General features: G+C 42.2%; 8 protein-coding genes across 17 annotated transcripts in view; 3 read left to right on the top strand and 5 right to left on the bottom strand.

Annotated features, from left to right (window-relative positions):
- Positions 1–7,026: 7,026 nt before the first annotated feature.
- tnnt1 (troponin T type 1 (skeletal, slow)) lies at positions 7,027–17,769 on the top strand. Its single transcript, XM_085352901.1, has 13 exons — positions 7,027–7,030; positions 7,140–7,211; positions 7,415–7,432; positions 9,111–9,131; positions 9,586–9,607; positions 9,719–9,779; positions 10,810–10,926; positions 11,045–11,122; positions 13,944–14,057; positions 14,162–14,271; positions 14,885–14,975; positions 17,422–17,462; positions 17,550–17,769. Exons 1-13 carry the CDS (start codon positions 7,027–7,029, stop codon positions 17,593–17,595), a joined length of 795 nt encoding a protein of 264 aa, XP_085209027.1. The 3' UTR covers positions 17,596–17,769.
- Positions 17,770–35,670: 17,901 nt separating this feature from the next.
- Positions 35,671–41,072, bottom strand: syt5a (synaptotagmin Va). The gene is made up of 9 exons (XM_085351962.1): positions 40,925–41,072; positions 40,682–40,696; positions 40,047–40,225; positions 38,525–38,611; positions 38,280–38,447; positions 38,027–38,194; positions 37,805–37,922; positions 37,584–37,717; positions 35,671–35,880 (listed from the first exon to the last, which is right to left on the bottom strand). The coding sequence occupies exons 1-9, from the start codon at positions 41,070–41,072 to the stop codon at positions 35,671–35,673; spliced, it is 1,227 nt and encodes a 408-aa protein (XP_085208088.1).
- Positions 41,073–48,218: 7,146 nt separating this feature from the next.
- On the bottom strand, positions 48,219–51,562 carry LOC146633046 (uncharacterized). Its single transcript, XM_085351961.1, has 10 exons — positions 51,517–51,562; positions 51,131–51,422; positions 50,894–51,030; positions 50,448–50,742; positions 50,187–50,335; positions 49,800–50,100; positions 49,525–49,670; positions 49,063–49,309; positions 48,389–48,567; positions 48,219–48,283 (listed from the first exon to the last, which is right to left on the bottom strand). Exons 1-10 carry the CDS (start codon positions 51,560–51,562, stop codon positions 48,219–48,221), a joined length of 1,857 nt encoding a protein of 618 aa, XP_085208087.1.
- Positions 51,563–58,868: 7,306 nt separating this feature from the next.
- LOC146633045 (ferritin, middle subunit) lies at positions 58,869–60,600 on the bottom strand. Its single transcript, XM_085351960.1, has 4 exons — positions 60,304–60,600; positions 59,703–59,849; positions 59,402–59,527; positions 58,869–59,297 (listed from the first exon to the last, which is right to left on the bottom strand). The coding sequence occupies exons 1-4, from the start codon at positions 60,403–60,405 to the stop codon at positions 59,142–59,144; spliced, it is 531 nt and encodes a 176-aa protein (XP_085208086.1). The 5' UTR covers positions 60,406–60,600; the 3' UTR covers positions 58,869–59,141.
- A 12,177-nt stretch (positions 60,601–72,777) lies between these two features.
- Positions 72,778–87,004, top strand: LOC146633044 (tetratricopeptide repeat protein 39A). 2 transcript variants are annotated; one of them, XM_085351297.1, is made up of 18 exons: positions 72,778–73,031; positions 73,608–73,712; positions 74,171–74,302; positions 74,633–74,691; positions 76,160–76,227; positions 76,443–76,507; positions 76,882–76,981; positions 77,078–77,143; positions 77,240–77,348; positions 77,430–77,497; positions 81,130–81,189; positions 81,394–81,555; positions 81,655–81,746; positions 83,179–83,299; positions 83,389–83,500; positions 83,584–83,698; positions 84,302–84,418; positions 85,926–87,004. In XM_085351297.1, the coding sequence occupies exons 1-18, from the start codon at positions 72,997–72,999 to the stop codon at positions 86,032–86,034; spliced, it is 1,695 nt and encodes a 564-aa protein (XP_085207423.1). In that variant the 5' UTR covers positions 72,778–72,996; the 3' UTR covers positions 86,035–87,004. The 2 variants fall into 2 exon arrangements, with proteins under 2 accessions (XP_085207423.1, XP_085207421.1); XM_085351295.1 differs by having other exon boundaries at positions 73,605–73,712.
- On the bottom strand, positions 86,191–95,758 carry gadd45gip1 (growth arrest and DNA-damage-inducible, gamma interacting protein 1). The gene is made up of 2 exons (XM_085351298.1): positions 95,358–95,758; positions 86,191–87,514 (listed from the first exon to the last, which is right to left on the bottom strand). The coding sequence occupies exons 1-2, from the start codon at positions 95,756–95,758 to the stop codon at positions 87,223–87,225; spliced, it is 693 nt and encodes a 230-aa protein (XP_085207424.1). The 3' UTR covers positions 86,191–87,222.
- A 41,476-nt stretch (positions 95,759–137,234) lies between these two features.
- On the top strand, positions 137,235–274,369 carry nfixb (nuclear factor I/Xb). 9 transcript variants are annotated; one of them, XM_085351288.1, is made up of 13 exons: positions 137,235–138,292; positions 147,337–147,420; positions 179,682–180,213; positions 243,999–244,064; positions 245,855–245,929; positions 246,856–246,976; positions 247,233–247,268; positions 247,796–247,926; positions 250,270–250,344; positions 255,538–255,666; positions 259,866–260,041; positions 263,797–263,888; positions 267,704–274,369. In XM_085351288.1, exons 1-12 carry the CDS (start codon positions 138,290–138,292, stop codon positions 263,866–263,868), a joined length of 1,500 nt encoding a protein of 499 aa, XP_085207414.1. In that variant the 5' UTR covers positions 137,235–138,289; the 3' UTR covers positions 263,869–263,888; positions 267,704–274,369. The 9 variants fall into 9 exon arrangements, with proteins under 9 accessions (XP_085207414.1, XP_085207415.1, XP_085207417.1 ...); XM_085351289.1 differs by lacking the exon at positions 247,233–247,268 and having other exon boundaries at positions 137,244–138,292; XM_085351291.1 differs by lacking the exons at positions 137,235–138,292; positions 147,337–147,420 and adding an exon at positions 151,899–152,144.
- Positions 274,370–280,830: 6,461 nt separating this feature from the next.
- rad23aa (RAD23 homolog A, nucleotide excision repair protein a) overlaps positions 280,831–288,358 on the bottom strand; it is a 7,844-nt gene continuing 316 nt past the window's right edge. The window contains exons 2-9 of the mRNA XM_085351958.1: positions 287,430–287,591; positions 287,108–287,310; positions 284,770–284,813; positions 284,102–284,229; positions 282,773–282,860; positions 281,446–281,576; positions 281,201–281,362; positions 280,831–281,080 (exon numbers count right to left, since the gene is read on the bottom strand). Of these exons, the coding sequence (XP_085208084.1) occupies positions 280,967–281,080; positions 281,201–281,362; positions 281,446–281,576; positions 282,773–282,860; positions 284,102–284,229; positions 284,770–284,813; positions 287,108–287,310; positions 287,430–287,591 (1,032 nt within the window). The 3' untranslated portion in view covers positions 280,831–280,966. The remainder of the gene's footprint in view (positions 281,081–281,200; positions 281,363–281,445; positions 281,577–282,772; positions 282,861–284,101; positions 284,230–284,769; positions 284,814–287,107; positions 287,311–287,429; positions 287,592–288,358) is intronic.

Below are 288,358 nucleotides of genomic sequence, written 5' to 3'. Positions count from 1 at the left end.
AATACTTATATGTTAATTCATGGTTTTCTTCCATTTTTGATCTACTGCAGAATATTTTTAAGGTTATCTGCCATAAGTGTCCGTTACTGGGAATTTACTGCTAGTTGTGTTATTTTAATTAACAATCATGATGCCCATCATGTGTTTTGTAAGAGAAAGATGTGTAATATTGTTTTGAATGAACATAGCTAAGAGGGTGGACAGGAAGGGTGTAACGTTGGACCCAAGAAACATACGCTGGAGCGAATATGATGACAGCATAACTTTTGTTTAATACTGTGGTTTGTTTACTGGGACACAGACACTCCCGCTCTCTCTGCTGTCACGTCCGCTTCTCCCCTCCGACTGTCACTGCCAACATATAAAGAGACACAATCACTGTCAGATCCCAGCACACCTGTTCACCCCGCCCCTGCGCCGCCCCGGGAGCTCACTGCGTCACCCCTCCTCTGCAGCTGGCCAGAGACCACAAAGGACATTACATGAAAGGCCCCTTCATCCAGCATTTAATAAATGGCGTGGACACGGGTGCTAAACAAGGCCTTTCTGCTATAAAGAGTAATCAAAATCCCAGAAAGGTTAACCCTCCTTTCCACGTGAGTGTGTGGAATTTGCTTTATGTTTTATACATACCAAATGATTTGGAGGTGTACTTTTGGCATATGATCTTTAAGTGTCTTTAAGTGAGACTGAATCTTTATAATATTTTGATTTAATGATGAGTCCTTTAAGATGAATAATTATGTCTATCCATGATAGTGTTTTGGATCAGTACGTTTCTGGAAGTTATATATCATGCACTAAGCTAAGCTAACCTGTGGCTAGTGTGCATAGAGAGAAAATTAAGGCCATGCTGCAACTCCGAATGCTGTGGCTGATTTATGTACAGGCCTTCCTCCATCTGTATATACACATGCACACAGAGTGAGGGGGTGAGTAACAACACATGGGAAATTTCAGATTTTAAGACGTAGCATTAAGGAGCCGATGGGTATGCCAAAGCTGTGGGTCTAATGCTGGCACTGCATCACAGAGGGAAGAGAGGCCACAGCCTAGAATAACAATTCTGCCTCTTTCAGTTCAACTGCACAAATTCATAAATGATTCAAGATGAAAGGAAAAGGACCAGGCCACGATGGAAATGGTGATAAACGGGTCTTGTGATTTATTTATTTTTTTAATTGTTAACAGACCGGTCTTCCTACATGGAACTTTTTTCACTGTCTGTTAAACTTAAATCTAAACAGGAAATCAATCAAACACTCTTTCAAGCTCTCTCTCACACTGTGCTTATACTGTAATGTGCAAATGTGCTGAGCCAACATTACCACATTGTAGTTTCTAAATTATATTGCTTTGTTGGGTCAGTTTTCACATTTTAATGGGTTGCTAACGTGACACACCGCTTACAAAGTTTAATCAGAATTCCTTCACAATTTTTTGAGCTATCATGTTTACAGACACAATGATGCACATTAACACAACCAAAAACATAACCTCCTACGTGGAGGTTATGAGGCTGACTCAAGACTTTTGCACAGTACTGTATTAGGGCACACAATAATGCGACAGGGACCGGAGCGCCTGAGATGAACTGATGAAAGAGCTTCATAGTTATCTGGCTGCTTGCAAAATGCTCGACTGAACATTTGAAGCTTGGAATTGAGCCACCTCCACCACCACCTTTCCAAACCACACCTGCTAACCTGTCAGACGCACCATTGAGAGAGTGCACTGAGGACAAACATCAAGAGAGAGAAGGGAGACACTAGAAAGTGAGAGAAACCCTATCTCTCCTGCTCTTTATGTGTTTGACCCCTGTCACATTCTCACCTGTTGACACTCCATCCATCTCCAACGTGTCCCCCTGCCAGGACGGTGTCAGCGCACACCCACTGTGAATGTTTGTCTCTGTGCAGGGTTTTATGTCAGAACAATGGCAGCTCCGATGGACAGTGTATGACTAAAAGCGTCACGATGGGGATTGTGTATTTTTCTGTCTCCAGAGTGATTAATCGCAGGAGCACAGAAACGTCAGTCACCTGTGATTTAGTGAGGACGACAAATGGTCCTTTGTTTCCATAGTCCAGCAAAAGCAGATTTTATATATATATATATATATATATATATATATATATATATATATATATATATATATATATATATATATATATATATATATATATATATATATACACCCAGCACGCCCTGCGGGCGGTTTATCCTTCAAGCTCGGGTCCTCTACCAGAGGCCTGGGAGCTTGAGGGTCCTGCGCAGTATCTTAGCTGTTCCCAGGACTGCGCTCTTCTGGACAGAGATCTCCGATGTTGTTCCCGGGATCTGCTGTATGGAACGCCAGGACTGCCATAATGAATTAATTAAATACACCATTAAATAATTAATTAAATGTGGCAATAGTTAATTAAAATTGGAATTAATTAATTAAATAAATAGTTATGACACATGTAATTAATTAATTATTGACACATTTAATTAATTATTGACACATTTAATTAATTATTGACACATTTAATTAATTATTGACACATTTAATTAATTATTTAATGATATATTTATTTATTTCATTTTGGCAGTCCTGGCGCCTGGCTCTCATCATGAAATAATTTTATCTGTCAGCCTCACCCATCAAACTCAGGAGGCGGGGTTAACGCTGCCCATGCAGCTTCTCTAACATTTGATTGGTTGCCGTGCAAAGTAAGTCCAAACAGGTCGATCCTAGATAATCGATTGCTTGTGTAGACTTGGGGCAGCCAGGTATCCCAGAATGCAGATCAAATCACAGGCAGCAATGGTGGTGGTGTAGTTTTAAAATACCCCGTTTTTCTGTCACCAGCTACACTTTTAACGCCGTATGTCTGGTCAGGTTGTCAACATAGAACATGTTTGCAAAAGTGCTCAGATGTTTTCAGAGATTTCACTAGCTCTGCTAACAGTTAGCATGCAGAGTGCACCCAGGGGGTTACGTTAACCGGTTTGTTTACATATTCCACTCTCCGTGTTCCACATGTTGCATTCGCAGATTCTCATTTTCACCGAACGATCGTCTCTTTCCGCCTGGTCTTGTGTCTCTGTGCTTCTGTAACATAAAGAACGAGCTGACATTTTTCTCACGAAACCAGCGATCAGCTCAACAGACCCTCAGTTTACCTGCATGCATCCTCCTCCTCATCTGTCAGCTGTTTAACACCTGCTGCTAATTCAAGAAACACGCCTACGTTACCTGGTGATAGTCACAGTTTAACTGGGCAGCCGGTGCTCGATATAAAGCAATGTCAGCGCATTTTTCTGCACAAGATAAGTAAATATAGTGTTTTCCCCGAGCGCAGAGCTGCTGGAGCTTGTTTCCTTACAGAGCACTTTATAGGCGAACAGCTTCATCAGCGGCTGATGTCCAATCACCGGCACACAGCTTTCAAACCTCAGCTGAGTTTTAGCTCTCAGTGGTTAAACGCTGGACTTCATTCACTCAGGTTCTGTCTGTCGGGTCACGTTTACTTCGCTGTTTTATTTACAACTGAGCAAATCGGTTTGGCTGAGGTTAAAGTTACGTTTCATAACTGCATAGTTTCACAGACGTTTAATGGTTCACTGGCACATGTGTTAGACTGAACTATTCGTTTTTCTTTATCTGGTGTGTTTTGGATTTAACAGTGAATTCTGAGATTAAACTGACTTTTAAAATGTTTTTATACAAAGAGAAGGCACATTTCCACCGAGAGGAGCAGAGTTTGCAACAGCATGTTCATCATGAAGTCTGCAACCTGGACAGAAATATTATATCATCTGTTTTTTAATAGTTATTCAACTGTATTCTAAGCACCAGCTGTCTGTTAGAATGTGATTTTTTTTTCTCTCTCTCTGTTGGCAGAGGTATAAAAATGCACAGGAAAATCTGACGTGCATGGCAAACTTCAGCGACGATATTTAGGGAGGAATAAACACACATCAAACATAAATGAACCATTTGCCTGTCTCCATAATTGAGAGCATTTTCTCTTCTTATGTCAACACTCTCTCTCTCTCTCTCTCTCTCTCTTTTTTTTTGCTTTTTCGGTCATGTTATGTTTACCTGTCAAAGGCTTGTTACAAACTATGAAACACATCGTGCAGACTTCTGGATGTTAGAAGAAAACTAATACTGCTCATGAATGAGACTAAAGGCAGGAAGGTGTCCTTTAAAACTAAACATGTTAATAGGACCTCCCTATTTATATCATAGTTTATGATATAGCACGTGTATTTCAGTAATAGCCTGCTGAGGCCACTATACGTGCTGGCCTCATATCAAATGTGAAGGCAGACTGAGTCTATGTTTGACGTTTTTTATATCTAATCTTCCTTTTCAAACATTTAAACAGCAGCGAGTCTGCAGCTGAGGGAACACAAACTCAAATTGTCGGAACAGGTTTGCTCGTTTCTTGGATTCATTTGGTGATTTATTAAATCTATAACTGTTATTCTAATCTGCTGCCGAGTCTCTTACACTTTTCTTTATGCTGTATATTTTCACGTCTCTGGAATAGTTGGCAGTTAGATAGTCAGCTGTGAAACTTTGTGTTAACTCATGGAGCTGAGGATATCGTGGATATGCTGACCTCGCTGCGTGGTGTACAGAGCGAGGTCAGCATGATTAATATTCACAATAAAAATATTAGCCGAACATCATGAAGTCTGTATGTGTTTCATAGTGTCGAACAACCTTTGTACAGTTAAAGCCAGCAGTTACTACATGACGGAAACACCAACGTTATCTCTTTTATGTGTTTATACACAGGTCACGCTGATTACTGAACAAAAACCCAAAGATCAGATGTTAAACAGATTTATTTGCTCTCTCTCCTCCTTAAACATGTTTTTAATGTTAGTTATAATTCAGAATTGGCGACTGAAACACGTAGGACACATAAGAACATCAGGAAATAAAACATCGATAAATATAACCTCAGTAAAAGAAGTCAGCGGGGGTTACTACAGCTGTGTACCGGGGCCTGCGCTTTGTCGGTGGGATTGCTTGCGAGGCGAGCGGGTCTATCCCACGCTTTGCCGTGAGACTGGGCAGACGTCTCCGAAATCATCGAAACACTTTTGCAAAGAGGCTGTATCTTGACAAACCGACCAGACACATGAAGATTAAACCACTACATTCTCGGCTAAAAAAATATTAAAACGGTATTTGGTGACACACAAACAGGGTTTTTCAAAGCTCAGTTCTGTTAGCTTCCACATGCCGGTTGTTGTGTGCTAGAAACAATGGCCACCAGGCCAAAGCAATGGTTTTGACTCGATCAGCGTTAACCCCGCCCCCTGAGTTTGATGGGTGAGGCTGACAGATAAAATTATTTCATGATGAGAGCCAGGCGCCAGGACTGCCAAAATGAAATAAATAAATATATCATTAAATAATTAATTAAATGTGTCAATAATTAATTAAATGTGTCAATAATTAATTAAAATGTGAAATACATAAATAATTAATTAAATGTGTCAATAATTAATTAATTACATGTGTCATAACTATTTATTTAATTAATTAATTCCAATTGTAATTAATTATTGCCACATTTAATTAATTATTTAATGGTGTATTTAATTAATTCATTATGGCAGTCCTGGCGTTCCATACAAAGACTATACAATTTATCTTGGACGATGAAAATGGATAGAAAAATTTAACTTTAAAAGGGAAACAACAAGTTTTTAAATGGCTACCAGGGGTGAAACGTGACATTTCAAAACAATGCAGTGACTGCACACCAAATGTGACAGATGAAGAAAACAAATATATATATATATATATATATATATGAAGAAGATGTTTTCTTCATCTGTCACATTTGGTGTGCAGTCACTGCATTGTTTTGAAATGTCACGTTTCACCCCTGGTAGCCATTTAAAAACTTGTTGTTTCCCTTTTAAAGTTAAATTTTTCTATCCATTTTCATCGTCCAAGATAAATTGTATAGTCTTTGGACGTCCCTGTGTGTTTGCTTGTTTTAATTCTGGGCAGCCCGTAGTATACCATCAGTCTCCATGTACTGAAGGAATAAAGGGTTCCTTTGTCCTTGTAGGCTCTGCTTTAAATGGGGCAAAATTATATAACTGTTTAAACAACAGGATCGTTGCAGTTCTCATTTTTGACTGTGGCTCAGAAAGTAGAGTGAGTCAGTTGATCCCTGGCTCCTCTAGTCTGCATAGCAATGTCTTTGTGGGCTCTTTTTATGGAAACCCACCTGGCAGCCAGGTGCTTTCACCAGAGTGTGTGGGGCTTGTAGTAAAAAGAGCTCTGGGTGCTCCATTAGAGTCAAAAATGAGACATAAGTGCCGGTTCATTTTACCATTTCCCCTGACTTTCAATTTGCTTTTGTATTTATTCCCTAATTTTAAGATGAGATAATACTATTTTCTTTTCAATAATAAAAACATTAATCACTGCACTCTTTTGTTTTATAAAAATGCATTAGTTAGTTATGCAATCAGTTGGAAAAAGTCTTTTGCATTTATGTTTAACATCTTGGCGTCATCATCCTGCATTTTGATTTTGTTGCAGGCATGTCAGACGCAGAAGAAGAATACGAGTGAGTGAAATAGAACTTACAAGAGTTTTTCATTTGATGTCACCTCTCAGCTTTCACACTAGTGCAAATCCATGAGCTGACAGGCCTACTGATAAATATTGGTTTTCTCTCATCCTTTTTCTCACCTCTCCAGGGATCAGACAGTGGGTAAGTTCAGTCAGATCGGTCCATATCAGTCACACGCATAGTGCAGTAAAACCATTATGCCTTAAAAATATACTCTTTGAAGTGGAGTAAGTTAAATGTAAAGACCTCAGTAAAAACTTTCCTGATTAGCTTATGGTGTCTTTGTAACTTGATCACTTTGTCCATTATTGTTTCTGTTGGTGCCAAAAAAGCCAACAAACCAGGGTTCGCTTTACAGCAGGCCAACCCTGTGTTGGTTTGTTCACAAGACATGTCCACCTTTTAAATACACTATATAATCAGCATGGGTCTTTAATATGGACAAGACACATTAAATCAGACACATATAGTAATATAGTGACTGTACTATTGTACACACATCTGACGTGGTCTTTTTCTTTGTTTTCCTTCTCCCAGAGGTTGAGGAGGAGCCTGAGCCTGAGCCTGAGCAGCAGGAGGAGGAGGAGCAGGCGGAGGAAGATGGAGGAGGTAAGGTGTTGGAAAAACTGTTTCCATTGCGAATGGATGAGAATTTTTCTCAATCTCCAGAGATGCTCTCAAAGAGTTGGTCAAGCACTCTTATTCATAAATGTTGCGGATGAACTGACCTATCACTTTTCCCTGTGTCCTTCTTTCCCTTGTTTCCCAACATTGTTGGCTAATATTCTGCTGTTGTTCTTATGGACCATCAGAGCAACAAGAATATCAAGGTAGGGTGATTCACACCAGCTTGAGTCTCAAGTTTGCCACATTTCATTTCATTAGTCACTCACTTATCAGCAGACTGAAAACTTTAAATGATTCAGAGTTAGCCCTACAGGCTAGTTTAGACACCACTTGTATACACACACACACACACACACACACACACACATATCTATCTATCTGTATACACACACACACATATATATGCATATATGCTTGTCGTTGCAATCTGTGTTTTAAAGGAGCAAACACTCAAAACAGAAGTTAATTATAATATTTGTTTGAGTGTGCCGTTTAAAGCTGCAGTAATAAATGTTGCTTTATTGGATCAAGTTATGTATAATGTGACAAGCTTAGCTCATAAAAACAAATGAACTGGGAATTTTACAAACTCTGTAATTGCCCTGTGCTCCGAAATTTAGTGACTTTCAGTTCATTGTTGGGGTTTTGCGGACCACAACTTTACTGTAAGAAGCTTTTTACTGTCCAGTACCACATAGCAGTTAGACAAGTTGGCAGCTAAGTGTAACCACTGTGTAATTAGCAACTAAAGCTACAGAAGCGGTCCTTAGAAGCTGGGTTTGCTTGATACAAATGGATAGAATTCATTAATATCAGCTGGATACTTATAACATGAAAGAAGCACATTAGTTCAGTTTTAAAAGCTCAGTAAAACATCATAATATTATATGAAGCTTCTGTTTTGGAAAATTTTTTCCTTTTAAAACTTGTACTGTGTTTTCATTTCTTCATCTGGAACCATTCGAAATATTCTGGCGTTCATTATTACACAGAGTGCAAAGTGTATAGATGTGTTTCCTGCGTTTCCAACATGAAATCAGTTTGACCTCACAGAACATCTATGAGTCAAACTAAAAGGCATGCAAAAACATCTGCATTTTGCAATAATGAATGCTCACAGAATATTCCAAAAGGCTACATTTCCCACAGCCACCATGTGCCAGTGTAGAACTGGCTCTAGTTGCATGATGGGAAATGATAGTTTTAAAGCAATAGCTAAGCATTTTGGAATATGTGCTTATTACTTGGATGCTAAGATTAGATGAGATGGTTGATAGAACTCCATCTTTTAGTAAAAGCTACAGCTAGCTGCCAGCTAGCTTAGCTTAGCCCGAGAGCTGGGGGGAAAAAACTAGCTAGCTACCAGCACCACTAAAATGAGTTTATTAGTGGCAACTTACAGAAACAGTGTTTCCACGTTTCCAGTCTTGGGCGTAGATTTGTATTTACAGTACAACTTTAAATACTCTAATCCAGGTATTAGCTAGAAAGGTAATTGGTATATATTCCAAAAATAGCTAAATCCTGCAGCACCAGATATAACCTGGAGCTTCTTCTGGTCATTTCACACCTCTTTTCCCATTCATTTATCACGTTTTTTCCCCTCTATTTTTATTTATTTATCTATGTTTTACTTTCTTTTGTTTTTCACTTCCTTCTTCTGGATCTTTACAACTTCATTTCTTACTCATCCGTATTTTGTTCTCCTTTCAATTTTTGTTCCCACTGTTTCCTTCCTACCACCTTTTTTGGTTGCTGCCTCCTCTTTCTTGCTTTGCTCATGTTCACACTTCACCCACAATTAACCCTCCTTTTCATTCCATATTTTCGTGTTACCATCCTTCCATGCTTCACTGTGTCTTTATGTGGATGGTCCTTCAGATCAAGATGCCCAGGAGGAAGGTGAGATCTAGTAGGCGTGCAGTTCCCTGAAGTGGTCACACTCATCACTTTCTGTTGGCACTGTGTTTACGTCATTAATTATCTAACACATTGAGAGCAGGTTAACTTTTGTGGTTCTCACTGGACTCTAGCCTTTGAAAGCTATGTTATGTAGTTTCCTAAGTTATTACTTTCCATATGCCTCATTTTCTGGTAAAATCTTCCAAGACAGCCTAATACAAACTATGTGGTCAAATTCATGTAGCCGTTTAGTGTACCCAAGCCCAGGTTTTTTAATAGTATTATTTCACATTTTGTTATAACATTTAAAAACCCCGTGTTGCATTTCTTTCTCACTCCCATGCTTGCTGTGTATTGAATGCAACATTTTGTATTTGACTAATGACAACCAGTCATTCTAAACACTTTTTACTCATATAGCCATTTGTTTTATCTTTGTCTCTCTTTTATTCAGAAGAAGAGCGCCCCAAGCCCAAGTATGTTCACTCCATCTGTTTTTCTTATGTTTTGTAGCAGAAAACAGATGTTCTCTATTCATTTAAAGAACTGCAGTCTCACTTTGAATCTGTCGTATTTTTTACCTTCAGACCCATGGTGCCACAACTTGCTCCCCCAAAGATTCCTGAAGGAGAGAGGGTGGATTTTGATGTAAGTCACAAACATGATATTAAACCAAAACATCTTAGTAATAAATCCACGGCAGACCTCACCACGTTTTCATAATTTTCAGCACACTTAATCATTATTTCACAAACTTGGCTGCAGCTCTCCCTCTGCCAGCCGCGCACATCACCCACAACACACCCTCAGGATCCAGTACCATTTATGCAGGGCGGCGTGATGAGCCAATGCAGCTCCGGTGCGTCAGCTTCTACTGCAGCCGTGCCGCAGCCACGCCCACCACAATCTTTATATTCCTTTTTTAATTTTTTTTTTACACTTTTCTCTTTTAAGTTAGCAATCACAGTCATCTTAATCTTAGTCAAGTTTCAATTTTGGAATTATTTCTGTTTCCTTTACCCTCACTGTCCCTGCATATTCCTAGCCTGTAACCAGATCCAATCCCTTTGCCAAACACATGCCAGCCAGGGCAAGAATAAGTTTGTTAATATCTGAGACTTGCTGCTGTTTTAGGTGTGCAAATTGACTTTAACACTGTGTACATACTCTTGCAGCATTTTAAGGACATTTTCTTTTAAGCGCTGTGGCTTAGATTGTTCTTCCACATCTGAATCGAAACTCATTGTGTAATATATCTTTCTATGAATACGGTGTTCCTCAGGGACTGGTAGTAGGATCACATCTTGTTGTGCACATGCGTCTAATTATACAATGTTATTTATTGTTATTATGCCAGAAACATTAATCTTCCTGTTACATTTAATTATTCCTGCAGCCTGTAGTCTATCTAAGATCTATCAACAGATATGCTACATTTTCTGAAAACTGTAACTGTCCCAAGAATTTCAAGTTTGGGTAAACTATTTGAAAAACAGTTTCTGGCCAGTACAGCACTGTAGTGAAGCTGGTAACACTCTTTCCTCACAGCAAGTAGATTCTTGGTTCAAACCAGCTGGTTGGTTCAGACCTCAGCATGTGGTCTTTGCATGTTTTATCTTGCACTTGTACTTGACCCTAAATCTTTTTCTAAGTTACAGAAACATTCTTCTTCCCCCAGGACATCCACAGAAAACGTATGGAGAAAGACTTACTGGAGCTACACACTCTGATCGATGTACACTTTGAGCAGAGGAAGAAGGACGAGGAAGAACTCATTGCTCTTATGGAACGAATTGTAAGTTTACTTTGCTACCAACACCTCTCAAAGCAGTTGAATCCAACAAATGAATCATGTGTAGGATAAATGCTTCTTCTGTGTTGTTCTTAATATTACATGTTTTGCTGTCCTGTAGGAGCGTCGTCGTGCAGAGAGAGCTGAGATCCAGAGGGTTAGAGCAGAAAAGGAGAAGGACAGACAGAACAGAATTGCGGTAACACTCTGACATAAGTCGTTTTAAGGAACAGTTCTCCAGGCTTCTTGAAGGATATTCAAAGCTTGTCTTCGGATGTTTGTCTGCCTTTTTCACCCGTTCTCTGTCACGGTGATCCTCAGTTAGCTTGCAAGTCAGATGCTTTCCAACAGTTTTAACATGGTGGATCAAAATCTGACTGTACTTTTCTACAATCATAATTCCATCATTTCTGACAAGATCCCCAACACCACTGGCTGGAATGGAGCCCCAAAGCATGACAGAGACTCCAGTGGGTTTAACAGATGGGCTGTAGACCCTCACTGTAGTCCCTTTCTCCTGACCTCCTTACTTATCAACAACAGTTTGAATCAAAAGTTTCCCGTGAATCCATCACTCCATAACACCCATTGCCACTGATTTTTATTCCACCAGCTTCTTCATCTTCTTCTCCCCCGTTGCCCATCCTTAACCTCCTAGGACCTGGCGTCCACATATGTGGACATCATATTTTGGGTAGTCGAGACCAAAATACCTATTTTTACTGTAGGGCCTGATATCTGCTTACGAGGACATTATGCTGCCACTGTTCTATCAAAATTTAAAACGGATGTCCTCATATGTGGCTCTCATTTTTCTCAGAAACAAAAATTAGGTAAAAATCTAAATCTGGTAATTCTTTGTTTTTACATTCATCAGGTCCCAATCGGCCCAAATAGCGAAGAAAAATTAAAAATGCTGCCATGAAAGGTTAAAGTGGCTTCATCACAGCGACTATTCCACAGAATATTGTGCAAAAATACGTCCGTCAAGATTTGTTGTCTTTAGTAATTTTTAGAGATTCAACTAAAGAAATGAGAACAAATGTGTTTTTGCAACAGGCTGATAGAAAGCTACAAATACTAAAGATACAATTTAAAAAATATGCTGACTGTAGGTTATGTGTAGAGACAACCTAACTCACTGTCTTTTTTATGATTGAACGTGCTATATATCAGTGTGTAGTGGCAAAACCCTGACCTCCAAAAATGGTCAGGTACAAGAACTTGACTGGAAATAAATGATACCAAACCGATGTCTAAAGACATAGGGAACTGTTGTTGAAGACCACTTGGCTCCTTGGAAGCAGAATATAAAGAAATGAGGGGTTACTCTAGACCAGAGGTCTCAAACTTCAGTCCTCAAGGGCCGCTGTCCTGAATCTTTTCCATGTGTCCCTGCTGCAACACACCTGAATACAATTAGTAGGTCATTAGCAAGAATCTATAGAACTTGACTGCATGGTGAGGTGGCAACCCCTAACCCCACTCAAGTATACCCATATGGAAAAGATATATATAAATCTTATAAAGTTTGTATCTGTCTTGTGTGAAACTTGTATGAAAAGCATACAAGAGTGAAAACAGATATAAGATCCCTTGAAAAATTATATAATGAAACTTGTATGTTTTGGACACTTACTAAAACAATGTATGAAAGTAATGAGAAAGTGGCCACTTTCATGAGTAAATCATATAAGTTTTTACGATTTCTTTTCCATATGGGTATGTAAGTGTTTGGAAAAATGTACTTCTAAAAGTACTTTTATTGCACTATGTTAATTCACTCACGAGCTGCTGTAACATGAATCCAGTGGCTGAAATCATGCAGTCAAGAGCTGTGTCCCAAAACATCGGCTGCATCCTTCGGAGGACCCGGCCTTCGCGGTCTACGTGGGCCCGGTCCTTCGAAGACCGAGAAGGCCGGAAGTGCGAGGCTGTGAAATGGGACGGTCTAACCTTCAGATTTGCGTCACCGGAGTTTAACAAACTCGGCCGTCTGCTCCTTGCTATCTAAAATATAACAGGAGACTGCCGTAAATTCTCGACTGTCTCACACTTCTGTTTAATCGGTTTTCTGTTTAACGTTTATTCAGCTGTGGGAAAATCCCGGAGGAACCTACCCGATGGATTAATAAAGTTGTATTTAATCTAATAATCTAATAACTTTGATCTCAGCCAAACCGATTTACTCCGGAACAAATAAAACACAGAAAAAAGGAAAACAATTATTTCCAATTTTTAAGTTATCCGAGTGACTTATATATCATGTTTAACCTGAGTAGCGAAAGACAGCGGGGGTCTGAAAACGATGAAGCCGGGAGTCCACTGCTCTCGCTGGCTCGAGTGACCATTGAACCCCCCGGCTTGCTACCGAGCGGGTGGGTGACAGACGTCTCCGAAAACGTCGGCACACTTTTGCAAATATGCGATGTCTTGATAAACCAAGCAGATATTTGTAATTTACACTGAAAATATGTTAAAAGTTTATTTTGTGGCCCAGAAAGATTAATAAGAGTAATTTTAAAACTCAGTAGCGTCATTGTTGGCAGCTGAAATTTGGCTGGGCTATGAATTCTGGGATATGGTGGGCCACGAAGGACACACCCGACCCATCCTTCAAATTCGGGGAAATGAAGGACGCATTTGTCGGCCGCATTTGAAGGAGTCAACGAATTGGGACAGCCTTCATCGCCTGGCTGTGATGTAATCAGCCTTCAAATGCGGCCTCCGGAGGATGCAGCCGACGTTTTGGGACACAGCTAAGGTCTACAGAGTCTAATAAACTACTAATTGTATTCAGGTGTGTTGCAGCAGGGACACATGGAAAAGATTCAGGACAGCGGCCCTCGAGGACTGGAGTTTGAGACCCGTGCTCTAGACTTTGGCACAGTACCGTATGTTTTGAATTAAGAATACCAAATGTCAGTTCAGTTCTCTGGACATTTTACCACAGCGTGTCTCTCAGGTCAGCCAAACTGTTTCCAAATGTGTTTCTGGCTCAGTTTTCGTTCATCTGACAGGAAGAGCGTCACAGAAAAGAAGAAGAGGAGGCCAAGAGAAAAGCTGATGATGATGCAAAAAAGAAGAAAGTGCTGTCTGGGATGGGGGCGAACTTTGGAGGCTTCCTGGCCAAGGTAGACAAATGGCTGTTGTCAGTCTGGGGTGTGATGGTGATGATGAGATATGGAGTAAGTGTTTACATATAGAATAACTGTGAAACATATGTGTTCTGTCCCAGGCAGAGTCGAGGAAAGGGAAGCGCCTGACAGGCAGAGAGATCAAGAAGAGAACTCTGGGTGATAGACGGCAGCCACTAGCCACCGACACTCTGAGAGAGGACGGGCTGAAGTGAGTCTCCTCCAGTTGGGACTGTAGACAGCTAAGTAGTGATTATAATAAAATAACTACTATAACTTCTCTATAAAGCAGCCCACCTTTTCTTAAAGCATTTTCCAGAAACTCAAGATAGTGATGATGCAGCAATAATGTCATGATTTCAGCACAATGATTTAATGTATTTATAAAGCTCAAAGATCCAATGAATGAGTGGTTTGTAGAACCAACTTAGCTAGATTAATTAGACAAATCCACAGTCACTGACTACAAATGTGTAGCCTGCTACAAAAAGTAATTCTATCTATTTTTCACTTAAATGACTTAAAGCAGCGGTCCCCAACCCCCGAGGAGGATGTTACTCTCAGTGTTGTTGGCGCACTTCAGGAGGACGCTGCTAATAAAGTTACACAATCACACAGTGAATTTGCGTTTATTATTATATTTACAAAATACCACCGTTTTTGTCTCAGTCGTATCATTTTATTTTGTTGTATTTATCCGCCACACCTTAAAGGCCGGTCTGTGAAAATATTGTCTGACATTAAACCGGTCGCAAAGAAGGTTGGAGACCGCTGACTTTAAGTAAAGGAAGATCATTTCTAACTTTACGAACTCTGCGTTCTAGGCAACGGGCCCAAGAAATGTGGAACTGGATCTACCAGCTGGAATCTGAGAAGTTTGATTTCATGGAGTGCATGAAACACCAGAAATATGAGGTAATACTGCAAACGCACCTCATCACTTTAAATGTCACTTTACCCTGCCAGTTTTGTTCTTTCCACTGTGCGTATGTTAGTGAACATTCGAAAATGGAAGGCTTTCTGTTTCATCGGCTGTGACATGAGGTCGGTTATGTAAACACAGGCAAGTGGGATATCCACCGAAACCTCAGAATCTTAGCTAAAAGATCATATAAATAATTTCCACTAGGGATCAATAAAGTATTCTGATTCTGATATAAACCATTTCTATGACCACCAAATACAGTGAAAACAACAAACCATTAAAAGAGCAGTTAAATAATTTCACGAAATTGACATAACACACAAACAAGTGAACCCCGTGTTCACTCTGACCACGTCTAACCAGCCAAACAACTAATTTTCTAAAAGCCAACATCTCACAGATTTCAAAACTGCAAGTTTCATCAAGCTCCGACCAAAGTTCAGCCGCAAAAGAAGACCACAAATAAACTGCTGTATACAACATCTCTCATCCAAACAAACATTATGAGCCCTTTGTTTCCACTGCTAAGTGCTCTCTACAGGGAGTGCAGAATTATTAGGCAAGTTGTATTTTTGAGGAATAATGTTATTATTGAACAACAACCATGTTCTCAATGAACCCAAAAAACTCATTAATATCAAAGCTGAATGTTTGTGGAAGTAGTTTTTAGTTTGTTTTTAGTTTTAGCTATTTTAGGGGGATATCTGTGTGTGCAGGTGACTATTACTGTGCATAATTATTAGGCAACTTAACAAAAAACAAATATATACCCATTTCAATTATTTATTTTTACCAGTGACACCAATATAACATCTCCACATTCACAAATATACATTTCTGACATTCAAAAACAAAACAAAAACAAATCAGCGACCAATATAGCCACCTTTCTTTGCAAGGACACTCAAAAGCCTGCCATCCATGGATTCTGTCAGTGTTTTGATCTGTTCACCATCAACATTGCGTGCAGCAGCAACCACAGCCTCCCAGACACTGTTCAGAGAGGTGTACTGTTTTCCCTCCTTGTAAATCTCACATTTGATGATGGACCACAGGTTCTCAATGGGGTTCAGATCAGGTGAACAAGGAGGCCATGTCATTAGTTTTTCTTCTTTTATACCCTTTCTTGCCAGCCACGCTGTGGAGTACTTGGACGCGTGTGATGGAGCATTGTCCTGCATGAAAATCATGTTTTTCTTGAAGGATGCAGACGTCTTCCTGTACCACTGCTTGAAGAAGGTGTCTTCCAGAAACTGGCAGTAGGACTGGGAGTTGAGCTTGACTCCATCCTCAACCCGAAAAGGCCCCACATGCTCATCTTTGATGATACCAGCCCAAACCAGTACTCCACCTCCACCTTGCTGGCGTCTGAGTGGGACTGGAGCTCTCTGCCCTTTACCAATCCAGCCACGGGCCCATCCATCTGGCCCATCAAGACTCACTCTCATTTCATCAGTCCATAAAACCTTAGAAAAACCAGTCTTGAGATATTTCTTGGCCCAGTCTTGACGTTTCAGCTTGTGTGTCTTGTTCAGTGGTGGTCGTCTTTCAGCCTTTCTTACCTTGGCCATGTCTCTGAGTATTGCACACCTTGTGCTTTTGGGCACTCCAGTGATGTTGCAGCTCTGAAATATGGCCAAACTGGTGGCAAGTGGCATCTTGGCAGCTGCACGCTTGACTTTTCTCAGTTCATGGGCAGTTATTTTGCGCCTTGGTTTTTCCACACGCTTCTTGCGACCCTGTTGACTATTTTGAATGAAACGCTTGATTGTTCGATGATCACGCTTCAGAAGCTTTGCAATTTTGAGACTGCTGCATCCCTCTGCAAGATATCTCACTATTTTTGACTTTTCTGAGCCTGTCAAGTCCTTCTTTTGACCCATTTTGCCAAAGGAAAGGACATTGCCTAATAATTATGCACACCTGATATAGGGTGTTGATGTCATTAGACCACACCCCTTCTCATTACAGAGATGCACATCACCTAATATGCTTAATTGGTAGTAGGCTTTCGAGCCTATACAGCTTGGAGTAAGACAACATGCATGAAGAGGATGATGTGGACAAAATACTCATTTGCCTAATAATTCTGCACTCCCTGTAGCTCACATTCACACTCCAACAAACCCATCAAGAGCAACTCAGGGTTCAGTATCTCACCCAAGGATACCTTGACATGCAGACTGGAGTAGCAAGGGATTGAACATCAACCGTGGCAGATAACCTGCTTTACATCTTGAAGTAGACTATCTCAACAGTAGCAGTCAATTCAAAGATGTGTTTTTGATAAATAAATACAACTAGAAAGTAAAAATTTAAAAAAGAATAAAAATAAAAAAAAGCTCAACGTGTGTAAAAATTTGTATACACGTTTCAGCGTTTTACTCTAAACTCTATTCAACAGAATATGTTAATTGTGTTTCTGTGATCCTGCAGATCATTGTGCTACTGAACAGAATCCAACATGCCCAAAAATTGTGAGTAGTCACTTTTATACAAATAGTCAGATTTTACTCTTGTTTTTTCTTTTTTTAAATTTCCTCTGTTCTCCTGTTGTCCTCCAGCAAAAAAGGCCACGGCAAAGGAAAGGTTGGCGGTCGCTGGAAGTAAATCCGGGAAATTCCAAAAAGGAAAACCACAGGACAGATGACAGGGGAGAAAAAAATGAAGTCGCTGTGGGAATTAAACATTTCTTCTCCGTGCTTCTCTAGTATCAGAGCCTTTCTGCCTTCATTTTAAGAATGTGGTAGATATTATATCTCACTGCAAATGGATAATAAAATATACGCACTGTGTTTTGAGTAGCATCTTGAGTCTGCTTCATTTGTTTTGATTTTGCAAAGGCATGTATGCACATTATGCGGAGCAAGTCTAATTAAAGCATTGCATTTGTTCTGATTCTGCTGCTTGTGGATCACAACTTCATCTGTTGTCAGTGCTCGTATATCTACATGGATAAATAAGCACAAATGAGCACATACGTTTACTTAATTTTGCTACAAAATGTTTATTAAGCATGGTTGTGAGACTCTGAGAAACATGAGGCATTTCTTATCGGCCACAACAGAGCAGCCTGCTATGGTTGGCCTGCAAGATGCCAAGGTGACCACGGAGACGAAGGCTGCTGCTGAGGGGTACCCAGCACCCACTCCCGAAAAAGGAGCTGGCTGCTACACTCGGGCTGTAGCCCTTAGAAGGTGGACTACATGCTGTTGCGGCACTGAGGAGGAGCCACAGGGTCCCCAGAGCCCTGCCTAACACCAAGACTTAATCGTGGCCTGACTCTGTTCCTGGGGAGCTAGCCAGAGGTTGTCCTTAGGACAGGTCACAGCTTTGAAGGAAAGGATGGACATCCTCCTCCTGACAATCAATCTTCACTGACTCCTGCCTAGGGCGAGGGCAAGGGAGTGGCAGCTGGAGGATGGCCACACAACAGATGGGGGAGCGTCCCTGCCAGAGGGCCCAGACACTCCGCCATTGTTTAAGAGACAACCACCTTCCTCACCTTTCACAAGCATCCAAGACTGGGGAGGAGGGCTGGTGGTCTAGCCTTTTGAAAGTGGGTGGCCAAGCTAGATTTGTGACCCGATGGTGACGCAGGTAGAGGGACAAAATGGATGCCGAATTGGCTATTAGACATGATCCTGCCTAGCCAGCAGGGACTCTATAATCTGTCCCTGCTAGGATAAGTAGCCCTCAGGCAATCTGCTCCTGGCTGTGCATGTTGGAAAATCTTGCAAGAGAACAAGTTAGGCAGTGTTCCTGTTCATTAGTTTTGTGTGTCTGTGGGACCACCCTGTGCAAAGCAGCATGGGCGGCAAACTGCCTGCACACCAGGTCCTTCAAATAAAGCAGCAGCGGCACCTGCAGCTGAGGGTGCAAAAGCTGTGTGGCATCAAACCTGGAAGCCACCCCTGCATGTCGGGAAGTGGTTGGCTGACATGTTTAGAGGCAAAAAAAGAGAGCATGGGCCTCTCTACTACAGTACATGCCCATAATATGAAACAGTCCATGCAGGACTGAGCTTCCCTGGTCAGCATGGCATCTTGATAGCCTAAGCATAATACACATTTATCATACCCATATTGCAAAGACATAGAGATGCCTCTCCAGACACAATTATGGCACATTTGGACCACCATACTCACAAAGGGGCAGGGCCAGCTCTCTCTCACACACACACACACACACACACACACACACACACACACACACACACACACACACACACACACACACACACACACACACACACACACACACAATGATTTCCCTGCTTTCATTTATTTCATTTATTTGTTCATTTTCAGGCACAACAAATACCTATATTGAACATAAAATGCACAAAACAAAAAACAAAAATTGCCTGAAAAAGGAGTGGGATGAAGAAAACTTATTAAATCCCACCCCTATACTCACTCATCAACAAAAAAAACAAACTTCCCGCAGCTACGCCCATCATTGCATACGGACCCATCAACAGCCCCGGGCACATACAAGCATCTAAACGGCAGCTTGCAACCAACAATTAGAGCCTTCATAACTGAATACAGAATATATGAATTATAAATTGCATTACCACAGGTAACAGGCAGTAATAACTACAAGTAACAAACACACATACATATACATACATATATATCTACACACACATGTACATATATGTACATACATACGCACACTTTATTTTTATTTTATTTTTTTGGAATCCATACCAGCAATGGTAAGAGAACAGACATTACAGAGCACACTAAAAGCATCATTGAGTATACTGTGACCAGACCAACTGTTTGTAGAGGAATTTAAATCTATGAATATTTTTGCATTGTTTCAATTGTAAACTCAGACTGTTCCAGATTTTCACACCACATACAGACACACAAAAACCTTTACGGGTTGTTCGAGTTCTGGGTAATTTGAATTCTCCAAAGCCTCTCACATTATAAACCTTTTCTCGAATTTCAAATCTAGTTTGTAAATTTGCCAGTAAAAGTTTAGTAAAAGCTTTATACAAAATTATGGATGTATTGTAATTAACCAGATCCTGGAATTTAAGTAACTTTGCCTGAAGAAAGAATTTGTGAGTATGATCTAGATAACCAGCCTTGTGAATAATACGCAGTGCTCGTTTCTGTACTGTGACTAATGGATTAGTTGTATTTTTATATGTGTTTCCCCACACTTCCACACAATATGTAAGATATGGAAGAACCAGGGTACAGTACAGAGTACGAAGTGCATCTTTATCAAGGAATTGTTTCACTTTGTTCAAAACTGCGAGGCTTCTGGAAATTTTGGTTTTTATGTGTCTGACGTGGGGTTTCCATGAAATTTTGTTATCAATTATAACTCCCAAAAATTTGTTTTCACTCACATTATCAATTGGTACACCTTCAATGATAATTGGTAATTCTACATTATATTTTAAATTACCAAAAAACATTGCTTTAGTTTTATTTATATTTAATGATAATTTATTTATGTCCATCCATTTTTTTATTAATTTTAGCTCCCTGTTTACGGTCATTACAAGATCAGTATAATCATCGCTACTGAAAAATATGTTGGTGTCATCTGCGAACAGTATGAGTTTAAGTACTTGAGAAACATCAAAAATATCATTTATGTATACATTGAAAAGTTTTGGTCCCAACACTGACCCTTGGGGAACACCACATGTAATACCAAGTTTCTCTGAGTGGTAATGCCCTATGCTAACATATTGTTCCCGACCCGTTAGGTAACTTTTTAACCAGTTACCAGCTTTCCCTTGAATACCATATCTTTCCAATTTATCCAATAATATTGAGTGATTGATTGTGTCGAAGGCCTTTTTGAGATCAACAAAAATACCAACTGCATATTTATTTTTATCCAGTGTATCAGTAATTTCTTCTACTGCCTCAATTATCGCCATTGAAGTGGTTCTTTGCGTTCTGAAACCATACTGACCAACATTTATTATTTGATGTTTTTCAAGGAATTTTTCTAATCTTGAATTAAAAAGTTTTTCTAGAATTTTTGAGAATTGAGGCAGTAGAGAAATAGGCCTATAATTGGTAAAACTGTGTTTGTCATTACTTTTATATAGTGGTATTACTTTCGCAATTTTCATTTTTTTTGGAAAACAACCGGACTGAAATGATAAATTACAGATATATGTTAAGGGACTAGCAATATTCAGAATAACCTGTTTAACTACAGACATATTTATGTCATGATAATCCATTGAAGACTTACTTTTACATTTTAATGTGATATTTATTACTTCTTGCTCATTTGTAGCTGAGAGGAACATTGAAAAGGGATTTGATTTTATATTACTGATATTTTCATTTTTATGACACGGGATGTCCGCTGCTAGTTCAGGGCCAACATTTATGAAGAATTTATTGAACCCATCGACAATATTACTCATGTTGTGATTTTCACCATTTGCATCAGTAAAATATTCAGGATATGATGTTCCAGAAGATCCTTGTTTAATTAAGTTGTTTAACACATCCCAAGTTCCTTTTATATTGTTTTTATTTTCATATAATCTTCTTCTATAATAAAGTTGTTTGCTCGTTCTTATAATATCAGTCAATTTATTTCTATATGCTTTATATCTTTGTTCCACTTCTTTTGTTTTTACTTTGATAAACTGTTTATACAGATTGTTTTTCTTTTTGCAAGCATTAATAATTCCTTTTGTGAGCCAAGGACTTTTTATCTTTTTTTTCTTTGTCATGTGTTCGTTTACAGGACAATGTTTATTGTACCACATAGTAAAAATATCTAGGAAATTATCATAAGCCTTGTCCACATCTGACTCTTCATACACCGAATTCCAATCTTGTTGTGCTAAATCGAAATTGAAGGCATGAATTGCTTCTTCATTTATTGTTCGCTTTGCTATCATGATCTTGGTATCTATTTTTTTTAAATCACAGTCACACAAAGTAAAAACTGGTAAGTGGTCAGTTATATCACAGACAAGCAGACCACTATTAATTTGGAAATCCATGACATTAGTAAAAATGTTGTCAATAATAGTGGCGCTATGTGAAGTTATTCTGCTTGGCTTTGTTATTGTTGGATATAGTGATAAGCTGTACATTGTGTCAGTAAAGTCATCAATGGCTTTTAACCTTGTTGGATTTAGCAAATCAATGTTAAAATCACCACAGATAAATAGTAATTTTTGGTTCACCGAAGCAAACGTTTTTTCTATCCATTCATTAAAAGTGTCAATACTTGAACTGGGTGTCCGATATATGCAACTTATTATAACATTTCTCTTTTTTTCATTCATAATCTCAATAGTCAAACATTCCAAAATTCCATCAATAGCCATAGACATAGTTGTTACAACATTATATTTTATAGAGTTATGAACATATATAGCAACCCCGCCGCCCGCCTTATTTAATCTATTCATGTATTTTAAATCATATCCATTCAAACAAAAATCTATTCCTTTATCGACATTGAACCAAGTTTCAGTGATGGCTATAACACTAAAGGGGCGAGAAAATTGTTGCAAATAGTCCTTAATGAAATCAAAATTAGAGTACATACTTCTGCTGTTAAAGTGAATTAATGAGAGCTTCCCGTCTAGGTTAATTTCTTTTTCATATTGTTCCTGAGTGAAATAATTACAATTTTTAACAAAAGAAGAGAGAAAGTTACTTTCAGAATCTATTTCTGGATCTATTATATTATGCTCCTTATATTCACAATCTAGATCAATTACTTTCTGTTGAAGAATTGATTTCAACGTGTCCATGTCATTTCCTGGTGTAATTGATACATTGGTGTCAGTTATACTTGTCCAGATCCTCCATGTTCCTCACTATCAGTACTTTTGCCTCTTCTGGTGTCCCGTTTAGCTTAATGAAAATCTTACAGTTTGTTACCCATGTATGTTGTATTTTACCGTTCTTCTTCAGTTGCCTTGCCTTCCTCGCGATATCTGCGTTTTTTCGTGTCAGATGCTCATTAATGAAAACGTCCGTGCCTTTCAGTTTGCGTCCTTGTTTCAGCAGTGCGACCTTGTTCTTCCGATTGACAAATCTCATTACGACGGCCGGCGGTCTGTCACTCCTCCTGGGCAGTGAGTGACATGCTTCTATGTGCTCCAGGTCCATCTCTATCCCCTTGCTTTGGAGGAAGGACGCCACCTGTTGCTCCACCGAGCGGGTCTCCTCGTCGCTGGGCTCCCCGACGTTCCCGGCCACCGCGCGCGCGTATGAGCGCGGCTTGATTTTAATACCGCTGATGACCACGTCGTTCGTACGGGTGTACTGCTCCAGCTCATCCACCCGCCGCTCGAGATCCATGATCCGTCTGTCCTTCTCGGCATTTTGGAGGCGTAGCTGTTTCCAGAAGCCCCAGAAGCAGCTCCTGCTGTGCCCTGACTGCGGCCACGTCTCCGCACAGCGCTCCGAGTAGGGTTGCCAACCGTCCCTTAAAATACGGAATCGTCCCGTATTTCGAAACAAAAGTACACGTCCCGTATTGAGCTAATAAGGGACGCACTTTGTCCCGTAATACAGTGAGAATCAAAAGTAGTCTATAACTTTTAATGGAATTAACGCTTTGTTTGAAAACATAATTCCCAGCCCCTCTCCTGCTTTGTGACCAATGAGCTGACAGCACACTTATGACAATTCGAGTATGACAATTCAGATTACCACTCATCTCATTGGTCGAGGAAAGGTCGCTTACGGAGAAAATACCGGAAGACAACAGATGACCACAACAAGAAGCATGGCCAACAGGGAAACAAACGCCGACACTGCGGTGCAAGTCTCGGACGACAGTACACCTAAAGCTGGGCAAACACTGTGCGATTTTTTCAGTCACGTTATTCAGCTCCTGCTCAAACTGCACGATTGACTCGCAGGGGTTAGAAGTTGGCAGGTCACGATGCAGGTCTCACACTATACCGCCCGATGCTCTGATGCGACCTGAGTGCTCACACTGTGCCTCCATAACATGAAGGTTATAACAGAAAATCTGTCGCTCTCTCTGTCTTTCACTCACACAGACACACCACCACCATCAACTTTGCTAAATTGCTAATGAAAAACATGATCAGGCAGCTGTGATTGAGCAGCGATGTAGATCCAACTATTTTCACGGTTGTTGTGGTCGTGATAATTTTGTGATGCCACATCGAAAAGGCTCGGATGAGCTTTCCAAAGTTCTACAAGTGCCTCCATCGCTTGTGTCCAGATCACACGCTGCACAGCCGTGCTGCGCCGTCTTTTTCACCAACGTTTACGTGTTTGCGCATGAGCAGTGTGAGCGGCTGTGGTGAGACCCTCACGAGCGATTGATGATCGGGAGCTGGTCGTGAGGTGTTAATCACTTCTCGTTACCCCACGTATACTACACGATGCACGATGAAGGCCAAAATCGGTCAAAAATCGGCTCAAAATGGGCATAAAACCGCACAGTGTGAGCCCAGCATTAGAGCAGCAATGTTTGTTCAGAGAAAGGGAAGAATGGGAAAAGGAAAACACCTGGCTGGAAAAAGTTAATATGGGCATGTGCAGTGAATATCAGCGCTATGTGGCCAGAAGTGTGATAATATAATTTATTTTGTGTAATAAACAACTGCAAGGATAGATGATTACAACAAATAGATGACTAATACATAAAAGTAATACATAGATGAATAATGATGATGAGTTAAGATGCGTAATCATGGGAACAAGCGGGTTTACAAACAGGAGCAGCTGATTAGAAAAGCTGAAATAATATTTCAACTGAAGCCGATTGTACTAAATGCACTAAATGTGCACTGTTACAAGAATATTTTTCTTTCTATTGTTTTCTATTATTTTAAGTTAAGCAGGACAGAGTTCTTTTAAAGAAAGATTTACTTATATTCTCAAAAGTTAAGCATGACAGGCTTCTGTTTAAGAAGGAGACCTGTTTTACTGTGTTAATGTTGTCATTTTGAGCTAAAAATAAATGGCTAAATGATCATTTGTTTCACATGTGTTCATATCACAAAGAATAGACATCTACTTAAATCAAATTCAAGTCAAAGGGTTAAAAAAATAATTTCACACACAAAAAAAGAGCTAGAAAATTCACCACACTGGGAAGGGTGAAGACAACTGGGTCGCCCGGCCCTGGCCACGAGGTGTCCCTTATTTATTTTTCAGGGAGTTGGCAACCCTAGCTCCGAGGGAGGTTTTAATGTCCTCAACCTCCTCTGGTGTTGGGCCTTTCTTGGGTGGCATACTGAAGCGAGACCACGAGGCGGCCACCACGAGGGACCCGGAAGCGGAATTTCTGATGATGGCGCCTGGCTGTGGCCTGCTGGCTGATGGTGGAGCCTGGCTGTGGCCTGCTGGCTGATGGAGGAGCCTGGCTGTGGCCTGCTGACTGATGGAGGAGCCTGGCTGTGGCCTGCTGACTGATGGAGGAGCCTGGCTGTGGCCTGCTGGCTGATGGTGGAGCCTGGCTGTGGCCTGCTGGCTAATGGTGGAGCCTGGCTGTGGCCTGCTGGCTGGGCCTGCTGGCTGATGGTGGAGCCTGGCTGTGGCCTGCTGGCTGATGGTGGATCCTGGTTGTGGCTGTGGCCTGCTGGCTGATGGTGGAGCCTGGCTGTGGCCTGCAGAGCTATGGCTGTTGGATGCCTGTTGCCTGTGGAAGAGTCCAGCTGACTTCCTAAAGTAAGTCACAAAATGCTAAGTTTTGGTAACTTTGTTACCATCCTTTGCAGGGCTCTCTGCTCTCCAGGAGTTCACTCTGCAAGTGGAAGAGGGCTCTAGCAGAGGTGGAGGATGAACTCAACCTGGCTGTCTATTATCTCATGGAGTCTGGGAGTTGATGGAATGTTGGGGCGGGTGTAATTTTCCTCTGCAGTGGGGTTGGGTGGGCCCCCTGCCCTTGGTGGATTCCAGGGAATGGGGCTGCCTACTGGGGTCAGCAGGGGAGCTGGCTCAAGGGAGGAGGTACTTTGCCCCCCCCCCCCCCCCCCCCCATCCTTCCCTCCCCATTCCCAACTGCCTCCCTCTTTCCACTCCATCATACCACCACATATGCAGGGCCTTGAGGTACAGGTGTGTCACTGAGGTGCAGGGGAGGCATTCCTCCTCTGTCCGCTCCTGGCCACCTGTGCCTCAATTTTATTCCACAACCTACACATCCACTTTACTTACACTCTCACAACACTTATATATAGGGCCTTGGGGGTGGGCACACTAAACAGGATCCAATGGACGGTCTGTTTATTCAACCTTACAAATTTTTGATGGACATGAGAAGAATTATGAACTGTGGCCGACAACATTTTTAGCACATCTTAGACCAGCGGTCCCCAACTTTTTTTGCGCCATGGACCAGTTTAATGTCAGACAACATGGTAAGGTTCGCGGATAAATACAACAAAATAAAATGATACAACCAAGACAAAAAATGTGGAACTTTGTAAATGTAATAATAAATGCAAATTCACTGTGTAATCGTGTAACTTTATTAGCAGCGTCCTCCTGAAATGCGTCAACAACACAGACAGTAACATCCTCCTCTCTGCCCCTTAATGCTCTCTGGTCGCTATGGTAACGTGCAAATAATCCTTTCAAAATAGTTAACTGAGTTAACGATAAAAACCCTGAAAACATTAATCTCACACCCGAGCTTTAACTCTCGGTACCAAACGACTCACGGACCGGTCCGTGGCCCGGGGGTTGGGAACCGCTGTCTTAGACTACAAGGTCGAAAGACACAACATGGAATAGTAATGGTGAAGACGAGGACGATAAAGATAAGAATGCCCAGGTTAATCACTTTTGATGAGAGAAGCTGCTGCTGATGGCCGCAAGACAATGAAAATATTAAGAGACTATTATACTGGAAAAGGTAAACCAAGAATTATCAGCCTTACTGAATTGATTTCTCTGAAGAAAGTAAGCAGTGAACAAGTTTGCTGGAACAGGACATGACATGACTGTTTGATAGAAAACAGTTTCCTGCAGAGTCCTGCAGATCATTGTGTTTACTCAAGGAAAACAAGAAAAGACAAAGTGATCCTCATCCTATGAGGTGATGATATTCTTATTGTAGCCAGTGATGAAAGTGTTTTAAAAACTGTGAAGGGAATGCTAACTGCAAGGTTCAAAATGAAAGATATGGGTAAACTCAAGCATTTTCTCAGTGTTGATTTTGAGCAAACAGAAGATATGTAAGTAAAATGCAGGAGAGACTGTAAACCAAGATCAACTCCTTATGAACAGTTGAACTACAATGATGATGCTGAAAATGAAGAATGCCAAGATGTACAGAGAGGCAGTAAGCAGCCTTATGTACTTGTCCTCTTGCATGCAACCAGGTTTGAGTTTTGTTTTAAGTAAGCTATGGCAGCAATTCAAAGAAGCAACTTTGGAACATTACCGTAAAAACAATCAGGAGACAAAACATTGTGGTACAGGAAAAGTAACAAGGATCTGGGAATACAAGCTCACGGTGACTCAGGCTTGGCTGCAGAGGTGACTGATAGGAGGAGTACTACATGGTTCAGTAAGTCTGAATGAATGATACCTTAGTATCATGGAGAACAAAGAAGCAGCCAGCTGTTGCCTTGTCAACTTGTGAGACAGAGTACATAACTTCGGTGGCAACAACACAAGAATGTTAGTATTTGACACACCTGTTGCAAACCACGTATGTGCAACAAAAGGGACCACCAAGGATTTTTGAGGATTATAGCATTAGCAAAGAATCCGGTTAACAGGCAGAGATGTAAGCATATTCATAACACGTTTGGGGGCAACTTGAAAGAAAGGCAGACCTGGTCAGAGGTCCAGTGTTACTTTGGATGCAAATTATAATGTGATATTTAGAAACCCCATATAGTAGTATCATTTCCTACATTCTGCCAATACAAGCAAAAGCATCAGAATTTTAAGCACTGGTTTAACGATAAAATAATTGACCATATCATGATGTTTAGATTCTAGGCTTGACAGAATGTAACTAGATAAACTGAAATGAAACTGGACTGAAAAGAATAACAAAACATCAAGAAACTTGGTCACATGACCCAGGACCGTGACATACTCTTCATTCATCATTCCTTATATGCTGTTTGTATATCATGCCTATATTCTGTCAATACAAACAAAGGCAGTAAGAAACCGTTTTAAACAGCCACACATATTGGGTAATATCTACCAAATGTCACAGTGCTACAATCGAGACTTATAACACTACACTAATTCGATTTAGTTCAATTTTATTTATACAGCGCCAAATCACAACAACAGTCGCCTCAAGGTGAGGTCGACCCTACAATAATACATACAGAGAAAAACCCAACAATCATATGACCACCTTTGAGCAAGCACTTTGGTGACAGTGGGAAGGAAAAACTCCCTTTTAACAGGAAGAAACCTCCGGCAGAACCAGGCTCAGGGAGGGGCGGGGCCATCTGCTGCGACTGGTTGGGGTGAGAGAAGCAGAGGTGGGACCAAGTCATTGTTTTGTAAGTAAGTCTCACGAGTCAAGTCTCAAGTCACTGGTGTAAAAGTCCAAGTTTAGTCACAAGTCTGAAACTTTGAATTTCAAGTCCTTTCAAGTCTTTAAAAAAAGAAAAAAGAATGTTGCAATGACATGTTAAATGTAAATAACAGACCATGTGTTTTTTTAAAAATCACGTCTGTGTTTATTTCAACACATGATGAAATAAGTGAACTTACAAAATATACACAAAGTAATTCTGAAATTTCACCTCTATAAGATACAGCTCAATTCACAGAATAAACATTCAATGAAAAACACAAAAGCAGAACTTCCTGTTCAGACAAAAAGTGCTGAGATTTCCACAGTACAAAACAAACCATTGCAGTATATTTAGTGCAGCGTGATTAGCATGTCCTCTCCCTCTCACCTAGTCCGTTTGTGCACGTATGAGTTTGTATCTGTCCATGTCTGAGTGACAGAGTGTGTGTTGTGTGTTCCCTGAGTTTCGATTTTTTTTGCTCACCATCCACCGACAGACTGAGATAACAATCTGCATGTTATTCTTGGATGCGCTTGTAGGACCGGGTTTAAAATAGCATGACACAAATATCATACACATTAAAGTCAAATAGTATCATCAACGTAGCAACATTTGCTAGTAAGATGATGCTATCTCATCGTAGCAAAAGAGAAGCACCACCTACCATTTTTTTATGCAACTTCAAATTCAACTTCAGTTGGATGGTGTTCTTTCTCCGTCTGTGATTCTCATCTTGCATGTTTTTTGCATGTTGCATTTCGTTTTCTGTTGACTGCTTCATAATTTATGCACCCAAAAGAAGGCTTGGCAGCATTTTTGGCCTGAGCAGTTTTTTATTTGTTTTGTTTTTTTTAATCTTGTTGATTTGATTGGCTGTGCTACAGTTCACACACACATACGTACAGAGTGGTAAGAATGAATGAATGAATGAATTTAATTAATGGTGCACAATTTTTATATAATATGTGTGTTAAATTATAGATTTTTGGTAAAATATCAAGTCTTTTCAAGTAAACAGGTTCAAGTCCCAAGTCTTAAAACAATTTTTCAAGTCAAGTCTAAAGTCGAGGATGAAAGACATGCTGTGGAAGAGAGCCAGAGATTAATAACAAGTGTGTTTCAGTGCAGAGAGGTCTATTAACACATGCTGAGTGAGAAAGGTGACTGGAAAGGAAAAACTCAATGCATCATGGGAATCCCCCAGCAGTCTACACCTATTGCAGCATAACTAAGGGAGGATTCAGGGTCACCTGGTCCAGCCCTAACTATATGCTTTAGCAAAAAGGAAAGTTTGAAGCCTAATCTTGAAAGTAGAGATAGTGTCTGTCTCCTGAATCCAAACTGGAAGCTGGTTCCACAGAAGAGGGGCCTGAAAACTGAAGGCTCTCCCTCCCATTCTACTTTTAAATACTCTAGGAACAACAAGTAGGCCTGCAGAGCGAGAGCGAAGTGCTCTAATAGGGTGATATGGTACTACAAGGTCATTAGGATAAGATGGGGCCTGATTATTTAAGACCTTGTATGTGAGGAGCAGGATTTTGAATCCTGGATTTAACAGGAAGCCAAAACAGGAGAAATCTGCTCTCTCTTTCTAGTCCCTGTCAGGACTCTTGCTGCAGCATTTTGGATTAGCTGAAGGCTTTTCAGGGAGTTTTTTGGACATCCTGATAATAATGAATTACAGTCGTCCAGCCTGGAAGTAATAAAGGTATGAACTAGTTTTTCAGCGTCACTCTGAGACAGGATATTTCTAACTTTAGAGATGTTGCGCAAATGGAAGAACGCAGTCTTACATATTTGTTTAATATGTGCATTGAAGGACATGTCCTGGTCAAAAATGACTCCAAGGTTCCTCACAGCGTTACTGGAGGCCAAGGTAATGCCATCCAGAGTAAGAATCTGGTTAGATACCATATTTCTAAGATTTTCAGGGCCGAGTACAATAACCTCAGTTTGATCTGAATTAAGTCAGGTTTTTGTGTCTAGCCTATTTGTCTTTGTGGGCTGATCACACACTGTTTAAGTTTCCCCTTGGTCTCATTTAAGTGGGTCAGTTTGTTTGTTGCCAGCTTTTGAGTAGAGCTCTGTTACTTTGACCTCTTTTATGGGCCCAGAATTAAGATTTTTTTGTATAATTTAAAGTTTGATTTTTGGGTTAAATAAAAACTTTTTATGGACTTTAATCTGTGTCTAATTTTGCTTTACTGGTTGGTCCATCACAGTGGCATTATTATCAGTTTGACCTTCACATCAGTTAATTTTAGATCGTTATATGATACTTTGTAGACACTGACAGAACACACCACACTTGGGAAGCTATGGGAAGGAACAGTCTAAACACAGTCGTCATCACATGCACACATGCAAACGTTAACAAAAACATAACCTCCTGGACGGAGGTAAGTAGTTGGTGCACACTGTGCAAAATAGCAGCAGCTGAAGAACCAGCCACCAGAGAGTTAACATCAAACTTACCTTTTGACATACAATGCTTAATAATTTACCGTTTTTATTTTTTTTAATCCCCTTGACAACACTTGAGAGAAAATATTCAAAGGGAACAAAAACTACATACAAAAGAAGCATGATTGTAAGATTAGGTTTCAGGGTCGTGTTCAGGGTTACACCACAGCGTTAGAGGTTGAAGAGTCAGTCTGTGCGGCACAGGGTAGAGCACCGGATTGTTAGCAATGTGGCATGTCTCAAAGAAGGAAAACACAACACTTCTGCAAAAATCAACATGTTTTCCATACTGAAATATTTCCCAACAGTTAGTAATGTTTGAAGCTTTATCATAATTAGTGTTTCACATGACAAGCCTTTATCTGAGCTGCCTATAAAACTAACAAGAAACCCAGAACACAGCATTGCACAACCTGAAAGGACAAGCAACAGCAGGTACAAACGCATCATAACATGAACGATTATTACATTTTTTTATATATTTAAGCTAACATAAAATAAGTATAATTCACTGTTGACTGGGGATTCTGTTTGATACAAGCTGCAACTAAATCGTGTGTTCATTAGAGGTGCTGCTGTGGGAAAATGGCAGAACACTGTCACCTAGACATTATAAATGTTTTTCTTGGAAAGAGCCTGAAGGAAAACAGGCATAAAGACACTTGTGCATTGTAGTGTAATTGGCCCAGCAATTATCAGTACAAATCCAACTGGCATGTGTCACAGGTCAGTTTGAAATGTGACTTTGTAGAGTTGCACCATATCTGGTTGATCCGGCTTTTGAGTTGCAATGATTGCAGCGATTTCAGAAGCAGTCTAAAATCAAAGCAAAGCAACATGCTCCCTCAGGTGGACTATAGTGGCACTGCACTGCCATGGAAGCAGAGGACTGCACGGCAGTTTTTCATTTAAACTTATTTAGTCGATTGTATAACTTTTTAAAATCAATATATTTATCAGTTATATATTGTTTTATTATTCTATAGCTAATAAGTGATAGCAAAATATATGTTCTGGTGACTTACAACATTTTATGTGCTCTGTTGAATACTTCTGTTTAGCCAATGTTTCTGCTGTTATCTGTTACAGATACCTGCAGTTTATCCTTTAGCACATGTCCTGTAATGCAGCGGTGCCCAACCTTTTTTGCGCCATGGACCAGTTTATGTCCGATAATGTTTTCACTGACCGGCCTTTAAGGTGTCGCGGATAAATACAACAATATAAAACCAGTATAAAACAAAAAAAAAGATTTATTCATAACACATGGGAAAAGACCCAGGGAAACTGAGTTAATGATAAAAACGGTTAAACCCCCGCTAAAAACCGATACAAACCATAAAAACCACGTTTGACCAGGACATGTCCTTCAACGCACATATTAAACAAATATGTAAGACTGCTTTCTTCCATTTGCGCAACATCTCTAAAATTAGAAATATCCTGTCTCAGAGTGACGCTGAAAAACTAGTTCATGCATTTATTACTTCCAGGCTGGACGACTGTAATTCATTATTATCAGGATGTCCAAAAAACTCCCTGAAAAATAAATGGCCTGAAAAGCCTTCAGCTAATCCAAAATGCTGCAGCAAGAGTCCTGACAGGGACTAGAAAGAGAGAGCATATTTCTCCTGTTTTGGCTTCCTGTTAAATCCAGAATTCAAAATCCTGCTCCTCACATACAAGGTCTTAAATAATCAGGCCCCATCTTATCTTAATGACCTTGTAGTACCATATCACCCTATTAGAGCACTTCGCTCTCGCTCTGCAGGCCTACTTGTTGTTCCCAGAGTATTTCAAAGTAGAATGGGAGGCAGAGCCTTCAGTTTTCAGGCCCCTCTTCTGTGGAACCAGCTTCCAGTTTGGATTCAGGAGACAGACACTATCTCTACTTTCAAGATTAGGCTTCAAACTTTCCTTTTTGCTAAAGCATATAGTTAGGGCTGGACCAGGTGACCCTGAATCCTCCCTTAGTTATGCTGCAATAGGTGTAGACTGCTGGGGGATTCCCATGATGCATTGAGTTTTTCCTTTCCAGTCACCTTTCTCACTCACTATGTGTTCACAGACCTCTCTGCATTGAATCATATCTGTTATTAACCTCTGTCTCTCTTCCACAGCATGTCTTTATCCTGTCTTCCTTCTCTCACCCCAACCGGTCGCAGCAGATGGCCCCGCCCCTCCCTGAGCCTGGTTCTGCCGGAGGTTTCTTCCTGTTAAAAGGGAGTTTTTCCTTCCCACTGTTGCCAAAGTGCTTGCTCATAGGGGGTCATATGATTGTTGGGTTTTTCTCTGTATCTATTATTGTACGATCTGCTGTACAATATGAAGCACCTTGAGGCAACTGTTGTTGTGATTTGGCGCTATATAGACAAAATTGAATTGAATTGAAAAACCATTAATTTCACACCCGAGCCTCAACTCTCGCTACCCGGTACCAAACGACCGGGCCGGGTTGGGGACCACTGCTGTGACGCATGCAGTACTCTTATCTCTAATTCTGCGAGAATAAACCCAAACTTCATTTTTTTGTAAACCTAACCATATAGATTTGGTCCCTAAACCCACTGAATAGTAAACCTAACACATGTAAACCAAACCAAGCAGTATGTGCAGCAGGATATGACCCCACCTGCTCTATTAACATTAGAATGTAACAGTTTTTACACACATCAGATCCAACTTTGTAATAAGCATCCACATTTAAAAACTGATCCTAAATATTGTAACTTTTCTCATTATCATTTTACTGTCTGTTAAGGGTAAAAGAAAAAGAATTAAAGTTTAATGAATACTTTTTCAAATTCAAACAAACACAAATTTTCTTTTGGATTCTTCCTCAAAACCTCAAAATGTTTTTTGTTGTTTTTCCTGCTCATCTGGCCGAAGGACCTGCAAGTTTATGGCATGTTGAGACATCCATCTGTCCGTCTGCAGTTAACTAGAATTGGTAAATGTCCAACAGTGTTGGTCTGAATTTAATTAAACTTACACATTCAGTTAATGTCCCTGCATCAGTACCAGCACATCCACTGATTTTCAAAATGAGTTAACACACTGATTATGGGCGATGTAAAATAAATAAATAAATAAAAAAAGACTAAGAAATGGTTTACAATAAAATGTGTCAGGTTAATACTCCTTGGTGTGAAGGGTTGTCTTGTATGGGCGATGGAGGGTGCATTTTCCTTTCCTGTGACACCCTGTGCCTCTCTCTAACGCCTCCCTCACATGTTTGGCTCATTGTGTGAGGCAAGGACTAAAAAGGACACAGTGTTAATCCAGTCTTTCACTCGCCTCATTGAATCAAAACACACACACACACACACACACACACACACACACACACACACACACACACAGATTGGGCAGAGAAATAGACTCCACTTTCAGTGCTGGTAATTTTAAGTTCAGTAAAACCTCTAATGTGCAGTATTATATGTTACATTTTCCAATCTGACACATAATAAATAAATACATTTGTCATTGTTTGGAAACATTTATTCAGCTATTTATTTACAGTCACATTATATGCAATGAAAATGAAAACATCTTTCTTTATACAGTTCTTTATACAGTTTATACACACAAACAGAGAAGGAACCACAAAGAGAAAGATAAATAAGAAGTAAAACATGGAACACTAGATACAACAAATTTCATCACTTTCATTGAAAAGTTTTACGTTGTGTTGAAAACAGGAGCCATGAAGATAAATTCATGGGACAAAATAAGGAATAGAAATTTGAGAAGAAGATTCACACATGAGCTCAGAGCTCCTCTGGTTTTTCCGTTTTGCTCCTCTGGGACGATACAACAACGAGAACTGACAGCCACAGGCTCGGTAGGCTAGTTTTTGCTATTTGGTCTATTTGTACTGTAAGAAACTAACAAAACCACATTTTTAACATTTTTAACTACTAAATGTTAACAGCAATATTTCACATTTCTCCTAAATTCTATAATGTTCAGCGCTTCAACCTCAGTCATTAGACCCAATGTTGTTGTATAAAACTTCATTAAACAGAACTTTGAGGCAGGAAATCTGCTAACAGATTAGCATCCTTGCACTTAAACCTGCTAGTGGCCATGCTAATGTAGTATAAGACTGGGCTGTTGCTGGTCATAAAAATCAATCGAAAAGCAGGAGAAGCAGGGTTTCTAGGAAATGTAGTAGTATTTTGGAGAACTCTATTAACCAGGCAGAGTACCAGAAAAGCAACGTTAACTGCTGCATAATTATACTAATACTAAAGAAGACAATCAGAATTAACCTGAAGACAGGATTTGACTACATAAGTCAGCATAAAGCTTAATGATAAAACGGTCAATAGATAACAAAGAGTAGGAGAGTTTTGCCTTGAAGCTCAGTTAAAATCTTAGATGATGCAGTTTTGTTAGTCCTCCAGCTTTATGGAAGCAAAAAGTTAAACTGTGTTGTGGCTCTTTAATTTATACTTTGTGAGCCATTCAGAGGAAGTGTGCAGTTAATATGTTAATATGTTTGTAAGCATCTCTATAGGATGCACTCAGTATAACACGCAGTCATACAATGACATCCCGAAGTTATGTTACAAAAGGAATTACGTTTAAAACTGAAATATGGTTAAAAATGCATCAAGTTATAAAACTCTACAGGCGTTTGGTTTATTATTGAAACAAACACCCTGCTATGCACACGATGCTGTACACATGTGTAAGTTACTATGTGAGCGTCTTTAGCGGATGGGGGCCTTCAGAGCAGCATCCACCTCCTCCTCGGGCAGCAGCGTATGCCACTGGGCCACAGGACGCCTAGGATTGGCCAGCATGTCTGACCAGTGGCGCAGCCCGACGCCTGAGGCGCCGTAGCCAATCCAGCACTTGCCGATGGCATCGTTGCTGCCCAGCTTGTCATAGTCATATACGGTGATCACCACCTGAAGTTTCTGTGTGAGGAGACAGATGAGGGTCAGGTGTGCACCTTTATTCCAAGTTGAGTGATGTTATTGTACAGCTTTTGAGTAAACTCAGGTTATGATGGTTGGTCAGGTTTAGCTACTGGGTAATGCAGACCTATGAAAAAGAAAGTTTTAACAGGACTCACTAGGTACGATCCATGATTCAGTGGCTTGTAGACTCACCTTTAGCAATAATTACTTAATTTTTAACCCACTCTTCAACAATCTTGCTTCAAGTCACTGAAGCTTGAGGGCTTTTGTTTGTGTACACCTCTCTTAAAGTCCTGCCACAGCATGTCGATCAGGTTGATACTGACTGGTCATTGCAACACCTTCATTCTTTTTCTTTTCAGCCATCCTGTTGTAGATTTGGATCATTGTCTTGTCGCGTCCCTCTGGAATACTTTGGTAGTACTTTCACATTTATAATTTAACCTCTTAACACCTAGTGTAAGCATCATCATCATCAGTGAGACGTCCTGCCCCCCCCCAAAAAAATACTTTTTAAGCAACAAATTGCAAAAATGCTCCATGTTGCAATTATGATACAAATTAAAACTATATGAAATAATATTTGTAATTTAACTTTTTTTCTTTTTAATTCTCAGACGGTTTGATAAACACTATTTTTTTATATTTAAATTATTACATGGTTCCAGCTTTAAAGGGTTGATACATGTAGTGACTGGTCTTCTGAGAAGGCTAAATCAAACGGATTCATTTGAAATTTAAACCTATATTATTTCAGTGTTTTCTCTGCTCAGTCTGCTGTAAAACTATATAACATATGTGAACTTTGCAAATTATACAACATATTAAAACTGTGGCATGAGTATCATTAGAGGAAGTTGGGGCAAGACTAAAGGAAAATCTCTGCAAGAAGCACAAGATGAAATTTGATTTTAAAATTCTATTGTTTACTTATAAAATTTTAAACAATATGGCACCTGACTACTTAGCTGATCTCCTCTGTCTGTACAGCCCTCAGAGAGCACTAAGATCATCGGGCCAACTGCTCTTGGTGCAACCTAGGTCTCGGCTGAAGACCAGAGGAGACCGTGCCTTTGCCGTTGCTGCACCCAGGCTATGGAATACTCTCCCTCTTCATATTCGCGCGTCAGATTCCATTCAGTCTTTTAAATCACGTTTAAAAACGTATTTGTTTGATCTGGCATTTAAGGCGAATTAGGGTAATTTACATCTGGCTCTGTATTTAGATTATGTAATTATCTTATATTTTATATATTTGTAATTTATATTTTAGTGTGATTTTATTTGTACTGCGATTTTACTGGAAAGCACTTTGGTGTACTTCGGTCTTAAAAATGTGCTATATAAATAAATTTTGATTGATTGATTGATTGATTGATTGATGAAATCACAAAATCTATACGAGCTAGGTAAAAATGTTGCCTTTATTCTTTTGAGTTTCAAGAGCCAATCGAGAGGCAAACATGGGGGCACGTTTTCCAGATGTTTGTGTTTCTTCTCATTCAAACACAGTGCTGGAATTTTCAGCCTAAACCTGGCACAGCAGTATTTCTAACAGCCTCTGTTTCAGGCCTCCTAAAATAAAATAGTGCACAAGCTGAATGCAACCACAGGAAAAAACGTTGCACAATTTAAGCCCTGGCCATTGATGCAACTCTCTGGTCTAAATATGACGGGGTCAAACTGTGATGCATACAAACCTGGATCTGGGAGAACGGGATCTCGAAGCTGAAGCTCTCATTGAAGTAAGGATTCAGTGTGTTTTGCTTGACTGACGTCTTCTTCTTTTTGATTCGTTTGCCGTTGTGTTGAAGAACTACCTTAACGAAGGGATCTGAGAGAGAGACATGACATCAGGATAATCAGTTAGCAGAGCTCTCCAGAGTCTTTAACAAGCACAAGTACGAGTATGTGTGTTCACCTGACAGTCCTCCAACATCCATCTTCTTTAGATTCTTGGCTTCCATAATGTTAACCGTTAACTTTCCGGCAGTGGGGACATAACGAAGGGAAATACAGATATCACCGAGTTTCTCTTGCTGTCAGGAACAAAAAATAAACACAGGGATTTGGTTATCTTGCCCAAAACCGGTATGTACCATTAGATTTATCATGTTTCCAGGAGATGGAAAAACACCTTTACCTCCTCTTTTTCTCCTCCAACCAGATCCCGCCATTCATGTATTGGCTGGCCGAGGTCTATGGAGTTCATGGGGATCTTGATTTCACCGATGACATCATGTTTACCAAAACGGTCAAAGTCAAAAACTTGCAGCACCAAAGTCTGACCGCCCAGTTCACTGTAGGGTATCTGAAGAAGAAAATTATTAACAATGTTGAGTGATGAGGTGGTGCTCAGCGATTTAAAAATATAATATCATCAGTGTGATTCAAACCTTAAAGGTGAAGGTCTCATTAAACACAGGGCAGAGGTTCTTGCGCTGGACTTTGGTTTCAAATTTCTTTTTCTTGTCTGGCAACATGTAGACTTTGACGTAGGGGTCTGAGGTGCCGCCCATGTCCATGGCTGGGAGATCCTGAGCCTGGAGGATGCCAACTATCAGCTGCAAGAGGAGGGAGGAAACAGATGTTAGATGAAGGTCATAAAATCCTTCTTTTATTGGGTTAAATGTGTGTGTACCTGATTATCAGTGAAGTTATAATCCAGTGTGTACTCAAGTTTGCCAAGGGACTCTTTCTCCTCCTCCTCCTTCCCTTCCTCTCCTTCCTGGAAGACACAAATTGGATAGAAGTTAACACACCATGCCACACCATGATTCTGCAAAATGTCTAAAATATGGAAAAGAAAATGAACAAGGAAGGCTTAAATGTAAATATTTAAATATAATACTCTGGTTTGGAGTCTGTGTGAAAATATAACCTTTTGATGAAATAATCTATATTCTCCAGTGCCCAAAAGCAAAGTACTGGCAGTTCTGACTCCTTTTGTGTTTACCCTAGTGCACTGTGGCTGTTGTGTGCAGTTTAAGCAGTGATTTCAGCCATCACTAGTCTCAACCTGGATAAAGGCCAAACAGCTGTGAACAGTTAATCAGTGATTACAATCAGATAGAAAACCCAGAGCTGCAGCTAACTCCATCTGTTGACACGCAGAGGGTGGAGGATGTATGCAGCCATGGATCTTTCTTGATTCACATCCCAATAATAATAATTATACCTAATAACACCCTCATTTCCTAATTTTAAATTTGATACTGCAGCCAGCAGCTGATAGCTTAGCCACAAAATTGTAAAAAAAAAAAAGAAAAAGAAAATCTACATTCTGCTACCATTTAGGATAAATTAGGCTAGCCTTGGGCCTTAGGCTTCCCTTTCTTTCTGTTCCTAATAGCTGCTTAGCATAAAAAGCTCTGCAAATGTGTGATAATATGTGGCAGTTAGGGTGAATGTTGCATAGCCTGTAGAAATCTGTGTCCCTCCATTGATACGCTTCCTCAGACAGTCACTGACCCACCACCAAATTCGTCATGCTGAATAATGTTACAGGCATCACAATGCTCTCCACAGCTTCTGCAGACCATCTGTGGGGCATAGACGTCCGTGGTGGACCTGCCAGTTCTGGTCTTCTATTGCAAATAGAAATCAGGTTCACAGTGCCAGACAATAAGCAGAGGGCCCACTAGAGGCCCTGAGGCTACCCTCATGAAATCTGTTTTTGAGTGTTTGGTCACACACATTCACACCAGCTTCCAGCTGGATGTCATATCGTAGCTCAGGAAGTCTTCATCCCGTTCTTCTCGCACAAAGAAGCAGATTCTGGTCCTGCTGAATAAAAGATCCTCTAGAGTCTGATCCAGCTCTCCTAGAATATCTGTTTGTGTCCTGGAATCTCCTCCATGCCCTTGAGAGACAGCAAACTCGCTGACAGTGGAATATATTAATGTGGCATCCTGGAGGGGTTATATATTATATGTAGCCTCATGCTACCAGCGGTAACACTGACTGTAGCCAAATGCAAAACTAATAAAAGATAAGGGGTAAAAATCCTCCACGTGTAAAAACATTCCTGTTTTGGGGGTTGTCTCAATGTTGCCCCTCTACTGCACAACCCACAGTAAGGGAATTTTAGACCAAACTAAGCAGAGTTACCAAGTAGTGCAGGTTTTCTTCTTTTTGAAGAAAAGAAATTCCTCTTTTCTCACCTTTTTCTCCTCTCCCTCCTCTCCCTCCTTGTCCTTCTTCCTGCGTCCTCGTCCTCCCTTCCTCTCGCGGGCCTTCTTGGGCTTGCCCTTGTTGAAGCACTTCTTGTAGATGCAGAATCCCAGGCAGCCGACAAGAGCAAGGACCACAACCACAATGGCACCCACAGCCCACATGGGCACTGGAGAAAGGAGTGAGAGGAAGGGGAAATGTAGATTAGTGCTGCATAAAAAGAAAAGAGTGATCACACTGCACAGGTCAGAAAGTCAAACGCTTTTAAAGTGTTAATGTTAATGTGTCATCCAACATAATCAGCTCACAATATCATGGCTTCTTGGGCTTCCAACAGGTTTAGTGGCCCTCAGCCCTCTGACTGGTTTAAATCAAATTATTAGCACTCTTACTGTGAGCATTTATCTCAAAGCACTGCTGTTTCTAAGAAACGGTAGCTAGCTATACTGTAGATGAGTAAATAAACTTAAAGACTGACTCTATAAAATACTTGCTTTTAGGGTCAACATTTTATCAGTTGCCTTTTTTCATGTGTCTGCTGTTCCGCCCAGGATGAGTTGGAATAACCTTAAGAACGTGACTATGTGCGACAAACACAGCAGCATGAGATGTGAGATGAACTTACTCTTGAGTTTATGATCTTGGAGAGCAGGACAGAAAGGTCACACGGCGAAGAAACGAGAGAAGACAGAATGGGAAAAATGAATGACAGGATGATGAGATGAAAGAGACTGAGATAGATACCCTGATCTGCTTTCTGATGCACAATTTCATCTAACATTTTCCTTAAGTTTACAATATGAAAGTTTGTGATTTTTTTCTTTTCAGCTTAAACTGTAACGTTATGTTTAGATAGCCGTGTGCTCACTTGGCAGATGTGTGAGCTCATTAAAGAACTTGTTCTTCATGCTGTTAAACTGGTGGTGGGAGACGGGTGGTGGAGGGGGTGGCCGCTCCTTCTCCTCCTCCTCAGCTGCCCGGCGGAGCCGCACTCCAGCCATGTTGACCAGTCGCATTGTTGCTCTGTAAAAAAAAAAGGAAAGCAGACAAACAATAAATAACAGGATCCAAGCTGATCGTAAAGAAGACTTGACGGAGACAGCAGCGTGATGATAGGATTGCAAATCGGCAGATTTAGGAGACAGAAAACCAGAAGACATGCATGTTCAGTCACAGTCAGTCCTTCTCTTTGTGTGTTGATACACCACTGCTGCTTGTCATTAAAGGGCATTTGTCTATGCATGCTTTCATTTTTCTCCTTCCCCTCATGCCCCTCCCTGAATCTGGTTCTGCGGGAGTTTTTCCTTTCCACTGTCATCAAGTGCTTGCTCTCTGGTTGTCGTTTTCCTTTTTACTTTGTAAAGCCTTATAATGTGCTTTCAGCTGGCATTTGCTGTGGATCAGCATTCACATATAAAAATATAAAAGCATATGAAAATTAAATTGATATGAAATGAATCAAATAAATTAAATTCATTGTTAAAAGTTAAATTAGAGTTTCCCTGCAACAGATTGGTGGCCTGTGCAGGGTGCACCCCGCCTCTCGCCGGGTGCACAGCAGTTCATTTGTATTTATATGGTTGATAAAATGGTTGTGATCAGGCAGCCACACATGTCCAGCAATGGTGGGCAGCTTTTGGGAACAATATTACAAATTGATTGTGGGGAGGTTAAAACCTCCACTAATTTTAGTCTTTAGATTAATTGGATTTTTTAATTTTACCTACACGATGCAACAGAATTACTACAAAGTGCAGTAAAGTAATAGCTCTTCTCACTGTTTCACTCTGATTTAAATGTGCCCTCATTTCATTCTGTCCTTTTTGACCTTTGACCTGGCTGTAATCCCTTTAATCCTCTCTCCATCGCCTCATTCTCATGCTCAAAGTGTGTGCTTAGTCTAAAGCATTGTGTTTTATCAGGTAAGTGAAATATTCAAACTCATTTGTGTGTAAGTGTCACTGTAACTTCATCCCTTTTACATAGACTGCTGTTGTGTAGTTTAATCTGTGTTATATTTGATAAGGTATTCACATATTTCATACATTGTGTTCAAACTAGATAACAAGTAAATGTATCTGTACGTTTTCTGAATGTATAATAATATAGTAGGAAACTGAATTACCCAGTAAAATCAGGTGCTTTTAGAGTTCCACATGTACAAGATTAATAGAACAATCAGCATATTCTAGACTACCTATGCAACAGTTTAAGGAGCCAATTTTTGATTGATATTTAATTTCATTATTTAGAGATTTTTTTAAGTAGCCCCTTTGTGGCCCCTACAATTTGTAGTGAAACTTAAAAAGGTAAAAGTTGTGCCTTCCTGCTTCACCCAAGACATTTCAAATCATGCAACTTTTCCTTTGAAGGCAAACAGTTGATGTTTCTGGTTTGTTTTGCACTTGTCACAGTTTGCGCATGTTTACATCAAAGTTAAGAGAACCCACTGTGCAAACTGGCAGTGACCACAGCAATTTGTTAGCGACCAAATCAATCAAATGAAGGTTTTTAACCAGGAAACTCCAGAACCAGTTACCTACCAGTTGGAGACTACACTTTTTTCCCTAGCAGCCAGACATTAACAGCTAACAGGACTAGGTCTGAATGAGTAAGGTCTGATTTATTTTCTCAAAGACATTTTTTCCAGGTTTTCTCAAATCCAAAAATTCACTTAATACAACCTGATGTTAAAGGCATACTTTTTTGGAGCGTTTGGCTAACAAGCTGTTATTTTGTGAACATCTCTGTTTGTCAGTCAGTAACACTTCCCGTTTCTGATTCTTGGTTTACACTAACACACTTCTAGTCCATTTGAAAGTGGCTACATTGTTTCATTTTCTACAATGTAACAACCTAATACAAATACATATTACTCATCCTACCTATGTAGCTGAGCAGATAAATAAGCTACATCATAGCAGACCACAAGGTTAGTTACTTTTAAACACACACAGGCCCCTCCCACGTCCCTCTGTCGCTGCACAGCACTGTAACAAGATTAATTGCCAAAGGTAATCCAAAAATCTCAGGCTTAACCAAATTAAGGACAGTTTGCCTCTCCGGGGTTCCTCCCCTTTCTCCGCCCACACTGTCACCACTTCTCCTTCACTCCTCCTCCCTCTGTTGTCTCCATCTGTCTGTGATTAGTCCTGATTTAGATACATGTCTCCCTGCTGATATGCACTACTGCACACGGAGAGGCTCATAGGCAACATATTTCAATAATGAGATCTGGTTCAGCTGGCAAGCTTTGTTACAATGACCCTTACAGCCCCCTGATTGTATAAGCAGAGGATTAGAGAGGGAGACCGAAGCATGTTTGTGTGTCTGTGTTTGTGCATGCAGATAGATACATAGAATAATTCACTGTATGTGTATTTTGAATGGATTTGCACACCGCACATTGCTGTTAACACTAAACTGCATCAAAAAGAGGTTAAAACATATTTACACACAAAAATATAAAAAACATGTGAGTCAAAGTAAAATACAATTAAATTATTTCAATTGCAAATAAATGAATGCTTCATTTTATGTTTTTACAGGATGGGATCATCAGCGTATAACATATTAGTTTAAATCAAATAAATGTCTCAGTAGGTATAAGCCTCAGATGGTATAGTGAGGATCCTGGATAATAGCAAGCATCATACTATGTATCATATTACTGTTTATGCCACAGGAAGGTGTGTTAAATAACCACCTGTTTGGAGGGATTTAGAACACCCCAAAACCTTTGGATGATAATTGCACATGTTTTCTGGGTCACAGCAGCTTTAAGCTGGGCTCCACCCAAAGTCAGAATCCTGGTCAGTAATGTGTGTGTCTGTCCAGAATTTAAAGCTTGGAGAAACACAGTCCACCCAAATCACACGTCAGAAGACTGAAATTCAGTTGAAAGATTATTAATGTGAACCAACTCTTGAAGAGAAAGGATGCCCCACACACAATAGTAGCAACGGTTTCTTTTTCCTGTTTTGTTAAGAAAACTCGTGTTACAAACAAAGAAACCTGAATCTCAGAGTTTGTCAAACATGACAATAGCCAGTAAAGTGTATTAATATTCTGCATCAGCCTCACATTCTCATGTTCTTTAATTGCAGTGTTGTATAACTGAGTAAAAGGACCCTATTGTGACTGACACTGTATAAATGGTATTCATAGCAAGAGTGCTTGTTTTAGCATAGAATAAACTGGAAAGGAGACAATTCCAGCTGACACAAAATGCAGCAGACATGTGAATCAGCACTTTGTTTTTCATTTAATGCACTAACTTGTTCCTATGATTAAAAACTCAAAACTCAAAAATGTTTGCACATTACTGTAAAATCTGCACTTTGTGAAAGTGCTGCCAAGAGGAAGACAGCTTAGAAAGGTGTTCAGCGTATACAGGTTATTAGCTATGATGTAATAATCAGATTTGTGTTATGGTTAAAGAGTAAATCATGCATACCATTCAGCACATCAACCTTTCATATAGGATTTGCAGTTTAAGCTGCATTAGTCTTCTTAAAGTTGCTCTGTATCTGCAAGCCCCTTTGCTACCCATCTCCATCTCACCTTGATAATGAGGTAATATTTTGTATCTGGGTTGTTCATATGATCACGTCTTGGATACAAAAACCCCCAAAAGGATAAAAATGCACTTTGTAAAACATCAAAGATGCACTTTTCTGTAGTTTGTCTTCAGAACATCATCGTTTCACCTCATCGATCTGGAAATGCGCTGGATACTCTGGTGATCGGCACTGTTGGAGGAACTACAGATTGTGGATATTCCTTGCCAATACATTGTCTTTCATAAAGGAGCACAAGGTGACTCACAGCTGGGGCTCTACTGCTGTTTTTAACAGCAGCTCTGTGGATGGCATTTATTGCCTGCTGGCTGGTTCATCATTTTATTTACAAGGAAACATCTCAAAAGCTATTTTTGAAATGTTGCACCTCAGAGTTTACAGAGCTGACGTATACAAGCTTCAGTGAGCCATCAGATCATCCAACATGCCTCCACCAAATACTTGGATTGATTAATCAAATAGACTTATTGATGTCTAAACCTCACTTCTTCCTGTTAGTAGATGGAAAATGAACCAACAAAAAAATCAAGGTTCACCTCTAATACAGCAGCCCATAGCTGCCAACCATGACAAAACAGATCCTTTTTGTGGAATAGATTAGCTTATCAAAACAAAGTTACTGGAAAAAGTCATCTGCACTTACAGTAGCCCTGACAGGAAAGAAGCAAACCTTTAACCTCCATAACAAACAGAGATGTTACAGGCGAATACAGCAGGTGACTTCACGTGATCACAGACACTAGAAATAGAGGTAGATTCCTATAATCCACTTAAACTAATCTTTGCCACCTTAGGAATCCTACACTATGTATCATCAAATGTATTTTCCAAGAGGGAACTTTCTCACTGCTCAAAAACAATCGATACTCAATAACTGAAGGGTGCAAATTAATGTCTACATGGTTATATCTTAAGAAATTTACAGCATGACTGTAATATGCTTATAAATACACAGACGTGTACAAAAGCAGGGAGGTATTAACTGTAAATAAGACCTGAAATAAGACACTAATAGATACAAAGCTTGATACTTTATATCTACGGTATAGACAATATTAATGTCAACAGTTTGATTAAATGTATATTTTATATGCATTATATACCTAAAGTAAAACATGATACGGTGAAAATAAAAGAGGAAAAGCATAACTCACATGATGTAACCTCAGTCCGTCTTGTGTCTTTTTCTGTTATTACTTTCTGCATCCAAATGTTCTCCACCATAAATCCTCCACCACTGATTAAAGAGAAGCTGGTGTGCACGACTGTCTCTCTCTCTCACCCCCTCTGCACTAATCCTTGCAGTATCCCTCACTGCCAGCTACTAACTAATCACCTAGTTTAGTTCTGTGTTTTTTCAGCGGTGATCTGCATTTCATTGCTAAGATCATTCATATAATACAGAAACACCTTTAAAGCTACTTTTGTAATCAAATTAAAATCAAATGGTTCATAAAGGTTCATTAACACAGTGACACTTTATTTTTTAAACTAGCAGAGAGGAAACATACAAACATACAATCACTATAGTGATGATGCTATGATACATTATATTAGGGCTGAACGATATATCGCATTTGCGATAATATCGCGACATGATCAAGTGCAATTTTCTAACCGCAAAGGCTGCGATTATACTCTGGACATGTCCAAATTCATGGGCTGCATCCTCCTGAGGCCGCATTTGTAGACCGATTACGTCACAGCGACGCGCCGAAGGCTGTCCAAATTACTACCATATCCCAGAATTCATAGCGCGGCCCAGCCAAACTCCAGTTTCCAACAATGGCGGCCGCTACTAAGTTTTAAAATTACTCATACTAATCTTTCTGGGTCACAAAATAAACTTTTAACATATTTTCAGGCGAGAAAGTAGTTGTGTAAACATCAAATATCTGCTCGGTTTATCAAGATATCCCATATTTGCAAAAGTGCTTCGACGTTTTCAGAGGCGTCTGCTACCCACCAGCTCGACAGCTAGCCGGGAGCTCGAGGGTTACTGATGCGGCCGAGAACGGCACAACTCCCGGCACATCATTTTCAGATCACCGCGGAGTTTCGCTGCTCGGGTTAAACGTAATATATAAGTCACTTAGACAACCTAAAAATGTTATTGTTGGGCTTTTTTCAGTGTTTTGTTTGTTCGTGAGTAAATCGGTTTGGCTGAGATTAAAGTTATTAGATTAGATAAAATAAAACTTTATTAATCCCCCGGGTGGGTTCCTCCTTGGTTTTCACACAGCTGACTAAACGTCAAACAGAAAACTTATTAAACAGAAGTATGAGACAGTCGAGAATTTACGCCAGTGTCTGGTTATATTTTAGATAGCAAGAAGCAGACGGCCGAGTTTATTAAACTCCACCGAGACAGCGGTGACGCTAATCAGAACTAGACCGTCCAATTTCACGCCTTTAAACTTTAAAGGCGTGTTTGTGTGTGTGTTTATACAATTGCTATTATGTTTGCACTTTATGTGTAATGTTACTGACTGCAGAGATCAGTAAGATGTGTGTATTTTTTATTTATTAGTTTTATTTATTTAATATTATTTTTTAATTGAATGACTGTCTAGTAGTTCACAGATGTCGAAAAACTGAGTGTGGTAAAGCCACTGATTTTTTTTATGTATATTTCTGCAATCTGCACATTGTACTGACTTTCATTTTAATGTTTACACCAGGGTTCCTTGTCAGCACTTTATGCTCAGATGTTTGTAAGCTAAAAATAAACTATTGTGTATGTTCAAATATACTGTTGTGATTGAAGAAGTTAAATAAAAATGTCAGTCATCAATTCATGCATCACCTCATGTCATCATAACAGAGGTCTGTCTTCCAGGAAAGAACAGTTTAAAATTAATGTAATATAGTATTGGCCATACTATATGATGTATTGCTTGTCTTTGTTTAATAATACAGAAGACAAAGACCTTAAAAAATAATCGCATATCGCATCGCAATCGCAATATTGGGGCAAAAAAATCGCAATTAGATTATTTTCCATAATCGTTCAGCCCTACATTATATTGCAACAAACACTCTAATCTATCAAATATATACAATTGTGGGTAAAACATTTGTATATAGCAATTAGATGTTGGCACTTACAGAGCCCTAGACAATGTCTGTGCAAAGTTTCATCATGATTGGTCGACTCATCTAGGAGGAGATGAATGGGGTCAAGCTGGTAATTACATGCAATATGTTTCTGATAATACGGCAACTAACAGTAATAAATTGTAAATCACCGATCTGTCTATATAGAGAGAAAAACCCATTTAACAGAAATTCATAGTTAACTTTTACATTTGCACTCAGTAACCTAGTAACAAAGGAATATAACCTGAAGTTGAGTTGTGCTCACTGATAAAGCCTCATTCAAACTGATGGAATCGTTGTAGCAGTTAGTCTGCATTTATAAATTGGACAGCAATTATTTGAAACCTTCACTAATCTCTCTCAGAGTGACTGCAGTCAGTCCAAGTCCGACTGCAGCTGTTTGCAGAAAGGTTGCCTCCTATAAGGTGAGATGAGCCCCCCTTATACACATTGCAATTTGCATTTGCAATATGTTGTTGGCCTTTACTCTAGGGTTCTGTCTTTCTTGGTGCTGTAGAAATACACTCTTTGCATGTCGTCCCCAGCACCTAATGAACAGAGAGTAGAGTAATTAATCCCCAGAAACACGATACTGTGAGGAATCACAAGTGTACAACAAATCGCAGAATGCATTACAGTGGTATAAGCCCAACCTAATTGGCAAATGAAGTTGAGTTGTTTCCCACAGTGGATGTCCTTCCACTGGAAGTCCTCTGTGCTGCCCATGCCGCCACAGGTGTTCGAATAATAGCGAGGGACCCAATTTTGTGGCCAATGGAAGAAATTCATGGAATGTCCAGACATCCAGAACCAGTCATTTCCTCTTAGTGACCTGTTGGACAGAGTGAACAAAATGCTGCTGTTTATGTTACCTGTGGATGTTTAAAAGCTTTTTCTCTTTTTTCCACAATTATATGATGCAGATTTATCTTTATGATGTTAAATGGGGCCAAAAACCTAAAACCAACCATTCATCCATTTTCTTCCTCCTACCAAGTTCAGGGTTATTATGAACTAACTGCACTCCTGTGACCCTCGGTTAGATAAGTGGTGCTCTGTTGGTAACTTTGTGTGTTCTCTATCTTCTTTTAAACCTTTCCTAGTCAGTTTGAGTCATTGTGTACATTGTTTGCATTGCTTTGTGGTGATATTTTTATTTGATGTGGTTACTTCTTCTTCTGTCTCTTTGTGGTCATTTCACATTTCTAATCATTGGATAGATTTCTTTTTACATTGTATTGCAACTGGACATGAACAACATCTCATTCATATTATGTCCTGTTCATTCATTGAGGTGTTAAGAGCATTTACATGATAAGCACAGTACCTGCGCAGTCCCAGCCAGATGTAGTCTGTGAGGGTGAAGGGAAGGCTGCCCAGCAGCTGCTCCAACTCGTCTTGCTCCTGTTGGCTGTGAAGGCTGAGCAGGTCCCAGTGATGATGTCTACAGTACATCAGAGCATCAGACCAGCAAAGCCTCTTTCCCACAACCATCACATTCCTTTCGCCCAGCAGTACGCTCACAGTGGGAGGAGATGGTGGAGGAGTTGGTGGAGGAGTGACAGCTTTGGGGGCTGAGAAGAAAAATCTTGACAGGTTGCGTTTGTTCCAACCATGTTTGGTTGTTTTCATTTTGTTTTAACAGGCTGAATTGTAAGGTTGCTTTCAGCTCCAAATTAAAACATGAATACTGAGAGGTGGAAAGCAATATAGAGACAATAAAGAAAGCAACAACAAGCACATGCAACCACAACATATGGTGCTAGAAACAAACACACCACGGCCATACCAGAGAGAGAAGCAAACACCTCCACTTCACACATCGTCAGTATTTTCTGAGGTCCTGGTAAGAACACAGTGATGTAGCGACCTTCCATTTCATTACACTGGAATGTGTGTGTTGGGGAACTCCCTAATGAATTGATAGTGCCACACCTGATAGATTTACACAAACATCAAACTTGTTTTATCTACAAAAGAAAATGTTTTGGCTAAACAATAATGTGCTGTTGTTTAAATGAGAAAAATAAAATCATAAATATTTATGGAGAAATCGTGTCCTACATGGAGTTTTTAATTCCATTTTGATCCAGTGAGTTCCCAAGCAAGATCTGCGCCCCAATAAGCCTGTAAGCTGTACTCCCGACTCTGTTGATGATGGTGACAGCAGTGACCTTATGGAGACCCAACAAGTCTATGTGCCACCAGGGCGAGTCCTCTGTTGGTGAAGTGTGGGTACAGCATCCTTGTGGCACTTGTCCATTTCTGCATCCATCGACAGCTTTTGAGGCCCAATATTCTGTCCCAGACCAAGTCGATGACTGTACTGTTTCTTTGTTTAAGGCCACATTTGGAAGCGGTTCCACTGAGTATCGAAAAGAACAAACAGACATGAGTCATTATCAGGCAGGTGTGTTTCAGTAGATCAGATTCACTCACTAAAAGCTCTACCTCGGGCAGCATACACCTCCACTTCACACAGGGTGAGAGTTTTCTTCTGTCCAGGAAGAAACAGGTTCACAAAGCGACCCTCCATGCTGCCTCCGTCACACTGGTATGTGTAGGTTTTACCCGCTTTTATGTGGGAGATGGAAGCACACCTGACAGACGAATATATGCAGACAATATTCTGTTAATATGGATTTTCCCAAAGTTGGATAGCATGTATCTCTTAATTTCATTTCATAATGAAAATTGAATTCTCATCATTACTTGGGATTATTGTTTCCATTGTTCTCCAGTGAGTTCCCTATTCGGATCTCAGCTCCATCCAGTCTTTCAGCACAGCAATCTCCTCTGTTGGTGACTTTTACAGTAGTGATTGTAAAGCTGTGCTGCAGGTCTACCCGCCACCAGGGGTCGGTCTCGTCTTCAGCAGTGTGGCTGCAGAACCCATTGGTATAGAACGAGTTCCATCTACCGTCGATGGCTTTGGATGCAGCAGCAAAAGAGAGCGTAGATGACTGAGTAGCTTCTCCTTTAAGTGCTAAATTGGGTGATGGGTATCCTTGAAAGAAAACCAGGAAAAGTCGGTTTCTGCAGAAGGTGCACTGTGCAGTTATTTTAAAGGTCACACTTAATTTTCATAACATTTTCTGAGTTTCAGAGTCTATGAAATACCAGACGTCTGTATCAGAATCAGACTGAAATGTGATTACCATAGTACACTTCAACCTCACAGAGACTTAGGATCTTCTTGCTTCCAGGGAGAAACACTGTGACGTATTGTCCTTCAAAAGACCTGCAGGGAAAGTAAAATGTCTGTCCACTGGGAAAGTGAGAGATCACAGCACACCTGTGTATGCAAGAGCCCAAAAAAAACAGAAAGAAAGTGAAGGAATAAATCTTATTCACATAATGATTTCATCATTTGGGGCTTTATCAAGTGTTTTCACCTCATGCTTTCATGGTCATTGATCTCTGTTGACTTTCCAATCCAAATTTCAGCACCATCCAGCCCGTTTTCTAGTTCTACTGTACTGGTAATTAGTACAGCGCCGATTGTGTACACTTTCTTCAGGTCTACCCTCCACCAGGGATCAGATTGTGAGGTGGTAAGTGTGCAGGACCCTCTTTGATAGCTCGAGTCTCTGTTGCCATCAACTGCCTTGTCAGCAAAACCCAGGCTGTCATTGTTTGAGGACTGTACAGCATTCTGATTCAGTGCCAGGTTTTGGAGGAGATGACCTTATTAAGAAAAAAAACTGTAGTAATTAGTCAAATTAATAGATTACTCTGGGAGTCGAGGGTGGTGGGAAGGGGTGTTGGAGTAGGGTTGTACCTGTTGGTGCACCAGATTCCATCAAGAAGAAAATACCTGTTAACATAAAGTATTTAAAGAGCTTTAGTTTTTCTCCCTTTTAAAGACTATATAAACAGCAGAGGTGGGAGGATCGATCCAAATATCTATAGTGTCGATTGACATCAGCTTGATACTAGCATAACAGATTCAGTGTCAATAACAGATGTTGAACAAAAGTTCTTTAGAGACAGGCACATTCTAGGCCTCCAAAAAATACATGAAAAGTTTAACAATATGTTTTGTTGGTAGATGGTTATTGTGGAAAGTAAAAATCACAGTGATTCAGTGGTCGTTAAAATGTGTTCTGAATTTGCATCTTAATGATGAATCATGACATACCACTCTCCCCTACGTGAGCTGCTTTAATAGGTTAACAGCATTCTCAAAGACAATCACTGCTGAAAAAGATGTCATCAATACTTTAAATAATAAAAGGTACTTACTTACATCTTACAATGTGGACTTGGTAATATGCTTAGTGTTTTTGGTCAATAACCAAATTCTGCAAAACACTCAACTCTACAACTTGCATTATTTTGCATTACTTTGCATTATTTATCTCATTTGCTGAGTTTTGTTTGCAATGTGAAAGATGACGACACAACTGTTTATAAAAGTGCCAAAAAAAGAGAAAGAAAATGAAAAAAGTCTTCTTCACATAACAACTGTAGAATGATTATTTCACCCGATGCTGTTTTTTGTTGAAATTGGGATTCAGATTTCAGCATTATCCAGCACATTTGCTAATTCTGCTCTATTTGTTATCATTTCAACATCAAGTCCCTCCACCTGCGGTTGGACTGTAATGTGGTAAGTCTGAACTACTCTGATAGCTGAGGTGTCTTTTCCAGTCAACTATTTGCCAGCAAAGCCCACAAAGCCACTGCACAAACGTGTTTGTAACTGTCGCGAGCTGATGGCTGGTATGTGTGAGTGTAGAGTGACATGCAACTCTTTAGTGGATATTATGTCTGACACTGAAGCCCTGTGCTGAACAAAGGGAGCGTGTCCAAACGAAGCCCGTGTCGATTGTTCTTCAGAATATCACGTGAACAAAGATAAACAGGGCTCTGAAATGACATGACTGTTAATGCCTCATTATGTGATTTGAGCCTTTGAAGCATTGCAGGAAAGACACTCGTGTTTGTCTTTCCAGCAAAACCCACATTTTCATTGACTGAAACAGAGGAAACAGAGGAGAAATATACTAGAGCCTAAAAACACTCTTACATCCAAAAGAAACATAATATAAGCCCAAAACAAAAAACAAAACATTTGGTCAAACCCAGGACCATGAGATTAGAACGGGTTCTTGATTTTTCAAAATAGGCACCCAAAGAGGAAAGAATTAAGGGAAGATAATATTCCACAACATCTCTAAGTGAGCAAAGCAGGTTATGAGTAAAAGAAGAGTACATTTTGTGATTGTGCACTTTTTTCCTTCATAATTGTGGTTCATGGTGTGGGTTTTAGATAGATTAAAACAATAAAATATCTGGCATTGATTCTTTATATGGGAAAATACATTTAGTAAAAGGTAATTTGTCTTACCTGTGAAGATCCTAATATAATCCATGCCATTCATGTCTCCTTGAAATGTCAAATCGATTATGAAATTGAACAAATGACATTAATTGCTCGTATACACCAGCTGGCAAGTAGAGGACTTACTTTCTCCGTAGTTTTCTTCAGAGTACTACAAATAACATACTGGATTTAGTCTGGTAAAGGAGAACATATGGAACTTTAATGAGTGTTCGTCAATGTTTGCATGAAGGAAGACACACCCAAATTTGGGTCATCCAAACAACTTAATTTGCACTTTCTGTGAGTTTCCTGACACTGCCAGCCCCTTAAGTTTCTATGTTTTGCAAATGTTTTGCATTTGAACGGTCTCACATGTCAGAGCACTGACAAAGAGTCAGAGCACTATTGAGCTACTTGACCTAGCTGTCTTAGCTAATTTTAGACTGATTTTTAGTCAGGATTCAGAATTCATCAAAGTACAATACAGGTGGTGGTGTGAGTGGATTCCACTTTGTTAATGTTGACAAGGCCACTCAACCAAATATAATTTTGGCTGTTCATTACACTTTGCCGAAAGCTTCTTGGGCCACAGCTTTGGAAGCTGCCTCATCCAGCAGCTTTCGTAATATTTACCATCAAGCCAGGAAATGGCCAGTGCACGTGTTTTAATAGGACTCTCCTCAGTTTGCTGCATGCTCTGTCGTGTTCAGAGAGGCTAGAATTCATCTCGGCCCCAGCTATGCTCGTTATAATACCACTCTTATGCAGGCCAGTGTATGTTCTTTTGCGTCAACCCCATTGCAAGAGATGTTCATGTGGGGATTCAGGAGCACCAAATCCCACTGCACGTTATGTTTCAAGGAATTAGGGAATGACTGCTGACCACAGAAAAAAGAATTTTGACCAGTTAGAGATGCACCACTGAAAGATGGCTAATTAGTATTTCTGCACAGCATGGCTGGGAGGAGTATGAGAGATCTGGGTATATAGTAGGGATGGGTATCGTTTAGGTTTTATCCGATACCGGTGCCAAATCGGTACTTTTGAAACGGTGCCGGTGCTTAAATGGTGCTCGAACCGGTGCTTAATAAAGAATGGAGAACACAAACTTTGTCCAAAAACCTCCCATGTTCAGCTGTTTTGTTTTGTTTTTGTAAAAAGATAACAATGTGTGCCTTTTCTGCAGCTATGTGGCATATATGGTATCACTCTTGGCTGGAAGCAGTGCTTAAACAATGAAAAAAAAAACACAAACTTTGTCCAAAAACCTCTCATGTTTAGCTGTTTCCCACTTTTTCTTTGGTCATTTTAGCCCTTTTGGCCAGGGTGAAGGGAGTATCTGCCATCAAACAAGAGGACAGCCGCATGTAGCTATGATGATGTTTGCTAGTTCACCTTACATGCATTAATGCAATAACGTGGTTAGCCTACTCAACGTAAATTACACACGAACAACATTAAGCGACTCACGCAGAGAAGAACGGCTGCTGCTGCATCATCATCCTCATCATTTCTGCTACACTGGCAGGGCTAGGGGCCAGGACTCTCCTCTTCGTGTTTTTGGGGGATGTTGCATAACAGGCACCACACCCGCAGTAGATGTGCTCGGTGTGAGGTCTCGCAGCAAGCTACCAAATACGGCGCATTTCTCGGCTTTTAAAAAAAAACGCTATGCGTCGCCAGGTGTTTCATCAGTTTCGAGGTGTTACCTCCTTTGACAGTATCACAGTATCAGCTTAAAGCACTTGTTGCTGCTGAGTTTGCATATTTTGCTGTGAAGTACAACCAGACCTTTAACCGCTTCGCCTTGGACATTTTTAATCTGTAGCTCTGCTCTAAAAGAACGCACGTACCTGGACCCGCCTACTATCCTGGGAAACGTAAAATGATTGGCTAGAAGTGTATCACAGCTCAGGGAAATAAAGCACCGAAATGTGCGCTGCTTTTCGGTCTGGTTACTACCGTTTATGTCAGAACCGGTGCCATCATGGCACCGGACACCGGTACCCATGCCTAGTATATAGAGTCCAGAAAGCACCTAAAGAGAGTGGGGCAGTATATACACTTGCATCTTCAGATAGCCATAGCAAAGTAAACCATGTTCATTGTAGCTTTCTAAAGGATGTAATATGATAAATCGTTATATAATACTTTTCATATATTATGTTACACATTACGCTGAGAGTGGTTCTGTTGCTGAGTTGGAGTCATCCTGTTATCTCTTACTACCTCAACTGCTTCAATGACGGGAACACAAGTGAGGAGAGATGTTACATCATACGAAACCATCTGCCTCCATAATGACGTCTCTCGCCTTCTCAGAAAAATCCAGAAATGTGGTGTTTAGAGCTGACTACCAACAGGTTGAGGATCAAAGCCAGAAACTTTGAGGTGTTATAGATGACCAAGTTGATCAAATAAACAATATGATCTTACAGGTACACCCCTTGTACCTGTTCTCAGTATCTTCAGTAAACCATACAGAATTGGTGTAGTTTCCCCTGGTTATAGCCTGTGGCATGAGGTCCGGTTAATAGCATCGTCCTGTTTCAGACAATCTTCCTGTAACTACTTCCTGGGTCTCGTTTCAGGGGCTCATAATTTTCCCATGATAGTCTTTCTGGTTTAGCAAAACTGCGCACCAACCCTTGTCTGACAGAAGGACGACAATGTTGTTGTCTTTACTAAGCAATGTGAGGGCCGGGGGCTTTGCATTGCTGCGATAGGCCAAAACTTCCACATCTGCTTTCACATCTGCACTGTGTTTTTTTTAAATTGCTGATTTTGTGGCTGTGATCATTTCCACTCGTGAGATTTTTCTCAGTGTTCAGTCATTTTGCGAGAATGTTGTTCACTGCTTGAGTGACTTGTCTGCCAGAAACATGCTCATGTATCCACATCCTCAGTGTGGCATCTTTCTCTCATCTAGTGGCTGAGAATACGCTCTGTGTTTTGCTGATGTCAACAAGTAAGTCAAACTTGCTTTGTTGCCTGGTCTTAGACTGTTCATGCTGTGCTGGATGAGCCTTTTCAATGAATTCAAACACCATTTGAAGGGTATTCTCATCTAGACTCACTGTAAGTCTCAATCGGAGCCGCTTTCGAATTTAACACATCGATGGTAAAATTTGTTTGTCTCACCTGTTCATTGAGCAGCTGGCTCTGTGCCTTCTGGAAGATTTTTGTTGTGGTTTCTGTAGTCAGCGCTCTTATGTTAAGTTTGCTCACATACTAGGTTGAGGCAGTCCTTCCCAAAGTTGGTTAAAATGTCTTAATGCATGCTCAATGATCCAGGTAAGGAAATCCTAAAAAGTTGATTCTGTTCAAGTGAACATTGCGTTTTCAGTGGAACAAATATTCTGTCATTCATCCAAGTGACTTCTTCAACCTAAGCTTCCTGCAGGTTTCCCCAACCTTATAAACAGTACATCTGCAAAATGACTGAAGCTACACTGATTAACAATGGGCCGTGGTGTCACCAACAAACTAAGCCCAAATCATCACCCGTGCTTGAAAGTTGGTATGAGATGTTTGTCTTGATATGCTGTGTTAGTTTTCTCCAAATATAGCAGTGCATTATGGCCAGACATCTCCACTTTGTTCTCATCTGTCCAAAGGACATTGTTCCAGAAGTCATGTTCCTTTTAGAGGAAAGAGGAATTCAATTGAATTCAACGGAGGGTGAAATTAATGTGGCAACAAAACAGACTGAGGGGTATAATTAGCAAGTGCCAGTAGCCCTTGGTTAAATCTAACATCGGTGCCTAACCGGTCCAGCAGCTCATCGACCCGGTACATGGGGTAAGCATCAAACTGTGACACTTCATTCATCTTGCAGTAGTCAACATAGAACCGTTTAGACCCTTCTTCACCACAAGAACTACGGCGCTGCATCAGGCGCTGTGCGACTCTTTGCCATCATTGCTGGTGTTGCATAATGGGGCACAAGATGACCTCTCTTGACAGTTCTAATAAATATGAAAACATTCTTCTCCACAACAGAAACCTGTAACAGAAACCTTGAAAAAAGGTGGGTAGGGCTAAAAAGAAATATAAAATAATATCTACAGCTCACATCTGACAGTCAAACAATTAGAACTGTTAATGGTAAAACACTCCCCCCTAGTGGTCAAAGTTCCAGTTCAACTTCTGTATAGAACAGGGTCGGCAACCTGCGGCTCTTTTGTCCTTATACTTCAGTATTTAGCTAAAGTGTATTTTATTTGTCTTTAGTTCTTTTTTTAACTTGTAGTTCTAGAAGATTATTGTGATATTGAAATATAAAATAATATTATTTTATTATTTTTCATCGCTCAAAGTAAGCGTCACACTCGCGGAAGCCGGTGTACCCGCCGAAACGCCTGCATTTATCGAGACTTTCAAACCCAGGTAGGCCAATTATGGATCTTTGGATCCACATTATGTCAGCAGCTGTTCTCCACCGTGAACTATGTTACAAACAAACAGCGCTCACGCCTCACGGACGACAGCTTACAGTCCTGCGTAAACTGACTTCGTACAGCCCTGATCTGCAGACGCTGTGCGCAGAGGTTCAGGAGCAGAAGTCCCATTGTAAACATACCACGGCAGACCCGACGATGTTTGCATGAACACGCTTTTCAGCATCTCTATATTAACCACTATTCACACACGGTTGCTGTACGCACACAGCCGGCTGTAGCTTTGCAGCTCACAGCCCGACACACACCAACACAACAGCAGAGAGAGCACAGACTTTCAGGCGGCGAGGCGTGCTTGCGGGTGCCGCTCAGGTGCGTCGCCTCCCCAGCAGCGGCGCTGCAGACCACGCCCCGCCACACAGATTAACCAGGTAAAATACATATTTAGGCAGAATTTTGCAAATATCTATTTTTAATTTTTTATCAGCATAGTGCTTTTTTCAAAATATTTTTAAAAGTCGGGTCAAGGCTCCAAAAGCACAAAGGTGATATAACAGTTTTTGTTTGCTGGATCATTTTAGTTCAGCATCTTTCCTTTTGTTATATTTCTTTAAGAGTTCAAAATGTGTTCATTACATAAATAAAATGTAATTTTCTCTGTAGCACTTCATGGATTTCATAAGCAACACACCTTAGTTGTTCACACAAAGCATAAAGGTGAAAAACAATACACAGTGTTATCTTCATTTTACATGTCAGAAAGTATTTGCGGCTCAGTGTTTTCTTTTGTGTGGAAACTGGCTCCAAATGGCTCTTTGGGTGTTAAAGGTTGCTGACCCCTGACAGGCCTATTACTTAAGGAACCTTTGAAATATGTTTCACGGTATATTTTAACCAAAGTATACTATTGTATGAATAAACTTTACACAGGTGGCTTTTGTTTCTCCTGGAAACATTTTAATAGAACATGGTTACTTTTACTGGGTAGTTAAAATTATCTCCATTCTTAAGTATGAACTTAAGGTCAGTGGTTACTGTATCTTTTAGCCAGACCGCTTTAAAGAAAATTACATGAGAGCAAGTCCAAGTCTGGCTTTTCAGTCCCAGCTTTGTTTCATCTGACCAGAAAAAGGATTCTCAAACACTCATTGCTTTTGCAGCCCTATCTGTCAGAATTCATCCACCCAGCAACTGTTAAGTAAAAGCACAATCACAAGTAACAAAGTCTCATTGCTTTCAGCCATGCAACTGCAGGTCTGCACTGAGGTGGAAGTGTACCAAAATGTTGTCAGCAAGTGTCAGTTAACATGACTTCACTGTGCAAAACTCCAAGTAACACTCACATTCTGATTTAAACACTTATTTGTACCCCAAGTCACTGAAGTGATTCGTGAGTGAGTCACAGATGCAGACAGACCAAAGATCCAGCTCAAAAGGTTTATTCAGATGAACAGATCAGAAACATTTCCAAATGTCAGACAGCTTAGAAGCAGAGCCATACCCTGATAACATCCATCGCTCCATGTGACATTTCACACAAACACCACAACATACAAGAACTGATGCCAGCTTTAAAGTGAGGAAATCAGGAAAGAATCAGCTGGAGCAGAAGTGAGTTTACTTCAAAGCCTGTGTTGTTAACATGCTGACTCCAGGCTCACTTCTACGTCTCAGCATTTAGCTCTTGTCACCCAGAGTGTGCTTGTCAAACAGGTACTCTGCCATCTTGTTGTTGTGGGCATCCATGCGGGTGAGGTTAGTGATGTGGTCACCCAGCTTCTTGATGGACTTCACCTGCTCATCCAGGTAGTGGCTCTCCAGGAAGTCACACAGCTGGGAAAACAAACTACAGTTAACATTTGATGATTTGTCAAACATACACAGCATCAACTAGTTCAGTCTTTAACCCCAAACTCTTCCCTCCAACTCCCACTTACATGAGGGTCATTATGCTGAGACGCCAGCTTGTGCAGGTCCAGCAGAGCCTGGTTGACATTCTTCTCCAGCTGCAGAGCACACTGCATGGCCTCCAGCCCGCTGCCCCACTCATCACGCTCTGGTTTCTGCACAACAAACAATTCTGTTAGAGACTGAACACTTGTTTTAAGCTCTGTGTACACATTACACACTAACGCTAACAACAAGAGAACAAGTGTCATAACACTGCTCATTAATCCCAGTTTCTGTGTTAGAGACAGTCAGGTATGTCACAGCAGGACTGGTTCAGTTTGTACACACCTTGATGTCCTGGAGTAAGATGCGACCTCCTCTCTTGTTCTGGAAGGACAGCAGCTTGTCAGCGTGCTCCCTCTCCTCATGGCTGTTCTCCTTGAAGAAGTGGGAGAAGCCTGGCAGGGCCACATCATCACGGTCAAAGTAGAAGGCCTGACAAATCAGACACAGGTTATTAATTGGTACACACCACCAATCATTTCGCCCCTGTACAACACAAGTTATACAAGTTTAACTTTGATATAAAATGTTTCAAATTTGATTTAAAAAGACAATGTGCACTAAATTCTGCAGGACAGAGTCTACACTCGTTTCCTGCGAAGCGAGCATGTGTATGGAAAAGCCACCGTAAGCATGACGCAGCATTTTTTGGTTACTTAGTGACAGTACTTGTGGTGAAAATACACTCCGTATCTGACAACCTGCTTATTGGCACATGATAGGCAGCAAAGAAGCCGTTACTGAAATCATGCATTACTGAAATTAGCAACAACATACCGGACTTTACATTTAACGACTCTACTCCATTCTCTTTGTCTAGCATTAAGCTAATATAGCTTGAGACTAAGGTTATTACAGACATCAGCATCACATGACGTGTTCTCACCATAGAAGTGTAGGTGTAAGACGCAAACAGCTCCATGTTCACCATCCGGTTGATGGCGGCCTCGCAGTCGCGGTGGTAGTTCTGGCGCACTTGGGACTCCATTTCGGCTGGCGTTTCTTGTGCTTTTTATTAACAAAAACGGTGCAAAAATAAAGCTTCACGTCGACTTTATGTGTAGTGTTCAAGTAGAAAAGGATTTTTCTTCCGAAGTGCAGAGTAGCTGAAATACAAAGCGGGACGAAGTCAAGAAGTTCCGTTCAAACACTGTTGAAGCAAAAACTCCTCAAAGATTTCTCCCCTGGTGTGAAACAGCACACTCGCGGGTCCCTGTATTTATACTCCACCGGAAGTGCTCGTGCAAGATGTGACGTATGTTTCCACCAATCACTGAGCCGGGGCGTCTGTACCAGCTGTGGCTCACAGGATGAAGTTGCATTTTTTTCTCCTCCTGATTCGTAGAAAACTCATCATCCAGTTTAATGTTTAATGTGACCTGCTGGGAGATAGTCACGTGCAATGACAAAGCATTTTCACATTTCATCAGGAAACAAGCAAAATATGTAAATTATATAACGATTAATCTCCAGATACTTGTAGATGTAGACTTCCTGATGCACAGGCAAATGGAACGATATCTAGTCATTTGTTCAATACGTACAGTACTGTGCAAAAGTCTTGAGCCAAACCACATTTATTTTGTTGTCAAGAAGCCAGAATGTCCTGTATTGTTTAAAGCAGTGGTTCCGAAACTAGGGTACGCGTACCCTCGGGGGCACGCAAGTGGCTGTAGGGTGTACACGAGGGTTGAGGTTGGAGTGGCGATCACGAATTTAAAAAGCCTAAATTTGCTTTAATACAGTTTGCTGTGGTTATTAAATGACTATATACCACCCTCTGGTGTTCAGCAAAAACATTGCACTGACAAAATAAATGGGCGTGACTTGCCCGATTGACTGAGGCCTGACAAAGTTGCCTCCAAGCATTCAGTGCAGCGCAGAAATGGACAAATGGTTAACAAGAAGAAGGAAAAAAACACCCTACCACCAAAACACCGGCCACTAAAACCAATCAGCTCATATCTGAAGATGCATTTGCCAGTGACCGCACAGGTGATTGTTCAACAACAATGGTCAGATTGGGGTTCTAGCACAGATGCATCTGTGGTTACTAGCCAAGTGGCTAGCATAGCTGGAGACAGTCGTGGAGAAAGTGATTAAGGGTCTGATGCAGAGCGTCAAAGTGGGAGAAAGCATATCACCTCGGACTGTAACACACCCTCATCAAAGAAGCGCAAATATGATGACAATTATATTTTGCGGGGATTCACGTGTATAAATATTGGTGGATATTACCGGCCACAATGTGTTAATTGTGCAAAAGTATTGTCTAACAACTCAATGAAACCTTCACTATTGTGCAGACATTTAGAGACAAATCATCCCCATTTGAAAAATAAACCAAGAGAATATATTGAGCGACAGCTAAAATCACTTTCAACAAGTAAAACTTGCATTCGAATGCCAAATCCTATGAAGAAAAACAGACTACAAGCATCTTACATGGTCAGTTACAGAGTGGCTAAAACCAACTTGGAGGACCTCGTTCTCCCTGCTGCTTTAGATATGGTAGGGACAATGGAAAAGGCAAAAAAGACGATACAGTCCATTCCATCAGCGCATATTTCACAGAGAATTTTATGCAATACAGCTGAATGAGTCCACGGATGTGGCTGACCTGGCGCATCTCCTAATGTATGTGGGCAACATTTATGAAGGAACTATCAAGGAGGACATGCTGTTCTGTAAACCGCTGGAAGAAAAGACAACTGCCGCTGATATTTTTCAAAAGCTGGACACATTCGTGAACACACATGGACTCGTGTGTGACAGAGGTGTTAGCACTGATGGCGCATGGGCCATGACTGGGACACACGGAGGTGTGGTTTGGCGTGTACAAGCAGTCACGCCAGATGCCTCTTGGGTACACTGCAGCATCCACCGAGAGGTTCTTGCTGCAAAGGGAATTCCTCTCCGTCTGAAACATGTTTCAGCCGAGCCTACTTCGTTATGACCGTCTGACCAGGAGAGCCTAATTGAGATCGCCACAGTTGGATCTCCCTGGTGGATTTCTGCATAGGACTGCGCACTAAACAGCATGCACTGGCTAAGCACGCTATCAAGACTCTGATGCCTTCCGCCAACCACATACTTGTGAGAAAGGGGGTTTTCTGCTTTTAAAAAATGAAAACAAAACACACAGCAAGACTTTGTGTGGAAAACGATTTAAGACTCATCCTTTCCCAAATTGAGCCAAATATTGAAAAGCTGTGTGCGTCTGCCCATCACATTAAATAAAGTTCTGCTTAATGAAAGTTCACATCTGGCCTTTAAGCTCTCGACAAAATGGTGAATTCTAATAAATCTTTTGATACACTGCTAGTATTAAGTAGTAAAGTTTGTGATTAAAATTGGGTCATTACTAAAATATTTTAATAAATTCATTTTGTGGTGAGAAATAATCGACTTTGCAGTATTTAGTTTTATGCATGCGGTATTGCATTGTATTTATAGACACTAATCGTGAGTCATTGGTAGCTGACATGTTTCACGGGGTATGTGGCGGGAAAAAGTTTAGGAACCACTGATTTAAAGTAGTCTTGAGCAATAATTCTCAGGTTTGTAAAGATCTTTTAAACTTTTTATTTTTACTTTTTCCCAGTCATTTTAATCAAGTCCTTGCACCTGACTGTATTTAGGTGAAGATTTGTTTGTTAAGCCACTTATCACTGATCCATAATATACTGAAGCACTAAATTAATAAATAAGCAACTTAACAAAGAACCTATTTTAATTGTAAGTGTGTTTAGGAACTGTCAGCCTGTCAAAAACACTAAGCAAAACAGATGTAATTTGTTCCCATTTTGCATGCTGAGTCAGTGAAAAATGACAAAGATAAAAGCATAAAATATTACTTTTCCACCAACAAAGTGATTCTCAAAGAACTATAGCCTATCCCTTGAATTCGCTTCTGCGACACCATCGCTCGGCATGTCCACCTTCACTTCATCCATAAACCTTCTCTGTGGTCTTCACCTTTCCCCTCCTGCTGGCAGCTCCATAAAAACATATGAATTCAAATTTGAAAAATGTTGGTTCACTGTCAGTATACAAGGAGGATGCGAGGAGAAATGTATAACAATGAATGTCTACAACAAACTGTAAGAGGGAGGCTGTGTCATGGTTTGGAGCTGCGGCTGGTGATGTTTGCAGTCCTGACAAAACTGATGGAATTATGATCACAGAAAAGGGCTGTATGACTTTGAGCTACCGTGCAATACCATCTGGGAAGCATTTTACTTCACCCTCCGTCACAGACGGCGTGTTCAGTGAAGATGGTCACCAGCAGGTTCTAGGTCAATGCATCTCAAGCCCACATCCACTGCCACTGTACTTAAAGGGAGATGTTAAAGACTTTCTTCAGGCATTTGGATCAACTAAATCCATGACAGTCAATCAGGCAGCAGTGCCTGGACTGGAAACAAGCCATCCTTAAAATATAAATACAACATACCAATTTCGTGCATTTGAATGCAAAACAAATGTGTTGTTTGAGCCAGAGACTGCACTTATGGCTGAACAATACATACATTTTATATCAATTATATCAATACTATAACTTGCAGTACAAAGTTATGGGAAGCTTAAACTTTGTTTCAGAATTATTGAATCTGTTTTTATTGTAAGATGATATATATGACATTATAATATGTATATTAAAATTTTAAATTGTGTAACAAATAAATATAGAATTTAAATTTTATTAAATAACACCAGCTACAATTGTGGCAATATTCGTGTTTGTTGTTCAGCAGAAAAATGTCCAGTGTGTTGGCTGATACACTTTTTGATTTTAAAAATAAAAGCTGGAATCATTTAATTGCATTACAACAACTGGTTTTTAATTATTTTTAATCATACCCACATACAATGTTTGTAATGATTTAGCATTGTTGTGTTTGTCATTGCATTTTGTCTTTGTGGACTCTTGAATCTCATCTTGTTGCTGTATTCTTAGAGTGATTTACATTTCCTGGTGTATTTTCTTGTGCTTAGGAGTTTGCTGAGTAGATTGTATTTATTTTAAGTTTAGTTTGTTTTGCGTCTCCCCCTTTCTGTCTCTCATTCTCTCTGTCGCCCTCGTTTTCATCTTCAGTGTCTTTGCGTTTGTCTTTCTAGTCTTATGTCTGTCCCCTCCATGCGTTCCCTTTATCGAGTCAGTCTCGTCTCAGTGTTTGTTTCCACCGTCATCCTGTGTCCGTTCCATCTGTTTCCTGTTTTATTTTGCCTGTCTGTGTCCTGTGTGCATTGTGTTCTGCTTTGCCTCCTCTCTCCTGTCAGTGTGCAATTAGTGTCAGCAGTGGTCCATCCTCTCCTCATCCTGTGTATGTCAGTCTCCCTCTGACTGTTGCTGCATCATCCCGTTTGCTGTATTTCCATGTGGGCCATGTTTCAGTCGTTAATTCCTAGTTGTTTAATTCTAGTGTATAGTTCCTAATTTCTGGTTTTTTGTATGTTTTTACACTTGAGTTTATGTAATCACAACAGTAAAGCTACCTGTTTCTGTCCTTTTGGTTCTGAGTCCTGCGTTTAGGTCCTACCTCTGCCTGCCACACAGCCACAAACATCTCTTAGGTCGAAGGGCAATCAAACATAATGTTACTTAGTTGCATTCAATTTGCATGCAAGCAAACTAGTTACAGTGGGGCAAAAAAGTATTTAGTCAAATTCAAAAATTCAAATTTTATTTGTCACGTACACAGTCATACACAGTACGATATGTAGTGAAATGCTTGGACAACTGCTCGTGACCTAAAGAAAACAAAAAAGGAAAAGGCTATGAATAAGATAGGAAATAAATATGAAAAATTAAAAAGGGTAAATTTAACTAGGAAGGAATAAAATATAAATTAAGGTTAAAAATGAAATAACTGTACAACACAAATTAGAATGAAGGGTAAATTTAACTGGGAAGAATAAGATAAAGATAAATATATAAATTAAAGTTGAAAATAAAATAACTGTACAACAAAATACACAATATAGAACTATATAAGAATGTATGAAGAAATATAAATAAATATATACACAATAACAGCAGCGTGATTTAAGTAATGAAGTGTAAACAAATGTTCAGAATGTCCAGTGTGTGTGTAAGAACCATATGTGTGGGTCAGTACTGTGTGGTGGTGTGATTGAGAGACCGTATCGCCTGCGGGAAGAAGCTCCTCCTCAGTCTCTCTGTGTTGGTCTTCAGGGAGCAGAATCGCTTTCCTGACCTCAACAGAGAGAACAGTCTGTTGTTGGGATGGCTGAGGTCCTTCACGATCTTCCTGGCCTTGGTCCAGCACCGCCTGCTGTAGATTGAGTGCAGGTCAGGTCAGCCACCGATTGTGCAAGTTCCCCCACCTAAAATGATGACAGAGGTCAGTAATTTGCACCAGAGGTACACTTCAACTGTGAGAGACAGAATGTGAAAAAAAAAAAAATCCATGAATCCACATGGTAGGATTTGTAAAGAATTTATTCGTAAATCAGGGTGGAAAATAAGTATTTGGTCAATAACAAAAATACAACTCAATACTTTGTAACATAACCTTTGTTGGCAATAACAGAGGTCAAACGTTTACTATAGGTCTTTACCAGTTTTTTGGGGGGTTTTTTTCGGTTTTTTTTGTTTCTTTTTTTTTTTTTTCGGAATAAACATCCTAAACTAATGTGAGTGAAAACTGCTGTCTCAAAAATGTTTTCAACACAGTCACATGCCTGTCTCATTTCTAGTGCTTGGACAGGTTCGCTCATTTTCGCATATCTCGAAAGAATTGTCCAAAATTTAGCAATAACACATGCTGATTATGTCTATCCTCTTTATGCCTTCATAACAGTCTGCTTGAGCCAGCACCAGAACTTTTGAGATTTGATACTGAAAAAATTAGAATAGCCGTGCATCCATGTTCGGCCTTACAATGGCTGTGTTGCATCTGACCGAGTTTGCATGCACTGACTTCACTCCATTGCTGTGCATTGTTGGAGGTTTGGAAGAATACCGCATCTAAAGCAGGCTTGACGGTTTAATTCCTCTGACTCTAAAAGTGTTATTAAAAGACAAGTGTAACAATGTTGGTCAAGAATTATCTTAAGGCCAACAAGAATTGATTGTGGTCTTTGGGTTCAGCCTGTCACCAGAACACTGGAGACAAATCCGTCTCGATGCATATTTTATCAGGCAGCAAGACAAACCACACTCAAAATCAAAATCAAATGGACCACTTTCTGCTAGAACAATATTTCTCTTCTTGGGAAAGACTCCAAAGGCAGGAAAAAAAATATAAAGGTTTTCAGGCTTCTTAGCCTTGGTCTTTACCAGGTTTGCACACACAGTAGCTGGTATTTTGGCCCATTCCTCCATGCAGATCTTCTCGAGAGCAGTGATGTTTTGGGGCTGTCGCCGAGCAACATGGACTTTCAACTCCCGCCACAGATTTTCTATGGGGTTGAGGTCTGGAGACTGGCTAGGCCACTCCAGGACTTTCAAATGCTTCTTACGGAGCCACTCCTTTGTTGCCCGGGCGGTGTGTTTTGGATCATTGTCATGTTGGAAGACCCAGCCTCGTTTCATCTTCAAAGTTCTCACTGATGGAAGGAGGTTTTGGCTCAAAATCTCACGATACATGGCCCCATTCATTCTGTCCTTAACACGGATCAGTCGTCCTGTCCCCTTGGCAGAAAAACAGCCCCATAGCATGATGTTTCCACCCCCATGCTTCACAGTAGGTATGGTGTTCTTGGGATGCAACTCAGTATTCTTCGTCCTCCAAACACGACGAGTTGAGTTTATACCAAAAAGTTCTACTTTGGTTTCATCTGACCACATGACATTCTCCCAATCCTCTGCTGTATCATCCATGTGCTCTCTGGCAAACTTCAGACGGGCCTGGACATGCACTGGCTTCAGCAGCGGAACACGTCTGGCACTGCGGGATTTGATTCCCTGCCGTTGTAGTGTGTTACTGATGGTGACCTTTGTTACTTTGGTCCCAGCTCTCTGCAGGTCATTCACCAGGTCCCCCCGTGTGGTTCTGGGATCTTTGCTCACCGTTCTCATGATCATTTTGACCCCACGGGATGAGATCTTGCGTGGAGCCCCAGATCGAGGGAGATTATCAGTGGTCTTGTATGTCTTCCATTTTCTGATGATTGCTCCCACAGTTGATTTTTTCACACCAAGCTGCTTGCCTATTGTAGATTCACTCTTCCCAGTCTGGTGCAGGTCTACAATCCTGTTCCTGGTGTCCTTCGAAAGCTCTTTGGTCTTGGCCATGGCGGAGTTTGGAGTCTGACTGTTTGAGGCTGTGGACAGGTGTCTTTTATACAGATGATGAGTTCAAACAGGTGCCATTCATACAGGTAACGAGTGGGGGACAGAAAAGCTTCTTACAGAAGACGTTACAGGTCTGTGAGAGCCAGAGATTTTCCTTGTTTGAGGTGACCAAATACTTATTTTCCACCCTAATTTACGAATAAATTCTTTACAAATCCTACCATGTGGATTCATGGATTTTTTTTTCACATTCTGTCTCTCACAGTTGAAGTGTACCTCTGGTGCAAATTACTGACCTCTGTCATCATTTTAAGTGGGGGAACTTGCACAATCGGTGGCTGACTAAATACTTTTTTGCCCCACTGTATTTTTAGTACTATCGTAGTACTATATACACATAATGAAGACGTTGCTTTAACTTAGTAAACATTATAATTTTCTGACAACAGTAAAATTATTTTTTATGTTTTACTAAATTAATCAGAAGTATAAAGAAATATAAGATTAATGGTAACATTTATCGCAAATCACGAATGAGATTTAGTGAAATATCTACATAAGTGCACTGTTATGTGGTAAAGTTTCACAGGATTATTTGCAGATAGTTATGAATCCAGGATAAACACTGTGGGCTCCAGGAGACGGGGCAGAGGTACTGCAGGCTGTCTGAAGGCACACTCACACACTGTCACAGAAGATTGCAGGGATCCAAACAAGCTGACTCCAAACTTTTACATGTGTACGTGTGTCTGTAACTGATCAGGATTTTTAGTTGTGTCTATCATCAAAAACTGAGTTGAAGTGTTTTAACTCTGATGGCAAACTCTCCCTAACACGTCCACTTCATGCATGCTTCCTGATCTGTCACGCTCATCAGTGGCTCATGGATGTCTGTACTTGACCACAGAGGCAGAGCATCATTCAACCTGCCAGCTGCCTATCTAGGGAGCATTTCAAGGATGACAGACTTCACTTTCTCTGCAGCAAGACAGCTCATAACGTTTTAACAGTGTCTCCCTGTCCTCATACTTCTATATCATCTTCTATAATAGAGAACTATCATTGCAATCTACACTACAGCTCAGAAGTTTGAAGTCCATTAGAAACGTCTTATTTTGAAAAAATACTAAAATTCTTTTTCATATTTTGCAAATTTGTCAGAAATATAAAGAAATTAAAAGAAATGTCAATGATTAAAACTCACATTGATCACTAATTATGATTGATGTTTGCACATTTGTATAACAACAATTACAATTATTTAATTATCAGTTAAACCCACGGATTAACTTTCAGTTCTTACAGTAAGAATCCTCCAACAACCTTTGAAAGAAACATGTTTTTGTCTTTCTTCAATTTTGAGACCAACTGAACCCACAAACCTGAAGCTCCAGACCCCAAACTAACCAAATGTAATGTTTCCTTAATCAGCACAGTCATTTTAGCTCTTGGTGTGTGATGTCTACTCACAGTTTTGGTGCTTGCTTCTTCGACTTGATCCACGATCGTCTCCACAGCATCTCTCTGCTGTTTCCTCTCTCCTCATGCTTCTCTTCATGCGTCCTGTCCTCAGATATAATCCAACCAGCTGCCTCCTTGTTTCCAGCTTGACTTGTTTAGCAGAATTTCCAGTTAAGATAAATCCAGAAAAGTTGTCCTGCTTCAAAAGCTCCGCCAGCTGCCTGTCTTGTTGTCCTCCTCTTCTTTTGCATTTTTGTATTTGTATTTTTTGGACTTCATGTTGCCATGACAACATATCACAGAGCATTATGGTAGATTAAATCAGGGGCTTCTGTCCTCCTGCAGAACTGTTGGTGATGTCGTGGGGATTTAAAGTTGTGTTCGTGAGGTTTATCTTTAAACTCACTGATCCTGCAAGAGCAGGAATTAAACTACAAACCTTCATAGTCCCCATCAGTACTGTTCATTCTGCTCTGCAGCAGTGGTCACAGGGGCAGCTTTGAGTAGTTTAAGCACGTTTTTATGACATGTTTATGAACAGCTGTCTGCTCTGATGTTTACTGGGTCCTTGAACGTGTCATGTTGACGTCCTGGAGTAACACAAACACACAAACCTGTTTTATTCTGAACCACATTTATGTTTTCACTTTGTAGTTCTAAGAGCTGATTCCTGTGTTGTAGTCCAGATAGAAGAGGAACACTGGAGCCTTTGCATGGTTTAGTCTGGGGTCAATGTTTTATGTAGCAGCTCCACCTACAGTTCAAACAGAGGAATTGCAGATAAAGCGTCAGGCACCCATCCATGCTCACTGATCTGTGTCCTTTTGATGCTTTTACTTTGACATCTCATAAGAAATAACAAGAAAAATCTCAAACAAATCCACTGAAACTGATCATGAGCTACAGTGTAAAACAGACTGTTAGTGTTCTAGACTGCAGTGGTTCCTATCTCGAACTTTACGGTCAGCTCATGATCAGTAGTTACTTTAATTTCCTGTTATCAAATGAAAGAGAAGGCCAACTGCTAAACAGCTGAACAAATAATATAAATCAGTTGTTTTAATTCAGATTGGTAACAGCATAAACTGCTTTCCAAAAACAACGTTTTCATATAGGTAAATGCTGCAACGCAAAGATCCTCTGTATGTCTGGAAATACATACATTAAATGCATTTAAAGGATTTTCTTTCATTTTATTTCTTGAATTGGAATTTTAATCGCCAATAATAATTACACATTTAAGGAGGTTGATACAATACTGAACAAATATTCAAGAGGAAAGACTCTCTCTCTCTCTCTGTCGGCAGGTCCCAGTTCATACCTATATTGTTGTTGTTGTTGGGGTTTCTCTGTAAATGATCAGGTACAGACACATGACTGAAAATGAATGTAAAAAGTAAGTTCAAAGAAACGTTTTAGTAAGTCTTCCAAAAAGCCTGACGGCCTATTGCTCAAGACCCAAAACAAAAAGAAAGTCAAGTGGCCAACTAGGAACTGAATGGGACACACTGCTTCTTTATGTTGGCGGTGGCTGTAGCTCAGGTGGCAGAGCAGGTCAGCCACTAATCAGAAGGTCGGTGGTTCGATCTCCAAATATCCTTGGGCAAGATACCCATGTTTGCCTACTGGTGGTGGTCAGAGGGCCCGATGGCGCCAGTGTCCGGCAGCCTCGCCTCTGTCAGTGCGCCCCAGGGCAGCTGTGGCTACAATGTAGCTGCCATCACCAGTGTGTGAATGTGTGGATGACTGAATGTAGTGTAAAGTGCTTTGAGGTCCTTAGGGACTGAGTAAAGCGCTATACAAATGCAGACCATTTATGTTGCACTTTAAGAAGCTTTATAAAATCAAGCAGCTTGAAAAAGGTTATAATTCAAACAAATACATATTTCTAATGGTGGTATGAAAATAGGGGACAGATGTTACTTTTAATCAAAGACAGATCCATATTGTTAAGTGATCAGTTTAGCTTTGTCAGGTCACAATATGCTCAGGGAGAACGAAACATGAGTAGAAGACATCACCATTTTGAAGGGTAATAGTTTTTTAAAGAATTGCTCTGAGTAAATCTGTGCTATTGTAATTTGAAGTAAAGAAATCATTCTACATTTTATTTTGCTTTATTTAATTGTTTCATAGACACAACAGCCTTCTTCCATATTTCTTTATACACAGTTGTTCCTGCAAAAGATGGAAGTTGTACAAGCCTTTTACAGCTCCCAACATTTCTGTTTCTTTGACTGTATTGCAACTGTAGGACAGAGTCTCTTCAGGAGTCTTTTCTGCTGGAGAACAGATGCCACACCTTAAATCCACAGTGTTAAGAGAAAGCATGGAACTCATTCATTTCTAAGCCCTGATTACAGCCCTGAAATACAAATTCAACACCTTGAATCAACTTCAGATGTCTACATCATGTATCAACAACTAACAAGGAGACAGGCCTCACCTGGCCATGAAATATACTTTGTAAACTGTCAAATTATATGTTAACCTCTAAAAACGGGAGACCATGTATATAAGCTCTTTGCATGATCTTACACTGGGGCAGTGAGTTTATAGCAAATCCTTTTAAAATGCATCGACTGACAAAGTAGCCTCCCTGCACATATATAACAGGAATTGTGAAAATGGACATGGCTGTAATTCCTTTGATGCACACGCTTCTTGGGGCCTTGGATGTCTAAGATTGTGAGTCCAGTTCCAAAAAGTTCAGTGTTTTCATTGAATGACCTGTGCGGGTTTTCCTACATCTTGCAGTGCAGTAATACTTGAGGAGACTAAAAGTGAAATAATAAAAACGAAACCTTTTGAAACAGTAAAACATTAAACAGAAACAAACCTACTCTGTACACTACCCGAAACTAAAACAAAAAGTCAAACTAAAATTGAAAGAAAATTAAAACGAATTAGAAAATACAAAACTGCAACAAGTCATCGCAAGTTTCCTATCGCCGTCCCACCCTTTACCCACAGTCTCACCCTGCTTTTGTCTTTGTTTGTCAAACAAGTGCACTGCTGTCGTACCTGTAGTTCATAGCAGGGATGCAAAGTGTGAGAGGGGCTGTATAAACAAGATTTTGGAATAACTTAAAATAAATAAAAAGGTGTAGATTTAGATTACTAGATGATGAACCACTTCTGGCATCTGTGTCTCCTCGTGAGGTATAACTACAACACTGACCCCTATTCACGATTCCGTGGAATTACACGTGAGCCGACGCGTGAATTTTACAGTACACTCACCTCTTCCTTATTTAGGTACCAGAGACGAAGCAGCAACAAAATAATTGCCTTTAAATTCTGATTAACAGCGAAATAATATTCCATTTTCTGTCACCTCATCATATTTGCTCTCCCCTCAGCCCATCATCGCGTCCATATGGCATCAGATGCAGCAATGGCGCAAAGAAGAATGTACTCAACATTTTCACTTTTGAGAGGAGAAGAAGACAAAGGGGAAATGGCGCCATTTACTGTTGAAAGTTACCGAACTTCTTAGTCAAGACTAAGATGGATCTTTAAGAGCTGCGAGCACCTGACACTGATCAGTGTTACGGTGTAGTGTCTGCGTGGCAGTGGAGCCACAGAGGTAGGCGGAGGAGCTGCGCTTCTGTTGCGCAATGCGTAGTATCGGGCTGTTGGGTCAGCACAGAGGAGTGGACGTTCTTATTTCTGGTCAACTTTAACTGACAGCAAAGCCTCGGTAGCTTAACTGTCAGCTTTTACGCCAACGCGAAGAAGCGTGAGAGCTGAAAGCTTGGTGTCGCGGTGTGAGAGCTGAATGCGTCCCGATTTTCTGCGAGTGCCGCTGAACTCCGAACAGGTGTTGGGAGGCGCGCCGCCCGGAGAGCGAACATGTCCAATGGGAGAGAGACAAACGCCGCGGAAAAGTGAGTACGGGAGGCGAGTGAAAAGTCAAGGACACGTCAAAAGTTGGAGTTGTTTCCCACAAAGTGTTTATGTGTGGGTCTGTCCACTTCAGCGGTGACATATCGCCCGGCAAATGTTGAAAAGCCACCTGTGCAGATCTATAAATGTGATTATTCGCCTTTGTCTGTAGCAGGGAAACGTGAATGAGCAGAACTTTTTTCAATGTTTTTAAAAAGTTTGTGCTGCACCAGGAAGGAGACTTGTGTAGTTTCGCATTCTTTCACGTAGTGAAACGGAGAGTGTTACTTCAAACTACAAGTTAAAAAAACTCAATTAGGCTTCCGTATGTTTTTAATCGAATATTTTGTCCCACTTGCTGCGATCTTATTAAACAACGAGTCTTTTAGGCAAATTTCACAAAGTAAACACGCCTGCATGTAAACGCGGATGTCAGCTTTAACTGGGAGGCATGCTAATCGCTGAACCCGAATAGATCTGGTCCATTATCTCATGCTAATACTGCAAGGCTTGTTTTACCCTGAGTCACAGGTGTGTGTGTGTGTGTGTGTGTGTGTGTGTGTGTGTGTGTGCAGCAGCTCCTCTGAGATGACCCTGAAAGAGTGTTTGGATGACTGTATGGAGGCGTTGGATCTCTTCCTTAACAACCACTTCAATGAGAGCCTGGAGAAGCTGCGACCAAGGTGACACAACAATCCATAGTCAGGTTTTAGCTCTCCGGAGGTTTCATGTAACTCTTACGATGCAGGCTGTATGCGCTTGTGGTGTTCTTGCTTTGTTTCACAGTGTTCACATTTTCAGTGTGATGTCAGCAGTATTTTAGCCTTTGGTGATATTTAGAGACTTCTATGGTGTGAACCGTGAAGCAGTGGCCTTCCTGTCAGGCTTCAGTTCTCCAGGATATGAAGTGTTTGCCGAAGCTGACGCCCAAGGTCTGACTGATTCAACAGCGTACAGACTGTTAGGCCTGCAAAATAAACACTGTGCACAAGACGGACTGGGATGGTGGAAGAGATAGAAAGAATAAAAAGAGCCAGATATTTACTCTTATCTTTGCGCAACAGGGAAATGCAGTAACTACATGTTTGCTTACAGCCTGAGGTGTGTGATGTTGATCCTGCAACTCTGTGTTTTTATGTAGAGTGAATGAGAGCATGTACCATGCTCTTATCTACGCCACAGTGTTGGAAATGCAGGCAATGATGACTTTCCAGCAGGATGACATCACCAATGCAGGAAATACCATGAAGAGTGCCCAGGAGGTCTGTCAGAGGTCAGGATGTCGAGATTGTTGTCCCCTGATTCTGTCTTACAAAGGTTAACGATGGTAACACCCCCCAATCCTCAGCTTGGATGCAGTGAACTATTCTTCCACATTCCATGAGCCACAGAGGCAAATATTAAGAGCTGCATGTACTTTTATGGCTCCCATGTGACCATAGTACCAGTTTGACTGTGTTTGCATAATAGAATTCGCAATAGCAACTTCTTAGATAAGAGAAAATAGACACATTTGATTGGCAAATGGTTGATGTGTCAGATAACATGGCTGCAGTAGTCAGTGTCTGAGTGTCCTGAAGTGCCATTTGATTTTTATTTTCAGGTTTCGACGGAAGTCTTCCAGCCTTTCCAACAAATCAGCCGGGGGGTCACTTTCTGAAGGTAAAAGGCTTAAATGTGCCACTCGTGTAGTTTTAAAGGATCCTTCCAAAAATGCAGTGGAGAAATGTCTACTGTAAGTCATTTTATTTAGTTCCATTTTTTTGAAGAAGCCAATTTCCCCATCTGCCTGTACTTAAATAGATATCTTTAAGCACCCCTGGACGTTGCATATTCGGTGGGGAAAACGTTTCTTTACTCATGCCAGTTCTTTCTGCAGTCTAGGAAGAGTCTGACACTAAGTTACTACATCTGGATGAACAGAATCCACATTTTGGAATCCTCTCAAAAAGTTCCATTACACATTGATATACCAACGTGATCTCAGACACTGCTAAAAAACTGATCATAAGCGTGCATAATTTTTACTGTGTGTGCCACCTTGGTTTAATGTGATACCATTCCAACATGCTGTCATGTATTTTGCATGTAGTTTTTTCCAGTGTAGCTGAGGCTGATGGGAGTGCAGGTTGTAGACATATATAGGAAAAATGAAAATGACAGTTGAGCTAAGAAAAGAAAACCAGGATAACCAAAGAATTACAGTTTAACAATGCATGGAAGTGTTACTAATGTTGGCTCAAAATTATCCTGCAACCAAAGTTATAGATGTTGAGTATTTCAGAATGCAGCTATGTGATTGGCTGGCAGACTCATACTTGTACCTGTAGATCTGCTTTAACAGTGTGACTTAAAGTGCCTTAAACAGATCAGAGAACCTAGAAAAAGGAAAATGAACAATAGTTGTTCCAGCACTGACGGACCCCAGCTATTAATGAACACATTCAGGCAACTTTTGTTTTTCATTCCTTGCTGTGATGCAGCAGTGAAACCATTCTTTCTGCAGTTGACTCGCCGCTCTGAACCGTTGAGGCTAGGACCCTCAGCTCAGAGTTCTTCCTCTCCACATTGCCACATTCTTGCATAAAGGGGCCTGTATGTCTGATATTATAGGGTCTTGCACTATATCAGGGGTGTCAAACTCAAATACACAGTGGGCCAAAATTCAAAACTGGAACAAAGTCGCGGGCTAACATTAATATTTATTGAAAAAAAAATCTTCCTCCAGATATAAGAATGAATCTTTTCTTATGGACTCAAATAAGTTTTGCTGGAAAACTGAATATGGAACAAGCAAAGCTTAATACTAAACAATATATATATTAGCTTTATAATACCAGTAGGCCAGCTCTAATAGTAATTTGGTATGGCTTCGCGGGCCAAATGTAATTAGGCTGCGGGCCAAATTTGGCCCACGGGCCAGAGTTTGACACCTATGCACTATATAAATAAAATGTATTCGAACTGATAAGCTGACTAAATGTCTTCAGTCAGGATTGCATATGGAGGGTTAAGCTAGGAAGCACCTGCCTGGTAGATGAACACCAAACACAGGAGTATACCTAGATTTTACACTTCATCATATATAATTTATCATTTAATCTGTGTATACATGGATGTGTTTTTGCAGTGCAGCTCCATGCAGAAGTCTGTTATGCAGAGTGTCAACTCCAAAGAGCTGCCCTCACCTTCCTGCAGGTGCAGTATGCTAATATCCTTCTAACAAAGTAACAATTTCTCTACACTTTCAAAAACAGCACAACCTCCCAGTCTAGTCTTCTTAAGGCTGCACAAGCTGTAGAACCTGCCTCATATAACACATAGCATGCAAAAACCATTTGTGTCATGTTAAATTTGTTTGCAAACAACACACAGGTAAACTGTAGCGATGCATTCCTTGCACTGTTTTGCAGGATGAGAACATGGTGAGTTTTATCAAAGGAGGAATCAAAGTACGAAACAGTTACCTTATTTACAAGTAAGTAAACAATGAAACAAGAAGCTGTTTTTAAGTAAATGTGTAATGTTTATAATGCAGTATAGTAATTAAAGTAATTCTGAACTTTACTTTCACTTGTCTGTATTTAATGTCTAAACAGAAATCAGTCACTAAAACATATTTGCACTGTGATTATTAAACGGCTACTTCACCAGTTTTACAGTTGAAGGATTTGCTGATTTATCACAACTGCAAGTCCAGAATATTGTGAGATACAAGAAATGATGAAGTCAAAGCAGTCTCGAACAAGTGTTTCCTGAACGCTTCCATGTTTTTACTTTTCATTAACCTCTGTAGTAAAACGGTGATATGATAAGCTGTGTGATTAGAAATGCTTGTCTTTCATAACGCAGAGAGCTGCATTCCTTCATAAAATCGCACCGCTGTCTCAAAGAGCCCAGCCACGTTCACTTAGAGGGAGGAATAGCATTCGGGATAGGGGCGTTTAACCTGGTATGTCCCACATTATATATTTGCACTGCTGGGTGGCTGCATGTGTATAATTACGTGTTTGTATTATTCCGTTTATCAGATCTTCTTTGCTTACAGACTCTCTCTCTCTTCCCTCCGCGGATACTCAAAGTTTTGGAGTTTGCAGGCTTCTCTGGAGACAAGGTGCAATGAACATACACGCCCACCTCTGTGTATTTAATCATTAGCTGACAGCTGTTATTTTATGATACTTTCTGTTTTCTTTTTAATCCTGTTCAGGAATACGGCTTGTCTCTTTTGAACGATGGTGCGACGGGGATGAACTTGCGCTCTATGCTGTGTGCTCTGCTGCTGCTCTGCTACTACACCTTCCTCACATTCATACTAGGTAGTGCTAAAAATCAGGGTTTTTTTTAATCATTCCTACAAGATGCCTGTGTTATATTATATGTCCATTTTATCCTCTCAGGGACAGGCGAGGGAGAGGTGGTGGAAGCTGAGAGATTGCTGAAACCTTTCCTTCTGCGTTACCCACGGGTAACTTACTCTAATTATTTATAAAAGCTTTATAAAAACTTGTCTGTATTCAACTATTGTCCTTACTGGACTAGAGACTATGAGACCTTTCAGTCAGGTTTCAGGGCCTTTCGTGGTACTGAGTCTGCTTTTATCCTTCTATCTCAGTTTTGCTGGACTTGAGTGCTGCTTTTAACCTTTTTGACTGTGACTTACTCAGTGAGCGCTCGGAGACTGTGCAGCAGTCAAGCATGTGACTCCCCCTGGGTAACACTTTCCTATGTCACTTAATGTGACACCTGGAGTTCCACAGGCATCTGTCCTGTTCTGTTTTTCTTTGCTGCATGCTCCCTCATGGTCAAATTATCTGCTAACATAACATTTCTTTTCATATACAGATGATTTATGGTTGTATTTACCTTTTGAGTCTTGGAAATCACTATTACATAAGAAGGCTCGATGAGTACATTTTTGGATATCCCACACTTTCTTACAGTTAAGTCAGTTCAAAACCGAAGCTCTCCAGTATTAACTGAGAGGCTGAAGCATTGCCTGAGCTATTTAACTCCTTTTATTAAAAACACAGCTTAAAAACTTGTGACACGTTTACAATTAGACAAACAAATCAATGCTGCGGTAAAGATCAGTTTTTTCCACCTCAGAAAAACCTCCAGACTAAAAACATCTTTGCAACCTTCTGATCTGCAAAGGATTATGCATGTCTTTGTTACTTCTAAACTGGAATATATTGGAGTATAACTCTATACTGTTATTAGCCTTGCACTGGCTAATTACAGAATCCAGTATCCAGAAGCCTTTAATGGGGTTGTATATACATATGTGGTAGATAATGCTGCAGGATCATTAATGTTGGCTTCTCGGTCAGTCTGATCACGTTGTGGTCAAACTTATTTCAGAAGGAGCTCGTGTCTTTGCTGTTGTTGCACTGAAACACTGACCTCAGACATCAGCTGTAACAGGTTTTGTATTTAAGGACAAACCTTTTTTGTTAAGCGTTTGGAAAATGCTGGTGTCTAGAACTGTAATTGGATGATGGGCTGCTGTTGGGACGTGTCATGTAAACATGGTGAATGTGTGCAACGTCAGTTTTGTTATTCTATTTTATTTTAGTGTAAAGCACTTTGGTTTTAAAAGTGTTATAACGATGTTGTTTACCAACTGTGTGTTAGTCTCCTGTAAATGACTCACAGACTGGGGTGGATATGCATTGTTGCTAACAGACAACATTTGAGGTGGAAACATTATGTGAGAAAATCAGTTCCTGTCAGTTTAATTGTGATTGGTTGATTCAGTCTGCAAGTGTGAGATAAAATGGAAAAAGGAGTCCTAAAAACATTTGAGGCTATTTTATTGAACTTTTCAGGGTTTCCTTGTGACTAGCTGGCCTGTAACTACAGGGGTCCAACAAAGAATGGCCACGCATCATACTGATGTCTTCGGAAATTTATTTCTCTCTCTCTCACACTCTTATTGTCTTCAGACACCGTGAAAACTGAAGAAACACAAAGTTTACAACATAAATGTTTTGAGCTTATCAGTCTCTCATATCAGTGTCCATAAACAGTCTTGTGCAAGCAGAACAGAAAAATGCACAATAATGGATATCACAAAAATGTCCTCTCATTACCAGTGTAGAACACGTATGCAACATTATACAAACAATATACATGAAACCATACCGTGTGCGCCTCTTGGACCACATGCAGAATAACATTAACGCTGAGGCTGTAGATGCATCGGTAGCCATGTATCCATGCTAGCTCCACAATGCCATGGTTGTGCTCTCAACCAAACTCTGGTCATGTGACAATTACAAACTTTACCTCATACAAACATTACAGCACTTTACACATTACAGCATGAATCTATCACAGAAACATGAAATAACCAACTTTATTTTAACTGTCTCAGGGACAGTTACATGGCCTGCTGGTTAGTGTGTCAGCAGTTAGTTTACCAGCTATGGTAAACCTTCGAGGTAGTCATGATGTTTCAACCATATACTGTACCACAGACTAAACTATGATTCAAGCATTTAAAAAAAACCCTTGAAGACAGCTATCACCCCCAACCCAGTAATGTCTTTTGCAGTCCAGAGCAGCTCAGTTCAAGGCTGTCATAATCAAACGCTCTGCTACGTTAGGCAGCAGAATATAGCTTCCAGTTTTCCTTCCATGTTGTGAGTCCCATGGAAATAAAATCTCTTGTTTAATCAATACAAAGAATGAAAACTAGCGTGCCTGCACTCCTGTCAGTGCCATTGTGTCTTTTGTAACTGTCGGTAGCACTGGCTGCTCTTCAAATACGTCCATGTTTACATAACGAGTAAGTATTTGGAGAAGAGTCTTTTGGTTTGCTGCTTCAGATTTGACTGATTTTATTTTTTTAAATAAATACACCAACTTATGGAACGTCGATACTGTTCTTTAGAGTTCATTATTAACGTGTCATTTCTGTTTTGATGTTTAAATGTTTTAGTTTTGATGACATGGCAGAAGCTGACTGCATTGTAGTCAGCACTGTGACAACTGGCTGATTAATAAACACATTTCTGATGATCAAATTGTTTTTTTTAATCTAAATGTGACCTTTTTTAAGTTCCCCATTAACTGAATGTGTTTGGGTTTCTAACATTTGGCCAGGCAGTGCAGGACACAGGGCTGTAGGAATTTTTAACTCATAATTTTTAGTATTTGAAGTCAGCACAGTAGTATGGTGGTTAGCTGGATTTGAATCCAACAGCCAGCCTTTCTGTGTAATGTTGGCATAGGTTTCCAGGTACTCTGGCTTTCTCCCACAGTCCAAAGACTGTTTAGGTTAACTGGTGGCTCTAAATTGTCTCTAGTGTGAATGTGAGTGTGAATGGATGTCTGTCCCTCTCTGTTAGCCCGCTATGTTGGCGAACTATCTGTAATGTACCCCGTCTCCCTCCTTATGACCACTGGAATAGGCTCCATCCCAGTTCTGACTCTGAATTGGATAAGCAGAAGAAAATGGATGGTGGGATGACATTAGTTGAACTCATATTTGCACACACGAGAGTAGCTGATAAGAGTGGAACTTAGCAACAAAGAACCTGTATGGAGTAATGTGGTTAAACTTTGACCAGTTGCAGTTCCATACACAGTGAAGGATCCTTATAGTGGTCAGAACAAACGTATGATAACAGATGGGAATTTTGGCCAAAAAGGCAAAACCGTATCATTTATTATTGCCAAACATTTCTGTTTTTTGTATTGCTTGTAAATGTATATTGTCTCTGACGGGTTCACGCCATAGTTTTCACACAGTCGTTGATTGTATTCACGTTGCCATCCATCCACACCTTGATTCCTTCGACCCGATACTGTCTCAAACTTCCACTCGCACGATCCTTGCCGAGGTCTCTCGTCCATGTCACGCTTGCTTCATGCCATCACTACCACTCCGCATGACGCACATTCTCGTAAATTCACAATCATTCTCTCTGCTCCACCTTTTACTCACAGCCCATCCCAGAGAACAAACTGAGCGCTCGGATGAAAATTTCTTGATCAAACACTGCCAAGAATGATTGTTGTGTGATGTGCCTGCTTCCAGGTAGATGAAAATTTAACAGTGTTTAGATTTGTACATTTTTCTCTTTTCTCTAGGGGGCCATATTCCTCTTCTTTGCTGGTCGAACTGAGGAAATCAAAGGGAACATTGATGAGGTGTGTCAAGAAAACATTGCTTGATTGCACTTCTTGAGGGTATGAGGAGCATTTATGATACGTCACTTGCTGTGGCAGTGTTTCTATGTTTTTAAGGAAATGAGCTCCAAAAAACCAGCGCCCAGTGTTAATATTAAATGTACAACATGCCTTGTCACTGTCCGTGTTCTTCTGCTCTACGGTTTAATTTCTCTGCGCTTCCAGGCGGTGAAATTCTTTGAAGACGGCTGTAAGGCCCAGCAGACATGGAAGCAGTTTCACCACATGTGCTACTGGGAGCTGATGTGGTGCTTCACGTACAAGCGTGCGTGGAAGATGGCGTACTTCTACGCTGACCTGCTGAGCAAGGAGAGTCGTTGGTCCAAGGTACAGAAATTATGACGGGAGAAGATCAGAATAAAATTTATTGTCAGACATTTTGAGGATTTAATACATGAATCCTTTCTTTATGGTTCTCCCTGTTAGGCCATGTATGTGTACATGAAAGCTGCTTACCTCAGTATGCTGCCTAAAGATGAGGCCAGGCCTTTTGGGGAGGACGAGGTAGAACTCTTTAGGTAAGCAGGGATTATATCCTTACTTCCTCTTTACCAGTATAGATGCTGTGAGGTGAGCGGTATAGTTCACGTAAATGTCTCTGTGCTTTTTGCTTACAATACAGACAATATTTAAAAAAACATAGCTACTGTGATGGCATCCTCTGCTTTCTGTTGTTCTGTTTTAAACAGTTGGGACCAGCATTTCTGCCGTCGCCATCTTGGTTGCAAAAAAATAACTAGACACAATAAAGAGGGATGTAGGTCACTGCGTCACATTCATTGGTTTGTGAATAACAGGTCCTTAACCAATGAGCATGTGGTTTCGTACAACAGATAACCCTCCATTCTGAAACGTGACATGCCTAAAAACAGAATTTTATTTCTTCAATAAGTAATATTACCACAGGTATCGCCATCTGGCGCTTTCAGTTAGAATACAGGTTTCAGGCACTTTGGTTATTGGTTTCATTTTTCACATGGATGAACACCGTGGTACATTTTACAGCTAAATGGGAGGGATATTTTTCCTTTAGAATATGAAGAAGACCAAACTTTGATGTGAAAATGTTAATTAGTGTCTTCCTGCAGATTGAGTAGGCACCAGTTTGTGGAAGCCAACATGTTGCCCTGCCATCTTGAATACAGTGGCCTGGATGGACATAGCTATTCCACTTAATCGTGTTTAATCACATATGTGGTTAGAGACCATCCACATATGTAGCAAAGGAGAAAGGAACTCACAGGTTTCTTGAAAAACGGAAAGGAAAGAGACAACATGACTGGCATCTGAATAAAATCTTATCCTCTTCCTCCTTACCTCAAGCCTCATCTCCTGATCTCACGTCAGGGCTTTAACAAAGGAAAGCATGAAATGACATTCTTATTTATTCCCAATATTGTTGCAATTAGTTATTGTCAGCAAATAGACATGCACTCGTCAAATCTCCAGACAGCTAACAACAAAACCACAAACCAAACCACAAAAACATCTTGTTGTTAGCTAACATTATATTAGCTGGTTATAAGCTAACATTAAGCCAGCTAATTATTGGCTCAAGGGTCCTAAAAGTCAAACTTTCCCTCTGATAAAAAGAGATTACATCCTTACATCACATGGGAGTTTATTTGCTAAGTCCAACAATGTTAAATCCATGTCAAAGAAATTTTCACTACTAACACTAACTAACAGCGGCTAATAGTGGTAGCCCTCAGTAACTCACCTCCGTATCGCAGTCACTGGAAAGAAGTGAGCTTCGCTGGTCAATCGATTTTTATCCTTTCACAAAGTCTTGTAGCCTACTTTACAATAAATAGACACGGACACATATTGACAGCTGAGGTAAACAGCAGAGTAACAGCCTACACTCACTACGATGCCAAACAGTCACATGGTGTACTTAGTAACTGAATCATTCGTTGGTGTGTCTTTGTATATCCCCTGTCATTTTAGACAAGTGCCCACCTTGAAGCAGAAGATAGCGGGGAAGTCTCCTCCAACGGAGAAGTTTGCAATTCGTAAAGCCAGACGCTACAAGGCTGCCCTCCCAGTCAGGTTACCTGTACCAGTTCTGGTAAGAGTTACGAAATAAAATAAACACATATAACGACTGCTATGTTTGATTAAAAGAGCGTCCCAACAATATGAACTGCTTCATTACAGGAAATGATGTACATGTGGAATGGATTCAGTATGATCAACAAGACACCAGAGCTAACTGAAGGCATGATGCAGACGTTGGTGGAGGCAGAGCGCTCTCTACTGGAAGCTCCTGGTATTGCTGCCCTTTTCCAAACTGTGAAACAGGAACACGCAGTTTTTCATGTTTGCTCATGGTGTCTGCTCCGTCCCCTGCAGTAAACGAGTACACAGTGGACGACCGCTGTGTGATCCACATGTTGAAGGGCCTTTGTTTGAAGAATCAAGGCCTCCTCCAGGCTGCTGAGGAGTGCTTTAACAAAGTGTGTTCCAGGTGAGCTCTAGCAGAGTTTCAAACGCAGGCAAGTTATTTCCTGCTCACAGTGAAAGCAGTTTCTTCAGAATCAATTAATCTTGTGTGAACAAATGAATATCAGCCTTTCATTGCAACGTTTTTTTTTGGCAACACTGGTTAACACACTGTGTTTTCTTGAATTAGTGGCAGAAGAGGGAGTACTTCAGAATCTTACTACTTTCTTCTACTAAAACCTGTAATACAAGCTTTTTACATCAGTGTTTTCTCTGATTTTCCAAACATTGCATAAATTCTGCAGGTCTTCCTTTTAAAACGTATCAGGGTAACTCTTCATTGGACGTCCTTTCAGTGCCCTGTTTGTTTTGCAGCCATAAAACTCTCATCTCACTAGGTCACAGTGTGAATATTTGCGTGGCAATCAAGAAGGACTTCCAGCTTAAATTACACTGACAGTCCTCATGAGAGACGTTTGTTTATTCACCAAATTGGTCAGCCACCTGCAGCACAACCCTCAGCCTTCCCAAGGATGCCACATTGAGTACAGTGCAGGATCAACATCATAGCCTATGTCTTAAATGAATGTCCGTGTTGAATGAATATTTAACTCGCTTCTTATTGCAGTGAAAAGAAGATCAGGTTTGACCACTACTTGGTGCCCAACTGTCTCGTGGAGCTCAGTCTGCTTTACATAGACCAAGGCAGAAGGGATGAAGCTATTAAAATACTGCACAAGGCCAAGTAAGTTACTCCTTCAGTCTTCACTCTCCATATTATTGTGAGACTGCAGCATTCTGTTTTGAATATAAAAGTTTGCACTACTTTTCTACCATTTTAGCGGCACTGGCAGGGAGCTAGAACCTTATTCAGCTGGCTTTCAACTGAACAAGCCCACATAGTGTGCCTCACATAGCCACGCGTTTTTGCTTCCATTTGAGTTCAGTCTGAGCAGATGATGAGCCCAGCTTCACTTTAGTGCCAATGGAATGTAAATGAGTAGTAAATGACACTAATTAGTTGGACGGAAGTTTAAAGTGCTGGCATGCTGCACCACAAAACAAAATTAGGTATACACTCGCTGGTCAGTTCATTAGGTACACCTTGGGTTGTCATGATAGCGGGTACGTAGCAGTCATAAAGGACTGGGCACAGTGTGCCAAGATAATATCCCCAGCAAAATTATCTCACAATCAGCCTGAACTGTTAATACAAGGCAGGGTGGATCCATGCTTTCATGTTGTTTATACCAAACGTGACCCCACCTGAACGCTGTACAAGAAGTCGAGACTCATCATACCAGGCAACTTTATTCCGATCTGCTATTGTTCAGCTTCAACGAGCTCATGTGAACTCAAGACTAGCTGACAGGAGTGGCAACCCAGTGTGGTCTTCTGCCGTTGTAGTCCATCTGCATCGAGCTTCAACACCATGTGTGTTCAGAGATGCTCTTCTGCATACTTTGGTTATAACAAGTGGTTTTGTTATTTTATTTTATGGTGTGTTAGTATTGTAGTTGATAGGTTATGGCCTGTAAATGGTAAATGGCCTGTATTTGTATAGCGCTTTTCTAGTCCCTAAGGACCCCAAAGCGCTTTACACAACCAGTCATCCACCCATTCACACACTGGTGATGGCAGCTACATTGTAGCCACAGCCACCCTGGGGCGCACTGACAGAGGTGAGGCTGCCGGACACTGGCGCCACCGGGCCCTCTGACCACCACCAGTAGGCAACGGGTGAAGTGTCTTACCCAAGGACACAACGACCAAGACTGTCCAAGCCGGGGCTCGAACCGGCAACCTTCCGATTACAAGGCGAACTCCCAACTCTTAAGCCGTTATCTTGGCGTAGTGTAAAATCGAAGCACTACGAAACAGCTCGTGTGTATCCAAAAGTAAACAACATTAGTGTACTTGTAAAACTCACAGAATCCTGAAATGCAAAATTAGGAAAATGATGTTTTTTAGGGGTTAAATAGGACTGCAGTAAAATGGTTGTTAGCAACTGTAGGGAACACTAGAGGTCACCCTATCCCTGTGTAAACATGTACGATCCATTAGCTGATAATGACTCCAGCTCTTCAAGCGTGATCCTCTTTAAGGGTGCCGATGCCAAACACTTTTATCCATTTCTCATCCATCTGCTTGTACTTTAGAAACGTGCATCCAACAGCAGCATATAATGTGTATGGCAAGTTAAGTTTCATTGCAGGACACGCCTTTACCACGTCTGCTGTTCTGACTTACAGGCACAACTACAAAGACTACTCCATGGAGTCTCGCACACAGTTCAGGGTGCACGCTGCTCTTGCCAAACTCAAGGCTGATCCCGGTGAGGATGATGACACCCACCTCTAAGACTGCTCGGGCTCCTTCCGCTGGAGTCTCCGATTCCCCTCACAGTTACAGCTACTTCAGTTTTTGACCAAAGTGCCTTTTTCAACAAGAGTACACTGGGTATGGTATTGCTGTGGTCAGGTTTACCTTTGTGTGATCATATGCACTCCACAATTTAAGCTGGACAAAGGTGTAATCTGTAGAATATTTGTCAGTGAGGCACAGCTGAGGGACCTTTAATTTCACCACCTGCCACAGGTTAACACACACTTATAGGCCATGGTTTTATTGTTTACACTGATAAACACCAAATCTTAAGCAATTGGAAGCCACGAGAAATATTTAATAGAATGAAAACCTAATGAAATGCAATGAATTTATTTTACTGTTCTAAAAGAGCTCTGTGTAATATGCAGTAGTCACTCCCGTGACGTCTAAGTACTACGAACCCTAACACATTAAAATATATTTGGCTTCTGAAAGTAATGTTTCTCCCAAATGTGGACTTTTTTTTAAATTCTGCATTCCTACAGACACACAAAAACTTTAATTTACCCTCAAAGTTTTTATTTTTCCCCACCAGCGAGTTTGGGTTGGTGTTACTTCATCATCACCGATGAGAACTTGGACCTTACAGGGTTAGACGCTGCTACTGCCACAGGTTTGGTAGTGTATGAGGTGTTGAGATGGCTAGAGCATTTCATGTGCAGCTGCACAAACATATTTTAGACAAAGATAACGAGCATGAAGGAGGACTGGCTCGTGCACTGCGCGCCCATTCTGTACGGGTGCAGCATAAGAGCACGGCAGAGCCAGTGAGGCTAAACTACGGCTTACTGCTGTTCACACTCAGCGCGTCGGTGCCGAGACACGACGTGCGCTTTTCAGAAAACTTGAGTGTAAAAATTATTTTTGTATAAATAAATTGTTCTCATGGATATCTGCAATCATGAAAATTGCTGAACTTGGCCTCGTGTCATGTTTTAAACACACCCACACCATCTGTGCAGAGGTTGTATTTATCTGGAGCAGTCCTGAAAAACTAAGTTGAAAGTTGGAATCGTCACATCTTCACAAAAGGACAAAACTTATTTTTAGCCATTTGAACGGTTCCATTGAACTGTACTACACAGCACACCTTCAAAACTATCAAACACAATCTGACCCAGGCCCAACAGTTATTTACGTCTTTAACGACTCGGTCCAAGACTATGAGGAGGCAGCAGGAGGTGCATCGGAGCCTGTTGCCTGTTCCTCTCTCAGTCTGCGTTTCATTAGTTTCTTCTTCTTCTTCTCTTCCTTTTCTATTTCAGCAACCATTTCCAAGAACTTGGGGCTGCGGGGGTCCACTGCATAGCCAAAACGCTCTCTGGCCTCAGCCAGCAACCTTGTACGGCGAGCCTTTTCCTCCTTTAGCTTCTGTTTGGTTTCACGCTTTTCTCTGCGCCAGTCTGCTATCATCTTGGGCATTTTGGCCATGTTTGCGGCAATGAGCTTCTCTCTGCGGTGAAAATAGAAAAGATAGCAGATGTTAGTGCTGTCCATCATACTGGCTGGTAATTAACATTGATTTTGAGAGAAATGTCCTGGCGTGAATATCGTGGTTTTTACAGTAAATTTGGTACAAGCACTCATGTCAGAAGAACTTAACATAACTTCAGATTCCAAAACACAATAGTCTCAAGTTGCTTCACACTGTAAGGTGAACAGTGCCCAACAATCAAGCACTTTGCAATGGTGGGAAGGAAAAACTCCCTCTAACAGGAAGAAGCCTCCGACAGAAACAAAGGGAAAAACTGCAATCATCCATCTCAAGACAGCAAATGTCTTTAAAGGTTTTCTGATCAACTGTGCCATTTGCCTAAAGTAAATAATTAATGGTCCAAACTTTGAACACGTAGTATGACTGCTGTGAAATTTAGTTTCCTGTACTGAATACTTTTCAAGATCTACATCTTTTTTTTAAAAAAGGTCTCTTTGCTAACCCTCCACACCATTTTTCCCTACATCTGATTCAATGTTTGAAGACGAATATCCTAAACACATTCACTCGCGCATTCACATCTGTGGACAATTTGGATTAATCAGTTAACCTATCCCCACAAGCTGCATGTCTTTGGACGGTGGGAGGAAGCCGGAGTACCCGGAGGGAACCCACGCAAACACGGGGAGAACATGCAAACTCCACACAGAAAGGCCTGATGGTGGAATTGAACTCAGGACCTTCTTGCTGTGCAGCAACAGTGCTAACCACCGTGCTGCGGTGTACCCCGCCTCTCGCCCTATGCCAGCTGGGATAGGCTCCAGCACCCCCTGCGACCCTGAAAAGTATAAGCGGAAGCAATTGGATGGATGGATATCCTAAACACTGTTAAAAGATAAAAGGCTGAACTTTTCATTGCCCTAAATCAGGGTCTTTAATCTCCGGTGTCTTCAGTGTCTGAATTTTAATTTCATTTAAAAAGAATCAAGTGTTCCTGCAAAGTCTAAATTTGAGCACACACTAATAAAAATATGCCATATTGCAAAAGACTATTTCTGAATCATATGTAGTTGTAATAAACAGTGTAACAAAGCATGCAGAATAGTTTAACGTGAAATTCTTAGTAAAAAAAATGAAGAAAATGGTATTTTCATGCTGGATGGAGCAGATATTAGTCATGCCACAAAAATATCAGTAGGTATTATTATCTGAACAGAACAAAATTTGAGTTTCCAGATGGTATTTTGATTTTAACTAAGATAAGAAATTTGTTCAGATTTTTCATTTTCAAGTCCTACTCTACCTATCATTTCAAGACCTAGTGCCCTGGAGCTGACTAATAATTCAGGTTTAGTTTGAAATGTACAAAGAGATATTAAAATGCAACAATGTAGCATTTTTATTTATGTATTACAGTTGTTGCAACACTCATTTAGACAGTCAACACACCGACCGTCTGATCCCTGCTTGCCTGCAGCAGTCGTGACATTAGGTTAGCATCTTGTGTCAGATTACCAGTTCGGCCATTTAGACACCACAGCTTGACCTCGCAAGACTACTCCTGTGAAATCATCCTGTTTGCATGACTCGTTTAATACATAAAAATAAATGTAGCCAAAGTTTTTACACTGCCACCTGAATTAGACTCCTGCAGGGCAGTAGCTCTCAAAAATGAAACGTATACATATATTTAAGAAATTATGTTCTCAGTTATAATTACAGTACCATCTGGAAACTCCAGTATTTCATTCTTTCAGTTTCGTTTTCTTTTTTCATATTTTAACTAGTCAACACAAACATTTTTGATGTATCTACCCTAAACTAGAAATCCTAATTCAATTTAATGTTAGGAAAGACCAGTGAGTTTTTAACTTTAATCGTTTTTGGAGATATTGATGTCCAAATATGGCCTAAAATTTCAAGGACTGTGAAAAAAACCCATCTGAAAGTCAATATACAAGTTCAAATTTAGCCATAACATTTTTATGCAAATCAGAAATGGTCAAGCAGAAGGCCGGTGCTGTCAGTACACTCCTGCAGTGTTTTAGATTAACTGAAGGCTTTCAAGGGAACTTTTTAGAACAACCTGATAATAATAAATTAATTTGTCCAACCTAAAAGTAACAAATGCGTAAACTAGTTTTTCAGCATCACTCTCAGACAGGATGTTTCTAATTTTAGAGATACTGCACAGATGAAAGAAAGCAGTCCTACACATTTGTTTAATATGCGTGCTGAAGGACGTGTCCTGGTCAAACTGACTGCAAGATTCCTCACAGTGTTACGGGAGGCCAAGGTAATGCCATCCATGGTATCTGGATATACACCAAATACAGTGATTAATCTTAAGGTTAGCCCGTCAAAATAAAACTTTTTCAAAAACCCTGAAAAACAAAACAACAACAACACAAACACAAACATCAGCCTCAGATCAACTTTGTCTGACATACTAGTTTCAAGGGAAGCGGCAACGGTAAACAACGGACCTGTGGACATACTCCAAAGCAATAAGCTAATAAAACGATGCCTAAGCTTTAAGCTTAAGTAGCTTTCTTTTTACCTGGCTAAATCACCATGGTAACTTGTGCTGAGAACATAACTTGGTCCAGAACAGTTTATGTTTGGAGTGTGTGTTTAAAATCAGCTGGAAGCGCCACGTTTTCACCATTTATTAAGTCTACAGTCTGTTTTGTGTGCGATATAGGTCCTCTCCTCCACTTTGCACATGCAAACTGTCGAGCTGTCCCCTCCCAACACTGCTGAATGAAGCCCAGCTGCAACGTTAAAGCAGTGCAAACTGTGTTATTGTCACTGGAATTTGCTTTTATGTTTGATCCCTCTGTAGTTCCAGCAGTCTTTTGCACAGCTGGAACTACAGCGACTTGGACACAGATTAGAAAACTGATCAGTTACATTTGCTATCCATCACCAAGAATGCCAATTAAATTGATCTGGAGACTAAACTTCCACATGTCCTTTATTAAGCTATGGGACTGTTTAATGTTCACTAATTCCTCTCAGTGTGTCTCTAACTGAAATAAGAGGCACTCGACTGATTCAATTTGTCTGGAGGAAGAGCCAGATGATGTGTCACAGTCTCCAACTCCATCCAGGAGTTTTGTTAAACCAGCTAACACAAAGAAAGCCGTCAATGAAGAAGGAGTTTTGGATCAAACTGTTTCACTTTTCTGAAAGTGAGAAGTGTAAAGCTGTATTTGTGTTAACATAATGGCAGCTTTTTCCTCCATATTGCATGAATGGAACAGAGAATGGGAATAAAGGGCTTTGTGCCGGGGGTCAGCTCGTCAGCAAATGTTTGAAGAAGAAAAACTGAAACTCCATCTGGCCCACTGGTCTTATTAAAGTGCAACTTTAAGAAGGAAAACAAAAACTTGGCCACAATACTTGGATATCACAGCTACACTTCAGAAAACCAACTGCGGACTTTAATCCATCACACAAATCTAAATGAGTTTAAAAGTATTACAGTTTCAAGAAGTTTGTCCTTAGAGATTAATGTAATTGTTGATTCAGCTGTGGTACACTACAAACTGGTCACGTAAGCCCAGAAACCATCAGTAAAGTGTTTCGAGAAGTCAAGACAGAAAGGCCTTCATCCATAGACTTGTACAGGACCAGAAGTCAATGTAAAGCCATACGTATCACCATCTGGTGGCCATTCAAAAGAATACACGTTAAAGGTTATTACACTTTGGCTTCACGCTCTTGAAGCTACGCTCGTCTTTTATTACCGTCTATGGTTTATACTCATGATGACATCAGAATGCCTGCGTGCAGGTGCTGCTATGCTTAGCTGAGGTCAGTTCACAGCTGATACCACCACAGCAAATTCAAGGAATGAGACTTGAGCATTTCTTGGAACATCTAGGACTACACTGATTAGACTGGACCTAAAAGATGGATGGCGATGTTTCACATTGGTTAGTGAGGTCATTTTGAAGCCCTGAGCTGAGTATTTGTGCTGTTGCCGTTTTGAAACCACATCTGATGAGTGAGGCGTTGATCTGTGTGTTACACTGTGGGACTCTGCAGGTTCGCAGTGTGACAACACAATCACGAGGTATACCCGCTGATGGTGCTAAATGAACAACATGTTTCCCACAGGCGATGTCACTACCCGATCCGTACCGGAAACCCGATCGGTACCCCGCATGCGCAAATCTTACGTCACTTCCTCTCTTTGCCAACATTGCGACATTCAATATATTTGAATGATGCGGTTAGCGCCCAGTTAGCTCCTAGCATTTCTCAACAGCTCTGCCTCCTTTTCGACTGCCCGGGACATTTAAACAATGGATAATCCGTATACAAAGAAATTCATGCTTTTCTCCTCAACAGAGAGCGTCCCCCGATTGAGCAACAGCGCCGTAAAATAAGAAGAATGGCGCCTAATTACAGAGTTAATAATGCCGACTTTGTAATATCTCACGTGTAGATTCATCAGCCAGATGAAGTGTTTACTGACAATTGACAGTGATAGCGCACATCATCATCACTATTCCAACAATCCTCTCCTCACAGACGAGCATAAACACACTCGACTATCGCTAAATCAGATTTAACACACGTTTGTAATGACGCTAATTCAGTTTATAATAGGGTTTATTCGCTCGGTCAGCAGGTGGCGGTATCCTCGTACACTGGGGAGTAAACTGCCATTAAACGAACAGAAGAAGAAGAAAACATCTGCACATGCGCGGTACGGATCGGGTAGACCCGATTTGTACGGTCAGACTTTACACATGCGCAGTAAGGATCGGAGAGTCCTGATCCGTAACTTTCTTTTTATTTTTCGTTTTTGTCTACATTGTACTGAAATGCTTCATTATTGCAACCATTTTAAGATATACTTGTTATTCTTAACATCTTAACAGATACTGACCCATAACTATCGTAAAACGCTACGACCGGAAGTAGAAACCTTTCGCGCATGCGGGGTACCGATCGGGTTTCCGGTACGGATCGGGTAGTGACAGGCTTCTATACCTATGCACATATTTTCCAAACAAAGGAGTCACCCCTGGAAAAAAAAAAGTTTACTTCACTTCTCAAACTTCAAAGCTTCGTGCATCTTTAGTTTACAGTCTATGGTAGGGCTGCTCAATTAATCGAATTTTAATCACGATTACGATCTGGGCTTTCAACGATCATTAAAAATGACTGAGCCGATTATTAGCCCCTCCCTCGTGCTTTACTCTCGCGCTGCTCCGTGTGGCAAATCGAGCGCACCTCTCTGCATTTCGAACACGTGTCACAACAATTAAGAGCAGCGGTCTCCAACCTTTTTTTGCACCACGGACCGGTTTATGCCCGACAACATTTTCACGGACCGGCCTTAAGGTGTCGCGGATAAATACAACAAAATAAAACTAGTACCGGTACCGAAAAAAAGATTTATTCATAACACACATGAAAAGACCCAGGAAAACCGAGTAAACGATAAAAGCGATAACAAAATAACACTGAAAACCGATAAAAACCCTGAAAACCAGACATTTCACACCTGAGCCTCAACTCTCGCGGCCCGGTACCAAACGACTCATGGACCGGGACCGGTCCGAGGCCCGGGGGTTGGGGACCGCTGATTAAGAGGACCCGAGGGAAGCTCGGAAAGCTAAGCAGAAGTTATTTGGAGAGGAGAGTGACTGCTGTTGGTTGAAAAGAGGTTAAAAAAAAACTTCAGTGGTGTGGAAACATTATGGGTTCAGTCAGACGTGGATCAAGTGGACACAGTGTGTAAACTTTGCTACGGTGTAGCTGCACCACAGAGCAACACTGCAAAGCTCACTAAACATAGAAGTTTACATTTTTCATTGATTTTTATATTGTAAACATTTGCACTGTTATCAGTATTTGCACTGTTTTATATTATTTTTTGACAATCTTTAAAGTCATTATTCAACACATTGTTATTGTTAAATAAATATCGTCAAATAATCGAGATCTCAATTTCAGTGAAAATAATCGTGATTATCATTTTTGCCATAATCGAGCAGCCCTAGTCTATGGTATCAACTCTGGGGAAGTTTCTTAAGATATGTTCAAGCTGGTGACTCTCATTATAATTATAACATACCTGTCTGTTTTAACAAGGATGGTTGTGTACATTTAAAGCTTCCTTGAGTCTCATGAAAGACATCTCGATCTCTGATTAACCAAAGTACGCCATCATCCATGCAGAGAACTAGAAAGTTAAAAGCCTTTTCCAGTCTGTGACTAAGCTAAAAGCTCAATGTGCAAGACAAGAACATGACAAAAGGCGTGGAATATGTTGTAAAATGAAAACATTAAGTCATTAAGCACATTTTCATATTAAAGTAACTAGTTCACAAACAGGGTCTCCGCTATGTGATCCAACAAAGAAACAAACTGGATGTGATCCAAGGAGTGCGGCCAAGGTTTTTTTTTAAAAAGTTGCACTCTAATGAGACCAGTGGGCCAGATGGTGTTTCAGTTTCTTCTTCTTTAAACATTTGCTGACGAGCTGACCCCGGCATGGAGCCCTTTATTCCCATTCTCTGTTGATATGTGCTGCATTCATACAATATGGAGGAAAAAGCTGCCGTTACTACAGCTCCAAAAAAAATAAAAATAATATTTTTTTAAACTTGCCCACAGAAACAAGGGAAACAAGATCAAAGAAAACCAATCACGCCTCTGATTCTTCACAATTATCCATCTTCTTCTACTTATTTGGGCCCAGATCAGCAGCCGAAGCAGAGAAGCTCAGACCTCCCTCTTCCAGCTACCTCCTGTAGCGAATCCAGGAGCCATCCTTGTCACAATCCAGAATGACCTCAGCTGGCTTCTTTCAATGTGGAGTAGCGGCTCTACTCTGGGCCTCCCCTAAATGACCAAACCCCTCACCCCATCTCTAAGGGAGACATCAGCCTTCCCTTCAGAGAAAGCTCATTTCCACTGCTTGTATCCACAATCTCATTGTTTCGGTCACTACCCAAAGCTAGTGTGAGGATGTAGATTGACAGGTAAATCCACAGCTTAACTTTTAAGCTCAGCTCCACTCACACCTGAACACGACCCTGAAATTGTTTAATTCCTCCAGTTGGGCCACTCCGAGTCCTCGACTGTAAAGATGGATGGTGAAGTCCACTCCTCAACTCGGAGTGGGAAGAACCATGGCCTCAGACTTGGAGGTGCTCATTCTCATTCCTGCCTTTTCACACTTTCAAAAGCTTATGCCACAGTTCTCATTTTACTAGCATGGTTTGGGTCATATGAGAAGGAAGGACCTCCTGTGATGAAACGTGAAATTGACGTAAATCACACAGTTTGGCTTTTGCAGTGACTACAGGCCAGCACAGATGGAACGTTTTGGACTTCATTTCACCACTAATAAAAAAAAGACACCCATATCCATCTACTACAGCTGGAAGAAGGAGCACTGAAGGGTTTCTCACTACATGTGGAGCCCAAGCACCTTACTAAGGTTTTCTTTCAATGTCTCTTTAGGATGGTGGAAGACAGCTGGATTTGTCCACACATTTTCCTCTATACATTTAAAACCAGACCCTTTTCAATGGGTAACAATTCATTAGGCCCGCCACGCTGGTACAGAAGGGAGCTAAAGCCTGCCACTCTACCTTCTTCAGTACACTTAAGACAAGCTTCTATTTTATTAGATACAATTTCTAATTCGATTTGATTTTACATTAGCTTATTTAAAAATCCTGCTTTAAAAAGTGCTCTTTTTAAAAGCTTGAAAGAGAGAACTATGAAAACGTGTTGCTAGTTACTCTGTAAACGTGTTTGACAGAATGACAAACACTGGTGAGGACGTTGTCCGATAATGGACGCACTGACGTTAGCCATGTAGCCTTACCTCGCCAGCCGTTTTTCCCTCTCCTCCTTCTCCCTGGCTTCTATGTTCTTCAGCATCACCTCTAGCGGGGGATGCCACTGGGTTTCCTCCGCAATAATCTTCTCCAGCTCCTCATGTGTGGGCCACAGAGATGCAGGATCGATGCCCGACACAGAGCCATACCGACCGAACAGCTTCTTATCGTAGCGGGCTGTCTTCTGCCATTCCGGCGTCTTCTCGCTGTCCTTGTCCGGGATGTACGGGTTCCGGAGGTTCAGCTTTAGAGGTTTGGGATTATAGGACGCTGTTTGTGATAAAGATCCACACGGAGAGTTTACAGAAAGCACAGCTTTACAAGATGAGAAGTCCTTTAAAGTCCTACATAAGGCAGCCGTCCTCCTGCACAGCATGGACGCCGCCATGTTTCTTCTAACACAAGAAGGACCCGGAGTGAAGTCATAGATGCCTACCGCAGTGCCTGTTCAATGCGACAGATGACCGTTCCGTGTGGTTTTTACATTCTTAATGTGACAGTAGTTTATTTTTTATGCAGTTTATTTTTATAACGTAGGGGCAGCACGGTGGCACGGTGGTTAGCACTGTTGCCACACAGCAAGAAGGTCCTGAGTTCAATTCCTCCATCAGGCCGGGGTCTTTCTGTGTGGAGTTTGCATGTTCTCCCCGTGTTTGCGTGGGTTCTCTCCGGGTACTCCGGCTTCCTCCCACCGTCCAAAGACATGCAGCTTGTGGGGATAGGTTAATTGATTAATCCAAATTGTCACTAGGTGTGAATGTGCGAGTGAATGTGAGTATGAATGGTTGTCTGTCCCTGTGTGTTGGCCCTGCGACAGACTGGCGACCTGTCCAGGGTGTACCCCGCCTTTCGCCCTATGACAGCTGGGATAGGCTCCAGCGCCCCCCGCGACCCTGAAAAGGATAAGCGAATGGATGGATGGATGGATTTTTATAACGTGCCATTACATAAAGGAAAAGATAGCAGCACCAAATATATTTCCAAGATATTTTTAGGACACAAATATAGTTTAAACGCATACACTCCAGGACACGTTATGACGTAAGTAAACGTCGTGAAAAGTGTTGGAAGCATTAATTAGCAAGAAAATTCCTTTATTATTAAATCATTGTTGTTTTAAAGCCAAATTCCAGCTTAAAACCTTTACTTTATATGACTTTATAGCTGCTAATTAAAACCGGTGCGTTGAGAATTGTAATGGGCAGTCTTTGCTGTTATCTATTTCACATGCTCGCAGCACATAAAAAGATCAATTAGGCTTGTAAGTGGTAAATTATTGTCGCTTGCAGATGATGTGCAATGTGTAATAGATGTTAGTTTATTAATTAGTTTATTAATTAGTGGTACATTTCATGTACACAGGTCGAATTTATGAATTTAAAAAAATGTTCACTTCAGGCAGTGATCAGTTTAATTCAGTTCAATTCAGTTTTATTTATACAGCGCCAAATCACAACAACAGTCGCCTCAAGACGCTTTATATTGTAAGTTGGACCCTACAATAACACACACAGAGAAAAAAGTTTAACTCTGGGGTAATGTGAAAAAAAACAAAACTCTCTTTTATTTTGCAGAAAATGTGTACGCTACAAGAATTTTGTTTTCTCTTTTGTGCTGTTTCAAGTTATCTGTTTAAATACACACCACGATACATGCATGCATATTATAGTCATTTAAGTGTTCCAAATAATCATTAAAATCTGAGAAACGTGTTGAAAACTATTTGACTAAATAAATAATTATAAATTATTCCCGCTCTATGTCTCTGAGAAATCTCTGTCAGCTGTGTTACCCACTGACAAAACCCCCAGAGTTCAACAATAGTTTGCCCCAATAATTATGATTATGATGATAATGACACTTATAATTACTATTATACAGAAATTATATGGTAAATATGAAAAAGTGCATTTACATAGTAATTACATTAAACCATGCGATTTTGTGATAGCATTAAGGGAGGATTAATGCAACTGATCTAAACACTATTCTGTTATAAATTATATTGAATACATAATTAATCTTATTAAAGAAGTATTTGCTTTTCAGCATCATCTGTATCATCTTCAGTAACACTCGCGTCAAAAGGAAGCAGGGCTCATTTTGATGTGGCTCAGCGGTTTGAAAGAGTTCCTGCTGACATTTGTGTAATTTGATCCTCAGCGATTAAAGCTGGAAAACTGCAAAGCACTCCTTTAAATCTTTACACTGGTGATGTTGCAGCTGCAGTGTTACATACACTGTTATTAAACAGATGTTTGATGTTTTAGGGAGATGAGCATCTGGTGCTGCTGATTCTGAGAGTAGGAATTCATATTTATGGAAGCATGAAGAGAAAATAAAATGTCTTTAAGTTCAATGAAAGCTGGCCTTTTTCTCCCCCTAATTCTAGAGACGGAAGTCTTACATAAGGACGCGGAATATCTCTAAATTCAGTGTGGTGGATTTATGTGGGGGAAAAGAAAATCCATTATGATTATTCACATTTTCAAATAAGTTTAACAGAAAACCATAAAGCTTTTAACCACGTGTGACGTGTGTGTGTGTGTGTGTGTGTGTGTGTGTGTGTGTGTGTGTGTGTGTGTGATATTTCATGTATATCTTCTATGACATGTCAAAATAATGAATTGAATGTTTATTTTCATTGAAAGATTTTGTAAGTCGTTAGAGCTTAAGCTTGGCAGTTCATGGATTTTGCACACTGCTGGGGTGTGATGGGGAAACAGTTTGATAAATTAGTAGAAAGGAGCGTTGATTCAGTTCGATCCAATACCAAGTAAATACATGGCCGGTATTGCCAATATCAGTACCAATGATTTTAAGTTATTCAGGCAGCTAATGTGGGGGACAGTAGTGTGCCATGTCTTGATGAATTCTGAATTTGCAAATTCTGAACATATTTTAAACACCACTACATCACTGTGATTGTTATTTTCCACGATAATTAGTTAGCACAACAAAAACACACCTTTGAGCTTTTCATGTGTTTTACAGCTGGGTTTCTGGATACCTTGAATGTAAATCTTTCTGTCTATAAACTAAAGCACACAATAAGGTTCGGACATTTTTCATAGTGCATGTTTGAGGTTTAGTTTCTCCAAAGAAATAATTAATACTGAACTTGGAGGATAAAAGCAAAGTATTGTTCCCATACCAACACTAGCGTTGGTATCAATACTATCGATATTTGGATCGATCCGCCCACATCGATGCTTCTGATCACCTTTATATCATATGACACTATTCTTTCCTAATGGGAGCAGTCTCTTTCAGGATGACAATGACCCCATCCGTGGAGCACAAGCAGTCACAGATTGGTTTGATGAGCATGAAAAGGATCTAAAAGTCAAGTATTCCACGACCTTTGCCGTCACCAGTTTTTAACCTTCCTGAACAAAAGAGTGAATGTAATTTCAAAATATAGTGTTCATCCCATCAGCAGAGTTCCAGAGTTTAGAGAGTCCGTGCCACGCTGCTTTGACAGCATGTGCTGGCCCAAAGCTTCCTTTATGTGTTCTTTTTTCCTTAATCCCAATTCTTTATCTATCTGTAGAATGATGCTCTTTCTCCTTCTGTTTGGCATGGTTTGCTTCTTATATTTCATAATAAATAACTTCACTTAGATTCAGTGGTAGTGGGTGACTAAAGGTCAAAGTGTTCAAAGCATTTTGAAGTTACATTGACTCTTACAGATTTATATTTAGAGGTGTGTGGTCCCCGTTGACTTGGAAACAGTTGTAAGCAGGTGGGCTGCTGCCAGAGCTCCAGTGCAAGAAGGGAAGCTGAAACGTTTTTAACACCTTCTTTGAACATGTTGGGACTACTGGGGCGGGGGAGTAAACCGCCGAAAGAAAGGATCTTTGTTTTAACCCCCTTAACTCCACCTCCTCTTTCCTCTTTTAGCAGCCTCCGCCCTCCTGCAACTTTTATATTTGATTTATTTTCAAGAAGCGAGGATAGAACAAATGGGGTTGCTCTGGAGTGCGGCACTTACAGAGACAGATGTCATCGCTTTTGTATCGTGGGAGCGCGCAGAGCTCTCCGTCGTCATTAAAGATTTAGGGTTCCCATGGCAGGGGTAGCACTAGACTGAAGGTGGGGGTGGGCATGACAGAGGCTTAATTTGGCTTAGAAGCAATCTGGTGCCAAGCTCGAGGCTTTAGGGATCACATCAACGTCAGTCACAGGCAAATAGGCTTGTTAGCAGTTAGACGATAAGGGGATGGTTCTATTTTTGAGTGAGTATGTGAGTAGGAGGGATGGCTGTGTGCTAATACATGTTTGGGGAACTTATATAAAACACGCTCACCTGCATTATTAGCTCAGCAATAGATGCATTTAGTTTCTGTTGAGCAGCGCGTTTGTTTTTAGTCTTCAGTAGCACAAAGTGCTGCAAGGTTCTGGTGCATCCCTGAAGTTCAACTGTAACTCAGTGGGTGTTTTCCAACTATTTTATAAGCTAAATAAATGATCTAAGTTTGAGACAATGATGGACACATCATACAAAACCCTACATCTATTTTGTCAGTGCGTGGTACCCTTAACTAAACTAAAGACCTATATGCTTGGAGTCCTACATCACAAAAATAGATGGACGCTGACTAAATAACCAAGCTTATGTTGTCTGATGTGGAGAAATTTCACAGTAAATAAAATATTGTATGATGTGAGAATGATGCTGTTAAACTATGTAAAACAATACATACAAAAATAAAAATGTTATCACAGTTGGTGTTATATAATCTAATAATCTAGATATTTGGGATGCTGGTGTTTGTTTGACTGTTTGATGCCATTTCCTGGTGCTGCTCTCCCGAAGTCCAGGTTAGGATTAGAGATAGGGTTAGCACATATGATCACTTACACGTCAGCGGGTTATTCACAGGGTAGAATAATCCTTATGCATCTTCCACTGGGCCTTGCTTTTTGATCCTCTCACTCTAAAGTCACAGCATCATGGAAAAGCAGGGGAAGCATAAAATGAAGGAAAGAACTTAGTGGGACACTTAGCTAAACGTTTTAATATGTCTACAAAGTCTGCAGTTAACTTAGAGGAACTCTGATTTTAGTGACCTTACTTCACTCATTTAATCCAGTTATTAGAGTTTATGATTTTATAAGTGGTGCCTCTGTGCAGCTGTGGTTTGGTTTTCTTAGCAGGATACCAAGAAGCTATTGTGTTTTTCTGAACTTCCTAATAAGCTGCACAAAAAAGTGGATCACATTACTTGGTTCCCACATGTGATTTACTTAACCAGTAATTACTGATGGATTTTCTTTGTGCTAACAGGCATATAAAACCAGATCCGAACCATCACTACTACAGTGATACACTAATACACCCAAAAAATGTGAACCGTCAAACAGCAATTTAAAGGTTCAGAATGAGGACCAGAAGTCTTTATGTGCAGTCAGAAGTCAAACTGTGTTCGTACAGATGAACTTTATGCCTGAGGAAAATCAGCTCATCCCTAAATTAATTCAGTGAAAATGAAATGAATGAAATATCAATAGATATAAAATTGTCTGTGGAAAGACTGATCTGATCCTTTACCCAAATATTTTGATGGGATTTAAAACGAGAATTTGACTCCATCCATTTAGAGTCCATTTCTTCTGGATCATTCCTGTGTGGACTTGCTGTGTGCCGATCATTATCCTGCTTAAAGGTCCACTTTGGGTTTAACTTCAGCTTTAGAACAGGTGCCACACAGTAATTTGAAGCACAGTTTGATATGACGTGCAGATTTCTTAGTTGAATCCAATCCCTCTTCTCCCTCCTTCGTAGCTTTTACGTCCGTGCTTTCCTGCCGCCTGAAATGCAAGCTGAGCAGGCGAGGAAAGGCGAGGGTGAGAGAGGAGTCGAGACAGCAGACATTAAAACGTAAAATTACACACTCTTGGTCCAGTGATGCTATTTCGTGCGGCGCAGGCTATTATCTGGCCATTGTTCTGTTACAGCCTACCACAAAAAATTGCAATGCCTGCACGTTAAGAACAGCAGTGATTATTATAACCTGTATGTTTGCTTTTTTATTCAGTTCACAGCATTGACATCATGTGACCAGAGTGCTGTTTATGTTAATGCGCACCTGCGATGCAATCCTAAACCAGAACATTTCCAATGCCATGCTTTTCAGTTGTTGCACATTATTCTCAGAGGCTTAGCTCATATTTTCTCTGCTATAAAGCAGTTTTGCTCCAATATTGTGTCAGCAAAGGCTTTACTTCCAGTGAAGGGCAAGCTCACATACATGTTAACATGAGCAATTTCAGGATTACCTGCAGATGCTCTGATAAACTGGGCATATTCTGAGACTTCCTTTTTATTTTACATAGCTGCAGCACATGTAGGAAAGAAAGTTCTGATTGCTGGCACCTAATTTGGACCTGATTTTAAATGAACAGATTTGTGTGATAAATGTAGGTATACCCCTTTTAAATGATGAAATTCACCACAGGACCAGAATTTGATAACTTTATTAATAACGTCTCTTCATAAAGATGGAAAGCTTGCAGTTGCAATGAACACTTTTTCCTTTTTCTCTAACACATTGAAATGTCTTGGAGCTTTGATATGCACACTTTTCTATTATTTTAAAGGTGATTAAACATTTGCCCCAAAGCCCCCAAATTTCCACATGATGCACTTTTTTCACGCTCAGAAAGAGCCAGCACCGGGTTTTGTCTTTCCCGTGAATCTCCCAAGCCTGTGCGTCTACGTGTCGACACAAAGACGAAATCGTAATAAATTGAGACCAAATGAACCGCTCTTTTGTTGGCATTAAACAATGACAGGATTTTACTCAGAATTTTGGCACCAAGAATTTGATTTGTCAGCATCTCCGCAGAACAAGAGATGAGGACAAAATCCAAATAAAAGAGAGCTGAGCCTTAAAATATCTCCATTTCCTGGTAATGACAGCAAACTCTGGCGATATACGCAGAGTAGGAGAAGAAAAAAGAAAATGAGGGAGGGGGGTCCTCATTGGTAAGGCGAGTCCCCACAGCGCTGGTGATGAATTGCAGCTCTCCACGGGAACATCATACAGAAATTAATAATCCTGAGGTAACTAATGTTGTCCTTGGCAGCAGGGACATAACTTGCCCATAGACAACTTCAGCTTTCTCCTCCAACATGTGAACGCACATCTGTATGGCATTACTGAATTCTAAACTTGGTCTCGAACAAAACCATCGCACTCTCTACAAAGCATGCAGATGCTTATTTTTTCTTAAACAGAGCTTAAGTCATGGCTGTGATCCCTCTTGCAGCTCTCTCTGCATGCTGCTTTTAAAACCCCCTAACCACCCCCCACCCCACTAATGTTAAACTTGGACTTGGCCCAATTCAAAACTGCCAGCGTAAGCGTTCTTACGACAGGGACTGTGGCTGTGGCGTTTTTAGGGGGAGGTGTAAGGGCTGATGGGTGCGCAAAGGGAGCGCGGAGGGCAGAGGAGGATAGCGAGGGGAGCAGCAGAGTATTTTATGGTAATGGATGTACCACATGGAGTTCTAGTTTGTGGTGTGTCTGGGGGCAAGGCAGGGGGTTTTGAAGAGGGCCGGGGGTTGTTCGGTGCCCCTGCTTGCATCCTCACCGTCTGTGGAAAAAATGCAGGGAGGGGGTGTTCCTGTGGCTTTCTGAAAGATTCATCCCACCTGGGCAAAAGAGGGGTGACAGAGGAACCAGAAAAGAGGGGGAGCGGAGCAGCCAGACCACCGGGGACCTTTTATTTCTGCTCACTTTGCTGCAAAGAGTGCAGTACAAATGGCGTGCCGGGACTCCTCGGACTGCCACTGGATTTCCCGCATCACAATGGCCGTAACATTTTAACCAAATTACCTTGCGTCACAAACCTTTATATCACACACGCTCACGTAAATACCTGAGGAGAAGCCCGGTCCTATAAACATACACACAGACTGGGTTTACATAAGGATTTGGCATTTGTTCTCGGGCTGTAATGGCACCAGATTCCCGTGGTAGTAAACAACTGCGCCACTCTCCGCCCATGATACATTAAGATTTTTTTTCCCCCCCACAAATCATGAAATGGCCTTGGGAGTTGAACAGATTGCAGTTTATAAAAAACACACACAAAAATGCACGATTTGACAGATTTGTAAACAGCAATGATAACATCCCTGAAATGTTTAGCTATGATGGAGCTCATAGGTTCTCCTTTCTCTTTGGGAGTCCTCGGGCCTTTGCAGCCCAGCCCAGGGTCCTAATGAGATGATGAATGGGAACATACGGAGTGATGGAGGCTCTCGATCCACCGGTGGCTGCTAATTTAAGGGGAGATTCATCAAATGTGGGCCCGCACTCAGATGCACCTTCATAAAACAGTGCCTGGGTCCAGTGAAGATGAATGGAGCTAATTATGAGCACTACCTGCTCTCAGCCTTCTGCGTGGCTTCCTGCCGTTCCAAGCCTCGTAATCTGTCTGCAAGAAAAAGCCCACATTTAACTCAAATTCCTCTTCTTAATGATAGACCACAATTGAACCCGAAATGAGAGATTATTCCACATTATACTAATACAGCAGTATTGTTGCTCTCATCTGACACAGAAATGCCGCGCCGAATGCCTCGTTCTGCACACTGGCACTAAACGATCTAATCACGAAGCATTCTCCGCTGATACAGTCGACTCTAAGTGATACTGCTAACACTTGGTCAACACAGCTATCACTGTTTGTGCTCCAGCTGGCATTGTGCTAAAATGTCAGTGATTTCTATGAAATCTCCTCCCTGAGATGCTGAAAATGCTGCCAAATTACCAGAATGGTAACTGCTGGAAGAGCAGCTAGAAATAGCACTGACAAAAACTTTTACTATCCTCGAGTTTTATTTTCCAGACCCGCTTTCGGACAATTCCGCTTCAGTTAGCAAAGAGAACAAAACTGATCATTCACTCCTTACGCAGGACGAAGTAGCAAAGGCCGACCCTGCTTTTGATTTGTCAACATGACGAGGCGGTGTTGAGGAGACATTTTTTCTGCCTTTTAACATTAATATAAAGAGTTTAACAAAAAGTTTAATCTCTTTGATTTTACTGCAACCTTACCTGCAAAGACGTAGCATGTCTTGCTAATGTCATTTTCCAATAGGACTTTGAGACATTCATGCACACTGCATTGCATTGGTGGATTCTAAGCTTAAAATAGTGCAAATGGCATGGACATTACTGTAAATATTATAAAATAAAGAGTGATTTGAGACATTATTACATGGCCTTTTTTTTCTATGGGGCCCGTTGCTGATTGGGAGGGTATTTTCCTTCCCATGGTCGCATGTTTCAGGGTCTTGTATTCAAATTTAAAAAAAAAAATTTCTACATAACATCATAAAACCGCCTGCTTAATATTGTGCAAATCATGCTGTAAAAACAGACCCGACCTGCCAGGATAGCGTCTGGTACTCAGTCAGTGGGAGCAATTCCTTTGAGTCTTGCAGGGTGCAGAATGGGGCCTCCATGGATCAGGCTTGTTCTGGCACCGGCTGTAGACGCTCGGATTGGGATCTGTGAAGCTCAGAGGCAAGGTCAACCCCTCTTTGGCTGTTGTGCTCTTCTTCTTTGTTGGGGTGCACTGGGAGTGTAATTTGCAACAACGTTGAGTGTGGTATGTGTTAAAGTGATATCCAGATGAATTCCAGGACTCAAAGTTTCCCAGCAGGATACTGCATTGTAACAATATGATGTGTTACTCACATGTACATTTGATATTGTTTCTGTTGTATAAAAGCAAGAAAACAAATGATTTTCATCATTTAATTTTATTTGCGGTGAGTTAACCATAGCCCTTCTGACTAAATTTCACAACAGCCCAAAGCTCTTGGATCATAAGACTTCCCCATCCCGGGGGTAGAACTGAGGGAAGACTGGAGCTGGGAACAAGAATGATTCCTTAGATGCTGTGAAACATCAAGATAAGCTTAGTAGGCCAAGCTGTAGATTTTATTTAAAAAAAAACAGCAACCAAACCTGTTTCTCATCCCTTTTTCTTATTTATTACTATCGAATATGTTCGGATAATTATTTTTCTGTATAGATCATCGTCTGGATAGGATGTTGACTTTATAAAACTTGATCACAGAATCATGCATGTGGCTATCGTCCGAACATTTAATAGCTACCTAGCTAGCTTTAAACATTTCCTAGCTACACATTTTTAAGTTAGCTTGATTGGCTAGTTTGCTATAGGAGATAAACACTGTGTATTGCAACAAATGTCTGTCTGGATCTGAATTACAGTGCATAACTCAGTGTCCTTTACCTCAGTGAGTAAAATAACACTGGAACCCCCACTCCTGGGAATTTTGGCCACAACCTGAATGTCATGAATATGCGAGTAATCTTTTTCACTGTAGAACGATGGACGTCCTTCCAGCCCTTTCTAGACTGATGAGCACCAACAGTTGCTTCTCCAAGTTCATTCCTCCTTGACATTGTGTCAACACACACTTGAATTTCTCCGAACCAGCAAACCAGCTTTTATGGAACCGCCCACACTTGCTGATGATCAGTAAATGAAGTGCTTTTGATTACCAACATCTAGCTGACTCTTAATTGCCATGGAAGCAGTGAGGGTGTACTTAGTTTTTCACAAACTGCTTCTACATTTTTGGTTTGTTTTTGTGACATTGTATGTCATGTTTTATAGTTTATCTGAGATCTCAAGTAAACAGTCAAGTAAAAATGGTCTTGACTGACCTGCCAAAGTTATCCTGGTACAAGCCTACATTTAAGAAGTGAATAAGAGAATGATTTTCATTGCAGTCATTGTAAACTGTCCAGAGAATGCAAAGCATGAAAGACACAGTAACCAGTCTGACCTCTGATGCCCTTCTGTGACTTCCTCATGTGACAAAGGTGAAAGGTCTGAGCTGCCACTTGGTTTAACCGGGAACACAAAGATGCATGGGAAACACACTGTGGCGGCATCAACCCTGACCGCAGGGTGCTGAGTCACTACATTTGAATATTCACTTTCAGACAGACACATGCACACTCTGCACTCCCATCATTTTGGGGGAGGTTTGTTTTTGGGATGGGGACTCTGTAGTGCAGAGGGGGAGCGTAAGAGGGAGGAGGGGTGAGTGTGGCACCAGCCTGGCGCAGACATCATTCCCGTTGCTCCCTTAGCTGCGCCGACGCCATCTGTCATCTGCGTGAACATCTGCAAACCCAAGGTGCCCTTGTCACCCAATGTTAGAGCAGTATGTTTGGCTTTTCCATTAAGGAAACCTGGAGTGATTCACCAGAACAAAACCTATTAGATGGGATGGTGTAGTGGTGAATCAGCTGGGTTGCTGAGGCACATTAAATAGTAGGATTCCTCCTCAGGCAACGCCGCCCGCCTGTCTAGCATGTCTGGCTAGCATGACATCTCATCTACTAACTGCCTGACAATTTGGCCTGAGTCTGCTGTTTCTTTATGAGCCTCGGCTCCTCCAGATTCCTTCTTCTGTCTCTCTGATTCTACTGCAAAACAGATGGCTTCACCCCCCATCCCCAATTTCAATCTATCGCCTCGCTGTGCACTTGAGGTTATGACCAAAATTGAAATCATATTCGTATTAGACTACAAGACATTCAAATGGATGTACCATGCTGTGTCCTTTTGATATGTCTAGTTGTTCCTGAACCAAAAACAAAAAATAAAATGACCAGATAAGAAAGAGAGAGATGTTTGCTCTTCATTTTCCAGATAATACGGTGGATGCTGCTCTGTAATTTAGTTGTAGTTTGGAGTTATTTTCAGACATCGAGATGATTGGCCGTCCTATGACTGGACAGTCTATTATTCAGCTGCAGCTCTCCAGAGAGCGTTGCTGTTTATTGCATAGGGTGCTGAGCTGGATTACAGCAACAAGATCAAAACAATATGCTCATTGTCCACCATGCTGGGATATAATCTCAAGGATTACTCTCAGATGAAACAGCCTCTCTGGATGATAGGGAGCGATAAGGGAGCCTTGACTGGATGCATGCTCTCTCTAATTCTTTCATATCCAGAGTTGTATTTCAGTTCAGTTTCAGTTTCCTCATCTTTGTTGCCTGCGCATGAAGCTGGACACAGCAGCGGGCAAAGCATTGCCTCCCCACAGCTGCCTCTCCAAAAGAATTGGGCAAACACGCGCGCACGCAAACAGCAAAGCTCGCCACCATCTGCTGCAGTGAATGAGCGAGGATGCTGCTGTCAAGTTAGTTGTGAATTCGAAACAGCAGCTGAGAGGACACACTGTGCCCTGACCACACAGAGTGGCACCGCTGCTGCCCGGCTGCCTGGCACAACGGGCACACACACACACACACACACACACACACACACACACACACACACACACACACACACACACACGGTGGAAGGTTGAGGGCCATAATCGCAGGCAGGATCTCGATGTGGTGTGAAACTGAACACCTAGTTTTAATTGAGATCTTAACTCCAAAGGTTGTAGAGGATAGCACATTAAGCAATGATGTGTTATCATGAGATTTATGATAATGAGTAGTGCGCAGCATGCATTATTTCTGCACCACTACATGGCTTTACAAGGCTTGGCGAGACCTTCTTTCCTTTTCGTGAAAGGAGAGAAAAAAAAGACTCTTTTTGTGAGCAGGCTATAAGTTTTGTAAAGCCTTACAAGCGTTCTGGGGAGAAAATGTGCACTTAAATAAGAGAAGAAAAGAGAAATAGGTATCAAGCAGGCATAGACACTAGGCATACAAAACAGAACCCAAACAAACATCCTGGGAGCCCAACATTCAACACGGGCCAAGAAGTGGCTGGCGGAGAGGGCTGCCTTTGAAAAGAGCACCTGCGTGCTATAAGAGTCCCCCAAACAAAAAAAACCGTGAGCCTCAACAACTCTTTACAGCATTAACAGTCACCGGTTTCCTTGTGAGCGAGTTTGCATTTGTGGACAGACTCCCCGTCTAGGCAACTTGCAATTTGTCACCTGGCTTGTTTACTTTTCTTTCAGTTCATTAAGAACTCACCTTTGTCCTAATGGGCTCATTAGTAGCGGCCTCATTCCAGGAAGAAACCACCAGGTTAAAGCCCCACATTTGTGAACCGAGCGACACGGCTCAGGCGCCGCACTTTAAATGAGGCTTGGCCTCTTTTCTCCTGGGGGAAGCTGCGGCGAGAGGAGCCAACAATGTGTTTTCACTTTTATGTATTTTCATAAGTCATCCTAGTTGGCCATTAAAGCTGATATTTTTCATAAGAAATTGCGTCTTTTCCAACAAAGCAATGTGCTCATGCTAAAATTATTATATTCTTTTTTTTCCCAGAGGTCAGTCAGTGAATGAGCGTTCGCATGAGTTTGACAAACACGCTTACAGCACAACGCAGGAGCAGCTCTGTATCACCGAACATCACTTTAAAGCTCCACAGCTGGTGCTCTTTGTTTTCCTAAAGGCAGCCACGACACAAAGCCTGCTGATACACTCACACACAGGTCTAACAATGCAAGTTTTGGGGGGTAATTAAATAAAAGTTGCGTCCCACATGTCAGCTAATTTTTTAGGATTTTGTTTTGTGTTTTTTTTTTTCAATGCTCTCGTGTTTTTGTCTTTAAAATTCTGTTTTCAACAGTCGACAAAAGTTGGTCATCTATTTTATTTTATTACCTGCTTTGGCACCCCAGAAAAATCACCGAGTACTTTGAACCAACAGACAGAACGACTAGGACACGTCAAGAACATGACAAAAGCACGGGAATAATTAGATAAATGCGCAAGTGACCCTTCAGCCAATTTGCATCTGTCGTATAATGGTGATAATAATGGATCCACTTTAAGCAATTTACTTTTTGAATAGTGGAGCTAATAAATAACACTAAACTGTGCTTTGCTGCTGGACTGCTTTTTCTCCACATAAAAATAAAACAAATCCAGAGAGCTGAGCTTCACACAAGAGAAGCTCTAAATAAACGTTTGTGTTATTGAATTGAATCAGGGCTGCGTGGATTTCAGTGAGTTCACTTTTCCACATTGTCTTCAGATTAGGATTGACAGGGAAAAGGGTCTTTTTCCTTGAGTGTGATTTCACTATGCCAAAGGTTTGCTAGTCAATCGTAGAAAGACGTTGCTTTTTTTTTTGTTTTCTCAGATCAAACATCTCAGTTTATGGCCTGTTGGAAGATAAGTCTGCATGAGCCTGTGCAGTTAGAGACTGTACCAAACTATCAAGGTGTGGAGAGAAAGGCCTGAATCATATATTTTATGCTATAAGCATTTAATTTATTCTCTTTAGCCTGCTGATAACTCCCGCCCTTGATATCTCAATACAACATAATTATAAGAAAGATTTAAAAATGCACTATTACATTCAACAACAACACGGGGGCGTAATGAATTCCAAATAAAGCCAAATGCACCTTTTTCACCAGCCATCCACAGGTACACCCACACCTCCTCCATCAGGTTTCACAAAATGCACAATATATATGTGACACATATGTCACATAACAGAGACAGTCAGCGAGCATTTATCCCAGACACCCCAAACATAAACCAGCGACTGTGAATGCTCAATAAATCTTAAGTGTACATATGCAGCACCGAAGCTTTTGATATTTTTCAAAGAGATCCCACGTGAAGTTAACAAACGTCCATTCAATTCCATTTCTCCTCGATTTTTCATTTCTTCCAGGTAACTGTAGGTGTGCCAGCGCATGACTGGGAGGGTGTCAAACTCATCCGATTGGTGGAAAGAAGGGGAAAAAAGAGAGAGAGAAAAGGAGAGATAGATGAATTGGGATTGCAGAGAGAGAGAGGAGGTGATCGGCTGTGAGCAGACAGAGAGGGAGGTAAAAGTGAAAGCAGATGGCAGAGCTGGCACCTGTCTTACACTAAAATCTGTTTGGAGCCGTTTTCCACATGTCTTTAAAACCAAAAAAAAAGCCAATTCTGCACATTATGCCAAAAAAAAGACTCTCTGGTTTTAACCCTTTGTGACCGTGCCCTCCCTTTAGCTTTTCACTCATAATAGGATGCCCCCCTCCCCTCTCAACAGGAGGAGATACAAAAACTCTCTCAAAATCTTTCCACTCTGTCTCACTCGGGCCTTGTAAACAAACAGAGGGCGCATTCAGAACAGGAGAGAGTCTCATTTAAAGCATTAATCTGTGGGCCACATGCTGCACAACAGCACAGGACCAAAACGAGCACCACAGTAACAGACCTGACAACACACACACGCACATATATGCACATAGGCACTCAGAGCAGCCGAGCTTGCCCCGGCCAAATATGGCATGTATTTGGCAAGTGAAGAACTCTGTTCCAGGTGGCTGCATATATAAATTGCGATTAGTTTGAACCCTCTTAGGTCACTCTCCTTCTCAAGAGCGTTCTGGTGTTTTCAGCCTGTTTGCAGCCAATCAGCTACATCAGAGCCAAAGCAGTCGCTATAGCTTCGAATTCAACATGTCTGCTTCCCCCCTTCAGTTTGTAGTTGTGCTGCGCAAAAATGAACTTGCAGCACTTTAAAGCACGTTCCTTCAAACTGCCTGTTCCCATCACACAGACTTTAATGCAGTCGTGTTTCCCAGTAATGCATTTGTGTAATACTTAATTTATAGCATATCTGCACAAAAAGGCACTTCAACTGCAAGGATGTTTTTAAAGAAGAAAAATAAGGACATTGGATTACGAGGAGCAATTTTTGCTTTTATTCTTTTCTATGCCTCTGTTTTCAGGAGGCCTGAAAAAGATCCTGCCAGATGGAGCCTTTAGGAGTAAAACACCTTCTGACTCTGTTTGTTTTGCTTCTGTGATGTGTTCACCCTTTCACATCAAGTTCCGTATTAAATGTTTCTCTATTTTTTAATTAATTTTAATGTTGATGGGTCTCCTGAACAATCATATTTGCACAGGGGTAAGCAATGTCTATTCATAATTTCAGCATTTCACCAACACTGAAGCACAAAAGACATTACTTGTATCGTGCCTCTTACTCTACTTACCTATATATTTGCTATACTTACTATATGTTTATATTTTTTTCACTTTGAGATAATAGTTACTTCACAGATTAAGATAATAATACAACATATAATAAATAAATACATAACTACTGTAAATGTTTCTACCAAAAAACAACTGTATAGATTTTGGTTTAATCGCAATAATTCATAATTTTCATGATTCCCTGTGTACTTGTACACTGCAGTATTGCAATTTGAACATGGAAGTAGAATCTCAATTCTACTAACAGTAAAAAAGTCAAAAGCATACAGTTGAGTTATTATGTAGCAGTTGACGAATAGCTTTGTTGTTTAAATGCCTCTAATTTTGCTGAGGTCCAGTAAAATAAATACAGTTCCCTTACCTGGAAGCACAATAGGAACCTTTTTTTTTTTGTTTATGTTTCTTTGTTCAGTCAAACTGCTGATCCGATCCCTGTGTTGCTGCGCAGCACAATATTCCTTTTTATTAATGCCACACTTGCGAGCTACGCAGTTGCATGGAAAATAAAATTAGAAAAATAATGCACTGAAACCAAAAATCAGCTCATAGGTGCAAAGAAATAGATTTGGGGAGATAAAGCGCGATCATTCACATTAGATTGTACACTTCTCCTTCGGTTACATGACATTGTATCTCAGGAAAAAAGAAGAACAAAATATAAACAGAGAAACTGTGGATTGTCAGCATCACCTGAGACTTGTCTGTTAATGCTGTGATCACGCAGGAACACGTAGCTGTTTGCATCTGGTGAGAGTTAGTGATAAATACATAAATGCTGGAAGTAGTTGTGATTAAATATGCATCATTCCACGCCCCATTCAGCCTTAAGTAGTCACATGAGGTCAGAGCGACTTCATAATTCTTAACATAAACACACATGTTACACTTATTTCTGCCCTGAATCATTTTGAGCCATGTATGAATTTGTTTTGGAAAATTTAAAAAAAAAACATTAGTGGCATTAAGCTCAAGGGCTCGAAAGATTACCATGACCTGGGTGACTGCAAAGCCAAACAAGACAAAAGTGGCATTAGTGTTAATGTAGTTCTCCAAAGTCACCAGTAGGTGGTGCCAGAGGACCCACACCCCACTTCAGACTCTCTCGGCTTTATTCTGCACTTAATCTGCAGCTCACAACTCTGCACCCATTCCGCCTTCAACTGCAAGACAAAAGTTGCAGTGAGCTAAGTGAGTGCACACCTGTCAGAGGTTGTTGTCACCCGTACCTTTCAACCCCAACCAAAACTTTTATAAGCTGAAAATAGCTCCTTTCCTTTCTCCTCTCGCTTCTTTTTTTTTCAGGGGAACCACAAATTGTGTCCAGATTTTCACACATAGTAACTCAGTGTTTTGGGCTATTTGGAACTAAAACAATTGCAAACAAACCTGCATTATACTGTGTATCAGCTAATGGATCTGATTTTGTTTGTTTGTTTTTAAGAAAAAGACAAGAAAATTAAACCTTTCTTGTTTATTTTTTCTCGCCCTCCGGTTATTTTAGATTGTGGTCGCCATTTTTAAGCATGCTGTGCATGTTTCTGAGCAATTTCCTAGCTTTAATGAAAAGTCCACTCACACCACTGCACAGAAGAAAAACAGGCTGCAGATCACTGGTGATTTGCTAACCTCTGACAACATGTTTCTTTTGTGTTTAGGGATGATAAATCATCATCTAAGTAACAATTATGGGATCTTTCACTTACTTTGCAGCGCGCTGACAGACTTACAGGCTTTGTGGGAGACTGTGTGTGTGTTCCTCGTGTGGAAACGTGAGACAGATAAATAGCAGGTAGAGAGAAGAAATCCGAACGAACCCGACGGAAAGGACAGAGGAAGGCTGCTGTTCATGTTGCAGGCTGGCACTGCCCCCTGCAAGATTTGAGCTTCTTGCTGGGGCTGGTGGTGCCCAGAGGTTGTTGCCATGCAACTCAATGTGGCGGACACACTCACACACATGCACACACACACAGACACGCACACACACCAACAATGGTCTGCTTTATGAGGGTGCCCACTGATGCCATGGTAACCTCCTCGTTCTGGGCAAGACGGGCAGAGCGGTGTGCCAAAAAAATGCCATGGTTCTCTCCGTTTTGCCCCCCTTTCTCAAACCATGTTGCCCAGAAACCTTTTGAAACTTAATAAGTGAAACCAGTGGGCAGACAAATTACGATGGGAGTGTGTGTAAATGTGTGTGCTTCTGTGTTTGTGTGAGAGAGAGAGCGCAGAGGAGAGGGTAAAGTTTGTTTTATTTTAGAGTATCCTGTCTCTCAAGCTTACTTTTAGCCTTGAGTGGAAAAATGATCGAATTCACAGCGGACTGTGACTCTGGAAGGCTTCATAACTTCATTAGAACATTAATGACAAGCACCAAATCTCTTCAGCTGGAGCCAGTGCGCACAGAGGTGAGTGTTTTTTTCAAGCAGAACTTTTCTGAGTGGAGCACTTCGCTTGAAATGATCAGTGGCTACTCAGAGTGAGCTCTTGACCTGCAGGGCCCAGCGCGCAGGGTGGGAGGGAGGTGGGGGTGATCTGGTGCAGTTGCATAACGCCGGCCTTTCTGGAGAGGCTGAGGGGGAGCAGTGGACCAAAAAGGCTCCGGAGAGGGTGGAGGACTCCTCTGCTGGCATAAATGTATCAGGTGAAGCGGCTCTGATGGAAAAATTAAGAACCACTCGCACACTGGCCTGGACTGTGAGTGGGGTTCTCTCCATCCATTTCAATATTACCGGGGGTCATCTAGGCAGTGCGCCCAGCCCCTGTGCTTTTAGGCCCCGCTGAGGCCTGGCGAGATTAAAAATGGGACTGAATCATGACTGGAAGCTAGCAATGGATGGAGGAGGAGGAGGAGGTCACATTAGAGCCGCTTCTAGTGCTTTTAAATTCCCTTAAAATGGGGATTCTTGCCAAGCGCGAACTGTCAAGCAGGCTATCACACCATAACTGGCCCTGTAATTGCTTGTAATTTCACCACACACACACACACACCACCAATATTCTCTCACTGCAGTCACCCACTACACATGTAAAACATAAAGAATAGCAGCACTCCCATCATTTGGGAACACGTGCGGTAGTGATGGCGTTTCTCCTTCACACGCTGTCAGTGCCATGTTAATGAACCCATGCATAAACATACAGGTCTGTGCTGTCTACAGCAGACAGGTAGAGAGAGACAGTGGTGACAGACAGACAGATAAACACAAGCAGCATCCTGAGCTGGTGAGCAGACGCACTGAGACAGGCGCATTGATCAAATAGATCCAATGCGTCAGATAAAATCCGCCGTTCCATTGGATTGAGCACTCAACTCAAACAAAAAGGGGCCAAACCCCACTTCACTCTCAGACGTTGCTTTTTATTTTCTATAACAGGCATGACTAAATCAAATCCACAATAATGCCATCCTCATGTGAAATGACTAACTGTTTATACCACAGACGAAAATGACTTTCGTTTGTTTTTGTTCTGTTCATCAGCAACAGATTTCCCTTTGGTTTTGCATGCACACTGCGAGGAGAAGAGAAACACTGGGGTTTGGTGATGTGAACGGTGCTGATTTGATGGAGGGGGTTTTGCTTTCGTATCAGGCGGAGAGTAAACAGTTCCATTTTCAGTGCAGGTGGCACTACTAAAAGATGACTTGTACTCTGTTCCAGTTGTTCAAAACTGAACTGATGCAAAACAAGTTTTGTACTGGCCCCCATCAACACCAGCACCACCTTATGAAGTCTACATTTTCTTCCTGACCTCGTAAAGTCTACATTTTCTTCCTGACCTCGTAAAGTCTACATTTTCTTCCTGACCTCGTAAAGTCTACATTTTCTTCTCGACCTTGTAAAGTCTACATTTTCTTCTCTACCCTGTAAAGTCTACATTTTCTTCTCTACCTTGTAAAGTCTACATTTTCTTCCTGACCTTGTAAAGTCTACATTTTCTTCTCTACCCTGTAAAGTCTACATTTTCTTCCTGACCTCGTAAAGTCTACATTTTCTTCCTGACCTCGTAAAGTCTACATTTTCTTCCCGACCTTGTAAAGTCTACATTTTCTTCTCGACCTTGTAAAGTCTACATTTTCTTCTCGACCTTGTAAAGTCTACATTTTCTTCTCGACCTTGTAAAGTCTACATTTTCTTCTCTACCCTGTAAAGTCTACATTTTCTTCTCTACCCTGTAAAGTCTACATTTTCTTCTCTACCTTGTAAAGTCTACATTTTCTTCCTGACCTTGTAAAGTCTACATTTTCTTCTCGACCTCGTAAAGTCTACATTTTCTTCTCTACCTTGTAAAGTCTACATTTTCTTCTCTACCTTGTAAAGTCTACATTTTCTTCCCGATCTTGTAAAGTCTACATTTTCTTCTCTACCTTGTAAAGTCTACATTTTCTTCCCGATCTTGTAAAGTCTACATTTTCTTCTCTACCTTGTAAAGTCTACATTTTCTTCTCTACCTTGTAAAGTCTACATTTTCTTCCCGATCTTGTAAAGTCTACATTTTCTTCTCTACCCTGTAAAGTCTACATTTTCTTCCCGACCTTGTAAAGTCTACATTTTCTTCCCGACCTTGTAAAGTCTACATGTTCTTCTCTACCTTGTAAAGTCTACATTTTCTTCCAGACCTTGTAAAGTCTACATTTTCTTCCCGACCTTGTAAAGTCTACATTTTCTTCTCTACCTTGTAAAGTCTACATTTTCTTCCCGACCTTGTAAAGTCTACATTTTCTTCCTGACCTCGTAAAGTCTACATTTTCTTCTCTACCTTGTAAAGTCTACATTTTCTTCTCTACCTTGTAAAGTCTACATTTTCTTCTCTACCCTGTAAAGTCTACATTTTCTTCTCTACCTTGTAAAGTCTACATTTTCTTCTCTACCTTGTAAAGTCTACATTTTCTTCTCTACCCTGTAAAGTCTACATTTTCTTCTCTACCCTGTAAAGTCTACATTTTACTTCCCTTTTTTTTTTTTTTTTTTTCTTTGCCTGTCCCGTTTGGCTCTTTTGCCATCAGAATTGTTGTCTAAAGGCAAAGAAAGATGCCCAACGGATTTACTTTACCAAATTGACCATCCCAGCCTTGCCGTAATGGTCCATTTGATTCACCTTTTATTGTTTATTTTATTTTCACTTACTGAATACGGGACAGACTTGACTGGGGGAAAGAAGGGGAGAAAGAAAGAGGGAAAGAGAAACAGCTGAGAAGAGGGACGGGGGAGAAGGGCAAAAAACAAAAACCAACAGAATGAGCAGAAAAGGAAAAAAAAAGAAATAAAAAATGCATATATCAATCACCTGGATCACCTGCTGAGAAAGAAAAAAGAAAACAAGCAGAAGACAACAAGAGTAATAGAATAAACAACATCACAATGATATATGGGAATATGACAGTAAATACTAAATATTAAACATTATTGTGCAGCACATAAGATCAACAGAACACAGTGTGCTTTGAGGTAGGAGCCAAAAAGGGTGTAGTTTGTGGGTGTGATCACCCGTGTGTACACCTGTGAGCATGGACGCGCTTGGTTTTTTTAAAAGGTTCCTTCATGTAATGATCTGCTAGAGGGTGTGGGGGGGCCACAGCCCCGTCCTCCAGGGCATGAAGCAGGTATGGAGGAGATCAAAACTCCAGACATCCAGAGGCCCCCAGAACACAAGAGACCAAGGAAGACCAACAGAGGGGCAGCCGCGCCACTGTCCCGGAAAGAGCTGAGGAGAGTCCCAGATGAGGGCTCACTCAGCAGCCGCGGAGCAGAAGCCAGGGGGAGTTGCAGTGACGCGCCCGTGAGCTCCGCCGGCAGCCAGCCGTGCCTGAGTGACCGAGCCCCAGGCCGAGAGGCCGGGGGCACCCCGCCTCCGAAGTGGCCCGAGCGAGCCCCAGGCTCCAGGCCCCGATAAGCGGCCGCCAAGGAGTGAGCCGGTGTGTACCTGGACGCCCATCCCCGGACACAAAGAACCACCAACGCACCGACACCTGAGGGAGTCCGCCACTGGCAGGGGAAGTGGTGGTAGGGGGAGATAGGCTTCCAGACCTTGGAGGGCCTGAGATGTCCCCAGAGAGGTGGCGCCTGACACCCAACCTGACATATAGACACAGACATACAGGCACACACAGATACAAACATCCATTCCCACCCTCATGCTCTCATATGCACTTACTCCACACTCAACCAACGTGGAGACAGACATAAAGAGACGCTGTACACACGATCACACTCCCCAAGCGTACTCTAAGCCCCGGGTCTAGGTACCCTTGCCCCTGGAGGGGGAACTGCACCCAGACCCAGGTGGTGTTACCCTTTTCCCTGCGGTGGGGGGAGGCAGACCGCCCCGACTCCGCAGCAGCAGGGAGGCCCCACACTCCAGACCGCAGTCGGACGGCCAACTCCTCCTCCTAGCCCCCCCGCTCCAGCAGGTCGCAGAGAACGGGGGTGAGAGAAGACTCCAAACCTCCCTCCACCCGCTCATTGTAGTGTTGATGCATGTGTGTTCTAAGGTGCATTTAAAACCCAGGAGGGCATGGAGCTACCTGCCAGAGAGCAGCAGGTAAGCGCATGGTCCCTCCTGCTAGCCCTCAATGTCTACGTGTATTTAAAATTGAGAGGTGGGCAACGACGCCAGGGGTGGGGTGTACACCCTGATGGTACTTTGGATTCCGTGTATCGTGCCCACCCCCAAGATCCTATATGTATGTGTAATGAGAGTGTGAGTAAAGTGAATGTCTAAGTTGTGGGATAAAATTGAGGCAGAGGCAGCCAGAAGGGGACAGGGGGGGGGGGGGGGGTAGCCTCCTCTGCACCCTGGTGACATACCCCTACTCCAAGGTCCTGCATGTGTGGGTGGTTGTGGTGGAGCGGGAAGAGGGAGGCAGCTGGAGATGGGGAGGGAAGGAAGGGAGGGGCAAGTGACCCCTCCCTGGGGCCAGCTCCCCCGCTGACCCCAGTAGGCACCCCCATACTCCGCGACCCGCCAGGGAAAGGGGGCCCAGGCCCATCCAGACCGGGGCCCAGTGCAGCAGCGCCCCCCGGCCCCACAGAGCCCGGGACAGTCCACCCAACCCCACCACAGAGAAAACTGCACCCACCCCACCATCCACTCTTCTTCCAGACTACATAAGACAATAAACACCCAGGCTGAGATCTTCCTCCACCTCTCCTGTATCTCCCCCTCCTGCAGAGAGAGCTCCCGAGGAGAGGAAAGCTCCTGCAAGATGTGACAATCTCCCCCACCAGTTGAAGAGCCCCCCAGGTGGCTCGATGCACCGGCGGCACCCTGCTCCAGGGGTGGGCCCCCATGCACCCACCCGCCCACAACCCCGGCAACACACCAACCAGGACCCAAGCCCCCGAGGCCCGGCCCGGGCCCCAGCCCAGAGACGGAGCGCCCCCAGAACCTCACGCCCATCCCGGACCCACCCAGGGGCAGCCAGGCTACCAGGTCAGTAACCCACGTCCGTCAGCACAGACCCTCCCCTAGCCCCGCTGCACGCAGCCGCGAGGAAACAGTCACCTGAGAGCCAACAGAGCCCCTAACCGGACGTGACCGCTACCCCGGGTTGAGCCCCCCAAGGAAGATGCCTCCGGGGAACCCCCCGACACCCTAAGCCTGTCCCTACCCCCACACCAATCACAACAGTGAAGGCGGGACCAAACTATGACCCCCCACCCCCACTAGGTGATGGAGCTGATCAAAGGAGCCCAGAGCAATTGATCTGATGTGGTGGCAGAGGCTGTATCAAGACTAATGTAATCTAATAGATAATTTCTATATTGGTTAGAATTAAGATTATTTTTATTTTTCCAGTTCATGAGGACTGTTTTCTTGGCTATGCATAGGGCAGTGAAAACCATATGGGCTATATTCTTTTCTGTAGTGACATTATCTAAGCTGCCCAACAAACACACTAAGGGGGAAGTTGGAATGTTACATTTCAGACACTTCGATAAGTCTTCACATATCTCGCGCCAAAACTTCTGAACTGGTGGACAGAACCAAAGAGCGTGGATATAATTGTCCGGTGAATTGGTTTGGCAGTGTGAGCAGTTGTTGGTAGACGTAAAGCCCCTCTTGAACATCCGATGACCTGTATAGTGTACTCTATGTAATATTTTTTATTGAATTAATTGAAGACTGGGATTTCTAATTAGATGAAAGGTTTTTAAGAAAATCTGAGACCAGAAGTTTAGGTCTAAGTTAACTGATAAATCCGCTTCCCATTTTGCAATAGGAAGTGATATTGATTCATCTGTTTTAGAAAGCATTCTGTATATTTTGGATAGTAATTTGGGGGTTTTAAGAGTAAGAAATTGAACCACACTTGGTGGTGTTTGTAGTTCAACTTGACCCGGTTTAAATTTCTTTTTTACTATGGATTTAATTTGTTGATATTCTAAAAATCTTTTCTTGTTGATCCCATATTGTGTAACTAGTCCGTCAAATGAGATAAATTCTGTTCCTTCTAGTATATGTTCTAAATATTTGATTCCTTTATCACTCCAATCTGAAAAGTTTATCATATTATTGTTTTGTAATATGTCAGGGTTGTTCCAGATAGGTGTACGTTTGCATGGGATTAATGAAGACGCCGTCAATTTTAGAAACTCCCACCATGCTGTCAGAGAAGAGCTGATGTTGATGCTTTTAAAGCATTCATGTCGTTGGATGTTTGAGCTGATAAATGGTAGGTCTGAGATCTCTAGATTATTGCAAAGTGCTTGTTCTACATCTAGCCAAGGTTCATCTAAGAGGGTATGTTGGCTAAGAAGTAGTGCTGAAAGTTAGGCAGTTCTAGTCCTCCTTTATCCTTGGTCTTTTGTAGTGTTTTTAAGCTTATACGTGGGGGTTTATTTTTCCAAAGGAATTTGGACATACATGAATCTAGAGATCTGAACCAATCTTGTGGCGGTTTAGTTGGGATCATTGAGAATAAATAATTTATTTTTGGTAAGACCATCATTTTTATAGCGGCAACCCTTCCCATGAGTGATATGGGTAGACATTTCCATCTAGCCAGATCATCTTCTACACCTTCTTTAAAAGTGGGATATGGTTTAATTTAGTTAGATCTGCAAGCTTGGGAGAAACATTAATACCTAAATATTTTATATTTCCCGATTGCAGTGGTGTAGAAGAGGAATTATGGAGGGAGCAATTAATCAGTAGAACTGTAGATTTTGACCAGTTAATTGAGTAATCTGATATTCTTGCAAAAGAGTTTATCAATTCAATCACCCCAGAGATATTGGTTTGTGAATTTTGGAGAAAGAGTAACACATCATCCGCATAAAGGCTGATTTTATGTTCCACGTTCTTGCATTTTATGCCCTTAATTACTGAATTCTGTCTAATTGCTGCTGCTAGTGGTTCAATAAAAATTGCAAACAGTGAAGGGGAGAGTGGGCATCCCTGCCTGGTGCCCCTCAAGAGACAGAAGCTGGAGGATGTCTGGTCATTTGTTCTAACACAAGCTGTTGGGGAATTATATAATATTTTTAACCAGTTTATGAAAGAGGATCCAAAACCAAATTTGTGTAAAGTTGCAAATAGAAATTTCCAGTTAACTCTGTCGAATGCTTTTTCTGCGTCTAAAGAGAATATTGTAGTTTCTAGGTTTTTACTGTATGAGTAGTCTATCAAATTAAGTAATCTACGTGTATTTGTTGATGAGTGCCTACCTTTTATGAAACCAGTTTGGTCAGGATGAATAAAGAGGGGGGTTATTTTCTCCAGTCTCTTTGAGAGAGCTTTGCAGATTATTTTAAGGTCTACGTTTATAAGGGATATTGGACGATAGCTTGAGGGATATACAGGGTCTTTGCCTGGTTTTAGCAGGAGATTAATGTTTGCAGAATTCATATTTGATGGAAGTCTGCCCTTTTCTTTAATTTCCAACAACGTTCTGTAGAAAACTGGTGCTAGAATCGACCAGAATTCTTTGTAGAATTCTGCAGGAAAGCCATCTGGACCTGGAGCCTTATTATTGTGCATACTTATCAGGGCTTCCTGGAGTTCACCTGGTGTCAGTGGTGAATCCAGTGCCATTGCTTGAGTGTCCAATAATTTTGGAAGAGTTATGTTGTCCAAAAACTGATCAATTTCTTTTTTAGATGGGTTTATTTGTGGTGAATACAACGTTTTATAGAAATCCCTGAAAATGTTGTTTATTTGTATCGGTTCATATAATGTGTTCCCAGATGAATCTTGAACAGCACATATAGTTGTTTTTTCTTTATTTATTTTTAGCTGGTTTGCTAGAAATTGACCGGATTTATTACCGTGTTCATAATTTTGTAGGCGTAGTCTTTGTACTAAGAATTTTGTTTTTTTATCAATTATCTCATTTAATTCTAGTTTTGTTTTGCGTATTTTGTTCATTATTTCCTGATCTTGGTGGGACGCGTAGGCTTCTTCTAGTGATTTGATGTTTTTTTCTAATTCCTGAATATTTTTGTTTTCTTTTTTCTTTTTATGTGATGAGAAAGAAATTATTTTACCTCTCATCACAGCTTTCCCTGCTTCCCATAGAACAGAAGCTGATGTTTCGGGAGTGTCATTATAGTCCAAATATGAAGTCCACTCTTTTTTAAAATATTTAATAAAGTCTTCATCTTTAAGTAGTGATATATTAAATCTCCAGTTTTTTCTTGGCGTAGTATTATTCTTGTGCATTAGTGTTAAAGATACAGGACCATGATCGCTGACAGCTATAGGATGAATCTCAGTGTCTGAAATGTCGTTCAGCAGTGAGCTGCCGACCAAAAAATAATCCAGACGAGAGTAGGAGTGATGGACATGTGAGAAAAAAGTATATTCCTTACTGGTGGGGTGAAGTCGCTCATATACTGTTTGATTATATTTGTGGACTGCCAATTACGCTCAGTTCCCGCTGTATTGAGCCTATCCATGTCTTCATTTAGTCCAAGGTTGAGGTCGCCTCCAAGAACAAGTGTGCCATCTAAGTGTTCAGAGAGTGCACTGAAAAAACCGTGAAAGAATGAGGGATCATCAACATTTGGAACATATACACTTGCAATACATAGCTTTTTATCACGTATAGATAGTTTAATGATTAAGAATCTGCCCTCTGGATCTATAACTGTATCGAGTACTGTGAAATTAATATTTTTATGTATTAAAATTGCTGCTCCCCTTTGTCTAGAATTATAACAAGCTGAGAACACATTGGGAAACTCAGGTGTTTTAAGTTCATTCGAACCTCTAAGAGGTCTGTGGGTCTCTTGTAATAGGACAACATCTGCCTGTAGTTTTTTGAGTTGGTTAAATATTTTTAACCTCTTTACTCTGGAGCCAGCTCCATTTATATTCCATGTAATGAACCTCAGTGTACCCATAGATGTTTGTGTATAACTAGGGATGTATGCTGTGTGCGTCGCTTAGACAGGTGGAGAGAATACGTCACTTGTTCATAAATAAAGAGAAGGAGAGAGAGAAAAAATGTGTGGCGAGATGCTCCCTGAGTCTGACTTTGTGTATGCATAGTTACTAATATGAGTAGGCTTGGCTTAAGTGTGTGTGTATCTTATATGACTGTGTGCGCTGTCTGACTGATGTAAATGTGCTGCCGTTGAGCGCATGGTGCGTATGTGTCGAAATAAAGGATGTTTGCGGATGAGTGTCGAAGCAGGTGATCGAGGCAGTGAAAGGAATAAAGAAAGAAACCAAGGACAGGGGTGAGCAGCATAAAACCAAGAGGGGGAAAAGAGAGGAAAAAAAAAAAACCAGAAACAAAACGTAAACATTCCAATTAAATCACTGACGGAGAGTGACGGTGTTAATTCTGCTATGAAATCACACTTTAAGATGCGATTTGATGCTGGTAAGTTAAACAGATGTTAATGCAAGTTAGTGTGAGTGGATAGGGAAATGGTGCAGCTGATTCTTATCTGGTGTGAGGTTAATACAGCCACGGAGTGATGTTGGGGTCGCGGTGGAGCTGTCCGTCCACGTACAGCCGGTCCACAGCGATGACAGCGCGGGAGCCCTTCTGGATGAAGCCGCGTCGGATTGGGAAGAGGACCCTGCGTCGTTCCAAGATCTCTTTGGGGAACTGGTCGTTCACGCTGAAGTCCATTCCTTTTAATTCCCTGCCGCGGCTTTTCACATGTTGCTTTTGTTTGAAGTGGCCGAATTTGGCCACGATAGGACGTGGTCTCCCGGCCGTAGCCCGAATGGGGCCGAGGCGATGTACCCGATCGAAGATGATGTTCTTCACAGTGTCCTCCGGCAGCTTCAGGTGGGTTTTGATGAAGCTTTTTACCGTGGTCTCCGCGTCCTCTCCGGCGGCTTCTGGAATACCAGAAAATACCAGATTATCACGCATGCTACGAGCTTGTAGATCGATAACTGTTTCTTTTATTTTTTTATTTTCTCTATTGAGCTGGGTAACATTATCTGTGAGACATTTCACCGACTCCCTTAGCGTGGCATTTTCAGCAGCAAGCGTTTCCACCTGCTGCTGGCTGTACTCCAGGGATTCTCGCAAGCATTTAAATTCTCGGTGAAGAATCTCCACCATTTTACTTCCCGACGTTGTAAAGTCTACATTTTCTTCTCTACCTTGTAAAGTCTACATTTTCTTCCCTGCCTTGTAAAGTCTACATTTTCTTCCCGACCTTGTAAAGTCTACATTTTCTTCTCTACCTTGTAAAGTCTACATTTTTCTTGCCTAGTAAGTTACAAGCTACAGTTTTTCTAATCATTTCATTGATCTCAGTATCCATAATTCTGAGAGAAAGAACAAGAAAAGAAAGACAAAACAAAACAAAACAAAGCAAAACAAAACAAAAAAGTCATGATTTTAACATACTTTTTTTTCTGTGGCCCTAATTCTTTATTGTAGTGTAGCTCTCCAATAGGCGTCAACATTGGTTGTGTTTTGTGGCCAAGCGGGTTTCCAGACTTTATTATGATGGTTCTTCGGCTTTTTTAAGCACCCACCACTTCAGAAGCCAGAAAAGTTCATGCCCCCGTATCCCACATTTTTAAAAAATCATTAACAGCAAAAAAATAAATAGAGGCCTGCACGATAGAATCAGCTTAGTCTGGTTTGTTTATTTTCCCTCAGTAAATCTCATTCATTCGCCTTAGCTTCATTTCAGTTTTTCCCCTGCTACTCAACGCTGTACCTGCAGCGGCTCAGTGACACTGCTTTTAGTGTACCCGAGTCAAGGTCATGGTCCTTCAAAGCTACCCCTTGCCTCTGCCCCTGACCATGTCATCTGAATGAAGGCAATACATTTAAAAAAGTTCTTAAAGGCTCAAAATGTAATATTTCATTTTGTGCTTTTTAAACAGTCTCTTAATGGACTAGCTTCTGACAGATAGGTTGATCAGATGGGACAGAGATGCTGCATTCTCCATCACTGGCCTGTGAATTAGCCTCCCAGAAGAGATTAGAGCATCTGACTCAGAAGACAGCTTCAAACAAAACCTCAAAAGTCATCTAGCAGCCGTGTCTTTGTGTTGCTTTTATGCCGTTCATTGTTATCACACCTACTTATTGCTTTGAAGCATAGCTGGACTGGCCATCGGGCATACCGGGCATTTGTTTGGGTTTTTTGTAACGGTATAAACAATAAAAGGCGGTGGATTGGCTAATTGGTCATGATCGACTCTCGGCTGGACCAATTAGCCGATGAGGTCGAACTTTAAAGTTCTGTATTTAGGTATAAAGGAACGCAATTTGTCCCGAACTTCAGCAAAAATCTTAAAAAAGACACAAAGCTGGAGTTATTCTGTCGTTACGCTGCACAGCTGCCTCTTCTTCTCTCAGTCTCTCCCCTCCATCTCCTGTTGCTACTTCAATCATGAAACTGATCAATGATCAGCTGATCGGCTTTGCTGTCCTAAGTCCCATCTCGTTTGTTTATCGCCCACTTTGTGCCAGAAAGACGAAACCAGCGGATGTCACGCTAAACAACAGCAGCATGTTTAAGCTTGATCAGCTGTTGTTAGAATTGATTTAATATTAATTTCTAGTATCAGCTGATGTTTGCTGGAGCCACAGCTGTAAAGCTGCTGGTCATGATGTCGGTTTGGTTATCTGGTGAGAGGGAAACATGAAGATGAAACCAGGAGATGTCCTTACTGAATCATCAGAGCTGAACAGGTGATGGAGGAACAGGTTTACCTTTTAGGTGACATGAATGAGTTGAAGGGAAGTTATGAACTGTTTCTGAGAGACAAATAACACCAGGATCCTTTTTTATGTAGCTGACAGCTGGTAACTGTGCAGGGGTGGATAGGAAAGTTTTACCAGGGGTCCATGTAGGGCATTAATGGGGAAAGGGGGGCACAAAGAAATACTTTTCTTTCTTATTCTCATTTAAAATGTCTAGCTTTTATTAAATAATTATCTAAATCTTACAACCAAAGTGGTGATCTGATGTAAAATGTATAAAAATTCATTATTGTATATAGTAAATATTAAGTCTAATATATACCGTAGTAAGCTATAGTGCTTTTTCCTTTGAGGAGGTGCCATCTGTGCAGTCTGCAATTCTGTTGAAGAAAGATGTTGAATCTATTTAATTACTGTAGAAAAATAATTGGTTTCTGTGCATTTGTTTTACCCTGGCAATAAATTAAAGTCGATTATGTCGATTAGGCGACATAATCGATAATCGATAATCGATAATCGATTATTCAACGGCTTTATGGCTTTTCCTATAATACCTGGTGGGCCGTTCTCTAGTCAAAATGCCCGGGCTGATTTTTTGTCCCAGTCCAGTCCTGCTTTGAAGGATACTTAATGTCCTTTGTTTTATCATTATTTTACAGTTTTGTCTTCTTTGTTTCTCTTTTTACATTGTATATTGAATTTTTAAATTTTCTTATTCTACTCTATTTGTATTCTCCTGTTTTTATTGCCCAGCAGTTTGAGTTGCACTCTGCATGATTTATGCCACAACAAACCAAAAGAAGAGAAAGAAAAAAATTGCACTGTTGAGAAAAAATAATTCTAATACAGGTTTCACTGCTATATGGAAAAAACATTAAAAACTAATAAAAGGTTCTACATAAAAAGCATTGCTTTCAGTTTTGACCTGCCACATTGAGTGTCCAATAGAAGCCCCTCAGTAACCTGGCTCAGACATCTGAGCTTGGCCCACAGCCTCTTGGAACATGTGTATCAGCACAGAGCACAGCACATAGAAATTGTTGTTTTTACTGACGATGTGTGTCATAAATACTCCTTGTCTCTCTCCATATATATGTGTGTGTGTGTGTGTGTGTGTGTGTGTGTGTGTGTGTGTGTGTGTGTATACAAATACTGCTGAAATATGATCATACCCCTCATGTGTGAGGCCATAGATATGAATGTGCACCTCAGTATTTGTAGCAGAGTTGGAGGCTCAGTAAGTCTGAACATGGCAGCAGGAGCAGTTGGACCGATGAAGCGAGAGGCACAGTTGCTTGGAGAGGGTCTCCGTGGCATTTCTGTGTCCCTTCTTCCCTCCAAACACACACGCACACACACTAGCATACATACTGTATATACCCACACATACACACTCTCTCTATCACTCACACCGCAAGCAGCATCGTGGTAACAGATAGCTCCTGATTGGTGACTCTATCCGTGCTTTTCCCCTCACTGAGTGTGTTTTCCATATTTATATATTTATCATCAGTCCCAGGAAGAGGAGTCTGGCGTGGGAGACGCAGCGTGGCAGAGTGTGGAATGGCGTGGGAGAGGCAGAGTGACCCCGGGCTCAGGTGGCAGCTGTGCTATGACTTCTCTGCCAGGTCATGGTGGATGGTAGGACGGATGCTCCCTGTCTCTCCCTCATTCTGTATCGATCAGTCTGTCTGCTTCTCTTCTGTTTTTGTTTTTTTCATTTCATTCTCCTGCTCTCGTTTGCACTGTTTCGGATCAAATGTCCCACTGCTGCAGAATGTGGCATTTTACTCTACATACTGTGCACGCTGCATGCTTTTACACCTCTGAAGAGACTGTGCTCAGTCACTTGTTATATGTGCATTGAAGGCCAACAGGAAATCCTGCGAGTGTAAAGCCAGGCAGTGGTCTACTTTTAGCAGTTAAGACAAGTTTAGCATCCCTGCTGACTCTGTGATGCTTTCATCTGAAAGGCACACATGTAAATTTGCATGAACCTGAACGATGTGATGATGGTGTGTACATTTGGCAAAGTTCTTCAGGCTATAAAGTCACAGTGCTACTTCCACTAAACACACTTAGTTCGTCTTCTTATATTCTAATCACAAGATCATTTGGGTGATTGACTCCATCAAAGATATCTGGGGCTTATCCCAAAGGATGGGAGTTTTTAATTAAAACCTGTTTCTTTCCCACCAGAGGAAATAATTCTGAATTTTATTAAGGCCATGATACACTTTTGAGGCAACACAAATAGCATTCCTTTTTTTCATGCGAGCAGTGCTATTTTCTATCCAGTGGTCCCTGCGTTTGGCGTTAGCATTGTTGCCCTCGTTTGCGTTCAGATTCTGTCACTTTTATAAGCAGCTTTTTATTTCACTGAACTCTCGGTTAACTGTAAAGAAATGTCATCATCATTGGTTGTAAAAAGCACTTGCCATCTTCTGCACTTTTGACCTTCAGCTGTCTTTTTTTACGACACAAACATCCCCATTTTGGATCATATCACAGAGCTAATTTATTCCAGACTTTCACATATTGACAACATCAATCACACCAATCTCTTGGTAGCAGTAGCTTTATTATTTCCTCTCATGTGGCGGTTGGTGTTGATCACAGAGCCGTCTCGAGGCCTGACACAGTTTGTAAACCCGAGGGTTCCTCTAAGCGCCAGCCTGCTGCGCTCACTGCTATGTAGGGCAGAGCTAGGCCCTCTGCCTGGGTGGGAGTGGGGGTGGTGGCGGTGGTGTTGGGGGGGAGACAGGGAGGGATGGCAGCCAGCATTGGGGCCCCATGCAGGGATGCAGGAGGTGGATAGCAGGGAGGAGGGGTGGAGGGGTTACAGGGGGCAGAGAGAGGGGCACAGGCTGGGCATGGCTGGCAAAGGAGCATTTAGCATACAGACATACAGCAACTCAGCTTTGTGGTACACACAGCATGGGTTCACTACACAGGTTTGTGTGTGGTGGGGGAGGTGTATTTACTATTTTAGATAATTTACTGCATGAATCTTATTTCATGCCTTTTTTTGTAAATTTGCTCCTGATTGAATTGCTGGTTTTATTTTTGAGATGCAGTCCGAGGTAAAACAACTTTATCAAGCTGTAAAATTAAGAGTATCAATTTTGAAGTTAGTTTAGTTTAGATACCTGACTTCGACCATCTAAAGCAGTTCACCAGAGAGGGGAACAAAAGAGTACAGGGAGGGTGAAGCGGGTGGAGACGAGTGACAGATGTGATTTGTGACAAAAGGTTAACTTCAAGGTTCAAAACACTAAGAGCATGATGGCTAAAATATGCAGCGGCTCGTGCAACAATAGCTAGTTCCATCTTTTACATACAGTCTTTGGTTACTTGTCAGGTCCACTACAGAAAACAGAGACACTTATATAATTTGGTCTGTGTGTAGAAATTCATATTGTGTTTTCTTATTTCCCCGTTACAGTCACGCAGAGTCTGATTCTGGAACAACTTTTATTCCTTTCTTTACTTTTGTGTTTGACTATATTCTTCCTGCAGAGTCAAAAACCATGAAAAAGGGAGAAAAAAAGGACGTGGTTAGGTTTGGTTAGGTTTAGGCATAAAATTATGTGGTTAGGTTTAGGTAGGGGGAGGGTAGGGGGTGGTTTTGGTTAAAACACACACTTCCACAACGTAAAACACGAGTTAAAGGGGAAACTTCTTCTGCGGTCCGTGGTCTCATTGTGTCAGAGAGGGACTCTACTCACTCTTACTGCTCCAGTGGACTGCTCTGCAGTATAAATGATAGTAAACTGGCACTCAGTTCAATACAAATAAAAAGCCAAGTTTGGTGCTGCAGAAGCAGGACTTTGTTTACACCATGATTTAGGAGGGAAAAGCCTTTAAAAAGTAATAAAACAACCTAATACTTCACAACTAATAACATTTGGCATGCATCAACTGTATTTGTTATCAGGAATTCCTGTTACAGGATTTAGATGACCTCGATCTTTTTACGATTATTTTTTTTTCTTTGAGTCATCCTCGTGTCATCCTTGTGCTTCCAGTGCTGTCTCCTTCTATGCTTTGCCTCCTGTGTTCAGATTTCCCCTTCTGCCTTACTTTCTATCCCGTTTTCTCTCCATCTTCTTTCAGTCTGTCTGTCTGTCTCGCTCTGTCCCCAGACAGTGCCTCCCATCAGTGCCCATTTCTATCCGTCTGGCTTGTCCCCTTCCTTTTCACCCAGATGACCCTGTCACCGCCCTGCTCCTTCTGTCTGTCTGGCTCTCCTTTACCCAGATGCCTCCAACCACTGCCCGTTCCATACCATACTCTATATAAAAGCCTCCTCCCTCTCTTTATCTCTGCCTTCGTTATCTGATTCTAACCGTGTCTTTTGCATGCGCGCGCTCCCCTCGGTCTCTCGCTTCCTCGTACTCTCCCGCTGCACAGATGCCAGGCTTGGTTCGCAACAGCTGTCTCACCATGTGCCACTACCAAGTGTTGCCTTCAACTGCAGGGCCGAGTGGGGGTGGGGGGCGGTGGTGGTGGTTCTGGGGTGGAGGGTGCAGAATGGATTATCCATGAATATTCATGTCCTTTTGGATGTACTACCAAACACGAAAGTGGCACCATAGAGAAGACTCCAGCCTTAAAAAAAATCTTCAGGGTGAGTAAGGATTGAGGGAGAAAGGAAGGAGGAAACAGGGAGGAAGGATAGGTGATGGGAAAATATGTGAATTTCAGACAGTTTGACTATCATATGGACATGTGCCGTGCATCCAGGGGAACTCTAGCATATTAAAATCAGATGATTCTTTTGACACAACCTGTGTTAAATGGGAGTGAAAATAAATGTTCATATAAATATATAGATTCCATTATAAACGATAGACACATGTTGTGAAGCCTCGAGGTGAGAATTTTGGTGTAACACCAAGACAGTAATCAGACCTGACAATCAAGGATGGATGTGACGGAGAAACTGAGGTTCAGGGTAGCAAGTTTTCAATCACAAGGCGGACCCTCCCTAAACTATATACTTTGTTTTTCACTCTATTCAGGGTCACTACTCGAGTCCATAAACTCATTTGGAAGATGTTTAGTGAAGTCGAGTGACTGGATGAAGTCAGTTCAAAGGACATTTTCCCATAAACTTCTATACAATCTAGTTTCTTTGCCCAAACAGAGAAATTTCCCCCACACCAGCAGAAGGCATAGCCTTGAAGCTACGCCTTATTCTTTACATAGATGGAACTCTGCACCCTCATATCCAAGAAAACACTGCAGTTCAGTCTTTTTCAGAATAGCTAGTTGTTCTAAAACTAAGACGATTTGGTGCCTAAACCTGAATAAAGACAGAGTGAAAATCAAACTTACAAATGAGATATGAGGCAAATTCCAGTGTCCCAGTCAATGGTAAGGAAAAAAAGTTCATCCTGGGCTGATATTTCTCCTGGTTTGGGCTGGCTGTGGTGCTAAATTTAAAATAGGGGAATTTCCAATAATTAGTTGATTGAAAATTGTCCAGGTGACTGGTTGCCTGTCTCTCTATGTCAGCTCTTTGATGGAATCTACCCACCTCTGCCTCTCACCGAGTGTCAGCTGGAGTCGTCTTGGATAGGCTTGGATGGAAGCATGTGCCATAATTTTATACCAGTTCTTTCAGTGCAGTCAAAATATTTCGGAAAACACCCAAAATGTCAACTTGCAAGTAAAAATGAATTTTAGAATCACTAAAGAATTTATCTTCTGGGAGCCATGAATATTTTTTACAGATTTCACTCTGGAGCCGCTGACAAACCCACACTGGGATCATCCCAGAAGTACTCCTGCAGCAGCAGGGTTAAAAGAGAGGAACACAAAGACGAGCACAGGCACACATTGTACCGGAGATCTGACAAGCAGCAGCTGAAAGGTGTGGGATATGATCACAGTCCCAGCAAGCAAAGCAAGCTGGTTGAACAGTGAAGCGTGGCTACGCATGGATTCTGAATGAGAATCAAAGAATGCAGAGCAGGAGCAAAAGAAGGGCAGATAGACAGTGGGAAAAAAATGAGATAGCAGATAAGAGATAGTGTTGGGGTGAGGGGCAGCGGATCTAAGCGGACCCAGGCTCCAGTGCCGCTTCCTTTCTCTTTCATTGAGAGCCAGGAAAAGAGATTATAGCAGCCATGCTTTCTCCTGTGTGAGGTTTGGGAAGGGGGCACACTCTTCCCTTTGCCACCTCCTCCCCCCTCAGACATCCACTCTCTCTGGCGGTATCGACTGGACCTAAACCAGAGCAAATCATACCACTGCTAGAATGTGCGCTAGGATCATCGAGATGGTTGCTATTTGATATAAATTTGACCAACAAGACAGTTTTGTTTTGGTCTTTGTTGTTTTTTGGGTTTCTAGCCTCATAATCCATTGAAGCGAGACGGGCTTTTGTCGGGTGCTGTATGTTGTCGCCTACACACAACACTCAACCCCGACAGAGCCATTGTGTTACTTCCTGGGTGAGCCTCTGGAGAGCTACGACTCACTGAGGGAACAAGAGGTTTGGATGTGTGCTCGCTGGGTGGCTCACCGAGTGCTTCACAGCTCTTGAGTGTACACCTTCCTCACACTGGCATCCACTTACACAGCCGCCGCACACACAATCACCCACACACAATTAGTCCACAATACACAATTATACACCGCAGCTCCCTCTCTCTTCTTTTCTCATACACACAACACATGCAAACAGTGAGTTAATCAGACCTATAAACCCTCCTTGCTGGTAGAAGATAAGCGGTGTGCTGGTAGCCCTGCCCTCCTGAGAGCAGCACTCCTCTAGCGGTGCCGTGGAGCTGCCTGATAAGGCAGGGGAGGGTGGGATACCCCGAGAGATACACATAAACACACACACACACACACAAAGACACACACGCATACACAGACGCCGCTCAGCATCAGTTAGCCAGATCCTCAGCTGAGCCAATCAGTGGTTCGCAGGGCCTGAGGCTCCACCAGTCATCTTTCTTCAGGTGTTGTTCATTTCAGCGCTCAGCCTGCAGGTGGACGAACATCTGCACGTGTGCGCTGTGTGTGTGCTCAGCAATCACACTACCTCATAATTTGGTTGCATGGGAGAAAACCGATCAGACTGATGCCGGTTCAGAGCACAGACGTCTCCATAAATGTGGTGTCCCTTTAAAGTGTAGTGAGTGTTTCTACTACCTGTAAGATTTACTATAAATAACCCAAACAATTAAAAACAGACTTTCTTCTCCAATCAGCAAATCCTTTTATATATTTAAAGTAAGGTGACTTTAGTCTAATCCTGCTTAACGCTGCTTTTCTGCTTTTATGTACAAAGGGCCAATAACACACTTCCTCAAGGGTCTTGTGGTAATTAGGCAAATTTCTAAACTCAGCTAATTAAACCTTAACCTGTATATCAAAGGTCCTCAGGGATTTACAGATTAATCAGCGGTAAATCAGTAGATATAGAAATACTTTACTTTGACATGAAAAACATACGAAAAACTAAATTAAAATTCTTTTAAAACAGTACGTGATTTATTTCAATCAGTGTTTTTCTGTCTATCTCTGCAGTATTTGTTCATTTTCTCTGCTTAAACACGCAGGTGACACTCTCTGTCCCTTTTCCCCACTATAATCTCTTCACTCAAGCGTTTAGGCATGAAGTAATTTAATGCCTAAAACATTACAATCCTGCTTTTCACAGGGAGTGACCCTGTGAAAAGCAGGATTGTAATGTTTTGTGATGCCCAACAGGGAGTGTACCTGATCTAACTTAGGATGTTCCTCGGTGCAAAGCTGTCACTGCTCTCCTTTTGCTGTTCCAGAACATTTAAGAGCTGTGGAATAATCAAAGGTGGTGTTGTGGTGCTTTTATTTTACATTTGAAACATTTAAAGGGGTTGTACATTTTAATCGTCCACGTTTGGTTGTCATTTGTGTTTTCGGTTTGGTCTGGGGGGGGTTGACCACCTTTTTAAAGATATTGATAATAAGTGCTTCAGACTACATTACTCATCAGTAAAATGTCTCTAAAACGCACTTTAATGCACTGATATTAATAATGTAGTAAGCCTAACAGTGTGAATAGGGGTCATTATTTTTCCAGCTGTTCCTTCAGAATTTCCCTTTTCTTTCTGATGACGCCACTTTCACTCGTGTGAAAGATTCAGATCCATTCCTGCTCATCAGATTGCTTTACTGTATATCTTTTACTTGATTTCATCGCTGTTGTTTGTCCGTTCTAACATCTTTCTGTTTGTTTTTAACGGCCTGCTCCTACATTCCTGCTAAAGCGATTGTTAGTTGGTCAGTATTTTCTGTCCTCTCGCGTTTCATCGTTGGTCTGCAGCCCCCTTTCTCTCCCTCTCTTTTTTTATCATTTCATTCAGCGCAGGCAGCAACAGCAGTAACCTATAGCACGGCTCCCGTTCGCCTCCGTGGCAACTCTTGGAAGTTGGCGCAGGTCAAATGCGCCTTAATTCAAACCATAAGAAACGAAAGAACGGCCGAGCCGATTCCACTGGCCGTGCCAAGGTCAGCATTCCTCGACAGGCCGTTGCCTAGTGGAACTTTTGTCTCACAGTTTGTGTAAACCTCCTGGGAGAGACGGTATATAGGACCGGGAGAGGAGAGAGACCAAAGAAAGGGCTCCCCCCCCCCCAGCAAATTAGCGCAAGCTGCCGGTTTGGACCGGTGCAGAATGATGAGGGGGGCATTCGGGTCAGATGTGGAGACACTATATGGCAATGTATAGATAAAGACAGGAATTTCTTACTTTTTAAATGAGAGGTGAGCTTTTTCCCACAAAGCACAGATGCGTGCAAAAATGCGCATCTACAGGTTTTTGTGCTGTGGCCTCGCTTATATCCGAGCTTTGCTGCACTAAATAGTGCCATCTCAACTAACCATCGCTGGTGTGTTTGTAGCTACAAAAACAAAGCAATCGGGTGCACATTTTTGCCTTTAGCCTTTTTGTAAATAACCCAGAGTTTGGTTTACATTTCGAAAATGTTTTGTTCTCATTTTTTTATAAAGCTCCCAGCCGGCCCAGCATCCAGCACCTCTGAAATGATGGATTAAATATATACACACACACACACACACACACACACACACACACACACACACACACACATATATATATATATATATATATATATATATATATATATATATATATATATATATATATATATATATATATATATATATATATATATGTAGTTCAAGTATAAGTTCAAGTGAAGTTCATTGCTCGAAATCCAATATTTCAAGGTCAAGTAAGAAGTCAAGAGGAGCGTGAATGAATGAAACGAGTGTCACATCAGAGTGGCGTGACTTTATATCTTTTCTTTTTTGCTTCTTTGTTTGTTTGGAGTTTTGATTTTTGATCAGGTGACGCTTGAAGCCATTCTGTTCTATGTTTCAGACTCGTCCCTTTAAAAACACGAGACTCGTGCCTTTTTTCTTTCTTTCTGTATTTTTCTCGGGTGCCAGTTTGTGCATTGGTATCATAAAAAGCTGCAGTTTGACTAAATTTTAAAGAAACGTTTTGTATAACGTCGACAGAGCAAAGAAAAAATAAGTAAAAGACAAAGCAGCTTGGAACTGATTACACTGAAATGATTCCACTCCCACGGAGGCCTTAAGTTCATGTATTTGTCTCCCATGATGAAGACTTGATTTCTCTAGCAGGCCGCTCACTGGAAGGCCACACACACACACACACACACACACACACACACACACACACACACACACACACACACACACACACACAGTTTAAAAGAAAAAAACTAAATAATTAATCATTCAAATTAAAAATGTAAATTGATAATAAATCAGGCGATTTGACATCATTTCATGCTTTGAATGTGTTACTTGCAATTTAAATGACCAGATTCATATTTTTACACATTATTGATGTTTTTGTGGATCTTTTTTAAATTACATATTTCAGATCATATTGTCCATAAAATAATTCTGGTCAAACATTGAATATATTTTTAGATGGTCTAATTATATGTATATCAGCTTTTTTTTTTTTAAACAAATGAAATAAAAGAAACTCGAGGCCTAAACTGGTTATTTGCTGTGTAAATGTTTCTTTTGTGTATTCAGGTTGTAATTTTTCCTTTAGAATTTTAAATAATGTCACTTCATTTTGTTTCTTTTGAAACAGATCACAGAACCGACAGTTATTTAATGCTGTTTCTCTAAAACTGAATCCCAGATTGTGGTGATTAGAGACACTGAGACAGTCCGTACATGTCTGATTTTGCATCAAGTGACAGTGAATTTGTGCACAATTAGGATTCAGAAATGACCCTAACTGTCATCCAGAAATGAAAACTTAAAGAAAAAGAAATAGAGAATGTGTGTGTGTGTGTGTGTGTGTGTGTGTGTGTGTGTGTGTGTGTGTGTGTGTGTGTGTGTGTGTGTGTGTGTGTGTGTGTGTGTGTCTTTAGTTTCAGTGTAGATTTAGGGAGACGTTATTTTATTTTAAAAAAGCAGCCTTATCATTTTTCATAACCCAGAGTTTTGGTTTTTCCCATAAAAAAATCACATTTTTTATGGGAAAAGAATGAATGCAGCTTTACATTTAGTGTGAACTCAGACACGAAGGGACTTCTCTGTCACTGAAATCTCCACGCAACGAACCACAGCCACTCTGAGCCCGGCAGCTTTTTCTTTAACTGTGTGTGAAGTGCTGAAGTTGAACCAACACGGTGTAAACTGGCATCAGGAGGAATCCTTTTTGTCTCTGCTCATCATTTCGATGCGTGACGTCTGCAGTTGCGCACTTCCGTAAAATACTGCGTTTTACCCATAAAAGGTTAAAACTCGCTCTTGGTAATTTATTCATTAAAAAGACCTCTATTGTCGTGTTTTAAAAAAAGATGTCTGCTGAAATTCCATCTGAATTTCCTGGGCTGATTTGGATATTTGTGGGGAATAAAAACTTGGGGGGAAGTGGTGAAGGCTCCAGCCAGAAGTCATGCACCTGCGCTCTCTCTCTAACCTCACTGTTTCAAACTTGTGCTCAAACTGTTCGCTGCATTCATGGCGAAATAAACACATCAGTAATTTGAACGGATCAAGACACAGAGGAGAGAGAGGAGGAGTTTATTCTCTTTTTTCTTCTGTTTTTTAAGGATTTGGTTTATAGCTTTGCACTATTGGGGCTTGCAGTCGGTCAGCCTGCGGTGCTGGCTGTGCGTAAAATCTGGCAAAAACTAAGGTGTTAAAATGTCTTAAATCCAGTTAAACATTTTAAATAGAGACTTTTTTGTAAACTTGCCTTTATTTTTATTTGAATTGTTTCGCCATTAAAATGGAAACATATGCGGGCAGCAGAGGGTTATAGCCCACTTCAGTTTATTATCACTTTATTTTTTTTATCCTCAGAGAAACTCTTCTATGGTGTCAACAAATGGGAGTCTTTTACGTGGGGGCGTGGGGTAATTTCGATTAATGAAAATGTACTACATAAAAATATCAGCTATAGATGGAGATTTTTGTTTAGATTGTAGGTTTTTGTTCAGCAGCTGGAGCTCATATTTAAATTTTAAGTGACACGTGTTCACGTACATACCACCCATCCATTTAGGCTGACTATTAAATTTGCACTCAAAAAAAATGTCCTACCCTACCACCTCCGCCGTCTCCCCCACTGCTCCCTAGAACCTCCGCTCCCTCCCGCCCTCTCTATCGGCTCCGAGCTGCCCCTACACTGTTGCCGGTGAGAGCTACTAATCCCCTGCGTCCACGGTTTACTCTGAGCCCGTATTTAATTCCTCTAAACCCCCAGCTGCCGCCCTGGTTACTCACTGAACACGACAGACTGTGAACCGCTCTGGTTATTAATAATTCACCAGCCCTCCGCTCCGCTTCTTCGGCCGCGGCCGCAGGACACCGTTTCGTCCTCAGTGGTGCGTGCAGGCGGCCACGCTGTGCGCTCACTTCTCGCATTTTGTTTACTTAATTATAGCTGCTCGATGTCACACACTCACACACTCACACACAGTCGCACACACGGGGAGACAGACGCACGTTTCACCTCTTTGTTTTTGGGTTTCAGATCACAGACCGTCCGCTGAGGTCCCGCTCGCGGATGTTGCGACACTCGCGCTGCCACATGCTGAGTTTTGTTTCAGACGCGGTCCTCCCAGCAACTTTGTGCCGACACTGAGAAGGGGGTGGAGGACAGGTGGAGAAGAACCGAGAAGCGGACTGCACTTTTACGTGATCGGCGACGCCTGAGCATGCAAGGGGAGAGAGCGCGCGGCGTCCAGTCTGGAGGAGCAACAGCTGATTTGGTGAGCGCGTGAGCTGAGAGCGCAGGGCAGGCTACTTACTGTCGGTGCGCGGCCAGGCTTCTGCTCCGACACTCGGGCTCTGACGGTGCAGCGTCTCGGTGGCACGTAGCTCGGGGACTCGGTGCGGGGACGTGACGGCACCGGGACTGAGAGTGCAGCCAGGCGCGCGCAGCTTCGAGTTTCGTGGAACTATCACGAGTTGAAAGCCGCACATAAACACCTTGCATGAAGAAGTCGGGAGGCAGACCGCTTGGATTGTACGACTCTGCGTCCCGTTTGCCTGGACTGAGAAGAGCTGACTTCACTTTATCCCAAAAAATGTTTACCGGGCAGCAGGCCGTGCATTAGGGCTCTTTTGCTTCCGGTATAAGGCCCAGCTGAGCAAGAAACCGAGCAGTTTTCTCTCTCCCACTCACTTTTTTTTTTTTTTTTTTTTTTTTGGAAGCCGAACTTTTCAGAGTGGAAAATGGGTCTTTGAGAGTGTTGGCACATATCCTCACACCACAATGGTACGTGCTATGTAAACCAATAATTTGCTCATTTATGCAGTCAGCTTTGACAATCATTGTACTTGTTCATCGTTTTAATGATTCTGTGCTTTATAGTTTAGTGAGCTATCTTATATTTCGTGTGCGTGTGTGTGTGTTTGTGTGTGTGTGTATTTGGTGTGGCTAATGTGTAACAGTCACAAAGTATGTGCCAAGTCCCTCCACCTACCTGAATCTGTTTGCTGTCACAGTTAGACTCATTAGGATCTTATGGTTGTTTTAAAAATGTGGGGAGATTTCCTTGCTAAGGAGCTGCATGTACATTTGAAAGGATGTTGCTGGAAGGAAAACCTAATCCACCTTATTTTAATAGTTACATACGTTGTTGCCAATTTTTTCTTTCCAACCTGCTGGCCAAATTAGTGTCCAGCCCTCTCAGTTCACCGCTCGATGCCTACTGCCTTCTGCCGTTTCATCCACACGGAGAACATGACTCCTCTCACAGACTGGGCTAGTCTATTTATAGTCGCATATATGATAGGACCTATGGCACAACATCCATAATAGAGGTGTCATACAGTATGTAAAGGTTTCACTGTTGCATGTGGGAAGGATCCTAGAGCACAAATCCCACCTAAAGGCAAGGTTTACCAGAGTCTGGAAAGTTGGCTGTAGCAGGATGGAACTTATTGTTTGCGCCAGCGTTCTATTAAGTGGCCATTTGATTTGTGCGTAATTACGCAGGGACTAAATCCTTAATTACGCAGGTGGTTTATTTGTCCCATTCAGGGAAATCCAGTGGTATCACAAAGCAAACGTTTGTAATGCTTCTCGAACTCTAACTGAAGTTTGTTTGAGGATTCTTTAAGCAGACATCAGCTTATGAGATTTTATCCAAGGTTTCCTTTTTCGTTTGAGTTGAGTCCTTTCAAACAGAAGACGTTTTTCATGTTTTATCCCGATTTTCTTTTAACATGTTAAATGAGAAATCTACTCTCTGTGAGGCTTGCGAAAGCATTCATTTGAATGAAGTGCTTTTAGGTTTTAAAATTAGTAATAAGAAAGTCTGTTTTATGCAAAACTATGAAAGAGAGCTCACACATCCTTGACCCTTAGAAATTCTTTTTTGGCATGAAATGTTTCAAGTCAGGCAATAGTTAGGGGAACCTCCCACATACAACCTTGAAGCTGCTTAGATACCCAGGAATGGATCTTATTTGCACATGAATATGGAAGATTATTAGTATGAATAATTATTTGTTTACGAGCATCCTTGCTGACATGGCAGCTGCCCAAGAAGCTCATCAGTAAAAATGATACAGAATTCAGGACAGGCCTCACATGAGATTATCCCCACTTGTTATTCTCCTACTTATAGCAGCAACTCACCTCTTTTAAAAAAAACCTTATTTATTTATTTTCAAAGGCTATATGTGTGTTGTGTTGATTTTGTGCCAAACACTTCAACTGCATGTTAGTTTAGTCAGACGGCACTGGAGGCATCTGTCAATCAGTGTCAGACTCCTGTTAGCTTTCCCCGAGGCCAGTTCGCCATCTCTGCCACAGAAATAAATATTCAAACACTACTTTTCTTTACAGATGATCTATATATACACGAGGATTTATAGGTTATGGATTTTTCCTTATGTGCCAGAAAGTAAACAGAAAGTTTGAGCCATCATCAGGAAATACAAAGATGACATTATGGGTCCAAAATGATGATTTACAGACAGACCGGACCTTTACAATAAGCAATGCAAGCGGTGTTTTAAATATATAGCCAAATGCAAAGTTTACACTGGATTCTCCGTGGTAAACATATGTGTGATATATAGTGCAGGAACTAAAGATTAAAAAAAATAGAATCACAGAGTGCTGTGTAAATAGCTGTGGTAACTGTATCCTGCACTCTGCCTCTGTGTGTGTGTGTGTGTGTGTGTGTGTGTGTGTGTGTGTGTGTGTGTGTGTGTGTGTGTGTGTGTGTGTGTGTGTGTACAGCCCACCACATGATGATCAGACAAGCGGTTTTCCAGTCTTGTGTGATCTCCATCTTGGCCGTTGTTGCCAGTGATGTCATCCCTCACTGTATACAGAATATTATGCTATTATGTTTGTCCTGGCCTTGACGTTTCTCTGGAAAAATAAATAAGGCTTCAAGGAGGCTATAATAGCTTATGCAGCGTGTAAGCTTTTGCTGTAGTTTAAAGATGGAAACTCTGATATACAGTCAAACAGCATAAATATTAGTATAGTGAGCTCAGATGTGCTTGTCAGGTTGACTGGTTTTTAAGCTGTTGTGATTTTAACAGTGTGCAGCCGAGGGGCTACAGTGGATATATCACGAGCTGTAATCACCTCAGTCATTCAGCTTCCTTAATATGAGATCCTTGTTGTGCTAAACGAATCACAAGTTCATGAAAGAGTGTCTCAAAAGATAAAACGTACAGTAATACTCCAGTGGTTTACTGGTTACAGTTGGGGTAGTCTGAGCTAAGCTTAGCTAAGCTAATAATTCAAACTGAGAAAAGCTGAATCCCAGATCTCAGTGCAGCTCAGTAACATCTTTCATTAAATTCAATTCAACTTCATTACATTTTCATTAAGTTAAGCTCACTCAGCTCAGACTCCATTCCTATACTGGTAATATATTTTTTGTGTGTGTGCGTTTAATAGACTGAAATGTCAAGAAAACTCTAGTGACATCATTATGACATCAACAGGGCAGTTTTTTTTTTGGGCCTCAAAACATTTTTAGCATTTTTAATAGACCCACGAAACACATGACAAATGGTTTTACAGGCTGGACAGTGCTCTGTATAGTAAATACAATGAATGGATTCTAAATGGAGTATTTTCATATTTATCCATTTCAGTATTACTACTCTAAAATCCTTATATCACTGCTGAGTGCAATACACAGATCTGAATCTTTAAAAACAACATTTCTTATGCTGAACAGGGTCACAGTCTGCATGCCTGTTGGTTGCGTTTTCAGAATATTGCTGTATTCAACATCTTAACAACCAGCCTGAAGCTGGACAGAAGCGATTAACTCATTAACTCAGTCGTGGTGTACTATTGCTAGTTAAACCTTAACATTGTTCTTGGAGAGAAAAAAGCGAACCACTGCACTCACAGACGTGTGTGCCCCACTTTTTTCTTTACTATTTTCTCTTACCCACCAACCGGTTGCAGCAGATGCTTACATAAGACTGGTTCTGCTGGAGGCCTCTTCCTTTTAAAAGGGAGTTCTTCCTTCTCATCATCACCAACTGCTTCCTCATAGCAGACTGTCTGATTGTTGGGGATTTTCCTTTCATTCTGCTTCTTCTTTAACTTACAAAACACCTTTGTTAAGAATTGGAAACCATATCGAACATCTGCAACGCTCAAAGTCTGAGTGCAGCACAACTGAAACTACCAGCACACACGGCACCGCCAAATTAAAATGTTGCGATTGCTTCATCAAGTTACTACAGTTATAAATGTCTTTATATTGACCGTGTTCTGGCGGCTACGCTGTGCTCTGCACGTTTGCTCAAACGAGCAGACGCGAGCAAGAGAATGAAGGTCAAATCCAAGAAAAACGGGGTGTAAACATTAAGATTGTAAGATTTCATCAAAGGCCCGAGAGGTCACGGGATTCAGCTGTATTTAGAAAGAATGCCACATTACTGTGTTTTACAGGATGTTTTGACAGTTGTTTGCTACAGTTAATACAAAAAAGCATCTCTTCTTATAGAACAAAATCAAAATCTAAACATATATTTTAATTCAAACGTTCCCAGGGAATGCATAACGCCTAGTACAGGAAGCCAGATTCAAAACCATGCAGTTTTAACTTCTTTAAGTGAGCTCTAAAAATATACAAAGTCAAAACACTGGAGTGAGATAATCTCACTTGTTAGTTTAAGCAAATAATAATCTAGAAATAACGCAGACCCTTCAGTATGAGCATAATTTGACTTAAGCCCCCAGATCAGATCAGTTTGCTTTGGAAATGGCAGAACAAATCACACAGATTTTATTTTAACTTGATTCAAGGCAAAGTTTTTTTGCAGTTTAAAGGAAGTCTTATTTTGTACCACGAGCCTGAACACTTCAAACTCCTCCATCTCTATTCTAGCCCTCCTTTAATTATCTTATCAAGACTGAAGCCTCACATTAATTGGTTTCACAAGACACACCAGAATGCACACCAGCTGTGTAACCAAGTAATTTGAATGAACTTAATTTGGGAAGGTGCTGGTATCTTATGCCTTCTGAGTTTAATTTGGGGGGGAGAAAAGGGGGGAAAATCACAACAATACATGTATTTTCTCTCTTCACTCTCCTCTTTAGGGCCTTAATGAGGAATTAGAGCCAATAGCATTATTCATTAAACAGGGCTTTCCAGCTATTTATCACTCTAACAATATTAGCATATTTGTTTAAAATTTCAACACTTTTTTTTAGCATTCGTAACCAGGTTTAGCATTTTTAATAATCTGGCATCGAATGTATCATACCAAATTGAATGCTGCAGAAGAACCGGCGGCAAGACCCAGAAACATACTAAAAATCCTTTACGAACACACACACACACACGCACGCATGCAAGCACGCACACTCCTCTAATTACCACCACCCCCCTCCTTGTCTCTTATTCCCCACCTCCTGAGATGCAGGTGTAAAATATCACATTTTTCCAGCATTTCTCCCTGAGGTGGCGCTGGCTTGGACTCACACAACGTAAATTTCCCCTTTCATATTCCCCCACACATTTTTTTTTACAAACAAGTTCCCCCTCCCATCCCTCCCTCTCTTTGATGTGCTTGCCACATCTGCACAGGTTTGTTAGCTTGTTACCAGGTGAAGAATGAGGATACAATTAAGGCTGAATGGAGCAGGACTGAGTAGGATGTCAGTTATGTTTTGCCGCAGAAGTCTCTGATCCTCTAGGAACTGTTGAGCTCATACAGACAAGTCTGCAAATGATTAGGACGGTGCGGCGGAATGATCAGAAGGCTGTTAATCAGTGACTGCGAAGATACCCACCACTGGTGGATCGATTCAGAAATATGGAAACCCAGGTGGTTTCTGGGCTGTTGTGTATCTTTGTGTGAACAAGACAAAGTGGGAGACAGAGGAAGGTGGGCCATATGTATATACGCTCTGATTAATCTAATTCCATGTGAGGCAGCCAACTTAGGCATCTGTCCCCCTTTTAGATCTCACTTATTGTAAACGTGGATGTCAGAGAGAATTGAGCAGAGTAAGTGCAGCTGAGGTATTGTAGAGATCATGATTCGTATTCATGCTCAGTTGTGTCTGAGATTGGTCTCAGATGCGACTAAACGAAGGTAGCGCTGGTGCTAGGTGACTGCCCAGCCTGTTATAGTTGTTGCTTTTGCTTTTTTTCTATCATTTTCCACAAAAAGCGAAGTGAGTTGTGTAAAATCAACTAAAAGGTTAAAACAGCGAGTGGCTAACTTGTAAACATATTAGAGCAATTAGCAGCTCAAAGTGCCTATTCATAATCAAGGGCATGACCGCTTCAACTGACAGCCGGTTGCGGTTTCACCTTGAATTCAGCAACAGCAGGATGTTGCTCATATGGCTCATTTAGCAATCTACAACAACAATAATACACTAAAATAAATGTTTTCACTACAATATGAAAATATTTGAAAATTAGAGTACGCCTTTTCACTTTCTTCATGAGATTCACTTTAACCTAGCTTAGCAGGTGCTAAGCTAACCTGTTTGAACTTTTTCTTTGTGAACAAAGAAAAGTACAGCGACATAGTCTCACAAATAATGTTGTGCTAGCGAGGACACAAAAAACATTTGGTAAGACAGCTTAATAGAAGGGTTGGACAGAGCTAAGCTAGTTATTTATCCCAATTTCTAGTTTTTATTTTAAGCTAGCTCCAGATTCATGCCTAACATTTTTATGCTAATTCAGGTAACACTGCTAGTGTAAGCATGTTGGGGGGGAAATAAAACCTAGCTGTTATGAAGTATACGTTTACTTTTATAAAATCTGCAATAGTTTGAAGCAATAAGTGACAAATTACTACCTTCGAGGTTGATACTATGAGCTTATTATTGTCTTAGTCTTATTCTGGCAATTAGGCTTTTACAGGACAGAGAAATAAGACAACTTGAGGGATTTTATAAAACGACTTGATAAAACAGTTGTGAAGTAAAAATAAATAAAATATAGCAATCCTTGTTCTCTCTGAACAGAGCTAACCTAGCTGGGGGTAGGGGGGTGTTCTGTTTCTCTGGTTTGTGTTACCTTTAGCTAAAAATCTTCAGACCTCTTTATGTTTAATGCAATTGTTTTGCTGTCGCCGTCTGTAGTTTAAATTTACATGCCAAAACTTTTTGGCAGAGAAAAAAATTGTGATCGTTGATATTCTATTTTCGCATTCAGTCATTCATTTGGAGATTTTCTGTCCACTTGATGAGTCTGTTATTTGTTCTCTGTTTAGGGTTACGTAGAGGGAATTCCTTGTACTGCTGTTTTCTGTGGGCAGAATTGATGATCAAATTGTGAATTGTAAACATGTAAAACAGCAAATGATTTAGTACATAATAGTTATTACTTCCATAATTGTAAATTTAGCAAAATTACTTGATATAAACATAACGTAACATATTCAACCACTGAACAGAATACTTACAATTTTATGAAGTTTCCTGCAAATTTCCTCTGTAAATAGCTAAAATTCACAAACTGGGGGATTTCCCAAGCTCTTGAACTACCCCATACATGCATGTAAATAATATGGAGATTTGAACTGTGGATTTAAGCCTGACCCAGGCTGATGCTTCTCTGTTTTAATCATCTGTGCTTCATTTCAGTCACCAAAAACCAGCATCGCAGACAGCAAATGAGTAGTGGAGCTTTTTAAGTGTTTATTACACGAGACTGCAACTATTTTAGCTTGGGGCCAGCATATGGATCAGGCATATGTTGCATACATATAGAAAAACACATATATGTATAATTGATACTATGCTGCTTAAAAACTGACAGAGGAGGAAAGCGGGCCAGTGCTTCAGGGAGCTGCACTCAACATTGAGCCTCAGTGCAGCTCTCTAAGGGCTGGAGACAGAGAAAGATTCATTCATTAAACGATGTGTTTTTAGATTGTCGTTTATCCGGTGTTCAGCGTCCTCGAGCCGGGATTCCCTCTGTGCAGTGAAAATTAGTTTTCATCCTTAAATGACTAAAACATGTCAGAAACAAGAGGCCGCTCGAGCCAGTGGAGTGCCATGTTTTGTGCTGCTCTGTAATTATCAGTGGAGTAAAATATATCCTTCAGCTGGACTGGGCAGTTTAAAAGCTTAACAGAAATCCCGGGGAGCTTGACAAGGGCACCATTTAGTGGGACAAATGGTTTCAAATGGTTTCCCTCCAGTGTTTCCCCACATATTAATGATGACAGGCCAGAGGTTGGATGCTGAGGCCGCGCGCCGCGCGCAGTGTTTTCTTAGCCATTTGGATGACTCGAATTCTAACTTTTGTTTAAGCGAGCGTGTGCTTCACGAGGCACACGCTGAACTTATTGTGCGTGGGAGAGGCCACGCTAACAAAGCCAGTGTTAGTCTTATGTTAATCAACCTGCCTGCTGAACCTTTTGCCACAGACGTTGAGTGAAATCATACACACAGATGCCCTTCCTGTGTTACAGTAGAAAGGAAAAGGGAAAAGACTCGAGCTGTAACCTCTCATTCTGAAGGATATGAATAGCCTGTGTCTCCGGCCGCAGCTCAGTTAGTCCAAGTCTGGGACTTATTATAGTGCTGCGTGTTTATGCATGTGTCTCTGCATGTATTTGTTTAAGGGCAATCCCATGTCACCCGGCGCATGTGTGTATTTGTCTGCATATGCAAATGCTTAAGTAACCTAATATCTGTTTAAATTCCCTAAAAAACTGTTTATATCACATGCCAGTTTAAATACTATAACTTTACGTTTTCTTGCTGGCTACGAGCGATGTTTGTTCCTGTTTTGGGTGCATGTTTGTTTCTGCTGTAGGTATGTTGAGAGATAAGAAGGTAAAGTTCTGGAAAATAAGATTACTTCCCCTCTTCTCCTATATCCAGAAACTCAAGTAAGTCCCATTGTGAGTAAAACTTCCACTCTCTTACTCATGGAACCGGAGCTATTTTCATGAACGCCGACGTTTTTAGCCCTTGTCTAATAGGTTTAGTCGATTTCCAGAAGAGACATTAAAATTTAGCCTGGCAAAAAGCAATTTGTACCAGTTAGGACTAAAAAGTAATAGCCACAGGCTAGCAAACCAGGCAGAACTCCCATTCCCATATCCAGCTCCTCAGTCTGTGGTTTCCTCCCATCTATGTTGTCTGGCCTGGCTGCCTCAATTGACAGCAGAACTGCAATGGATGCTCATTCAGAGCCCAAGTCTCGGCTGACGCGTCCCTCAGCATACAAATGAACTGCACTGAATAGAAACAAACACTTGGGATAAACACTTTAGCTGCATCTATCAGCGGATGCAGGGCAGGGCCTTTTGAGTGGCCTGTTTTTGTCTCCGTGGAGGCAGACGTATGGCCTCTGTATGTGCGAGTCTTTGCCAAACATGTGTATTACTGTATGCGGCTGTGTGTGTGAGTGTGTGTTTGTGTGTGAATGATTTGTGCTGAATCAGAGCAGGCTGACAGAAAAGTGACCATGCAGGTGAAATAGCAGGGACAGGAAATGCCATTGTGCCGGAGTATTGTGTGCGGGTACGGCAGCTAAACACTTTGCTCCCCATTGAAGTGGCAGTGACTGGCAGGGCTGGGCCTCGGGCCTGCACAGCATATGGGCGCAGGCAGGCAGTGCACACGATCGTGCGCGTGTGTGCAGAGTGTAAAGACGCCGATCTTGAGTAGTTATCTGGTGGTGGGACTTGAGGAGGATGATGAAATAGGTCGAGCAGCAGGATGAGGAGGATTTTCACATACAAAATCTGCTTTTGCAGCTTTGCGACCAGCTTTTCTGTGTGTTTTAAATTCCCTGATCCTAAATACAGAACCAACTAATGAATCACTGTGTTACATTTCAGGCAACCGAAACCTTTCTGTTGAACGAAGAACCCTCCAGAGGTCCTGGGATGCCTGAATGCTTTGTAGTATCAGATTCATACAGGGTATGCATCTATTATTTTATTATTATTATTATTATTATTGTTATTATTATTTCATGTGTCGGTATTAAATGTGTTATTGGAGTCATTACTCATTATTCTGACTGACAGTCCGTTTTCATGCTATTGGTAATTGCACCGCAATCATAATGTCATTCACAGCTCCCTCCACTCAGCTGCAAACCATTACAATTATTATTTCCACACGCACATTTAAGAAAAAAAGGGGGGGAAAGAAAAAGAAGCCTTTGCAACTTCACCGAAGCGCCCTCGTCTCACGGGAGTGCAAATTACGACGATAATGTGAAGCATGCCTAGATGTATAAAACGAAAAAGAACTACAAAGTAAGAGAAAAGTGAGCAGCATTTCTAAAAAAAAGAAGCCGTGAGATTTACAGCAATCGGCATGATATAAAATGGTAATAAAAGCAGAGGAGTCGGGATGGCGTGGGGCGGGGGGTCCTGTGTATGACTGAAAATGTGATCATTAATGAGGTGGGAGCCAGTTTTCTAGGCTACAGACTTTGTTTCCCAGAGTTAAGTCTTATGCCAAGTCTCTCAGAGAATCTGGGTTGCTACACTATATTGTATGTCTCCGGGTAAAGAAATGAAGTGCTATGGCCAGGAGTGGGTAGCACGGCCGTCTAAAGAGAGTTTTGGGAGACAGGGGTTGAGGGGGAGGGGTGTCACTGTGACTGGATTGGATTCCGGGGGGCAGCGAGTTCAAGAGCGTCCACAGGAGAGCGTCCACAGGAGAGCGTCCACAGGAAAGCGTCGACCTCCAGCTTCTCGCCGGGAGGTCTAATGTAGGGGGCTCGGTGTTGTGCAAAGTGCGTCACGACTCCATTCATTGTCGTCCTGAGCATTTTGTACAATAATGTTATGCAAACTATAACAACCTGTACTGATAACGTTAGGATCGTCCTGGATGCTTATTTCTGATACATCAGTATCAGTGTACATTTCACTTCCCCCTTCAGCCCCGTTGATTGATATCTGTATATCTGCAAAGAAAAGAAAAGAAGTGGGGGAAAGAGGATATCTATGATCTGTCACATCACTCAAACATTTGCAATGGTGATTTCTTATTTGTCACAAAAATAACAGAAAAAGGAAAATAAACACAGAAAAAATGGAAATTTAAACACAATAACGTCCCAGAATTTTGCAGCCAGTGAATAATTAATATAGAACAGAATTTGCATTACACCATAAATGCAAAAGGTAACCTTGCTTACTTTTTATTTTTTTATTTTGGGGTATTTTAACTTTACTAGCTGACACTGAATTTTCCACATAATTGTTTTTCTTTTTAATCATTTGTAACCTGGCTTTTCTTGGTAACAGCTTTTCTAAGAAAAGGCTAGTGAGTCTATTAATGTTTAAGTTCAAACAATTCATTTCAGCAGTGCCGTGGTCACAGTTTTATCTGTTGTGTTTAGACCTCCAATGCTGAGGTTGAATAATGTGGTTTCCATACCTGGGTGGCCAAGGACAGTGTTAAGGGGGACCTATTTTGGTCATTTCCAGCTCTGTATTTTTTATTCTTCCACTCTACTAGACTATCCTTGCATGACTGAGCTTTTTGAGAGTCTAAATGATTCGTCTTTATCTTCCAGTCACTGTCTAAAACAAGCTGTTTTAGCAGCTCTTCGTTTGAAAAACACCCTCCTTTTATGCTAACTTCAATCTCATTGGCTACCCCTCCCAAACAAAGAACATCAAGTGGGTGGGGCTTCTCCTTGGCATAATACAGAGCCAAGAGTAGAAAAAAACATTTGCGTTGCTCTTTGGGCTCACACAGATTACTTCTACACAAGTTGACCTCGTGGTCAAGTTTAATATGAGCATCCACCTCTGTAACAATGCAGTGCAAATGACAGAAAATAAGCAAGACACAGTGGGTCATCTTCAAATTTTAGCTAGCAACAGTGATCATGTTAAGGGTTGTCACTCAGATGTATTACTGTATTTGCATGAGCCACTAGAATGTGACATAAAACACAGTTTTGTGGTTAATAATATGTGTAAACCTTGTAAACATTTATAGCAGCCTTTTAATAATCCACATTTTATGAGTGGTTTTCATGTGAATGGAGCTAAACTAAGATGTACTAACTGTATTAAGTGGGTCGTGTGCTCAATTCCTTGTTCACAGTTCAAACAAATAATTGCAACCACCTTAAATTTACTCACTGGAACTGGCTTACTCCATGCTTTTAAAGCAAGGGAAACTTGTAATATTTTGTCTTTTTATAATATGTTGCCAATATAACATGTCTGAATTTTTCTAAAATCGACCAGAAGTGATGTTTATCCAATGTGACTAACAGCCAATGAAAAGATTTTGAAATCCCCCCCAAATTTTGATATTTAGTTTAAACTATTTGCTTACATGTCTGTGCGTGAAACTAGACAAACAGAAAATAAAAGATTGCTAGAAAGTGTATTCATGCACTGCTCATGTTTTTGTTTTGTTTTTTTAATTAATTAAAGGAGGCATCTTTTGGAACTTAAGTTAGAGGGTGACTTTGGTGAGAGGGATGTGTTTACAGGCGATTCCACCTGGTTGGGAACAACTACTTCAAGCAAAGCCTCGCATGTGCAGTGTATGTAAACGACGCGCTGCTAGAGATGACATCTGCTCTGCCAGACATTGCAACCGCACTTACTTATCTCCGCTCCGCTGTGTTGCCACCTATAGACAGTTGTGGTATCAACACCGGCTGTAATACTGTGCGCACGGGTCTCCGTCAAATTTGTGGTTACTTTCATCCTCATACAGCCTGTTTTGCACACCCACAGCCTAAAGCCTCCCCGCGATACACGGCCACAGCGGCTGCGAGATCGTTACTGCTCACTTCTGTGACACTTTCTTAATAAAATCCTCAGTTCTGGTGCGACTGCACAACAGCACCAAGCTGGTGGGTGAAGTCACTAACAGCGCTGGCCACTCTGGAACAGTGGTAAATATGTATATGCGAAGCGTGTGAAAAAGCAGAGCCGCGGCAGACCCACCAACCATAGCATATGGCTCTACCATGTGTTACTTAATGAGAGATTTACTCACACAGACCACTAAATGTGTGGCTCGTTTAAGGAGCGACGGCAGAGGAGTGTTTGCGTGCGGAGCATGCAAGTCGGCTCCATAAAGGACGGAGAGAGCAGAGGCTGTAACCTTTTGCACTCGGCTACCAAAGCGAGCTGAAAACAAAGAGATTTCCGCACATGTTGCAGGCAGGTTATGAAGTTAATACACCTGCCCAAAGGGAAACCAAAAGTTGTGTGTGAATGTGTTGTAGGGCGTGTGTGGTTCACATTAGTCATGTATCCTATTCACAGAAAAGGAATGCTGGCATTCTAACCTTGTGCGACGGCGAGGGCGAGAAGTTACAGTTTTGTGGCGTTACATGCGCTCCTGACCACACACTTTCTCCCTCCCCGCCTGCGCCTCTGGCTCGAGTATCTGGCCGCGTGCAGTAATTGGCCACACAGAGCCCAGATCTCTTTGTTTCGCCTGCAGAGGCTTGCAGTATTTAATAAAAAATGCACAAGCAGTAGGCCTCATAAATCTGTGGGACTCTAACGTCAGGCCTAAAATTTCAGCTCCACTTCTTCCACAATGACTTCACTCCCACCCAAATTCCCACTGTACCACACTCGGGACCTGCTCCAAGAAATGTTATTTTATGATTTTTATGTGATATGTGTACCCCTCACTACCGTTCATGTGTGTGTGTGTGTGTTTTTCCTCACACACCCCAGTGAAGTATTTTGATACCGCTCAAAGACTGTGATTATACGTCTGTCTTCGCTGTTTTCTACTTCATAGTGAACGCTACAGTAACTGTTTGGCTTGGACTCACTTCACTGGTTTTTCAAGCTACAGTTGTGGGTTTTTCAGACTGGGTCAACTCTGGTTCAGTAAATAAATAGACTTAACTTAACAGCAGCAATGAGATGACGCATCGATTTGAATGCCTGTAAATGAATTTAAGTGTGCAATCAAATGTAAACTTATGCATGAGAGAATTCCTGTGATCAGGACCTTCAGCAGAATTATGTTAAGAGGTTTTATGCAACTGAATGCATGCTTGGCCATCGCATATTTAAAAAGTCAGTGAAATCAGAGGTGCTCTCACAATATTCCTCAAATTATATACTTTCATCTACTCTGCTGATGCATTTACGTGTTTCCTTCTCAAGTCGGTGTAACTGACCGGCTCATCTGCCCTCTGGTAATTATTTGCTCTCAACATGGAATGCACGGGTCAGTAAACGCAGCTCGAAAGCACAGTATTGCGAACCTAAAGACGCGGGGAAGCGTGTGCACAGCGGATTCAGAGTCCCCAAAAGCAAAATTCATGCTGTGGCAAAATCCGAACATTTTACTAAGAAGAACTTCAATCTGCGTGAAAAATAGAAAGAGTGTGTGTGTGTGTGGGGGGGGGGGCTTTCAGTAGGATAGAAGAGGGGAGCGATAAAAGTCCTGCGAAGAGGAGAGCAGAGAGGAGAGGGGAGGGAGACAAAGTTTTTTCCCTGAAAGTTTGTGCAAGCTTTCACTTTCTAGGCGGGGTTACTGTAAGCTGCAGCAGCATGGAGTGAGAGAAACAGGACGGCGAGCGATTGCAATGCAGCACCATACCGAGCTTCCATCCAACTTAAATAAGCTCTCCAAGTCTCCTTCCTAAAAAATAACCATGTACTCCCCGTACTGCCTGACACAGGTAAACTGTCTTCTCTTATTTCATTGTTTGGGTAGCTTACAGTGGGGACGCCGGGGTTTTCTCTTATATATATATATATTTATATATACGTGCATTCAGTGCGGTGCCACTCTGCCTTTCCTCGTGTGTTTCGTGGTTGTGTCGAGCGTCTTTCTTCCACTCAAACTTATCCTCAGCTCTCCCGGCGGCTCGTCTCGCGGCGCGCTCGGTCGCACGAAGCTTTTTCCCGTGCGTTTCCATCGCACATGGTTTTTTCTTCTTCTTCTTCTTTTTTTGGGAGAGAAAATGGCGCTTCTCCCGAAATGTATTTCTTTTTTTTAAACAAAAAAGAAGGAGGGGAGCCCGTGAGAGGAGGAGATAGCAGAGCGGTGGAATAGACAGGACGTGGAGCGGAGTTTAATTTGACTGCTGTTAAGATTTTTCTGAAGTGGCGAGAAACGCAGGGAGGGGTTTTTTTTTTTTGGCCGGTGAGAGGGGTGTGAGCAGGGGCGCACACCGCCGCCTTTAGGGCTGTTTTCATGTGGGACTGAGACCGGGAGAAACGAGAGATTGGAGCCTGAAGTGTGTGTGTGTGTGTGTGTGTGTGTGTGTGTGTGTGTGTGTGTGTGTGTGTGTGTGTGTGTGTGTTTGAGAGGAATACAGAGAGAGAGTGTGTGTGCGCGCGTGTGTGTGCGCGCGCGCGTAATTATAATTGGTCAGTATACGTCCTGCGTGCGCCTTTAGAAATAGTCTTTCTTTCTTTCTTGCTCTGCTGCTATACCATCTCTTTTTCACTTGAACGCAACACGTGACAGGATCGATTTCAAACGCGTATTTGCACGTGCTTCTTTTTCTTTCTGACCTTGAACGTATAGACAGCTGTGTGTGGCGCTTCCTCGCGTTGCAGGGTGAAATAAAGTCCAGGTAGTGACTTCACTTTTTTAGCACTTTGCTTTTGTTTCGGGTCAGAAATATTGAGGGATGCCGTTTCCTGTATCTGCAAAATGCACACGTCATATTTAATTCGAGCAATTGTCAGTGTTCCTTTGCTGCTATTGTAGACCTGATGAAGCGATCAGTGTGAAGAGATATCTCAGAGCGATGATTAAGTAGCTATTTAAACTTTATTTAAATCTGTGTGTGTGTGTGTGTGTGTGTGTGTGTGTGTGTGTGTGTGTGTGTGTGTGTGTGTGTGTGTGTGTGTGTGCGTGAGAGAGAGAGAGAGAGAGAGAGAGAGCGCTCATCTCTTATATCCGTTCAGTGAAATGATATCAGCATACTACTTTTAGCAGATTGTATTTCCTGCACTTTGCCTCCAGTTTATTTGTAATACATGTAACTTTTTTTACTAAGTTGGCTCTTAGTAAAAAAAAAAAAAAATCAGCTTTATTCATATTAATTTAGCTGACACGTCACGTGTGCTAACACGCCAAATCTTTCCCTAAAACTACAGTTTCCAAAGCGGTGCGAGTTCAGCTTCTTGCTTTGCGGCACAGTTGGCTGGAGATAAATGTAACATTTCAGACTGTTCTTGAAGCTTCCCTCTCCATGCAGTTAATCTGTATCTTTTCTAACCTCAGCCATGTTAAACTGTCATCATTTCTCTCACCAGAGCGTATTTCGCAAAGCCAAATAAAATCCAAAGTCTCCGTTCTGACATGGCATTCTTCAAGTTTTCATTTCAACATCAAGAAGGTTTTTTGTTTGTTTGTTTTTTTATTATTATTATATATTATTGTTGTTATTGCAGGTATTTCCTTCACTGACCTCCCCCGTGTTAAACAGTTGCTGGATGTCTTACTCCTATAAAGACAAACTTGTTTATCCCTCATTGGTTTCGGCTGACAGTGGACTGCCAGGGCTGCTGTTTTATGTGTAATTCATTCCTGATTTTTACAGTGGTTTTATTAAAAAGAAAGAAAGAAAGAAAGAAAGTGTTTTCCTCACATTGTATGAGACTCTGCTACCAGACGGGCCGAGAGGGATGTTTCTGGGTTCGTCCCACGCGGGCACAAGTCATGTCTGGTTTCCATTTAAAAACATTAGTCTCCCCGATCATGATGCCCGTAGAGCCCAGAGAGTTTATTATTTTCCCATTTAATTCCTCGTTTTATTGAAGAAGCTATTAAAGGCTACTTAGGGTGCTGACTTCAGGACTTGGATGGTGAAGCTGTATTAGTACTGAATAAATTTTATATATATATATATATATATATATATATATATATATATATATATATATATATATATATATATATATATATATATATATATATACACTCTTTTAACTCTGCAGATGACTTTATCTGCAACATAAAAAATATTGTACAGTCACAGATAATCCCTAAACAAAAGAAGCTTTTATTTACCAACATAAATTTCCCCCTAATTCAAACTAAGTGGCAGCAGAAGCTCATACAGGCTAATGTAGCACACATGGTGCACATGATGGGAACTTACAGTATGTCTTTGACTGGGCATGAAAAGGGATAGAAGCTCATGTTGTATTTCTTGTCATTTTTTAATAATTAGTAGCCTTATGTGTGCGCAAAAACAACTTCCCTCTCCGTGCAAACAACCTCCTCTCTTTTCACACACACACACACACGCGCGCTTTCTCTCTCTCTCTCTCTCTCTCTCTCTCTCTCTCTCACACACACACACGCACTTTCTCTCTCTCTCTCTCTCTCTCTCTCTCTCTCTCTCTCTCTCTCTCCCTCTCTCTCTCTCTCTCTCTCTCTCTCTCTCACACACACACACACACACACACACACACACACACACACATTCACATTCCCTTGCAGCTCCGTCTGCAGACAGAAAGGCACATTTTGTTTATTTCATTTCTGTTAATAATTAAGAAATCGAGCTTGGACCTCGGATATGGCAACACATGTAAACAATCGAATGAATTATTAACTGTGTGCTGGGATGTGACGGAGACTGCGTGATGGAGGCAGATTACCGAGAGAGCCCCGAGAGGAGAGGAGTGTTTGCTGCGTGACTCCCACTGCGTTTCAGGATGTACTTTCAATGCATATTTATTTATATTTTAATCTTCCGTTAGTAAGAATTGGGTTACGGTTCTTTTTGCATTGCCTCTTCCATTGCATTTCTTTTTTTAAAGGATTTTGGAAACTATACTTGGGAGTGCTGCTCAGATTATGCGTCGACATAATCGTGTTGTTGCTAATCGTTTTGGGTTTGTTTTTTTTTACATAATGCATTTTCACTTTTTTACCCCTCCTTCTCTCGCTCTTGCTTTCCCCCAAAGTTTTAAGTTCCCAGAAGGCCACAGTGACGCAGCACAAATCTTAAAAAGCCAAACATTTTGGGGAGGAGGGGATGGGGGTGGTATTCAATGCTTTTCTTAATGTGTTCAAATCATTTATGCAGCTCGTAATGTTGTCATCTCAGACTGTTTTCACTGGTGCGACGTTTTAACTTATTCCTTCCCTCTGCCCTCCCCTCCCTCCCCCACCCTCTGCACGCCTGGACGCTGACCCCTGCTCTCCTCGCCTCTTAACACCCTCTCAACACTAAAGTATTACCCTACTCACCTTCTAAACAATGCCTTAGTGGTAAGTCCTGTTTAGTCCCTTTTTTATTCAGCATTAGGTGTATGTGTCTTCTCTTTCTTTTTTCCTTTCCTTTTTTTTAATCTTGGAAAAAGAAACAAAACAAAAACCACTTTTTTTTTATCCTTCTCCTCCTCCTCACGTAGGGCCTCTCACTCTGACCTGTAGCTGGATTTATTGCAGGAGCGCGCTGACATTGTTTAGCACACACTTAGCAAGAAATATTTTTCACATTATATGCTTTTATTTTGTTAGTGTTTTTATTTATATATATTTGTAGTTAAAGAAAAACAGCGGGTAATGATCAAAAACTGACCGCAGGTCCAACACTATGAATAAATGACTGCGGCGGTAAAACCAGATTATAAATCGGCGCTACTTTCCAAATAATACTTGTAACAATCCGCGAGGAAAGGTCGTTTTCCGTGACTTTAAAGAACTTTATTTTCCTGCGGATCTATTTTCTTAGTAGCCATAAGTCGCCTCTGCTCTGAGATCCACGATGTCAGGCTCCGTGACTTATTAGTTTGTCCGCCACAGTTTCCCCTATCAGCGCGATATTTCTCCAAGAGGATGTATTATATTTTTCTTACGTCACCGCCAATCGGTATCTCGCGTTATCAGAAAGACGCGTTTTCAGTGACAACAGAGTATTTCTTGGGGGGTGGGAGGGACATGAGCTTGTTTATTTTATGTGAACATCTGATAAACAAATGTAATCAATATCTGGACTTTAATGCATTAACTTTAAGTTTACACAAATTTGGTGACCCCCACCCCCCTCTCCTACCCCCACCCACTTCATCCACTCCCTACACATCCAGGCTGTCTCTCTGTCTCTTCCCATGGTCTGGAAAATGAGTTGGAACAGCTGTTCAGAGGATTAAAATCCGATGGAAGGGTGGTCTGAATAAACAGAAAAATGTTGGATTTTTCAGAAACCTAATGAACAGCGTGTAACCAAGCGTCCACGCGGGACATCCGATTGTTCACCTGAAAGTTTTGGTTAACACCAATCTGAATGTCTTTACACCAGTTAGGCCCGTGAGTTGGCACCACTGGGTGCCCTTTTCCAGCCAGACTGTATTGCTCCCATCCTTTAAAAGTCAGTTAAGGATTGGTCTTAAATTACTCAGGTGGGCATATTTAAATCATGTTATTGTCATGTGATCAGGTTCAGTTTCACAACAGCTTAATTGCTTTGATTCTATACACACAGAGACACACACACACACACACACACACACACACACACACACACACACACACACACACACACACCCCTAGTGTAATCCAGTAAAGCTATAGAGGAAGAAGAAGAAGTGTGGAAAAGAGACACAGCGGCCAGTAAAGCACTCTTCTTCTGGCCACCAGTCAGAAAAAATGAACTCATAGCTCGTTTGATTGACAGGTAGGGCTGATCTACTGTGCTCTCTCGTCTCCTGGTTGTGTGCGCACATGTGTAACTCGAGTGCTGGACTGGCTGTGCTGGTTGTTTTGTGCTGTACAGGCAAAGCTGGACCCTTTCCCCCTCTTCATGGGATACCAGGAGGTCATAATGTCAGACTGCCTGGGACACTGTGTTCCATTTATAACACACAGTCAGTTACAGGCCCATCCGCCTCAAAACCCACAACCACTAAAAGGCTAAATATTACACACACACACACACACACACACACACACACACACACACACACACACACACACACACACACACACACACACACACACACACACAAATATCACCTCAGGCCTCAAACAAGCAGGTCACTCTGATAAGACATTGTAAAACTCCAAATGAGGGCTTTTTAGCGTGACATGGAATATTTGCATTGAAAGCGCATGACTTAGAGGTTTATGAAGGTTTCTGTGATTATTGTCAGTCAGAAATGTGACTGAGGGCCACCGTGCGTCAGCATGCAGACATTTACTGTCGTTTTTTTGGTTTTTTTGCAAAGAAAATCAGAGCTCTCTGTGGTGGCAGAGACAAAGACAAGATGAGTCGGGTGCATTTTTGGCAGCAGGGAATATAGATTTGAATTAAGTAGCATGTAGTTTTTATCTCGAGCTGCATGCAGAGAGAGGCAGAACCAACTGCGTCTCATTCAATATCAGCACAGCTGTCCCAGCATCCGTGGAGAATGGATTCCTACTGCTATTGCCATGGGAGGCTCCAGCCAAGAAGAATGGGAGGATATCCAGTGTGTGCGCTTGTGTTTTAAAAGGAAGGCGAGGAGTGAGAGGGGCGAGGAATATGCTGGTGTGTCTGTGTGCACACATGTCTGTATGCGTGTGTATGTTTGCGTGATTTTTGCATGTGTGTGTCATGTTGTCTCCACCCGCCTCACTTTTCCTTCGCTCATGTCACCTCTGGCATGGATTAGTCTCTGGCACAACCCTGGCAGTGCCGGCGGCCCCAGTGCGGTTCTGTGGTCGCCGATATGTTGTGCCGTTGCCATGGCTACTGAACACACACACACACGGGTGCTAAATTACATAATTGAGCTAGAATATACAGAGGAACACAAAATACTTAGTGTACAATGTGAGCAGAGAAAAGGGAAAAGGGAAAACCACCGAGACAAAGTGTTCCTTTACCAGAATATGAACCGAGAGCTCAAAGCTGACATGCATTGGTGAATATCTAAGAGCTTTGTCATAGCTTAACACATCGGTACAGCGTGTTCTTTCCCTTGATTTTGAGTCATAAATCTACATAAGAGTGCTGCCATTATGCGGATGTTTGGAACAACAGGCAGTTGAGGGAAAGGTGTTTGTGGTGGCACACACGTGCATGTGTGTGCGCACGCGTGTGTGTGTGTGTCTGTAAAAGCCAAAAATGTCTGTTTGATAGGGGTGTGGCAGGTTAAGTTTACACAAATGCATCATTCACATAATTCCTCAAGTTCATCTCATTGTCCTCGTCCTGAGCTGTAGATTGGCCCAACTGGATCGTCGGTGCGCTACGAATTTAAAATCTTTGAATTGGAAAAGTAGCAAACACCAAATATCCCCCAACCAGGATTATCAGTAACCCTTACTCCATTGAGTTGCATATTAACCCAGAATTAGCATCCATTCGAGCTGCGGTGTTGTACACTTAATAATAATGGATTGGATTTTATATAGCGCTTTTCAAGGCACCCAAAGCGCTTTACAATACCACTATTCATTCACTCTCACATTCACACACTGGTGGAGGCAAGCTACGGTTGTAGCCACAGCTGCCCTGGGGCAGACTGACAGAAGCGAGGCTGCCATATCGCGCCATCGGCCCCTCTGGCCAACACCGGTAGGCAAGTAGGGTAAAGTGTCTTGCCCAAGGACACAACGACCAGGACAGAGAGCCCAGGGATCGAACCGGCGACCTTCCGGTTACAGATGCGATTCCCAACCCCCTGAGCCACGGTCGCCGCCACTTAGGGATGCATATTGTGCCAAAAGTAGAACATGTTGCTTGTGATGATAGATGGCTGTCTCTACCTGTTTCAGTCATTGGTAGAATCAATATTTCAAAGATGAATGTGGTACCTTAGTTTAGGTTTTGAAACATCCTTGCCACCTTTGACAGATTTGTCAGTAAAAGAAATAATAATAATAATGGATTGGATTTATATAGCGCTTTTCAAGGCACCCAAAGCGCTTTACAATACCACTATTCATTCACTCTCGCATTCACACACTGGTGGAGGCAGCTACGGTTGTAGCCACAGCTGCCCTGGGACAGACTGACAGAAGCGAGGCTGCCATAACGCGCCATTGGCCCCTCTGGCCAATACCAGTACCAGTAGGCGGTAGGGTAAAGTGTCTTGCCCAAGGACACAACGACCAGGACAGAAAGCCCGGGGATCGAACCGGCGACCTTCCGGTTACAGATGTGCTTCCCAACCCAGCCACGGTCGGTGGTCTCTATTTAAAAAAAAGCTTATTTTTTGTCTTATTAGACTGATCCATTATGGGGGGAGGGCAAAAAAATTGCAAAAACAGAGTGCTAATTAAATTGTCAAGCATTTGATTAAAATTTTACTTGATGTGAGGAAAATATTCAGCAGAGCCAACCTCTTTATTCCAATAAAACCCAATATGCAGCGCAACTGTGTTTTGGCCTCAGGACGAGCAGATGTTCAAACCTTGGACCTCTAACGGCTTGAAAAGGTTCAAGATCTGAACTCTCATGAAGAACTGAGGCATAATTTTAATTTGCATAGCAGCTTTAGTGTATTTATTGGTTGCTATCGCTCAGCTGTTAATTCATAATTGCATATCAGTTTGACAACATGTTTATGTCGAAGCAACAAAAGAAGTCCAGTAGACAAAACTGTCACTGCTATAAAAGGTTTTAGTCAATAAAGTCGTGATGCAGATTGTGAAATGAAAAATGTTGTACATTTCTCAGTGTTTAGTTAGTTTTGTCTCGTGTTTAGAGCCACCGACGGCCGACTCAGAAACGTTTCTAAGCGTGCTTTGTTCTTGTGTTGAGTAAATTTGAACGACTGCCAGTATCAACACACGGCGCGAACGTTGACAGTAATTCATTCTCTGCTCTTTCTTTTTAATCAACAGCATTTCTGTGAAAAGACAAGCCGAGTGATATTGAAGTTCTTTTGTGCCCCACAAAATAGAAACTAAAGGCCAAAACCCGCGAGTGGGGTGAAACAGCCGCTGCATCAGTCTGTCACAAGTCAACAGGAATAGATAGAGATTTGTTTTGCGGATCATTGACAGCCCACTCAAGGTCACTTCAGTGTGGGCAATCTGGGCATGTTGTTTGGCCTGTCCTGCCTGTCTGTCTGACCTACATCTCACTGCTCTGGCTAAATATATACAGTAGACCCCTCATTACAAAGCTTCCAGATTAATCTGGATGAAATCTGAGCACCGTTCTCCCCCGCCGTGTCTGACTGCAGTCTCTCTTCACAGACTTCCACAGGCTGACTTTCTATCTCACCCAGTCTCTCAGACACTAATATTCAAAAACTAAAGAAATAAATGAAGCTGGCAGATGAAGTCTTTCATACAAATGTGGCACACACTTATGCGTTATCATCTTGTAAATAAGATAAAAGCCACAAAGGCTTCTGCTTGTTCAGAAACAAACGTCTACACGTACAGTACAGCATTTCTGCAAATTCAGTCCTAATGTTGGCTATATACGCTATGTTTTGCTGGGCTTCAAGCCTGAAGCACCTGCACATACTTAATTCCACAAGACACAGGTGTGCATTCTTTCAGAAAAAAATCACACCCATCACGACTCTGTTGTTGCAATAGACCGTTTACTGTATTTAATTAACCACAGTATTTAAAAGTAGTCACACAGTCCTGTGAAATGAACTCCAGTACCCTTTTAGTGACAGCTCCCCCCGGCCTAGACATGTTTATTTAGAAACGCATTTAATACTGCTGATTTTATAAAAGGGGATGTTACTGCTTTAATTTTGATAAAGAAGCAAAATATCAGTCATAATCCATCTTTTTTGGCTAATTTATCCAGTTTATTTTTGGCTAGCTATACGCTTTAGCTAACAAGTCCAGTCATTTTTCTAATGGTTTTAGCTAATTGTTGTTTACTGCTACTAAATAAAATATCAAAGAGTTTTGGTCTGGAGAATCGAGCATTGAAAAGACTTTATTAACATTAACATATGAAATATTAAAAACCCGTATTCAGATGTCACTCAGTTACCAGTTGCTTTAAGCTAACAGTTTTAGCTCCTTTAGCAACAATGTTCAGTTAACTGAACTGTCTGTCGCTACACCTGAATATTTACCCATTACAATTGCTATTTTTTTCATGTTAAGCTATTTAAAAATATTTGTAAATAATTTTTGGTTTTCTGTTTCAACCCTCTACACATTATTTTAGCTAAAGGTTAAGTTTTCATTACGTTTAACTAATTGTTTAAAATTCTCTCTCACACCCATTGCTCTTATGCATTGTCAAGAGTCACACATAGTCACAGCTAACTCAGTAAATTGATATAAACAGCATTTCTATTGCTTCAAATTAATTGAGCGTTTCTAAATTCTTTCCACGTACCTTCTGGCAATAGCAGAAACACCCCCTGGGGCACTCTACCATATATATGGGAAGGCACCAAAACACATTTTTCGCTGTTAATCTTCAGTGCGTGTGTGTGTGTGTTCTACCCATCCTTGTATCACTAGGCTAAAGAGACATCTCTGCACACCTGGTAGAGCCTGGAGAGGTAATAATAATTTGGATAATTTGGATACAAAGACTTCATCAGGCCACAGTTAATTAGGAAGCGGTGGCGGTGTCTGGGATGGAATGACATCACGTGGTTATGATGTCATGGCATTAATCATCTTTTCACCACTTCTTTAGTTCCCCTTTGAGTAGAGGAGGGATAATGGGGCGCTGATTGGCTCGTTGATTTTACCTCATATTTCCCGAGGCTTTCTTTTACAATCACACCGCATTACCTCATGCTGTAGGGAGGGAAGTGATCGAGGGCTGGCTATGCTGATCCATAGACCATGCAGGAGTGTAACTCCTTAGACTGCGAGCCCAACACTGATTATGTCCCGGGCTTTAACGTTACATCAACATTTCAGATGTACTTTTTTCTCTTCCAGGAACATGGCTTAAAGATTGTGACTGGGCTTACAAGGCATTTATTGGGTTAATGTTGGAGGGAAAATCTTTTCCTGTCTTGGGGGTGGGTGGAGGAACGTTGACGCTGGGAGGCTTATGAACCCGCAAGTCAAACAGTAATGAAAACAGTTGTGACCTGATTTCAAGAGGCGGGGAAAAGACAGTGTAGAAGGGGGAATGAGCATTTTAAGATATAGACAAAAAGCTGCAGAAAATATCTGGGGCTACTTTCTTTCTTTCTTTTCCTTTTCTTGCTTTCTTTCTTACTCACTCGCTCCCCTTCGTGTCTTCCTGCTACCTTCCCTCTCTTTTTGTCTGTGTATCTAATTCGGCCACCCCGTCCAGCAAGGAATAGCTGTCACCCTGGGGAACAAAGCGCTAGAACTTGCTCTTCAGAGCAGGAAGTTGGCTTGGGGCCAAGGGTGGAAAATCTATACCCGGTTGCATAATATAGCATATCTTTACCTCAGATGAACTCTGAGGAGGCCTGGCAGCTGTGAGCAAACAGAGCTGGAGGGCGGGAGTTTGTGTGTTATTAACTGACTCTGTTTGTGTGGAAGTGTCTGTGTATGTGTCGGGTATGAGTGCACGCTCTATGCTTCTTGTAACTTGCGTTTGCTGGCCGGCGCTGCAGGCCCAAGGCTGTTTCAGACCCCCTTGACAGTGGAGTCGAGTACAGTAGAGTCAAATAGAGCCTTGTTGAAATAAGTGAGGAGTAGAGTAAAGTTGAGTAGCGGAGTCCGAGGCCAAGGAGGGCTCAGGGTTAGATTCAAACACAACTCTGCGGCTTCTACTTTTGGCTCAGGGAGCCAGTAACTACCATCCCTACTCCAGCTGCAGCATACTCTGGGAGGGAATTCAGATATAAACTTTCTGCTCTGTTTAGGCTCAGAGAAATAGCTTCAGGATTAGTGTGTGTTACATGGAAAGTTGTATATTTGACTGGAAAATTCAGTGCAGGATGCGGATTTCATGTCACTGCTAAAATATAAAACACAGATGGGCCAGATTTAACTTTACTCTGCGAGTTCACGGACGTTCCCCGCTCGTCTAACTCTCATCATGACAGCTTGTGAATTCGCTTCCATGGTGCATTCATCCCACTGCCTTCCCTTTATTAAGACGTCACTCTGGTCTAGGTATTATCTCTAAAGGAGGCGTTTGGAGAAACAGTAGCGTGTGTGGAGGGGACAAGGAGCGAAATGTCCTGATAGCATTGGGCTGTCTAACGTGTCAAGCTTCTGTCAGTCCCTCTGCAAAGCCCAGTGAAACTTAAAGCCGGCCTCATTACAGTCATCATCTGGAATAAAGTGCAATCATCACCGCCACCTGTGGAAAGCTGCGGTGGAGAAAAGACTCTCACAGGCCTTATAGACCGGTCTGCTGGACTCGTGTATCAGTTCACAAACACATTTTTTCCCCCCACTTCCATCTGCACACCTGAACACAAATATATCAAGCCAGAGTTAGGTCTCATATGGGGACCACAAATTGACCGTATATTGCCGCCAGGCTGTGGAGATTTATGATGAAAGTGAATAGGGATGGTGTGGGCGGGGATGCAGAGGTGCATATTATGGCGCCTTTTTTTTTCTTCTGTCTTGGAAGAGCTGATGGTCTTGAGAATAGTATAGAGGAGTAGGGGAGACCGGGGATAGTTGTAACGTGGGTCAGTTGTAACACTTCCAGTTTCTCCAATCAGGGCTAAGTTTCAAATGATGTGACTCATCCTGTGCATGCCCAACTCAGTTCTGCTATCACATGTGGAAAATCAGCACATTTTGTCAAACACAGACAATTTAACACGAAAAAAAGTAATTTGTATGCCAAAAAGTAAGTTTTTCTACTTTATTTCAATTTCTAATAGCATTATCTGCTTTGCAGTTAAACTCATCAAACTTAAATTGTGTTATTTGTATGTCTATGGGGATATATTCTGTGTAGGTCTTTAGTGCTAATGTTTTAGCCGTTGGCTGTAATGTTAGCTAGTTCATGGCTATAGGAGTCTGGGTCAGTTGTAACAGCTACAGTCGGGGTCAGTTGTAACAGCTACAGTCGGGGTCAGTTGTAACAATAATGCAGATGTTACAACTTACCACACTATTACTTTAACTTATATTAAACAAGTTGGGGCAACGACATCAGCAGAGAGAGGTTCACTGGTCGCATTTGTATATGCGGTTAATGCCATTGGCAACACAATTCCTCCACTGTTTGTGTTCCCACACATACATTATGCAGACCACTGTGTCAGAGATGGACCAGTAGGAAGTACTGGTAGTGGAAATAAATCAGGATGAGTGCAAGAAACAGATTTCCTCATCTTTCTGAAGCACTTTGCAAACCACACCAAGGTAAGCCATGATAAAAAGTAATGGAATTGCGATGCTGGTGAACAACTACATTTTTTCAGCTTCATTGTTATGTTCAAAATTGGTGCAAGAGTTGTAGGTTATAATGCCCACTGAGCCAATGAGGCCAAACTCAAGGAAGACCAATGAAAATTAATGAAATATTCAGTTGCAGAAAATTCCATAATTTGTCTTTTTTGGGGGGTTGGAATATGCTCAAAAGCTAGATTTCTGCATTCTGTCACACACACACACACACACACACACACACACACACACACACACACACACACACACACACACACAGAGCTACATAAATGGCTCTAAGTGCATTCATGTGTTGAATAAACAAAGATTACATGTTAATGTTTTGTTAGTACTCTTATTTCATTGTGTTACATTTCACCCCAGGATATGTTACAACTAACCCAGACTATGGGGTTAATTGTAACATTTCACTCTTCGTGTTTGAGGCCATACCATGCAATGGGTAATTGTGCTGCAGAGAAAATAGCTGCACTATTTAATAGCAGAGACATGTAAATACTTTGCATTACATTTTGAATCCACTACCTTAACAGAGCTCCGATTTACAGACAGAAATGTCAAAAATGTTACAACTATCCCCGGTCTCCCCTACAACAACAGCAGAGCTATTTTCATTTTAGGAAGATTATAGAAAGAAATTCAGCACAAAGAGAAAAGAGGGGGAAACGGGCGCGAATGAAAGAGGCCATAGTCTGTGTATTGTAAATACAGTAGACTGGGGAGCATTCCATATCCTTTTATTTTTTTCTACCAGCATGATTTGTTTGATTTACTCTCTATCAATCAGCGGAGGATGTATTTAAACAGACTTGAAGTATATTTGAGAAAGCCTCTTTATAGCTGTGGCTGTTTGTATTCTCCTTTTACTTTCCTTGGAAGCAGACCGTGATTAAAACAGACGATACAGGCGTATTGTGTTTCCTAGGGGATTGGAAGGAATGCAAATGCATCATAACCATATTATACTAGTTAGGAGTGCTTTGTGTTGCCAAGCCTCTGGATACAGGAGAGAGTAGACACAGTTACTCTAAAGAGTCCCGAATGCCACAAGTGCAACAACAGGAGAGGATATTTGACACTGCTGGACCATATTTGACATTTCATCGTATACACACGGCACTAAAAGCCTGCGCCGCATAAAAATACAAAACTTAACGCAGGAAGCCCCCCCCAAAAAAAGTTCTGCTGTGTATATATGTGCGTGGAGCGCCGCAGAATCCATTTGGCATTTTTGTTGTGAGGGAAGCATGCTGCTGGTGGGACTTTGGCCTGCACAATCCCTTCTCTGTTAAAACAATGCGGCAGTTGTCCTCACTAACCTAATTACTCTCTCCAGGGGGAGAAAGGCAACAGCACCAAATCCCATAGTTAGGAGCTCTGATCTGGGCCCTGCTGTAAGAAAAGGCCTCATTCATTTCCCTCCCTCCATCAGCCACACATGCACAGGCTCACACAAACACTTTCTATTTTTCACGGCGATTGGATTCAGCCTGAAAGAAGCTAATGGTTCGCTAATACGCCCCGATATTTCTTTTGATATGTGTATTTTTTGTGTCGTTGTAACAGTTAATTACATCATTCTGATAATAAAGAATTTGCATGTAACATTCATGTCATGATATGAGCTTTGTGTTAGCCCTGCGAGGTGTAAGGTGACCCTAACCATATCAGAACATGTTTTTTCTCTTAATTTGTTCCCATGAGTGTTGGGAATCAAAGAAAAAATAATAATAATTGTAACTGACTTGCATAAAAAATTACATTTTGATATTTTTTTGTTTTTGCTATTCTCTAAAACAGGGTTAGGGCCATCGCTGACCATCCTAACCTAGCCAATGAAAAATGCATTAGCAGGAAATGTTGTTTATATATTAATGATGTAGCTTTGACCCAATGTCAAACAGGAGAAGTCCAGTGGTTTACTTTGAAATGCTCTCAGTTATAGAAATGACTAATACCAGCTAAGATCCCAACACATAACCATATAAGACAGTAATATGAAAAAGAAAATCCCACAAACACAAAGTCAAACCGTGTTTTTATATCAGTGCTGATTTTTCTTTTCATGCTAAAATCCAGAAAGCTACTTTTGCACGATACAATCAGAAGTGTGAAGGATGCACCTTTATACCATGTAACATGTTGACATTTAAAACAGTTTGCAGATATACCTTATACACCCAAACACAAGTTGTCAGTTCATTAGACACTTGATATATATTGAGGACTATATATCTAAAAGAAATAGCTGAGATATCACCTTTTTAATGTTTATTAATGTAGAGGTTTTTCTACGGCCCATATTTATATTATTCCAGCTGTGTAATACCACAATATCATATGTAGTATCTGTATATAAACTGTCCCTCACAGCTTTGTTTAGGTTATTACACCCTTGCCAAACACAGAAAGAAGCTTAGCTTCATTATATTGATGGTGCGTTCATCGGTGTTTGTTGTCAGAGTCATTTGTGGGAAGTAACCTTAAATATTGGCACAAACCTCACTTTTCTTGTTCCACATCTATCCTTTGTTTTGTCTTTCTCACCCTCCCTAATCGCTCGTCTTTCATCACTGCATTGGCACCACATTAGGCTTCTTTAAAACTTTATTACAGCAGCTTCAGACGAGGAAGTCCGCATAGCAAGAAGGAAAATGGGCATTTGTGTTGGTGTGTGTGTGTAGTGGCATTCGCTAAGAAAAGGAAAGGGTGTTAAAACCTTAATTCTCCCTCAACCAACCTGTTTGGGTTTTGTTTATTTGTCGCTTCTCTCTCAGGAAGATTAGAAAAGCCATTGTGTTGAGGCTTGGGAAATAAGGCTTCTAAGTTTATATTTGGAGATTGTTGCGGTGCTGCGTTGTTGGTTTAGACTGTTGGGGTTTAGACGTCTTTGTTTGTTTATATGGAAAAAGGAAAATTTTTACTGAGATCGAGATTTCTCTTGCAGGGGAGACCTGCACACTTACAAAAGCATCACGAAAAATGTAGACTATTGACCAGCATATATTTGCATTTTTTAATTCAATGGTTTTATTTACTGTATGACTGTGTCTTTGGAGCATGCTTAGAATAACAAGCTCAACAGATCGCATGTCCTGGTATTCTCAGGGCGTATAAGGAGACAGTAATGTTTGTGTATACATGCATGTGTGTGTGTGTGTGTGTCTGGCCGTGCAGTGTTTGTCTTAGGTCCCAGCTCCTTTCCTGTGGTGTGTGTGGGCTTGAATCGGTCCAGCCTGTGTGGACCCTGCGCCCTGTTTGTGCGCCTCTCGACACTCACCCTACGGCACAAACGGAAGCTCTGCTTTAACAGCATGATCGGGGCTCTTCCTGCAGTCTCCAGCCCGCTTTATTAAACCTATGGCTGTCCTTTTACACTCCCTTTTTTCAGTCACTGTTAGCGCTTTGCATCTTTCCAACTAATCTATTAACCTTTGCGGTTCATATAGCCTCTATGCCAACTTGTGAAACTGCCCTGTCAGTGGCAGCCATGATTGACCTTCTCCTCAGTCACATATTTAACCCTTTCTTCATCGTTCACTGAGCAGACCCTGAAATGGGTTTTCTGCTTCTTTTTTAAATGTGAACCCAACTTGATCTTTTCAGTTAGATATACTGCGCAGCCCTCGCTGAGTATGTTTCCACAAACCTTTTAATGAATGGAAATGCAATGCGAAAAGCGGCGACTAATTGCTGGAAATAGATCCCCTATTCTTTCATTCTAATTTCTTTTTTCTTTTGCCCTCCTGGTCTTTGTATTTATTGTGTTCTTTTAGCCAGGAGATGTCCTCCTTTATCAGGGCTCGTGCAGACACAAACAACCACACCTCTGTCAAATATTCGCCCCCGGTTGGTGCTTTTTGTCCACAGAGGGCACAAAGCAAAGTACGGGCCTACAAGCTCTGCAGTGAGCTTTACTCTTCATATGGGATCCATACATGCAGGACCTCAATTATTAACTTACGGTCAAGGCTCAAGCTCGGCGATTTGGATTATTACAAGTTAAAGATAATAAAGAATATATAGACAGGAGGCTTTGGGGGGTGCACACAGACGTGGTGGGTGAGACAGTGGGGGTTGTGAGTTAGGGATGGCAGCAAAGCATTTGCATAAAGGGCAGGGCATCATGCCCAATGGTGGAAAAGGTTGGCATCACGCCTTTCAGACTGGCAGAGAGGGAAGACTGGAGAGAGAGACAGAGAGAAAGAGAAGGGGGGTTGTAGTCAATAGTGCATCCCTTGTTCAGAAAGAGGAGGTCCCTAGCTGTTGGCAGGAGAGCAGGCTAAATCTCTGGTTTGATTGTGTGCTAGATTGCCCCTTTATTTGTCTGATTGCAAAGCGTTCAACACTGCATTAGTAGTGGGCTTTACTTTCCTGGAGCCTTTATTCAGGAGGGAGTTTTTCTGTCTTGGCCTGTTCTGCGATTGTCACTCCACATATGTCTCAGAGTTTGGATTGTGTGCAATCATCAGGCAGTTTGAGAAAGTTTCTGACCTGTCTGTTTTATCAAGCCTCTGCTCTTTATCCGCAAGCCTCCCGCTAAGGTTAACGACAGTGTTGATTTAACTCGATGCCATATTCAGATGTGATTTCGAAGATAAATACAGACCGGAAGACAACTGCAGAGAGGCAGGCAGCGGCTTCTGCCTGTCTGTATGTGTACGTCTCTTACCTTCTGCTTCTCAGAGCCACAACACTGCTGCTCCCTTCATGCCGTCTGTGGTTCTGGCGATCTGAAGGCAGCACGAAGTGAAAGGGACAACTATGTAGTGCAAGCATGTTATTTCTATCCCTGAGTTCCATAAGTGATGTGTATAGAGTCTGAGCTTTCTCCACATCGCGCACAGCCTGCGGTCATTATGACCGCTAAGAGTGTGATGCCTGCAAACTCACTGTGACCATAAACCTCAATAGGCCTTTTCATTAGGCATCTGTGGGAGCTAATTAGCACTAGTCATGGGAAGTTACTGTCTACGTGAGTAAATTGATTTTTCGTCAAATTTATGCTTTGATCAAAGACAGTCAACTAGAATTTTGGCTTTCATTTTGTCAGAAAAATCTGAGGAAATTCAGTTAATGTTGGTATGAAGTGTAGACGTATGGTCAGCGTTAAGAAGTTTTAGTGCAAGGTAAATTATTCCAAACATACACTGTGCGACAAGCAGAGAGCTCAGCATTTCCACGAGGCTGAACTTGTAGACAGAAAGATGCACAAGAATAATCCCTTTAGTGAGGTGGCACGGACAGCCATAACAAGCTGCGCCGCCTAAGAAAGAGCACCGTGCGACAAATAAAAATGTCCCTTTACAAGTAAAATCATAGTTAATACAAATGAATGTGTTTTTATGTTAAAAAAGATCTAAATTTACTGGCTTGATATTATTTCATTGTGAAAAATATTTCTTTGTAAAATGTAAGCAACATGCAAATAACTCAGTAATCACTTGCTTTCAACAATCACTACATAGATTTATATAGTGTTAAAAAAATCATTATTTACAAAGTATCCATGTGTTCAAGCAGCAAAAAATTGATACAATTCAAACAAATACATTTTTACTGTGTGCTTCGTGTGGAAACATAGTTTCATATTTTAGAATAGATTTCTATTACTTAATGTAACTGTTTGAGGTGTGTTGTGTTACCTAATGGCCAAATCTAGAGGTATTTGTATTTCCATTGCATGTTACTTACACAATTTTACACCACTAGATTACAAAGAGGAATAACTGGCTCCATTTAACATTCTTCACTATTAAAAAAAACTAATTTTGTCTGTAATTTTACTCTGTGTTCTCCAAATATAAATAACAAGTTTACTAAATATAAACATATTTTAATAGCAAGCCAGTTACAATTACTTCTTCTACTATCCTAGTCAGTTTCTGCATAGAACAGTGTGACATGAGTCTCCCACACTCTTGGTACACAAGAATTTTTTTAAAAAAAAAAGTAAAATTCCCCTTGTTTCAAATAAAAACTTGTAAAAACGAAGCTTTACATTATAAGCCTTCATTTCCAGACAGTACGCATTTAGCTGCACACTGACCAGTTATTCATACACATCCACAACAATAATACAGTGTCAGTATACTTCTCTATATAAACACGTATACAGTTCATGTAATTACTACAACAATACTTATTCAGCTTCACCTTTACAGGTCACACTGGTAAAGTTCTGTTTGTATATTTCAGCGTTAATAATACAATATGTAAAAGTTAAGTTAGAGTTCTTGTAATTAGTATATATTAATGATAATAGGTTAACAAGATTTTAATTACATGACTTTTAATTTATTTTCTATAATTATGTAATAAAGCTTTTAGGAGGCTGTGTTCCCCTATCATTTGACAGAATATGGGAATAAAGTCTCTTAATAGCTGCCATTAACAAAGGAAATGTTAAAGGCCTCACATCCTGTTCCATATATTTATTTCATTGTTGGTTTAAAGCAGACTTAAAATTATGAAATTATCCTGTAAAGCTATTTAGAGGTGGCAAAGCTGTGAAAGCAGGTTATTTTACAGAATCAGAATTATAATGGGCTATTCTAATATGGTACATGATAAAAATCTGACACCAGCCGAAGGCGTAATCAGCCCTTGTGCATGCTTGTAAATCCACGCGAACCCAAACATTGTGCACCTGGTGCAGGGAGGGCGGGACTCCAAACTTTAGAGGAGCATTTTCCGAACATCGCAAACACCAGAAATTGTGGTGTCGGCTTCAGAAAATTCAGATGATGTTTAAATTCTCCTCCGGTGCGAGAGCGCGACGAGTTTACCTTCAAACAGGCAACAAACAGCGGAGCCTCGGTTTGAAAACACAATCGTGTTGTTTCAGCTCACTTTCTTCTCCCAGCAGTGTGTGAAAGGCTGACTTTGGCATTTCACACTCATGTCTTTGAAAAGAGGAGTAAAGCCCTACAGCTTTGCTAGGCGGCAAGTTAACACATGAACCTGAAGATCCTTTTCATTTCGGGCAGTGTTGAAATTTTAATTCCAAATACTAAAAGGGATCTTTTCATGAGAGGGGTTATGGTGTAACATCCCTCCGCTTTAAGCCTATTGATAAATCGGTCTGCTTGTAATTCTCTGTGATGTGTGTCAACCAGACTGTCTAGATCAAAGATAAATGTGGTGTATGGCGATGGCTACGAGCGCCTGGCTGCTTATAGACTGTTCAAATGACATGATATCTCACTTCTAGCCTGCTCATCAAAAATGTATCACTTTCCATCAAACCAAAATAGGAATGTGGGATCAAAGAGAATGAATTTGCTAAATGCATTTCTTTGTTGCAGGCCAGGCACAACGTGTTTACTGATTACTGAGCTGGTTTTTACCAGGGTAGGAAATTAACACTCGCCACCAGCCAAATGCTGCTAAAAGCTGGCTGTGGTTTGTAAGTTTGTCTCCACTACCAGCCAGCTTTGGCAGCTTTTTTATTTGGATCTTGGGGAAATTGTGAGAATTAGTTGGTGGTGTTTTTTTTTCTCTTTTTTTTAACAAGAGGTGAGGCAAAAACAACAAAAAGAAGGCATAATGTCTTAGTCTGGTCAGTAGTATCACCGTCACTGGCTGCAGTGTGAGCAGCAGTAGTCTGTTGGCTCGCACAGTGAGAAAACACTCAGTCATGGCTGTAGTGGTGGTGCTGAGTCGGCCTGTCCCGGCATGGTTAGTCACTCACGCACACGTGTTAGTGAGATGCAGGGCGGTTTCTTCATCCAGCATTCTTTCTAGGCAGGGGAAAGGGTTTTGGAGCATGCGATTGCATGTGCATTAATGCATGCCTGGAGCTCCAGGCTGCAGAGATGTCATGGTTTCAAAGGTGAGTCCAGAGTGTGACATCACCACAATCCACATGTTACCGAGCAGGCTGATGCGACATGCACGTATGTTGCAGATCGGAGTGCATTACCCCACTCCTCTGTCCTCGCTCAGCGATACTGACGTCTTCATCCAAGTACATCTGCACGCCTCTACTTGTGTTATACCACCTCGAGCGGGAACAAATATTGTTTTATAAACTCTCTGCTGAGAATCCACAAAACAAAATAGCCTCAAGTCATCAGCTTCAACACTTACAGATGAGGTGTGTTTAGTTGTGCTCTTCGTGTGTATTCACATTCAGTCTGCGCTGCGCAGTTTCACTTAAAAAGTTGAGTGTTCGTGTTAACGCCAACGCTCCAAAGGGCCCAGGACCATTTTGGAGTGCAATCCGGGTGAGCGGAGCAGCTCTTTGTGGGGACTGGAATGTGCCGTGCGTGCCTCTTCTTCTCTTCAGCCCCTCTTCCACCTCACCCCGCCCCACCCCGGGCACGTTAGCACGCAGCCACCACAAATTGCTTGCAGATTTTTCACACATAGTAACGTGCTGGTTTGTAAACTCAGATAAGTGCAACCAATGCACGGCGTGAGCTCCATGGATCTCTACGCATCACTCGCTTGCTAAAGAAACAGAGTAAAGGGTGCTCCGAGATACCCCCCCCCCCCCTTTTTTTTTAATGTTACCCTGAGCCAGGAATGATTACCGTGGATGATAACAGCAGAGGGTCATGCAGTGGGCCGATTCATTACAGTATAGACCATCAACCAAAGGATGGCATACTTTGTGGCATCAGGGGAAACAGTTTCTTCACACTTTAGCACCAATCTGTGAAATTTTAAAATGCAGCTAGAATACTCCAAGTGCTTTCCTCCTTCTCGAAATGTACACCTGACTGCCTCATCCTCACTCTCACAGGCCTCTAACATTTTTGCACTCTAAAATAAATGACTGAATTTCCTCTGCGTCCCTCCTAACCCTTTTCTCCTCCAACACCTTCCTCACACCCTGGCTCTCTGTCAGCCAGGGGTCAGTGGGGGAACCGGTGTCAGGCTTCGTCCGGGTCAGGGACACTCAGGTGGTCAGGAGAGGATGCAGCCGAGCCCCGCCAGCCCAGAGCTTCCCCTTAATGAAGGGGCCAGGCAGCTGGAAGGCCCTCGGGTTGTGCACACTACTGGCTTAATTGGCCTAATGAGATGCAGTGAGGCCTCCACGAGGTCAGGTGCCACATGATGGGAGGACCTGCTGCTGGGTTCAGAAAGAGTTTTACTATCATGGGTTTTGTGGGTCTTATGTGAAAGTTACCTGATGTAGACAAGTCATTGTCGTATTCTGGGCATGGCAAACACTTTTGTTTGTTAAACAAAATTCAAGCCAGAGATTTATCATAACAAAAAAAATGCAAAAGAAAAGAAAAAAAGAAAAGCATTTCATTGTGCCAGAGTTTTGATTATTTGGCTGTAGGATCTGGACTTTAGAGCAAAAGCTCACTTTCACCGCCATCATTTCTTGGAAAAGTTGGATGGCTAAAATCACAAACTGACACTTCTAATCGCCGTGTTACTTTTAATTGCATGCATTCAACCTGTTTTTGTTTAAGGACAGGAAAAAAAGAATTGTGAATACACGAGACGGCCTTCAGCTTCTTGGTTGATTGAGTCTTGATTTATCCTTTTTTTATGGCAACCACATACAAAGACACAAATACTCAGAAATTATGTATTGAGGTGCTGACGGTGACTGAAAAATGCCAAAAAGCAAAAAAAGCAAAACTAATTTAGTTTTAGATTAGATTCGACTAAATTAAATAGAATAGTGACATTATATTTAGTATGTTTTTGTCAATAATGTTTTAATTATTAATGAATGAAAAAAATATAATAAGATATCAATTATCTTAAAATGATGGACTCCTCCATTGTTTATTCAAACGGAGCTTAAAATGCAAAGGAGCACTAATGAATCCAACTCTGGGATGTTTTTCACAGTTAAGAGCCTTTTCTGTCCTTGCTGAAAGAGTTAATCTGAAGTTGGCAGCCAACTCCTCTCAGTCTCTGTCAGACGTGCGGAGAATTGGAAAAATAAAGGACTTAAAAATCATTTCTTTTGTCTTGTCATAGGCAGCGTTCAGCTGTGGCTTTTATGTGGACGATTAGACTATTTTTAATTTTTTTTTTTATTTCAGTTTGAATAAAAAGCCGAAACCTTCGCGATTGAAACTGTGATCTCTGATTTATAAATACAAATTGCTTTAATTTGGGGTTATCGACTCTGAGTGGGCCAAGTGTTTATTTTTATATACGATAACTGGGGGAGGGAAAAAAGCAAATTTAAAGATTTAAGGGGGAAATGCGTTAATGTCGCGAAACCTGAACTGAATTCCATATGCTGAACCGCGTCCCGGGTCATTCAGAGCCGTGCTGGCACTGCATCTGCTTGACAGGCTACATTTGAAATACATATCTGGGTGTTTCAGGGTCTCCTCTCTCGGTATTAATTGACGTCGGGGTTTCAGTAACGGTGTAGCACAAATGTGTAGCTTGCGGGGGATGTGCCAGGCCGTCTCCAGATTTTCTATTTTTTTTTAATTTACATGTTTTTTCCTGCCAGGGTCCGTCAACGATATCGGCACTGTTTTATTTATTTATTTAAACATTTGTATTTTAAGTTCCCTTTTATGGCAGAGAAGAAGAAGAAGAAAAAATAAGTGGTAGCAGAAGAAGAAGAAAGTGATGGCGCAGCTTTAATTGTTTTGGCTCTTATTATTGGGGCCTGGGTGGTTTTGAGCCAGAGAAAACGGTGGTTAGAAAATAAGCCGTGCCTTTTACTGGGTGGATATCGGTGTGTTTATGAAACTCGCATTTGTTTGGTCACAGCAGCGGTTTTTTTCCGGGGTCTTTTAAGGGGACGGTTAGTTGAGGTGAAACGACGCAAACTGGTACGTTTGAAGCAGAGCATGTATTTCGTATTCATATTTTTTTTAAATTATTATTATTAATAATAATTAATAAATAAAATAATAATAATATCACTGAGTAAACCCCGTCACCTCCGACTGCTAATTGATAATAGGCTAATAATTAAAGCTAAAGGCCACGCGCATGTGGCCCTAATTTAATTTCCGGGTAAGAAGATTAACCCTGAGACACTTTCCATGATGGGTTTATGCCGCTTCGACAGACCTAAATAACCATATAGGTTCTTCCAACACAGCAACATGAAGATTACACAATATAGGCGTAGTGTGGAGCAGCAGATAGTGCAGACATGCAAATGGAAAGCACGGGGTTGCCCCCCCCCCTTTCAAAATCTGGGACTTTAGAAAATTATGCAGTTTTCTTCCTGAAAAATAAATATGCACAACATAAATATGTTTTTTTTTCTTCTACTTCTTCAGCAAGTGAAAGGCAAACAGCATAGCGAAGACAAAATGACTTAAAACTCCTTGTAGTCAAATTTCACTGACATTTGAATGGTGGTTTATTTGCATTTTGGCAAGGTCACCCAGAAAACCTTAATTCCCACTGAAAAGCAGACACACTGGAAAATGCATTCAAGTGTCAGTTATCTCCTCCTGCTACACTAAGTTTGTGCAGGTGGTGATGGATGCAAATATATCTTGACAGTGATGCCAAACACAGTCATACTCCACGGTGAGGTTCTTTTGTTACGTTATCCAGCGATATATCAAACTTTTGGCTGATTGGAGATAAATGTGGAGGTGTGCCGTCCTTCGCTGTGTTAGCAGATGATGGGTGAGCGTCAGTGTTTCATTACGGGCTCTCATTGCTGTGTGGAGGATGTTCAGCTTTGACAGAATGGTGCGATTGTATGACCTTTGACAGTCTGCGGGCCTCTTCTCATGAAATCATCATTTAAAGACTTGCTAGAACTTAAAGTTGACTAACCGTGGTCTTTTCTTCAATGCTTGTCATGTAACAGAGGAATATATCAATTTAAATAATTGCTGAAGGCACCCGTTTAAAGCTGCAACTATCAATTGTTTCCGTTTGATTTTGTCTGTTAAAGCCAGAAACTGTCAAAAAATGACCATTAGAAATACTTGAATTTCTACTGCTTGTGCTTCCCAACCTTACACACTGAGAATTGCTCATTTCAGTCATATATGACAACGGAAACCATCCAGTTTCTAATATTAAATAGATGAACCCAGGCATTTTTTAGTTCTTGTTCTGTACATTTTTGACTCCATCTGAATGTGGCGTCATTTTATTGCATGAGATCTGGAGTCCTGATCCTCTGCTCTTGGTCTGTGATTCAGCAGCACTTGCACCTTCCCACTATCTGTCTGCTGAGCAGGTGCAGCCCTGACTGACACTCGTTCAGAGCTGAAACTAGTGATTATTTCCATTTATTTCCATTTAGTCTGTTAGATGCCGAAAGCTTGTCTAATGTTAGTTTAATATCATTTATGATAAATGTATCAATACCCCAATTTTTTGCAAAGCTTAGACCCGAAAGTGTTTGGCAGTTTTGCTTCAAGGTGGCCGTTTCCAGATAATTTCCCATGAATTTATCAGCAGATATTTTCAACTCTACATGCATTCTTCGTCCTTGCTGACTCCATCTGATTGTGGTGGAGGTCTCCTGATGCTATGTTTCAGGTTTATTGCACTGGTCAGTGATTCAGCACCACCACCTTCACTCAAGCTGCCTGCCAAGCAGATGTAGCCCTGAACAACGTGCTTTACGATGAGGCAACACGGCAGTCATCTCTGCTCCGATACCGAACTGCAGAAACCTCCCAGGGCGGGGGGTGTTCGGGGATACGTACGGAGCCGATTCGGGCTCTGGGATTTCGTCCTCATGCTAGCTGTGCTGCTTAAAAACAGAAAACAAACAAAAACAGCTGAGGCAAATTCTGGTTCCTCTCCTGCCTTCACCCCCACACCCCACCCACCCCTTTAAATTCTGTAACAATTTCTGTATCTGTGCCTCTAAATCATCTCGTCATTCATTTTGCGAGTGTGCAGCGAGAGGAGGAGTGTGGCTGCCCGGGTTTGTTTCTCCCTCTTTGTTTGCTGTGGTAAACCCATGAGCAGCTGCCGGTGGTGGGGTCTGGAGGGATTCTGAAGCTGTGTGTCCTCTCTCTCGCTTTGCCATCCTCTGCCAAGGTGGCATTATGCGAGCAGAGAAAGGGGCAGAGAGAGGGAGCGGGAGACACAGAGGAGGTGAGGGCGGTGGGGTGAGAGGGAGACGAAGCAGTGGCGGCCATAGTAAAGATGGAGGCAGGCTGAGGGCTGTGGGGATTGGTGCAGGAGAAGGCTTGCTCCCCTGAACTTTGCCTCCGTGTCAGAGAGGAACTTGTCGATTTGGCAGATTGTGCAGCGTCGGACATGGCTGCGCGCTCCCTTACACTCCCACCTGCTCCCCCCACCCCCTCCTCACTCTCTCTCCCTCTCATTGCCACTACCCCCCCTCCCCTCCCTCCCCCCTTCCCACCCTCTCTCCTCTTTCTCTTTTCCCTCCCTTTCAGCTCTTGAAGCTAACGCATTGGCTGGGCTACAGGCATCTTGTTGCCAAATAGGTGGGCCCTACTCGTGTTGGCAAAGGCTCAAGCAATGGTTAGGGAAAGAACGCGGAGAGGACGAGAGACGGCGAGCGAGAAAGAGAAAGAGAGAGAGTTGGAGAGAAAAGGGGAAAAAAGAAGCAGCACTCGGCTTTGCCAGCGGTCGTATGCGCTCATCCAACATTGATTCGGCTCTCTGGTTTTTTTCCTCCCTATTCTGTGCTCTGCTCTCCCTGGCCCCCCCATCTGTGTGTGTGTTTGCGAGAGAGTGTGTGTGCATGCGCGCGCTCGTGCCGGGCCCGGGATCAGAACAGACACCACCACCAATTAGATTTTGCCAAGGATTTTTTTTTCCTCCGAGATTTTTAAAAAAAATTTGGAACTCACAAAGGACTGTTGAATTTTTGTTCTTTTTTTCGAATACATTTATTCTCGCTGTTAAAGTCTTTTTCTAATCATTTTTTCTAACATTTACATTTTTACCTGTTTATTATTTGTTTTGCTCCAACTTTTTGTCCGTCCTTTTTTGTGTCATTTTTGGCTTTTGTCTCAAGAACTGCTGGCTAGCGTCCTACTGCAGGACTCCCTTAAAATCTTTTTTGGTGTGTGTGTGTGTTTTTAAACTTGAGTCCACTGTTTGTGCTCAGCAGCGTGTTCTGCAAATTTTAAAAAATTATAACCCTCCCCACTCTTTTCTTTTTTTCATCTGCTAATTCTCCACACCCTGCCAAAACCAGCGCTTGCTTTACATTGGGGAGCGCGGGAGGAAAGAGAAAAAAAAACTGGTGCAGGAGATTTTTTTTTCACTTTAAACGCTGTGCCAAATTTATGATGAGAGTGCAAAATGGTAACTACCAGGCCGTCTGTCTTCCTCTAGCAGTGTGGTTTTCTGTGGTGATTTCTGTCTGCTTTCAGTTTGTTGTGGAAATGTGAGTCTGGTTGGAGCTCCCTTTGCATGGTAGCGCAGATAGGAAATGGTATGGCTGATCTTTTAGCGGCACATTTCAACAGTGGTCTAGTGGCGGCAAAGCTTGGCGGTGGTGAGCGACCGGTGTGTGGCAACCCTGGCACAGGAACGCTGTGGCGAGATCTGGGCTTTGTTGCCCAGAGATATGTAGTGAAGGTATTATGGTACAGCAGAATAACTTCTCTTTTTACAGCAGGAAAAGCGGGAGCGCAACTTGGCTCAGTTTTTCATCTGAATTCGTGAACTGTCGTCTTTTCTTTATTGTCTTGAACATTTTATTTTTGAAATGCTTTGTGTTATACCTTTGCATGCTATTGTAAGGATGATTTTTTCCTGGTTTTCCTGCATGCTTTATTTTTATTTGAGTCTGAATGTTGGAAATGAGAAATAATTTTAACATTTTAATGGCAGTTATTTGAATAGCTTTTTGATTTGAATTTAAATTAATTGATAATCATCAGAATTTTCATTATTCCAACAACACGTTTAGTATTATTAAACATTTTGGCATTTTCATTAAAAGTTTTGAAAAACCTCAAATTTTACAACTTAAAAAAAAAAGAAAAGGCATTTAAAAAAAAAAATTTTTTTTTACAGCCTCCTAACGCCGCATCTTTTTCTCTCTCATCAGGATGAATTTCATCCCTTCATTGAGGCCCTTCTCCCCCATGTCCGTGCCTTCTCCTACACCTGGTTCAACCTGCAGGCCCGTAAACGCAAGTACTTCAAGAAGCACGAAAAGAGGATGACCAAGGATGAGGAGCGCGCGGTGAAGGATGAGCTGCTTGGGGAGAAGCCAGAGATCAAGCAGAAGTGGGCCTCGCGCCTGCTGGCCAAGCTCCGCAAGGACATCCGGCCTGAGTTCCGCGAGGACTTTGTGCTCACCATCACGGGGAAGAAGCCCCCCTGCTGCGTGCTGTCCAACCCCGACCAGAAGGGCAAGATCCGCCGCATCGACTGCCTCCGCCAGGCCGACAAGGTGTGGAGGCTGGACCTGGTGATGGTCATCCTGTTTAAGGGCAGCCCCCTGGAGAGCACGGACGGCGAGCGTCTGGTCAAGTCACCCCAGTGCTCCAACCACGGCCTGTGTGTCCAGCCACACCACATTGGGGTGACGGTCAAGGAGCTGGATCTCTACCTGGCCTACTTCGTCCACACACCAGGTATGTGATACCTGTAGAAGAACCGTTTTTCCCACCGTTTATGTGGTTGTTATACACACACATACACACAGGTCATGTGTTTTGTCACACACTCTTTGGCATGTAAGTCACAGATTAGACCCTGCCCTCCACTATGTACCAAGCTGATCTAGTGCCAGGCTTTGATAAACCCAGTCAGCACTGAGATAAAGACCACGTCTTGATATTTAAAGTCTGCAGCGTATAGTCCTAAAAAAAAGTTTTCCTCTCAATGTTTCTATCTGGTTTAAAGAGATTCAGAGAATCTGACAGTCAGGCTTAAAACCTGTGTTTACCTAGAGATATGTTTGCATTGGTACATTTGTTCAAGTATTTGTGCACAAATTTGTCTAAATCCAAATGTGCATGTTTTTCAGTGCCATCTGTAAACAAAAGCATCTGCAAACCTGTTTATCTGTGTGTGCACGCATGTGCACACGTGTGCGCGCACGACAGGCAGTTTGTCATGTGTCTGTAATCCATGTGTGTTGTGGGGTTGTTGTGTATCAGTAGCAGTGTGGTGTTTTTGTGGGTTTCTTTTGTGTGTGTGTGTGGTGGTCTGGAGAGCGCAGTGACAGCTGGCCCAGTCCCAGGTAGTTTAGGAGGCAGAGAGAGAGTCAGCCTGTCTGCAGCCTCAGCCTAACGCCACACACACACACACACACACACACACACACACACACACACACACACACACACACACACACACTCTCAAGTGGACAGACTCTCGCTCAGGAGCTCTCGATCAAACACCCAAGCTGCGCCTTGCGTTGTTCTTCTGAGCGAACTGATCACACACACAGTCACACACACGTTTCGCGTTTACATCCACACGTGTTTTCTGCTGTGATGGTGAAGTTGAAATAGAGGCGGTAAAAATATTTTGGTGTAACATGTATACAAAGCCACATGTGTACTCGTGTGAGGGCAGCGATCAACGCTGTGAAATATAATATTTGCATGTCTCATTTTGTTGCACTTCACAGCTGTAGTTATTTCAACCTAATTTCATTTCTCAGGTAATTTTAGGAATGCAAATCCACTTTGGAAAATAAATAGCAACAAATGCTGATCTGGATATAAAATTATTAAATATGTTGTAACTACTTTTGCAAAAAACAAAAACATTTAAAAACAAAGAAAATTATATTCTGTTCAATTAAATTCCATTTAATTACTGCAGTGAGAATTTGATGTGCCTGAAGCTTAATTTTCCTGACACAAGTGAATTTAAATTGTCCTTTTAAACACACTAATGTTTAAAAATGTCTCTATTAGAATATAGTAGTAATAGTAGTAGCACTCCTGTTGTAGATGCCTGAATGTGCTGGATGATTTATAGTATAATTTAGGCTAATGTATTTATAATTGAAGCCCAGCTTTACCACTGTTAGCTGTGATTACAGTTTTAGCCACATTCATATATAATTTGGTCTATTTTATATATTTTATTTGTTGTCGTCACTTGATGTAGCTGTCTGTTTCTGTCAGGTGTTTGCAGGTGTAAATCATCTCACACACACACACACACACACACACACACACACACACACACACACACACACACACACAGTCACTCTCCTCTTCTTCAGCCATTTCCTATTATCTTGGGCTCTCTTACGACAGACTGGCATACAGTTACAGGGCCTTAATTCTTCTCCTTGGCAGGGAGGTGCAGCGTTCCTCTGTGACAGAATCCCCCATGCCAGGCTCCTTTCAGCCCAGTGTGTAACTCTGCTTGAGTTTTGCGGGGCCTCCGTGAGCGCCCCTTCCTGTTCCACAATGTGGCATGGCAAACCGCGGCTCAGATTAGCTCCCAGCGCAGCCTGGTGCTCCTTAGAGTTTTTTTCCCTGACAACTCTGTGCCAGAATCCAGCAGCCGCTCGCCCCCATCGATGCGATGCACTAGCCCGTCTCCTTTCTGGCCTTTGTGCATTTCATTAGTATTTCATCTTATTTGTACACATGTGAGTATTTTTCCATAAATCTTTATGGGATTTCTTTTCTTTCTAATCTTTTTTTTAAGGCCAAGTGGCTTGTATTTGGTTTACTACTGCATGTGAGAGAAGCAGCGCTGCTTTTTCCGTGCAGCCACCTTGCACTAACAACTGGTCAAGAATGGGGAGAATGTGTGCGGTAACTAAAATGAAAAAGCGTCCACCTTTTGTAAGCGCAAGTCGCTGTGTTGTTCCAGCATGCTGGCGCGGGTTAGCCAGAGGACAGGCAGACAGTGGCTCCATTCTAACCTTTGGGGTGGCAGCGTTACAGTTTTATTCTTAGCTCCCCTTCCCAGGGTGTCTGTGTCTTGCGGAAGTTATCAGTTGCTAGGCCCGATGATTGGACCGCAGCCGTCTCACCCAGCTCGTCCCCGCCGTCGTGTTTCAGCTCTCTCGTCCCCACTGATGTCACTGTCGCCAGCTGTTCGGCGGGGGGGTGGATCTGCTTTCATGCGGCGTGATTGACACACACATACACAGTCACACGCACGCTCACTAACCCCCACCCCCCCTCTGTTTCTGCTTCCCTACAGTACAGTATGTGTCTGCTTTTGTCCAATTATAGACTTCGGCCCTCGCAGGCGGGGCAGGGACAGATCAAAGCTGATGGACTCTGATCTGCACTACTGCACCACAGCTTCAAGAGCAAGGTCCCGCTAATCACAAAACGAGCCTGATCATTTTCTTTTTGACAAGTACCTGCCTGCACACAAGCGCAGAGCATGACATAATTGTCAGGCAGTAACGAGAGTCGGATCCCAAAAGTGGTTAATTTTCTTTTCACTGATTGTGCTGCATTCGATGGCAGCAGTAATGGCTCAGGGATGTGGAGGAAGCAAGGGAAATCGGGGATGAGGAAGAGGTGGGGTGGTGGGTCTGATCTCATCTTTGATCACGTGTCTGTCGAAAAGGAAAGTCTGGCTCGCCAGTTGGGCGCTGCGGGCCGTCCTCCACCTAGAGACGCCCGGCTCAGGTCATGTTTTTTCGAGCGACGTGTTCCATATTTGTCCGTCTGACGAGGCTGCACAGTTCCAGCATTAGTCATTTTTGGAGCCCGATCAGCCTCATACGGCTTTCATTACTTGTGCTGTTATGATAAAAAGATGTTTCTGCAAGTGCAGCCTCCATATCTGGTCTCTGTGCTGGAGACAGACAGACCAGAGAGGTGCCCGGGGCAGGTCCGAAAGCCAACTACGCGTGCCAGACAACGCCGTATCTCCATGCTGCTATGGCGCAAACACAAATCCGAGACATTCATTTACCCATCAGTGTGTCTTTGTGCGTCGTCGCGACATTACAAATGACCAAGAGAATCTCTTTTAATAGAGACAAACAAAGAGACAGACAGCCAGACTGAGAGACTTAACGCCTCCACGTCATGCTAAATCCATCAAACACATCTTATCTGCTTCGCCCAATATCCTGAGCTTCAAAAAGGAGGTAAAATTATCAGATGCAGTTACATAATAAAGAAAAAAAGCAAACAGGAAAGAGTGGGATTTGTTTTATTACACACAAGCTCGGTCCATAGAGGCAATACGCTGGAATATTAAAGCAGAAGTAGCAGTCGTGTTATGTTTGCCGTTGGCTGAGTGTTTGCAGAAGCAGAAGAGAAGGAGGAGGTGTAATGGTTAAAGCAGGAAAAATACTCTGTCTTCTCTTTCTTGGATCTGCGTGTTGCGCAGAACAGAGATTTCTGGATGGAGCGCAGAATTGCGCTCCAGCGTTCTGGCACGGCTCCGTAACCCGGGCCGACGGAGGAACAGAGAGTGTCGGCGCCGAGGGAGCCGCATTCATGTGGCGTGAAAAACACTGCTGCTCCGACGCTTTCAACGGAAACTTTCTTACGCTTTGTTGTCATTTGAAATAATGCGTCCAATAAAGTTTGAGCATCTGCAAGCCCCTCTGACATGACAGCACAGCGTCAGTGACGCTGCCGCGTTTTAATGTGCGCTGTGGCGTCCGGGCCTATTTTCAGAACCCCTCGTTTTTCCAGCTTTTTTTTTTTAATGCGTGCGTGTGTCACAGAGAGGAAAAGTGAAAAGAAGAGGGGAGTGTGCGGAGTGTAAGGAATCGCTGGTAAAAGGATTACTCCGTGCAATCGGGCTTCCGAGGCGGTTGCGCTAATGCTCGATCCTCTGACCTCCTTTAACCGTTCTCCCTCACATCTCTCCCCGTTCTATAGGTCCGACCGCCGTGCTGCTCTATGGGCTTGGGAGCAGGCCAACCTGCTTCATATTCACTGTAATTATCCAGTTTAGTGAATAATCCTGGAAAAGATACACAAAAGGCTGAGTGTATGATTGAATTATGTGCAATTTGAAATGAAGGTTCGGGTCTTAACTTCGGGAATAGAAAAATTCCTTGTAGCAGAAAGTGCAACAAAGAGTAGCTTTATTTCCTAATTTCACTGTACAGTGGTTTTTAATTATTGGTGTAATTAAGGTTAATAAATAAAAGCCATGGTGTCTGTTTAGCAGCTTAGCTCACTTTTTTGGATTTAACGAGCAGAAATTTATTTAATTCTCAAGAAATTAAATGACTTAATAATATGGATTAATGAGTAGAGTAAACAAAAGCAATAAAAATAAATAGGCTATTCAGCTTATTGAGCTTTATTTTTACTTCACAGCTTCTTTGCTTTCCTCTACAGAGCAAACACAAATTAGACGTCTCCCCCCATGTTTCTCCTCCGTGTATTATTTTTAGTCTCTTCAGTTCCACTGTTTTGCATTTGCATGACCGATCTTCTCTTTTCTCTGTGCAGGCGCCAGGCTTGAAGTCTGTCCATCCGCTAAAAACATAGGTATCCCCGCACAGGAGCTCTGGCTGCTAACGCCTGAGCCGAGGGGCAAAGAGCAGGAGGAGCGGAGAAGTGATGTGTAGAAAGGACGGAAAAGAGCGAAGCGAGCGTCTTTTTCTGGGCCATTTCCCAGCAGCCAGATTCTGATCGGTCCGCCTCGCGCCTTGTTGCCTCGGTCCAGCGGAGCAGAGCACATGCACGGAGACTTGCCCTGTAATTGGGATAGCTCTTTCCACACGGAAAAAAAAACGGAGCGGAAAACAGCGGCGAATCCGCCGTCTCCTCCGTGCGCACATCTTTCATTTAAAAGTAAAAAATGAGCAATTATACGCAAACAAAATCCCCTTAAATAACCACAAATGAACGCTAATAATGTGGAGATTAATAAATATTTTCACCCCTGCTTCATTTATTCTCCCATTTAATGGTAATAAATGTCAGTGGTTGCTGTTAGGATGATATTGAGCGCTGATATAAAGTAAAAAGAAAAGCGTAGAATAAAGATAATGGAAAATGCCATGCTGAAAACAAAGAGAGAGGGAGGGCACATATTCAGGCTAGTGGGGCTGGTTGGCAGCATTTGGCACCCAAAGCTGCAGCTCTGTTTAGGAGGTGCCAGCTTTTCAAACCGACACACAGTCCCTGCCAACTTCTCTCCTTCTGATCCTTTTCTTTCTCTCTCATTTTAACATTTTCCCCCTGTATCCTTGTTTTCGCTTAACACTTCTTCCCCTCTGCACGTCCCCTTACGCCCCAGCCACCGCCGCTCCCGTGGATGCTTTCTCACAGCGGGCTGTCAGAAAAGACGAACGTCAAGAACGTTCGGGTCTTGTTTTGCTGGGATGTCGGCGCGTTGAATAAAATGGCTATCGTGTTACCAGACGTGTTCTTTTATTTTTGTGAAAAATATTTTCCACAGCTCTTTTTTTCTTACTCAGCGTGCTTCTGTGGATTCAGGTCCAAAACAAAATGGAGGATGAAGCACAGCTCCTCTCCAATCAGAGCGGAGAACCAGTCAGGAAAAATGTTACTGGCAAATTAGCAATTCTGAATATTTCCTGGTTTGCTTGTTTTCTTCTTCTTAATGTGTTTTGGCGTATGCACACATCTGCATAGGCAGAGTGGAGGTGAGGGTTGTGGGCTGACTGAAGAAATCAGTTGTACGTCTTTCGGGATGCAGACCCGGGGCCCGAGGATGGAGACAAGAACGTGCTGCTGTGAGCGATGAGAGAAAGCATTAAACGCTGGGTATGGGGGTGGATGGAATTACTCAATAATGATCAGAAAATTAGAGCCATTATTGAGGGAGAGTAAACAGGCCTCTCTAAGTGTGAAAGCCTCCTATTCAGCCAGGACCAGGAGCAGGACTCCTTTCTTCCTTTCGTGGATCCACCCATGGCCTGGAGAGCCCGTCTTTTGTTCCCTGAAATAACAGAGTGAATATATGGGGGTCGAGTTGGGAGGGGGGTGCCGTTCCCAGTGCTGAGCACAGTATGGACGAGCTACTGACTGTAAGCTACTCCTTTTATTGTAGCATTATGTTTACTTTTGTCTTTCTGGCTTTTTTCCATACTTACATTTTTTTCAGACTTACAGTCTAATTAACTGTCTGTATTTAAATAAGTTGCTGTCACTGGGTTCAGAAATCCTGGCAGCATATGTTAAAGTTATTTTCTTTTTATTTATTTTTATGTCTGTTGCGTACAAGTGCACCTGTGCGTCTCTTCTCCATTAGCACCTGCGTCTTCCTCTGTCTCGGTCCAGAGTCGGGGGAAAGTGGGTGTAAACTAGGCGCTAATGTGACTACTTCCGCGTTTGTCACTACAAATGTTTTAATTAATGGGGAACGGATAAATAAATAAGCTTGCCACGTCTCGCAGCAACTGAACAGCAAATGCAGTGCTCAGAAGAGGGACAAAGGAGTGAAGAGAGGGATTTACACTTTGAACAAGCCGTTAGAGAGAATAAAGGAAGCTGTGTTTCCTTCCCCCCTTCTCTCACATCACTTCCAAGCACTCTACTGCTCTCAGAATAGGATTTGACGTTCATAATAACTATAGCACTCTTGCTTGTAGCTACTTTAATAATGACTGCATTTAAGTCTTTCATGCGAGTCCAGAATTCTCTGTCTAGCTGAAGGTAAAGGAAGCTGAGTTAAGGTTGTATTTAAAGGTGGAAAGAATTAGCAAGGCCCCCAGCGAGGACAGAGTGGGCATCGCTCACATTCAGATAGATGGGGTTTCAAAGTGGCTTGCAGATGTGCAAAACTATGGGAAGGCCAAAGCAGTATAAATAGTGTGGATGACTTTCCCCGGCAGCCTGCCTTCATGTGACTCAGTCTTGTATTCAACATCCTTCTTCATTCAGCTCTGGAAACTCTCTCCGGGGCAGAGCTTTTTCCCGCTCTGGGGCTCCGCTCAAAGGGGGAAAAAGAAGAATTACAAAAATCACCTGACGTGTTCGCTCACTTTCTCCGTCTGTTTGCTTTTCATATAGACGGCCAGCTCCATTTCACAGACATCACTTTTGGATGGCAACATTCTCATTATACTCGTCAACTGTCAGCGCTCAGCACTCTCTCGTCTATAATTTCAGACTCATTTGAATTCTTATTGGCAGCTTCGATGCATAAATTTCATAAAAGATAGGAAAACAACACAATTTCTTCTCGCTCTCCCTGGTGAGCAATAAAATATGGAGAAGATTAGTGGGAAAGGAGTAATTCAAATTCAATTGTTTGTTTGGATTTTTATTATCAAGAAAACACATGTCCGGTATCATATTTGAGCTTCATACATTTTACATCGCGGATACCTAACAAAGCCAGCGTAACTGTCGCGCTCCAAACGGCCTCACGGCACCTTTGCATTGGATAGCTGTCCAGAAAGGTAGATGAATAGAGTTGCCATGGCCACAAAGCTTCTTTTTTTCCTCTCAGTGTACCTTTCCTGGGTGATATCCAAGGAGTGTCAGCGACTGGCCTGGTTGGCACGTTGAGTGGCCATGCAGTGCTGGGCTGTTTCTGTGGCGCTTCAGCCTACAGTGTGGGCAACCAGAGCGCAGTGCTCTGCCAGAGGAATCCACTCAGATCACTTTCACTCTATAGAGGGCATCCCCAGCACTCATGTAAATTAATAAGCACATATATAAATATATATATGCAGCTGAGCAGGGACACTAACCCGTGCAGCAGCAATGTTAGTCAGAGTCTTAGATTCAAAATGACTCATTTGTTTTCCTAAGAGGAAATGGAGGAATATTAGATTTTCTTGGTGTTATAATTTACTATTTTTATTTTAAACACTTGTCACTGGACATGGGCCAAGTGAGACATATAAAAATGTCACAGTAATTTTAGAGCAGATTTTTCCCTTAATGTTATTCACACATTTTGCTAGGCTTAGTTCAGTCCAGGGGGCTTTTTATCCTCTGAGAAGCTATAAGTACCTTTTGAGATGGCAGCTGTGATATAATTTCATTATGAAAGCAGGGGAGCCTGTGATATAAAAGACTTGCCTGCAGGCAAACAAAGCGGCTCTAACCCCTGTGTGCTGCTGACTTTGGCCTTATGTTCTTATTGTTTGGGATATCACTGACCCCGCTGCCCTTAGTGCCAAAATATTAACCAGAAAATCAAATCTGTCCTTCTCTCAGTTCTTTAGGCGTTCTGAAGATCATTATCAAATAGACGGAAAATTCTAAATAAATGAATAAATAATAGGACAAAATCCAAATAAACTTATCTGGTTCTTGAGAGGTTTGTTCAAATATGATTAAAAATCCTTTTGATACCAGTTATTAATGTAAAGCATATGAAAACAAAGTTCTTTTAATCAGATGTTAAACCCTGGAAATTAGTGAATTCATAAATCATGCAAGTGGTTATTACAGAATCAGAAAACAGGGCTGTGTCGAGAAAACAAACATTTGTCTGTATGTCTTCATGCTAATAAATCCCCGCGTCCACCGTAAGCCTTCGACTCCATCCTATCAAGAGGAGTGATTTTCTGTCGTCGTTTCTGGTTTACGTGGAGACGGAGAGGAATTATAATATAAATATTGTTTTATTTCAGCACACTCACCAACACGTCACTTAGTGAAAATTGGTGTCATTTTTCAAAGCGTGGCTTTAGTTCAACCAGTCAATCGATGCTTGGAAGACATGCGGTTCTCTGCTAGTTTCTTCTAAGCTGACAGAGTTTGGCTTTCAGCATATTTTTACATTTTCCCCCTAAAACGAACCAAACCTGTCTCATTTACACCTGAACCTAGTCTCGTTGTTGTGAATGTAAACCGATCTCTTAACAAGGATTTCCGTAGGTCTCGTTCCTCACGCTCATCATTAGAGCTGCACCCCTGTGTATTTTACAGTAATACACCCACTGCGTGTGAATTGGCTGCTCTTGTGTTTTCGATGCCGACTGATTTAAATGTTAAAAGATCAAACCTTTATCCCCAGTGGCTCTCTTCAACTGCAAAGGAGTCGAGTGTGTGAAGTGTGCTTTTAGGTGTTGTTTGCCTATCTATTCCAATGGAGAGAGAGAGTGTGTGTGTGTGTGTGTGTGTGTGTGTGTGTGTGTGTGTGTGTGTGTGTGTGTGTGTGTGTGTGTGTGTGTGTGTGTGTATGTGTGCGCGCCTTCACGAATGCCCATGTGCACTATAGAAGCAGGCTGAGTGATAACAAACGCTGTCTGCAGCAGAACATATGAGTGTCCTCTCTGGATGCGCCCAGCACCTGAACCCCCTTCACACCTGATGCCTGTGGGCCTTGTATGGACACATGGAGAGAAACAAGCGCATTTGCAAACAGACATGTACAGAAACAGCGCATGCACTGGCTTGACCCTGCTGGAAACTGGCACTTGGAGTGTTTTTATGGGGTGTGCGGGGCTCAGAGTGAGCTAAACCAGGCCCCAACTGGGTCCCCCCTCACTGGTCTTTGACTGGGTGCAATCTGTCGCCACAAAAGTAGAAAACCGTATGCTCTCTTGAAAATCCATACTCTGCTAGGAAGCAGTTTGCATGTGATTTGAAGGTGCCGGTCATTACAATGAGCCTTTTTAGTCAGTGTCTCTGGTATTGCTCTAGCAGCAGCAGAAGCAATGGAGCTGATCTACTTGGTTATTTGCCCTTTGTGTGGTAACATTTGATTGGTGTATTATTAGACACAGACCACCCTGCTTCTGAGCCCCACTTGAGTTTCCATTCTTCTGCTGCTCAGCTTTAATGTCAGGCGCTCCTCCAGCAACCCAAACATACACAGAGAGCATTAACGTAAAGGAGGAGAGGCACCGTCGCAGCGAATTCGCTCTGCTTCAGCGGAATGGCGATAGGGAAAGTAATCCAAGCCTCAGTGTTTATTTTAAGAGCTGATGATCTAGAGATGGCCATTAAAAGCAGAGGGCAAACAATTTAAGAGCAGTAAATCTGAATGGAGGAGAGGAATGGGTGTGGGAGGACGGGGAGGAAAGGAGGGAGGATAGAGGGTGGTTTCTGTCACTCGCTCTACCTCGCTCTCCTTCCACGCAGGGGAAAAAAATACTTGAGATGACAGTGAATTAGAGCAATCTGGCCTTCATTCTGTGGTTAGATTTTTATCTGCGGTTTTGGCCCTGAGAGCATCTCGGATCTTTGCTTTCTTTTTTCCTCCCCGTCTGTTCTTTTACTGTTGTTTCTGTTCTTTTCATCTGCGTTCAGGTTCCCTTTTGGCCTGGCTGTAAAACAGACCTTAACGAGATACCATTCACACCACGGGCGCCAGCGCTCGTCCCTTTAACCAGGCTACCACAGCGCAACATGCAAAGTTATCTGTGCTTTAATATATTATATATTTTATATAATGTGCTGAAACCAAAAGCATCCACTCGAACTGTTGCTGTCCATGAAGGGAAACCCTTGCAATGAGAACCGCGATAATAACCGGAGAACATCAAGATGCATAAAGGATCATAACGCTGAGAAATGATATCTTATATGTTGTTACACAAGATAAAAATACACGTTAAAAAGAGCATGTGACAGAGAAGGGCCGATCTGAGCCTTAAGAATAACGACTGTACTTTTGTGATGAAAGTAAAGTCGCGTGAGCGTGTGTCACATGGCTTCACAGACGAATAGACTCGCAAGGTGAAAATGATCCGGGCTCTGCGGTCGCAGCAGTAATGATGGTGTTGATGAAGGAATGAACTCTACTTCTACCAAAGAAAGTAACGAAAAGCTGGGAACCTCTGCCCAGCATCATTATCCTCTAGCCTAATACTTTGCAGTAGCTGTTGGTTGATGTTGATTGAAGCACTGTAACATTTATAGCGCTAATATTTTTTCCACCGTGCTTTGCCGAAGCCACCGTCCCTTTGCGACGCATTTGATGTTGCCCAAAATCGAGCTCACCAAAACCCGTGGTTCTCCCTCCTTCTAGTTTCTCGCCCATCTCCTTCTTGTTGGTCTTCAGATGTGTGATGAAGTAATCCCAACATATTTAAAATCCTAAAACAAACAGAGCCAAATTACACACATTCTTCCCCCATGCTGATTCGTGGAAGTTGTTAACCAAATAAAGCTCCCTTTTCTCTTTCCCTCTTTCCATCTCACTCATGCTCTCAGTGGATCTGTCCTGGCTGGAGCTCTTAACTGAAATAGCCCCAAGCACAGAGCCTCTTTTGTTGTCAGGCTTTTTTTCTCTACAAGGTGTTTGTGAAAAAGAACAGGATTTTCTCTTCTGGGCTCAGGTCCCTCCATCACTCCACTGCTGCCTGTCTGGCTTGCTTGGTCCAGGTCTGTTCTGGTAAACAGCCTTGCCTGACACTCACTGTTTATCACACATAGCAGTGAAGTTTAGCCGATTTTATTTTGGGAATGGGTTTTGCTTGGAATGTCTTGCAATTATTCTTTTTTTCTGCATAAACTCGTGTTTGTTTTTCTTTTTATATAGCATAAATGCATACCCTCAAAGATAGATGCTGTTTGTTTGAAGGCTGATTGTTAAAATATTAGCAACACTTACATGCTTTTGAGTATACACGTATATAACCTATAATCCACTCCAGCACACCAACAGTATTGGACTTTTGTTTTCCTATTTCCACCTGTAACTACAGGACATGCAATTAGCTAGCTTTATAACAAAAGCAGACTAAGTTAGCTACTAGCTAGTGAACATAGTGGGCCATTTGCTGGCTAAGGAGACGGGGATTTCCCCTCATGCTGTGTTTTAGAAAAAGCAGTGCTCTAAAAGAAAGCAACTCTGAAAACACCCATATGCAGCAAGAATAGATGGCTGGTAGTAAAAATAAATGTTTCACTGTATAACTGAAACTGATGAAGGCCTATTATCTATATGTCCTGTTCCATATTTGTATCCTTTGACTTTACTAGAGCAACTGTATGTTTCATGGTTAAAAACCAACCGTATTTATCTTACACTGGTGCTTGGGGCAGCCCCCAAGTTCATCCTCTGCTGTAACAAGCTGTTTTAGCTTGCCTTCACATAAGGCCAACACTTAACTGATTGGCTGCCCATCACAAATGAAAGGTTTGAACAGCAGGAGGGTGGGTCTTCTGAAGCCATGTTCACTTACTGTCTGCACTATTTGACCGTTTGGCCATTTTTAAGTTGTCTGCACTGTCTGAGTGACTGAAGACCAGAGTTCAGGCTAAATTAAAGGTTTCGTGTGTTCACTGTGTCCCTTTCGAATGTGTGATGTGCTGTGCATTTGTTCATACTGAGAAACAAATAGTTAACAAAGCCATTTTGTAGCACTGACAGAAGGGAGCACACAGACACACACTCACAATCACACACTCCCTCATTCAGGCACAGCCTGTCATTACAGAAGCCTTGATGTGGTCCCTGGGTGGCACTGATGCCTCTTATTGTCGTTTTATGACAACTTTCACTCTCTTGCTCCGCGATGCCCCGCCTCCCTTCCTCTTTTCCTCATTCCTTCCCCTATCCCTGTGTCTCTGCACCCCATCCCACCTCCTCCCAACGTGTCCAAACCCACATCCATTTTCTCGCTGTTGCAATGGGATGCCTGTTTGTTTTTAGAGTGTAAACCATCCTGACACATATCCCCAGAGCAAAGCCCTGATGTAGGAATATGTTTTAGGAGGGGTGTGTGGTAGCAGTGGACAGCTTGGTCTCCATTTGCAGAGGTAGAAACTGGGAGCTGGAGCCAGTCCAGGCCTTGTTCCCAGTTTTTGTCGATTGCGGTTGACAGTTATTGCTTTTGGTTTTACTTGAATAATAGGGTTGGTAACAGCAGAGTGACGACCTGCCATGACCCGCTGATGGTTGTGCTCCGCGTTTTGTTGAGGCCTGCGTTTGTCAGGTATAAATTCAAAAAGTCTGGTTCACTCGGGGGCAAAAATGTTCAATTTTTTGCCTTCACTCCTCCATCTCTGCACCTGCCACACTTGTGTTTGGCTTTGAGGATTTATGACACCATGATTTGTTTGTCATAGATCGTAATTCATTATTCTACTGACTGAAGTTGGATAAACTGGACTGATTGAACAGCAAGCACGTTTCATGAGGCAAACGGCTGCACTTTAGGGGTAATTGCTGTTACAGAGACCTCTCTGTTAGAGGGGAACTCTTAACATATACATTTGTGGATGTTTAAAAAATTGCCCCAGTGTTTGTAGGAGTGCTGATTTAGGGTGATGCTGTTAGATAATTAGGTAAAAATGGAAAGAGTTTTTGCGTGGAGATTGTGGTTATGCACTTTCAAATAGACTGACACACACACACAGAATGTTTTGCATGTCTGCACCTTAATTAATGAGGTCTTTGGGAGTATAGGCCCTGCAGCGCTGTTGGGTAAATGAGTGAAGCGAGTCACCTCGGGACAGCAACAGGTAAATCCTGTTTAGATCAGCCCCAAGGCACTACTTGTTCCTTAATTTGGCTACGAACGCAGTCTTCCCTCCCTTCTCTCACCCTAATCACCGCAGCACCACTTGGTAATCTTGTGCATGCACCCTCTCTTCATTTCTTGAGGTTTTCTTAACAAGCTTACATCTTTTCTGGGTCTTTGACCTGAAACTGTTTATCAAGCACGCAGGCTCTTCTTCGTCGTGTTGCTTAAATGACCTACTAGGTTACTTAAGGTAACAAATGTGGAGCAGCAGGACAAGGTGATACTGACACTATTATGTCAACATAAGTGACAGAATCTGCTTGTTTACCGAATGAACTGTGCACAGGTATTGGACAGGCTGTCATAGCTGGTTAGGCACTATTAAATTAAGTGATATCTTGGCTACGCTCAAATATGGGGGCGGTTGGAGTTCAGATAGAATCAGTTTGTTTCCCTTTGCCTTTTCCTCGGCAAACAGTTAGCGTGAGTCTGTAATTAGCACCTCTAACTTTGTTAGAGCTCCTAATTTCATTTTCGCAGGGAGCCCCATGACTAGCCCTACTAACAAAGATACAGGAAGCTCAAAGCAGCCCACTGCCTGAGACTTGCTGTTCCACTTTGAACATTAGTGGGGAATTTCAACACGCTGCTTCCATCTTCTCATCTAAACTTGTTTTCAGCTGTTCTCATTTTTACTTGTTGCAGAATAAAACATAACTATGGAACTGAATCATTTGCCTTATTTGTTGATATCAAGAAACAGTGGTGAGTTGCTCCTTTAGCCATTCTCCTTCTCTAGACTAATATCATGACTTCTTGGATTATGCTGTTCCAGCTCACACATTTCTTATACCTCAAACTACAGCAGAAGAGAGATGTCACTGATCTGAACATTTAGAGGCATCGTCAACTCATATTTCAGACCTGTGGCTGTGGCAGCTGCAATGTGGCTAGTATTGTTTTTTAGGGCAAGTGTGTTTAGAAAGCAGCTAACGACCAATTGGATTCCACCGTTCCTTCCTGATCCATCTGTGCTCCTGCTGTGAGTATAACTTACAGTAGCGTGGAGGGTCTCTTGAGGTCAGGGAGCTGAAAATCACAAAGACATGTGGAATGCTGAAAGTTGGCCAATACAAACAGGCAGCCTTGGCTCTCCGTCCATGCAGAGCACAACAACCACCAGTTAGCTATACCACCAACCTCTTGCTCTGTGTGAGCGACGGTTGGCCACAAGGGGGCAGAAAGTATAATAAGTGTGACTAGCTAACATTGAAATTGGCTACTTTAGCAATGGATCATTTGACTATACATACGTCTTTATTCGCTGTAAGTATCGATGCCTCAAGGAATCTCCTGATTGTAGTCTCCTTCAGCTACCCTGAGATTTTTAGTTTTAGCCTATCACTGTATATAAAATATTAATGTCAAGCATTCATATGTGAACATGACATTTTGAAATCTTGTGAGAGCTGCTTTGCTTGATTTAGAGCCAGATGTATTTTGCTGGGAGGTTCCAGTGTTACGTTTTCTGGTTATGCTAGCAAACTGCGTCTATTAGCTTAGCGCTAAGTAATAAAATACTCAAAATTTCACTTGTCAAAACTGAAGCAGTTTTGAAGCAGCAGTTCCCACTTGGAAAACTCATTTAGAACAGCATCCAAGAGAAAATTGTGAACACGCATGAGTCATAAACATCGGACTCATCCCCATCATTACCTTCCCTCCCACGTGATTTGAACACAACATGTTCAGCTGGCTTTCACGGTCCCCTCTTCATTTTGTCGTACACATTGATAGTTGCAAATGGATAACAAGTTGCACCATCAGCAGTGGGACATAAATTAGTGAAATGAAATGATAGCTCATCGTTACTTAGGTTGTTGATTTGCCTGTGGTTTGCAAAAGAGTCATATTTGTCAGTTTAGTTACAAGGCTGCACCTTTGCCTTTGCACACAAAGTCCAGAGTTTGAATTTTGAACAAAAACAGACTTCACAAGGAGCTGACTCGGGTTTTCTTCCCCCATTTTCTAATCAAAACCATTATGAGCTTCACCCACCGAGGGACGATCCGTGAGGCTCAGTTTCTCTCCTCGGCACACATCCATAACAATAGAGGGCATTTTGGTCCAGCAGAACTCAGTTGGCTGGATCAAAATGAGGGGAGCAGTTAGGGTTTCACTTACAGAGTCAGAGAAAGAGAGTGAAGGGGAAGAGAGCGAGAGAGGCACAACGAGAAAACAAACACGCAGCGATTGTTGAATTATGGGTAAAGACAGCTGAGGCTAACCAGGTTTGGTTTCCACGGTGCGGTGGGGGGCTTATTGAAAAACAAAAAGTCTATGACTCAGTATTGCTCTCAAGGAGACTCTCAGGCTGCAGACGCTCTCTCCCCAGAAATTCAACAAAAACACATGCAGTTAAATAAAAAGGAGAACACCTTCAAAAACATAAAACCCCAGGGTTCAGTATGGTCATGAAAATGTTCCACGTATCCTCACTGTTAATGCCAGAAAGGGAGGAGGTTGGGAGGGGGTTGAAGGAGAGGAGGGATCTGTCCTCACATTTGCTATCAATTTAGGGCACTGAAAATAAGCACCAGGTTTCACTGGAGCCGAGTAGAACACCAGGAATGTTTTTCTATATAAAACCAAAGGACGGATGGAGGAACGGAGAGAAACAAGCTGGGAAGAAAGTGAGAAAAAGAGAGATAAGGTTGAGGGGGTAAAAGGGGGCTGTGGGAGAAAACACAAAAAGGCAACAGAAGAGTGTTGCTGTATGACAACAGCACCCTCGGCGCCCTGGCTCCAGATGTGAAGCCGGTGTCGTTTGACAGCTCAAAGGGCGAAAGTCAGTGAGATCGTGAGCCGTGGTGACCCTGTTGGGAAGGGCAGGTACTGATGCCTGAACCCGGGGTGGATTTGATGGTCAAAAGCATTAAATCATGTGCATTATTAGACATCTGCTGAGGAACAACAGTCACTCACACATACTTGTCAGAGGCTTTTATAGCCTACTCAGCACAGTTGCGGCTCCATTTGCGTGTGTGTGTCAGTGGGCCTGATGGAGACCGGAGACTCCCTGACGGCTGTGAGTAGGCACAACGGATGAAGGAGGTTATCTTTTGAGAAGATAATCGATTGTTCAAAATTTGTTCCTGTTTTTGCTTGTGACACGGTTTGAACAGATGTAGCCAGTGTTAAGGTTCCGCTCCTCACCTGTGTGCTCAAAACTCACAAACTTCATGATTTTGTGTTGGGTGGTGCTTATTCAGATGCCAGGAAGGCCGGTGTGGTGAATGATTTGTCTAAATAGGTAAACTAACAGTTCAAGTAGGTAGAAGCCGATTTCAGCCATACAAAGCAAACCTATTGCTAATGTGTGCCGATTGGTTGGTTGAGGAATTACAATAAGAGATTTCTCTTGATCTCGCTGGTTTCAAATGACTCCAAAAGACATCAAGTGCACAGTTAAATCAAAGCAGGTGTTAGAAACAGCTGGCTGAGGAAATCTAAATTCATCTTCTTTGCTGGCCCCTTCTCCAGAAAACATTTTTAAAACCTATGACGATTGCATTTTAGGGCTCTTTTCCCGTCTATATTGTGAAACGTCAAGCAAGTGCCCACTGTGAAACCAACAGAAGTAGACTGCTATTGTAGCTGAGACTTGCTGCACATTGAGTAAGCTGAAAATAATGGAGAGAGTTTTAATGATTTGCTGAATATGACGTGGTTCTGCCTCTGCAGGAGTACTGAAACTCACGCACTCTGGTTCAATCAGTTCAGTAATGCTTCCTTCAGCTGCTGCCTTATTCATCAGAGGTCATCACAGTGGAGGGATCCACAGACGCCCTTCATAATGCAACCCTCCCCAGGGTTTGTATCTCCTCCGAGTCTTGAACCAGATCTTTCACATGTTAGGAGAATGTGTTAACTACTACAGTTTTACTAGCAAACGTGCTAAATGTTACTCACGTGAAAATCAGTTCACATTAACAGGGTTTTGTTTTTGTGACAGAATACTTGAGTTTATGTGTGACTGGAAGTTTAGGAGCCACTCCTGGATCAGTTCTGAGAGACACCGTCAGATTAATACTCAGTTGGTTTGGAGTTTGTATGCATGAGGCTGTGAGACACAGTGTCTGTCTTTCACAGTGAGCCGAACTCCAGCAACAGACTTTAGTCGAGTTGTTGACCCACTAACAAAGCTCCTTCACCCAGCTCTTCCCACCAACAAAGTGCTGCTCTTATGCTGATAGAAACAGTTGAAAAAGACTAGAAACAAGGAGGGAGTTAAAGAGAAAGCAAGCTAGAGGGGAGAAAAGGGGGGTAAGAGACAGACCAGATGTGTCTTTTGTTTAGATTTGAACGGAGCGGAAAGGATGGGTGTAGGAGTTAGGAGGCGAGCTTTGCAAGGAAGAGAAAGAGAGAGGGAAAGCAAGTGGGAGTGAGTTTTGTTTTTTTTAAAGAGTAGGACTGTAATGAAACCAAAGCATTCAAAGCCGAGCGCCTGTATGTGGGGAGGGGGGCCTGCACCATACAGTATGTGATTACCTACCAGCAAAACCACATTCATTATACTAATTGCTACAATGGTCCCAGTGGTTGGGAGCTGAAAAGGGTGGTGGTGGGGGAGGGCGACAGTGAGAGGGGCTGCATTGTTAACATTTGTTAGGCTCATTGACTCCAGAATTCATGGTGTCTGTCATTATAGGTCGCTGGGATATTCTCCAGGGTCTGCATTTATAGAGCAACTGATAATCTGGAGGTCGGGCTGAAGACCCGTTTCCTCTAAACCTCATTGCGCCCTAGACCCTACGAGCTCAATTCCTGCGTAACAGCATGCTATGCCTCTAACCAGACTGCCCCGCATTGTCACGAGTGCGCACGTTTAGCATGTGGTATGCATTCAGGCCCCCTCACCCCCGAAAAGCAGCGAGACATGAACCAAAACAGAACCATGCAGGCCAAGATTTGAACGATGGAAAGACGAGGCCTTTCCTGCATTTTGCTGCACAAAATAGCCAGGCTTCCAGCAGCTTGTGTCAATATTTCACTCTGCGTGTGTGTATGTGTGTGCCAGTGTATGCAGAGAGCTCTGAGCAGATGACTGCTATGACAGTTAGAACATGTGCGATGGTGAGCACACAGAGACTCGCACAGCTCAATCTGTTGAGTGTCGAGCCCGAATCAACCCAACTGGGGGAATGTTGCCAGTTGTGATCATCAATATGGCCGGCAGTTGTTTGCGAAACATTTGCAGCACATTGCTGAATTCTTTAGCGTGCCTTCACAGGAAATGAAGGACTAAGTGACTAAAATCTTTTCTCCTGCTCTGCTCCTTCTCGAACGCACTCTCACCTCGAGCGCTGCTTACAAACTCTTAGCGTGTTTATGGAGTCGGCTGGGCTCGCTTCCTCAGTGCGATAGCATTAGGATCATTGCCTTTCATGATGATTTTGATCCTGTATTTTCGAGACTAACTCTCAGCCTGTCGTCTCTCTTGCTCAGCTCTTTTATAAGCCGGCCTACAGCGAGGATCTGCATCATGTGTTTTTACTCTCTGGCTAGAGAAGCGGTGCTTTTTCAAATTGTGCAGACAAACAGGGACAAAAGTTAGTAGGTGGTAAGCAGGGCTTCTCTTTCTCTCTTCACTTGCATACTTATGTGGTGAAACAGGCAAAATCAAATAATAACTACAACTTTGTTTAAAAAAAAAAAGGACAAAACCTGTGTCCAAAAAAGTTCTTGTCTAGCAATCATCAAAAAGTTTGAAATGAGTACTGGCTGACCTCACGGTTCATGCATCGATCTATTACAACAGAATTGTAACTATATATATATATATATGGGCACTTTAATCCACAACTTTCTTATCTGACATATAAATATTTACTTCTAAAATTTAGTGCAAGAGCCAGAAGTGTGAGAGTGTGCACACTAGATTGAGGCAACAGTACTTGAGTAAATCTACTCTCCAGCACTGGCTGTCCAGCCCCTTTTCTTCGCTTCCTCCTAGTTTCCCTCTGTCTTTGTGGCTATTCCTGCTTTGTTACTTCTTTCTAGGCCAGCAGAGACCCAGTAGGAGGCGGTCTGGCCAAGGTGGCTGCTGTCGGCTGACACAGCCAAAGTAAATGAGCAATTCTTCCCCAGTCTCTTGGAAGTGTGCGCTACTGTTGTTGGAAGCTAGAGTCAGGAGGGAATTCCACTATGTGTGCTGGCTTAATATTTTGCACACAGCACTTGTACGTTGATGTATATGTTTGAGTGTGTGTACACACACAATCAGTCAACAAGGTTGATGACAGATTCCCGTCAACTGTCAGGTGGTTTTTACATAGGTCAGAAATAGCCATGGGGCTATGGGAAGAATTGGGGGATCAAGTGTGGCACGATGGGGCTGGCATGATAACGGCACTCTGGGTCTGCTTTCTCGCTGGAAGTTGACAGCTCACAGATGATATCGCGTTTCCTCATCCTGGCACATCACCCTCATCAAAGTGCCCCCCAACCTTCCATCAGCCCATGCAGCCCTGCCTGTGTTGAATACTCCCTGGGTCAGAGCTAAACCGCAGAGGCCTGAGTAATCAGACCACACACGCTAAGGGAAATGGAGAGGAGAATGACGGTGTTATGGGAGTTTGTTGTTTGACAGTTAATGCTCTTCTGGGGGGGCAGGAGGGTGGTCTGTGGTTTTGGGATGAGAGGCTTTTTTGTGCAGTATGTGTTATGTGCAAATCTTTGAGATCCAGGGCCAGAAAAAGAGTGTTTTGGAGGAAGAAATAGACTCTTGTTAGTGAGGATGTCACTCATAGTGCTACACCCCAGATGTGTTGTAAGTATTTATTGAAATGGGCAAAGTGAAAAAGAACAAAACTGGTTGTAAAAACTATTTCATGCATTTCTTCTCTAATGTCAGATTTGTAACACAGCACTGTGTGAGCGCTCAGCCACGAGTGGTCATTTAAGGAACTGCAGTTTTTGGCTTCTGAAGTCAGCTTCATTTATTTAAACACCGTAAGATTCCACTTGTGGTCTCAGAAGTTAATGTATTTAAAAATATTTTTTTCTTTTTAAAGACTTTTTAACTTTTTGAGCATGCAAGTCATTTTCTGCTGGTTTAGAGGATCCAAGTATAGCTAGTTGTTGTGGATAAATGATATCTTTAGGTCATTGTCACTGGATTCTGGTTTTGCCGCCTGTCAGAGGATTTTGTTCATTACACATACAGACTGCGTATGTACAGTATAATGTGCAAATCATTGGCCTGCACTAGTGAGTTAAAAACAAACAGTTTCTGTCTTGCTGAGTTTTGGGGGAAAGTGTATAGAACAATGATCAAAAAATTCTTTTTACTTAACAGGAATGTCGAGACAAAGTCTTGAAATATTTGTGCGTAAACATGAAACAATGAAACATTGTATTGAGATTTGGTGCAAGGTAGAAGTGTGTGCATCAGTGCATGGTAACGTGCACACGGAAACGTACAGCGTGCTTGTTTTGTGATTAGCTTTGAGTGTACACGCAGCTCGGTGACAGCGATGTCAGCTGAAACTCGCCCTCCTTGCTCGTTTGCTCGTTCTCCCTTTTCTTTTCTTTTTTTCTGTGGCACGAGGGACTCGCATGCAGGGTGCACTTTGAAGTGGCTTCTGGGAGGCCGTGGAGCGTGCCGAAAGGTCAGAGGTTACATCAACTGCGCCTCCCTGGACCTCCCCAACCCCCCTCCTTTGCCCCCTTAAATCCCTTTAACCCCCGCGTACATACAGTCCTGTTTTCTTGTCAGTGCTACAGATCACTTCCAGACCCCCCCCTCAACCGACAAAGCAAGCCACGTTCTCCTGGTAATCCTGCTGTCAACTTTTGACTGTTCCAGTGTATTCACACCTCCCCACAACGTTGTGTCTTTTTTCTTTGTTTAGGTTACAAATGCCACACACACCTGAATAGGGCATTGCGGTTCGAGTGTTAACAGGATAGATTATGTCGCGTTCTATTTCCGTGTGTGAGAGAGACGTACATGTGGGCACGTGCGCCGCTTTTCAGGGGGATGTTTTGTTCTCCTCCCCGCTAACGCATAAGAATCTGTCGTTCGCTCGGCGAGGTGTGAAATTGCACTGTCATCCGCTTCACCTGTCAGAGAGGGGCCCGGCAGAATGACTCAGATCCGTTGGAACCCTCGCATTCTCTTCTTTTCCTGTTCTGGAGATTTGTATCTCGGCAGTCTCAGCATATCACCCCCATCCCCTCCTCAAGCTTAACATCTGTTTCTAGTGAGGGCCAGAAAGGGGGGATGTTGAACTCTTAAAACTAATTAGCGCATTACCAAATGCTCGAGTTAGAAGAGGCCTCGCAAGGCCCCCAGTTACTCACCCCACTCCACAACTCCTCGCTGCTTCCTGCTGCACTGAGCCCTACATCTCCCTGTGTCCCGGGGGGCCGGTTTATCACCCAGGACCAATTAGAGTAGGAAGTGAGGTCACTGACCTTCTGTCAGGCCTCATCAGCTCCTGTGTCACCTGAGAGGGGGCACGCCACCACAAGGAGTAATGCACTGAGAGAGGGGCAGCTGACATCCTAAAGGGGTATGCTGCTTACTTCAGCTTTTCATTATGTGTGGATTTTGGAGTCTTTTTTGTGCCAAATTTTTATCAAGGAGAGGCGTTGTATAGTCTGTTAAAACCAATAACACAGATAATGGTTTCCTTTCCACTGCAAAAACTGGGTCATTTCTGTTTACATTGCAGTGCTGGTCTCCCACACTCACAAGCTGATGTTGTAATTTTGTAACAGCTTCCATTAATAATGTAAATTTTTATTCAAGTCATCCAAAAAGAATGTGAATTAATGTGGATATGGTCTGCGAGTAGGGAGCTAAGAGGGTTGCTGTCATTGTGTTGGCCTACAGTGGAAATTTAAACACTGTGAAGGAGTTCCTGTGGGTATCAATAAAATAACCCTATACTCCGTGTACTCCGTGAACTTTATAGCAGCAAGGGCCATCGCTATAAAATCTTTTTTGCTACATGATTAATATGGCCACAAGAATGCACAAAAAGGATAATGTGGCAACTTGTATAAAAATATCAGTCAAAGGCTGACACGAACAAAGTTGCTAATTAATAAAAATAATTTTGCCAAACCAGTATTAAAGCAGTATGATCGGTATACTCATTTTATTTCATGAAGTTATAATAGAGTACCAAACTGTAGTGACTCAAACAGACCGACCGCAAACTGGAGGACCACCTGTGAGTCAAAGTGCAGCGGCGCATGCTAACCTAGCAGCTAGCATAGCTCTGAGCACAGAGAGTAGCAGAGAAGCTGCAGCAAGGGCAGACCACAAATTGGTAATTAAACTAAGAATGAAATCTCCTGTAACTCCAGGTGCAGTTAGCCTGTTCATACAGGCTAACTGCACCTGTGTGAGTGACTCAGTCTAACAAAGCTGGACTGAGTCACTTTGTTAACAAGTTTGCTGTGGGAATGACACTTGAGTTTTTCAGAAAAAACGCACAACAACAAAAGAAAGATGAATGCCGCCAGCAGTAGTGATGTTTCCTTAGTCATCCCTAAAGTGGGGAAGTGAGCTGTAGCTGCAGTGTAGTCTGATCGAACCGTCTCCGTTTGACATGGTTTTTTTCCTTGCTAACTACCTCTGAAGAAGCGACCAAATGAAGAAATGTCACTAGTTTCCAATGCTCTCGGTGGTAACCTGAAGTAATGCTCAGATTTCAACCTGCGCTAGGTTAAAGTAATCTATCAAGTTATGAGTTCAATGTTGCCAGTTTCACAGCATTGCATCCAGTATTTGTTCACACATTTTATTCACATGTTTATCCTGTAGTTACTGTTTCAATCTGCATCGAAGCCAAAACTCTGCGCTTTCTTGAGGCACACAAACTAGTGTGGGCTTTATTTGACTCTTTATCTTAAACCAGTAATATTGAATCTTCAGACGACTTCAGCATTTTATGTTTGTACTCTGTATTTAGAGAATGTGGCACCATTTTGAGTTTTTCTTGCGTAGTTTCGCAATGGGGGGAAAGTTTCCATTACAGCTGCACTACTGTGAACTATTTTACCCAGATAAATGTTTTCTTGCAGCAGGAAACCTGCAGAAGAACCAGACTAGGGGTGGGCGGCTATCTGCCTCCAAGCTCAGGGAGGAGAGAAAATGTGAGCGTGAAACCATAATGCTAATTTATGTATTTTTCTTTCTTCCTTCATGTTTCTGCTGCCATCATGAACTGTCTCAACAAAGGTAAGAAAAAACTACTGACGTATCTGCTGAAGCATTTTCCAACTCACGTCACCTCCCTGTCGCCACAATGAACCACGTGTCCTGTCACACATGTTCTTTACCTATTTCGCTGAACACCTTCTCATTCAAGTATAGTTAGTTTTTATTAGCATGCTTCTGCTTACTGATTCTACAGCACAACATTCAAGTCTGACATTCAGAACAGGAAGAAGTATGCTGTGTGGCTGCAAAATGTGGCCAATCCTTATACATTAACTGCTTTAATCACCACAGTTAAATCACTCATTAAATGTGCCCTGTGGAGTTTGCTCATTAACTGGCAAGCCTACTGTATATTTGCATTCAGCGATTCTCACGCAGAACGTCTTCTTTGTAACTTGGGGATTTTTTTAAGCTTTTCTTTTTTCATAAAAGGTGTTTAGCAGATTTGCGAGTATTTGAAGAGCCACATTCTTTAAATCGATGCATATTGCGAGCAAGATTGATGTGACATGGACACAATCCTTTGCATGTTAGTACAATCTGTTGATCAGCAGAATAATATAACATCGGCCTCGGGACGTTAAAGCAGGAACCTCTGGGGACTTCACAAATGTCGTTCAGATGTCCACTGAGGTTTGGTGCAAAACCTAGACAGTCCCTGTCGACCTACATATTACATTTTGGGGATGTGCTTGACTATTCAACCAGTGGATAGCATGTTAACTGCTGAGTCTGAAAGGTTGCCCAGTGACCTGCACTTGCCTATATTCTGTATCTGTGATGCATTGTTGTAAAAAAGCAAGGTGGAAAGTGCAATAGATGCAGACTGCTTTAACCACCATAGTTCTGCATGACTTTGATTATGGAAATGAGGTCTTCTCTGTAGGCTGTGTTAGACTAAAACACTATGCTGCAGCAATACATAGACACATTCTTCACAGATGTAGATGTTAAGAAGGCCAGTGGTGCCATCCATATAATCTGTGATGCTAGCACCATACCTAACACAGGTAACATTAGCCACAGTTGGCAAGCTAATCTGACACTGTGCACGTGAAGTGTTTTGCATGGGGCAAAGTTCCACACATTTCAGCAAGAGTTAGAATCACATTTCACTGTTGATGAATGAATACAGTTTCTAATTAGCTCTTAAACGCACATGTTTGGACACACAGTAATTAGCCCTCGCCATAAGACTGATCAACTGTTTTCTGACTCGTGGTTTTTCATTCCCCCTTCCTGTTTAATTGACTTTACTTTAAAGCATATGTTTATATCCTAGCATAAACAGCTAGTAACTATATGGGTGAATACTGGCTATGTTACTCTCACCTGTTTAAAATGTGGCTTAAAGTCATAATTAAGAGCGCGGCCCCTCAGAGTGACAGGTAGGTGCCATTTTGTGTTGTTCAGTGTTTGGTTGCACTAAGAGACGCTGTTCAGCTGTCATGTGAGTGCGTTTGGTTTTGACCAAGTTAGCTAGACACTGCTAGCGTAGGAAGAGAGCGCCCCAGCTCCTACCCTCACATTTAAGCATGGTCGAACAAACAAAAAGGCAAACACCTTCAGCACAACAAATCAAACGTTGATGTCACTGTGGGTATGCTCATCCTTTATATACAGTCTACCTGTGATATCAGTGAAAAAAGGTTGATATGCAGCAGCAGTAGCTTCAATATCTACTAGCTTCAATAGTTGAAGCTAGTAGAATAAGTTGATTAATTGCAGAATGTTGAAGTTCTAGTGAGTCAAATTCAATTTGAGAATGGTTTCATAGCATTTTGGAAAGACGCCCTCCTATTGTCCTGTTTTCTGTTATAATGGCTACAACACAGAGGAGTGTTTGACGCTCCCACTCCTCTCCTTCTGTCAAGTCTCCACTGCAGCACCTTAATTTGTCACCCTCTCTATCCTCCCCTCCCAATCATCCGTCTCTCTTCCTCCTCTTCATCCTCCACCTTTCACCTCTCTCACAAAAATCTCCACTTCTTTTTTTTTTTAAACTCCTACCAGCACAGTCTCCATAACTCCAACTCCTCCTCTGTACAGTTCAGGTTCTCTCAGCCCCATCTTCATTCTCAGGATCTCTGCTTCTTTTCTCCTCCTTCAGCGGCCTCCCTTTCCACCCCCCTGCTCCAGCCTTCCTCCCAGGCCAGCTCTGTTTGCGCCTGTTTACCTCCATCATTCCACCAGATGGTTTGTGTTAAAACTCTACGTCTGACAGCTCGGCTGATTTTCCGTTTTTTTCCCTGATATTATTTTAACATCGGGGGGATTACTCAGACCTGCAGGAACACAGAAGAAAGACAAGCAGGGGGTAAAAGGAAATTAAAATATGAAAAACCCCGATGTATTAAAAGCAATTATTCCATCATGCAAAGGGCAGCAGTCATCACTGGGCCCATTTTGGTTTGGTTCCCTGTGTTACTTTTTTTTTTAAATAAATAAAGGCACATATAATGTAATATTGATTTAAATCACATCTGTTTGGGTGATTTCATCCACCCCCTCTCCCTCTGCTCCACGTCTTTTGGAAGGGAAAAGGGGCCCGGGCTGCCAGAAATAATTGCTTGTTTGCTGGTATTTACTTAAAATCTGTCAAAGATGGAGAGAGAAAATGAGTAAGTGCAAGAGTAAGAAAGGGAGACGTAGAGAAAAAGAGAAACCCTCGGCCCCTACACAGATCATTATCTGCCAGTTGTCTTCCTGCTGCTGACAAGGAAGTATGTGCATATGTGCATTCCTTTCAATGTATACTGTACATGTTGGCCATCGAGTCACAGCAGAGTACGATGCTTTACTATACGGATACTTTGGTGCAGGAAAAAATGAAAATACAAACTTAATTTCCAGAGTTTAAAGTTTACAAAATTGCAGCATATGGTCAGCAGGACCGTCTAAAATCAAAGGCAAAGAAATGCCAACCAATAAATCTGCTTAAAAATCAGAAGAGAAAAGTTCTTTGGAGCTGCACAGTGTTTAAAAACATCACCATGAAATCAGTCCAGTTATACCAGTTATGTCTGTGCACTCATTACAACCGGACCTTCTAAAGGTCGTTTCAATGGAAACGATTTGACATGTGACTGGAGCTAACTCTGTGTACAGCTCGTCAAAACTTCTTTTTGTTTTACTTATGGTTCCCAAATGTTTTATGCTTTTGGTGTTAACATGGCAACAACATGTCCGACTTCATCCATTTTCACCTAAAAGCTACATTTCACACTAGACTGATAAAATGCAGGAGATTGAGAGATCTTCCTTTGCAAACAGAGAAAGCAGATGAAACTCGAGTGGTTCATTTTTCACGGTGATAATCGTTTTAAAGCCAGCTCCACACTTTCATCACACCGTGTCTTCTGTTCACTAATGAAAATCTCAAGATGCTGAAAAAAGGTTTTGTTTTTTAAAGCAAAGGTGCATCATTGGTGTTTCTTAGCAGCAGATTTACAGTTTGTTTTCATGCAGTTTCCATAATTTTTGATGCAATTCTTGCAAAGTCAAACACAGTGTCTGAATTCCTATTCACTCACTAAGTGGAGTGCTTCTCGACAGCTGTGCACTCAATGCTGCCTCCGGAGACCAGAAGCTATAGTGGAGCAGTGATTAAAACATTAGACCCCTCTATATATATTCCAAATACAACTGGCAGCATTTAGCTGACACCTACCGAGAAGCTTTTCAGTGCACGGGGGGGACAGCTTGTGATTTAATGTTCCTGAAAAGATGCCTTTTCTCTTTTATAATAAGCCAGCAGCCAAAAACGTGCTTATTGCTGAAAGTTAGATTTTCTTTTAAAGAGTGGAAACAGGGGAAACAGCTATTACGACTCTGATAATGTTCTGTTTATTGAGCCATTTTTCTAGCATGTTTTCAGCTAGCAGTTACGCTAATGTGCCGACTGTTTTCCAGCACTAGTTTAACACACCAGTTTTTCCGTCATAGGAAAAGAGGTGTGTTTGTTAAAATGCAAACCTCTCCAACTTCCTGTGAGGAATTGAATTTGATGACTCACTTGTAACTCACAATCGTAAGTTACAACTATTCAAGCCTAGCTTGTTTTGTGTGTTGCCTGTGAATGACCTGCTCCTTCCTAGCCTGTTTAATCTTGTGCCATAGCTGTTTGATTTCCACTGAGCAGCATTAGTCAGATTATCGTGCTGCTTGTTTGGGAGGCCGTATTCTGCAGGCTGACTGAGCAGGTCTGCCTGACGCTTTGGCTTCTGCCAACGCGCTGTTCCCACTGTCTCCCTCCCTTCCCCTCATCCTGCTCCCTTTCCCCTCCTTCGCTCAACTCGTTCCCTCCCCAACGAACCACAAACAATAAAGCCTCTGTTACATTTAACCTCCTCACGTGTTTCCCTTTCTCCTGCTATCCCTCCCTACTTCTGCCTCTTACTCACTTGTTGCTTTCCTCTCTCCCTCTCATAACATTGTAGCTGTTTGGGTTCTGTCTTTGGTCTGTTACTCATATCCCTCGGGTGTTTTGCGACTTGTTTTGTGGGCTTGGACCATGCAGCAGAACAAAGACAACACACGCAAACTTGGTCAGGCCACCGCTAACTCTTCCACTCCAAGCCAATGACAGCAGTGATTAGTATCTCATAACAGCTTAGATTGTGTGGAGAGTGGGTGTGCTTGCGTGCACGTTAGCTCGTACAATACCCTGGCAGTGGCATTACCACTCATCAGAGCCACACAGCAGCAGAAGCAGCAGCAATGGCATCGGGACAGCAAACAGATGTTGGCCTAATCTTCCCCTAATGAGATTGGTCCCTCATTCCTACGTCTTTATGGGAGCAGCAAGCTGGCAGGCAGGCAGGCTGACACTGTAGCTCTTTATGAGAAAACCACCACTGAGACAGCACATGCCTAGTAGGGTGTACGAGAGACAAGTGTAGTATTAGGCAGGTTGCAGTGTGCCGAAGAAGGTTTTCATTTGCTAGTTGAGTGGGCAGATGGAGAGGCCAGCAGGCAGGTAGGATGGTAGTCAGACGTGTAGTAATTCACAGGATGTGGAAGGCACGGAGGGCAGGCTTTTATCCAATGGCCTTCACTGGTCAATTAGATTAGGGCACTGTACAGCAAAGTACAGTTAATTCTCCAGATTAACATCATTGCTGGTTGTCTCAGCCCACTAAACCAATTCACTTTTTCCATTTGGTGAATTTCATTACACAGTACATCAAGATCCGAGTTGAAACATTGCGGGTTGTTTTCTATAACAGCAAATTGGATTAGATAAGAATAGATAATTTTTTTAAGTGTGGGTTCAGAAACATCTGTGAGGCTGACATTGTTTTCCGACTGTCTGGATTGACTTGTCTGGCACTGATATCAGACACGATGACTAAACAGAGAGCAGCGGTAGTACGTACTGACACAACCTTCAGCTTGCGCTAACTGGTTTTGCTAGCGGCCATCTTTGCTGCTCTACCTTGTTCCTGTGCAGAGACACCTGCTGGTCTTGCTCCGAGCCAGCTTCTTTACTCTGTATTTATTTTGTCCAACCCTGTCATTACCCTAGAAACATATTCAGTCGTTGGGGAAGAACATCACAATATTTTTAGGTCTGGGCAGCTCGTTGTCCCTTCTGGTTTTGCTCTTGTTTTTTCTAATTTGCCAACTTGTGCTGTTTTTCTTTCTCTTGCCTCTTGCTTTTCCTCTTTCCGCTACTGCAACATATGCACACTGGCAGCGCAGCAGTCATAATAGCAGGGTTAGAGTGCAGGGCCGACCACTGGACAGTGTTTGTACAGAATGCTCGCGTATGTCAAACCTGGCTTATTGAACTTAGACCGCAGCCTAAAACAGCCCACAGCTCAGAGCAGCACAGAAATGCTCTGGGCACACACAGGAGAAACACGCTCACACACTTTTGTGCATGCTCAAACATATGCAGCATATTTATATGTATGCATACATATGCAAAGACATGCATGCGCTGACAGGGGTTAAACAGTGCGCTCTCTAAAAGAACGACCTCACTTGAGCCATTAGGAGACTGCAGGCAGAGTGAAAAGCAAGCAAACAGAGAGGGGGCGTGTAGAACGCACACAAAATGACACATGAGAGAGTTTGTGTGACGCATATTAATTTTCATGTAAACTGATATACCTGCTGATGATCAGCTTTCACCTTGTGGACCCTGATGACCTTAGCAAGCATACTTAACACATGTTGTTCGACATGAGCGCGCAGGCTGAGCGACCGTGGCCGCTGATCAGCGAGGTAATGTATCAGTCGTCTTTTTAATTCAACACTTGGCGGTCGTGTGTTGGGAGCGGTGTTGTGCTCGTTAGCTGGCAACACAGGCGTATGTAATCACTTTTTTATTAACGGTCAGCAGTTAAATTACAGCTGCAGTAATAAGCTTTTAATAAGCGATCACCAGAAAAGCACTATATAAATACCACTGCGTTTACCATATGCCATCCAGGCCTTATGGTATAGGATTGCATAGTACTGGGTGAACCAGATATTTCAAACATCAAATATTTCACGTTCACACATTGTGTTTGCAGGTTGATACGTTAGCTGCTGGTTAGCTTCTGCAGTATAACATGCATTTGCGCGCTTAAAGAAAGCTACTTCTTAAGTCTTTCTTAGATTTATTTTAATTGATTCCTAATATTTAAACTGTGCAGTGAATATGAGAATATTGTGCGAGCTGGAGGTTTGAAGTACAAATGATAAAGCAGATGTATCACATCTCATGTCTGCATTATTTAATTAGTGAATGCATGTATTTTAAATCAAACACTCGCCCACATATTCATAAACCTAACAAAGTAGCTCCATCCAGCCAAACACTGGAAATGAAACATCAACAATTAAAGTAAAGAGAACGTCTGAAAAACACATGTCTTTGGGATGAAAGTGCTCTGATTCATGCCACTTCCATCTTTTCCAACTTCCCACTGTGGACTTTTGGTCACATTTTTTACTTCCTCATCTCACAATGTGCTGTACATCTGTAAGTTTGTGTGAGTCATTCATTGTGGCCTAATGTGCTCCCAGGTCTCGGTCCGGGATCTATTCGAGACTAGACTCCACACAGCAACTATAGCAGCTCTTTGAATAGACCGTAAAAATCGTTTGTCTTTTTCATGTTTACAGCCTTTGAATAAATGCTCCTCCTTAACCAGATTTATGGACAAGAGTGTGTTTTCCATTCAAGGCGGACGATGCCCAGATGATTGCCCCGTTACTTTAGGGATACTCATCCAGCACTATATAATGTCTATACAGCCCTTACACGATCCTTAAGGGACACTCAGTGCCCCGCAGTGTGTGAAATTTGCCCCAGATAATCATCTCCTTCTGGGACACAGCCACTTTCATCACCAGGCCTGTTTTACACACCATTTACCAGAGAGAGAGAGAGACGTGCCTCGGCGACCCCTCAGCTCTAAAAGCTTTAACGCCTTTGCTGAAATGGATGTTCAGAAGAACATTTTCTCCTGTGCTTCTCTAACTCATACAGTGAAGCACAGCTTGGTAGTATACCAGTGGAGTGTAGATGGGAGACCACAAAGCTGGAGTAATGTCTTTTTCCAATTAACGGCAGGTCCTCTTGGGAATTGTCTCTCTAGGATAACGGATCGCGAGGTCCCTTGCAGCCCCTCCGCTGACTCTTTTTTTTTTCTACCTTCTCTTTCCTTGATCCATCTCTTTAGCCCCCCCTGTCTTTCAATCTCCCACACAGCCCTGCTCCTCTCTACCCATCGTCATTGTGTCTTAAATCACTCTTTCCGCCTGATTTTGTCTCAAAGGTGATTGAGGAGGTTCTCGCTATAGATGAGAAAAGGCTCTCAATAGATGAAAGGAACTGTGTAGAATCAACACATTAGACAACCTTGCTGCTCCACTCCCCCTTAAAGTAACAGAATGATGCAACACGCTCTCTCACACGTATGTGAGGGAGAAGGAGTACTATGCATTAAGATATCTTGCCTGTGGGAGGAGAGGTACGCCAACAAGTGGGGAGATGAATAGTGCTAAGGCTTGTTAGACCACATATGAGATGGGAATGAGGCTGGTTCTTTCCTTCCTCAAAGCTCAGTATGAAATAGATCTCCTTTCAGCTGAGATGGAGCGTTTTAATGTGTGATTTGTGTGCGGGTACCATTGTGAGTTCAGGCATCTGCACAGACGTCGTCGGAGTTGTGATAAGAGAAAGATTTCTGCAAACGGTTAAATCCATGTTAACCACAAGAGTAGCATGCCATGGATGCATGTACGGAGGTATACTCGGACACACGCCCGTGCGTATAACTCACTGTGGTGTCCTGAGCCTGTGTGGCCCAGCACTGGGATGTGGAGTGAAGCAGGAAATGTGTGAGCCATGAAGGCATGTGTTTATGCTGGCTGCAGTCGCCCATCACCAGCCAGAGGGAAAACAGACACCAGGGCCGCTCCGCTTGCTCTCCATCTTACTTCTTCTCCTCCAAACCCTCAGCGTGATCTTTTGTCACCTCTGGGTCTCCAAGATTTCAGCTCTCGCACAAGTTTCTTTATTATTCCTCTGTTTTTCCTTCTCATTGTTTTTCTTCACTTCTCGTCCTTGAAAAGCAGGCTACAAAAACAAATCTGCACACTACATGTCAGATATTATAGTTCTTTTAATAACACAAAGCTGGTCTTTAATGTGCACGGTTCAAAGAGGGACATTATCGACAGAAAATCTGTTCCAGAAATAAATACTTCCAAAACAGCTCTCCACCACAGCAGCAGAAGTAACCCCTGTGGGGACCCTCTATTGGCTGTAAAGATGAGCTGTTTAGATAATGACACTTATAAATAAAAGTATGAATACTCATTAAAGACAAATAGTGAAGCAGTGAGGCAGTGTTAATAAAAATGAAGATTTAATAACCCACTAATAATCCAAAAATACATAAAGGCTGACTTACAGAACTTGGCTAAATTTCTCACTGTTGTTGGCTGGAGCCCTGAATCAACAGTTTGCTCTCATCGAGGCGATTTTTCCTCAAGCTTTGGACAATAAAGTTTTGGACAATAAAAGTCCCGTCACACAGTTGAATGGATTTCAGTATTTCTCTGTTTGTAATACGGCTGCATTAGCCTAATCATTCCCTGATGTTTCCTATACTCTGTGTAACTTTGTATGTGTAGTGCAGTGACCCAGCAGCATGCTTGATTGTGATCTGCACTCCGTTATGGGTAGGTGTTGGAGCATGGTGTGGCAGGCCAGTTATCAGAAACAATGCGAGGAATATATGCACAGAGTGGTTTCAGAGTTTTGTCCACCTTTGTCTATAGGATAAAACACTGAAACCAACTAAGATAAATTGTGAACTGAACCTAATGTTTCAGTCAGGGTCACTATAGTCAAAAGAAGATTAGTTCCATCTGCTGTAATTTAGATTTGGCATCATAGCTCAGTGGAACCTCCCCACGTTTCCACACATATATGGAAATCAGAAAGAGCTGTGGCGAGACCCCCTCACAGCGCAGGCATCAGTCACAACAGATATGACATTGAGTCAGAGACGGGATAAAAAGGAGCTGGGGTGGAGTTAGGTTACAAAGTGGCTTGCAGATCTTTAACAGCTAAATAGCGTACACTATGAGATTTACCAAGTTGAGCTATCAGCCGATGTTGAGATCAGTTGAGTTTGATGTTGGTTTTATTTTCTTTGGCTGCCAAACGAGCGCCGTTCTCTAGGTTTGGAAGGATGCTGATTGCTGATTGGCATGTTTTGGCTTGGCAACTTATACTCCAGGTTTTGCAGACCATGATCATTTTCTGTTCCACCTCGCAGTCTTGCCTCACTTATCTTCATCACTGTCACATGCTCTCAAACAGTTCGTCTCTCTTTGATGTACTCCTTTGCTTTGGGTTTTTAACTTTGTCCATCTACTCTTTGCTTTTGTCACAGTGCGCCTTTGACTTCTTTGCTTCTTTTGGTTCCACGATGCAGCTACTGACACTGCCAAGTATTCTTCTGGGGACATTACAGTGGAGACAGTTGAAGGAGTTGACGGAGCGATCAATCAAGGGTCCCTGTTCGAACTTGAACCGGGGGTTGTGGTTTGCCATTGGTCCCTTAATTTATCCTCGAGTTCGGAAACTTTACTTTCCATACTCTAAGGCAAACCGACATCTACAGCAGACTCCTTCTAATTTTTGCCGAAGTTAAACTTTAGTACTTTGTGAGCATGCATGAAGACACTTCCCTCATAAATATTTATTCTTCCCACGTAACTGAAACTCCTGTAAAGCATTCGGGCCTCTGTCTCCTGCTGTTACACATGTGTCCAGGCTAACTGTGAGCAGAAATGTTCTCCTTCAGACAAAATAAAATCCTAAATGTTCAGATTTTTAGTTATTTTAGTTTTTCCAATTGAAATAAGTTCGAACAAAGTGTCCTGAGGCAACTCTGGCTTTCATATAGCACGTTCACAAGTGTTGATTGTGCTAAGGCTCACTAATAGAAGCTAACTTTTCCAAACACTTGACCTTCATCAAGTTGAAATGGACAATTTACCACAAGCTTTGCTGGATCTGAGAGGGTTTAGGATAGAAAAATGTTCTTGCATGAGAACCAAATGGTACATGAGGTGTGGGAGAGGACTGATGTTATGGGTGACGATAGTGATATTAATGTGCTTTGAAAGAACAGGAAGTGAACACACAGTTGACCTTTAAGACTTTCTGATATTCTATCTCTGTCTCTTTTATCTGCCTCTTCTCACGAACACACCATTCTCCTCATTAAAAAAAGCACCTTTGGCCCGTCCGCGTAGCAGCAGCCTGTAAGAAAAACAGAGGGAAGAATTAACGGCAAAAAGAGTTATGAGGCAGCAACGAGGTTATGTTTGTAATGAAACAAGTGTGTCATCTTCTGGCTGCACAAAGCACTGGATGGGGAACGGGGTGTAAAGATCTCTCAGGCATGCAGAACGCCAACTGAGAAGTTTGAAAGCTTTAGAAAGACAGACTGTCAACAAATGGCATCGTTACTATTTGATGAGTCTCAAAAGTGCCTTTCAGCTTATGTTTTGTTCTTTTTTTCTGGTGCTACAGTCAGAAAATGTGTTTTAAAAATGTACAGTGCAGAAAAACAAAGCAGACCTCTAATCCTGTGCCTACCTGCTCTCACTCTTCCTCTCCCCCTCTCTGTTTGATATCATCCTCCATCGTAAGCAGCTGATAGTGATGGAAAATTGGTCAATACAGATAGAGATACAGGCTCATCGGCGGCTGTGCAGGTCAGCTCGGGCGCAGATAGATTTAGCGGACCAAGCACGGTCAATGTCAGTGGGATCTGTGAGGCTAAGTCCCAGTGAGCGTGTGGATCCCGGTGATTGAGTGATTGAGCGCTTAGCGTTTGAGCCTGTGGACAGCCCAAACAACTTAATCCCCACCCCCACCATCACTAACGTCCCACCAGCCCCAGCCCACTCCATCCCTTCTCTAACTCCAGATCAAACAGCAGAGAGGGTTGAACGGAGGCAAATTTAGAGGAAAGGGCTTTAGCTAAGGGGAAAAAGAAAAAGCTCCTTAATGATTTAATCATGGAAGATACTTATTTGCTGTAATATGAGGGTTGCCGCTCAGCTCTGTACACTGTGTACAAATCTCTGTAGGCCAGCGATGTGTGGCTGATGAGGACGGGAGAGTTTGTGATTATGGAGTTGGATTAAAAGACGAGGTTGTGCTTTTTTGATTGGGGACAAAGTCGGAGTCGGAGGTCAGGCGCACTGGTTGGAAATGGGATGATCCTTTACGGAGAGAGGATATCCACTTATAGTTTGAGGCATGCAACCTTGTATTGTTACCACTGCTTTTTCATACTTGAAAAAGTAAAGTATCCTAGGGCTGACCACCAGGATGGGTCTTGATATTTTTCCTGTGTTTAGTATTGATGGTTATCTAGAATCAACCGCTGGAATCAGATGCTTGCCTTTTCTGACCTTGTCAAATTATAATTTCAGGGTTGGGGGTTTTGCTGATTTTACACTGCATTTCAAATAATTTAATAAGTTTGTATTAGCATTAGCATTGCTCATTATATTATAAGGTTCCTGGGCCATTTAAAACAAAATAGTATACCAGATGTGCACATGTGAACATATTAAAAATGGTTGTGATGTGTCTCTCTGAAGTGAAGTGTTTGCACACCAGATGACTGATTAGCTGTTCCATTTTAAAAACTTCTCAAGCACCTTAACCACGCAAGGCAGTTTAACATTAATGTACCCATGTAAATACAAAGTAACTCCACAACAACAATAAACTCGGTGTCTCATAAGAATCTGCTGCTCTTTGCATTAGCATTGTTGTCTGTGCTGCAGTGTTCTTCATGCCGGCTGATAATTGGTTGGTGATCCTCTTTCTTCATCTGGGTAGCCAAGATGATGACTCACTTTCTTGACTGTTATAGATACACCATCTGTGTAGCGTGCATGTAGCCGCACTTGTCAGTGTATGAACGCATTCACAATAGCAGGTTTACGTTTGGAACAGAGTGGTAAATGTGGCAGATTTGGCTTTGAGCTGCTTTACTAACGAAGAGCTGCAGCTACAGAGTACAGGCGATAGTCTTAGTTATTGATCAGAAGTCGTGGTTTTACTGTGCACATGATGGTTACAGCACCACAGAACCTGCTTTTTGGCTGTTAAATATGGAAAAGATCGCTGTGTGTAATGTATATCTGACAAATAAAGGCTCCTATAAAAAGAAAAGTCTGGTAAACTAATTTCAAAGTTTATATATTTTCAAACTTGTAGTCCTTGAACCCAGAAAGGGCTTTTTCTTTCCTGAATGCGGAGTTTCACTTCACAGTTTCTGTAAAGTAAGTTCTCTTTTTCCCCAAATTAACACTGATGTATTTGAGAAGTTTGGATTCCTTATAATTATTCTTAAACTAAACAAGATTCTGCTGTTTGGCATCAAGCTCACATATTGATTTCTATAGAGCAGAGTTTCCTCGGTGGAGCCACTTTGGTGTACGAAGCCAAGTCTGGCTTGTTGTCGCTCGGGTTCACACACCTACACATGCATGGTCATGAGTGGATCATATAGCTGGAGAATAATCCATCTAAGTCCCTGAGTCCTCACATCAGAACTGTGTGTGGGTAGTCTTTATGCTCTGCTAAGCAAGCTTATCTTCTCTGTTTGAGCTGTAAAGCCAAAGGTCTTAAAGGTGCTCATGTCTCAGAGGCCCTCTGCCTCTGACCTCGGAGGAAGACTGAGACTTGCTGTCTTTGCACTAGTGCAAACTGAACAGTATAGAAAATATAGTATATTTTAAGAAATAACACAGATTTTTATTTCATTTTTCACTCAAATGTTAATGCTTTCGTGCTGCTGTAAAGAGAGGAGCCCCTGGATGTTGCACACTGCGCACAGATTATGGCAAATAAGCCGCTATGATGATGATTACTGGAACTGGATCACCGACGTTGATTACTGGCCATGCATGCGGCACATGGAGGTTAAAATAGGAGTTCGTGTGGAAAAATCTCACAGTGATCATGAAATTGCCACCTTTGTTTCTTCACCGACGTTGATCTTGGCTATTCTGGCCTCATTTAGAGCTCTGCTGACTTAACGTTTTGATTGGAATAATCAGGGCCTTCCATGAAGGGCAGAGCTATTTTGCTCTCTGATTCAGTGTTACTATTTCCAATCTGTGGTTCCTCTTTGACTTGCCTTTGCTAAATGAAGGAGACGGTGAATGTGAAAAAAAGCCTTGCCAGTATGCTTCCTGTAGGTCAAAGGATGAGGAAGAGGTGAAAAATGAGAAGGAAAGAAGAAAAGAGAAAAAGAGGAGAAGAAAGGCAGGCAGAGCTGAAGTAGAAAGATCCAACTTCTCAGATCGCACCAATTACAGGAACCTTCAGGAGCCAGTGTCTGCAAAAAACATTAGCAGCCCTTCTCACATCCTTTCCCCGCCTTTGCCTTGGCACGCTGTGTCTTTTGCTTTCCGTCCCTCCTTCATCTTTCTCTTTTCTTTTTTCCGTTTTATCTTACGATCCCGGTGGGGTTACTATTGGTGAGGTACTTAGGTCCTGCACTAAGTTTTCCCCCAGTGTGAGAGTGCGCTCTCACACAGCAACTGGGGAGCCCTGAACCAGCATTGAAGCATTGAAGCGCTCATTGTAGCTGACTGGTAAAAAAGCAAGTCGATTGCAATTCTTTTGGAACCAAACACAGCAACGAAAGATTTTCTAGCTAATACCTGTCAGGACGTCGTAGTCCTGGTTTTTCACAGCGGTAAAAACCACTACAGTGGTAAAGTCTTACTTGTTGCAAGAAAAAAGACTTGAGGCTAAAGCTTGATATTTGAGGTTAAAAAAATATGCTTGTTCTCAGTTTGTGATCCATTAAAGATTTCATTAAAGATCATTTTTGTATTGTAACGTTGTATGATTGTAGCAATGTTTAATTTAGTTTTTTTCCAGTGTGTCTGGCGTGTATCAGAATCTGAACACTTGAGTAATACCAGCGGAAAGTATGTATCCGTATGTGTTGGTAATTCTTGAAAATAAAGGATGAAGCTCCTAATGTTAAAATGTGATGGCACTGAAGAAAGGTGTCCATTTAAATGATTTCTACAGTGTCGCAACATAAACCCAGCTTCTAACCAGCTCCTGTGTTTGCCGGTAGTTTGTATAAAAAGTGCTGACCTGTCTGCAAACACTCGCAGACTATTCACCAAGCACTAATAAAAGTGTGATACCAAAACAGAGAGTGCTCATTTCAAAAGTTGCACCTTTTTGAAGTGCAAATATACATTGTTGGTTAAGAGTGCTTCTGTTGCTAACAACTGATCTCAGCCTGTGTGAATGAGACCCAAGGAACTTCCACATTGGCAAGTTGTCTTTTTGCTCTCTTGCTACAAACTGTAAAGCTAAAATCAAATCCTTCTGTGGAGATATCACTTTTTACTTAACTACATCTTTTTTTAAAACCCTCCAAATGTCAGAGTTTGGCAGATTTATTGCAGAGCAGATTGCATTGCTGGCTGTTGTTCTTCTGACCCCTGATGATAGCTGACGCAGATGTAGGACAGTGGCTGCGTGACTCACAGAGGTACTGATGGGATGAGAGGACGCAGAGCGAGCGCGCTCAGATCTCTGTGGGATTCTCTGAACACTATTACTGTACCCTAAAGACAGGACGAGTCCCTCTGTGGGGCCCGCAGAGCGCAGAGAAAGGCGTTGTTAGGACATAGATGACTGACATGTTAGTGTTATCTCTCGACTGTGCTGGCCAAGCATGTTTGCACATCTGGGGTAACATATCTGTGCTGACCACAGAGGTGGTGATTAAATGTAATGACTTAATTTTTCTCCTGGGAGGTTGGGTAACATAAGAGAGGTTTACTGGAGGCATTCAAGCTCCGAAGGCTCACAAGTGCAACTAAATCTGGCTCTGGCATGGAAATCTCGATAGTTCAGAAGTGACCATTGCAGAAGGCATGGTCTCCTCTTCAAGAGACATTAAACTGAGATTGTCCAATAATAGGGGCGCCTCTGTGTTTAAGAACTCTAGAAGGAAGTCCAGAGTTTCTGCTTTAAGCTGCTCTTTTTCTTTGTGCCTTTCAGATATTGTTTTTTTCCTTCTTTTCTTTTTTTTTAGTCCAACATTTTTGTGTAGGTGCGGCGAGCAGCCCACATCTGCACTTTTTTTTTCTCTCTCTCTCTTTTTTCGGCCAGCGGAATTTGAAACTTAAGCAAAATATACAGGTCCTTTCATCAAGCCCTGCCACGGTGAGGAGAGAGGAGGGAAAAAGGTAGAGACAGGGAGATGACCATTAGTCTGTTCTTCTGCACTCTAATTTCACTGGAAGATAAGTGAAATCACATGTTGGCAGCGATTCGGGGGGAAAATACAGAGCAGAAGAAGAGTGAAGGGAAGGAAAGTTTCAGATAGAGGCAGAACAGCACTGCACAGGCAGACCTAATGTAAAATACATTTTATAACAATAACACGTAGCACGCTGTAAGACTATGGGATTGCTAGACGACAACACGTGCATCTGTTCTAAATAAGCAGGCGTTTGTTTACACCCACTATGTTATTTCACATTTAGTTAATGTGGTCAGCAGTGTTAATGTACATATAAAAATACAGTATAGATTAGGTGAACGTCTGAGTGCCCTAAAGTGTTTCCATTTGTTAGCAATGACACAAACCTCTTAGCAAGTCCTTCCCTATTGATAACCAGCAAATATGAAGAAACAGTAGCGTCACGTAGAGTCACGTTTGTTTTCCCCTAATGAATGTAAGTCCAATATTCATGCTCCATTTAGCTCTCGTTCTGCCTCCACTAACTAATGAGGGTAATATCTGGCCCTTTCGCAGCTAAATGATCCGCTGTGTTCACCAGCTAGTTGCTAATTTTTCTGTTGTTTGGTGCTGGATTGGTTTATGGAAGCTATTCTGCTGTAAATTGTGCTATGAGGGCGTATAACATAAGAGCATGACAAGATGCTATGGAGCTGAGAGTTGAGTGGAAAATTTCTGTGGCGTTTGCCACTACAAACAGCTGATTTCTCACTTTAGCAGTGATCAACAAGAAAAAACAATATGGAGTACGGCTGCGTTAAGCTTTGTAACACAGCACTGTGGGCTCTCTAGCAAGTCTCATGTTACGCAGCATATCATGGTGTCATCATGTTGCCTAAAAACCACCAAAGGTACAAAAATCACAGAGCAATGGTACTCACGCATATGCATGTTCTGTTTGATGCTGTTTGATGAAGTACCTCCAGGTTCTGTGTATGTCAGTTGAAGTGTCTTTGTTACCCAGTGGCATCTGAAATCTTCTTTCCAAAGACCTAATTCAAGATCAAATGAGTGTTTGTGTTTTGAAATCAGCATTAAGACAAAGAAAGAATAGTGCCCACTTTACTCCACAGTCTACAAGTCTCAAAGTAAACAAAGTATTTCTCCTTTAATTACTCCAGTCACCTTGTGTTGCATGTGAGTGTGCAACTGCAGAAAAGAAGGATCTAATAAAACGGTTTAATAACACCAGCTGTGTTGTTCTAAAATGAATGTGGACCCTTCTTTGTGTCACTGTAAAAGGAAAATGTGGGTTGCCTACACTTTAGTCTCTTTAACTTTGTTCTTTTGGTTTTCGGTTCTGGTTAATGACATGTTGTGAAAGCTGTCACAGAATGGGTTAAGGAAAAAACTCAAACATATGTGTAGGTCTTAACTAGGGCTGTTCGATATAACGATATATATCAGATGATGATATAAAAACATCTGTCGTTTCATTTTACGCTATCGTTTGTTTCGTGGTGTCGCAAAATAAACTGTTTACAGCAATATTTTTTCATGGTTCTGATGTCACTGTAGTTATTATTAATTTCTTAAAGTTCTCTCTTTCTCTTATATTTAATATACTGTAACCACACTACGGACGGACAAGCGCCTGTTTTTATGCGTTGTCGTTAGCAACAACGACAGTAAAACTATCGCGTGTCCGCTTGTTTATGTTCCACATAAACCTTTCACAATAAAGCTCAAGATCCTGTTGAGACTTTTCAAAATAATCATGAATCACGTGAAAGATGCAGAGTATTTACGGATGAGAAGTAAAAAAGCTAAAAAATAAACCTTAGACTCAAACGTTAGAACAGGCTTTCCCCCGCAGCACGCCGTGTAATGAATACAAAGAAAACGGCGCCGTTACAACTTATGTCTAAAAATGTATCGTTTCATGCATCGGTTAAAACACTCGACTCCAGCTACACGACGCGCAGCTGGAAACACTTCACGCAAGTCGAGCTGCCCGAGATTCACAGAATTTACAGAAAATGTTAAATTTTTGTGATTTATATCGTTATCGGACGATAGATGTCTGATATCGGGATATGAGATTTTGGTCTTAACAGTCTTTGTCATGTCCTAGATGCATCAGTCAGTTTTGACCTTTCAGGAGACGCTGTTTGTGCCCAAACCCAGCTTTTCTGAAAGAGACTACGATGACAGGCAGTAGCTGGGAATGCATTCATAAAAACATTTCTAGAAAGGTACTGATGCCTTTGCTCAAGGGTTGCAGACTAACGCATTTTCTCCTGCGTTTCTTCAGCCAGCTCAGAGAATTAAGCCTTAACAGATAAATTTGAAAGCTTATCTCTCAGTTGGGCTGCAGCAGACTCTCTGCTGTTAATGTGTCCTCAGGTGTAACAGTGCCATCTGACATAAACCTCCACTGATCTTCTGACTTCTACACTGCAGCAACTCAACCCTGCATTTCATTTTACCTGACATCCACCGCCAGTGCACGCCTTACAGCCTCTCCTCTTTAACTGTCCCTTTGTTGACTGGCCTTCTCTTGGATGGCAGCCTGCGACACAGACAGTGTGAGTGATCTTCGTGAGCGGCATTTTGCCACCCCTCCTTCGCTCGTTCGCTCTAACCTTTCTTTAGTTTGCACCGCCGACGGCCCTCTAATCCACAGCGATGTATAATCCAGTCCCCGGTGCCAGTGGTAATGCAGGCTTAATTTCATTATGAAGTTTAATGGGCATAGCAACAGGCCGGGTTACATGACTATAATGCAGTGTGGGTCTCACTTTGGGGATAGTTCCCCGAGGCATTCACAGTCTCAAACAATTACTTCCCCCTTTCCTCTGAGGTCCTATTATTCCAGCTGTGTGTGGAGCAGAACTGAGGTCCTGTCAGTTTGTCGATCAATCCACAAGCTTTGATGAATTTCTATTGAATTGGCTCATCCACACACAGCAGATTGTCTTTGTGTGTCAGTGAAAGCTTTCAGCAGCAATGGGATGAAAGCTTGACCAGGAATCAGGTCAAGAAAACGTCCTTTTTTACATGGTGCACAGCACAGGAAATGGTCTTCTTTAGTTCTCACTGCTGGAAATCCTCCGTGGGGTTTAACCGATGGCTTAACTGATGCCATGCACACATGACAACCAGTCTCTAGCAGTAAGGGCAGCAAAATATTCGCACATCAGCAGACTCTGACATTTTGTGAAGTCTTGTTATTGATCAGAATAGTTTGCAGTGTTCTTTCATTTTGTTTCAGAAAAGCAGCGATTAAGTGATACTTTTCACCACTACAGATATTCACAGTCTTAACTTTGCACTGGCAGATTTGAAGCGGTTAGACAAATTTTCCACAATCGAACCCAAACCCCCCCCTTTCTGCTTCCATCCAGAAATTTTACGCTGGAAAAACAGAAACTCTAAAGCCTGTTTACATCTTTAGACGATGGATTGCATCATGCACTGTGATCACAACGTTAACTGCCTTATCCGCCTCCACACACATTTCAGATTCATACGTTCAGGGACGATCGCACAGAAAACACACATGTACCCACAAAACTATGTTTAGACATGAAAAACAGAGCATTTATGACACGGTGGGTTTCTTTTCATGGGGGTACTTTATAACGTCTTCTCAAGATTGCATTTGTGTGAGCATGTGTCGGATCAGTTCTATCTGGCCCCGGAGGATTGTGCTAGAAGATGACGAACGATGTACGGTGGACCGATGATAAACGCAGACTAAGTTTTACTGGATTTCCTTTTTAGTCCACGGTTTTGGCCAGCGCGCTGACTTTCCCTCCGAGTCTACTCGGCCTGCTAAAAGGGAAGAGAGTCACTAAACCCCCAGAAAAAAACAGCAGAACTGAGTATAAAGAGAGCGCGAGAGAGTATACCTCTGGGATCTGGTGTGTCAAAGACGTCCTCCACTCATTCTTTCCCCTGATCAGTTTCTGATTGCATCTTTTCTCTTTCTCCAATCCGTCCTCTCACACCTCCCTCATTTCCTTTCCTCTTCTTTCCTCCGTCCTCTAGCCCCCAACATCTCCCTTTTTCTCTGCAGTTCTTCACCCCACCCTGTATTTTTTACTCCCTTTTTTTCATTTGCAATTACAGTAATATGTAACATCAGGCGCAGTGAGATTTAGGGCTTTACCTTACATAACCCCGGGATTTAGCTGCAGGGTTTTAAGGCTTCTCTGAGCCGCTGAGCTGGGGGCAATCGGGCCTCTTTAAAATATTTTCAAATGGCTGAAATCCCCAAAGGGCCTATGAGTATGTAGGGATAGGAAGGCTTTGAGGGCCTTGACACAGCACAACCGTCATTATTTAGTGGAGCCTGATCCATTTAAAATACAGCCTTCTCTTTTCTATTCAGTGGCAGTGTTTGTGTCGGGTTAATAGACGGGGGTCAAGACGCACAACACAAACACACACAGCTGTTGACATATTCATGGTACTCCGCTACATCCATATACAGTTACATGATGTCGCTGTCTACTTCAGGCGTGCACTATATATGTTATTTATATGTGTCCAATTTTATGCTTCCTTCCACCAGATGAACAGTCCTCGGCCTCCTTTTACCCCCCACATGAGCCTCCACGTACACACGCTCTTGCCAAATTCACTTATTTCCCCTAAAGATGGCAGCTAAGTGTTGAGTTACAAGTCTATGCATGTGTGTGCGTGCTCTCTGGTCACGCAGAGCTCTTGGCACAGGAGAAGTTTCTTTTTTTTAATTCGTTAACTTTAATGTGATATGACTTTATATTAAACTGTAAAAGAGTAGAAGGAGGGGTTTGGGCTTGGAACCAGATCACTACGCCAACCAAAGCCTGATTTTATTCCTCCTTGAGGCAGGCCAAACGGACAGGCCGTAAATTTGAAATAATGAACTGCCTGGCCTAACTCGGTGATTTGAGCAGGGAGGGAAGTGAACTGCAGAGAAGAACCGGTTAGAGAATGGGCGGAATAAGTAAAGAAAGTAACTCTGACAGATAGTGGCGTGAACAAAAGCAGATGAGCATAGAAGATGTCACTTGAGGACAATGCTTTGCATGGGAAGCAGAAGAGGAGTATTTTTCGGCAGAGCCAATGGTGGCTCTGATACTCGAAAACATGCATAATGTTAGCAGGTTTGGGTTTTTTAAAACTGCTTCTTCTGCTTCTTAGGGCAAATTTTTAATTTCTCCCTGGCGCAGATCCTGAGCCAGAAACTGGGGGTGGGGGGTTAAGATGTAAAGCCACCAGGATTAGGCTTATATGAGGGGAAGACATGGGAGACGAGGCTGGGGATGAGCCTTTACGGAGTCGCAGAGGCCACAGCTGACCGGGCTCCTCGGCGTTGCTCAGGCAGTCAACAAGGGGCTTTGCAGCAACCCTGAAGCTTGTGTGTCTTACTGCACACGCAACGCAGGGATGAGGAGAAGATAAGTTTGGAGATTAAAGCGGGGCATGGAGTGGTGGAGGCTGATGATGTTTTTATGACGAAAGTCCAGAAATGCTCGTAAGTCAGGGAGACTCAGCAGTTCAGTAAGATCTCATGGTTCACACCACATCTCCGCCTGCATTTCTCTTTCGTTCCCATTTGCTCCATCGCCTCGCTCGACCAAAAGACCTCCCGCCCGCTATTTTTTTATCCGTTTTACTGGCCTTCCTGTGTTTTAACAGCCTTTTATAACCGAACTGCAGCTGCAAAAGAAAGCAAGAGAGTTTGGTAGGGAAAGGGGTAGTTAGAGAGGGAGGGAAAGGGAGGGAGCGGGAATTGAATCATGAAATGAGGACCATATTTCCATACTGCGCTCAAATGTGGACTTTCCATTTTTGTAACTGGGGTGCTCTCTCTCTCCCGTCATTCCTTCTCTTCCTCCCTCGCCCTCGCTGTCAGTGAAGTGCTCGGCGCAGCTGTTCGTCAGTAGTTGTCTGTTTGTTTGTGTCTACCCGTCCCCCACCCCTCACCCCGCCTCCCCCCCACCCGCCGCCTCCCCCTCTGCCTTTAGCTCATGTAAACTTTGCTTTTCGTCATGCTTTTTCCACTGCTGAGCGTCTCTGCTTTTGATTAAAGTAAAAAAAGAAAAAGGAGCAGCAGATCCCACTCTCGCTCTCTCCCAACTGCAGCTAACAGAGACGCCATTTCATTTTTCTCCTCCACCCCTTCTTTTTTCGTCGTCTTCTTCTTTCCACAGCAGTTTGTTTAGGTCACATGGCTCTGTGAAAACTTCACTGCCAGTGTTTGTTGAGCTTTCCAGCAAGAGCATCTTGAACTGATATGACTTCCTCCTGTTTTATGACCACTACAAAGCCAACCTTTCTTTTGGTGTGTTAATATTGCAAGCCGCAGCGAGGCCGAAGCATCGGGCCCTGCCTCGCTCCAAGACCTCGCAGCCATCGTCGTAGAACTAACAGACGCTCCCTCGTAACCTCAAAAGTCAGCATCCTCGCCCTACAGATTCAATCACAGCCTCGGCCCCGGCACGTCTAAATTTTGCCACAGTCTGTTCCCGCTCTCATTGCCTCTGACCTCAGCGTGCTTAGATCCTCTTTCCCACTCCCACTGCTGCCTCAGCCAGGCGCACTATTGCAGCCGAGTGGGCCGCAAGCATCTGTTTACAGCGCTCCTTCTGCAGTGTGAGATAATGATGGCCAGATACAGCCCACAGTAAAATAAACACGCTGCCACCTCCCTCCTGCAGGCCTGAGTTAGTGCACAGCCTCACTGAGGAGGGTCTAACACAGATCCAAACCAAAGTGGAAGAACCCCGGCTCGTATTACTTCTAGAAGTCTTTAGGAATACATTCGCTTGATTGTTTTATTGGATGAAATAGTGAAACACGTGCAGAGAGATGACAGCCTCATCTGACCTGCAGTTGCTCTGTTTGATCCCCTCAGAGCTGTGAGTGTGTGAGGACTAGAGCAGGGTCGTATATAGAAATGGAGGGAAAGGGTTTTAACCTGCCTCAGATACCAGATGAGTGAGGGTTACTGTGTTGGCTGTGGGACAGAAAACTAAAGCATCTTAAATTCTTTCCACTGACTGTTGAATCATTCAGGTATTGTAGTTAAAACTGTAACGTTACTAATATCTGCGCACTTTGCTTTTAGCTTTGGTCCAGTTTTCTTATGGTCCCTACAAAATAAGAATTAGACACTTTTTCCCTGAATAGTACACAGCGAGAGAAAGATGTGTTACATCTTCTACTTCTTAAGATCTATGCTGTGTTCACATTTAAAAATAATTTTTACTTGGTGATAATTTCAGAAAAACTGAAAACATTATAAAACATTGTTACAACACAGTGAAAAGTGGGCAGCAGTGGGGGGTCACTGTCCTGAGTGAGGGGATACCTGAGGGGCTTATTGGCACAAAGTGTGAGTGAGAGCACGAGTGTAGACGTAGATGTTTCATATAAATGGATTTCACTGCTCAAAATACTACAAATATGTAAAAAAAAGTTTTACACCTTGGCCCACAGGCAACATAAAGAGACTAGCAATACTAGCAAGACTGGTGACATCATGTAAGATTGGCATGGTTTAATAGCACAGTGAGTGGGGTAGTGGAGAACCAGTGCAGGTTAATCTGGCTATGCTGGAAGAAAACTAGTTAAACTGCCTGAATACTTGCAGATAAACACATATAATACGTCCCCTATGCAAACACTCAAAGCAGGCATGTCTGCATTAGCAGACTTCTGCAGCTAAGTACAGGCCTGTGAACCCAACAGTCATGATTGACAGTTTTATCTCCCCAGCTACTGATTTACACATTACTAAAGCCTTTTTCAAAGCATTTAATTAGCTTTTTGCAGCACGCCTAGTTTAGAACGTCTCCGTAGTTAATTATAATAACTTAGCAGATGCAACCCAAACCAGATGGTGATTGTAAACATATCTTGCTCATCTTTAGTAATATCTGTGGTCAGTGTGTGCTCTCCTCAGGCTGTCACATAAAACACAGATATTACAAAGTACTTGACTTCAAGTAACTTTATTGGTGTGTGGAACCTTTTAACCTCCTCTTGATGTCCTCTTACTTTATAATAACAACCACACTTTGAGACAGAGCACATTCAACTGCTCTGCCTGTTGAAGAAAACTCAATGCCTGGATGTATGTGAAAGTGTGTGTCTGTGAGTGTGTTTGTGTACCCTATGGTACGGCTATAAATCGCCATGTATTTTCTCAGCGAGCTGACAGGAGGCAGACAGTGCAGGCGTGGTGACAGCTGAGACGGAGACCAAACCAACGATTGGGCTCTGGGGAGCGGGTTTGTTGTGGAGGACTGGGCTTGACTGAAGGCAGGGCCGGCTGTCACATGTTAATCCAAGGAATACACAGGCGTTTGTGCTCTCTTGCACTACATAAAATATACACTTACTTTCATGCAGCATTGCACATGTGGTTTAAACTTACAGACACGTATACAGATACCATTGTCCTCTGTCCCTAAAGTGTGTAATTACCACATTCGTAGCAATGTGTTTTGACATGTGGTCACACCTGTTCCTCACCTGAATCCACTCGTAGATCCTACCAGGGGCCCTCGGGATCCTCGGGGGCCTCAGGAGAACCCCTGCACACGCACCACAGGCAGAGTGGAAAACATCACATCATCCTCTAAACCGGTTCCCTTTCTCATTTCAGCTGTCCAACCTCCTCCTCTCTGCTATCTCTCTTTCTGTCGTCTCATGTCATCCAGCTCATTCTTCTCTTCTAGCCCCCTCCCGGTGCATTTCTCTCCTTCCTGGTTCCCTCATTTCCCTCACACTCTCTGTTTTTCATAAACTTCTGGCTGAGCTCAAGCCAGCGCTCCCAGAGGCGTAGTGTGAAACGCTAGACATTTCTGAGCGACTGCCAAACAGATGCAGGCTCCTCTGGTCTGCCCCTCAACGTGAACATCCTCTCCGTTTAACACCGCAGAGCCCATAGGCAGCAGGGCGGCCATTGCACTGACGTTCCAGCCTTGAACAGAGGCAGAACACACTGACAGGGACACATTTAAATTAATATACTTATTGGTCATTTTGTTCTGGTATGTTTTGGACATTAGCAGAGCTGCACAGCACAAAACTAATGTGCTGTAATGGCAGAGGAAGACTGTCCTCCCCCCCCGAATGCCTCTGCAAGCTGTTAGTGAGATATGAGGATGACTTCTTTTTTTCAGTTTGGAGGCCACCAGTAAAGCATTGCCCTGATTCACTCAATAAAAAGCTAACAGCATTTTTCCATAGGTTTTTGGATCATCATGGAAATTGATGCCACTTTAGCATCCTCACTGCTAAGCTCCTGTGGTCAGTGTGATGATGTTTATGTTACCAACTCTAGTCTCGCTTGTTAGCAAATGCTTTTCCAGGACACTGTTATTCTTTATTTTAAGAAAAAAAACATTAACCATGACTGTTTCAGGCGTGTACCCAAAAACCCGTTCAGGAAACCTGCTGGGTTTAGCATAAGGGAACAAAATGTGCAGAAATGCTAACTTATTTCCATGTTTGGGGACTCGCTCCTGCACCACCCTGTTTTGTATTTTGAAGTTAAGTGACCTCTAGTGGCCGTATTAATAACCAAACATTCACCTGTGCTTCTTCTAACTCAGGTAACCTAGAAAAGGAAACTAAGGGACTGACTCACAAAGTGTGAGCTGCTGCCCCTGGTGGTAGTTGAGGGTACTGCAGGTTGTCTTCAAGGCATTGTTTTTCAGGTTTAGAAATAGTAAACAGACTAAATAAAACAAAGGCTTAGGTGTGTTCACGTGTTAGTTGAGAAACACTCCACTTTAACCCAAATCCTGCTTTTTTTGTTTTGTTTTGTTTCGTACATGGATCGATCGCGGTATCAGTGCGATCGCTAAGTTGGAACTTGTTGAGTAAAGGCCTAATTCATTTGGACATTTTCATAGCAGATGTATTAAACGTCTGATCCATGATTGCCAGTCACGGCGCACTTATGACATAATCACAGTAAATGTCACGTTGGAAAATGTCAGTATTAAGATTACAAAGTGTTAGTTAACTGTGAGCTCATTTTCGGAAGAGGATTTTCTTCCTCTCAGTGTGAATACTTAACTTAATTCTGCTCCACGTTTTTTGTTTTGTTTGTTTTTTTCATTTTTCATCCTTTTTTTCTTAAGCATGCAATTTCACTGCTTTTTTCCCCTCTCCCTGTCATTATCACCCAGTGCGTGTCGGATTTTAAAGTGCAGGCAGAAGCTGAGATAATAAGAGCGAGGTCAGCGATGCTTATTGATGAATATGTTTTTTGAAGCTGCTAAGTGGATTTGCATCAGTTTAATCTCACTTTGCAGAGTTGGATCTGCTGAGGGTGGGGAGGATGGTTTTAGAGATTTTCTCTGGGTTAATAAGTTAATAGATGGATTGATAGATGGTAGGAATAAATCTCCAATTATCAGCTTGACCAAAGAGAGAGCCTGAGTGGAGCCATAAGCTGCCCAAACTAGGCTAATCCTCTGTGTGTGACATATAGGGACATGCTCTTTGATTCATGTATGTTCTGAGAGACGTGAGGCTGCTGCACAACCCTACCTGTAATGTTATTAACAAAAGATATTATAATGCTGCAGTATTTCCCTCCCAGGCCTTCGGCTGCAGCTGGAGCCTGGGACTAGCCTGGCTCACTTGTCCCAGCACCCCCCCCGCCGCCGATACTGGTGACTGCATAGTTTATCAGCTAGCATGTCAGATGGGGAGACCGGGGCAGTTGTTTACTCACCTTATCAGCCTGAGAGATAAAGCCAGCTTTGACACAGATAGCAGGCAGCTCGTACGCATGGACACGCACACAAACACTGGAAGGCTCCCTAATGCACGTGTGCACAAGTGTGCAGCAGCGTGCGTGCCCGCACGGAAACGAGCCGCGCAAACACACGGCTGCGCTGGGAGCCACTGACCCTTGGGCCGGGTTCATCTGGGGACACAGACTGAGAAATGCGGCTGGACGGTGACTCCCAGACAGCTGGTGGTCAAAGGTTGTCTTTCTGTCTGTGCCCTCATTTGGCTGATTGTTTTTTCTCAGGCCTCATCTGCTTCTGTCTGTCTCTTCTTCCTCCTCTTTTCTGCTGCCATCAAATAAAAGAGTAAGTCTTCAGTTCATGCTGTAGATGTGGCTGATCCTTCCCCAGAAACACAGATTTGGACCTTTTCCGGTTTAGTTGGGAAAAATATCTTTTAAAATCTGCTTTCTATTAATTTCTCTTGTTTCGTTTTTTTATTCATTTTAGGCTCTTGTGAAGAACTTTATTTATATAGCACCTTTCAAGATATAAAATCACAAAGTTTTTACTTACTTCATAGAAACGTTTAGCCGGTACCGCTGTTCTTTGTGTTTCTGTATGTCGCCCCCAGATCTGGTTCATTATAGTTTTGGATCTGGTTTCCTTATTTGACAGCTGAATGAGGTTGTTAAAGGAGGAGCAAAGTCACTGGTGCCCACACACATGCACAAACAGAGCAACACTTCCCCCTTACTCCAGCTAACATATCATATGTAGACACACACTCACAGTACTACTCACAAATCATGCACATCTAACATTAAGTCTCCATCGGCATCACCCAGGGAGGATGTGGACACTTGCACAGCCATTCATCGCTACCCTAATTCATTAGTCCAAATGAGCATTTATGCAGAGCACACATTATTTTTACAGGCCCGCTTTATGTGTTTGTGTGGAGTTTTACAGCCCTCATAAAACACGTTCTCCAAGCCCCAGATAGATTTGGGAGCATTTATTTGCATAGTTCACCAAACCAAAATAAATCTTTAGTGCGTTCAGGCTGAAAGCCCATTGGTGTAAATAAAGAGCGAGATGCAAATCGTGTTGTCTTATAAACTGAATCATATTTTGTTGATGTTGTATTAAAACATGTGAGGGATTACATCAGCTGAATACTGGCTGCACACTATTTGAATCACTGTTGGTGTGAATCCTGACAGGAATGTTAGAACTCGGACGTCTTCAAGTGAGAATGTTTTTTAAGCTTCGTGCTCCTGGATGCACAGCATACCATCACAACCTTGCAGTGCTAGAAGACCGTTAAATATAACCGTATTGCCTTAGGCCAGAAGAGCTATCTGTAGTTGTTAACATTGTTTATTTACCTTTGCATACATGCATTCCTCTCTGCTCAGAACTTGCATCCTGACAGGATATGAATCAACCTATCAACTTTCATGCCACATTGTGGCATTTTGTTGAAATCCACATTTACTCCAACAGAGCCTGTGGTTACCCCAACACATTCTTCTGTGTAGGTCTGAAGAACTTCACAGAAGCAGAGTTTAGGCTCAGTAGTACAAAACAAGTCACTTGGAGTATTTGTGCATACAGTCCAACAGAAGCCATCAAAACTAGCTAGCTTTGTCCGTTAACCTGCATTAATGAGCTCCTTTTTCATTTTCATGGGGTTTTTGCAACAAGCTAGCTGACTTGTTTAGCAATCAAACTGAATACATGACCATTAGCATTCATTTGGTAGCATGATTGCCCATAACAACAATATTCTCTCTCATTTTCAGCTTTATTATGGTCTTCAATAAGACATCGTTCACTGTTAATGCTCAACGTCTTTTGTTTGGCACAGGTTTCCAAATCAGGAAAAAGTGTTTAATGGGGATCATTATGCTCATCTGTAGCTTTTTATTCTTAGACTCTACTAATGTAGTTTTGTGTGATTCACAGTTGAAAATAATCCTCAGTCATGTTATAGTGGGTGTGTCAGTTCATCGTCTGTCTGAAACAAGCTGCTACAGTTGCTTTCTTCTGATTGGCTGCCTCTGGTCAGCAAAATATTTTAACAACAGGTCCGCTCTCTGTGACATCATACAGAGCCAAAGGTAGAAAACTGTCTGAAACCTGAGCTGCTGGCTGTGAGTATTTGTCCATGTTTAATGTGATCATCCACATTTGTAACAGCAAGTCAAGAAACGAGACAAAGTCTAAAAGGTGCCAAACAAGAGACTTGAAACTGCACAGGTGGCTGAGCTTGGGTTTATTACTGTAAACCAAACATCCTTCACGTTGCACACAGTCATTTGTATCACTATTAATATAAAATATTGATTAGCGTACCTTTAAGTGTCTTATAATTGCAGTTGATACTGTGATTGGGTGCATATTCCCAAAGCAATTTGCACAAATCTGTTGCCAGCTACCAAAATCAATTCTGATAATTGTACATGTGGGAGCCTTTTGGGGACATGGATGACGGTGTGTGCGCCTGGGGATGTCATTTCCCATCTTGCACAGGTTGCTTTGCCTGTTTTCCGGCGTTACGACTTTTCGCCGCATGAATTTGTCCACTGTGGGTCTGCTGCTGAGAATTTGTCACGAGGGGATTTGATGCAGCGGGGGAATGGCGATCAAATGTGAAGCCAAAAGTTCATAAGGTCACACTTTGAGCTTTCCCCAGTCCAAACACACAGGGGCGACGTTTGAGTGACAGGTCACCGTGATCTGCCCGGTGCTTGTCATGGATTTGGGTGTGAAATTTATGAGTTGGGGAGGATAGTTTGCGATGTTTGGCTCCTGGCAAAACGATGGCACTGCCTTGTGGTGGCTGTGGTGCGCTGTGTGTTTGCTTTTCCTCGTCTCCCCCGTAGTGCCGGGTTTGATGGTGTCTGCTCCCTGGCTGGTGCCCGCCGTACGCTGCCTTCACTCCCCCTCCTCGTACCCTCCTCTGCTCTCCTCTTCTGCTCTGCCAACAAGTCTCTCTTTCTTTCTCATTCCTTCTTTTATTCTCTCTGCTCACGTCTTTCTTGGCGAGGCAAAACGTTCCCACAGCTCTCACAATCCCCCCAGCCCCCACCTCACCCCCCTCCCTTTCTCTCTAACCCCCTCTTTCTCATCACTCGTTCCCTTTCTTCACCCCACTCCTCTTCTTCTTCTCTTTCATTCACTTTTTTGTCATTTTCTGTGCCCCCTTCTTCCCTCAGACTGCCTCTCTTCCCTCCCTTTTATTTTTGCCTTTTCTCCTTCTATTCCTCCTCCTCTGTTTCTCTCTCTCCTCCATTCCCTGGCACGAACTGGCATCACATGATGCCCATTCCCACTTGTGCCCAGACCCAGCCCCACTCACACACACAAACACCCACATGCATGTGCATATATCACAGGGTGGCTGATGTCTTTCATTCAGCCCTGTGAACCTCAGTGCTGTACGTTGTCTGCTTAGTTCTGTTTGTATGAAATTTAATATATACACACATCATCAGTGCAGTTTAAACAATTCTTCCTGTGCAAAAAGCCTGCATGGACATGGTGCATTTTTCACTATATGTTTATTGTCCGTGTCATCGCGCTGGCTTCGAGTATTATCAACATGTGATCAGAAACACACAAGAGGAGGAAATGCAGGGAAAAATAATAGTAGTTGTCAGTTTGTGGGTAGAGAGGTATGAAGCTAACATGCAGCACGTCCGCTATGAAAAAGACACAGTTGTGCTGTATTTTGGAGACACAGATATTTCATTTGGTGGTCGTAGTTTCGACTAAAGTCCAATATGCCCGAGAGCTTTCACCTCCTATCTTTCTAAAGCCACGGCAGCCCTGCTGAAATCTTTCCCACTGCTTTCTCTTCCCCTTGCAAGAGGCAGATTTCTTTAGCATGTGTTGCTGCCTTGTGGCCCCCACTGCCAACAAGTGACATCTGCTGGCCAAATGGAGGAATGACACCTCACCATATGCATTTTCAGTTTCGACGTGAACATTTGGATAGGTTCAGAAATTCAGAGACAGACTATTATTCAGACAGAGAGACTAACAGCCACAGATTAGAAAACTAGCCTCAAATCGCTCGATGGTTTTCTTTGCCCTTTTTACTCTTGCGTTTACCCCGACAACAAGCAGGGCTCTTTTTTGTTTTTGTGTTTCTCCCTCTGTGTCGCCTGGTCCTCCCTCCCTGCCCACCTCTCCCTGTACATCGCAGCTCATCAGCATAGGCACAGATAAAAGATAAAAGAAACAGGGCAGAGGGAGAGAGGAGGGGGTATCCGTGGGCAGCCAGCCAGCCCCCTCCATCCCTTCTACCCCCTGCCCTCTTCTCTCTCCCATGGTTGATTCCCTTTAGGCCCCTCTCACCCCTTCTCACCCCCCTCTCACCCCCTGGCTCCCCGGCTCTGTGTGGCGTTGGCAAAGAGAGGGCGCAGGCGGCACACAGACGGCCACGCAGATGGGCAACGGGCAAAGCAGGGCTGCCTCCCCACACCTGCTCCTTGCTGGCACAGGGCTCGGCCAGGCGGCCACGCAAGCACACACACGTACACACAAGCGCACACACACTAGTGCGCACACGTACAAACACAGATGTGCATCTTACACAGAATTATCTCTCTTAATTTATTGAACTTTCACACGTATAGAGAGAATCGCGGGGAGCGCGCACATGCAAACACTCCCACGAAGCGATGCACGCACTGCACACGCGTGTTTTAATAAAAGAACGTCGTCTGCCTCCCACACTCTGCTGCTCAGCCTGTCAGTCACAGATGTTTACACGCTTATCTCCAACTGTGCCTCAACACGTGCGCTCCAGAAATCTTTGCACGTATACAATATCATAAACATATATAAGACACAATCTCACACGCAAAAGCCAACAAGTGAGGTATTTATAGTGTCACACCCACACATTCACACTTCAGCACTAGCAGCACTGAAACACATTTCACAATTAATCACATCGCCCCATGCTGCGCTGTCACATGGAGTTACATGCCAGACATTCAGAGATGCACTATTGTCACTTACACACTGAATGTGGGCACTAAGATTGATTTTATGTAGACTTGGAAAAATGTTTTTAATGTATCAAAAAGATGGGAAGTCGTAAGCGCACTAGCCTGTAAGAGGTATTTTGTGCACCGCCACATTGCCAGAGGAATTGCCAGAGCTGGAAGCTGCTGGTTTAATAGGTAGGGTGTGGATATGGAAGCCAAATAAACTTCCCAGGAAGGCGCCAAAAATAGCTGAAAGGAAAACCCATCCTGAAACAGCAAACCCCTGTGTTATTCTTTCAATTTCTAGAAACTCTGGCTTGATTTGTAAACAGAAACGTGCTGCTCCATTGACAGTAAATGAGCTGTCATTACAGTCGTATAATGCAGGGTAGTTTCACAAGGATGGAGGCGGCTTTTCATTATAAATCTATAAATCATTATAAATCAGTGACTGAGCACTTTCAGAATCTTTTTCCTTGATGCGTCAAATGTTGCATTTTTGTGACCTTTTTTTGTTTCTTGTGCTGTAAAGTCTGCCTTATTCCTATTTATTCTATTTATCCCCTTTGTATATTTTATTTATATTTGTCTCTGTATTTATATATGTGTGTGTGTGTATATATATATATATATATATATATATATATATATATATATATATATATATATATATATATAACAATTCTGTAACTGTAACGTCGGTCGTTGCTGTGCTTTTTGGAAGTCGAATTTCCCAGAGGAACCCACCCGAGGGATTAATAAAGTTCTATCTTATCTTATCTTATCTCTTATCTTATAGCGTCAAGGTTTAACATGTTTCCTGTGTGCCAAACACTCCTTTAAAAAAAGACAAGGCAGTAAAAGCACAGCACTCGAGTGGAAAACTCCGAAGTGCCGAAACCTGCAGTTCCCCTCTGTCCACATGAGGGTGGCTTCCAAAGCAAGTCAGTCCCCACAGACTCCCGTGTTACGACGTCCAACTTCAGGTATGAAATCAACACGGTGCGGAAAACAGATTTCATGTTTAAAGTTCCTTTTGACCTCTAACACCTGTACAGAGGTAAATCACCAATGTTGACTTGGGTGTAAAGTTGTGGCTTCTGTGATTGATTGACGAGCGGCTGCAGATGCAGGCAGCTGTAGCCTGCAGGTGTTTTCGACATCTCACCTTTGCTAATTGAATTCACTGGTACAAGAAATTAGTACTCCAGAGTAAAAACAGTTTCTCCTTTTCCATTAGTCTGTCACTTAGCATCAGCGTGTTGAAGCTGTACAGCATTAGCTGATTCCTTAGCACTCTACTGTCTTGTTTAAATATGGTTGCTTCTGGCTCCACAACAACAGTCACATTAGCTACATCCACTTTTTTGACTCATAAATGGGCCACTTGTGCATTTTATCACTGCTTACAGGTCACATTGTCCTTAAACAGAAGATGTGGTAAAAGCACAGAGCTCAAGTTTATCTCTTTCATCAAGCAAACAACACATTTCTTTAGTAACTGGGACTTAATTGATACAACACTGGAGCACCGTAACCAGAGTTCATTCTATAAATGTAGAAACTTCCTTCTGCATGTAACATTTTAGAGATAAAGAGATTTCACATTGAGAGTCATTAAAAAGCGAAAGACTGGATTTGTTCAGGCTGTTCCAGATGTCCTAATAGCTCAGCAGGAAGAACCACAATGTTCTCACCGTCCCCTGTTATTATCCTGTTACACTAAACTGTACACTAATGAAACTAACTCCTATTAATTATCCAGAGCGCTTTTTGGTAAAAGTGGCATCCTCTCACACACTCACGCTTTTTCTGAATCGAAAGGTGGCCACAGTGAGCTGAGGTCACTCACGGGACAGATGACACTGTACCAGCGCAGCCAGCGTCCAATAAGAAGCCCCCGTGGCTTAAAAACCAGGCTCAACATGAGCTTTTCTAGTGGAAGATTGAAACACAAGGGGCGGGTGGGAGCAGCGCCGGGGCGATCAGGAGGCAGTGACTAGTATTCAGAAACTGGAAAACGAATCGGCCTATGAAAACGGAGGGGAGGGGGGGAGATGTGGAGAGGATGAAGGAGGTGGTGGAGGAGGAGAGGAAGAAAAAAAAGGAGGTTGAAATGAAGTCCAATAAAAGAGCCGAGTGAACATCTGTGTGGGATAGCCGTGGGGATTAGGAGGGTTTGGAACATTTTAAGCGCATTAAAGATTAAAAAAAAAGGTCAGAATGTTTAGCAACACACCGATAAACCTCTTAAGCGAAACCCAATTGGGGAGGCAGTTCGGTTTCTTTATCCAGAGGCTGGTGGATGGGGAGTGCGGGTGGAGAGAGGGGTTGAGGCTGCGCAGCTACGCTTGTATATGTATATGTCAGTCAGTGCAGTCGTGCTTTCTGCTTTACTTCAGTCTTCCATTTGCAGGCAGCCGTACCTTTGTGCAGTCTCCGTTGTATTTAGTGTTTCTTTGTGTATATCTGTGTTTTATCCGTTGCGGTCCAGTCAAGGCCTCGCTGAGAGCAGATCCTTTGCTGAACTCTGGAGGGAATGACGGGGTTTGTATGTACCAGCAGGCCTGAACTCTGAAGAGTGAAAGAGAGAGACATCCAGAAAAAAAGGAGGCAGAGGAAGCTGAGGTGGAGCGAGGGGGGTTACAGTGTGAGAGTGAAAGGCAGCAGCGAGACGGAGATCAAGGAGGGAGAACAGTGGTAGACTTGTCCACAGACTTCTGCAGTAGTCAGAGGAAGAGGCCCCTATCATTTGACTGTGAACTGAACCATGTCAGGGGAACTATCCTTAAATGACACGCAGAGGGTGGAGACAGAGGAAGTCAAAGGATCTCAGGCTGCAGCTACATCCACAGATTCGACTGTGGATTAGAATTTCTCACTTTTACTCTCAAAATTCGTTCCAGCTTCATTTAAATGAAACACTTTAAAGATTTAAATCTGTATTTTTAAGGTATTTAAAGGGAAGCAGCGTAGTATTGAATTTTCATTACCAGCATGGTGGACTTTCAAGGCTGGAGCTCCGCCTCCTCAGTTTTCCACAATGCAGCTTCATAGCATCGCTTTGTTAAACCCTCTTTGCGCACCTGTACTCGTGCTTTTCTGTGTTTCTTTAATTGCATTTGCAACGAATTATTGTCGGTTTAACGTGAACGTGTGAAGACAGACGTGCTTTGTTAGGTATGATCGCTAAGCTAACGGCTTTTTATGCTAAGAAGTAGCATGTAGAGTTATTCTCGGTACATCTGTAGCTGTGTTTTTGTGTTAATCTGGTTATTTCTTTCTACAGATTTGGTATTTTAGTGCAGGCAGTCACAAAGACAGCTGAGTGAAGGCCCCGAAAAGCATCTGATTCTCATAAACAGGATGATAATACTGACTATTACAATAACTTGCTTATGGAAATATTTGCAATCGCCTTCGAGTTTAACATCCAAAGGACGTTATATTTTATCTCTAGTGCTGGACTGGTGATGGTAGCTTTATAGTCTCTCATCAGTCTGCAAAATCCCCCTCACTTAGTGCACATTAGATTACAGAGGGCCTGTTTGCTCACGTGTGCTTGTGATGCACAAACAAATACTCTAAGCCGTTCTGTAAATTAGCAAAAAGTGTGCAGCGTGCGCTCGTATATGAATATGCACGTCGTAAATGAGTCCATTAGCGCTGGCAGTGGCTGCCTGCGCACTAAGAGGGGAGCACGTCTATGTGATTTTACATTCAAGTGTCACTTAATGATTCCAGATTGCGTAATTGTGTATCCGTGCGTGGTGTCGTTTTGTTTTTACGTGTATGATGAATGGAGCGATTGTGCAAGTGTGGTTTCTGAGTGTGTGTACATTAGCCTGGGTGTGAGTTCGTCTGCGTCTGCAGTGTGACAAATGTATAGCCAGTGTTAACTTTTACATAGACTCTACTGGAGTACATTAGCAATAATTGTACTGTATGTTGAGCAGGAAACAAAGTGAAATGTGTGTGTGCATGTTGGTGATTAGAGCGATAGCATGGTGTATTAGATGGCCTGTGTGTGTGTGTGTTATCTCTAGCGGGGTGTGTGCAGGGGGCCTTGGGGCGACTGTGTGCAGGAGATAAGGGTGATTCATCTGTGTTTGAATGTTGTGTTTTTGTGTGTGTGTGAGCATGTTTGTGCTTTGGAGGCATGTGCATCCATGTTTGGAGTGTGCACATCCGAGCACTTGAACCAACACGTTAATAAAAGCGGTCACATGTGCTCCTCTGCGTGTTATAGGTGTGGGCACACACAAATGTTGCAGTGGGGATGGGAGGCCTGCTGGCAGTGATTTCTCCCTGCACGGTGGTCTTATATGACTGTATAATAATACACAACTGCTATTGTTTACCAGGAGCGTAGAGCGTCTTCTTTCTTTAAGGGCATCACACCCCCTCCTTACTGTACTCCTGTAGAGGCACCTTTGGGCACCTATTGTGCACCCACACAATGTATGTAAATATAGATGCACGGATTACACTCCATCCATACACGTGCACATTTAAGAATGAAAGCACATAAAACATACAAGCACATACATATTGTGAAGTGCGTTCATGCGTTAAATTAATATCAGACAAAGACATTTTTGCTTTATTGAACTAAGCAGAGCATGGGAATGACACATAATTATGCAAATACACAAACGGGAAATTAGGCAAGAATCAAATTGAACCAAAACTTAGTGAGACATGAACGTTTTTTTCCATAACGTCTTACAGAGTGGGATTGTTTTTTATAGCTGCTTTACACAACAATCAAGAATGCCACTAGATCCAGGATATTAACCTGCTAGTATCTCTGTGTGTACCGTAAACATAAGAAATGTTAGCAAACCTGGCATAAAATATATATTCATACATTATTTTTAGATCTTTATTTCCCGCGTTATGTAACTGGAGGCCGAAACGCTGCTAAAATCCTCTGGCTGACTAAAATATTACACTTTTAAAAAGTTTATTTTGGCTGTATCTACTTAGCTGTTAGATAATATTAGCCATGTGCTAAAAGCTGCTGTATGTTATCCAAATCCTCCTGAATGATCCACATTCCAGTGTAACACTGACTTTGGCTTATAGAAATATAGTAGCACAAACCTCATATTTGATTTATTAGTGACAGCGCGAATGCTACATCTGTCAGTGTTTTCCTGTAGTTCATCTTGCTCACGTCTCCTAAAGTGCTCATTTCTTTTGTTCAGAAGTTAATTAAACACTAAACACATTTTTTGTCTTATCCATACTTTGTTTACTGTGGCCCGAAACAGTTAATGACTTAGCAAAGTTGTAGCCTTCAAGCAAACTCCAGTAGTGCAAAAGTGCGTTACAATAAACCAGCTGAGGACGTCCGGCCTGCTTAGGTATGAGATATTTCAGGAACAACAGATACTACGGTAGGCACTCTACATGTCTGTGTTTATTATGTCACAGAATGCAAAGCATGCCTGACTATGGGATGGCATTTAGCTCAAACTTGCAGCGCACAGCTGGTCGTTGGGTCAGATTAATTTAATTATTAAAAGCTCTGAGGTTTGCACCTCCTCCAAAGGGCGTTTGCTTTGGTCCGAATCAGAGTACGATGACTACGTTCATGTTGGCAGAAACAACCTGCACCAAGGGAGGAAAAAAACAGGGGTCAGCTCAAATGGGCTAAACAGTGAAGTTGTGAAAACATCCTTGGTTATGGGTTCCTTAGTCTGTTGGTAGGGCGTCCAACCACACATGTGCTATCAGTCACTTTGCAGCTTTTTGCTAGCAGAGAGAATTGACAGTTATTTTTCTCTCCGATGTGGGCACGTGGTCTTAAAGGAGTCTGTCAAACAGCATTTTTCTTCATTTTCCAACTTTCAGCCTTGAATACAATTCCTTTTATTATAATTCTTTTATTCATGTAGTGCCAATTCACAAAAAACAGTCAGTTCAAGGTGCACAAACATGGTACAATGTTAGAAAGAAACCCTAATAATCACATGACCCCCTATGAGCAAGCACTTGGTGACAGTGGGAAGGAAAAACTCCCTTTTGACAGGAAGAAACCTCCTGGTGCAAATGAAGCACAGTGATAGGATAACCTTGGTTCATTTGCTAACTGTTGTTAAACATTGCACAAGTTTTAAGGATAGAAAGCCACCCTTCATTTGCTGGAAACCCTCAAAATCAGTTTAAAGTTTGAGAACTTGTATTGTAGTTGCAATCACTTCATTTACATTTGAAATTCGGTGTATATGTCGCTGTGATTTAACAAGAGAAACAGGAAAGTTCTCAAAGCCGAGCCTGGAGAGTTAAACAGAAGAACTCCTGATACAGTAAAGCAGGCGTGTGACAGAGTGGCTGTGCGGCCACCGCTCTGCGTTGTGCCAAGAGATACTTAAACAAAACAACACATTGAGCGCATGCCAGGAAGCTATATTATTATCTTCATTCGAACTAATTGCCAGGCCAAACAGCGACACATATGCACACACAGGCTTCAACAACCACTCATCATTAGGGACTGTGGTGTGCCATCCACGTTGTCATGACAACAAGGCAGTGAATTTTGGCTTGGATGCTGTCACACAGGGCAAGAGATTTTTCTGAGGCACGCGGGTTTCAGAGGTTTTGACTGTTTGCTGAGGGTTTGTCGGGATGAGCGCTGCAGCGATGAGAAAGGCCTCAGGCTTCCTCCAAACATCGCCTCGTTTACCTTGGAGGACTCTCTTTGTGTTGCCCTTTGCACACTTCCTGTCGCTTTACGAGTGCGTCTGATATTTGTGATCAGCTGTCGAACTCTAACGGCCTATTAGCGTAGGCGACAGGATACTCACAGGATTGTAAACAAGCGTCCCTTTACTCCATCAGCGTCGCACGTCCTCCGTAGGTCTTTTTATCTTTAAGACCACTGGGGCTGTGTTTGAGAGTGAGTGTGCTTTGCAAGCATGTGTGTCTATTTCTGTGTGTGTGTGGGTGTGCCGTCAGCTAGCAGGAATGCATGGGTACCGCCAAAGCTAAGATGGCTGCCAAGCGCTAAGATGGCTGCCAGGATTCCACAGAGCGACAGCGCGCAAGAGAGAAAGAGACAAAACCAATGTGAGAGGAACTGAGGGAGAAAGACCTGAAGATGGACTCTTGTGCAGAATGAAGGACGAGTGTTGCGAGAAGGAAAGAAAAGAAGCTCTTCCTCGTGTTTCCCTCTTCCCAGAGCGATGAGGTGCTTTGGGTTTCTTTTTGTTTTCCTGCTTTTGGCACGCGACCGACAGGGTGAATAGTGCACCAGTTTGCTGGCACGCAACGCAACACTGCCACCCAAGATTAGGACACTGATTTGGGTTTAGAAGATGTTGAGACTGGGGGGCCTAGTAGTGGCTGCAAGGGGGCCACGTTTTGGATTGGGAGTCTTGGCCCAAGACGCCCTTAAAGGCTAAGTGCTTTGGAGTAATTGGCCTGAATGGTATATATGATACAACCATAAAACTCCACAAGGGTGCATTACACATCCGAAGAAGAATGGCAGCCAGCGAGCCAAAGAAAAGCAGCTGAAGCAGACGACTCTCTGAGCGCCTTCGTGTCCCTATAGATGGAAGCAATGCAGGAGATGCAATCCAGACAAAGTGCACATTTGACTAGTCAGCGTGGGCTGTTGAGGTGACACATCTGTCACTTTACCTAACTTTTTTACCTAGTGTTTGTAGCTGTGTGCACATGCAAACATTCAAGCGCCGAAAAGTTAGGTACACAAAGAGAGAAAAGATTTTTTAAGGTGATTCAACTCCAAATGATGCATTTCTAAAAGTTCTTGGGACCATTAGCACTCTGCCCAACATGAATGGTGAGTTTGAGTAATTGCAAGAAACAAAGATACAAAAACAGTTGAGTTATACACAGCAGTACCCAGAATACAGGAACGCACACGTTCAAAACCGCGACTCAGAAGCAGAGGTTTGTTTCTTAGGAACACTTGAGCCAGTTTACACTGTATTCAGATTCTATATTTTAGAAGGTCTTTCAAAAAAATGGCAAAGACGGTGCATCAATACCCAGAAATTACACGTACGCTGAGTTAATTGTTGGCATTAAAAATGTTTTGGGGGATTTGTAGCACTTTACCAAACATACACTAAGGCTGTGAGTACGATAATGACCAGATAAGAATCTACTAACGGTACTCTGAGCCTCGACCGAGTGCAAATATCTGCCTTTTTAATCTCAACACGTCTGTCCGTTGTCAGTGAAAAGAGTTTACCATATAGTTTCTCAGGAGACTCCTCTGTTCTTTACCTGCCCCCTCACCTTGGTCAGTGTCCAGACATCTGTCCACCTGACTCACCATCTTTCTTTCTTTTTCTCTCTCTCTGCAGAACAATCAGGACAATCAGACAACTCAAACCAGCAAGGAGACACAGATGTGAAGCCCCCACCAAACGGTAGGTTTACAAGTGCACGTTCCATTAATCTCACTCTACATGTGCAATTATTAAAAAACATACCTGTGCCTGCACGCAGTCACACCTATACAGTCATGCATGCACATGTATGTGCATTAGCCCTACACGCGGGCCTCTGTGCCTGTGCAAGTGCGTCCCAGCAGAGTTGGATCTAAGTTTATTATGGTAAGGCGAGCTGATGGTGCTGTAGCGTGGGGGCTGTGCTGGGTTTGTGGCAGGCCGCTCATAAATCACACTGACGTTCTTGGAAGATGGGAACCACATGGCCGCTGCCGAAGCTGAGCGCTGACCTCATGCGCTCTCCCCGCTGCGGTTAACCCCGGGCAGGGATGGAGTGAAGGAGCGAGAGGAGAAGAAATAAGGAGGGCTGAAAAGAACTGAATGAAAGAATGAGAGGCGAAGGGAGAAGGCGTGGGGGGGAGTGATGGACAGACAGAGGGAAGGGGGAGAGAAGGGTGTGGATTTAAAATGGATTCGGCCCCGGAGCCATAAAGCGATCCGCTTTACACACAGCGTAATACGACATGGACAACATAGTGTCGCATACTTAAACTTTACTTGGGGAACAGAAGTTCAGAATGCAGCACATTTAATTTGTTTGTACCATTTTCACCTGTGACGGTGTGTTTCGTGTGTAGACATTTCACTTACCTCGCTGTTTACATTCAGTTTAAATAAAATAAGAATCAAAGATCAGGTGAGTTCACTAAGCTTCATAAAAGCCTTTTTTAAAGACTTTTATGAAGCTCCTTATGTGAAAACAAGGTTCTTACCTGTTGTCAGCTGATACCAGAACATTATCAGTCATCAGGTTTCTAGACACCTGACAAATATCAGTCCAGTTTATTATGTTAGCTGCAAATTTATCTGCACGTTCTGCTGTCTGGCTCGTTGCTAGCTTAAAGTGATTTTGCATCTTACAGTATTTTGTTTCTTTTGTTTGTTTTTCTCTTTTTAGGCCTTTGTGCTCAAAATCAAGAGTTGATGGCTAAAATGTTAGATTTAAGATTTAGGCCAAGGGTCAGCATATTGGTCAATCGTCAGGCAGCAAGCGTCGAGGGTTTGTTGTAGCTCATTTGAAGTCGAGTATTGTTCATACGTGTTATTGTCGATAAAAGCGACACGGTGCTGGAAACTAACACAGCTGAAAGAGGAAAAAGCCAGACAAGCAGTCAGATGATCGTAACGTTGAAACTAAGAACTGTTAAGAAAATGTTCCACTGACAAAACCCATCACAGGCTACAGCGCAGTGTAGTCGACTGAGAAGAAATGATGACTGTAGTTGTGAAACTTCAACACAAGTTATAATCAAGGTTTTGGTTACAGTCTCAACAGACTGAAAGGACAGATGTGCGAGGACGTGTGTATATCAGTGTTCCAGTACCTCTTATTAAACATGTGCACTTTATTATGCGTGCGCATGATATATACATGAAGATCGCAATGCACAGCGCATCATCCATTACATAGCTGTCTGTGTGGAGATTACAGCCGCTTGTTGGATCTGATTGGTTGTGTATGTTGGACTGTCAACAGTCAAGAAAGTGAACACGTCCAAACCAAAGGCCTGTTGTACCTTATAGAAAACACATGGGCCCAGTGGATGACACCAGCAGTGTGTCAGGCCTTTCCACACGTGTTTTTCAGCCTCTTTCTGAGTGTGTGTGTGTGTGTGTGTGTGTGTGTGTGTGTGTGTGTGTGTGTGTGTGTGTGTGTGTGTGTGCATTCAGAGTGTAACTCACAAATGTCTCTTTCTCCCTTTAACCAGGCAACTTGAGTTTCCAGGACTGCTTTGTTACTTCGGGTGTGTGGAACGTAGCCGAGCTGGTCCGTGTGTCGCAGAGTGAGTCAACCACTGTCACCTCTCATTCTTAGTATATAGTTACTTATGTTATTATAAGTATATTACTCTATAACCTATTATAACTAGTAGTTTTGAGTAGCTGGATTGATTTGCATAATTATATCACTCGTACATTAACCTGCTAAGATCCGAATGTGCATTTTGAATTCCTCTTTGCTATCTGGCTCGATGGTGTTTGATAGAACGCTAAAAGTCACATTTGAGTAATGATGTGCAAAACTGAACACAGCAGCATTTTCCTGAGTACACAAACAAAATGAGAAACAACAAATTTTGAAAGAGCAAAATTTAGTATTGCGGTCTAGACCAGCCGCCCCCAGCCCCCGGGCCACGCACCAGGACCAGTCCGTGGGTCGTTTGGTGCCGGGCCCGAGAGTTGAGGCTCGAGTGTGAAATTTATGGTCTTCAGGGTTTTATCATTATTTTGTTATCATGTTTATCATTAACTCAGTGTCCTGTGTGTCATGAATAAATCTTTTTTTTGTGGTAGCTCTACTGGTTTTATTTTGTTGTATTTATCTGCGACACCTTAAAGGTCAGACATAAAGCGGTCTGTGGTTGGGGAAACGTAAAGGTTGGGGACCGCTGGTCCAGACAACCCAAAATGTGATGTTCCCATATGTGGACACCAGGTCCTACGAGGTTGAATAGAAGTTTAGCAAAGTCCTGTAAACATAATCGTGTCAGTGTCTCCAAAAATGGACTAGTAAGGCTATAGAGACTTTGAAATGAGTACATTTGTAGTGCTACTGAAACGTCAGAGTTATCAGGAATCATCTTCTGCGAAGCTTAAACAAAGAACTGTTTCTGCAGTCGACGGCTCTCTCACACTTTCAGCTTTTAATTCTAGTTTTTTTCTATGATGTGTCTCTTTTCTCTCGTTTCCTCTGTGTGCATCCCCTCAGCCCCTGTGGCTACAGCGACAGGCCCCAACTTCTCTCTGGCTGACCTGGACAGCCCCGGCTATTACAACATCAACCAGGTGACCCTGGGGCGGCGCTCGATCACCTCCACCCCCTCCACCAGGTACACACGAAGCACTCGAAACGCTCCTTCTAAATCTAATTCTGCCACTTGCTATTCTTCATTCTCCAACCTCTGTACTGTGTTTCCTAATGCTTAGCCTGCTCTGCTTTTTGATCGTGATCTTTCTCTCTCCTTCCTCGTCACTAACCCTCCTCGTCCCCACTCATATTTCCCACCGATCTGTCTGTCACCCGTTCCTTGTTTGTGTCTGTTTCCCTCTCCTCTGCCGTCCTCTCCCGCTCATCTTACGCTGCAGGACTGAAATGGAGCTTTATGCAAGTCTCCCACGGAGGTAGTTACACTCATTACAGAATATCTCCCTTGATACTAATGTAGCACAGACCCCTGCATCACACAAAAGCCACACGCATGCTGTCCCACGTATACGCACACGCTGTACGTTCACAGCCCCTTTTATTTTATTGGTCACAGATGTATGTGTTTGTAGGAATGTGCAAACACACACAAAAATAGGCTCCGACATCACCAGGCACACTTTCTGCTTGCAGTTTCTAGCGCGCGGCTGCTTTGAGCCGGCGTGGACACAGCATGTTGTTAAAATTCTGGCCTCGTGTTTGTTTGTCTCCAATTATGCTGCTTTGTCCCTTAAGACTGTAACATAATATGAAAACAAAATGTAGATAACTGAAGAGAAAAGGTGACTTTGTTTCATTTCCCTTGATTTAAGATGATATGACATTTATCAGTGTCCCCTGTACTAATTAGTTGTGCCTATTTATTTTAGTGGGAAACCCTGGCCTGCTTCAGATTGCTCTCATAATGAATCCCTTTTACTAATCTTTCTCCTTCCTCTCCCAGCTCCAACAAGCGCAAGTCCATTGACGACAGTGAGATGGAGAGCCCAGTGGATGATGTCTTCTACTCGGGCCGTTCCCCAGCGGCTGGCAGCAGCTCTCAGTCCAGCGGCTGGCCTAATGATGTGGATGCAGGTAGTCCCGCTGCAACTGCTGCATCAGATTTTGCACGCAATCCAGAAACTGTGCTGAGGTCCACATCAATTCAGAGGCAAACTTTAAACACTGGCTTCACCTTGAATCGTAAAGCCTTAAAAAAACAATTTGACATTTGGGGAAATACGTTTAGCTTCTGTAGTTTGATACTATTGTAATGTCTGTAGAGTAAACAAGAAGCAAGCACCAGCTGGTCAGCTTAGCGTAACTTTAAAAGAGGGAAACAAGCAGTCTGGTTTCAGCAAAAGGTCTCATTGCTAGCTGAGGTCATCAAAATGAGCATTATTATCTGATGTTATCTAGGCCTTGGTGCAGCGCCCAGTTCGTTCACATTATGAGGCAAGCCGCCTTTCTCCTGATTTATAAACAGAAGGTTTGGGCACTGACTTCGTTATTTGAGACAGCCATGTTTAATATGATCGTCTCCTCCTGTAACAGTGCATATGTGACAAAGCCCAAACTAGCCCCTCCACTTCCTGCTGTGTTTTGCTCATACTTACTGTGCAGCTATTAGAATGGTAACGCTCTAAATAACTCTCAGCAACGAGGCAAAAAGATGTATTTCCCACAAATATTAAATTCCTGACTTGACATGGACCAGAAGCTAAAGCTAATTATGTTTCACCATCATACCCGCTTGCATCTATTTTGACTCTTCAATACTCGCCCCCCCCTCATTATCCCCACTTGCACCATCTTTCATTTTCAACTTCTAATCCTCTTATATGCCATACCTAAATGGACCCCCCACCAAAGCATCATTTCTCACATACAGCAGGGACTTAAAGAGCCAGTAAAAAACACATTTTCTCAGTTACTCTAAACAGTTTGTAGAGATTCGGGGGAATTTGCAGAAATTTCAAGGTCTTTTATTTCCATCGCTGGAAATTCTGCCATCATCTAATGCTTAATGCATTTGAAAATTGTGTTTGGAAATAGGAAAAATGTCTTTCCAGTACCAGTTCTTCAAAACAAACAAGGTTTATGTACATCACACCACTGTTGTGATGGGATACAGAAAGAAAGCTGATCCTGAAGCTATTGGATAAAAGACAGAAAAAAACTTTTTGTTCTGGCTGAACTGCCCCTTCAATCAGACCACAAACTGAGGATAGCCTGCTGTCTAGTGTTTGTTGTCTGACTGTGAGAATAGCTGCAGAGATGGACACATTTAGTTTTTACGGCATTAGAGCTAACATCTATTAAGCTCACCTCCAGGACTGAGTGCACGTGTGTGCGAGTGTCGTGCATTAGACTGCGAAACACAAACATCATCTGCTAAATGTTTAGCAACTTTGTTTTATCAAGTGGGTGTAACCGAGTCCTTTACAAATCTAACTTAAAGTAAACCCACTGTAATGACTGTAATGTTGCATGTGGTGTTCCTTAGGAGTACTTTGAGATTTTGGGAAATACAGCAATTTACATTATTGCACAGCAAAGAGGAAGCTGTGCTAGCAGCCAGTTAGCTAATGCAGTGCAGAGACTAATTGGTCATGTGACTGATGGGCTACTGTCACGTGACACCATTGTGTTTCTTGCTTCAGTTTATCTCGAGGTTATTAAATGAGAATAAGTGTTTGTTCTTTGTTTTGTGATAGGCTAACTGGCTTGTAAAGGGCCATGAGGGCAAATTGCTCTTCTCTCTGTTTTTGTTTCTTTATATTCATTTGTGAATCTCAGAGCTGTTGGTTGACTAGAGCCGAGCTAGCTGTTCTTTTATCTATTTATTTTTTACTGAGACAACATTAAGCTAACCAGGAGCTGGCTGCTTCAATGCTGACTTATAATACAGACATCAGAAGGCCACCAGTTTTATCATCCATCAGTATTTTGCTTATTTCCCAAAATGTTGAATTTCTAATTTTTGAGTATTCTCCAGATACCTAAAAGTTATACCAAAATCCTGAGCGGCACTACTCCAACCACCCATTCACATGCTGAAGTCATAGCCACTCACTCTTTGGGTAACCGCACTGTTAACCATCATGATGGTGATCACGTCAAATGTATTTTCAATAGACTTAACATATATCTCTTGGGTGTCGTATTTGGCTTTGGGGATTTTGTTAAATTGCTAAATTTTCATGTATTCTCCGTCCCTCCCACTCACATGCTGCCATTTTAATACTGCCAACAGTAATGATGTAACTATTTTATAGACACTTGCTGCACTCTATAACATTAAAATCCCCTATTGCCTATTATTTAACCAGCCCTGTTTCTCTCTCTCTCATTCTTTCCATCTCTTTCGATGTCTCTTTTTCTCTCCTCCCCTCTTCCATTGTTAACTCTTCCCTTCTCCCCTGTTTGGCCTTTCAGTGCAGCACCATTTGGCCAGTGTGCAGGAGAGGAAGATTAAGCATGAGAGCGATGGAGTGCAGTTTCCTTACCATGGTTAGAACAACATTAAACATTATACTGTGTTCATGTATACATGCTCTACCTCCGCTCACACCACCCTCAGCTTGTGTACATCTCTTTCTGTCCTTTCTTCAAATCTGTGAGCTCTCAGAGCGAATCTGGGTTATTTTTCATTTGTCCCTCTCTTCTCTTCTCTTCATCCCTCTGTTTGTGTCCTGTTCTCTGGCTATGCTGCTGCTGGGTGGGGTTGTGTTTCTACCAGATGTCTGCTGTTGTCCATTGTGGGTTCACCAAAGCCTTTTGGTAGCCCAGTAGCTCCATAACATCTTCCGCCTGTCTGCCTTAAAGATGTAAATCTGTGAAAGAAATGTGATGTCTAGGAGGATAAAGACGTCTCTGTGGCATTGAGAACATGTCTGAATGCTCTTATACTGATGTAAACCCTAGTCTACATATGCAATTAGGTGCATTATCATATCTGAAAAACCACAGACTGCAAACCGAGTTTGCGAGGTGGTATGAGTTTGTCAGCGGCGTTCAGCTGAGTGCCTTGGGTGTTGTAATTTTGTTGTTGAGCCCGGAGAGAGAAAGCGAGCACTGAAAGACACAAAGAAGGAGGAGCGGGGTGTGTGAATGGGGGTTTGCTGCTTCGTCCTGCCGGTTGTTTAGACAGAGCTGTTGAGTGGCGTCCCACCTGCTGTAGGCCTGACTCAACCATCTCTGAAAGACAGCGCAGGAAAAACAACATACGACCCAAACAAACAAGACTAAAGGCACTCAGGTGTGTCATCAATGCACAAGGCGCCTTCTGTCTGCGAGACATGCTTACTCACTAACGCGCACATTTACAAATGACATGCAGACACATGCGTACGCGCACAGAAAACTAAATTTAAGCGCCTTCTCTGATTTACATTCACACACACATAAGCACGCTCCCCAATCTGGGGAGGAGCAGCGTTCCGGTCCAGATGGCGCCTCCATGTGTCTACAGCGAAGGGAGCTACTGGGTTACAGCAGACATCTGTTCTGGTGATGGTGGTGGTGGTGTTGGGAGTGAGAGATGTGGAGAGGAGAAGAGGGGCGGAGGACAGGGGGAGGGGGGTGGGGGGAAGGAAAGGGGAGAGTCTCCGCCTCTGCGTGCTCAGAAGGTGATTCTCTACCTGAATGAAAAGCTCTGAGGCATAGCAGGTGATCATGTAATTCATCATTAAGTCCGCTGTCTCCCGCTCAGCTCTGCTCCGCTCTCTCCTTCTGCCTGCTTGCTGCTGCTGCTCAGTGGTGGGAAAGCCCACTATCAGCCTTTCAGTAAGGGAAGGAGGGGGTGGGTTTCCCGTGTATTTGTGATTTTGACAGAGATTACAAGCTAATTATCTGGGCATTAAATCGTCATGTGTGTGGCTGTCTTGCGGAGGTGTCCTTGCGCTGAATCTTAGTGTTTACGAGCGCTAATGTTGCGCGTGGCAGCGAGTATAATGAGGTGCTTTGCTCTGCTGATGTACACTGTTGTTCCTCGCTTACCTGAACGAGGAGTGCACGAGATCTGTCGTCTCTCTGTTGTGCGCGCGCACATGCTAGTGGACCAGTTCTGTGACAGTTAGGGGGTTTGTGTGGTCGCCAGCTTGTTAGCATGGCAAGACTACAGGGTCATGGGAGCAATTGGCTGCCAGTCTGTTAGCGCAGCGTGCCAGGAGCAGGACACAGAAATAACGTAGAACAAACAACTGTGTATGTGTGCATGCGTGCATATGTGCAGACACACACGCGCTCTCTCACGCACAGATTAAGAGAGAGATCAGAGTAACTTCTGTTAGCTTTATCAGACAAAGCTTTCATTGGGCATCTGGGCCTCATTTGCTGCTCCTCACTGAGAAGCCGCATAGATAGATATTTCAGCAAGATAGCGACTAATTAGGGAATATCACAGAGACTAAAAACAATATGTATAATTTAAGGCTGTTTGTGCATAATAAGCTGGTTATAATTAAAGTTGGGATGTGGCAGCACAGAGTCTTGCCTATACGTCCAACAGAGGAACTGCAGCCAAACAGGCTTTGCTGCAGGGACGCATTGAATACACAGCATGTTTACATTCAGTCTCTGTGGCTTTAACACCATTTAAATTATGTCTTTTCATGTGTGTGTGTGTGTGTGTGTGTGTGTGTGTGTGGGGAGAAAGTTGAAGAACTCAGAAGTTACAAATTCATTTTATAAAATTAGCTAAACCAATGCAGAACCAGAGAAATGAACATTTTCTAAGACTTCCAGCCAAAGACTAGAGCTGATCTACAGAGAGCCATCCCTGTTTAACCCGTTCAGCTGAACATGGCTGCAGATAACCTGTGAAGAGACAGAGCCCTGCTAAAACCATTATTTAAACTTGCATCTACACAAAAATGCCCACAAGTATCAGATATTAGTCAAAATTAGGCATATCATGTCCTTTTATTTCCATTACGTTGAAACCAATCGTGATGGGAGACGTTTTCAAAGGATAATAAAAATGAAAATTACATCAAAACAGAAACGCTGCTGTTTGTGGTGGTCAGCTGCTTTCAGGTTGCTGCTGCAAGAAATCCTGCGCAGCTGCTCATTTGATGTGTGAAATAAAAAAGACACATGCTCACGGTGCTACGACAGTGACATCTCTGATACTCCCAAATAGTATTTTATTACAATTTAAACCCTCAAATAAAAAAAATCTGAACATGGAGCCGTATCTGTGGTCTCGACTCCTTCAAAGATACTCCAGAGCCTGATTGATTCTGCACGTCTCCTGAGCACCGCTCATCATTGGGTACATCCTTACGTACTACTCCTTGAGATTTGCCACAAAACTAAAACCATCTGCCTAACATGCCAAACAGCTCTGACCTGTTGGGGTATGGACAGGGGACCTCATTGGGTGCTGTGATGCTCTGTCATTTTACAATTTTAAGACTTTGGAGGCTTGAAAATTTGAGCTCTTACGTTTCTTGAGCCATTCGTGAGGAGTTTGGCAGGCATGCTGCCTGCCAGCAGGGAGTACAGTAGTCATCACGAGGGAAAGGGTGGGCTTGGTCTGGATCAACGTCGTGGTGGGTAATGCATGTCAAAGTAACAGCCACATGTATGACATCATCCAAAGTTTCCAGCATAATATTACATTTTAATGGCATTATAAATGTTACTCACTTCACTTGCCAGTGATTTGAAAGTTCTGGCTGATTGCTGAATATTCCACAGTCTGTTAACAGTAGATTGCAGCTTTACTGTACTAGCTGTAAATTGGTTGTAATATGCCCCCAAGAAAGCATTACCAGATGGATGATATTTGTCTCATAAATCTATCGGTGAATAAAGTGCATCTCACCCTCCTCGCCGTGTCCGCTCCTCCCACCTACTCGTGAAGTCACGTGACGTGCCTATCTGAACATAAGTGCCAGCGCCCACCTTTTTCTGTGCTTATAGGTGCCCACACAAGCACAGCTGCACCCGTGGTGCCTGTGAGCATTGTGGCTAAATAGTGATAAAACATTTCCCAGTTTAGCATTTAAGAAAAAGCTGTTTAGAAATCTGCTGTGTTAGACTTTACAAGCTCAGCTCATAAAATCTATTTCCACATCTCTCGGGCCGTGTTGAAATGATCCACGTCTTTATTCGAGTGTGTTTGTTTTATATGTGTGAATATTGTGTCGCTTAGTAGTTTACGGGCGTCCTTCTCGCCAAGGTTGTTTATCGCTCTATTCTTTCAACCAAATGTGAAGCAAAACACGAGCTCCGCATGTTCCAGAGAAAAGTAATGAGGTCTGTGTGTCCATGCTGATGTACTTTTCTGTACTTTAACTTCCTCATTATTCTCTGTTTTATGGATTTTTTTCTTTCCAGAGTTTTATTTCAGTTTATATTCAACATTGCGGTTCCACGCAGAGGTCAGATACACCATTTGGCACCGTTCCTCAAACCCAGAAAGTCTAAATTGTGCCTTTGGATTACCATACATCAAAATAAATTCCCTCAGCACCCACCACACAAGGCCTTGATCACAGAAGAGAGCCTCTTTTATCTGTAGCTCTCACACTTTTGGCCATGTTTCTGGTCCGCTGGTGAGCTGGGCCTATACTTTGTGTGCCCCTTTTTGCCAAACTAAGGGATATTTCATGCAGGCTTTTAGCCTCGGCCGACATTTATAGACAAGGGGGGACACTTTAATATGTTTGTCTGTGTGTGCCGGCCATGCCGTCACCGCTCCGCTCCTGCTTAACTTCTTCCATCTTTCTACAGCTCTGCCATCTAGCCTTTACTGGCAGTTCGCCCGGTGCTTACCACCCAGCCTGAGCAGCTTGTGTGTGTGCGCGCGTCTGTGTGTGTGTATATAAGTTCAAGCACGTCTTTATGAAATACTATAAGTCAGTAACATAAAATACCTGACAGTCAGATATGCAGAAGGGCACTACATCAGAGGATCCATTGATGTATGTTCTGGCATGCTCGTCTGCAGCTATATGTAGTTGCACAGCTCATGCTGGCATTGAATCGAAAGCACAGTCTGCCCCAGATATGAGGCCATCCAGAATCCCATTCATTCTAAAGAGGCATCCTGACAAGTGCAGTGAGTAGGTTGGTTGGCATGTTTGTTGACTGCGTTCCTGAAGTTCTCTGTAGCGACGCCGGGCTCTGAGAGCGTTGTCGTGTGGGATTAGTCGGGTAGTTTGCGCCTCACAAAGGAGACCGTTTGATTAGATTTCAGTGGTTAAAGTAAGCAGGGGGATTGCTGTGTTGTTCATACACTCAGTGGTGACCATAGTTGAACTGCTATTGCATTTCCCAGCTCTCCTCTGTCCTGACGCTGTGCCCCCAGCCTCTCGACCTGAACCCGACCCACCCCTTCCCCTCTCCCGTCACCTCCCTTTGCTCTGAACCCCCGCTGCTTCGAACCATGGCCTCTCACCGGACCCTGCCCTCAGCCCCCAGACACGGTACAGCCTGCTGACTGTACAGACACAGAATAGACAGGTTGTGAGGACCCATCTGTATGTTAAGCCAATCAAACAAATCAATGAATGAATCAGTCGATCAATCCATTGATTTCAGTCGATCATAATCATTTGATTCTTGTAATCAAATCTGACAAAGTCTGATAAATTTCTTTTTCTTTTTTTGAGTAGAGTCAAAGTAAGAAAAGGAGCCATGTTTGATTAAAACCTCGTCTCTGTTCTGCCATTTTGTTGATCCCCTTTTTGCCAGGACTCTCGTCGCCTGGTTCACTTAAGAAGCCGGGGAAATTCGATTTCAGCGCCCTGTCCTCCCAGACGAGGTCCCCCCGCATGGCGTTCACCCACCACCCACTGCCAATGCTGGCGGGAGTGAGACCAGGTGAGACCAACCCAGCTCCCGATCCCCCCCTGATCGCCCCAACCCCTTCCTCTCCCCCTCCTCACCATCTCCTCCTACCCACTTCTCACTTTTTCAGTGCCCCCATCCCCCACCCTACCCCTCTGTGGTTTAGAGCTGGGGGCGTTGTCTTTGGGAGATGGGAGTGGCTGGGAAGCTGGCAGGTAACTCTATGGGTCTGTGCCTCGTCCTCTTCTGCCTCCTCCTACCTCGTAGGGTGCAGGTCTTGCCGGTGATGGAGCTTGCAGGGTTTCTGGGTGTGGTGTGTGGCTTCTCTAGTTCTGTCTGGTGGTGGATGGCTGTTAGTTGTACTCTTCTGTAGATTGCCTCTGTCCTCTTAGAGGGATTTGGTGGATATTGCAACCTGTTCTGTCAGATCAGTCAAGATGTTACATGAATAAAACAGCTTCCTCTTACCCATCCACTCCCAGTATTCATTTCAAGACTCCTGGATGGCAAACCAGTCTCAGGACCACAGGTGGAAATGAGTAATGAATAAAGAAGCTATTGTTAGGATTTTTGTTTGTTTGTTTGCTTTGGTTTTTTTTTTTTTTTTGGGGGGGGGGGTCCAAATTCAGATTTTCTCACGATAAACATGGACAAAATTTCAAATGAATGAGGTAAGTGTACGCACGACTAATCCCTGTGAGCCAAAGGCCAAGGCTTCAGGCTGTTCTAAATACCACGTAACTCTTGGCTCTGCATGATGTCACAGCTTTGGCTGTGAGCAAAGCAACCTCACCTAGTCGTTGTTCGAGCCTCCTGGCAGCCAATCAAGGGGGAAATGAAGGCAGGTCGACTAGGCTATGACCAGGCTCAGCAAAAAAGAAATAAGCATTACTTCAAACTGTAAAAGATGCAAAGCTGCCCTAGTACAGTCCAAGAGCTGTAGAAGTAGAATTGTTGCATTTTTATTTTCTAGCTCTGAAACAAGTTTGACTCGTTGGGCAAAAAGACCTCGATGACTTCATAATGGGCCAACAGGTTATCTCATCCTGGCTGAACGCTTTACATTTTTACCAGAAAGTCAGAATTACTTGAAGAGTGGGTTCTGAAAGACGCTGTTGAGTTATGGGGTCTAGAGCTTCCCTCATTAGTACAAACTAAAAGTCACTATCTCAGCTTCTATTTGTTGGTCTTAAACATTTCCTTTTAATGTCTGACGGTAATGACGCCAACTGCGCAACTGCCATGGTCTCAGATCCCCAAACTCACTGTTGGTTTGTAACAATTTGATAAATTCCCGTTTTTGTTTTGTCTTAAACGGGGTCCTTTTATCAAAATCTGCAGGCTGCAAGGTCATACTGATACTTAGTGGTAACAGTAGTGAATATGTATCATTCCAGACAGGAAGGAAATCAGTCATTCATTCAAATAATTTTTGCTTCATGACCTTTAATTAGTCAACTAGTCACGTTACGGGGTTTTTTCTTGAAATTCCTATTGATTTGCTTCCCTTTCCAGTTTGGGAAGTCCAGGTTGAACACGTAATTCAAACTAGCACGGCCACAAAGTGATGTTTTGAGTCTGAGCTACTGTGTACCAGATCAATCTTTAAACCCTGCCACTTTATTTACACGTGGAGCTAAAGAGCTTCCAAATATAAATACAGAAATCATAATTTTTTACCAGTACAGATCAAATTAGAGACTTTCTCTTTTTTATGTACTTTTCTAAATTCACAAAGTAAAGGAGCTCACTGGAGATAATTACCCTTGTGCTTGCGCTACATCAAAGGATTTTTTAGTCACTGAGCAGATGTGAGGTTGACCGCCATGTCATTAAACCCTACTCAGCACTTGTTGACAGAACCTCTTGAGATGTGACTACAGCAAATCCAGTCTCCACACACACATACATGCACTGTTAGTGTTCACACCATCGTGCACACATGTATACAATATCCCATCCTTGCGGTGGCCAGAGGTTCTAAGTTACACACTTTGGGATTTGTTTTTTTTATACAAACTGTGGCAGCGTGCACACTGGGAATGCTGCCATGCTAGTTTGAAAGTGGTTACCACATCATCAGCATTGTTGTTATTCTACGTAAAAGACAAGATCCAAGAGATTTAAAGGATTGAAAGTGGGAATAAGGAGCATGCAGGGCCCAGCTGTTCATAGCAGCAACGGTGCTAAAGGGTGGCTTTCATGGAGTCTCTCCCTTCAGCCACGTCAGCCATGGTTCCACTGTTTTTTGCAAATTCCCTATATAAAAAAATCTGTGTTTGTATTGAAGGACCATGTGCTAGTTAGCAGATGAACCAAACAAATTATAGTGTATGTAACAGACAGTTTGGATGCACAGTTTCAAAAAGTATTTGAAACACTTAGCTAGCAGGAATGTCTAAAATGCTGGAAGAGCTCAAAATCATTTCTAAATGTTGAAAAAATTACACAAAGCTAAATACATGTTTCTGAAATGACAGATAAATTCTTACACAGCTAGCTGAAAGTAACAAAGATTAGTTGGCTGACGTTGTAAAATAGTTAGCTAAAGTAGTGCAATAATGAGTGGAATACCTACAAAAATGTATATCTGTTATCTAAAAGAAATGAATAAATTGTTTCCACCATTAGCTGAAAGTAAAGGAAACGTTTTAAAACAGCTGAGGTTAAGTGATAAATATTAGCCTTCAAGTAGTGACCGTTTGGTTTAAATGTCCAGCTTCTACCACCCTGGATATTAGCATAGCACGGTTAGAAACTAAGCAAACACGGATATTTCAACTGTATAAGAAGGATTATAATGAATTTATTTAGCAATATTTTAATATCTTAACATTCTTAATACCTCTGTGACATGTCAGGTGGTATCAGTGAAGGGCTCGTTGGGCTTTGCCAGTTTAAAGGCAAATATGATGGGAATCAAAAGAAGGTGAAAGTATGAAGGGGCCACCACCACCCCATCCATACTCCCATACCCCCAGCATTTGGCCTTCACCCAGTGTCTAATGGGATTAGTATGCGACTATAGGAGCAGGGCGACTGCTTCACTTGGGAGCAGGCAGCCTGGCATGGAAGCAAGGTGCTGCTGGGCCCTGAAGCATAGGCCCTTGTCTGGGGGGTAATGCAGCAGGGTTGGCACCCTTATGAAGTGCACTCACACACAATGTATAAGATGCAAGCACTAAAGAGCATTGGCAGCCCAACGTGGGCAGCTGGGGGGCCTGTATGGGATGGGGTGGGTGTTAAACTGGCACAGCTAAGAGAACAGGCTACTAATACAAAACAAGGAGATTTAGTAATGGATATAAGTCTGACAGGGAGGGCTTTGTGCTCGGTGTGGTAGGGCTCAACCAACTGCTCCCCTTTCGCACCTCAGACATATATTCATCTGTTTGGTGTGAGTTTCACTATTTTCTTTGGTGAAAAACAGAATGTTTTTTGTTTCTGTAAGCTTATTAGCCACAGAATGCAGTTATATTTTGCATCTCCGCACCTGTCGTGCACATACACAGATATAAAGCTCACAAGCCATTTAGCAGAAAAAATATTAACTCAGATTTAGAGAGTATTTACAGATTAATTCTGTCTTAGAAACAAAATGTGTCAGATAAAAAAGGCTTTAGTATGTAAATGCCAAAATGCATCAACACCAGTGAATCACACCCTCAAAAACAGCACACAGGAGCGCAGGCATTAAGACAGGCTAATATAAGACACTCCTCAATGATCTCTTTGTGTATTTTAACAGGCTTTTTGGATCTGATTTCAAAATGCAGCGCTTTTATCTGCTGAATTTGTGCCCATTTAGAAGTGTGTGCAGTCTGAACGGCGTTGCCCTAAATTGTTACATTGTCTCAGTGAGTGTTCAGATGTGAATATGTGTGTGTAAAAATCTCTTTCCGAAAAGTTCATTGTGTTCATCTGGATGCAGCGTTTCATATAAATTTCTTCAATAAAGCTGTAAGGGTTTACTGGAGGAGTCATAAAAAATAAGCAATGCATACAATACCTATTAACTCGAAATTAGCTTTTCCTAGAAAAACCGAGTTCCTTTCACCTTAAAACCAGATTTAAGTTTTATTGTTTCCAGTTGCGATGTGATATTCTTGCTATCATTTGGTGGTTGCTCAGTTCATCTCTCCCATCTGTAAGAATGTTTAGAAACTCAGCGGTTCGTGTCCCGCTCTTCCTCTGCTCGTGTTTCCTCTAATACCAAACGTCTGTGTTTACAGGGAGCCCCCGTGCTTCAGCCTCGGCCCTGCACTTCCCATCTCCCTCCATCATCCAGCAGTCTAGCCCCTACTTCACCCACCCAACCATCCGCTATCACCACCACCCTGGACAGGATCCCCTGAAGGAATTTGTGCAGTTTGTCTGTGCCGATGGCTCAGGGCAGGCCGCTGGGCAGGTAAGACCCGCCACCAATGAAAGTAAACATGATTTATGTAAATTTGACAAGCTGAACGCGTTCTGTACTGTGCAGGAGACACGGCACGAGATTGATTGACAATGGTCTGCAGCCAATCAGGATGCAGGACACAATGCGCTGTAAAAAAAAAAAAAAAAAAGAATGCAAAATTGCACACAAAAAAATCCGTGAAACAGCGAGACCGCGAAAGCTGAAGCGCGTTATAGCGAGGGACCACCGTATGTTAGTGAAACAGTGCAGCATACGGAAGCTGTGTGCATAATGAAATCTGTGTTTGTGGCTCGTCTTTCTCAGTTAATTATAACGTAACATGATGTCAGGTTCACCAAATGAGAGGTATGCACATTATCCCTGAGGTTCTGTTGGTTTTTGCTTTTTTTCTCGGATCATGTGACTGACAGATGTGATACATATTCAAGAATAGTGCTTGTTTTAGTTTTAATCCTTCATCTGTCATTTTGGTGCTTGGAGTTAACTAGTTTAATAGATTTATAGGTGAGAATTTGAGCAGCTTGAATAGACGTATACAAATCTCTTTCTTTTTGTCTTAATTTGGAAATTTTGTTGTAGTTGCACATCTTGATCATACCTCATTGGAATCTAATGACATATTCAAAAGTCTAAAAGCTAGTTCAACTGTAACTATGGTCCTAAATTTGAAATCATGAATGAACCATTATACTATTACTTTGAATAAACTAGGAATGGCAGAGAGCTTCTTTGACGATGTGTCCACCTACATTATAGGGAAATATACCCACGGCGACACAAATACAGCACACGTCACATTCGTTTACTCAGCTGGTCTACAAATCTTTGTACTGTCTTGTCGATGTCATTTTGCCGTTTCCTCTTTCAGACCCTGACGTTCCCCCTCCTCCTCTTTTTATTTCTTTCTTCTGCTCCACCCAACCCCTCAGAAATTATAACCATCAGCACGAGAATGAATCAGTCACGGCACACTTCAAGTCAAGCATCCCCGCCCTGTGTTGTGTCATCGTGTTTCTGTTTTCATTCTTAGCCGTTCTGATTTTAGTTGAAGTTTTGGTTGTTTGGTGCTGCTGTTGTTGGTGGTGTTGTGCTTGTGTAGAAGAGTATCCTTCCATGGTTTTGATTTCTTGCCATCTTCTGGACGAACCCAGTCAAACAGTTTGCTCACTTCCCTCCTCCACTCCTCCTCCACCCGACACGGACCACCCCTGTGGAACCTCTCACCTTTAGCTCCAACTCCTACTCCTTTCAAACCCTGTGGTGATTATTATTTTTCACACCTTCATGAAAGATGCCGTCCACATACATCATTCCTTTGGTTGTTGTTTCCCACCCTCCTCCTCTTCCTCCTTCCACCATCGCTCCCCCCCTCCCACTCCTCCTCCCGCCGTCATGGATATTTTTTTGGACCTGGCCTCCCAAGCTGCGTCCTGTTTTCATTCCGTGTCTGCGGATTGTCGCATGTCGCCCTCCTGACCCTATTTGTGTTGTCTGCAGCCAAACGGGAGCGGCCAGAGCAAAATGCCAGGCTCCTTCTTGCTGCCTCCACCTCCCCCAGTGGCCCGCCCAGTGCCCCTTCCCATGCCCGACTCTAAACCCAACAGCACGCCCCCTGACGGCGGACTCTCCTCGCCCGCATCTCCGTGTAAGTGACCCCGCAGAGACCATTCTCAAAACCAAACCAACACCAAAAAAAAGAAATATAAAAAAACAAATCAGAAAATCCCAACCCTCTCCAGGCAAAGGACCTTTGTCAGTGTTCTTCCTCCAACTTCGCCCCATCATTGTGTATCCAGCATCGCATCTCCCTAGCCCCGTGGAAGGCAATAACAGCAAGCACAGAATATACTGTGGAGCACAATAGAGTAGATCAAGGCCATCAAAGGTTTGGCTCAAAGTAGTCTTCATTATGGACTTGGGTGGCATTCATCAGGGTTCTGTATTAGGTCCCATGAGTTTCAGGAGCTCTACATGTTGAACCCATTTTGCGTGGCCTGGTGTGAGAAAGCTACATCACCGCTCCACTTCTTCTACTTCTAAATCCTCTTTTCTTCCTTCTCTGGGCACATCGCTAAACCTCGTAAGAAGATTTTTATTTTTAACTTATTGTTGCTTATGAAAGGGCACAAATTTAGGGCAGTTAATTTATATGGACTCCAAGAACATTCCAGTAGAGATTGGGACACCTTATGGAATAACTTACTGGTACCTCTTTTGCTTTAGCTTCTTTTGTTGCATGGTAGTTGTTAGAGAGCAAGAACAGGGTGTGCATTTAAATTTTTGTCAGTCATACAGTACATTCTCTCACCTGTGGTAGGAGGGGCACTGGATGGAGCACTTTTTTTGTTTGTTTTTAGCTCTCCTTCAAATATAGTGTTTTTGTTTTACCCCCAGTCAGCGTCTCAAAGTCTTCTATGTCTTATCTATGTTATTCCAATTCTTAGACACACATGGATGTATATCTATCTTCCTTCCTGTCTCTCATTCTTGTCCTCCCTTTCCTCCACTCAAACAGACACACGTATGCACAAGTCTACACACTACATCTCTGAATGCCTCAGTGAGATTCAGATTCTGGAGTCCGTAGGGTACCTCAAACTGCCCTAAATTTGTCAGAGACGTTGATGCCACTGGGTTTTAAATGTCCCTGACTCCTCAGTGTCAGAATTTCAGTGTGCATAATCGCTTCCAACGAAGTTTATCAAGTATCCTTAATCACCCGGGGAGATCTGAGTTTGCATGCCAGATTTCCATGGGGTCTTAATGACCTCAATGATGTATAGCTGTACTTTCGGTAGAAGCAAGCGCCTGTTTCCTAAAATCTATTAGGTTTAATATATGCCATTTCATGTTGAAGCAATGACCATTTACAATGATTTGCTTTTTTGCCAAAGTTAGAAGAAGAAAAAGTTTAAAACATTTAAATCGCTCAATCACATGAAGGTAACGTCAGTTTGCTTAATTTAGAATCTCGGTTTTCAACAGGTATGGCTATGTTTTGTTTTTGTTTAGTTTTTTTGGCTCCAGTGGTTTTGCTAACTTTGGATTGTGCTAGCTATTTAGTCAAGTATCAACCTGCAGAGATAAAACAAACAAACAAACAAACAAACGCATAATAAAGTCAACACTAAAATGCCAGAAAACAACTGACTCCAAAAACAAGCTAAACCCATAGATGTCCATGTTCCTTAGTCTTGAAAAAAATGGGTCCTGTCTTTATTTTATAATTATTAAATGAAGAGTGAATTGTACTCTTTTTAAAAGTCATTAAGAATTAAACAGATAGAGAGAAATTGTAATATTAATGGGTGCCGCTTGCTAGCCAAGGCGTTCTTGCTAGCGTTACCTGATAAGCTAGCACTCTATGCTCAGCCGTGTGTAGTCACTTGTTTCTAAAAGAAAAACAACAACAACAACATGGGAGCAGACAAAAAGATATTGTTGGAGCTTTAAAAGAGTGCTTTACAACCCAATAAGTGGTGTCACCGTGGCTACATTCATCACATTTTATCCAGCCTATGGTCAGTTTTAATGCTATGCTAAGCTAAACAAGCAGGTAGCTACATTCGGTTTAGCTTACAGTCATGAAAGTAGAACACCTTTCTTCACTGTACTTTCATAAAATGAGTGTACACATTTACTTCGCAGAATTTGCACCTTTCCAGTTAAGACTCCATGAGAGGTTGCAGTGCTAGCTGTTTAGTTGACACTGATGATTTTCTGTCCTCCTTCTGTTTCTGTAGCATACTCCACGCCAGGCGCCACAGCTCCCAACAGGTTTGTCGGCATCGGATCACGGGACAACAACTTTCTGAACATCCCGCAGCAGACACAGGTAGGAGTTGGGTGATATACTGGCAGTTTTTCTCGCTTTGTAGGAGAGTGAGGAGGAAACTCAGCTGTTTTCGCTGCAATTACTGGTCAAACTCTGGAAACTTATTAACTGCGTGGATGTACGCCAAAATATTTCTTATTCCCTCACTGCCTGAAACCTGCTGCACGGTTTCCTCCACCTCTTCTCTCGCACCATCCCACAGCTCGCCATCAATGTGTGCATTTGTACATCTGTATTTTACAGTACGTGTGTGGTTTACCATATGTGCTCAACTGTTTATTTGGCACACATGGAGCCTACCCTTCAGGCTCCTTTACTCACAGCTTTTTTTTTCTCTACTTGCTTCCTTTCCTTTCCCTCCTCTTGCCCCCCCCTTTTTTTCCTACTTCTCTTTCTCCGTCCTTTTAGCTTTACCACACTTTGCTCACTCTCTGCCTTTTACTTTCTCCTTCTCTCACCTTCTTTCTTCCTCCCCTTCACCACCCTGCACCTCATTCATGTGCCTCCTCCATTACCACCAGTACTTTTCTCATTAATGTCCAACCACACCCGCCTGGAGCCAGCTCAGCTCCACTCGTCGACACATGGAAACCATCTGAAACTGCTTTGCTGATCTCCTCCCTTGTTTCTCTGCCCTCTGTTCTCTCTCTTTTCTCCCTTTCCATTTCTGCCCCTCCGCTCATTATACTCTGCTCTTTACCCTTCATTGCTTCACTGTTCATCTCTTTTTGTTCCATCACTTCATAAACGTTTTCTTTGCTGATGAAATGTTTATGTTGCTTAACTCTAAGTTGTTTCTATTTTCTTGGAAGTTGAACTTTGCACACATCATGTGGCCAAACTGTGTGGACACGCGAACATCACATACAAACTGTATTTAATTGTTAAACATCAGGTTCAAGATCCGTGGGTATTAATCTGCTCCTCTAACTGCCTCTGCTCTTTAACCACAAGGCCATTATTGTGAGTTAAAGCACTGAATTCAGGCAATAAAGACTTGCAGTCAGAGTTCCCCTTAACGCCAAGTGAAGTTAATTCACATTAAAACTATTTCTTCATGGATCTGGCTCTGTGTGTAGCAAAATATCAGATTCCCCAAACTGTTGCCAACACATTGTTGTCAAAAATATTACTTACCGCTATGTCTTTGGTTTCATTAGGCCTAAACCATAAAAACATTAAAAAAATATAGCACCAAGAACACAGATGTATTTGGACAGAGGTAACCAAAAACTTCTGGCTGTGTGTCTCATAGAAAAGTTGAGATGTTCTGTACCGACTAGGACAAATTGTCTGAAATATGGTTTTACTTTTCAATGCGTAGCTAAAACACACACGGCACCAACTGTTTACACGTGTCTCTGCAGTGACATGAAAAGATTAATGGTCCACTTTAAAACTAAAAGATCAATCACAAAACAAAGATCCTCTCAAAAACGAGCCTGTGGCGGCTCAGGACCAGCGCTGGGCTTTGTCCTCCCTCTAGTGGCAAACGTTGGGTGCTACATCCAGGCGAGACGAGAAACTAGATACCAGCAGGGCAAGGCGAGAGGGGAAATGGAGGGAACAGAGCAACAGAGAGTTTCGGCCCCTATAGAAGTCACGTCCTGGCCGTCTCGTTACCCCCGGCAACCAGACATGATGTCATAGCCAGTTGATCTTGAATTTGAGAAGGGGTTGCTCGAGAGGGGGGCAGGAAAGAAAAGAGGGTGGTCACTGTCTGCTGCCAAGGATTTAGTGGGAGTGTTCACGGGAGATAGATGGATTGTGTGTGTCTGTAAGCACATACACAGAGGGACAGAGTAACTAAGAAGGGAGAAGTTACAATGCCCAAGGCCTGCTGGGACCGTGCCCAAGGGGAGTAGGGTAGCTGAGAAGGGCAGGAGGCAGGAGGGAGGCAGGGGGGTATTCATGCGACCTGTTAGAGTCAAACAAAACAAAAGGCTGCTTCCCTGGAGGCGCAGAGTAGTTTCCAAGGCTTGACTTCTAGAATGTTGGTGCACCAGCCCACAGTGCCAGATCCTGGAGGCCAAGCAGGGCAGCCAACAACAGTGGCGGTGACCCATTTCTGCTCCTTGCTCATGCTGAGGAGAAGAAAACTCAACGTGAAGAAGGCGCAAGTGACACAGAGCGCCAGACTGCTATCTCCCTGCTGCTGCTTGGCTATTAGGAGCTATTAACTACTCAGCCAAATTCAAGACATACTGTACTTCTCTCCAGAAATGAACAGACTCGATGGTAATAAGCTGGGCTAGAGGCCCAGATGACAATTCTGTCATTCACTGTATTTAAAAACTAGAGGAACCCCCTGAAGCCAAAAGCCAACACGGTGTGCAGACATTTTCAGAAACCATTTGTGGTGCAGTTGCTCTTTGGATGGGCATTCGTTATACAGCTGGTGACAGGTGTGGCTACAGGCATTGTTTTCAGGTTGATCATCCATGCTCCGAGGTGAAGGTCACAGCAACCTCATGTGAGAAAACACCTTTAATTTGGCAGGAATGTTCACTTACACTAAAGGATGAACTGATTTGGATTTGGTGCAAATTCTTGTGTATTTACTCAGATTATGACAAACTTTCACACCAGTGTGTTAGAATAAAAGATGATAGCATTTCATAACAAACAGGTTAAAGGATATCATCATATTTTTCTTCAAACACATTTATGGGCATTATCCGGTTGTTCAGTGATGACGTGACGAATCCTACTTCCGGGTCTAAAGTAGTCTGCGTTTAATATGGCTTTTGTGTTGTTAACATGTTTAATGTTTTGTATTTTCTTCTATTTAATCTCAAAAAGCTCCTAAAACAGTCAGTGATCACTGTTGACCTCCCTCGGCTTTTATTACCACTAATCATTTATTTAAGCTCAGTTTTTAAAACCTTAGGATGTAACTACAGCCCAGCCCATGCAGCAGTATATGAATGACTAACCTCGTATTGTGGATGGATTATCTCAGTTGTTCTCCTGGCTGAAGTTTGGTCCTTTTACAGCATCCTGCCATGCGATTACATTTGTTTCTGACCACCGAGAACACTCACGTTAACTTTTATCCAGTGGAAAAAAAGTTAGCTTGTTTATATTATGCTAACATAGCTGTGTCGCTAGCGGTCACGTAGCACATCATTATATAGCAGCTAGCCCAACTTCAGTAACCCTACAAACGTCACTGCTGTTTAGTTTTCTGTCTTCATTTATGTTGGAAGTGATAGCAGAGCTGTACGTTTTAATTTGTTTCCAAAACCCCGCAGTCAGGACATGCTATATTGTATTTAGATAGAAGCTAGCGAGCTAACTCCCTGCTAACTTCTAACTCCGTTAAATGTCATAAATTCCGTTTTCATGGATGCCTGGATGTTAAACTCAATTGTTACACCTGGTAGAGCAGAACGCTGATCATTTTATTAAAGATGAAAGACTTTAGACAGTTTTTCAACTCTCAGTAATGCCATGGTGATCGTTTGATATATGGACCTGCAGCGGAGTTTAGGCGCAGACACGGCTAGTGACGTCAGACTGAACAATCGGATTGATGCCATAACGGAGAAACAGAGAGAAGATTGTGGTGATGTTTAACATTTGGTAGGAGGCTGAAATGACTGCACTAACCTTTGGTGGCCAACAGTAAAGAGTCAGACACGCAGGTAAACTGCAGCTTCACTGGTTGGTGGAAGCTGCAAAGTAGTAATCCCAGTTTATTTTGAACAAACACAGTGGGTCACATTTTGTGCACATAAAGTTTATTTAAGCTGTTTACTATTTTTGTTACTAACATAATCTCATCTCGTCTTTCCCTCTCTTTTCTTTTTCAGTCTTGGTTCCTCTGACAAGATCTGTGTGCAAACCAGCAACTAGAATTCTTTCTTTGCAATCAGAAATAGAAAAACAACAACAAAAAACACAAAAAGAACCAGAGAAACAACCCGCAGGATAATAATTGTCCTCCAACCCACCCACCGACTGGCCCTGACAGTATGTCTCACCTGATACAAAATGTAACCAGGCAACGCAGGAAATTACAGCAGCATGACGCTTTTAGTGGAACTCTGGACTTACTTACACACAGTCAGAGGCAGGACCCGTTTCAAGCAAAGATGGATACGTTGAAAGACGAATAGATGGACAAGAGGATGCCGGGATGACAGGGAGAAGGGGGGGTAAGGGGACGGCAGCAGCAAGGAGGCATCTCTCCTCAAACCACCGAACCAGCACAGCAGCGCAGGAGGAACCTGAGGATGAAAACCGTCGGCTTCTCCTACTTTATAAAGACGCATTGTGTAACAAATGGCTTAGAAAAATCAGTTGTCTAGCAAATACAAATTCAAGTCACAGTCTAATCAAAGCAATTCGGTTTCCAGGGAAAGCTGCAGTCCACGCTCCTGTGATGTCTGTCATCACTCAAAACAAAATCCAAATGACCAATGTTTCTATCCTTCTGAATGACCTAAAATAGCCCCTTTCACCCTACTACTAACTAGTGACCATGCCAAAACTTGATTAAGGGTTGCACTACAAGCTGAATCAATTAACACTAATCTTAAAGATGTGCACTATTTACCTACAAGGCATGGGAGGTAAACCAGACTTGCCTATTTTAAAAGTTTTAAAGAGGAAACAAACCTGAGGTACAAGAAGCCTTCACAAGTCCTCAGCCCCCATCTTTCAGTTCGACAGATCATTGGCCTCCACTCACTCTCATGTCTCCCCACATTCAGAACAATCACTCAGTCTGTGCCATGACCACAGCATGTATGAAAACACACACACACACACACACACACACACACACACACACACACACGTGCCCAGTCTCACATTTAGGTTGTAGTATTTATAGGTGGTGGTGTTGTGTTATTTCATTCTTATTTTTTTAAGCCCAGTGAAGTCTTTCTACCTTAATTAGATATCCAAACATTGTGCGCACACACACACACACACACACACACACTGAAAATCGCAGTGTGACTATATAATTACTGACAGCTTCACAGCTACAGGCAGCAGCTATTGGTTCCCAATTTGCCCTTATGTAATGTAGATGAATGATTTTATTATCTCTCGTGTGTTCTCTTATTTGAATTTATTCCTCTTTTGGATTTGTACTATTTTATAATTGTTTTGTATTTGAATGACAGCACCTTAAAGAGAAACACAGTCAGAAGCGGTATGTTGAAGCAGTGGAGACAGGGTGGTTAGCTTACCCAGATCAAGTAGCGCTTGCAAAAACATTTGGGAAATATGCGTATTTGCTTCTTTTTCCAGGGAGTTGAGATGAGTTGATTGATACCGCTACAGCTGGTTGGCTTAGCTGAGGTTAGCTGGCTTGGTTCTGTCCAAAGTTAATAAAACCACCAAACCTGCACCCCCAGTGACCGTTTTGATTATATGATGATTTTATATCGACGTATCCGTGCAGAATATGAGCAGTTTTAAGAGGGTTTAGACCCGAAACCCGTTTGGTCATTTTTTTAGGAATGTTGAAATCAACTCTGCGACGGTTTAGACGGCAGCTCAGGCGTTTTGTAGCTTTGCAATGCAGTGTCCTGTGAAAACACCGTTACTGTGAGAATCCTAGAAAGAACAAAGCATTTGAAAGTAATCCACTAGGTAACTAGTGTTGATTGTATATGTTAAGTCGAGCTTTTTGGCAGTTGGACATCATAAGCTAACTGTGGCTTTGACTTAAAACCCAGGAACACAGGGCAGCCACATGCAAAAGCATGACTGCTTCACTAGAAATTCAGAGTTTATATCAATGAAGACGTCAGTTTAGCGATTGAGACCATGAATTCATTACAAAAGTACTTCTTGAGGTCAGAAAGTGATACGGAGGATCGTTTCCTCATAGACTTGGATACAATCAGATTTTGCAAACAGGAGTCGCCCCCTGCTGGCCATTAGAAAAAGCCCAGGTTTTCAGCACTTCCGCTCTAGCCTCACTTTCCACCAGAGGTGGAGCGTATATTTCCTTAGTTGACACTTCACTTTGCTTTTATCCTGATTCTAGTACATTGGAACTACCCTGACTAATTCAATTTTATTTAATTTTATTTATATAACGCCAAATCGCAATGCCAATTGCCTCAAGGTGCTGAATATTTTAAGGCAAAGACCCTGCAATGATACAGAGAAAACCCCAGTAATCGCATGACCCCTGTGAGCAAGTGCTTGGTGACACTGGCAAGGAAGAACTCCCCTTTAACAGGAAGAAACCTCCAGCAGAACCAGGAAACCTCGGCGACTGTTTGGGGTGAAGGCAGTAAGATTCACACGAATGCGGGGACCCTCGTTACCTTTGAACAGAGCCACCTAGCTGCTTCATGTGAAGGTGACCCATCGAACAAGCATATTTTCCAGATGAACGTCTCCTGTAGAACAACACGATGCAGGGTTTTGACAATCACAGGAAGCTTATTTTTCTGGGAGATCGCCTGCTCGGCCATAACGGTCAGGGGAAGAAGACAAAATAGTCGCGCCTACTATTTGGATCCAGGTACAGCTAGTGGCTGCTGGTGGGGATGTACGAGTGATAGAAAACAGATCTGAGGAGGGAAGGTTGCTGAAGATGGGACCCAGAGTTAAGGAGAGAGTAGCTCTTCTTTCTGTCTCCCTAAAGTTTACCCTGTTGTTTACACTCCCAGACGAGCCGCTGCTCCAAGAGCAGAGGGGGCCACACTGCGGAGCAAAATGAATATGTGACATATCTGGCTGTTTTTGGAGAGGGGACGAGAGCCGAGGCTTAGCAGTAGGACGGATCACGGGTGTGCCCGTTTAAACGCCGGTGCACAGGATCACGTAAAGGCTGCTTGGTAGTGTTGGATATAGCATTCCCACAACACACACTTACACGCACACACACGCACCAGCACTCCCACTGAGCTACGGTGAAAAACTGCACTAATACAATCATGCCAGCCAACCTTATCAGACTTTTTTTTGTAATGGTTACAATAGATCGACCACCACTTAGTATTGCAAATCAGTGGATGTATTACTGGGATGGAATCACACTTGTAGAGCACAGATCGCCACTTCTTTAAAAAAAAACTCCACACAGACTTACGAAGACCACTCACTACTAACACGTCCCCCGTGCCCGACTCAATTCAAAGGGAAGTCTTAAAGATAGACAATCTGAGGAGGCCTTTATGCTTTCAATCATTATCTAGAACTATATAAAGAATCAGCCCACAAATTTAGCCCTACTAAAAAGCTAATCACCCATCCAACCTCACAAAATAACTGGACTGCCTGGCCACGTTCTTCACTGCAGGGAAAAGCGCGACATAGCTGGCCAATCGATGGCGATCATCTCATCAGCTTCGTAGAGAGATCTAGCTCCGCTGAGTAAGACATTAACGACGGCTAAAGGTGATTTCTTTTCTAATCTATGGAAGTGCCTCTGTATTCCCATTATGCAATTTGTCAAACATGAATTCAGGTTCTTTTTCTCACATATAAGCTATAGTGAATGGTGGAAAAAACATTTATGTCAGTAGGGGGAGAAAAAAACACGTTGACAGCTCACTAGATAATCACAAGCATCTTTATATATAATACACATATATATTTATAGATATATACTTTTTTTATTTGCAAGATAAGCTCTGTGGCAGTCTAGTTATTTTTTGAAGCATGGCGTACATCGCACAGTCATAGGATGCATCTCAGAAAAAAACCACACACACAGAAAAAGCTGATTTGAGCTAAAGTACCAGTTTGTAAACCCGCTCGCACCCGCGTTACAGGACATAAAGCTAAAGGACGGCAAACGCAACAGTAGATACATAGACAACAAGTGATGATGACGTAGTTGAGGTTAAAAGATAAAGCAGATTAGGTTTTGTTGTTTTCTTTCGTGTCTTGATGGGAAGTATTGTTCTTGAAACTAAATGATGTATGTTGATTGAGCCATGTGCAATGCCTTGGTAGAGGAATTGTGTTTGTTTGTTAGCGATTGTTTGAGGGTGTCACACAGAAAGAGGGAAACCCTCTTCTTTTTTCTTTGTTTTATCTTTTTTGGGGGGGAGGGGCTTTTGTTTGTTTTAAAGTCCACCTGCTCCGGGACTCTAAATATGAGAGCAGCGAGAAAAAAAATCCCAGTCTTTGTAAGTAAGTTTGGGGAAATTATTTTACATTTTTTTGTTCATTTTTAAAAACTTCATTTCTATTCATTTGTTTTCAAAAACCATGGGAGGGCTGAAGGAACAATTTTGCAACTCGTAAAATATATATCACTATGACAACTGGTGCTTTCGTAAAAGAATAAAGTACATTCAGTCTCTATTATACATAAATAATAATAAACAAGAACTAAGTGTTATCATAAAAAGCAAATTTTAGGAAAGTGTGCGTTATTCTATTTCTCTTTTTGTATTTACCGAGGGAGGGGGGCGGGGGGGTGAGAGGTTCATTGTAGGACAAAAGGCATTTTTCCTCCCCGAACTTTATCGCCACTGCAGGACAAACAAACAGGGAAAAAATGAAAATCACGTCAGATCTTGTTTCTTTTCTTTCTTTTCTTCTCCATCATGTTATGTCCAACACATCTAGCGTGGGACAAAGACAAGATCTTCCCCATTTTTGGGAGATGCACAAGTACGGATTCCCCAGTCCAAACCACCGATGATGACGTCCATAGAAATTAAAGAAAATGTTTCTTTTATTTTGGTTTTTTAATGTAAATGTCTACTTGTTTAAACAAGAAAGAAAGAAAGAGGGAATCAGCGGCCTCTGTCTGGCTGGGGGGGGGGGTGCTGTCATCAATTTACCAACAATGTGAACCCTACCCCCCTATCCCAACCCTCCACACACACATGCACACACACACACACACCACCATCCTCCCCCAATCCCCTTCCCCGCTGTAAATGATTATAAATATTTGTTTGGTGATGTAGTGTTATAGACTCAGAGCATCTTTAAAGGTTGTCCCTAAAAAGTGCCTTTTGTTCACAGATTCCATCTTGTAATCCTGAGTGCCCATCTCAAAAAAAGTCCCCTCCTTCATGCTTCTTCTGTATCTTTCTCTTCCTATTCTTCAGAGCTTTTTCAAGCAGTATACATAGTACTAAAGGAAATTGGTGTGATTTAGTTCCTCTTTTTATTGTTGAATTATTAAGAAAAGACGTAAAAAAAAAAAGACAAAACCTAAAAACAAAAAAAAAAGAATATTTTCTGTCTTGCTTCTCTTCCTCTGTATCTTGTCGTCTGTCTAACTTGGACACTGGAGTAGTCTGTAGCCGCGTACCCTTCTCCCACTTCCTTCCTTTTCTCCCTTTTCTCTGAACGGCGGGGTTAAAAAAAAAGAAGAAGAATACGCAAAGGTTTTTTTCTTTTGTTGTCTGAGCAGAATGCAGTTAGCTCACATGTTATTCTTGTCTGTACGCTTCACATTGTATTACCATACCCATCTTCTTCAGCTTCTCCATTCAAACAGCTAATGTAAGTGAACAAGTTACACCACAGGGCTCTGGGCTGTGCTGAGGACAAGGGCACAGGATGAGAAAAAGAAAGAAAGGTGGAGGGATAAAAGCACGAGGAATGTGATACTGGGCTTTAGGCGAGGGTGGTGACCAGCAGGACTGCTAGCGCAGGCAGGTTTGTTCGTTTGCAGGTTTCCTTGTTTCTGTTTTGTAATTGAATTTGAAATTTTTTTATTATTTCATCTTGATGGACGATGCATCGTGACCTGGTTATGCATCTTGAGAACGAGTGAATGAGAATAGCTCTTGTAAAGAGAAGAAAAAACCATGAAAAATGACTCAAAGCACCTTAAAAACAGAGCGGTGCCACAGCACAGAGACTGAGATTCAGCACAATCCTTACAAAATGTGACTTATCGATCCATCACTATCCACCATGCGGTTCCAAATCCTGTAAACATTAGATGTAAGCACCGTGAGGCTCCACCAGCAAAATCGAGGAAGAAAAAAAAAGTATATGCAACGTTTAGATGTCTTTTTTTTGCATTAAGCGAATGAAGCCAGCAGCAGTATTATCAGCGAAGCCTTGACGAGTGAAAGCGCCATAGCTGAGAAGCCATATCAGAGACAAACAGGTCACACAGCAGAGCGAGTGCGCGTGTGTGTGTGTGCGTGAGCGTGTGCGTGAGCGTGTGCGCGCTTTAGTCGAGAGGCGGGCGTCTGCAGTATCCGACGCCTGCACCGTTCAAGAGCCCAGTCGGACCCTGTGGCCCAACCGTCAGCATGTTTCACTTTTACGTTTTCCTCGCTCAGTTTCTATCACTGTTTTAAGGATGCTGTTTAGCGATTTAGTGACTGAGCTCCCAAGCTAGACTAACCCCGCCACACCCTGAACCCCGCCCACCACAAGTGCCCCTCCCCCTCCTTCCCCTCTGTCAGAGCCGTCCCATCCTCAGACACACCTCCCAGAGCCCATGGTGAAATGCATGTGTTAATTACAGTTTCTTTTCCATAATAATAATAAAAAAACAGTTGATTGAATAAAAGGATGTTCTTGACTGTATCCTGCCTGTGTCGCCTGTCTTTGTTACCGTGTCCTCGTCAGCGCTGCAAGAGGAGAAGCACTCTGGACAGAAACGCTGTAACTGCCTGCTGGGACTGATGAGCTGAGGGAAGCCACACATGCATCTACTAGGAGGCCGAGGGGTAGGCAGGTTTTTGGAAACCAGATGTGACCAGATGTGATGCTGGGTAACAAATTCCTACTGTAGTATGAATTGGGTAACAACCAAAATTCACAGAGCTGTTCTAGGACTGAGCCCATGAACTCAACAGGAAGATGTTTGCAGAGGTCGGAGACGTTTTCCAAACATTTTGTAAGAGTCGGGTCAGATTTACTAACACGCTGTTCCAGCTCGAACTGGGCTTCAGTTTAAAATACAAATACTGATTTAATTGATGTGTTACTACTAGAGATGGCATGATACCACTTTGTTAACGTCCAATACCGATCTCATAAATTTGTATAGCTGCCGATACCGATATGAATCTGATATAGTCTATGTTTATAATCAATAAAAAGATGTTTAGTATCTTGCTGGATTTCGTATAAGTTCATCCTAAAATTTTAAAAGACAAAACACTAAAGCTATTCTATTCTATACACTGCACCCAAAATATTTCAGTTCAGCAATACTGATCTTGTTATTTAAACTCTTAGCAGAACTTTAAGTGTTTAAAGTAATATTCAAAAAATAATTTAAAATTTTATACAGGTTTCAAAAAGTCTTTGGCTCTGAAAAAAAGAAGTTGCAATATCAGCACAAAATAATGTTTATATTCGACAACTTGGAAAAAAAGCAGGTTGTAGAATGGACCCTTTTATACATAAATAGACATCCAGAGTGGAAAGCAGTGCAAATATGTGCAAACACAGCTTCTCACGACGCTCCTCTTTTAGCAAGATGAGTGCCAGTGTAAGCTGTTTCTATCACATTTAACCTGAGACAGAATTTTGTGTAATTTCTATACAAACTTAACACAAGTATGAAAAAAGTGTTTGTTTTGTTTGTGAAGACGTGAAAAAGTGTTGTTACATTACCATTCAGTTTGAGGGTTACAACAGAAAATGATGTATTTATCGTTCTCACGCGGCATCAGACGGGATTATTTTACCAAACCAAGGAGATTTGGCCTGATAATTATTTTTATCCTCCTGTAACTTTATTGTATAAAGAGCTAAAACCTCCAAGGTTTCAGGAGTAGTTCGTCGTTATAAGAAGTGTTTGTCAACTAAAAATCAAGAATGTGGGAGTCTGTCTGTGATTCGGAAAGCCCAGCGTGTGGTCCCGACGCAGGGAAACACATTCTGTCTGCGATGCCTACCTTGGCAGCACATAGCGAGGCTCCAGATGCTTTCAGTGTGAACTCCAGACCCCCGACAGGTCTCGCACACAACTACCACGTGACGCATACTGCTCCGACGTGCTAAGGTCACTACCTGGGTTACGCCAAGTTTTGTGAGGTGCTTTTGTGATATTTAATGGATCGGATTACTTTTTTTTCTCCCCTATATCAGATCAGCATATCGGATCGGTCCATCTCTTGTTACTACCACCTAATTCTTTGATACTGCCACTACTTTTAAATACAGGTATATAGCCACAGTCTGTGGCACCATCAGATGGATACACTACATCACAGAGGTTCTCAGTTGGATTTAGGTCTGGGGACCTAAGAGCACAGGTCCCAGTAAAGGCTGTTGGGCCCTTGGGCCACCCGCAGGCAGTATGTTTCTGACACTCTGACCACAAACATAACAGAACATTACATTACAGAGGAACCCACCCGAGGGATTGATCAAGTTTTATCTAATCCATCTAATCTAACATGCACGAGTATCCTGTTGGAGGTGATACTGTAGAGCTCTGGCAGTGCTCCTGTACTTCCCCGCATAAAGGAGCAGATACCGGTCCTGCAGCTGAGCTGATGATCTTCTACTATGATCTCCTGTCCAGCTCTTCTTAAGTAACACCCTGTCTCCTGGTATCCTCCCCACACTCTCACAACTGGGAGAAACTGCAGACCTGGTTGCCATAGGCTTACCTTGGAGGAGCTGAACGTTCAGCAGAGGACTGTAGAAGTTTAGCCAAAAAACCAAACAAAACTAGAGCAAAATCAGTGAGGAGGGATCAAAAGAGCGCCAATGGTTTGTGTTCAGAACCAGCAAAAGCATTCCCTTCATGGGCGTGTGCACCTGGTGTCACTTTCATTTACACCAAAGGAGGTGAAATGAAATGGTTTCTGATTTCTAACTGGGGAGATTGGTGTCCTTGACACTTAACTGACTGTATTTTGTACTGTGATGCCCGAGAGTTGCCTTTATTTTCTGAGCAGTTGACTGAGTATAATGCCACACTTGAGGAACACAGTAAAATCACATAGAACTGAAGAAATCTGGACATAAAGACGACCCATCATACTACTTGGTCTGATGCTTCAGCACTTATGTGAGGATTCATTAATAAATGAATATTTACAGTTTTGGTCAACGTTAAATGTGAGTGACTCAAAACAGGTGAACGAAAACTTCCACCTAACGATGCACTACTATGGCAAGTCCTGCATCGAGAGGCGATAAAGAAGTGTTGATAAATGAGCCGTTAACTATCAAGATGTTTGTGAATTGTTGTCGTCTGTGGAGAGATGCAGTTTATCTTGTTTAGGACTACACGCCTTTAAAGGACCAAATCTGTGCAAAAATGTGGATTCAGTGTCATTTTCTGTCAGGTATCAGTGTCGTGACGTTCTGATTGCAAAGGCACCTTTTCCTTTTGAACATGAACTGCATAAGCAGCAGGCTATCACTGCTAAGGTGGGACGCACCAAGACAGTTAGTTGGAATTTTTTTAAGGACCATCCTGCGTGTTCCCCTGATCTAAAGCCAATTGAGAAGCTTTGATGGATTGATGGCAACGGAGGTTTACAAAAATGGAAAAGAGTTCCAGACAGCAGATGCCATTCGTGCAGCCGTCTTCACCACTTGGAGAAATGTTCCCACTCACCTCATGGAAACACTTGCATCAAGCTTGCCGCAACAAAATTTTGAAGTGATCAACAATAACGATGCAGCTACTCATTACTGAGTTGGAACTTTGAGTTTTGATTTGGGGTGTTTGCAGGGTTTTTTGAGGTGTGGTCTTACAACTTCCTAACTTTTGATCAGCTGTAAAGCAGCCTGTTTCCGTTTAAGCGTCGCTTTGAATAAGCTGGATACTCGGAAAAATGTTTTGTCTCACTCTCATTTCTTCTTGTTGCGTGTTGAAGCTCGAATTGGAACCTAGTAAAGATCCAACCACGCAAAATATGATTTTTGCCATTTTTCAAGTGCACTGTACAAAGTAGGGTGAATGAGCTTAATCATTTCTATTTCAGTGGGTGTTGTGATTAACATTAACTATTTAGTGGATTAAGAGGACATATATGACATGATTAAGTGTGAGAACATGAGTGTTCATCCTTTCTACCACTGTTCTTTTCCCGTCCCGCTGACATTCCTCAGGTCTTGTGGTTGTCAACAACATTTCAGTTCACCCTCACAATCCAACATGTTTTATGTGAAAACTATCAATAAATTCAGTATTGGCTGTAGTATGGAGCATATTTAACCACTAGGGGGCACCTCCTGACCAGGTGAGTGCATGATGCGCGCAGCGAGTGAGATCCAAGCTGATGCAAATGACACACAGAGTCAGAGGCCTGAAAGACTGCTGATATTTAATGTAGCACAGCATAGTCTAAGATCATGTTGATGCTGTAGGACAGCTGTCAGTATAAACTGCCCTCACGCACACACAGGATGAGACTGCAGTTAACAGTTACCGTCTCCTTGCAGACCCGCATCAAGGTTTCCACACATCCCCACCTCACACACCACAAACCGGGGCCCCGTTCTCCGCGTGTGGACGCCTCAAGTCGTTCAAGGTTAGCTGATAATTTGATACGAGACCTGGACTGTTTCGGTTCTTTGAAGCCAGAGTTGTGGAATCCCACTTTTGCACTCATTTTCTGATCCAAATGTCTTAATAAAATCCATAACTGCATCTTTAATCTTAACTGTATCTATGCATGACAAAAAACCCAAAAAGAACGCACAACCCATTAAAAGATAGACATCAGAATGACAATGTATCTTCTTAAACACTAAAAATCCTAAATTAACCTGCAGAACTATTTGAAAGCTACTGTGCTGATTGGAGTTCCGGCTCCAGCTCCACGCACTGAGAACTTCATCCGAGGTTATCAGTCCTCAGAATGCTTTCAGATGAAATTAACTGTGCGACAATTTGCTCTGTTTTAGCCTGATAGCAGCATGTAGCTGGTTTTAGTCACCCCACACGTGTGAAGAACAGGGCCCGGGTCAGCAAAGCTTCAAAACAGTAATCTGTAGTGGGTCATGAGCCCGTGTGCACATACGGTGGGTATGATGGTGACGATGGATCAGATCTGTTCCTCACATTGCTCCTCATTAGCTGCTCTGTGTGCACTGGTAGCCTTCAATCCAACCCGTGCGCGCCTCCGTGTTGATCAACACTACTGCAAAGTAAGAGCACGGCCTTATGATCGGCGGCAGGTGTGCAAGGGCCAACATCTCAAGTGAGTTTGACTCAACTTCAGTGGGTTTTTGTTCTTAATGATAACTACACATTACACACGGTAACAGGAGGCTAGCTAATCAGACTATAAAGGGAACAGCAGCATGTTTCTCTGCGTGGCCCTCTCAGACTCCGTGTCACAACATTCAGACAATGATGGAGTGAATTTAGCATAACTGAATCTCTGCTTTATTCACGCTCCTATTTAGCCACATCACTTTAAATTCAGTTTGCCACAGACCAGGATGATTACAGGTCATCTGCTCCACGAGGAAGCTGAAGGCTTATTTGATTTCCAGACCTTTCCTTTCATTTTTTAGTGTCCGAAAGCTGATTTAGAAGGAAACTCAAATTTTAAAAAAGAAACTTTTGTAAACACCCAGACATGTCACTGTAGGTAGTAATCAGACAACGAGTTCACTTGTTCTTAAAGAGGAACTATCATGCTCACTTTTAGCACTGCATTTTTATTCTTGGACTCTGCTAGAGAGGCGACGGAAGACTCGCAGCTCAAAATAATCCTCATCTTAAACTAGACTCAAGTTTCCCCCAAGAAACAGAAGATCTGAGCAGCAGGTGGGTGGGGACGCCCCTCTCTGTGACATCATACAGAGCCAAGAGAAGAAAAACTGCCTGAAAGTGATCATTTAAAGCAGTCAGACACCTGCCTCATGTGTATATACACATGGATCGTTAGTTGAAACTCGTTGCTATGTTTATTATTCCATAATTTTAACACTACATAAATATGACAGAATAAAGGAAAAGCATAACAAGTCTACTCTGATGCAACCTGTTAGAAAAAGAAGAGGTGGCTACAAAGCTCTGCTAATTAACGCTTTAGATGACGCAGTCTTCTCTGAAAGTCTGTGAGTGAAATTCTTTAACATATAAATTCGCTGCATTAGGTCATTCATTCCTCGTGATTATTGTAGGTTTTTTTTCCTTCATGATTGTCAATTTAGACGTTTGTCTCTTCGAAAGCTTAAAGCCTCATGAGTATGAAGCGATGCGAAGCGATGATGGTGACCTGGCACTGCTAATCCTCGGCACGCACACCTGCCACCGCAAATTAAAGCCGTGTTCTTACGGAGAACACCACAGATGTTTACGAGTAGTGTTAATTGGCACAAGAAGCTATCAGCGCACATAAAACCCTCAGATGTTTGAGCGGGCGGGCACAGTGTTTGCAGGGACTCCTGACTGGGCAGCACAAAGTGAGGAACAGGAAAAGCAGATACTCATTTGTCAGTTTAGTTCTCATGTGGGCCGATGGTTCCCAGCAACGTCACGTCAGACAGAGAAAACAAGGGGGGCAGCAAGAACCAGTCCATCTATGTTGTTCCTCCACTGTTAGCTTCCAACACACGAGCAGTTTATACACACACGCACAGACACACAAACAGGCTCGCACACAGATTACGTGCGGTGAGGGGTAACGTGCTTCCTTACAATCGCGGCTACAGCATTAACAAACTTAGAGAATGCCAGATCGATTACTTTTTCAGCTTAACTGTATCGCATCCATCTGCACAGGCATACGTGGACACACACGCAGACACGAGCACACACTCTCACTGCCCCGCCCCTCCCCCCCCACCCGAATGTTCACAAAGCGCGTCTAAAATCAAATTATAGATCTCCCCTAAACAAACCCCACACATTCCATTGGAATTCACGTGGATTTCATAATTCTTCCACTTTTTTTTTCTTCTTTAAAACCGCCCCGACCTTCCTGCACACAACCGTCGACCTTGTGTACTTGTAATCCCTCCGAAACCTAAACCCTCCCCCGTCTCCCCTTCCCATCCCCCTGCCCCGCCACCCCTCTTCTCCCACCCCCCTCCACCCTTCTCCCGTCACTGGCTTCCCCCCCTCCTGTTTGGGATGAGCTGAGGTTGTACAGTAAAATCTGGGGGTGCAGTCTTTATGCTGAGCTGAAGAAGAGGGGTGAAGGGTAGGAGGGAGGAGCAGGAAGGCAGTGACCCTCTGCCGTTCAGTCGTCTTCCAGTCCCTGGTTGAGGAGAAAGTTGGCCGCCAGGTTCTCGTTCTTCTCGCAGGCAAAGTAGGCCTGAATGACCAGCGCCTCAGGGAAACCCAACGCTTTTAACTGCTCCGTTGGAAGTCATGGAAGAGCAGAGGAAGGAGAAGAGGAAGATGGGCGTTTAAAACCAACCGCCTTTTTTTAATTAAAGAAAGTGCCGATGTTTAGCCTTTACTCTTCGCTCACCCTTTCAATGGCTTCCTTCTCCTGAGGTGTAACCTGGATGTAGTTGACAGGCGCGCCTTCCTCCCCTGCTGCCCCCATCTCTCCAACCTCTGGTGCATCTCCCCCCTCTCCCACTGGTTCGTTCAACATCTGGATAAACAGCTCCTGATGCTGACTGATTTGCTAGTTGGGAGAGGAAAAAAAGAAGAATTTAAAAAGCTTCTCACAGAGACGAGCAGCAGGAGGACTCGGACAGGCTGTGGTACCTGTAGAAGCTGAGGATTCTCCCGGCCTAGCTGCTGGAGGAGAGCGGGAAGCAGGGCGGGGTTCTGCTGGATGGCCTGTCTCATGTGCAGGAACTGGGGCTGAGTGCGCAGGAATGCAAGCGGGTTCTCTCCTAGAGCACAAAAAGAATGAGCAACAGTGAGAGTTTTGTCCTCTTTCAACATTTCCACCAGGAAACTTGTGCGAGCCTGCAGCTGTGACCCATGTGTGTGTTTGGGATTAGTTACATCAACAATGTTGCACACTATGACTGCAGCACGACCAGCTCAAACAGCTAATCACTTATTCTTTGATAGCAAAGACTGAACAGCTGTGCTGCATGCATTCATGTCCACAAGGACCGTGATGTCATTTTAACACCACTCTAGTTTTGCCTCTGCACACCACCAGCTCTGCACACCACCAGCTCTGCACACCACCAGCTCTGCACACCACCAGTGGCTTTTAATTCAAATCTTGCATCTGCTCAAGCTGTCATGTAGTCACAGGCCTCATTGGGCCATCAAACTAAGTCATTTGTCTAATTATTTTTGAGGATCTGAAGATGGACGACTGTGTACAAGTCACCCAGCCCCCCCACAATGAACTGAGGAATCTTTTTGTTAGATGATGTAATATAGTTACTGATTTTTAAAGGTCATCTTTTCCAGTCTTACAATTATTACCAAAAACCTTCTTCCACTCAACCTCCTCCACAGCATGCAGAAATGTACACGATCTATCAAACACTGAACCCTTGATGTATTATTAAACATTAAACATGAAGCGATGCCACAAGTCAGTACGTACAGCTTTACATTATGTTTGTAACTAATGACTTCTCCCATAATCCCAAACAAGCTGTTACAGCCTTGGAACAGGCTGCATAGTAAAGAGTGTATTTCTATCCATGCATGCAGATCCACGATGAGTCTCCTGGTAAACTAACTGGAAATCAGAAAGAGGCTACAGGTGAGCTGCAAGTCTGCAGTGATGTGATAGGTGGCATCAAACCTGCACGTCCAACAGGTTTAACAACACTTCATACAAGCCTGTGGTGGAGAACCGCTTAGCCACTACTGAGTCACGATGAGTCATCTTGCAGTGACAGTTATTAAGTGTAGCTGTGTCTACACCCCTGCAGCAGTCACACATTCCAGCGCTCTGGAAAAAATCGTATTTTTGACGCGAGACGTGTTTTTTCTACCTTTTAAAATCAAAGCTTACACAGTGCCAGTGACTGTGCTGTTTGTCACACAGCTGCCAGAGATGCACAAACACACTTGACACCATGTTTGTGTTTGGATCACAGCGAGTCGGATGCCCTACCTTCTGGTACAGACGGAGCTTCTGTGGTTCCAGATGTGGGAGCCTGCGCTGGGGGATTACTCTCCTGGACTGGGCTGCTAGGGATACCCTGCAAACAACAATACAACTGTCAATCACACCCACAGACATTTAAGCAGGCTAAGACCATTAAAGTCTACGGTCATACGGTCATTCTGCAATAGCCACGCTCTGTGGCACACAGGCATATTTCACTCTTTATATACCACAACATCAACACAACAGCTAACAGCCACAACCAATAGTAGATATTCAAAGACATGTTTGGCAGTTAAAATCATCTATTATTTCTTGCCAGTTAGAAAGTACATCGACATCCTATGTTTTCACTCATAAATCAAATGCTACATTTTTTTAAAAGAATAAAAACATAATCAAAACATTGAAGTTTTTATTTGACATCATGCTTGAGATTTATCTGCCATATTGGACATAATGCAAACCAGTTGCTAGGGAAATGTGTGGTTGCTGGATGTCTCCAAATACTCTACAAGCTGAGCAGCAGCACAACGTGAGAAACTGACGCAAACCAGAGACGGAGAACGATGGCCTGTACAGTCAGAGCTGTTCCTAAGCGCTCCAGCAACATGTTTCCAAAGGAGCAACTTTCACTTTGAAGGCAAACTGTCTCCGCTTCAGGTTTATGTTGCACAGATTCAAAACAGCTCCAAGAGCAGCTGAACAGCACTTGTGTACACGTCTGTCACTTTCATTCACACTAGGACAGCAGCTATGTGCTACTGACCACTCAATGAATACTTGTCTTTCCCGAGGGACAGGTGGTTGCCAAGAGGTGACTGACCAGTGTGCAGGCCTGTTTGACGGGCTTCAGCAACATTTTCCCTCAGTACCAGTGGTTGCCAGATAGTCTCTAGGCCTGTGTGACTGCTCCCACTGTCACCATGAGTCCAAACTGGTTATTGGTCACATGTTTGCAAAACCTCAATACTTTTCCTGAGCCCATGTGAAGGATGAGTATTTCTGTCTGTTGGTCTGTTAAATTAGAGCTTACTGTAACTAATATTTGCAGAAATGCTCTGTTAAAAGACCAACATGTCTGTCTGTGCTGCAAACACCTGAGAGTGAGTCTCCTATACACACAGAAACAGATGAAAGCCATTTTAGCCGCACTTATGGCTACTGTGGCTGAATCACTCATCTCTGTATGCAAACATCTCCCTAGTGTCTCAGCGTCACCAGCAGCAGCAATGCAGCTACTGTGTTTTCATGCAGTATGCATTGTGGAGAGTGACGCCCACCACCTTGACTAGCTCGTGTTATAACGCCCTCCCCTTGATGTGTGTGACGTACAGTAAGAAGGTACTCCACGGCTCTGTGGGGGTTGTTGAAACTGGCCCGTAGCGCAGCCACAACTCTCTCCCTTTCATAGCCCATAGACATGATCTCCGTCAGCATCGCCTCATACTCCGCTCCGGTCACTGAAAGGGCACATGTAAATGTTTGAAACAAACATGGTATGCTTGTTTGCAAATCAACACATTTAAAAAAAAAATATCCTCTGAAATTTCATCAAACATTTATCGTACTGACAAATTAAATCCACTTTGTACAATCGAGACAACTTTCAGACTCCGAGCTTTTACCATGAAAACACTGAAATAGAATCTCAGCAAACTTTTTATTACAACATGATTTAAACAGAATCACTTTACGCATACACTCCCCTCTCTTATAATGGGAATCCCCCGTTACTCATAGGCACAACAAGAGGCGGCTTGCGTTTGTCAGAGCCTAAATATAGAAATGGCATGTAGCACACTGCAGCCAGTTAAGTCCCACTTTTACAACAGTAACAGCTTCTGGTAGTTCATGTAAGCGTTACACAACACAGGCTATTGTCTGTCTCTGTACAGTTCACTTTTAACAGCTACTTTTTAAATAAAGCTATTTCATTAAGACAGGCGCCAGCTGCTTTTATCCGATCCTGCGATGTAAGTCTGATAGCTTGCTTTACCTACCCAGCGTCGAGGATGCATCCAGGCCCTGACTTCCACCACTGGAGCTACAAAAAAGAAAGTTGGAGCGAGGGAAAAAATATACATTAGACAGGTTTCCTGTGATTTCATGTGAACGGAGGCTGTGCTGAGAGAGGCACCAGGCAATGGTGATGGAGGTGAGCTTGGTGATCAACATCTGTTCCATCCAATTAACAAAAAAACAAAACAAACAAAATCATACAGGCAATGGTTAAACTGGATTAAAACACATTTACAAAAAACAACAACAAAACAAACACGAACAACAAAACCTCAGTTGCTTCTAAAAGCCTGTGGACTTGATGCCCCACAGAAAGTCTAAAATATAATATTCACTCCTATACGCTTGGCCTTTCTTAACCTTCCTCACAGCATTAGCAATTAGCCAAGAGAGTCCGCTGATCACGTAACGTCAACAAGCGGACATTTCTCAAACAACCACAAATTTCACAAAACTCAAAAAACACAAACTCTGGTGTAACTTCAGACAATTTTATCACCAACAACACTGGAGATAGAGCAAGTTCAGATTAGTCAGGAGGCTGCTGCATTAAACTGACTGACTAAGCAGGTAAGCTAACATGATGAGCATAACTAAAAGCTGGTTTTAATGCCCATACAACCAACTGTATGGCTCAGTCAGGTCGAGCTTAGGATTTCTTTTGGGTAACATTAGCTAAAACTTGTTTGCCTGATTTCAGGCATAAACACTAGACTTGAACTACAGTGTCTATGCCAGCTAATTAACCCAAAGCACAGGGAGGCGATCTTTCTAGCAAACCTTTTTTTAATTGAATTATCAGATAACAGTATAAATTTGATGCTACCAGATTCCAATACCAGTTGTAGCTAGGCTAACTGTAGCTTTTTTTCTTGCCATCGTTGCTGCTGGCAACTCACTCCCAAGTGGAAGTCCTAGTTAAAAAGCTTTTCAAATCACTAAATGAGTTATGATGCTAAATTATTTATTATACCACATAATGGTGCATAGTAAGTAACGGTAATAATTAGTGGTACACAGATAGTTGGGCAGCTGCAACTCTGTTGAACAGTTTATTCAAAGCCATTGTAAGTATGTAGATTTAACTATACATGAGTCCAGTACATACAAGCAGGTCAACTCCTGCTCAGACACACTGGAAATGTTTAAAATGGTTTTATTACAGACTAATCATGCACATCTTTTTCCAAGGTATGCCTGCTAAATACAAAGCATAACATTTTGGTTTGTAATTTAGCCAACTTATTGACAAACATGAAGCCTAAGAGCAGATCCCACAGATTTAGATTCTAAGCAGCTGAATGACGTACAGGAAAACACAGGATGACACGAGACAGAAAAGGGGATGGCTCGCTAGTTATCTGCAGCTGATCTTTGACCAAAAAAAAGACAGGATTGATTTCCACTACAAATCTCACTCTAAGAGAATTTCTATATTTGATGGTGATTCTCTTAAATTGATAAATAGAATTTTATTTTAGTCACCAGATGAGGCAGCCCAACCAAGAGTGTGTGCATGGGAAGCACTCCAGTTATGAGTTGTGTGCTCGGGTTAAAACCCTCCCTATTCATATCTTAAAAGTTATCAGCTGTGATATTGACTTGAACAAGTCCTATAATATGTTTTATTACTAAAATGTAATACCTACAGTTGTTTTCATTATTGATTAATCGCGCCGACTGGTTTCTAACAACCAAAGACGGTCGGCTGTATGTCTACAACCAGACAGATATCCACTTAACATGATAAACAGAAGCATTAATCAATGGCTTATCAGCTTGGAGAATTTAAAAAAGGAAAAAGAAATGACTAATTTATGATTGTAATTTCCCACCAATCACTTAATTAATGCACAGTTCTTACAGCTCTAAACATTTCTCACTTACATTCTGGAAAATATGATGTAGTGACATCATCCAGTTTTCTCCTTTATCAGAGTAAACTTTAATGATCAGCATGGCCAATTATCACAGGCAATATTTGCCATGTTTAAAGCTATTGGAATTATTACACTTTGACACATTTTCCTATAAAATAGTTAAGAATGTGCAGAGCTGGCTCTGATGCAGGCCTGAAAAGAGCAGGAGGCAGGACACAGGATGTTCAATTGCTAGCTGTGACTTTGCCTACACTCTTCTCACACTGGCACAAATTAGGTGCATTCAGAAACCAGACAGACTCTATAATATGACACTGGCTGGTTAAAGGCTGTTTAATGTCCGAGCTGTCCAGATCATACAATTATCTCCACTTAGTAGTGTCTACACGAGTTCAGCTGGCAGTGCAGAAAAACAGCTTTAGTAATAGAGAGAGTGTACCTAGCTGGTTGTTGTGGTTCTGTGGCTACGGCACTTGACTCCTCTTTGGCCTCCCCGCTAGGAATGGGGACAGCTGCAGGGGCAGGGGCTGGGGCTGGAGTTGGGTTTGTAGTCGGGGCAGCTGTTGATGTGGAGCCAGAGTCCTGTACTGGGGGTTTGGGTGCTTCTGAGACTGATGGTGAGGCTGCAACTGCAGGCTTAGCCTTTTGTTTATTTAAAAAAAAAAAGTGCTATTAGACTATCAACATATTGTTAAATCTGTTTAACAAGAAAAGAAGCCAAATACACTGATGCCAGCCACAAGTATTAATTAGGATCTCACCTTGGACACCATCACTACAACAAAGTTCTTCTCATCAATTTTGTAGTCCTTAATTGGTGTGTCATCTTGCAAAATTTTCCCAGCATATATCAGCTTCTGCCCGGACACAGGAAAGTTGTCTTTTCCCCTTTCTGCTTCTATCTTCTCTTTCAAGGCCTTCACCTAATAATAATAACAAAACAAGAAACAAAAACCACCCCAGGACTCATTATTATCAATGACATGTCTTCCAGTGCTTGTAATACCAGAGGTTTAATATTAGATGGCCGGCTTTCCTTCAAGTCATTACAAAGCAGGGAGTCATCCTAGCTGACTTCAGCTTTAAAGTTAGGGATCCTAATGCTATAAAATGCAGTGGTCTATTTCACACCTGGTCTATTACGTGTTTACTAAAAACTAAATTTTGGAATGTCACAAGAATTATATCCACTGAGAGTATGCTCGTACTATTTCATTATAATATATCACTTAACAATGGGCCCTGCAACTACACCTTCGGATGTGAGGACATGCTAATAGAAAGAGTCAGTTTCTGAGTGAAGCTAATCGCAATTGGCAGTGTCATAGGCGTTAGCATTAGCAATCACGAGCGTAGTCCACAGCTTGCGTTCATCAAAAAATATTAGATTTAAATCCTAACCCATATCACCCTTTAACAAAGAGTAGTAGCCACACCCGCGAAACAATATTTAAATGATGAAAAAAGTCGTTTAAAACTGTGTCGCTATGACTTTGATAATGGGCTACTCTGCTAGCTAGCTTGCTAACGCTAACTCATCACAGAAGTGAGGCGTCGCGTTGTTTTGCGGTTTCTTGTGGGTTGCCTCTTTGTAACGTGTGCGACTATTGCGAAACCTCCAGTCGAGTCTAGTTGTTAGTCGTTCTTTAATGTGTAATATAAATGAATGGAAAGCTGTCGGGTCTTCACG

This window comes from Diplotaxodon limnothrissa, linkage group LG4 (genome assembly GCF_057381915.1).
Source record: "Diplotaxodon limnothrissa isolate DT_005_m linkage group LG4, D_limnothrissa_male_GT1.1, whole genome shotgun sequence".
In the NCBI taxonomy this organism is placed as follows: Eukaryota; Metazoa; Chordata; class Actinopteri; order Cichliformes; family Cichlidae; genus Diplotaxodon; species Diplotaxodon limnothrissa.
This window is presented reverse-complemented; position numbering and strand designations above follow the sequence as displayed.

Excerpts from the sequence above, each read along its gene's own strand:
- nfixb (XM_085351286.1), top strand. The coding sequence starts at position 179,039 with ATGGTAGCGCAGATAGGAAATGGTATGGCTGATCTTTTAGCGGCACAT. Across the intron at positions 244,065-245,854 it reads TGTGAAGCCCCCACCAAACG|GCAACTTGAGTTTCCAGGAC; the intron begins GTAGGTTTACAA and ends CCCTTTAACCAG. Across the intron at positions 260,042-263,796 it reads CAGGGCAGGCCGCTGGGCAG|CATACTCCACGCCAGGCGCC; the intron begins GTAAGACCCGCC and ends CTGTTTCTGTAG.
- gadd45gip1 (XM_085351298.1), bottom strand. The coding sequence starts at position 95,758 with ATGGCGGCGTCCATGCTGTGCAGGAGGACGGCTGCCTTATGTAGGACT. Across the intron at positions 87,515-95,357 it reads AGGGAAAAACGGCTGGCGAG|AGAGAAGCTCATTGCCGCAA; the intron begins GTAAGGCTACAT and ends TTTTCACCGCAG.
- tnnt1 (XM_085352901.1), top strand. Across the intron at positions 14,272-14,884 it reads CTGAGAGAGGACGGGCTGAA|GCAACGGGCCCAAGAAATGT; the intron begins GTGAGTCTCCTC and ends TCTGCGTTCTAG. Across the intron at positions 17,463-17,549 it reads ATCCAACATGCCCAAAAATT|CAAAAAAGGCCACGGCAAAG; the intron begins GTGAGTAGTCAC and ends GTTGTCCTCCAG.
- LOC146633046 (XM_085351961.1), bottom strand. The coding sequence starts at position 51,562 with ATGTTAACAGGTATTTTCTTCTTGATGGAATCTGGTGCACCAACAG. Across the intron at positions 51,031-51,130 it reads AATGACCATGAAAGCATGAG|GTGTGCTGTGATCTCTCACT; the intron begins GTGAAAACACTT and ends TTGCATACACAG. Across the intron at positions 50,336-50,447 it reads AATGGAAACAATAATCCCAA|GTGTGCTTCCATCTCCCACA; the intron begins GTAATGATGAGA and ends TTCGTCTGTCAG.
- LOC146633044 (XM_085351295.1), top strand. The coding sequence starts at position 72,997 with ATGTCCAATGGGAGAGAGACAAACGCCGCGGAAAA. Across the intron at positions 81,747-83,178 it reads GACGAGGTAGAACTCTTTAG|ACAAGTGCCCACCTTGAAGC; the intron begins GTAAGCAGGGAT and ends CTGTCATTTTAG. Across the intron at positions 83,300-83,388 it reads GGTTACCTGTACCAGTTCTG|GAAATGATGTACATGTGGAA; the intron begins GTAAGAGTTACG and ends GCTTCATTACAG.
- LOC146633045 (XM_085351960.1), bottom strand. The coding sequence starts at position 60,405 with ATGGAGTCCCAAGTGCGCCAGAACTACCACCGCGACTGCGAGGCCGCC. Across the intron at positions 59,528-59,702 it reads TCTTACTCCAGGACATCAAG|AAACCAGAGCGTGATGAGTG; the intron begins GTGTGTACAAAC and ends TTTGTTGTGCAG. Across the intron at positions 59,298-59,401 it reads CTCAGCATAATGACCCTCAT|CTGTGTGACTTCCTGGAGAG; the intron begins GTAAGTGGGAGT and ends TTGTTTTCCCAG.
- syt5a (XM_085351962.1), bottom strand. The coding sequence starts at position 41,072 with ATGCGACTGGTCAACATGGCTGGAGTGCGGCTCCGCCGGGCAGCTGAG. Across the intron at positions 37,923-38,026 it reads TTGGAGGAGAAAAAGAGGAG|CAAGAGAAACTCGGTGATAT; the intron begins GTAAAGGTGTTT and ends TGTTCCTGACAG. Across the intron at positions 37,718-37,804 it reads GGATGTTGGAGGACTGTCAG|ATCCCTTCGTTAAGGTAGTT; the intron begins GTGAACACACAT and ends TCTCTCTCTCAG.